We start from the raw sequence: 288,358 nt of genomic DNA on the forward strand, positions 1-288,358 counted from the left end.
TAGCTGCTGAAAATACCTCTAAGGCTACATGTCCTCCAAATATTCCTAGTTTAAACTTGGAAGCAAATATAACTTCATATTTCACTGATTCTTACTTAGGGATAAATATTTTACTCATGCTAGTATACTAGGTGAATATTATATTTATTACATATTTCATTTAGGGATTATAATAAACTCTATTATAATATTAAATTTACATAGTTAGATACTCGATTTTTCGTGTGTTTCTTTTGTTGTTTGCACAGTGAATGACCATATACCTAATGGGGATCCAGAATAATGTGAGACAAAAAGAGGTTTAAATCAAGTTGTCACAAACAGATTTAAGGAGGAAGAGAAGAGATAAGAAGTCAAATTATGGAATCAGAGTACCTGAGTTCAAAGCTCAGCTCTGACTCTCAAGGATCCCCACAAGTTTGGCAAATTACTCTTCTCTGTAAAATGGGAACAATCATAAAACTTAGTCAAAGCATTGTTATAAGGATTAAATGTAATCATTCAATAATCATGTGCCAAGCATTGTTAAGCACTGGGGGTACAGTGAGTAAATGCATGTGCCAGACATTTAATAAACTTGGACTATTTTAATCTAAAAGCACACACACACAGACTTCGGGTTGTATACAGAATTTAAAGAAGTTTTGAGCTACAGAAACACGAATGAATTATTTATGGGGCCTCCAAGTCCATGGAGTTGAAAAGCTGATGAACATACAATAGTATCCAATTACAAGGGAATACTGTCTGAGGATCAGATGCAAAATACACCTGTTGATTGATTCACTATGTGCATCAAGCAATTTATTCATTTTCTATGCTCAAAACCTGTTTTTTTGTCAGTTGTTTTAACATTTCTTTCAGAACAACATCCATGAAAACTTAGAACTCCAATGAAAGCATGAATAAAAAAATGAAACAGCATGACTCATGTGGATAGTTATTTATATTGGTGATAAAATGTTTATTAAAACAAGGTTATTCATTATTTTTTAAGAGGATTAAAAAACCCTTCTAGCCACTGAACATTTTGCCCCTCCCCAAGAGTAACATTCCCTACAAGTTTTTATCAGTTAAAAAATCTACAATGATGATTTAGTGCTCTGCTTTTTAAATTCCTAGGATATCTGGGGGCATGGCTGGGGGATAAGAGAAACCAAAGTAATACAATATATCTTCCTGAAGCATCAGTTTTTCATACTAAAACCAACAAGGACTGATCATGGAACAGAATGCAAAAAAACAGAACCCATCTGATTTCATAAAACATCAAAGAAATTATTTCCTGCCCTGGCCTCCAGAGAGCAGGTTTTGGGGACAGAGGCGTTCATCATTTTTAGGAGAAAGGTTAGCAAGCCCTGTACATTAGAAATGGATTTCTTCCATCTCTTTCACATTGTTGTCAGTTCACCAGGGGTTTGGAATTACTTTTATACAGGGCTTTAAATATTTGGCCTACTTCCACATTTCTATTGCTTTCTGTTGTCTACGAAATTAAAAATAAATTATCACACACCACAAAAATGACTGTAACATGGCCTATTTCTGACTAGACACAGCGTCTGAGCTTTGAAACAGCATTCTTGAAAAGCCTGAGCGCTCCCTACTACAAAATCAGAAAGACATGTTATTGGAATAACACAAGGTGCTAAAAGAAAACCTGTGAAAAGGAATTAACCAGAGGGTAGAATTTCTCATAAAGTTAGCTTTGAAGAAGACTGTAAAATAACCTGAAGGAATGTGCTTAACCTTCAGAGCTTTGTTCAAAGCAACAGCCACTCAAAATCTAAGAAGTGAAGCTGCTATAAAACCCAGCCATTCTCTGGTTCATTCATGTTTCATTCTTTTCACAGCACTTATCACGGTCAGAAACTATGGCAATCACCTGTTCAACTTGTCTGATGTTCGTCTTCCTCCCCACCCCCATCCCAGACCCCAGGAGTAGGGTCTTTGCATCTTCAGCACCTAGCCAAGCACCTGGCTATTGTATAGAGACAGAAGCGTGTGGTGCATTTCCACGTAAGTTTCAGTGAGGACCACTTTTCATCACACTCGTATTCATTGAGAAATACTTAAGCCAAGGATGGTGGACAGTGCATCTGACCTCTTTAAAAATTCAGGAACCTGTGCGCTGAGTAAATGCCCATCTGCACAGTAATCTGAAATCCTGTACGCTGAAGGACAGGAAATTCTGCATCTGTTTAACAAAGCGCGGTGGCTGACCGCGTTAGAGACTTAAGGCCAACTCCCCGCGCTGTCACGGGCAGCGGGGTCTCTCCACTCCTGGGCTCCCTCCCGCGTGGGGCACCGTGGGCGGCGGAGCGCACCAGGACCGCCGCATCCTGGGCCACGGCAGCGCCGCTCCGGGTCTCACTCGCATCCTTAGGGAGGATCCGCCCCCTGCCCGGCCGGGTGGGCACGAGTCACACCCGTCGGACCCCGGGGTAGCGAACCCACCCAAGCCCCAGGGCGCGGGCGGGGTGGCGGTGGGGCCGGGTCCCCTGCTCACCGCTGCGAAGCCTGTTGCCGTCGCCGGCCTTGTTGAGGGCGCTGCTGGAGCAGCCCATCGCGGGCAGGAGGACGCCCGGAGGGCGAGCGCGGCGACCGCGCGGGCTGGGGACCCTGAGCTGGGATCCCGCGCGAAACGCTCACGCGGCACAAGTTCTTTCAACTCCAAGCGGCCAGCTCCGGCGCTTACAGAGCGCAAGCGCGCAGCGGAGCGCTGGGTGGGGGCGCGCACCGCTGCGTGGGAGGGCGCGCACCGCTGGGTGGGGGCGCGCACCTGGAGATGGAAGCGAGCCGCTCGTTGGGAGAAGGTGCCAGGGAGGGGACAGCGGGGACGCAGAAGAGGACAAAGACAAGAAAGGAGCCAGGTAGGGCGAAAGTGGTAAAGGCAGAGAGGAAAGTTGCCTCGGAAGCAGGGATAAAGATGCTGAGTTTTGGGAGAGGGGGTGAAGGGCTTGGGAGGGATCACGTCTGAGTCATCCCTAAATAGCTGGGGAGGGGAGGAGGCGATGGTGGCCAGTGGCTATTGATTGGTGACTGGATTTGTGATGACAGGCTTCTTACATAACTTCAGGACTGTTACCACGAGGAAGTTTAACGTTGAGAAGATACTATTTAATCCACTCCTTATTCAACTGTGGTCAAGTGTCCAACCCAGGACTTAGTTGTTCAGTCGCTCAGTCCTGTCGGGCTCTTTGCGACCCCGTGGACTGCGGCTTGCCAGGTTTCCCTGTCCCCTGTCCTTCACTACACCTTGCATTTAGTTTGCTTTAACGAAGGAAAGCAAACTAGTTTTTCAGTCTTTGTCTTTCCTGACCTTGACTCCCCCCACCCCCACCCCCACCCCCAGAAAATAAGCTATTTATTTTGTAGGTGGAGAAGGAAACGGCAACCCACTCCAGTGTTCTTGCCTGAAGAATCCCAGGGATGGGGGAGCCTGGTAGGCTGCTGTCTATGGGGTCGCACAGAGTCGGACACGACTGAAGCGGCTTAGCAGCAGCAGCAGCAGTTCCAGTTTGTCTGATGTTTCCTCATGATTGTTTTCGGTTTATGCAGTTTTGGCTGGCATACTGTTATGTCGTCTGTGGATTCGTATCAACGAGCCCATAATATCAATTTCCCCTATTAACTTTGATCAGTTAGTTAAGGTAGTGTCTGCCAGGTTTCTCCACTGAAAAGTTACTATTTTACACTTAGTACCACCTGACCTGCCCCTTGAGAAACCTATATGCAGGTCAGGAAGCAACAGTTAGAACTGGACACGGAACAACAGACTGGTTCCAAATAGGAAAAGGAGTACGTCAAGGCTGTATATTGTCACCCTGTTTATTTAACTTATATGCAGAGTACATCATGAGAAACGCTGGACTGGAAGAAGCACAAGCTGGAATCAAGATTGCCAGGAGAAATATCAATAACCTGAGATATGCAGATGACACCACCCTTATGGCAGAAAGTGAAGAAGAACTAAAAAGCCTCTTGATGAAAGTGAAAGTGGAGAGTGAAAAAGTTGGCTTAAAGCTCAACATTCAGAAAACGAAGATCATGGCATCCGGTCCCATCACCTCATGGGAAATAGATGGGGAAACAGTGGAAACAGTGTCAGACTTTATTTTTCTGGGCTCCAAAATCACTACAGATGGTGACTGCAGCCATGAAATTAAAAGACACTTACTCCTTGGAAGGAAAGTTATGACCAACCTACATAGCATATTCAAAAGCAGAGACATTACTTTGCCAACAAAGGTTCGTCTAGTCAAGGCTATGGTTTTTCCTGTGGTCATGTATGGATGTGAGAGTTGGACTGTGAAGAAGGCTGAGCGCCGAAGAATTGATGCTTTTGAACTGTGGTGTTGGAGAAGACTCTTGAGAGTCCCTTGGACTGCAAGGAGATCCAACCAGTCCATTCTGAAGGAGATCAGTCCTGGGTGTTTATTGGAAGGACTGATGTTGAAGCTGAAACTCCAATACTTTGGCCACCTGATACAAAGAGCCGACTCATTTGAAAAGACCCTGATGCTGGGAGGGATTGGGGGCAGGAGGAGAAGGGGATGACAGAGGATGAGATGGTTGGATGGCATCATGGACTCAATGGACATGGGTTTGGGAGGACTCCAGGAGTTGGTGATGGACAGAGAGGCCTGGTGTGCTGCAGTTCATGGGGTCGCAAAGAGTCGGACACAACTAACACTAAGTATCATTTATCTCATCAAACTTTTATCTGCTACTTTTAGCATGTATTAATAGTCTTGCTTGGATCAATTACAACTATGATTATCAAATGGTGATTTTTGTAATTTCCTAATCTCTCATTATGCTACTCTAAGGAAGCACTTTCCCTTTCCCTCCACTTATTATTCATTTATTTATAGCAATAAATACTCATTTATTTTTATTCAGTGAGCTATGTTACCATCTGTGTTAATTTGCTATGGCTGTCTTAACAAAGTACCAGATTGTGTGCCTTAAACAGCAGAAATCTATTTCCTCCCATTTCTGAGGCTGGAAGTCTGAAATAAAGGTATCAGCAGGGTTGGTTTCTTTTGAAGGCCTGTGTCCTTGGCTGGTCAATGGCAGTACTTTCACATGGTCTTCCTGCCATTTGTTTCTGTGTCCCAGTAACCTTATAAAGACACCAGTCATATTGAATTGACATCATTTTACCTTAATTACCTCTTTAAAGACAGTAGCTCCAAATACTGCCACATTACAAGGTATAGGAGGGTTAGGGATTAAACATATGAACTGGAGGGAGGCCATGATTCAGTCCATAACATCATCTTTAATTATTTGATGCTCAAATTGCCTGAAATGTGTCGTGTTTCCCTATATGGGTCATAGGATACACAGCCATGGTCTTTAGCATATGTTTAGAGGTTTTTCTCTCCTCCCTCCCTTCATTCCCATCTTCCCTTCTTCTCCCTGGTCCCTTCACTTTTTTCTCTTTCTCCATCTTCATCTGTCTCCCTTCTGCAGTGCAAGCCTCACTGATGCCTTGGCCACCCAACAATCAGTTCACAAATCCCTTCAAGGGAAGAAGAGACTGGGTATCTGTGAGGAAATACATTTGACAACATTACAAATATAGACTGTGAATCTTCTCCTTCCTTCTGTCTGGGGTTACTGTGCCCCAAGGAAAGAGAAGTATTTTGAAAATGGCTAATGATTTGGCTGGATTCCAAGTCAAAAACTTGGAAAGAGCATGATTATAGGATTGGTACCAGGAAGTTTAGGGGAGAGGAATGTGGAATAGGCCTATATTTAGGAAATATGTGTGTGCTATATAAATGTTATCAGAAGGCCCTGTACTAGATTGGCCTGCCATAACAAAATACCATAAATGGGGTGGTTTAAACAAATACTTATTTCTCACATTTCCGGGACCTAGACTTCTAAGACCAAGATGCTGGCCTATTTGATTTCTTTCCACCTTGTGGATTGCAGCCTTCTCACTGTGTGTTCATAAGAGGGGTTAGGGGATAGATCTTCCTCTTCTCATTAAGTTAGATCAGATTAGGGTCCCAACCTTATGACCCCATTTAACCTTAATTAACTCCTGAAAACCCTAACTAGTCACAGTGGGGGTTAGGTTGAAATAGGACTTTGGCATAGGGGTGCAAGTCAGCTCACAGCTGACTTCAGATGATTCTTCCCACTTCAGATGATTCTTTTTTTTTTTTAAGTCACATTTAATTTTATTTAGATAATGAAAATTTTCAAAATTCCACTGTCACAAAAAGAGGTGCAAGAGACTTCCCTGCTGGTCCAGGAGTTAAGACTCCAAACTTACACTGCAGGGGGTATGAGTTCAGGGAACTAACATCTCATATGCCCTGCAGCCAAAGAAATAAAAAAAGAGAGAGAGATGCAATAACTCACAGATTAGTTAAACATAAATACACAACTTGAATATTAATGCTTTCATGCTAAACCAGGGTTTCAGTTCAATTCAGTCGCTCAGTTGTGTCCGACTCTGTCACCCCATGGACTGCAGCACACCAGGCCTCCCTGTCCATCACCAACTCCCGGAGTCCACCCAAATTCATGTCCACTGAGTCAGTGATGCCATCCAACCATCTTATCCTCCATCGTCCCCTTCTCCTCCTGCCCTCAATCTTTCCCAGCATCAGGGTCTTTTCAAATGAGTCAACTCTTCGCATGAGGTGGCCCAAGTATTGGAGTAACCAGGGCTTACTGAGCCTATTAAGTATTTTTTTAGGAGTAGACTTGGGTATCTTACTTTTCCTCAGAGATAATTTGTTAGTCAAGCCATTTCCTTCAGAGGAAGCATTTTATAATCAAGTGAACAATAATCTGAGCCACCAGGTGCCCTGTGTATGTTAGGAAGTCTTTCTCATGGGCCATCCCCATGCCTGCTCAGTGGGCTCAGGGATAAAATGACAGGGATAGAAACCATGTATGGGCTCAAACCACTCCATGGTTTACCTGACTGAGTGCCTAATTCAGCAGCAACAAGAGTGACCAACTGTAAGCCTCTGAAATGGTATGCTTCCTTTTTAAGATCTTCTTCATGGAAGAGTGACCGGCCCTCTTTGGGGACAGTGGAGAATCATTATTGTAATAGACACTGGATTAGGTTTGCATTTCCTGCTCATCATGCCTCTGACAGCATCATCAATTTAGGGGACATCACACATCCATCAAGACATTATTTAGTATCATATCTTATCAAAAATCCATTTTACCACGAGACAAGTAAGGTAGTAGGTTAATTTCTATGTGATTTACTGGTCTTTCATTATATCTCATCATCCAGAAGAAGGCAAACCTGTAGAATGATGGGATGGCACTCAGTTATGGCGTAGTCAAGATAAAGCACTTTTGAAGGGGTGCTTTCCTGTGGCTTGCTCTGAATTAATGACTAATAAATAGTGTGGCTTCCCCATAACCAGTATACATAGATGGGGTCTTGTTCATTTGGTAGACTACAAAACACATTTCTGCTTAACTTAGCTGACTTGTTTTTATTGCTTACAATTAAGTATCTAGTCTGAGATACAATGCCTACTACCTTTCCTCTCACAGACCACACTCATTCCTCTAGTCTTTTCTTGATAATACTGAATCATAACTGATACTGTGATTTTAAAGGTGTTATATCTTGGAGATATAGTTCATGAATCTTCTTACCTTCAAGAACTCCATTTGCCATTTTTGCTAGACATACTCATGTTTTGATGTCACAAAATTGCATTTGTTCTCTTTTTCTCCATTAAGTTATCAGTGACATTTTCTGATCAGCCTGACGTGGTGTTACAGAATTAAGTTCTAGTTAAAAGCAAAAAAAAAAAAAAAAAAAAATTGATGTCTTAGCCTATACATTACAGCTTTATTAAGGATAACAGTACATGGCAGACTTTTCTTTTTTAAATCTAAGAAAAAAAGTTTTTTTTTTGGCTGAGCAATTCAGCACTTGGGATCTTAATCTCCTAACCAGGGATCTTAGTTCTCCAGCAATGGAATCATGGAATCTTAACCACTGGACACCCACCCCTCACAGGGAGGTCCCAAATGCCAGACTTTTCAAATTATTAAAAATAAAATGTAAAGTGTCATTCTTTTGTGAACTTTTAGACAGGAATTTCATTTCTACTAAAATTTCAACAACTGACTCTAAGAAATACAAAGTAAGCAAAAGACCAACCTTTATAGACACCAATCTACTTTCCAAAAGTGTCACTCCTCCATAGTAAAATAGTGAATAAAGTGCTCTGACTTCTTTGTATCCAAGAGTATAAAAAACGTATGCTTTTTGAGAAATGGACAAATGATTTTTAAGAAAATAGGAGAAAGTGTTTCTCTGGTCTATTTTTAATCCAGTGCAGTCTGGAGTATTCCCAGTCTGAATGGGAATGGGTATAGAAGAAATATTTTGGATTCTTCATTATTGTGGAGGCAGAAATGGTAGAGAGGAATATGTAAGCATTCATTCCTTCTTGTCCCCTGTAGGTTCAGAATTCATGTATCAGTGTATATGTGTTTAGTTAGTTGAAAGGCCATCAATATTCACTGAGTTTATGGGGTCTTTTCACTTGGATTCACTGTCCCTCCCTCTTCCTGCTATATTTCTGAGCATTTTTAACATCTATTGTGACTGAAGAATATGAAGGTTGAGTTAGACAAGTAGAATTCCAAGTAACTAACCAGCTCCTTCCTAATCTGGACAATGAGTAAGTAATAGTTGATGGTAATGAACATGATAGGTTTAACTGCTTCACAATAAGGGGATGGGCCAGTGTACTGAACCAATGAATATCAGATGAACTTGTTAGTATTTGCTCTAACAGGGAATGCAGGCTGTCACTTCTCATTCTCACACCAAGTAAAAACTAGAAGCACAATAACGCAGGTGCCTGGAGAACTGTCAGAAACTTGGAGCAGCGATTTTGGTGAAGGAGAACTAGAGAGCCTGTCCTGTCACGTTGACCTGTTGGTATTCCTTCTAAATCACTCTGAAATGCTTCAGACTAGCATCCAGGACGGAGAAGGCAATGGCACCCCACTCCAGTACTCTTGCCTGGAAAATCCCATGGACGGAGGAGCCTGGTGGGCTGCAGTCCATGGGGTCGCTAAGAGTCGGACACGACTGAGCGACTTCACTTTTCACTTTCATGCATTGGAGAAGGAAATGGCAACCCACTCCAGTGTTCTTGCCTGGAGAATCCCAGGGACAGGGGAGCCTGGTGGGCTGCCGTCTATGGGGTCGCACAGAGTCGGACACGACTGACGCAACTTAGCAACAGCAGCAGCAGCAGCATCCAGGAACAATAAAATAAAGTCTGGATGGCAAAGTCCTTTATTTTTTTTTAATTTATTTATATTTATTGATTTTTGGCTGTACCAGGTCCTCGTTGCTTTTTCTCATGGGTTTTCTCTAGTTGCTATGTGAGGGCTCCTCTTGCAGTGACTTCTCTTGTGGAGTTATGGAGCACAGGCTGTAGGCATGAGGGCTTCAGAAGTTGTAAACACATGGGCTTAGTTGCTCCGAAGCATGTGGAATATTCCCAGTCCAGGGATTGAACCCGTGTCCCCTGCTTTGGCAAGTAGATTTCTGTCCACTGTCCCTGCCACCAGGGAAGTCCATGAAGTCCTTTCTTGATACATACACATTCCTTGACTTTTTGGTATGAAGATTTTCAAACTCACAAATGGTTGAATACTTTGATGAATATCTGTATACCTCAAACCCATTTCCTGCAGTGCAAGGCAGATCTTAACCACTGGACCACCAGGGAAGCCCTCGTTCCTTTTTATTAGTCAGCCATATTTCAATTGAACACATGATTTCTTTCTTTGGCAATGCAGTGGAGCTATTAAACTTCTGACAGTGTGCTTCAGTGAGCACTCTCAAAACTCTTTGCAATGCATGCATTGCATGCATTAGAGAAGTGAACATCAAAACTACAGTGAGATGTCACCTCACACCAGTCAGAATAGCCAGCATCAAAAGTCTACAAACAATAAATGTTGGAGAGGGTGTGGAGAAAAGGGAATGCTCTTGCACTGTTGGTGGGAATGTAAATTGATACAGCCACTATGAAAGACAGTTTGGAGAGTCCTTAAAAAACTAGGAATAAAACCACCATATGACCCGGCAATCCCACTCCTAGGCATATACACTGAGGAACCAAAATTGAAAAAGACACATGCATCCCATTGTGCACTGCAGCACTATTTACAATAGCTAGAACACGGACGCAACCTGGATGTCCATCGACAGATGAATGGATAAAGAAGTTGTGGTACATACACACAATGGAACATTATTCAGTCATAAAAGGAAAGCCTTTGAGTCAGTTCTAATGAGGTGGATGAACCTAGAACCTATTATACAGAGTGAAGAAATTCAGATAGAGAAAGATAAATATCGTATTCTAATGCATATATATAAAATCTAGAAAAATGATACTGAAGAATTTATTTACAGGGCAGCAATGGAGAAACAGAACTAGAAACTAGACTTATGGACATGGGGAGAGGGGAGGAGGGGGTGAGATGTATGAAAAGAGTAACACAGAAACTTGCACTGCTGCTGCTGCTGCTAAGTTGCTTCAGTCGTGTCCAACTCTGTGCGACCCCATAGACAGCAGCCCACCAGGCTCCCCCATCCCTGGGATTCTCCAGGCAAGAACACTGGAGTGGGTTGCCATTTCCTTCTCCAATGCATGAAAGTGAAAAGTGAAAGTGAAGTCACTCAGTCATGTCTGACTCTTAGCGACCCCATGGACTGCAGCCTACCAGGCTCCTCCATCCATGGGATTTTCCAGGCAAGAGTACTGGAGTGGGGTGCCATTACCATATGTAAAATAGATAGCCAATGGGAATTTGCTGTATGGCTCAGGAAACTCAAAACAGGGGCTCTATATCAACCTACAGGGGCAAGATGGGGCGGGAGATGGGAGGGAGGTTCAAAAGGGAGGGGGTATACGTTTACCTATGGCTGATTCATGTTAAGGTTTGACAGAAAACAACAAAATTCTGTAAAGCAATTATCCTTCAATAAAAAATAAATAAATAAAAACACATGTGTGTGTGCTAAGTTGCTTCGGTTGTGTCTGACTCTTTGCGACCCTATGGACTGTAGCCCACCAGGCTCCTCTGTCCATGGGACTCTCCAGGCAAGGATACTGGAGTGAATTACCATGCTTCTTCAGGGGATCTTCCCAACCCAGGGATGGAACCTGCATCTTATACATCTAACTGCATTGGCAGGCGGGTTCTTTACCACTAGTGCCACCTGGGAAGCCCATCTCTATAGTAATCTGAAATTATTCCTGAATATTTAAATGTCATTATTCCAAAATGAGATATGATGTAAGTGTAAAAGAAGACACATTGTATTTTTACTTTTTGGTATGAAGATTTTCAAACGCACAAAAAGTTGAATAGTACAATGAATACTCATTTATCTTCCACTTTAAATTCAACAATTATTAACTCTTTGCTGCATTTGGGCTTTCAAGCTGGTTTTAGAAAAGGCAGAGGAACCAGAGATCAAATTGCCAACATCCGCTGGATCATGGAAAAAGCAAGAGAGCTCCAGAAAAACATCTATTTCTGCTTTATTGACTATGCCAAAGCCTTTGACTGTGTGGATCACAATAAACTGTGGAAAATTCTGAAAAAGATGGGAATAGCAGACCACCTGATCTGCCTCTTGAGAAATCTGTATGCAGGTCAGGAAGCAACAGTTAGAACTGGACATGGAACAACAGACTGGTTCCAAATAGGAAAAGGAGTACGTCAAGGCTGTATATTGTCACCCTGTTTATTTAACTTATATGCAGAGTACATCATGAGAAACACTGGACTGGAAGAAACACAAGCTGGAATCAAGATTGCTGGGAGAAATATCAATAACCTGAGATATGCAGATGACACCACCCTTATGGCAGAAAGTGAAGAGGAACTCAAAAGCCTCTTGATGAAAGTGAAAGTGGAGAGTGAAAAAGTTGGCTTAAAGCTCAACATTCAGAAAACGAAGATCATGGCATCTGGTCCCATCACTTCATGGGAAAAAATGGGGAAACAGTGTCAGACTTTATTTTTCTGAGCTCCAAAATCACTACAGATGGTAACTGCAGCCATGAAATTAAAAGACGCTTACTCCTTGGAAGGAAAGTTATGATCAACCTACACAGAATATTCAAAAGCAGAGACATTACTTTGCCAACAAAGGTTCGTCTAGTCAAGGCTATGGTTTTTCCTGTGGTCATGTATGGATGTGAGAGTTGGACTGTGAAGAAGGCTGAGCGCCGAAGAATTGATGCTTTTGAACTGTGGTGTTGGAGAAGACTCTTGAGAGTCCCTTGGACTGCAAGGAGATCCAACCAGTCCATTCTGAAGGAGATCAGCCCTGGGATTTCTTTGGAAGGACTGATGCTAAAGCTGAAACTCCAGTACTTTGGCCACCTCATGCGAAGAGTTGACTCATTGGAAAAGACTCTGATGCTGGGATGGATTGGGGGCAGGAGGAGAAGGGGACGACAGAGGATGAGATGGCTGGATGGTATCACTGACTCCATGGATGTGAGTCTCAGTGAACTCTGGGAGTTGGTGATGGACAGGAAGGCCTGGCGTGCTGCGATTCATGGGGTCGCAGAGTCGGACACAACTGAGTGACTGATCTGATCTGATCTCATCTGTGGCTCAGCTGGTAAAGAATCTGCCTGCAATGCAGGAGACCTGGGTTCAGTCCCCAGGTTGGGAAGATCCCCTGGAGAAGGGAAAGGCTACCCACTCGAGTATTCTGGCCTGGAGAATTCCATGGACTGTATAGTCCATGGGGTCGCAAAGAGTCAGACACCACTGAGTGATTTTCTCTTGCTGCATTTACTCCATCTATTTATCTACATTTATTTTAGGATTTTATTTACATTTATTCAGCAATTTGAAAGTTGCAGAGACTTCCCTGGTGGTCCAGCGGTTAAGACTCTGGGCTTCCACTGCAGGGGGCACCATAAAATACTTCAACATTTATCTCTTTAGAAAAGGGATGACTTAAAGTAGCTATTTTAAATAAAAGTAATAGTAATCTTACAACACAGGGGTCAACAAACTATGGCTTGCAGGCCAAATCCTGACTTTGTAAAGAAGGTTTTATTGGAACATAGCCATGATCATCCATTTACATACTGTCTCTAACTGCTCTTGTGCTGCATCAGCAGGGTTGAGTAGTTGCCACGGAGACCATACAGCCAGAGTCTAAAATCTTTATTATTATTTGGCTGTCTACAGAAAAAGCTTGCCGACTCCAGCTCTAATAAATACAAGTGTGGAAATAGTTACGAAATCTTGACAAGCCAAAGGATTTGACTGTCATTCTTGCATGGCAAGTGTTTGGGTTCTTCCACTAGTGTTTGGGTTTCGCAATGCCGTGAATGACTTCAGGTGTGTGTGAGTGGTTGTGGTGGGGAGATGGGGAGACAGGAGTGGGACTGAGGAAGAAAGCTAACGTCCACTGCACAAGGCCCTGTGCTAGGTGCTTCACACACCGTTATGTTTACTGTGATCCTCACAATACCACGAGGTAGAGATTATCATTCTAGCTTTTTGATGAGGAAACTGAAACTTAGAAGTTAGACAGTTTGACCCACGTCTTTCAGGTATTAAATAGAAAAAGCAAGAACCTAAACCTATCTCCAAAGAGATATAACAAGATCAGTTAGGACTCTGTAGGTAAAATTTTCAAACATTTTGTGGTCATGATTCATATATATCAGTGTATGAATGTCTATCCCTGGCTTCCAGTACAAAACCATGTTAAGATCCCTGTGAGAAAGCAACTAAGACCTTCCTTTATTTTAAAATATAGTCAGGACATTACACACAAAAAATTGTTAGGACATATATTAAGGACCAGAAACTTGGTATGATAAAATGAAAAGCATCAGAAAAGTCACCTCAAGTGTTTTAATCATCGACTTTCTAAAATGGGGGTAATATTTATGCTGATTGCTTTTGAGGAAAAGTAGATATTAAAAAACATTCAAAGTACAGAGCTCGTTATAAAAGTGTAAGGCATCATTAGTGTCTCTATCTAAGCATGCACTCCTCAAAACCAACTAGGCTATTTCATTCTTACTTCTCAAATTTTAGTATTTCTAAGAACCATGGAGGGACTTCCTTGGTGGCCCAGTGGTTAAGAATCCACCTTGCACTGCAGGGGATGCACGTTTGATCCCTAGTAGGGGGACTAAGATCCCACATGCCACAGAGCAACTAACCCCAAGCCACAACCAGAGTCCAGGCACCCCAATGAAAGATACCATGTGCCACAACTAAGACCCAATGCAGCCAAATAAATACATTAAAAAAAAAAATCATAGAGGTTGCTTATTAAGCTCAGATTTCCAGGCCCCACATCCAAGGAAGGATTTCTTCACACACCTGGGAGTCAAAATGATTCTGAATCTGGTGATCTGGAAGCCATACTTTGAAAATTACTGCTTTAAGAAATAAGTGAAGTTTCATAAGATTTATTTAAATCAACCACTATTTTATTAAAAATGAGCTCTCTACATAACAATGAATGCTTAAATAATTCAAACAATGCTGAAACATATAAAGTACAATTAAATGTTCTTTTTTCACCACCTACTCTGCTCATCTCTCATCCAAAGATATGTTTCAATGATTAACTTTCCAGACTTGAATTTCTTTTTCTTTTTTTGGCTATTCAGCATGTGGACTTAGTCCCCTGACTAGGGATGAAACCCGTGCCCCTGCAGTGGAAGCGTAGAGTCCTAACTACTGGACCACCAGGGAATTCCCAAGACTTGGATTTTCTTTTTTAAGATTATTTTATTTATTTATTTTGTTGTCCTAGACTGTGTCTTCCTTTCCCTGTGCAGGCTCTCTAGTTGTGGTGCCTGGGCTTAGTTGCCCTGTGGCAGGTGGGATCCCAATTTTCCCAACCAGGGATCCAACCAGTGTCCCGTGCACCGCAGGGTGGATTCTTAACCACTGGACTACCAGGGAAGTCCCAAGACATGACTTTTCTGCACATGCAAACACATATATTTGTTAAGAATAATGAACATCTGATGTTTCCATTTTTGTTTTGCTATTTAAACTAATGCTGAAACAAATAGCCCTATTCTCACGTCTTTGGGCACGAGTGACTGCCTGTTTAGGACAGATTTCTAAAAGTTGACACATGATGATAGCTTACTTATTTGTCTGATTTTTACCTTTTTTTTTTTTTTCTTGCATGTGTGGTGGTGAGAGACTTTCTGTGCCTAATATTCTGAGTGATTCGTCACTGGACTTTTTTTTTTTTTAATCAATATCCAACGCTCACAACAAAAAGATTTTTAGTTAGACCTGTTCTATCGCTGTCTCCGAAAATTCGGCTTACACGCTACAGAAGAGGTGAGTTAAGGAAGCCAGCGGCAGAGGGTAGTCCCGGGAGTTCAGGCGCACCTGGGTCCTCCCCGCGTCTCCTAACAGCCGGGGCTTCGGGCAGAGGTGCGCTCTGTGGCACTGAGGCCGAGGTCCAGACGCCGCCTCTTCTCAGTGCCCCTTCCGCTTCACTCTCAGTCGGCTTCTCCAACTCCCGTCCTGTTTGACTTTCCTGAGCTCCGCAGCGCGCCGCTTCAGAGCAGCAGAACACAGCAAGGTGAGACTTCAGACCACTCGGCTGCAAAACCTGGTGGCTCCAGCGGTTTAAAAAAAAATCTGCCTGTAATGCAGATTTGGATTCGACTTCTGAATCAGAAGACCCCCTGCAGAAGGAAATGGCAACCCACGCCAGTATTCTTGCCTGGAGAATCCCCATTGACAGAGAAGCCTGGCGGGATACAGTCGCAAAAAGCCGAAAACAACTGAGCCGCCAGAGTAACCAGCACCGGCCCGCCTCTTCTTGTCCCGCCCCTTCCGCTGGACATTTGCTTCCGCTTCCGGTCTCGGTGTGACGGCGCCCCGCCCCGCCGTGAAGAGCTTGGCATTGTGGGAATTCTTTCCTTTCTCGCTCCCCGGCCATCTTGGCGGCTGCTCTTGGTGAGTGGGCTCCTCCGGGCCGAGGTTTTGGCAGCGCGCGGTGCCCAGGGAGTTGCCGGTTTGGAACTTCAGATCGTAAACTTCCTGTCCTGTCCTCTGTGTTCTAGGTTGGGGGCGTCCCGCATCTAAGGCAGGAAGATGGTGGCCGCAAAGAAGACGGTGAGTGAAGCAGGCCAGGGCCGGAAGCCTATTTCACGTGGAGAGATGAGTCTTGGCCGGGGCGGGCAGTTTTGAGCTCTCTGGGCGGACAGCGTTCCCGCTGGCCTTAGAGGCTTCCAGAAAGAACCCGAGAGACCTTCTCAGTGCTTTGGAACCCTCTTCTTCGGAGGTTTATTAAGGGGCTCCGGTTCCAGGAAGCTGGATCCAGTGTTGTTTTTTTTTGGCCGAGGCTTGCGAGATCTTAGTTCTCTTTCTAGGGATGGAACCCGTGCTCCCTGCTTGGAAGCGGGGGAGACTTAATCACTGGACCACCAGGGAAGTCCCTGGATCCAGTTTTGAGTGGTTACAAACAAGGCCTTCAATCAAGTTCGTATTAAATGTTTTCTTTGTAGAAAAAGTCACTGGAGTCGATCAACTCTAGGCTCCAGCTGGTTATGAAAAGTGGAAAGTACGTGCTGGGGTACAAACAGACTCTGAAAATGATCAGACAAGGCAAAGCGAAACTGGTCATCCTCGCCAACAACTGCCCAGCCTTGAGGTAATTGAAAGAACCTGAGGGTGTGTGTCTTCCACTGTAAATTCGTCCTGAGCAAATATCCAAGAGTGTGAGCTTGCAATCTGGGTAGTATGAACTGGGTGTCAGGTAGAATTTGTATTACAGGGGCACATTTGCAGGATAATTTAAGGGTTTCTGTTGTGTTTGGCTCTTGATTTTTCTCCCCTTCATAGTCTCTCCTCCTCTGTGGTTCTCCTTGGGAGAAATGTGTGACAGAAACCAAAGAAGGGCAAAGTTTGAGGGTAGTGCAGAAACGTAAGTTGCTTTTCCTTATGTCCTGCCTTTTTTTGCTTGTTCTTTTTACTTTGAGGTGTTTTAAAAGGACTTCGTTTTATGAATTACTTATAGCATAGAGAAGCTAAGATCGGAAGAGTTCAGGCTGGCCTGTGGATCTGCACGCTTCCAATTCACCCAGTTTTTGCCTGATGCACTGTTTTGAAACTGATCTTATGAGGTGTTGTACATAAGTTCAAGTTGGACCATGCAGAGTATCAGCCATATTTTCAGTCCTGTGCTTGTTGATTTTCTACGGTAATGCATAAACTCACAGCATTTCATACAGGGTGTCTGTACCTAATGGGCGAAGCCTGGAGAGCTCTCTTGCATCTCATCTCAAAACTTTGGTCTTACTTCAAAGAATTCACACTTACCTATTAGAGCAGTGGCTTTCAGCATGAATGTACATTCAGTCGCAAGTGATTTGGTTTAAATGCAAGTTCAGATTTAATGGATCTGGATTGGGGCCTGATGCATTTTTAACAAGCTCCTTGATGGCTCTCTACCTACTTGGTGGTCACAAAAAACGTTAACTTTGGGCAAGTGCAAGCCTATGGCATGCCTGTTTTTATTTTATTGGATTTAGCTTTTCTTCACTTAATAGTTGCTCTTTGTTTTTAATACAAATTGAAGGTTTGTGGAACCTTGATTGTATAAGTCTGTAGGTGCTGAGTTTTTCTTTGTTGTTATGATTTGTCATCTTTGATATTACTGCTATGATTCCCTGAAGGTTCAGGTGATGGTTGGTTTTTTGTTTTTTCATTTTTTTGCAATAAAATATTTAATTTATGTATGTACATTGGGGGGGTTTTTTAGACATAATGCTGTTGAACACTTAGAGGCTACATATAGGTTAAACAACTTTTATATGCACTTGGAAATTAACAAATCCCTGTGGCTAGCTTTATTGCAATATTTGATTTATTGCAGTGGTCTGGAAGGCATTTGCAGTATCTGAGGTATACCTGTTCTATTACTCTGCATCTAGGACTCAGAGCACCAGAGGGTGATATTGTCATGGGAATTCTGTAAAGTGTCTGGCAGATAGTAAATGCTAAGCAAATGATGATCTTATTCTGTACCCTCTTTCCATGTGCACAAATATATACTGTAGAGGATCCAAAGGATGGCTGGTGTTGGATAATGAATATATTTTTAAGAATAATAAATGGCTTACTGTTTGAAGGCCTTACCAACATTGGAACTAACGAGAGCAGTAACATTTAATCTGTGTCAGTTGGTATGGTATTTATTTGCCTTTTTTTGTTTTTACTCCCAAAGGAAATCTGAAATAGAGTATTACGCCATGTTGGCCAAAACTGGTGTCCATCACTACAGTGGCAATAATATTGAATTGGGCACAGCATGTGGAAAATACTACAGAGTATGCACACTGGCTATCATTGATCCAGGTATGCTTTTTCAGTCATAAAATAAGTCTTTTTTTCTTTATGGTGTAATAACAAGGATTTCTTACTATACAAATGTCTTTGGTTCCTAAGTTCAGTTACTGAGAATTTGTATATAGCAAGGGATATCCTGCAGGCTTATGTCATGGAGAGTTAGTAGTGAATGTCAGTACATAATTATCTTTGTCATAAATGAAATTCTTTTTACTTTGAGATGATGAATTTAATTTCATACCGCACCTAAGAAATTATGTCTTAGGGCCTTGGTAAAAGGTGAAATTATAAAGGGGGAGAATAATCAGGTGAAACAGTAGAAGAAAGGAATCCTTACTGGCTGCCTGAGAATAGATGGGTAAAATGAGGTTGAGGGGGAGAAGAGGGCCTACAAATACACGTCATGTTTTGAACTTAAGAATTTCTAATTCATGAAGCTACTGCGAATATTCTCGCTGTTCTGATTTTGTAATAATCAGGGCAGGCTAAACATTCGCTATATTAAGACCATGCATGTGTCCCCAGACCTAGTTCTCTGCCTAGGTCTGGTTTTATAAATGCTGGTGATAAACCAAGTCTGATTTACATGACACGTCTTGTGTGGGAAATGTCTGTGACTCTAGGTGTCTGATCAACCTTGAGAAATGGTAGCACAGCTAGTGTGATAACTTTTGAAGATAACCATTGCTAGTTTGATGATTACCAGTTGCCACTAAATAAGTTGTAAAAATTATTGTGTTTTATTTTTTAGGTGATTCTGATATTATTAGAAGCATGCCAGAACAGACTGGTGAAAAGTAAATCATGTACAGTTTTTCTTTAATAAAACTGGCCAGAGCTTGTTTTAAAAACACTGTATTCATTGCAGTTATTTATTTATTTATTTTTATTTCTTCTTGTCCCAGTATACTTGCCTGAAGCTAGATTAGTGAGGATGGGGCATCAAGATACAGTGGCAAAACTTGTGGGTTAAAAGCCAGATATCCCAGTTTCACTTTCCCTGTTTTTGTAAAGGGAGTGCACTGAGTTCCTTTCCAGTACTAGATTTTTAAAACTTAGTTTTCATAATTTCAGTCCCAGGATATTGCTGTCATTTTTTAAAATGCTTATTTGGCTGCACTGGGTCTTGGTGGCGGTTATGCACACAGACTTAATTGCGGCGTGTTGGATCTTAGTTCCGTGACCAGGGATCAGACCTGTGTCCCCTGCATTGCAAGGCAAATTCCTCACCACTGGATCACTAGAGAAGTCTCTGGTATTGTCATTTTGTTGAGTATGTCAGAGGCAACAAGGGTCAATTCCCAGAATCTAACCAGAACTGCAGTTTTACAGTCCACCTTAAATCCACTGAATCTGAGTAGCAAAGAGGATTAAGTGAAATATGTTGCTTCCACCTCCAGATTTTCATAGGGTGAGAGAAGTTCTATTGAACTTTAATGAAGCAGGCTCGCTCTTAAGGGTTTGTAGTGGTACAGTTCAGTTCAGTTGCTCAGTCGTATCCGACTCTTTGCGATGCCATGGACTGCTGCACACCAGGCTTCCCTGTCCATCACCAGCTCCCGGAGCTTACTCAAACTCAGGTCCATCGAGTTGGTGATGGCATCCAACCATCTTATCCTCTGTCATCCCCTTCTCCTACCTTCAGTCTTTCCCAGCATCAGGGTCTTTTCCAATAAGTCAATTCTTCACATCAGGTGGCCAAAGTACTGGAGTTTCAGCATCAGTCCTTCCAATGAATATTCAGGCCTGACTTTCTTTAGGATTGACTGGTTTGATCTCCTTGCAGTCCAAGAGACTCTCGAGTCTTCTCCAGCACCACAGTTCAAAAGCATCAATTCTTTGGCGCTCAGCTTTCTTCACAGTCCAACTCTCACATCCATACATGACTACTGGAAAAACCATAGCCTTGACTAGATGGACCTTTGTTGGCAAAGTAATGTCTCTGCTTTTTCATATACTGTCAAGGTTGTTCATAGCTTTTCTTCCAAGGATCAAGTGTCTTAATTTTCATGACTGCAGTCACCATCTGCAATAATTTTAGAGTTCAAGAGAACAAAAGTCTGTCACTGGGAAGCCTTTGTAGAAAAAATGTACTTGGGACAACTGCAGAATATTTTCAGATCTTCAGTGTTTCACAGTTTCACAAAGTGTGTTTTATATATTTTCAGTCCTAAAAGATGTACTGTGAAGTAGGTTTGGCGTTCAGATTGGGGGGATACCACATACTACATCTCCCAAGTATGTCCTGTGTAACCCTTTTCTCACATCTAATAATACCCTTTGAAACACTGAAAGGAATTAGGGGGAAATGGTGACTCAGGTTTTTATTGAGTTGAATATTGCTGGTAGGGCATAACCCAGGATATGTTGTGTTGGGTACTAAGTTTGCAGAAGTGTTAGAAATATTTTTTGGACTTTAGAGCCAGTCAACTTCTGAAGGCAGTTTTTGATGGTAGAGGAATGAGACACAGGAGATGTGAATGCCTTCAATACACTATCCAAAAAGTCGAGTATTTGCTGAACTTAAAGTCAGCATATTGGTATCTTAGTCTTATCTCTTTGTGACCCCGGGCTTCGCTGTCCATGGAATTCTCCAGGCAAGAATACTGCAGTGGGTAGCTATTCCTTTCAGGGGATCTTCGTGACCAAGGGATCAAACTCAGGTCTCCCACATTGCAAGCGTCTGAGCCAACCAGGGAAGCCCCGATTGATTATAGGTAGGTAGGTTTATTTTGGGGCTCTGTATTCTGTTCCATTGCAGTATCAGTTGTTACTTCTTTTTCATGTCTTCCTTTGTTTTTATTATTTTTGTTTTTGGTTACACTGGATCTTTGTCGCCGGGCACTGGCTTTGTCTAGTTACAGAGAGCAAAGGATACTGTAGTTGCGGTTTGTGGCCTTCTCATTGTGGCGACTTCTGTTGCGGAGCACAGGCGCTAGGCCCATTGGCTTCAGCAGTTGTGGCACACGGGCATAGTTGCTCTGGCTTGTGCTGTCTCCCCTGTCCAAGAATCGAACTCATATCCCCTGCATTGACAGGTGATTCTTACCCACTGTACCAGCAGGGAAGTCCTCTTCCTCTTGTTTACTTGGGTTTTCTTTTTTTTTTTTTGGTGAGCATGACTAGAGATTTGTCCATGTTTACCCTTACAAGGGCTTCCCAGGTGGCGCAGTGGTAAAGAAGCTCCCCGCTGTGCGAGAGACCTGGGTTAGATCCCTGGGTTGGGAGGATCCGCTGGAGAAGCGAATGGCAACCCACTCCAGTACTCTTGCCTGGGAAATCCCATGGACAGGGGAGACTGGCTGAAAAGTTAGTACATGGGACCACAGAGTTGGATGCGACTGAGCACCCTTTCAATAAACCAGCTCTTGGCTTTATGGATTTTTTTCAGGTTTTTTTTTTAATCTTAATTTGTCTCCTCTCTGATCTTCATAATTTTTTTCCTTCTGTTGTCTTTAGATTTTGTTCTTTTTCGAATTCTTTTAGGTAATAAGTAAGATTGAGATTTTTCTCATTTTTTTTGAGGAAGGCCCGTATCCCTATGTACTTCCCTCTAACTGCCTTTGCTGTATTCCATAAATTTTGTATGGGTGTGTTTTCATTGTCATTTGTCTCAAGGTATTTTTTAGTTTCTTCTTTGATTTTATCTTTGACTCATTGGCATGTTGTTTTAGTCTCCATGTAACCATTTTTTTTGTCATTTCTTTTTTTGCAGTTGATTTCTAGTTTCATGTCATTATGGTCAGAAAAAATACTGGAAGGACTCTGTGCTTCCTGTACCTGGATATCTGTTTCTTTCCTTAGGTTTGGGAAGTTTTCAGCCATAATTTCGTAGAATACATTTTTTTTTAAACCTCCTTTTCTCTTTCTTTTCCTTCTGGAATTCCTATATGTGTGTAGATTGGCACACTTTTATATTATCCTACCGGTCTTATTGGTAGGACTGATGTTGAAGCTGAAACTCCAATACTTTGACCACCTGATGTGAAGAGCTGATTCATTTGAAAAGACCCTGATGCTGGGAGGGATTGGGGGCAGGAGAAGGGGGCGACAGAGGATGAGATGGTTGGATGGCATCACTGACTCAATGGACATGGGTTTGGGTGAACTCCGGGAGCTGGTGATGGACAGGGAGGCCTGGCGTGCTGCGGTTCATGGGGTCGCAAAGAGTCGGACACGCCTGAGGGACTGAACTGAACTGAAGCGGTCTCATAATGCTTTCATTTTTTTTTCCCCCCTCCAATCTGGCTTTTTGTCTGCTGTTCTAATTGGGTGATTTCTATGCTATCTACCAGGTCACTTATTTGTTCTTCTGCAGTATTCAATCTGCTCTTCATTGCCTTTTAGTTTAGCTTTCATTTCGGCAAATGAATTTTCTGATTTTTCTTGGCTCCTCTTTATAGATTGTAATTCTTTTTTACAGTAATCTGCATTTCTATTCATGGACTTTCCTAAATCCTTCGGTATTTTCATTATCTCCTTCTTGAACTTGGTGTCTCTCAGACTGAAGAGATCTGTTTCATTGTTCTTTCAGGGGAGTTCTCTTGACTTTAACTGCGAGTGGTCCTGGTTCATTTTACTTGTATTTCTCTTACTCTGAATTTAGGAGAAACAGTTACTTACTGTGATTTTGGAGGGGTGTGTGGGAATGTTCCTGTGTAGTCTGCATGGATTTAACATTTTGATGTGAGGCCTGTGTTTAGTATGAATGCCTGCTGCCTCTCCTCAGTGTGTCTTGGCCTTAATGTCCCTTTGGTGAGGAGTCTGACTGATGGTGATGACCAGAGTCTGTAGTGGATGTCGAGTGGGGACTCCTCTTTGCTTTGTGGTTGCCACAGCCCTGTTGGGAACAGAGTCTGTTCCCTGGTTATTGGAGTAGAGACCCCCAGATCCATTTCTGAGTCGCATCTGAGCTGTGGTGTGAGGTAGGCAGAACTGGAGCACTTCCACCAGAAGAGCCACAGAGTATTCCTCTACCACAGCTGTCCACTAGGAGAGTGCTCTGCACCTGTCCCCAAGTGTGTGGGCTCACAAGGCCACCCGCACAGATCCACTCTAGGCGGTCCCAGGAGTGCAGCAGTCATGCACCTACACCATCTGTGGGAGCGACGGAGGCAGCCCAGACCTTGTCCCAGCCTAGCCCCCCATGGACACACTCAGGAAGCCCACAGCTGCCAAGAGCAGCTCCATCTCAGCCACGGAAGCACCTGTTTTCCACTTGGATGTCACGCAGTGCTGAGTTTACAAAGCAGGCAATGTAGGTGTAGAGTCAGACACAACGGTGACTGAACAGCATCCTGCAGCTGAGTTTACAAAGCTGGCGGTGTGGGTGTCCGTCTGCGTCTGGCACAGCCACAGGGAGAGACCTGAGCTCTGCTTCCTACGTTGGGCAACCCTCTGGAACCTGATCCCGGAGGCTGCCGGGACGGCGGCCGGTGCAGGGAGAAAAGAGGCTTCTCCAGCGGGCCCTCACCCCCCACCTAACAACAGCACTTGGCCTCTCGGGCTGTCTCTCAGCGGCTAAGCCCCAGCCCTCTCCCCAGCTCTGTGTTCTAAACCCAGGTTTCAGCACCCGGCCCCAGCTGTGCCTGCAGACGTGCGTCTCGGGCTGGGGAGCGCAGGCAGGCACCACAGACTGCAGCTCTTTCTCGGTCACACACCAGTTGTGACACTCGCCTCTGAAGCTCCCTTTCTGTCCCGGAGACTCTTACAGCTCCTTCCGAGGGGCGCAGTTTCCGTGCTGCTTTTTCTTTGCTTTTTCTGTGGTCCCACTCAGGGTTATGTGGAGGTCTTTTCCTTTCAGGTGTCTGAGGTCTTCTGCTAGTGTTTAGTAGGTCTTCTGTGAGAACTGTTGTGTATGTCAGTGTGTTTTTGATGTACTTGTGGGAAGAGATGATTTCCACATCCTTATACTCCACCGTCTTGATTAGCGCCCTGAGTTACTACTATTAGATGAGGGATGGTCACACAAGTAGTGAAAGGGGAAAGCAAAACCTTTGTACCTGAGACATACAGAGAGCAAACAGAAATGGAGAACTATTTTTTTCTCTCTCTTTGGTCGCACTAGGCTTTCATTGCTGTGCGCGGGCTCTCTCCAGGTGCAGTGAATGTTGGCTAGTCTTTCTTGCCCCATTGCAGTGGCTTCTGCGGAACACAGGCTCTAGCGCATGGGATTCAGTAGTTGCAGTGCGCAGGCTTTACTTGCTCCACAGAATGTGGAATCTTCCCGGTCCAGGGATCGAACCCGTGTCCCCGTGCACTGGCAGGCGGATTCTTACCCACTGTACCACCAGGGAAGTCCGGGAACTATTTTAAATTTGAGACAATCCTCAAGTTAAATATCTTGGGTTACTATGTGAATTTGACGGATTAGTTGGAGGTTTTGTCTTCCACGAAGTCACCTTCCTTCCCAAGTTGGAGAAAGTTGAAAACGGTACAGTGAAATGTACTAAACAGCTAAAGCGTACGTGGGGGTGGGCGGGGGAGCGGCCGCGTGTTTGTGTGCACGCCGTCTAGAGCCACTAGGGGGAGCCAGGACTCAACGCAAAGTAGACTGGAGACAATGGAAGCAACGGCTAAACTAGGATTACGTCTCAAAAGGAAGTGCCAACCCAAATCCACACTTTGGATGAAAACCCGTTTTCAGGATCACATGGAGGACTCAAATATAAATATAAACTGAAGGTTTAATACTTCGAATCACAACTTTTATACTTGGAAAGAATTAGATGGTTTCTAGATTGAGGTCTAGGAGATGGTCTTCCATCTCCTATTCTGCTACATCACCCTTTGGGAAGATTTTTTTTTTTTTAATTTATTCATTATTATGGGGTTTTGGCTGCACTGGGTCTTCGCTGCTGGGGATGGGCTTTGTGTAATTGCAGTGCTCGGGCTTCTCGGCAGCGGCTTCTCTCTGTTGCGGAGCACGGGCTCTGGGCGCTTGGGCTTCAGTCGTTGGCGGCTCTGTGGCCCTAGAGCAGGGGAAAGCCAGTAGTTGCGGCACGTGGGCTTAGTTGTTCTGAGACATGTGGGCTCTTCCCGGACCAGGGGTTGAACCTGTGTCCCCTGCATTGGCAGGCAGATTCTTCACCACTGGACCACCAGGAAAGCCCTCCCATTGGCTTTTAAAATTTATCTTTGTTTTCGAGTTTTACCATGTACATGTAGATTGAGTACATTCTTTTAAATGTTGCATAGTATTTCTGAGTTATAGACCGTACCACAGTTTATCTGTTCCCCTCTGGTGATGATGAGGTTATTTGTAATTTGTTACTTTTACAAACTCGACTAACATTCTCATACAGGCCTCCTTGTATGTATGTGTTAAAATCTTCTAGTTTGATACCTGTAAGTGCAGTTGCTAGAGTACAGGGTAGGGCTGCATTTTCAGTTTTACTAGGTAGGGACGGATTATTCTCCAGAGACTGCCCATTTGTGTTCTCACTAGCAGTGTGTGGGAGCCCCATGTTTCCTCAGCCTTACCAACACTGTCATCAGGCACAGTAACTTTTGCCCAGTTGATTGCTTTAACCTGCATTTTCCTGATTATCAGTGAGCTTCAACACTTTTTTTCATACGTATCTTAGCCATTTCTCATGTATACATATCTTGCATTTAAGATTAAGAATTTTACACAGAATACTGTTCTCTGAAGTGAATTTTAATATTGTATAAAAAATCCAACTTCTTATACAAGTACATATGTTCTATGATTTTATGCATACATCCATATACATATATCAAGGTAAAGTCTGATAAAAAAAAAATAGCTTTCCCATGGCCAGTGTTCTACGGAAGTTAAGTCTGTAAAACTGTAGATTTTATGTTGTTGTCAAATGATATTGTACCACTAAGGCAGAACAAGACCAAAGCAAATGGTGTCCACAGTACGTTACAGAGTATCTTGCATAGCTTATTTGTTCTCACTTGATAAAACTCCTTTTAGGACTCTGACGGGTTTTTTTTTTTCTCTCAGTGAATTCGTACAAGTTAGTGTGTACTTTTTGCCTTTGTTCTGTAGCAAACCAGCTTTCTCAACTCTTGGTATGTTTTACTTTACAACCTTACAGAATCAATGATAGCCTGAGCTTTGAGGGCTCTAAACTGTTTTCACTGTAACCCTTGACACAATGACGTACAGATACATAGAGCATTGTGAATCTTCATCTGTATCGCAGGCGATTTTCCAGGGCTTCCATTCTCTGTGTCATTTCTTCTAGTAAATCTCAAATTAAGGAAGAGGAATCGGAATGGCCTATTTACATTCAAATACAACTTGATTTATCTACAAAAGAATTTGTGTCCTGCAAAATACAGGGCTTTGGTTTTTTCCATTTCTGTAATTCTGACTTATAAGTTTATAGTAACCCATTAGTACATACTATTAAGACTATAGATCTGTGTTGGGTTAAATACTTTTTTTAACATTAAATCCAGATAGCTCAGTTCACATTTTTCTTTTTAAAAATTTCAATTCTACTCATTCCCCTGTTGCTTATAAATTAATTTACCATAGCACACCTCTGGGAGCTGAACTGATAATGCTGGGAATGAGGAGAGGAGAAAAAAAAAAAGGATTAGGTCTTGGAAAGTAAGATATGACATCAGAAGAGAAGAAGGTGGGGAGTTTTCACCCATGAGGCCAGATGAGACCATAGGGTAGCAGCTTTGAGGACGTCTGACACATACAACTTCCTTAGTACCTTGTGAAGTAAACCCTCAGAGGCAGGCCAGGAGAAGGCAGAGCAGAGGCGCATTAGGGCGTCCCTGGAGCGGTAAAGAATCCGCCTGCCCATGCAGGAGACAGGAGTTCGATCCCTGAGTCGGGAAGATGCCTTGGAGAAGGAAATGGCAAGCCACTCCAGTATTCTTGCCTGGGAAATCCCATGGACGGAGGAGCCTAGCAGGCTACAGTCCATGGGGTCTCAAGGAGTTGGACACGACTGAGCGACTAAACAATAAGAGCAGCATTAGAATAAACATTTGTCTTCCTTCTTGAAGCTGCTTAGTACCTTCCACCTGCCCCCTGCATGGCAGAATGAGAGCCTGGATTCATCATCAAGATTAACCACGGTCAGATTATTTTGCTTTCCTTTATGAAGCATATTTCCAGTTTTCAGGAAGAAAATGGCTATAAGCTGTTCTTTATAAACCCACTGGCATAGAAATAGTTCAGAATTAAACCATTTCCCTTTAGTTGATATGTGTTAAGCTAGATATCGGGCAGTTTTAGTAAGCTTACTATAGTTTTAAGTTCAGAACAGTTGGCAGAGTGTTCAGTGCATAAAAGCACTGAATCTCATTTCTCCACCATCCCAAAGCATTCCTTTTATTTGTAATACTATTTTAATGAATCATTGGATCCTGCTGTTCCCTCGGTAGAATGTTTCATCTTAGAGTGCTGATATAAAATCTCTCTGCTGCCAAATGAAAAAATCCCAACCCCAGTCCTCTAGAAACTACGCACTGACCAAATGTGGCTGCAGGGTGGCTTGGGGCCAAAGGAGAGGTTTGGAATTTAGGTAGAATTTGAAGCCTCTTCGTTCTACAGCATTCTTTGTCTACATGTACTGTATCTCTGATGCACTTCAGATCTGTATCTCTATATTTGCCTACATGTACTGTATCTTTGATGCACTTCAGATTTATCTTTCATTTCCTCCCAGCAGAGAGGAAATTAAGTAAACATGTTTTTTCTTTACTTTGCATACTGGCTAACTGGCCTTACTGATCAACCTCCTAGAACCAACCACAGATAGCTTGACCCATGTCAGCAGTTTGGCTTGCTCTCGGTTCTCAAGCACCTGTCAGACTGCTTAAGAAATGGCTTTTCCTGGAGTTCGCTATTCTTGACTTTATAGAAGTGACTTCATTTGAGATATACCCATATATAGAAATGTTTGAGGTTTTGATAGTATTCTTTGCATTCCATACAGAGGCATAACATTAGAAAAGGATATAGCGCTGTGTTAATTTTCTTACTTCTTGATTTGCAAGGTTCTGGAACATTATAAGGTTTTCACATTTGCATTGATCCTGTTTTTCTTCCAAAGGACTTCCTAAGAAAGCAGATGGAAAGTGTTCACCTCTATAACCCACCAGACTTCGCAGACACATTGTTATAGGACTGAATTCAGCACATGGAGGAAACCATAATGAAAGCAATGTTCAACTTCTTCCATGTGGCAAGATCCAGTAGATATTAGCAAAGAGCTGTATATGCGTCCACTGCTGAAGTGGCTTTTATTGTGGACTGCAGGAAGGTTGCTGCAGTTTCTTCTCGTTTATTTTTTTAGTTCTCCTTTTTCTTAAGTTCTTCTCTTCCCCACCCCACCTACTGCCTACTTGCTCCTTTCCTGTCCTCGCTTAAGCTGAGTTTGTTGGCAAGTTGAGAGACTTGATAGCAAGCTACCTTATAGTAATATTTTACTTGGAATTACCTGAGGATTTTGTCGAATGGAAAACTTTTTGTGTAGACCGTGCAAGATTGTCTTCTTCAAACAGATATCTGTGTTGCACTGCAAAATTAGAACAGGAAAGTAGGTCTCGGATATTTATGGTGACTGGCTCAGATTCTGTAAAGAGAAAGAAAACTGAAGTCAAACCTGTTTAACATGGTTGTGGTTATAAAACAGCCATCAGCTGTCAGAGTAGGGTACTTGTTATTCCTAGAATGAGGTACATAGCTTTACTTTAGGACATACTATGGCAGAAAGACCATCAGCAGAGAGGCTCTTAGCAACTATGGCTAAAAAAGGGTAGAGTAAATGTTTCCTATGTGATGGAGGGAGAAAAGCCATAGTTAATGTAATTCAAATCTTTCTTACTTACACTTCATTTGTCTGAGGGGAAACCATGGTGGAAGCAGCCACTGAAGATTCTAAAAATATTGCTTTTAAAAAACATACCTGTTGGCTGGTGGACCCTCTTTGGCAGTTCCCCTGCTGGGGAGTCCTGTCTTCCATCAGAGTCTTCCAGAGCTGAGAGGTAAAAGACGACCAGAAGAGTGACAGTTGTCCACATGGGTGCATATGTTCTTAGGAAACTGGTCCCAGACCAACTGTTTACCTGCCTGCCACCACCTGGGATGTTCTGGTCTGATTGGGTAACACCACCCAAGACCTTCCAGAGGCATTCTCTCCTGTAAGAGAAGCCTGGACCCCTTAAATGCATCTTCTTACTTAAGAACTTCCCCCTAAATATTATGTCTAGAAAGTAGGGTGGGAAAAAAGTTTGTCCAGTTATTAAGTTGCATTGGCAGCAGCTCCACTTAAATAAAAGAGCTTGGAGGCTAAACATCAAGTTGCATTAGAAATCCAAGAGGCCTTCCCTTCCTGGCCCCCTTCATCCCAGTGCTCTTTGCTGGGGAGGAATAAGACACATCACTTTGACCGGGATTTTACTGGCCACTGAACCTGGGACAGGAATAAAAGGAAAAATGGGCAGAACTGCTTTTCTGGTCCCCCTGCATTATACATGGAGTCAGACAAACCTGGGAGAACTGCTCTATGTAAGCACACTGGCACCATAGTGAACTGGAGAAAAGCACAGGGGGCTCCTATACATAAGAACATTAAGTTCCAAAGGGCAGCCTAATGTTCTGTAAACTGGAGCAGTCCATGCAAGAGGCACTCTTTACATTTTTATCAGTGGGCTTGGAAGGACTACCATCCCTTCCCACTCTACTTACAGGTGTATCCCAAAATTGTGCATCAGCTTTCCTGATTTATATAACTGTCGGTTTTAGTTACATGATCATCTCCATAGGGTTTTTGTGAGGATTAAGTATGCCATGTGTTAAAACACTGACTACACTGCTCAGCACAGAGCAAATGCTCAAGCAACTTATTAGCATAATTATTAGCTATTAGTAATAGCTAATAAGTATAGTATCTTGCAGAGAAGGCAATGGCACCCCACTCCAGTACTCTTGCCTGGAAAATCCCATGGGCGGAGGAGCCTGGTAGGCTGCAGTCCATGGGGTCGCTAAGAGTCGGACACGACTGAGCAACTTCACTTTCACTTTTCACTTTCATGCATTGGAGAAGGAAATGGCAACCCACTCTAGTGTTCTTGCCTGGAGACTCCCAGGGACGGGGGAGCCTGATGGGCTGCCGTCTGTGGGGTCGCACAGAGTCGGACACGACTGAAGCGACTTAGCAGCAGCAGCATAGCATCTTGAGAGTCCTTTGGACAGCAAGGAGTTCAAACCAGTCAACCCTACAGGAAATAATCCTGAATATTCATTGGAAGGACTGATGCTGAAGCTCCAATACTTTGGCCACCTGCTGCAAAGAGCCGACTCATTGGAAAAGACCCTGATGCTGGGAAAGATGAAGGCGGGAGGAGAAGGGGACGACAGAGGGTGAGATGGTTGGATGGCATCACCAACTCAATGGACATGAGTGAGCAAACTCCAGGAGATGGTGAAGGACAAGGAAGCCTGGCGTGCTGCCGTCCATGGGGTCACAAAGAGTCGGACACGACTGAGTGACTAATACTTTGATTCTCAATGTGAGCTATTATTGTCTTCTCTCTCCCCTATTCTACGTTTTGTGATTACTGTTTCCAGACAGCACTGGGCCCTGCCCACAAGGGAGGCACTTTTTTGAGCACCGAAGGAACAGATTAAGAATTTCTCATTCAAGGGTTCACGCTGCTGTTTGCTAAGGTCTCTCCTAGACGTAACCTACAGTACCTTCACAGATGCCTTTCTGCAGTTTATCACTGATCTCGCCCATTGTGCTGAAGTCTTCTGCATAGAAGAGATGCTTTTCTGTGGGCTCAGAGGCAATCTCTTGTAGCTCTTCCTCAATGGCTTTCCCTACCCCCACAGCATACATAGTTATACCTGAGGTACAAAGCAAATGAAGAACAGGGTAGTTACACAGACACAGAAAACAAATGTAGGGTTACCAAAGGGGAAGGGATAACGTAGAAGCTTGGGTATATAGCAGATATACACTACTATATATCTTGTATAATGGGGAAGAATCTGGAGATACTGAACATAGTTCCTTGTGCTATACAGTAGGAGCTTATTGTCTACGTTATATATACATATGTGGCTCAGACGGTAAAGCATCTGCCCACAATGCGGGAGACCTGGGTTCGATCCCTGGGTTGGGAAAATCCCCTGGAGAAGGAAATGGCAACCTACTCCAGTACTCTTGCCTGGAAAATTCCATGGACAGAGGAGCCTGGTAGGCTACAGTCCATGGGGCCGCAAAGAGTCAGACACGACTGAGTGACTTCACTTCACTTCACGTATATAAAATATGTGTGTATTATCTGAATCACTTTACTGTACACCTGAAACTAATACACGTTGTGAGCCAACTTAAAAAAAAAAAGAACAGAGTAGTGAGAGTTGTGTTCCCAGCATCTGGAAGTTGTGTGTTCTGCACTCAGAGCCAGCTGGATATTAATAACTGGTGGGATGTGAGGCATCCGTGTCAGCCTCCCTTTCTTTTCCACCATTTTTATTTTGGCCTTGTGAGCAAAAGACAGTGACCCCAAAGAGGAAGGGGGGCCACTGAGGAGAGGTTGGGGAACCTGACCACCGACCTGCGCAGCTCCGGACAAGGTCATTCGCAAATCTTCAACTTTCCCCTGATTTAGTCGTGTGGGTAAGGAAAAAAAGAACACTATCTCATGGCTTACTAAATAAGGATCTCTTCTGGGAGAATTCTTAAGAAACAGGTCAGTTTATGACCTTGTAACCTAGTTTCTACTTGTCAAAGGTACAGATAGTAACCTTAAGTGACCTGCAGCCAAATGAAACTATTCTGCCCACCCATCTTGGGAGGATAAAGCCTTGTAAGAAGGTGCTAAGCTGAAAAGGAGAATCTGCAGACCACTGGAAATTCCCTAAGTAAAAAAAAAAAAAAGAAGAACAAACACAAGTATCAACTTTAGATTTCAACAGGCATATGAGATTGTTCCAAAAGTTTTTTATAAACAAAATTAATCATTAGATTCCCTTCTCCAATATCCTCTTCATTTGAAAATTAAACATTAATAAGAACTTAAGTTCTGCTTGATTTTCAACACTTCTCAGCAGATATTGTACTCTGGCTAATTCATTAAACTAGATTTTTTTTAAAATAGACATAAAAATGGCTCTTTGAGTCAAAGGGCAAGAATTGTGCCTCATTCTAAAGTCTCTGTAAGGTCAACAGCCAAGTTCAGCATAATTGTTTGAGAGCCCAGTGACTTTACACACAGTCTCCTAAAAAGGATAACTACTATTTTAAGATTGTGTTCATTATACATAGGAGTAGCTAAATTAATCAGAGGAAGTCACTTCAGATAAGTCTTGTTGATTCAAGAACCAAGCATATATGTTTCTCCCACCACCCACCTTTGGAGGATTTGTGGAAATTTGAGTCGGGGAGAGAGTAAGGTAGGTTGGCTTCCATAAGATAGATAAAAGGACTAACCACTGTCTTTGGAGACAAGGTGTTGCCCCAATACATTCTAAGAATGCAGGCTAGAGGGGTTGGTGGGTTTGACATGAGCTGAGCTAAGCTAGTCCAGAAGCAGGGAAACCAGGTGTGAGCAGCCAGTTTTACAATCTACCCAGCTGATTCAGGCAGGACACTTTTGGGGGCTCCTGCGCTTTGGGGGCTCAGGAAAAAAGAAAGAGTGAAATAAGCAATATCAGTAAAATGGCCCCCTTCACTAGGACGGTGACTGAAGGGTGATGGGAACCAGCCTTTCTGTGAGGAGGAACGGAGCTCGCCAGCGGCACTTTAGCACTTTGACCCTTTGTTCCTTCACTCAGCAAGGATTAATCACACAAGTATTATGTTCCAGGCCTGACCGAGGCACTGAGTCCATCAAGTTGGTGCACACACTTTCCCCCTCATAGGAACTGCTGAAGCAATGTGCTCTCGATAAGTTCTTAAAGAAAGCAGTGTTCAAGCAAACTGCTTCACGACCCTCAGGTCTTCCCATCTTCCCAAGGAATCCAGACACTTTCCCTCAAGCTGTCTACCAACAGTCCTAGCTTTGGGGTTTCCTTTTGCCAAGAGCCATATTCCTCTGCCACATTTGACATCTATAGTCAAACCTCAAAAGCAACATAGTCAAACATCTAAAGCAACCTCAAGTCCCCCCTGCATTATATGTGGAGTCAGACAAACCTCAAAGAGGCTAAGCTTTACCGAGCAACAGAGTTTAAGAGTCATGATCTCGTCTGACATTTTGATTTTCTCAAAAGCTCACTTTTGCCTCCTGCAAACACAAGACCATTCACTGTCTTAAGGCTACTGCACTCCCAGTATGTTCACTGGTAATGTTGCTTAAAAAAAAAAAAAGGTATATTGCTCCAATAAAAATTTTAAAAATTAAAAAAAAATATTGGTAAGAGCTCTTCCTACTAGGAATCTATTTTTATCCAGTTCTTCAGGTGATTCTAAAACAACCAGACCAGTGTCTGGGAAGCATTGTTTATTTTTCTGGTTAAACAGCACATGTAGGATTGATTCTCTGCTCTGGAGGTCACAGCCTGGCTGGTAAATCATCACAGGAGATGATTACTCATGTGTGACCTGTGTGCAGACCCCCTTACAGTCCACAAGACTTTGGCATCCCTGTGGGGTCCCTTTAAGGCCACTAGGTGGCAGTTTAGTAAAGGTGTGTAAGCGCGGTGACAGGAAGCCGTTGTGTCCCCTCAAGGAATCTCACTCCCATGCTCCCCCACCCCAATGTGAACACCAAGCAAGTTTAAGAAACCTGAACCTGAGTGGGGTAAAACACACCCCCATCCCACGTTACCACTGGCCTGGGCTTTACTGGCCCACTCGGAGACGTCGTCCTGAGCCCGTCCGTCCGTGAAGACGATGGCTACTCTGGGCACCCGTGCGGAGAGAGGCCGGGCCCCTTCTACTTGGGTAAAACTTCTCTCAAACATATGTTTCAGGGCCAGCCCGGTCATAGAGCCCTTGCCCATGTATTTCATGTGGGCCACGGCTTTTTTCATGTCTTTGGCTGAGCTGAAGTTTCTCAGGGTAAACTCTGTGCGGACCAGTGTGGAATACTGGAGCAGCCCTACTCGAGCAGCTTTGGGAGAAATCGCCAAGGAATCTATAATTCCAGTGACAAACTGCTTCACAATCTCAAAATTATCTTCTCCAAGGCTCTTGGACCCATCGATCACAAAAACCAAGTCAACTGGGCCTTCGGTGCATCCTATGGGAATAAAAGGAAAGTTGTAATGGTTAAATGATTTTAAAAAAAAAGCATACACAAAAAGAGAAGAAAATTACACTTCCACTGGAGGCATAACTATTTTGGAGATCTACCTTTATTCTTTAGATAGAAACACAGGATAGACAGAAAGTGTCGGGAGAGTCACAAACAACCATAATGTTCACAATTGCCTTTACGTGTGGCAATTTTAACAATTGTCGAATTGTTAAAAATAGTTATTTTCCACAAGCAAAAACACATGGCAGATATACAAACTGGAAACCAGACCCACACTGTACCCCGGATCACCAGCAGTCAGGACTGTGTGTAGAGTACCTTCAGGGCCTGATAGCACCCCCAAAAGATTCCAAAAACTTTACTCCAGGAGAGTGACATCACTCCAGTGCTGGCATCTCACACACAATAGACTTGGAGATTCTTCCAGTTCAGCTCAGTCATCTCGATCTTCTAGGGAGATTTCCTCGTAGCCCAGCTTGTGTTCGTTACTCTCTGTGTAGCCTTCACACTACTAATCTGGTCAACAAAAATTGTTTGTTGAGCTCCTGCTTTGTGTAAGGCAGTCAGTGCGGCAGGACTGCAGGTGACCAAGGCACAGTCTCACTCCGTGCTGTTCACAGTCCAGTGCATTCTGCGCAGCGTTCCACACTGTACAACAGCCGGCTAGCTGAGGGTCAGCTTCCTCCTCTAGTCCACCAGTTCCTGCTCAGCAGGAGCCATGTCTCATTAATTTCTGTACTTCCAATACCTGGCACACAATAGCTGTTCAATAAATGCTTGTTGAGAAAATACACGAAAGAGGTGGTATCCATTCAGTAGTACAACCACTAAGTACCCTCTTCACCATTTTTTTTTTTTTTTGGCCCTGTTGCACAGGCTGAGGGATCCTACCCACCTGACCAGTGACCGAACCCAGGCCCTTGGCAGTGACAGCAGGAGTCCCAACCACTGGACCGCCAGGGCCCCATCATTGACCTTTTGAAGTTTTAAAATGAATTATCACTGAGAATTATTTACCTACATGGACGTTTTCCAGGCACCTCAGATGGCTGACAGTAAAAGCTTTATGCAAATACGTTAGCAAGCTGGGTATAGAGAGATTTTTTTTGTTATTTAGGGCTGCATAAGAAAAATTTACAGATCCCAAATGGATGATCTCATTTCAAACAGTCTGCAGTATGCAATATAACATTCTCTTTTACATATCAAGGCAGCTGTCTAATACTTGAAAGTGAAGCACAGCAATATTAGGAAGTAAAGACACACACATGCAAAAATATTTCTATTCTTGACTCAACTAACATGCTAAAATAATTGTGTATGTGTGCTGGAAGAGTTGGGTTCCTGTCTTTCCCCATTTAAGCGCATGTCCTCATTACTCAACCTATTGACCTCTTGTTAGTGAAAGAGGAAATGGCCAATTCAGAACTTCATTTACATTCATAGCCTGAATCTCAGGCAGCGTGCACCTGGCTCTCTAGCAGATTTCAGAAATAGTGGAATAATTTTTCAGCAGCGAATCTATTTTCTCTTTTCCCTCATATATTACTTTCTTAGAGAATAATACGAACACCTGCAGCCTCCCTGCAGGGAGCGGAGCAGACGACTTCAGCAGGAGACAAGAATCCTAGATGGAGCGGAACAGTACCAGGGCGGGAGGTGCCCTAGTCTCACTTTAATGACAGCCCGGCTTGCTGGCTACCTATTTGCAGGAAGGTCACTCAGCTTTCCTTGGATGTTTTCTTTTGGTAGTTGAGTCAGTGAGACTGGAGCAGAGCTGTGATTTGCCTTCTGAGCTTAATTTTCACAGAGTTTCAGAAATTCGGGTTTGGACAAGACCTTTAAAGGTCACTGGTCCAGCCCCCTTTAAAGGTCACTGGTCCAGCCCCCCTGTTGCTCACATCTTTACTGCATCTCTATGGCCATTCACTCAGCCTGGGCCTGAACACCTCTTCTGGTAGGGAACTCACCGCCTTACCACGGAAGCCCGCCTGCTCACAGCTCTGCGGTGAGGTTGACAGTAGCTATCATTGTCGGAACTGAGACACGGTGCCAGCACTGGGCTGAACACCTGTAAACACACGGTGTCATATATTTCTCATGACGATTCTGTAAGGTGTTATCCTAATACCATAGGAAGAAACTGAGACTCAAGAGCAGTTAAATAATTTCTCCAAGGTCACATGAATGTAGGAATAGTGGGTTCAAATTCATGAAAATCCGTAAGATCAAAGCTCATGATCTTAACTAATTAATCACACAGTTTCTCTGAGACAAGGTGTCTTTGTCCCTGTACCAAGCTGTGGCTTTTCTCCAATGTCCTTTCTTTCCCCAGGGTTTAGGGGATGCCCTATAAATAATGGATGACTGCCACTTTGGTATTTGAAAGGTACCTCAGGTCTTTTTTTTCTACATAGATCCCCAGTTTCTTCCTTTATTTTTCACTTGACATCATACTGAACTTCCTCACCATGATGCTTTCTAGATTTTGTCTCTATCCTTTATCTTTAATTTTTTTTTCTAAAAAATATTACATGCACATGGAACAAAGTTCAAACACCACAAAGATTATCTATAGCTATATCTCTCTATGTCAACCTCTATAGCAATACCTATCTTGAGAAAAAGAGTATGTTAGAGGGAGCCTTTTGCAAAATACATCAATGGTAGCACTAGAAAAACCACTCGATACCATGCTTTTTTCATTTAAAATATCTTGAGGATATATTTAGAGCTGCTTCATTCCTTTTTTTAATATTTATTTATTTATTCTTGGCTGTACCGGGTCTTTGTTGCAGTTAGTTGGAGCTCTTCTTTGTTGCGGTGCTCTGGGCTTCTCATTTCAGTGGCTTCTCTTATTGCTGAGCACAGGCTCTAGGTGCCTGGGCTTCAGTAGTTGCAGCAAGTGGGCTCAGCAGTTGTGATGCAGGGCTTGGTTGCCCTGCAGCATGTAGAATCCTACTAGACCAGGGATCGAACCACCATGCATTGGCAGGTGGATCCTTACCTGTCGGACCACCAGGGAAGTTTTGCTTCATTCCTTTTACCAGCTGTATAGTATTCTAATGTACAGATGCACCATGATTTATTTAATCAGCATCATATAAATAGGCACTTATTTCCCATTTTTGCTCTACAAATAACACTGCACAAAATATTCCCTCATATGTGGCTTTGTGAAGACATGCACTTCTCTGCGGCATAAACTCCTAGAACTGGAACTGCCTTCCTTTATTTTCTTGTGAGTTTGTTTTTATTTTTATTGGGCTCTGGGGGATGGTTGGGAAATAACTCTGCAAGTTATGCCCCACTAGGGAAATAACTCTGCAAGTTATGCCCCACTAGGGAAATGTCCATTCTGTTTTTCCTGGGATAGCTTTCAGAGCGTTTTCTTTCTCTTGGAGCTACTGCGCAGCGTCTTCAGGTTCACTGGGGGGTGGCTTCCCCTTGGAAGATAATTTTTCCTCTTTTTTCTCAGGGACCCTCTTGTTTCCTGACTCAGGTCACTAACTGGTTCCTCTTTGGGGAAAGATTTCTTCCACTTGGAAAGACTTCCACTGCTGTCTCTTCAAGATCACTACTAACCAGCTCCTTCTTGGAAAAAGGTTTCCTTTTCTTGGGTTTGGAGAAGGAGACAGATGGGTTTTCCATTCCATCTTCCTGAGGCGCCTTCTGGGGCTTTTGCTTCTCTTTGGGTCTTTCACTTGTCTCCTCACACTCCTCACACTGCTTTTTTCTGGTGATGCCAGGGCAATGGCAGCCAGTCTTTTCTGTCTTCAAGCGTTTCTTCTCCTGTTTCTCCAGCTTTCTAGGAATCTCATCAGCTGCTTCCTCTGCCTGAACCACTGTCTCCTCCACGACATCCAGATTCTTTTGTGGAATCTCTCCAGTCTCAGAGAAGGACAACCACTCCCCAGCTTGTTTTCGAAGCTCCTCCCCAAATACACTGGGAGCAGGGATTACCTCAGAGAAGCAACCAGTTTCTGAGGCAGTCCCGCATTTGTTTGCCAGGTATCGGGAGCTGGGAGCTGCAGCCTTTGTTCTTGGCAGCTGCTTGGCATACTTTGGGGTGTTACCCCCTGTCTTCAGAGCTCTGGAAACATGGTCCATTTGCTGGGCCAGGGAATCACTCAGACACCAGGACCAGTGTCCTGGTTTAAAAAATTTTTTTAATATTTTTTATTTTAAAAAATAAAAAAAAAACATTTATTTTTAAAATATTTTTAAAAATTAAAATATTTGCCAAACTGCCCTCCTAAAAGTTGTACCAATTCAGACACCTAGTGATAAATTTACAATTGCCTATTACAACATACCTTTGCCAACGTAAGGAATCATCGAACTTACTGAACTCTGATAACTAAAAGGTAAAAAATGTATTGTAGCTTTAATCTCTCATTACACATTTTCCTTTTTCTTTTATGTTTCATGTCATGTTTAGAAAGTTCTCTACCCTGAGATTATAAAATACCTCTCTCAAGGCTTTTTCTGCCACTTTAGAGATACTATTTTTTAAGTTTAAGAACACAAGTCTTACCTCCCTCATTCCCGACATTCTTATTCAGCTAGGATCACTCTAGCCTCTCAGCTGACTGTGAACTTACTGTCAACTGAAACCAAAAGTGTTTTCACAGGTGCAGTTAAGCTCTCTTCCCCATTCTGTATCTACACATACACATTTATATCTATGGTAGAAGCAGAGATGAGGGATTTTACTTCTTGCAAATACTCCAAAAAAAAAAAAATTGCTCCCAAACCAAATTAAAGCAAAAAAACCCCCAGTTCAGATCACTTACTTTTGCACCGTCTTCCATCCTCAGCTAGAATAAATCCCTTTGAGCATTTGCAGATGTAGGAATTGCCACGGTTAACACAAATGTGTTCACAGCCATGGTGGGTCGATTTGCAGACATCCTTCCCTGAGGGTTATATAGGAAGTGAAGCAACCCCATCAGTCAGTGTAGAAACGAGCTGGATTGAACAGTCATGTCAGGACAGATCATGGAAATAAACCATTAAAAGCTTCATTCAAACCTCCTCTATAACATCCCCCTTTCAGTCTAATACTCAGGAGAGGGCATGGTAAAGGAAATCTCCTCTTAGAAAGCTCTAGTTTCCATGAAACTGAATGGTAAGCTGGGTGATCAGATGTCCTGGATTTAATAATTTTTAGAATTGTTCAATATACTTTGAGGTTTGATTTTCCCACCCTTCTGATTTTTCCCCATAGACATCCCAATTTCAATTGTCTAATGTACAGTTCTCATGTGTGAGGCACTTCAGACTCTTCACAGTAGCGACAGCTCTTTAATCTTCACAGCATCCTGTGGAGAGAGGAGGGCAGGGATAGTCACGCCCAATGGATACATGAAGAAGCAAAGTTTGACAGTGCAGTCCAAGGTCACACAGCCACTCGGCGACATGTCTGAGTCAGGAAGTATCCTGAGTGGTCCTCCTCCACAGCATGAAAGCCTTCTGTTCTCTGCTTCCTTCATGTCATTAGCTCCCTAAGAAGCTTCCTGCAAAACTGCAATCAGTGACTACAGATCCCTCTGGAAGGCTTTGATTTAGCAATCAAATTTCAGAGGAAAAAGTTGAGCCTTGTGTACCAGTTGTACAAGCTCAACCTATTGAGCAAAAAGCGTGTTGAGTGTAGAAATGATGCACACGTGCATTCCATGCTTACAAAAACAGAAGCATGAACGAATGTCTCAGGCAGACTTAATGGCAGAACTGTAGCCATGGTCCCTGCAGGACAGCGCCGCGTGAAGGCAAAACACAGCCTTGAGTAGGGCACCCCGCAGAGTCAGCCCATGGACCCTCGGGCATCCCAGGAATCGGTCTTGCAAACAGAACTTCCTGCTAAAGGCAGAAAAGTCCCTCCTTCTGGAGGAATAATGAGGAGTGAGTTCTCCTTTACCCCTCGGTGTTGACCTGTGGAAGCCCCAAGTTATCTCAGCAATCTGTGATGTTCAGTTCAGTTCAGTCTCGTGTCCGACTCTGTGACCCCATGAAGTGCAGCACGCCAGGTCTCCCTGTCCATCACCAACTCCCGGAGTCCACCCAAACCCATGTCCATCGAGTCAGTGATGCCATCCAACCATCTCATCCTCTGTCATCCCCTTCTCCTCCTGCCCTCAATCTTTCCCAGCATCAGGCTCTTTTGATGTGAAGAGGTGACTTAAATGAGTCACCTCTTCGCATCAGGTGGCCAAAGTATTGGAGTTTCAGCTTCAACATCAGTCCTTCCTATGGACACCCAGGACTGATCTTTAGGATGGACTGGTTGGATCTCCTTGCAGTCCAAGGGACTCTCAAGAGTCTTCTCCAACACCACAGTTCAAAAGCATCAATTCCCCCAAATCAACTTCCACCTCAGATGAGTTTTTTTTCTTTTTTTAAACTAAAGAAGGGCCATCCTGCCCACTGGAGCAGAGTATCACAAAAACAAGTAGACCATGTCAAGACCCCCCGAAAATAGGGGTTAACACCTCAAAATCTCACAGGGGGTGGAAATCCTGACCCCGTGCTCATCTCCTGCCCACTTCACTGAGCTCACGTGTCCCCATCTCTCCCTCTCAGGGCTGTGATGGTTCATTTTATGAGTCACTTTGGCTAGGTTACGGCACCTGGTTGTTGCATAAAACACTGGTCTAGATGTTGCTGTGAAGGTACTTCTTTAGATAATATTTAAATCATGAGCCTTTAAGTAAAGCAGAATATCCTCCATAGTATAGGTGGGTCCTATTTTGAAGACCTTTAGACAAAAAAAGACTGAATTTCCCCCAAAGAAGAGGGAATTCTGCTTCCAGACTGCCTTCAGATTGGAGCTGCAATATCAGCTCTTCCCTGGGTCACCAACAGATTCCTTATCTATCTACCTATTGATCTATCATCTATCCATAAACACACATACACACACACATACGTGCACACACACACACACACACATTTTATTGGTTCTCTGGAGAACCCTGAGCAATATACCTTATAAGAAAGCTCTCATAATCTGTTCTGAGTGATCCACAGAAGTAAATGTTAATGGATAATCCAGACCCCCCAAAAAAACCCCTTCATCCCTTCTCTCACTTTCTGCCCTTACTTACAAGGTTTTCCAAGAATAAAAAGCGCTACAACTATGCTTTGACCCTCACCGCGATTGCTGACCCAGATTCTAATCCTTTCCAATGGCGAGCCAGGCACTCTGCTAGGCTCTGCGCATCCATACAACTCCTGTGGAAAGGGGCTACAACTGGGAGAAAGTGAAAGCAACGAAGAGCCTGACAACTCAGGACCCTGGATGAGAAATTCCTGAAGCACTGAGGGTCCAGTGTACTGATCACAAGCACAACAGTTGCAGAGCATCCAAGGCAGGAACTTAGAATAGTGACACTGACTATAACGGAAAACTTCCAACGTTAGAAGAAGATCTCTAACTGTCCCGAGTCGAATCGACTTACTTCTGCAGCGTTTCCCGTCCTCGGCCAGCCGGAACCCCTCCATGCACTTGCAGACGTACGACTCCCCAGTGCTCACACACGCGTGCTCACAGCCGTGGTCCACTGCTTGGCAGACATCTTTCCCTGAGGACAGCAAAGTTAAAAATTTCACCACCGTCAGTTTTCCCTGGGCTTCACCTGGGAGGACCCATCCTTCTCAGCCCCTGGACTCCAGGGCCATCTGAGCTCAGCAGCTCTACTTCGGGTTCACTCTCCGAGCTTCCTCCCTGTCACAGCCACGGCCATCCACCAGCACCTACTTCAGTGTCTCGTAAAAACGCAGTCCATCACGGGCCTTCCGCAGGCACTGGTATGATTACTTAGGACATTAAACCTCAATTTGGACTGGTGATGCTGAAATCTAGTTTTGAGTTTTTCCCTGACCACGTGACTTTGGAGAATCACTTAACCTCTTGCAGGCTTCCCTTTCCTTTATGAAAAATGAGAGTAATACTTCCAGGTACCCATCTTTTCTTCAAATGCATCAATATGAGATTCTCTTAGTAAAGAGCTTTGAGAAGCTTGAGAAGATGACTGACAAGGGCAGGAATCATTTGATCAGGGTTACCCACTCCCCTTTGACTCGACAGAGACGTGTCTTGGCCCTATGGAAGAGACCTTGCTTTCTGAGATGTAAGAATGGCCTCTCATCAAAAAGGGGTCTCTAAGAGGGATTTGTGCCACCAGAAACAATAGGCCTCTCATCAAAAGGGGGTCTCTAAGAGGGATTTGTGCCACCAGAAACAATAGCAACAATATTGTTAAAGAAGCAGAGGATCAGGGAAGTTAAGCTGCTTGCCTAGCTAATGAATGGCAGTGCTAGAAGCTGAGAGAATCTGGATTTCAGACTGGACATCCTTCCAGTAGAACACACTGTTTCTTGTCACAGGGCATATCACCTTCAGTTGTGGCTCTGGCTTTGACTTTTGTCACTTGTCCATTGGTTTGTTTTCTTTTTAATAGTCTTTCTTTTTTTTTTTTTTTAGGACAGTTCTAGATCTACGGAAAATTGAGAAGACAGTACACAGATTCCCTGTAAACCGCATACCCAGATTCCCCTAGTATCAACATCTTACAGTAGTGTGATACGCTTGTTATGATGAATGGACCGATACTGACACAGTAATATCAAACAAAGCCCATAGTTAATTTACATTTCCTTAGTTTTCAACCTGATGTCAGTTTTTTTCCTGATCTATGATCCCACATTACATTTACTGGTCTTGTGGCAATGGTTTTTGAGAGTAACTGATTTACACAGAGATCAGGCTGGTGGATTTCAGGCAGAGATCAGACATAATAATGGGAACCCACTCCAATAAGAACTTACTTCTGCAGGTCTTCCCATCTCCACGGAGTATATACCCTTCAAAGCATCGGCACACGAAAGAGTCTCCACTGCTTACACATGAATGTTCACAACCATGCTTGCCCAGAGCACAAGCGTCCAGTTCTGAGAATCCAAGTGGAAACAGAAACAAAAGAAGGAAATGATTCATACATTAGTGACTTATTTAATCTTTTAAGATATTTCAGACACCTTAAATGAAAGCAGTACTTTATGCTACAGGGTACATTTAAAATAGAAAGCATGTCTATGAGCAAAATATCTTAATATATAAAAAGCACATAAAATAAAATACTACTATCATCTCTGTAGGAAAAATGAACAAAAGACACGGAAAGACAAGTTACAAAAGGAGAGACAGAAATGGCCTATAAATATTAGAAAATAAGTTCCACATCATTGATCATCATGTAACCATAATGTCAGATTATCAGATAACCATGATTATCTGCATATCTGCTTATGTATGCATGTATGTGTCCTACTTTGGTCATCCCTCCATCCATTCATTCATTCACTCATTTCTTCACTGATCTGTGGAATATTTCGTGAGTCCCCTCTCTCTGAGTCAGGCACTCCTCCAGTCTCTGGGGACGTAACAATGAGTAAAACCAAGTTTCTGCTTTTGTGAAGCTTACATGTGGTGGCAGGGGCGGAAGGAAAGAGGGGCAAGACAGACAGACAAATGTATATGTCAGGAGAAGGTGCTACAGAGAAAAGCAGGATGAGGGCGATGGAGAGGGTCTGCTGATTTGGAGCGTGCAGAGGGCTTATTATTTTCCATGCCATGTCAGAGAAGGTGACACTGAGCAGAGCCCTGGAGAAAGAGACGAGTGAATGCGTGGTGTTTGAGAAGAATGACATCCAAGGAAGTACAGCATCTGTAAACAGGGGCAGGAGCCCGTGGGGACGTTTCAGGAAAGGCAAGGAGATCAGGGGACCGGGCAGGCGATGAGCCAGGACAGACCTCATGGGAGTCACACACAGTGGCTGCATCTAAGTCAGAAGGGGTCACTGGAGGGTTCTGAGCAGTGGGGTGACAGGAACTGACTTTTTTCTTAAAGGACCACTGTGCACAAAACGGGCCATGGGTAAGGCTGGAGCAGGGAGAGTGGGAAGAGAGCCACTGCCTGACCTCTCAGGCGGGTGAGAGGGTCAGATTGAGGCTGGACTTTGAAGGCAGAGCCTGCAAGCTTTGCTGATGGGTTAATATAAAGAGTCCATCTTCACATGGATATGACAGAAGAGTTATGGGTGACCTGAGGTCCTAGGGCTGAGCAACTGAAGAATGGCATTGCCATAGACGGGGCTGGGCAGCTTCTGTGACAGCAGGCTGTAAAAACCAGGCTGATATGCTAAAGCCTGATACTGAGGACAGATGGGAAGGGACTTTTTCTAAGAACCAAACAGAATTCTGAGAGTCAACGCCATCATTTCAGATGGAGCAGAATTTCTACAGTGGCTTTGAAGTGAGGTTTTAAAATGAATGCTCCAAAGTGCATAATCACTTTATAGCCAGGCACAGACCATACGCTTTTTTCTAAGGCATTTTTGCAGTATTTTTCTTGGAGGGGAGTCTTGAGAACGACCCTATGGGTTAATTAAAGCAGCTGTTGTTATTCTCATTTACCAGCCAGGGAAACTATGCTTTGGGAAGATTAATGGCTTGCCAACATCAGTTGCTAATAAGTGACAGCACCAGATTAAAAATGTAATCTTCTGATAATACATCCCATGTTTTCCCCAGCTACACTGCGTTGCTATACTCTAAAGTAAGCTTCCAAACATGAAGGGAATTTTGTCTTCATTTGGGCAGAAGGGCCGCCAAAATCTGAACAGTGGGAAAGCGTTGTATCAACTGAAATTATAACTGCAGACGAGAGTCAAAGCAGAGCTGGCCCTTGCTCTTTGCTCGGAACATGACTTACTTCTCCGGGCACAATCTAGACTCATTATTGATGCAGAACATTTCTCGATGGCTTGGGGTAATCCCTCACGTAGTGTTGAGTGGAAATACAATTGAGTGATCCATAATACAGACAGCCGGCTGGCTGTGGAGGTGAGCGGTTTTTTTTCCTCACCATGAATTTATATTAAGAATACTCCATTTTCCAATGGAATAAAATAGCTATAACTCTTTCAGGTCAGCCTTGTCAAGCTATAATGCAGACAGGCCCCCTGAGCACGCCCCTTCTTTCTGGAGCATCCCCCATGCCCTGTCCTGTCCCCGTAGCTTCATCTCAGGCTGAAGTTTTGAAGAGTGATTGAGTCTTTCCACAAGGATCCTGAAAGGACATTGGCCCCCCAGGCTCTTGCAGGACGAGTCTGTACTTGGCAGAGGGGCACTGCTTTCCTCTATGGGGAGCCTGCTGAGCCTGAAAGCACTGTTCTCAGGGGGCATCCTCACCATTGGCTGCAGACGATCCTGGGAGCTCCCAGCCCAGCCGCTGAGCTCTCCTGGGCTTTTGTACTAATAGCTGTTTGGAAATTTTGTTGTTTGCATGCTTTAAAAGCATGTAGCGAATTTGGGTTTTTAAACTTTCCCTTCTTACCCGCTCAGGGCATCTGATCAAGAGAAGACAGCAATGGTTCTCAATCTCAGGGGAACATCAGTCACCTGCAGAGATTCTTTGAAAGGCAAAATGGGCCCATGATTCAAAATTCAAACATACTAAGGGGAGACATCCCCTTTGGAGGGGGTATCTGGCAGTATCTGCCTAAAGTACAAAATGTACTTTTGACCTGGCAGCTTCACTTCTGGGATCCTCTCCTGCAGATACCCTGGCACCATATGAAGAGATTTACTTTCAAGTAATTCACAGCAGCATCGTTTGTAATAATGAAAAGTGGGAAACTACACAGATGTCCACGACTACTCAGGAGACAAGCTGAACAAATGTTCTACACAATGAGATGCTATGCTTAGTCGCTCATTCGTGTTTGACTCTTTGTGACCCCATGGACTATACAGTCCATGAAATTCTCCAGCCCAGAATACTGGAGTGGGTAGCCGTTCCCTTCTCCAAGAGATCCTACCAACCCAGGGGTCGAACCCAGGTCTCCGGCATTGCAGGCGGATTCTTTACCAGCTGAGCCACCAGGGAAGCCCCAAAGAAACAGGAACGGAATGGAAATAAAATGGAATGTTAGCTATCCATTGCGGAGAAGGCAATGGCAACCCACTCCAGTACTCTTGCCTGGCAAGTCCTATGGACTGGTAGGCTGCGGTCCACGGGGTTGCTAGGAGTCGGACACGACTAAGCGACTTCACTTTCACTTTTCATTTTCATGCATTGGAGAAGGAAATGGCAACCCACTCCAGTGTTCTTGCCTGGAGAATCCCAGGGACGGGGGAGCCTAGTGGGCTGCTGTCTATGGGGTCGCACAGAGTCGGACACGACTGAAGCGACTTAGCAGCAGCAGCAGCAGCAGCTATCCATTGCTGCAAAACAAAGTATGCCAACACTTAGCAGCTTAAGGCAACAAGTGTGATGTCACATAGTGTCTGAGGGTCTGGAAGCCAGCAGGGGCTCAGCTGGGAGGTTCTGGCTCAGAGTGTCTCGTGAGGCTGCAGCCGAGCTGGTCCCCTGGGGGCTGCATTGATCCCAAGGCTCCACTGGGGCTGGAGGATCTGCTTCTGAGCTCACCGTGTGTGCACTGGCCTCAGTTCCTCCCTGGAGGATGACTGAAGGCTTCAGTTCCTCAACATGTGGGCCTCTCCACTGGGCTGCTCCCAATACGGCTTCCCTTAGAGTGAAGCCAACATGACTTCAAGAAGCCAGAGAGAGCTCCCAGAAAGCAGCCACAGTGTTTCTGACAACTTCACTGGAGAAGGGACACAGCACCGTTATTTCCACATGCTGTCGGTCACGCAGGCGGATGGTGAAGGAGGGAAGGAATACATGTGTGTGAATCCAGGAGGGGCCGCCCTGGATGGAGGCTGCCCACCACCAGTTACCTGGGAACCGGAGGGAGCCAGGGGGATGGAAGGGTGGGCAAGAGTGCGAGCCAAACTCCTTAATGCACGTCTTTTCGTACTGTTTTGATTTTTAAACTATGTATACCTTTTACCCATTCTAAAAACAAAATCAAATTTAAACAGACAAAAAAATCTTATAAAAGTACTCTTCTCTCTCACCTTTGACACCCTACATCATTATTTTTTTAAAGGCAGCACCGTGATTCATTTAACCAGTTTCTTTTTGGAAAGGCACTGAGGTGGTTCCTAGGCTTTGCTATGACAGTTGTTACTGCAGGGGATACTCGTGTGCCTGTAGTTTTGCATACAATGGGAAAGCAAGTCCGAAAGGTAAACATCTAGAAGTAGGCTTGCCTCTCTAAAGGGTAGGAACACTTACCCCCGGATAAATATTTTTCAAATTGTCCTGCAAGGAGGTTGCATCAATCAACGTAAGATGATCTCTATTTCGGGAGGTCCAGGGTGCTGCCTGGACTTTCGGATGTTTTAAAAAGCCCCACGGATGACACCAACAAACTTGCCAGAAGTGAGATGCCGGCACGGGACCCAGAACTTACGTTCAGAGACCTTCCCAAGTGTCCAGAGAGGTGATACCGCTCCTCCATCATCATGAACCACCTGCCATCATCCTTCTCCTGGGCTGTTACTCCATCTACCAACTAGGTCTTCACAAACCTACTTCACCCCCTCCAGCCCATTCTCCTGGACTCAGCTGGAGTCCTCTTCTAAAGCGTGCGTGCAGACATCCCTCCCTCCATCTGCCTGACACCCTTAAGTGCTTCCTGAGAGTCTGGCTAGGACTCATTGGTGAGGTTCGCAGGACCTGCCCGCTGCCTCATCTCAGCCACGCTCCCCCCAGCTCTGAGTACTTTCTTTCAGCACCTCAGGACCAAGCCAGAAAGTGAAAGTGGCTCAGTCGTATTCGACTCTTTGCAACCTCCATGGACTACACAGTCCATGGGATTCTCCAGGCCAGAATACTGGAGCGGGAAGCTTTTCCCTTCCTCCAGGGGATCTTCCTAACCCAGAGATCAAACCCAGGTCTCCTGCACTGCAGGCAGATTCTTTACCAGCTGAGCCACAAGGGAAGCCCAAGAATACTGGAGTGCGTAACCTATCCCTTCCCCAGTGGATCTTCCTGACCCAGGAATCCAACCGGGGTCTCCTGCACTGCAGGCAGGTTCTTTACCGTCTGAGCTATAGGAAACCCCAGCATCACAGCTATCACCAAACACTTACTGGTTGCTCTGGACCTATGCCTGCCTCCTCGCTGGACGACGCTCACACGGGCTCTGACCTCCAGGGGACCACGGGCTGCACCTGCCCTCCTCTCCTGGATCTCCCAGCTCCTAACTTAATGCCTGGCCCCCACAGCAGGTCCTCAGCAAATGCCTGCTGAGTTAAAGGAAACATTTCCTCAGCTTTCTACTCTGAAAACCAAGGATCACGAGAGTTTTAAATGAGAACCCATGCCGTGTGGATGGTGGCGGTCAGCTGGGCTCCCCTTTCTCTCCCTCCTTCCAGCCTTGCAGAGTGCGATTCGCATTTGTTCAGCAAAACGTCCAGTTTCTGCACATCAGGGACATTTCTGTCACTCATAATTAAAGAACCACAAATGGTAAATTAGAGAAGGCCAAAGTTGTGCTGCAGCTAACTCCCTGACCACAGGCTTTCAGCTGCCTTTCAGTCACCAAGTCTGGAAACCGGCTTGGAATCAGCATCTCTGCCGAGCTAAGGTTACTCCCTGCTGGGAAAGCATGTCAGTGGTTCCCTAACAGGCAAAGAGAGCCAACATCCCTGACTCACGATTACGGGGGGCCTTCAGCCTGGGGAGAACGGTGGGCACTCTGACAAGAGTTCATTCATTCAGTGAGTGTTTATGGAGCCCTTACTCTGCCAGCCTCATTCTCAGGCTAGAAGGGACCTTGGGGATGAACTGGTCCAACACCTTCCTTTAAAGTCACAGAAACTGAAGGACACAGAGCGGGTGTGACTTTCCCAAGGCCCCTTACCCTGCAGAGATGATTAGTCTCAGCCGTGCTTGGGGCAGAGGTGTGATTAGATCACAGGTCTGTCACCTCCGTGGTCCCTGGTTCAGGGGTCATCCTCGCCCAGCAGACTCAGCAGAGGCTGCTCAGATAGGCTGATAGATTCTCAGGAGGCAAACTAAAACAGTTTTCTCAAGGGAAGCCGAACCTCCAAATAGCATAATGAACTCTAAGTGCTGCAGTGGTCTGTCTCAGTGGCTCCTCCAGGCTCACATCTCTCCAGTCTCCCTCTCAATTCAGCACTCGGTACTTACTACTAAGTACTCAGTACTTAGTACTCAGTACTCTCAGCTTTTTCAGTTCACTCTCTGGACCCTGGCTGGCATGTTCTGTTTCCTGTGCCTAGGAAGACCACGCCCTCCGTTTTAGCCCTTTGGGGCTGCTCTAACAAAACACTTCAGACTGAGTAGCTTATAAACAACAGAAATGTATTGCTCACAGTTCTGGAGGCTGGAAGTCTGAGGTCAGGATGCCAGCAAGGTTGGGCAAGAGCCCTCTTCTAGGTCACAGACTTCTTGTATCCTCACATGGCAGAAGAAACTGGAGAGTTCTGTGGGCAGGGATCTCATTCATATGGGCTCCATCCTCACAACCTAATCACCTCCTAACGGCCTTGCCTCCTAACACTATCACCTTCCACGGTTAGACTTTCAACATATAAATTGGGGGGGGGGCGCAAATATTCAGTCCATAACACCTTCCATCTCTGCATAGCTCCCTCCATCAGTCTCTAAAGGTCAGATCAAACACCTCTTTCTCAGGAAGACTTCCTCTGGACCAGGTGAGGGTCCCCCTGCCAGATGCCCCGTGACACCTCTCCTACCTGCATGATGACTCTCATCACACAGAATGGAAGATCTATCCTTAATATCCTTCTTCCCTGAGAAATTTTAAACTCTCTCAGGGCAGAAACTGAACTTGCATCAACCCCACAGTGGCCCAGGGTCAGCACAAGATGACCAGCACAACACAGGTCCACAGGAAGTGCTTGAGGAGGCTGAGCATCAATGAACCAGAAGTACCTAGACTCAAATCCAGAGACGAAAGTGAGGACAGACGGAACCACCACTTCATGTGACGTGGCTGTAAGGACTTAGCAGAGATCTCAGGATGCAGGAATGAAACATTTTCCCTTTAGAGAAGGATCCTCTTTTTTAAAAAAAAAAAAAACATGTCAGAAGGCAGGTCTACATATTAATTAAAGCCTTATCATGAAGGGGGTCTGCGATCAAGACGAGCAGACGCTTCAGCACGCAGCACAGGTTTTAGGGCCTGAGTCTCACAGCCCCACACACTGATACAGTCTGTTCCTCACATCTGGACCCCACATCTGGTGACTCACGCACGAGCTGTGGCGCAGCACTCATGGGGTAATGTGTTCCGAGGACTCGCACCTCCTTGGTGATGACAGACAGCAATCCTGTGTCTGGGGCTCCACGTAGGAGGTTATTAAACCCAACCCCAAGCCCAGAGGGAGAAAGCCACAGTGGCCGCCTGCCAAGAGGGTGACCAAGGCTGAGAGACAGAATTACACCATTTGCTGTCATTTTTAAAAATAATAAATCTAGCAGCAGCCATTCATTTGCTAACTCTGTGTAGGTTTTTTTTTTTTTTCCTCAGACAAACCAGAAGCAGCTCAACTGAGATGTATTTTTAGAGGTCACCCTGGGTAAAAGATTCTGAAGTCAGGGGACCCCAGTCTTAGCCCTGACTCTGTCGTCAACCCCCAGGGTCAGCTTGGGGGGCATCAGTTTTCTCCCCAGGCCACAAAAGAAAGAAAAGATCTCTAAGTTTCCTTCTGTTCCTTTCAATCTCTAATGTGAATACACGAGGGTAAAGGGTAAAGTGGTCTTTTCTCTCCAGTCTCTGTGATGGACTGAACTGTGTTCTCCTCAAATTCTGAGTTGAAGCCCAAACCCTCAATGTGCTGGTATTTGGAGGTGGGGCCTTTGGGAGGTGATTAGGGTTAGATGAGGTTATGAGCGTGGGACCCCCATGATGGGATTAGTGCCCTTCTAAAAAGAGACTACAAGAGAGTGTATTCTCTACGTGTGTGTCTGTGTATCTGTGTGTGATGGGAGGACACAGCAAGAAGGCAGACATCTGCAAGCTCAGAGGAGGGTTCTTACCAGAGCTGACCATACTGGCGCCTTAATCTTGGATGTCCAGCCTCCAGAACTGCAAGACAATTACATTTCTGCTGCTAAGGCACCAAGCATGCAGTATTTTTTGATGACTGCCTGAATACAATAACACACTGCTCTTGTCTTGCTCAGGGTTGCTTCGTCCTGCAAAGTCAGTCTGGGAGGCATCAGGTAGGAAAAAGCCTTTGCCCACCCACCTCTGGTGGCCAGTGTAGGAGTATCCCCAGCTGAAATTCCCAGTGCTCTATGCTTGTCACTCAGATCCGTATCAGCACCAGCCATGTGCTAGAGGAAGGTAGTGCCTGGGCTCCTGAGCCTGACTCCTCCCAGGTAGTCTCCACAAGAAGGGCAGGCCAGGCCTACCAGGAGTGGGTGTTCAGGCAGCAAAGCAGGACGCTACCTCAGCCCTCTCCTAGTGTGGGGCCGTCTAACAGTGGGAAGTAAGATTTCAACAAGAGTACCTTCAGGTTTATGGCATTTTACAAGTTCCCCAAGCACGTCGGCGAACGTCTTTCCCTGTGCCACAAAGTGACCCTGAGAAAGAGGCAGAAATGATCATTCCCAGTTTACAGGTGAACAGTTAGACGCAGGCAAGAGACCTGAGAAATGTGGGTTTGGTCCCTGGGTCAGGAAGATCCCCTGGAGGAGGACATGGCAATCCACTCCAGTATTCTTGCCTGGAAAATCCCATGGACAGAGGAGCCTGGCGGGCTATGATCCAGAGGGTCACAGAGTCAGACACGACTTTAGCAACTTAGCATGCATGTAGTCAGATCCAGAGAGGTCAGTTCCCTCCCAAGATTTAAACCCAATCTTTGGGCTCTTAGTTCAGTGTTCTTTCTACTCTGCCATGCTGATTCTAGATCTGTGCACAGATGGCCACAGGGAAGGGTCCTGATGGGGTCTCACTGCAGTGGGTGGAGCAGAGCTGCTCCCAGCAAGTCAGGAGGGCAGGAAGTTCCCCATGGAGGTGATGCTGGCCCTGGGCTGGGTTTCTGCCAGCAGAGGTAGGATATGGAGGTTGTCCTAAGTGGAGACAGGCTGGGCTGGAGGTTCAGGCCCTGCTCAGAGAAGAGGGGAGCTGCCTCCTTTGAAGAAGCAGAGGGAACAGGGAAGAAGACCTGGGTGGGGCTCAGGAGGTGGAGGAAGGTGTTCTCTGCCACCTGCCAAGTCAAGGTCCACTGAAGCGTCTGGAACAGAAGATGGACCCTGTGCCAGGTGCCACAGGATGAAAACACAGGTGGTCTCTGCCCGTTCACTCAACATGTGTTGAACTTTATGGAGCATTTCCTGTGGGCAAGGTCTGGAACTCAGTCTCTGAGTAAGACCAGGTCTCTAACCTCCAGAAGCTCGCAGGCCTGTGGGCTGTGTGCTCCATGCACATCTAGACTAGAGAGTCTTTCCTGATGCTGAGATGTGCTTGCACTAAGTTTATTTCAGAAATTTCCAGGAGGTAGAGACGGGAGGAGTCCTCTCAGCTGCAGCTTGCAGAACAGATCCCCTGATTTCCCTCCCCACCTCAACCCCCTTAAGGGTTGTGGAACAACCCTCCAAGGGGTGATCGCAGCTTGGAGGTCAGGGGACCAAGAGGAAGGGAGGGTGGGCGTCACTCCAGAGGCCAGAGAGCCCAAGGTGCCTGCAGGGGTGTGAGAATAAGTGTCCATTCCTTCCAGGGCCCTGGGAAACTGTGCCTGCTCTTTGTGCTTCAGAGAACCTTCCAGAAAGTGAGCAGAGTGTTCTTCAGGCCACCTGCTATCAAGGCGGTAAGTGGAGGCTGCCTTTATGAAGGGCCAAAGACACCCTCATCTGCTGAGCAGGCCTGGCTGAACTCCAGCGGGCTCCCCACCCACAGCCCAGCATGATTTACAAAAAAGATGCAGTCAGGATGTCAGGCTCTTTGTGATCTGGGACGGAGCTGGGAAACACACGTTCCCAACCCCAGTTTACTATGGCCACACTGAAAACACAGCGCATTACTGCAGAACAGGGCAGCTAGACAGAATCAACCCGGGGCAGACACAGGCTTCAAATAGGGGACAAGCTCAACAGATATGTGTCAGATGGCAGGTAAAATGCATCTCTTACAAATACCACCATTGCCTGTGTGTGTGCTCAGTCATGTCCGACTCTGCAACCCCATGGACTACAGCCATCCAGGCTCCTCTGTCCATGGGATTTCCCAGGCAAGAGTGTTAGAGTGGGTTACCATTTCCTTTACCAACTGAGCTATCAGGGGGCCCTGACTTCCCTGGTGGCTCTGATGGTAAAGTGTCTGCCTACAGTGCAGGAGACCTGGGTTTGATCCCTGGGCTGGGAAGATCCCCTGGAGAAGGAAATGGCAACCCACTTCAGTACTCTTGCCTATAAAATCCCATGGATGGAGGAGCCTGGTAGGCTACGGTTGAACACAACTGAGTGACTTCACTTTCTTTCACCATTTCCTACTCCAACCATTGCCTGAGGATAGGATAATTCTAACTCATCTGATCATCTCATGTAGATGCAGCATATATAATAAACAAATACATATCAAAATTCACTTCTAATGGCATTGTTGCACGTTTACTCAAATGGATATCACTGTATCATCAGTTACAAGCCCTATAAATGAGAAAATGGACATTTGAAAGTGTCAGTGGCCATAACAGATGTGGCTGGAAGGAGGGAGTGGGACACGCAATTGTAAGGAGGAGGGGTAGCATTTGTTTGGAAGGGTCATGAAAATTTCTCAGACGTCCTGCGATTATCTTATAGTCAGTTCTTGGTTATCACAGCAATGGGGAGGTCCAAAGAAATGCATGGATAATCTAAGGTGATGAGAATTAAAATAAATCCGTTAAAAAGCAGCCTTCTGGCTTTGGCATGCAGTCAAATGTACATGCAATTGGACACACCCACTCTCTTTCTGCACCCTGATGTCCAGCCCCTCCCTGTGCTGGCCAGGACAGCCGGGCAGGCAGCCACAAGCAAGCCATAAAACTCAAGACTCCATCCCAAATGGGGGAAACCTTTTCTCACAGCCGGCGGAGTTAGAGAGGCACACCCAGCTATGCAATCAGGGCACCTGCCCAAGTGAACAGATGACATAAAAAGTGACATAAAAAGGTGGACATGTTAGGTTGTGACCACAGTTGTATCAGTGGTCAGGGAACCTGGTCCTATAACTGGAAAGACTAGCAGGACCCGCAAGGTACATGGCAATCCTGTTCCTCCACTTCTGACCCCTTCTCTTGAAATGACTATTTTTAAGTCTTTATCTTGGTCCACTTGGAAACAAGACTGCAGGGCAGAAAACATAGCCTCCCTGAGTGAAGAGGAGGACATCTGGGAGCTTTTTTTTTTTAAAGTAATGGAGACAGGAATTGGGCCCAGCTGCCGGGAAATATGTCCCCAGGAAACCTCACTGCCAACCTCGCCCCCCCCCTCCCCCGCCCCCGCCATCTGCCGCCAAATTATCCGGATTGGGGGAGGGGACGGGGTTCTCAGGAGCCTCCCCTTCTAGCAGAACTGACTTTGGAGTCACAAGAGTCCAGAGTCTGAACCCACCCCGTAACAGCTGGTCACTTTAGGCTTTTCACTTAGTCTGAAGGTGAGGATTCTGCTGAGGTTGCGGCCCAGAGAAAGCACGCGCTCAGCGTGCAGCGCAGCCGGAAGTCCGCAGTCAGGAAGGCATCTACTTCACTATAACTCATGCCCGCTCCGAAATGACCAAGGGCCAGGCCGGAAGAGGCAGAAGCCGTCTAGGGGCAGGAAAGCGGCAGCCGCCAGGGCTGACATCGCTGGGAGGGGGGCTTTCGCACACGTTCAGCCACGAACCCGGGGGCGCAGACCCACCCGTGGTCACTGTCCTCGGCGCACCCCACCCACGATCGCCCGTGCCGCGCCCCCGTCGTCCGACGTCATAACACTCACTGGCACAGGTCTTGCCGTCACTGCGGAGCACGTGTCCCTCAGGACACTCGCAGACGAAGGATCTGTCCGTGTTGACGCAGGAGTACTCGCAACCGTGGTGGCTCAGCAAGCAGTAATCCACTCCTGCAAAACCCCACAGCCAGGGAATCAGATCACGGACCTGCGCGCCCCGCTATCCCTCCTCCTCCTGCCCCGGGAAGGCGCGCGGTCCCCAGGGGACAGCCCCACCATATCCCCCGGAGCAACAAGCAGAGGACAGAGGGGTGCCCACCATCCCCTACGGCCCTCACGTTCTCCACGCCGGTGGCAAAGCTCTTCCCTGTAAGAGAAGCACGAAGGGCACTCACGCGAGCAGGTCTTGAGGTCGTCGTTGATGAGGAAGCCTTCCGAACACTGGCACACGAACGAGTCCTCCGTATTGAGACACAGCTGCTCACAGCCGTGGTCCTGCTCGGCGCAGTGATCCACCCCTGCAGGCGACCACACAGGGAAAGCCCCTGAAGTAAGCCAGGAGGGCATCAGAGAACAAAACCACCTCCCCCGGGAGCCGCTGCCGGGCAGTTTCACTCCGTTGATGCCCAAAAGAGAGAGGTGTATGGTTTCCTTCCACTCTGTGCCACTGGCCTGGTTTGTTTTATTTCCTATTTCTGTGAGGAGTAAGGTGCATGTGACTCCGGTCAAAGTGGTAACGACAGTAGCCCTCTGCACCTGAGCCAGGTCTGGGCATCACCTGCAATCCCCAGGGGCACCGGTGCGAGAAGGTGCCCTCCCCGTGGCACAGAGAGGAGAACCAGGCTCGGGAAGATGGAGCCGCGGACCCCGCCGGTTCCCTGCGGCTGACAGCCGTGTCTCAGGATTGGGGAGGGCTCCACGCCACACTATTTGGGCTCAAATCCCACCTCCCCCTACCGGCTTCCCAGCTGTGAGATGCTTGCTGGGCGGTCATTTGGCCTCTCTGCCAGCATCTCATGACTTGAGAAATGGGGTTGAGGCTCGCTTTTTTCTAGGAACATGGTGGGAGGAGTTGATTCACCTAAAACCCTCAGAACAGTGGCTGGCATACATAATCACTTTGTGAATGCCTGTCATTACTAAGTATATGGCTGGGGAAGAAAGAATTGTATAGTTCCTTTGTATCTCAAGGAGAAAAAGTGCTGTTATCCTCCATAACCAGGACATCCAGATTCAGAAAACAAACCAACGCTGAGGCCTTGCGTGTGTGGCCAGTCCTGGCACCCGAGCCCTGCACAGCTGGCCCAGCTAGGATAACAGACACACAGCTGTGGTGAACTGGTTCCCACCAGACAGCCCTGCAGGCTGCCTCCCAGATTTCCTTGATGGAGAAAACGCACACCCGGAGACTGGAGAGACACTGAAGGCCTTGTGCAGGGCCATGGGGTGGGCCTCTCTGACTCCCACAGGACCTGGGACTGTGCCTTCTGGAACATTCCACCCGTGGCTGTACCTACTGCAAACATTCGCAAGATCTCAAGAGCCAGAGACTTCTATTCACATCTCAGTTCACCATTTACCTGTCACGTGATCCTGGGAAACAGAACTTAATCCCCTTGCGCTTGTTTCCCCGTCTTTAAATGGGGGTAAGAATGTTGATGCCTCACTGGGATCTGGTGCAGATAAAGTGAGTGAGTACTTGGGAAGCGATCCCGGCCACGCCTGCACGGAGCAAGCCCCTCATAAGGGCTTCCTATTGTGATGGTCTGTGGGCTCCCTGAGCCCCCATGGAGAATAGGATTACCAGGCTGTCTCTGGGGACTCCTAGGAAGAAATAGCTTGGTTTATACTTTCTTGAAGCTGACAAGATGGTCCTTCTTACTAGATTCCAGAAAGAAAAGATGGCTCAATCTCTTCTGCTCCAAGGCGTGTGGGGAGGGAGAGGCAGGTCACGGGCCCTGGGGCTCTACGTGGGCTTGTCCAGGCCATGCCAGCCTGCCCTGGGATGCCTATCAGAGCTGTCAGCTGGCAGGCCCCACGCTCCTGGAAGAGAAGGCACACAGACTGTACACAGATCCATCTTCACCAGGGCGTCCCCTCGTTGAGCGGAAGGACCCTTGTTCACCACTGGCTTCTCACAAGGACTCAGAGACTTCCAGAGGCAAGTGCAGAGCAGTGCCAACTCTCTGGTTCAAAAATGCTCTGACTTCCGAGATTGATGCTTCGAAAGCCCGATCGAGGACTCTGTTTCCTCTGAAGACGGAAAGGAGCACGAGGTTTCCCGAGGACTGCTCTGCACCTAATACTTCATCTGTGAAACTTCCCCTCCAGGCAGTGGAAGGTCCAAATATTGAACAGCTGTACTGTTCTCACTCACAATCTATCTCTGTCCCCAAAGCTGGAGCAGATGTGCAGCTCGCTGGGTGGAAAGCCACACAAAGGGCCCCTTCTGTGCCAGCCGTGTCACCAAGCCCCTCACTGGCACCCCCCTGGGTCAGGGCGTCCCCCGCCGTGTCACACGCCCCACCCCCGCTGGCTTGGACCAGTGGAGACTGTGCCTCGTAAAAAAGACATGGAACCATCTAGCTGGCACATCCCGCAAGTTTCCACGTTGACGTCACCGGACCGAGTTATGTTGTGCCTCTTACACAAGAAAATGAAGACAATGCTTCATAAAAAGTCCCATGTTTCTCAGCTCGCCCTCAGATGAGGTCTGCAGTGGCCCAAGGGCCTTCTGAGGTCTGTCTCTTTTCTGGTTCCTGTCCCAGGCTCTGTGGCAACAAAGAGCTCTTATTTTTAATTGTATGTTTTCCTTGTGTCAAGCACTGTGCTAAGAGGTTGAAATAGTCCTCATGATTCCCCTTAACAACTCCAGGAAATTAATGCTGTTATCATCTTCCCTTTTTTTAAACGGATGGAAAAGTCAAAGCTTGGAGAACTTTAATACCTTACCTGGGGTCACATGTCTAGTATGAGGCAGAGTTTGGATGAAATCAGGCTGGTCTGACTTAATCAAGGCTCTCAAGAGCAAATGATAATATTAGCTAATATTTGTGCATGTGTTAGTTACTCAGTCATGTCCAACTCTTTGCGACCCCATGGACTGTAGCCCGCCAGTCTCCTCTGTCCATGGAACTCTCCAGGCAAGAATACTGGAGTGGGTAGTCATTCCCTTCTCCAGGGGATCTTCCTGACCCAGGGATCGAACCCAGGACTCCTGCATTGCACGTAGATTCCTTACCATCTGAGCCACCAGGGAGGCCTAGCTAATATTTACTGGGCTTTTATTATGTGTCTAGCAGGATTTTTCTAAGTGTTTTCTACGTGCTGATTCTTTCACTCTTCACAATCCAGTCTCTGAGGTAGGCAGCATGAGTAGTCCCATTTTACAGATGATGAAACTGAGGCCAGGAAAGTTAAGGCTGCTGGACCATCAGGCTCATAGGAAACCCAGGAGCTTCAGAAGTGACTGGCTGCTAGTGAGCCCCAGGGCCTATGTGTGAACCTGGCCCTCCCATGAGCCCCTGACCCGGGTACACTCACGGCTGCAGGTCTTGCCGTTGGGGTCCAGAGTGTAGCCCCGGCGGCAGCGGCAGTAGTAGCCCTCCTCCGTGTTGATGCATTCGTGCTCACAGCCCGGCTTGTTCAGCGCGCAGTAGTTGATCCCTGAAGGGAGAAAGGGCAAACACTCCTTCAGGCTTGGGGCTTCTCCCAGGGCTGAGGTTGGCCCCTCCCAGTAAATATTCAGTAAGGAAGGTGCTCCACGGGACACAGACAGCAGCTCCTGTTCTGCACGAGCTTGTTTGGGAGAACCTGGCACCTGGGGGTATGTCCCTCTGCGCTCGCCAGCAGGGGTCTCTTCCTCAATAGATGGCCAAAACGCTGGTGAAATGGGTTGAGCGCCACAGTTCCCAGCCCATCTCCTCCCAAGAATGATGGAAACGCTGGGAAAATTCAGTCTCTTCTTCCAGTTAACCTGATTACTAGGGCTCAAAGCATGTATGGAGCTGCTGCCGGCAGTGACATCTGACAACGGCATGGGACGGCACAAGGCAGAATTAACAGCAGCTGATCTTGCAAGATACCCAGCGATTTAGGAGAGGCAGGAAAAAGCAGTTACATTAAGAAGGGTCCAAAGCTCCACCGGGCTCTGGGTGAGAGCGTGACACCATCCATAATCAAGAAACGGGAGAAGATGCATCTCTGATGCTGGCCCAGGTTGTTACAGCTCTGCCCTATTCACCCCCATCCAAGCTGCATTTCTGCCAGCAGACATCGGCAGCATCACCACCAGCAGTCAATTAGCAGTTTCATTTTCTGGTAGAAAATGCTAAAACCACATGCTGGGTCACCCCTACCCTCACCCCCACCCCCACGTACAGAGAAAGTAATGGAAGAGACGAAGAACTATAAAGGGAAATAAAATGAGCTTGTGGAGGGCCTCTGTGAGACTGGTCACCAACCTCAGGGGCTGAACTGGAGCCATTTAGCTGCATTGTTCTTTTTCCCGGGGATGTGGCAGACACTGTTGGTTGCCTTGCCAATAAGCATTACCCTGTCTTCCTGAAACCAGAACCCTGACCCCGCAAGGCATGAGTCATGAGTGGTATAAGCCAGCCTGGCAAGCCTGTTCTCCTTTGCCAGGAATTGGTCTAGAGGTGGGAAGATGCCTAGTTCTTGCCAATGAGACAGTAGAATTTATTGCAGCCCCTAGGAAAGATGTCTCTTCCTGAGAAGACAGAGATGTATGAAAAGAAATGAAATGAAACCCATACTCAGAGGACCTCAGACCATCCCGTAAAGGGTCCGTGATGTGCCATCCCACATGACTGGTGGATGGAACTTTCCATGCGCAGAGAAGAAGTGGCTGCAGACTTGAGCAGACGGAGAGAACTCCCATGACCTGCAGGGGCTGGCCTGAGAGAAGAGATGCCGCCACGAGCCACAGGCCCTGGGCATGCTCTCTGTACTTCACCCCTTCTGCACGAGGAGAGGCAGACTATTGTTAGCTGTGTGCAGTTATCAGTTCATCAACAACCTCACCTGTGTGAGACAGATGTGAATGTCAGAAAATAAGGAATGAGATGAAGGAAAATAGACCTAGCAATAAAACACCGGCCACAGACAAAGAGACAAAGAGCCAAGTCAAGAGACACAGAACACAAAGGGCCCCACAGACTTGGCCACATAGTGCAGGACCTGCAGGAATCTCTCCATCACACCGTCAGAGAAAAGTAAAATTATCTTCAGTAAGTGCTGTTCTAAAAAGCCAGCATTCGGCCACTATGGAAAACAGTATGGAGGTTCCTCAAAAAAAATTAAACCTAGAATTACACGTGATACAGAAATTCCACTTCTGGGTTTACACCCAAGAGAACAGAAAGCAGGGCCTTGAAAATTATGTTCACATCATCTTTATTCACAATGACCCAAAGGTGGAAGCAACCCAAGTGTCTACTGAATGGATCAGCAAAATGTGGCAAATACAGAATGTGGAATATTATTCAGCCTCAAAAAGGAAGGAAATTCTGATGTGGAATGAGCCTTATGGTAAGTGAAATGAGCCAGTCACAGAAGGACAAATCTTGTAAGATTCCACTTATATGAGGTACCTAGAGTGGGTAGTGGAGAAGGCGATGGCACCCCACTCCAGTACTCTTGCCTAGAAAATCCCATGGGCAGAGGAGCCTGGTGGGTTGCAGTCCCTGGGGTGGCTAAGAGTCGGACACGACTGAGCGACTTCACTTTCACTTTTCACTTTCATGCACTGGAGAAGGAAATGGCAACCCACTCCAGTGTTCTTGCCTGGAGAATCCCAGGGACGGTGGAGCCTGGTGGGCTGCCGTCTCTGGGGTCGCACAGAGTCGGACACGACTGAAGCGACTTAGCAGCAGCAGCAGAGTAGGTACTCATAGAGATGGAAAATAGAATGGTGGTTGCCGGGACTGGGGAAGAGAGGAATAGCGAGTTACTGTTTAATCAGTGCAGAGTTTCGGTTTGGGAAGATAAAGTTCTGGAGCTGGATGGTAAGGATAGTTGTGTAACAACAAAAATGTACTTAATGCCACTGAAGTGAAGTGATGTGAAGTGAAAGTCTTTCAGTCGTGTCTGACTCTTTGCAACCCCATGGACTATACAGTCCATGGCATTCTCCAGGCCAGAATACTGGAGTGGGTAGCTGTTCCCTTCTCCAGGGGATCTTTCCAACCCAGGGTTCCAACCCAGGTCTCCCGCATTGCAGGTGGATTCTTTACCAGCTGAGCCACCAGGGAAGCCCAAAAATACTGGAGTGGGTAGCCTATCCCTTCTCCAGAGGATCTTCCTGACCCAGGAATCGAACTGGGGTCTCCTGCATTGCAGGCGGATTCTTTACCAACTGAGCTATTAGGGAAGCCCAAACTGTGCACTTAAAAATGGTTACAGTGGTAAATTTTGTTCTGTGGGCAGTCACTTCAGTCGTGTCCAACTCTTTGTGACCCTGTGGATTGTAGCCCGCCCGCCTCCTCTGTCCATGGGATTCTCCAGGCAAGAATACTGGAGTTGAGTTCCCATGCCCTCCTCCAGGGGATCTTCCCAACCTAGGGATCAAACCCACATCTCTTGCATTGCAGCCACATTCTTTATCACTGAGTCACCCAGGAAGCCCCTTATGCTGTATATTTTACCGCAACTTTTAAAGGGCTAACACTAAGAAAGATTTACATACTCTAATTAAATTCAAAAACATGAAGATTTTGGGGGCTTCCCTGGTGAATCAATGGCAAAGAGTCCATCCCCCTGCCAAGGCAGGGGACATGGGTTCGCTCCTTGGTCCACAAGGATCCCACGTGCCATGGAGCAACTAAGCCCGTGGGCCACAACTACTGAGCCTGCGCTCTAGAGCCTGGGAGCCGCAACTACTGAACCCACCATGTGCCACAGCCACTGAAGCCCACAAGCTCTAGAGCCCATGCTCTGCCACAAGAGAAGCCCCCGCAATGGGAAGCTCGAGCACCACGACTAGAGAGTAGCCCCGGCTGGCCACAACCAGAGAAAGCCCCCCAACCCCTGCAGCAAAAAGAGACACAGCACAGTCAAAAACAAATAAATAAATAATTTAAAAACATGACGATTCTTTCAAAGGTTAGCACTCAGCTATCTGGCAAACAGCAGTTCCAAAATGCCTCTTCTCTGATGGCTCCTTGCCACAGAGGTTGGCCTGTAGAGCTCTGTCTTCTTTACGTGCTTGAATCACAGTTCGTCACACGTATGTAAGTTACTTATTCCTTCACTGAGTATTCACTGGGTACCCACCATGCCCCCCACGTCTGGTCCAGTCTGCTCATTAACTGTGATGAGCCACACGTGGGCCCAGCTTGGGTGTGGGTTTATCTGGCAAAGCCCAGAGTGTCCAGTAACCCTGCGAGATGAGACGGCTGGGCTGTCAGCAACTAAACGGCACTAAGTAAAAGGCTCCTCAAAAAGGAGCTGGAGACCTCACTGAAAAGGTAAGACATAAAAACATGAGAGATCAGAGATAGGTCACTGCAGACTGTCATGCCAACTGAGTGGCACAGAGCGTAAGTTTTAGAAAGATGGGACAGGCTACAAAATGTTAAAGCAGAAAGTCATGTTCCTTTGGTTTAGGAAATGGAGGTTCGGAGAAGCAAAGCAGTCTGTCCAAGGTCACATGGCCAGGGTGGGTGACTTGCCCCCCTTACTCAGTTCAACCTGTGCACTCTGTACCCTGCTGTTTAGAGTGTGATGCCTTCAGTAGGGGCAGGGGGCCAGCCTCGGGGCCAGTGTGAGCAATCCTGGAGTCCCACCCACCTCTGACTCCACCCTGGGGTCCCCACCTAGACAGTCAGTCCTGGGCTCTGTGTTCTGCATCCTTGCCTCAATAATTTATGCTTTAAGTCGATGACAGTACTTTCCAGAAAAAGAAATTATGCCTGGATGAGGAGAAAGAACAAATCCAGGCCAAGAGTGTTTTCTTCAGTAGGATTGTGCCTTGAATCCTGCACCCCCCACCTCCAGTTTAATTGGATGACATCAAATTCCATTGAAAAATAGATTTCTTATTAGATTTGCAAACAGCCCACACCCATCAACCGCCCATTAAATGTAAATGGCTGTACTCTGAGCTCGAGATCTTTAACACTCTAAGGATCCTCAGGCTCCTAACAACCAAGCCCAGATTTTAAACCCCATTTCTCTGCTTCCTGATCCCACGGAATGCTCCAGAGAAGCACCGAGTGCTCACTTTCCGTTAGCAGCTGTCTGCCATAATTGCCGGCATGCACACATCAGGGCAGGGGTGGCTCTCAGAGGGATCTCGGCAGTGGAGGGCTGGGTTTGCAGCAAAGACAATGGAAAAAGTAACGACGAGGCAGGATGTTCGGAGAAGGGCTGATGAGGACATTGGGTTTTAAGAAACAAATTCCATTTTTCTTGGATGAAAAACTAGGGCACCTGGCTGAAGAGGAAATGGAGCTATCTCTGAATATATATGCATGAGTGTTAAGGACTCTGGGCTGGAGACAGGCCTGACTCTGTGCTGGAGACAGGCCTGTCTCCAGGCTAATTTGTGGTGATCACACTGCTTCCAAATGGTCACTTCCTCTCCACTTATCCTTCTGTTCTTGGCCTCCCTCCTCCCTTGATAACGAAGCAAGCACTGCCTTGGACCCTTCTCTTTTTCCAAGTGCCTCTCCAGGCAGGATGTGGAGGGTGGGGCAGAGGGCAAGGGAATCTCAGATGACTGTAAGTGATCCGGAGCTTCAAGCCAGTTCCCCTCCACCGATGGCCACGTGCCCAGCTCACTTCCTCCTCCCTTCCCTAGCAACACACAGTGAAGCCTGCAACTCCAGTGACTGAGTTGGAGCAGATCGAATTTTCCCCCATGGAAGAGGTCTAGGTCCACAACTGAGTCCCACTGGTGAGTGATTTTTCCCTGGGGGTAGCCAGCCACTGACACACTCGCCCCGAGAAAAAGGTGTACATAGCACAGACAGGAGTGGCCGGGCTGGCCTCTCCCACGGCTGCAGGCATGTGTGGTCTGATGGAAAATAGTCTATCTAATTGTTTTCACATTCTGAACCTCCCAGTTAAAATTCCCATCTGATGCCTGAACGTCGCCAGAGTTTGCATCCAGGCAAGGTGGAGGGAATTCTCTTTTGTAAGAGAGGCTCAGCGGCAAATTATGGGCTCTGCCACCTTTAACCACCCTACAAGGTCTCACACGTAGTAGAGTGAGCACGTGAGTCCACACGTGCTGTGGGCAGGCTGTGGCTTGTGGATTCAGTTCAGTAGCCCACGGTGCTTTTCAAAAAACAATGTGTGGTCAGCCTTTTGAAAATCCAGTCCTGTGCTGCAGAACACTGCTGCACCCACCACTAGGAAGAAGTGGATGAGGGATATGTCCCTCAGTGGGAGTTCCAGAGAGTTCTGTGAGTCAACAGTCGGGAGAATGGGGACAGTTCAGTGTGTGTATGTGTGGGGACAGTTCAGTGTGCGTATCTGTGGCCTAACTTTGGGAACGCTTTTTTTTTTTTTTTTTTTTTGGGAACGCTTTTTGAAAAAAATCACAACTTGTGTGCCTTACAAAAGCCACCTTTCTAACAAGATTAATTCAGATGATAGTTGCTATTTCTCCAGGATGATAAATCTAGAGATCCATGTACTCTCTCATTCATTCACTGAATATTGTGTCACACTAGCGTGTGCTGAATACTTGAGGTGTTGAGGATTCACGAGTGAGAAAAAGAGAAGAATCACTGTCCTTGTAGACCTTCCATTCCAGGGGGTCTCTCAGGGACAGGTCACTTAAAGAGATCCCGCTGGAGGTTCATGCTTTAGAACCCCCATCAAGCCCTCTGAGGTGCCAGAGGACACCATCTGAGCCACTCAGCACACCCTTAATATCACCCTGTTGACACCAGGCACCTCTCCAATGCTGCAAGGATGCCCCAGAGTCTCCAATTTTGTTCTTCCTTTATATCAAGGAAAGATGCAATGTCCCCCTTCTTAGAGACCCTCAAGGGTCTCATCTTGAGACTTCCCTTGTGGTCCAGCGGCTAAGACTCTGAGCTCCCAATGCAGGGAGCCTGGGTTCCATCCCGGGTAAGGGTACTAGATGCCACATGCCACAGCTAAAGATCCCGCATGCTGCAACAAAGATCAAATATCCGGTGTCCTGCAACTAAGACCCGGCACACTCAAATAAATAAAAGTAAACGTTAAATTTTAAAAGTGTCTCATCGGGTAGGACCGGAAGAAACCAGCTCCTTTTCCCTTCAACTCTGGACCCAGCCTTTTCTTTCTCTAAGTCCCAAATACATGTTGTGAGGGTAAGGAGGTGGGGGCATGCGTCCTCATTTCAGATAGGCGAGAGCTTCCGTTGGTGCCTCGACTTCACTAAAGGAAATCAGTGGGCAAACCCAGTCTATGCACTGGCTAAAAATCACCCCCATCACAGGATCAGGAGAGACAAAAGGTAAAATAAGGGGCAGAATGATGTCAGCGAGCACAAATGCTGAGAACAAGTGCACCTGCTGGAGATCTGCAAGAAAAACGAAAGCCAACGGGGCCATCTGTGGAACAAGCCCTTCTTCCACATGCAGTGCAACTTACTTCTGCAGGTCTTCTGATCGGGATTCAGGGTAAAGCCTTTCAGGCAGCGGCAGGCATAGGAATCATCTGTGTTAACACACTCATGCTGGCATCCATGGTTAGGTGAGGCACAGTAGTCTATCTCTGCAAAGAAAGAAAAATCATAATGATGAACCAAACTGGAAATCTAGCATAGGAAAACCAAAGGACTCACAATCTTAACTTTCCCTAAACAGATATATTCCTATGACCTCAAACACTCAAAACACTCAGGCCATCGAGGGATCTCTCAATGAAGCTATTTCTGTGTTTAGGGATATGGCCTCCCCGGAAGAGGACTTTCTTGACATATTACAAGATGTTTATGCCTTGTGAAGAGGCTTTCCTTGTCCTGGTTCATGTCAGAGCCACCAAAATGTAAGCGTTGTTCGTTGTGTTGCAGGCTGGGAAGAGGGAGCCTGGCTGAATGTTTTACAGAAGGCATGCAACTAAAACGATGACTTCAAACCACTTAACTGAGTGAAACACTTAGCCAAGCAGTATACGAGATCAAATCCTGGAAAAAAGAAGGCCTGAAAGTGAAAGGCATCCTTTGAGGCAAAACACCTCCCTGTTACATTATTGGCCTCATCTGCACTTAAATCATGTCAAGATTTCACATCTCTAGGTATACAGTGGTGTTGTTTTAGTCACTAAGTCGTATCCGACTCTTTGGTGACCTCATGGACTATAGCCCACGAGGTCCTCTGTCCATGGGATTATCCAGGCAAGAATACTGGAGTGGTTGCCATTTCCTCCTCCAGGGGATCTTTCTGACCTAGGGATCAAACCCAGGCAGGCAGATCCTTTACCACTGAGCCACCAGAGAAGCCCAGGTACACATTAATTTAAACCAAAATAGAAAAAAAAGGTCACATGGAATTTTTAATAATGAGATATTGTTGTGTAAGTATTTTGTGGATATGGAATGGGACTCTTCTACTGATGGGTCTGAAACTTGAATGTATTGTCTAAAATTGCTTGAAATAAGTGGCCACTGATGGGGTCTTAAGTTTTTTTGTTTCAGTGAGGGTTTTCATTGTTTCAAGGAACATATGAACTACGTATATCATTTTCATAATGAAGCATTTGGTATAAATGAGTTTTCCCACCCTATACCAAAGGAAACAAAATGAGTAAGAGAAAAGTGCACAGTATTCTCAAAAGGAAAAATATTGAGCGGATGCCAACTCTTCCCAATTTAAAGTCACGGAAAATTTTAAACATTGAAAAAAAAAGAACAGAATAGTATAATTAATCCACATGTATATCACTTGGCTTCAAGAGAATCAATCTACAGCAAACCAATCAATCTACATGGGATATGTATACTCCCATATCCCATGCGAAGATGCCATATAACTTGAAGCTAAACCCCAGATGTTATATCATTTTGTCCATAAATATTTCATAATGTATCCTTAAAAGACTGGAATTCTTTAAACATATAACTGCAATACACAATCATCTATAAAGTATTTTTTAAAAACTTTCTTATTTGGAAATGATTTTAAATTTACAAAAGTTACAAACATAAAAATACAAGCAGACAGGTAAAAGAAGCACCTATAGATTCTCTATCTAGACTCATCTATTGCTCATATTTACCCCATTTGCTTTATCATTTGTTCATCTCTGAATTATTTGAGAGTAAGCTATACACTTGTTGTTTAGTCGCTCAGTTGTGCCCAACTCTTTGCGACCCTGTGGACTGTAGCCCACGAGGCTCCTCTGTCCATGGAATTTTCCAGGCAAGAATACTGGAGTGGGTTTCCATTTCCTTCTCCAAAGCTATATATATTGCCACCCTTTTCCCTTAAACACAGCTTGTACTTCCTAAGAGTAGGTATCAGTTCAGTTCAGTCACTCAGTCATGTCCGACTCTTTGTGACCCCATGAACTGCAGCACACTAGATCTCCCTGTCCATCACCAACTCCTGGAGTCCACCCAAACCCATGTCCATTGAGTCAGTGATGCCATCCAACCATTTCATCCTGTCGTCCCCTTCTCCTCCTGCCCTCAATCTTTCCCAGCATCAGGATCTTTTCCAATGAGTCAGCTCTTCTCATCAGGTGGCCAAAGTACTGGAGTTTCAGCTTCAACATCAGTCCTTCCAGTGAACACCCAGCACTGATCTCCTTTAGGATGGACTGGTTGGATATCCTTGCAGTCCAAGGGACTCTCAAGAGTCTTCTCCAACACCACAGTTCAAAAGCATCAATTCTTCGGCGCTCAGCTTTCTTCACAGTCCAACTCTCACATCCATACATGACCACAGGAAAAACCATAGCCTTGACTAGATGGACCTTTGTTGGCAAAGTAATGTCTCTGCTTTTCAATATGCTGTCTAGGTTGGTTATAACTTTCCTTCCAAGGAGTAAGCATCTTTTAATTTCATGGCCGCAATCACCATCTGCAGTGATTTTGGAGCTCAGAAAAATGAAGTCTGACACTGTTTCCACTGTTTCCCCATCTATTTGCCAGTGATATAACCACAGTGTGGCCATAACTTCATAAATTTACATTTATACAAGACTTTTACTTAATCTACTATCCACATTTTATTCTTCTCAGTTGATCTAATAATATTCTTTATAGTATTTTTTACCCTCTAGTATAGAATATAGTAAAGGGTCAGGGATTATATTTAATTTCATATATGCTTAGCCTCCTTTAATCTGGAAACCATGTTGTCTGTTGTGGCCATTTAAATTAAAATGGAATGGAAACAGCCTAAATGCCCATTGACAGATGAATGGATAAAGAAGGGGTGGTGTATATAGGTATATAAATAATGGAATATTATTCAGCCATAAAAAAGAACAAAATAATGCCATTTGCAGCAACATGGATGAATCTAGAGATTATTGTATAAAGTGAAGTAAGTCAGAATGAGAAAGACAAATACCATAGGATATCACTTATATGTGGAATCTAAAGCACAACAGAAATGAACAGATCTATGAAACAGAAACATACTCACAGGTGTAGCGAACAGACTTGTGGGTGCCAGGGAGAGGGGAGGTGGGGAGGGAAGGATTGGGAGTTTGGGATGAGTAGATGCAAACTAGTATGTGTAGGATGGATAAACAACAGGTGCGGAGAACAGCAGACCCTATGCAATATCCTGTGATAAACCATAGTGGAAAAGAATACGAAGGCCATACATACATATAGCTGAATCACCTGATGTACAGCAGAAATTAAACACAATATTGTAAATCAACTATACTTCAGTAAATTTTTTTTAAAAATTTAAAACATTTGATTTTACATTTGGGTTTATTTTCCATTATACTGAAAATATAGGTACAAAGGGACATTAACATTATATACACTTATCATTTCATATATTTACATGTGTATATGTATAATTTCAAAGTAAGAATAACAATTCTATTAATGCTAGGACTGCTGGAAACAGTTAAAGCTCTTTTGTTTTTTGGATATCTACCACTTGGAGTATAACATCAATATATTCCATGCCCATCACTTAAAATAATTCTCTTGGTGATTATGCCAACAACCTGATTTACGGTTAGGCTCATTTGCTTCAATTTGTGTTCTGTAGGCAGTTCTCCAACACCAATTTAGAGCCCTGTAATTTAATTCAGTTCTGACACTAACTACCTACAGTTAACATCCAGTCTCACAAGGTAAAGTGTAAGGTCCCCAACAAGACTGCCCTTACTTCAGACACCAGTTTTCAGGGGGGTGCCCAGCCTACCTTCACTTCTGCACAGCCATCTACAATCCTGGGGGCACCCACAACTACTAGTTCCTCTCAGTAGAACTCAGGAAAGTGCTATACTTACAGTTACCATAATCAAGATGGTTTTAGCTCTTCCTTTCCAATCTAGATTTCATTTCTTCCTTTCCTTTTCACTTCCTTATTACAATGGTTAGAACCTTAGTTGCTCAGTTGTGTCAAACTCTTTGCGACCCCATGGGCTATACAGTCCATGGAATTCTCCAGGCCAGAATACTGGCAAGGGTAGCCTTTCCCTTCTCCAGGGGATCTTCCCAACCCAGGGATCCAACCCAGGTCTCCCGCATTGCAGGCAGATTCTTTACCAGCTGAGCCACAAGGGAAGCCCTCAGAACCTTACAGGCTGTGCTAAATAGAAGTGGTGAGAGTGGGTATCGTGTTTTACCCCTCATCTAATAAGGAAAGCATTCAATCTTTCATTAGCACGACCTTAGCGGAAAATTTTTTCACTGATGCACTGATCAGACTGAGGCAGTTCTCTTCAAGCCTAGCTTGAGGAGAGTTTGTTTTGTTTTGTTTTTTTTTAACCATAAATGAGTGTCAGGTCTTGCCTAGTGCTCTTTCTGTATATACTGAATTGGATCATACAGTTTCTACTTTTTGTATGTTAATGCTTTAAATTTCATTAATCAAGCTTTGAATGTTAAATCATCCTTGAATTCCTGGGATAAATCTCAGGAAGTATTATCCTTTTCATATATTGTGGAATTTGCTAAAAACAAAGATCTTTTGCATGTATTTCATGAAGGATATTTGTGTCATTTTTTTTTCTTATAATGTCCCTTCCTGGGTTTGGTATCCTGCAGGTCTTATAGAATAAATTGAAGAATGATCCTTTCTCTCCCATTTTCTGGAAAAATGTGTATAAAATTGGCATTAGTTCTTCCTCAAATGGTATAAATTGGTAGAACTTACCAGTTAAGTCAGCTAGCCCTGGAATTTTCTTTGTGGAAAGGTTTATAAGTACAAGTTCAATTTCTTTTACTAGAGAGAGGCCTATTCAGATGATCTATTTCTTCTTGAGTTCATTTTAGAAGTTTGTGAATCCAACAACATGTAAAAAAGATTATACACCACGACCAAGTTGGATTCATCTCACAGTCACAAGGATGGCTTGGCACACACAAATCAATCAATATGATACACCACATCAACAAAAGAAAAGTAAAAAATCATATGATCATCTCAACAGATGCAGAAAAAGCATTTGATGAAATTCAACATTCATTCACGATTAAAAACTCTTACTAAAGTGATTATAGAGGCTATTTATGACAAACCCACAGCTGACATACTACTCAATGGTGAAAAGCTGAAAACCTCCCGACTAATATCTGGAACTAGACAAGAATGCCCGTTTTCACCACTTCTATTGAACATAGTACTGGAAGTCCTAGCTGCAGCTACCAGGAAAGAAAAATAAATAAAAAGTATCCAAATTGGAAGGGAAGAGGCAAAGTTGTCATTATATGCAGATAACATAATACCATATATTTAAAAACCTAAAAACTCCATACAAAAACTAACAGAACTGATAAACAAGTTCAGCAAGGTAGTAGGATACAAGATTAACATATAGAAACTGGTTTTATTTCTTTACAGTAACAATGAAATGTCAGAAAGGGAAAGGAAAAAGGCAATTCCTTTTTAAAAAGGAATTACATCAAAAAAAGATAAAAATACTTAGAATAAACCTGACCAAGGAGGTGGGAGATTTATATACTGAAAACTATAAAACATTGTTACAGGAAACTGAAGATGATTTCAAGAAATGAAAAAATATCCTATTTTTATTGGATTAGAAGAATTAATATTGTTAAGATAGCCATACTACTAAAAGCAATTTACAGATTTAATATGATCCCCACCAAATTACTCATGATATTTTTCACAGAACTAGAACAAATAAACCTAAAATTTATATGGAAGCATAAAGATTCCTAAGCAATCCTGAGGGAAAAGAACAAAGCAGAAGACATAAGACTTCAGAAAATAACTATAAAGCTACCGTAATCAAAACAGTATGGGGAACTCTCCTGGTGGTCAAGTGGTTAAGACCCTGCTCTCCCAATCCAAGGGGCCTGGTCAGGGAACTAGATCCTACATGCTGCAACTGAAGATCGCATGCCACAGCTAAAGATCCTGCATGCTACGACTAAAGGTCCCGTATGCTGCAACAAAACTGAAGATCCCATGTGCTGCAACTAAGACCCAGCATAGCCAAAGAAACAAATTAATGAAAACAAAATATTTTTCAGAAATCAGCCTGGTATGAGCACAAAAACAGACATATGAGTCAATGAAACAGAATAGATAGCCCAGAAATAAATACGCATACCTATGGACAAAAGAGGTAAGAGTATACATACAATGGGGGAAAGACAGTCTCTTCAGCAAGTGGTGTTCGGAAAGTTGGACAGCCACATGTAAATCAATGAAGTTAGAACATATTCTTACATGATACACAATAATAAACTCAAAACTAGCTTAAAGACTTAAATACAAGACATGAGACCATAAAATTTCTAGAAGATAAGATAGGCAAAACAGTCTCTGACGTAAATCATATCAATGTCAATCTCCCAAGACAACAGAAATGAAAGCAAATATGAATAAATGGTGAGAGTTGGACTGTGAAGAAAGCTGAGCACCAAAGAATTGATGCTTTTGAACTATGGTGTTGGAGAAGACTCTTGAGAGTCCCTTGGACTGCAAGGAGATCCAAGCAGTCCATTCTAAAGGAGATCAGTCCTGGGTGTTCATTGGAAGGAATGATGCTAAAGCTGAAACTCCAGTACTTTGGCCACCTCATGAGAAGTGTTGACTCATTGGAAAAGACTCTGATGCTGGGAGGGATTGGGGGCAGGAGGAGAAGGGGACGACAGAGGATGAGATGGCTGGATGGCATCACTGACTCAATGGACGTGAGTTTGAGTGAACTCCGGGAGATGGTGATGGACAAGGAGGCCTGGCGTGCTGCGATTCATGGGGTCGCAAAGAGTCGGACACGACTGAGCAACTGAACTGACTGACTGACTGAATCAAACTTATAAACTTTTGCACAGCAAAGGAAGCCATAAACAAAATTAAAAGAAAACCTATGGACTGGGAGAAAAAAAATATTTGCAAATGATGCGGCCAACAAGGGCTTAATTTCCAAAATATACAAACAGCTCACACAACTCAATAACAAAAAACAAACAACCCAATTAAAAAATTGGCAGAAGACCCAAATAGACATCAGGGGCTTCCTGGGTGGTGCTAGTGGTAAAGAACTCGCCTGCCAATATAGGAGACATAAGAGATGCAGGTTTGATCCCTAGGTCGGAAAGATTCTCTGGAGGAGGGCATGGCCACCAACTCCAGTATTCTTGCCTGGAGAATCCCATAGACAAGAGTTGGACACTACTGAAGCGACTTAGCACGGATACATGCAGATAGACATTTCTCCAAAGAAGACATACAGATGATCAACATCATTAATTATTAGAGAAATGGAAGTAAAAACTATAATGAGGTACCGCCTCACACTGGCCAGAATGGCCACCATTAAAAAGTCTACAAATAACAAATGCCAGAGAGGGTGTGGAGAAAAGGGAATCCTTTTACACTGTTGGTGAGAATGTAAATTGATGTGGCCACTATGGAAAACAATATGAAGTTTTCTCAAAAGACTAAAAATAAAGTTGCCATAGGATCCAGCAATCCCACTCCTGGACACATATCCAAAAGAAACTATATTTCAAAGAGATACATGCACTCCAAAGTTCATAGCAGCACTATTTACAATAGCCAAGACATGGAAACAATCTACATGTCCATTGACAAATGAATGAATAAAGGTACGGTATATATACACACAGTGGAATATTACTTGGCCATAAAAAAGAGTGAAATAATGCCCTTTGCCATTACATAGATGGATCTACAGATTATCATACTAAGTGAAGCCAGAAAGAGAAAGACAAAAACCATGTATCACTTTACATGTGGAATTTTAAGTATGACACAGGGAACCTATCTGTGAAACAAAAAGACTCAGAGACACAGAGAACAGACTTGTGGTTGCCAGGGGGCAGGGAGTGCAGGGGAGGATGGCGTTGGAAGTTTGCGGTTAGCAGATGCAAACTATTGTCTATAGAAAGGATATACAACAGGCCCTGCTGTATAACACAGGGAACTGTATTCAGTACCTTATAATAAACCACAATGGAAAAGAAAAAATGAGCAGTTTGGGTCTTTCAAGGAATTTTTTTGAAGTTACTGGCATAAATTTGTTCATTAATTTCTCTTATTATCCTTTCAATGTTTATAGGATCTATAGTGATGTCCACTCTCTCATTCCTGATGCAAGAAATTTGTGTCTTCTCTCTTTTCTTCCCCCTGACCAGTCTGGCTACTGATTCATCAATTTACTAAGTCTCAAAAAACCACTTTCTGATTTTACTAGTTTTCTCTGTTGGTTTCTCTGTTAGTTTTCTCTGTTTCTCTGTTGGTTACCCATCATCTATTTCTTTAATTTCAGCTCAGATATTTATTTCCTTTCTTTTGCACATCAATTAATTATGTGAAAAAGTGTTAACCTCACTGTTCATTAACTCATTCACTTATTCATTTAATAAATATTCTCTGAACATCTACCATAGGTCAGGCACTGGAATCAGCAGTGGGCAAAAAGGTACAGTCCTTTTCCTCATAGAACTAATAGGAGTCACTTACAATTTCTTATAATGGAACAGATTGTTCATTAATCAAATGACACCAATGAATAAACATTTATAAGTTGAACATACATAGTTTTATGAAGAAATGATAACTAAAGACTTAATAAATAAAGTGATGAGAACTAGTAAGTCAGCGAAAAAATTTTACAGGCAATTTTATGGTATAGCATAAAAATTGGTACAAAGGTTTTGGCAAATAATTTTGTAATATACATCAAAAGCCTTAAAAGTGTTAATAGCCTTTGACTCAATACATTTCCTTTCATGCTTTGTTCCTAAGAAAATGACAGAAATGCAAAGATTTATAGTCAAGAACATTTATCACAATACAATTTGAATAGTTTAAAAAGTGTTGTATAAACTGTGATACATACATATGATATTATACAGACATTAAAATGTTTTTGATAAAGTTTAAATGACACAGGAAAATGCTCATGATTTTATGTTACACTGTGCTTAGTTGCTCAGTCGTGTCTGACTCTTTGCTACCCCGTGGACTGTAGCCCACCAGGCTCTTCTGTCCATGGGGATTTTCCAGGCAAGAATACTGGAGTGGGTTGCCACACCCTCCTCCAGGGGATCTTCCTAACCCAGGGATCGAATCCAGGTCTCTTGCATTGTGGGCAGATTCTTTACCATCTGAGCCACCAGGGAAGCCTTTTATGTTACACTATAGACCATGAACTCCTTATTGCCAAATTCAGACTTAAATTGAAGAAAGTAGGGAAAACCACTAGACCATTCAGGTATGACCTAAATCAAATCCCTTATAATTATACAGTGGAAGTGAGAAATAGATTTAAGGGCCTAGATCTGATAGATAGAGTGCCTGATGAACTATGGAATGAGGTTCATGACATTGTACAGGAGACAGGGATCAAGACCATTCCCATAAAAGAAATGCAAAAAAGCAAAATGGCTGTCTGGGGAAGCCTTACAAATAGCTGTGAAAAGAAGAGAAGCGAAAAAGCAAAGGAGAAAAGGAAAGATATAAACATCTGAATGCAGAGTTCCAAAGAATAGCGAGAAGAGATAAGAAAGCCTTCTTCAGCAATCAATGCAAAGAAATAGAGAAAAACAACAGAATGGGAAAGACTAGGGATCTCTTCAAGAAAATCAGAGATACCAAGGGAACATTTCATGCAAAGATGGGCTCGATAAAGGACAGAAATGGTATGGACTTAACAGAAGCAGAAGATATTAAGAAGAGATGGCAAGAATACATAGAAGAACTGTACAAAAAAGATCTTCACGACCCAGATAATCATGATGGTGTGATCAATGACCTAGAGCCAGACATCCTGGAATGTGAGGTCAAGTGGGCCTTAGAAAGCATCACTACGAACAAAGCTAGTGGAGGTGATGGAATTCCAGTTGAGCTATTCCAAATCCTGAAAGATGATGCTATGAAAGTGCTGCACTCAATATGCCAGCAAATTTGGAAAACTCAGCAGTGGCCACAGGACTGGAAAAGGTCAGTTTTTATTCCAATCCCAAAGAAAGGCAATGCCAAAGAATGCTCAAACTACCACACAATTGCACTCATCTCACACGCTAGTAAAGTAATGCTCAAAATTCTCCAAGCCAGGCTTCAGCAATATGTGAACCGTGAACTTCCTGATGTTCAAGCTGGTTTTAGAAAAGGCAGAGGAACCAGAGATCAAATTGCCAACATCTGCTGGATCATGGAAAAAGAAAGAGAGTTCCAGAAAAGCATCTATTTCTGCTTTATTGACTATGCCAAAGCCTTTGACTGTGTGGATCACAATCAACTGTGGAAAATTCTGAAAGAGATGGGAATACCAGACCACCTGATCTGCCTCTTGAGAAACCGGTATGCAGGTCAGGAAGCAACAGTTAGAACTGGACATGGAACAACAGACTGGTTCCAAATAGGAAAGGGAGTTCGTCAAGGCTGTATATTGTCACCCTGTTTATTTAACTTCTATGCAGAGTACATCATGAGAAACGCTGGACTGGAAGAAACACAAGCCGGAATCAAGATTGCCGGGAGAAATATCAATCACCTCAGATATGCAGATGACACCACCCTTATGGCAGAAAGTGAAGAGGAACTCAAAAGCCTCTTGATGAAAGTGAAAGAGGAGAGTGAAAAAGTTGGCTTAAAGCTCAACATTCAGAAAATGAAGATCATGGCATCCAGTCCCATGACTTCATGAGAAATAGATGGGGAAACAGTGGAAACAGTATCAGACTTCATTTTTCTGGGCTCCAAAATCACTACAGATGGTGACTGCAGCCATGAAATTAAAAGACGCTTACTCCTTGGAAGGAAAGTTATGACCAACCTAGATAGCATATTCAAAAGCTCTAGAAACATTACTTTGCCAACAAAGATTCGTCTAGTCAAGGCTATGGTTTTTCCTGTGGTCATGTATGGATGTGAGAGTTGGACTGTGAAGAAGGCTGAGGGCCGAAAAACTGATGCTTTTGAACTGTGGTGTTGGAGAAGACTCTTGAGAGTCCCTTGGACTGCAAGGAGATTCAACCAGTCCATTCTGAAGGAGATCAGCCCTGGGATTTCTTTGGAAGGAATGATGCTAAAGCTGAAACTCCAGTACTTTGGCCACCTCATGAGAAGAGTTGACTCATTGGAAAAGACTCTGATGCAGGGAAGGATTGGGGGCAGGAGGAGAAGGGGACGACAGAGGATGAGATGGCTGGATGGCATCGCTGACTCGATGGACGTGAGTCTGAGTGAATTCCGGGAGTTGGTGATGGACAGGGAGGCCTGGCGTGCTGTGATTCATGGGGTCGCAGAGTCGGACATGACTGAGCGACTGATCTGATCTGATCTGATCTCAACTCTATAAAAATATATACATATGCATTAAAAAGAAAGACCAGGAGAAATGTAGCAAATCAGTATTAACAATGGTTATTGGTGGGTAACAAGATTACAGATCATTTCATTTCATGCACTTTCATTTCTATACTATTCGGTTTTCTACAATGAGTCTATATTACTTTTGCAATTAGAAAAAGGTTAAAAATAAATATATACATACATAATCATGAACTAGTTGCTATGGATAATGGCAGAAGTAAAATAGAATAAAGAACTATGTGGGAGGTGCCCACTGTTTGGAGAAGAAGCTAATCAGAGAACCTGCTGGGAACAATATGTGTTGCTTTTGATGTCTATATCAGACATACAAGATACAGGCAAACAAAGCCAGGAAGTTTGGGAAGTGACTATGAGCTTCCAGGTAATGCAGGAATTTGGGGAGATCGGAAGCAAATGGATAATTGTGAAGAGGGCAAGCTATATGCTCCATGGACCACACCATCTACCTCACCATCTCTCACTCTGGTCGAGTCATGTGGACTCCTTGCTGTTCCTGAACACTGCCAGACACCAGTTTCTGCCTCAGGACCCTTGCACCAGTGCTGCTTCCTCTGCTTCAAAAGTCTCCTCCTTCTCTCACCTCCTTCAAGTCTTTGACCAAATGGGACTTTCTTGTTGAGATCTGTAATCCTCGGTCACTCTGCTCCAATAGGTTGTATGCTTCATAAGGACAGGAGGTCCTTGGTCTGTTGTATTAGCTGCATTCCCAGTGTCTACAAAAGTATCTGGGATATCGTAGGTGACCAATAGGTATTCGTTGAATAAATAAATGGTTATTGGTATTGCTCTTAATTAAGTGCTTTCTGAAAGTTTAGATGTGTAAACATTGCCCACTAAGAACTAACAAGGAGTCACTAAGAGTAGAAGACAGCTCATGGACCCTCCTTGATGCTTCTTCCTGCCAGGCTGTTTAAACACATCCCCCCAGGAGGATCTCAGTTGAGACATTCAGCCAGTTACAAACTCAACCAATGATTCTTCCAGCACACATTTCTCCATCTGGCCTACAGGGCACAGGGATCTCTTTAGGAAACCAATAGACTGTCTATTAGAGTCCAGATAGTGGCTCCCACATTTTCTATGCCTGGCTAGTCTACTAAATGAAATAAAATTATTCTGCTATGACTCATTCTTAGTGACCAAGAAAACGTGAGATGCTTTATTTGATCTGTTGGTCTCAAAGTGCAAGAAAGTGGTGATCAGCTCAGTGTAAGGACTCACTTTCTAAGAGGCAGAGCTGTACAAAGTGGAATGCACTGCAGGGGTTGTAGTGAGTGTCCTGTCACTAGGGGTATTCAAGTGGAGGCTGGATGATGACATGGTGAGGATACTATAGGACAGGTGGTTGGGCTAGAAGTAGGTTGACCCTGAAGGCCTCTTCCAATTGGGTCTTTTTTTTTTTAATTATTTATTTTCTTTTCCATTATAGTTTAACACAGGATATTAAATAGAGTTCCCTGTGTTATACACAAGAACTTTGCTGTTTATCCATTCTATATATAATAGTTTGCATCTGCTAGTCATGGACTCACAACACACCCCTCCCCAGCCCTGCCTCCCCCTTGGCAACCGTGACTCTGTTCTCTATATCTGTGAGTCTGTTTCTGTAGATAAGGTCATTTGTGTCATATTTCAGATTCCACATATAACTGCTATCATATGGTGTATATCTTTCCATTTCTGACTTACTTCACTTAGTATGATCATCTCTAGGCCCACCCATCTTGCTGTAAATGGCATTATTTCATTCTTTCTAATGGCTGAGAAATATCCCTTCGTATACATGCACCACATCTTCCTTATCCATTCATCTGTCGATGGACAGTTAGGTTGTTTCAACATCTTGGCTATTGTGGATACATGAACATAGGGGTGCATGTATCTTTTAAAATTATAGTTGTGTTTGGATATATGCCCAGGAGTGGGATTGCTAGATCATACGGCAACTCTTTTTACCAACCAAGAGTCTTTGATTCATGCACACAAGTCTCACATTGTAGACTGTAGGAAGTGGCACGTTGCAGAATGTAAGTGGCACATTACAGATGGCAGGAAGATACTGGGGCTCAGCAGGCTAATGAAAAGCCATCCAGGAAACTCAAAGACTGATCTCTTCTATTTCATCTACTGTATGATGTGCCTGTGTGCTCAGTCGCGTCCGACTCTGTGATCCCGTGGACTGTAGTCTGCCAGACTCCCAGGAAGATTCCACGTGGCATGGAGCAACTAAGCCCATGGGCCACAACTATTGAGCCTCTGCTCTAGAGCCCGGGAGCCACAACTACTAAAGCCTAGAGCCTCTGCTCTGCAACAAGAGAAGCCACTGCGATGAGAAGCCCTCGTACCACAACTGGAGAGGAGCTCCCGCTCTCTGCAACTAGAGAAAAGTCCATGCAGCAACAAAGACCCAGCACAGGGTCTTCTACATAAATATTTATGTATTTTAAAACACATAAATATTTTTTAAAAAGTGATTGCCAGGGCAAGGAGTAGGGAAAGTGGAGGAGGGGCAAATTACTGATTAATGGACAGAGTTTTAGTTTAGGGAGATGAAAAGTTCTGGAGCTGGACGGTGGTAATGGTTTTACAACAACACGAATGCATTTGACGGCACTGAACTGCACACTTAAAAATGGTTACAATGATAAATCTCATATTATGCATATTTTACCACAATTAAAAAAAAAGTCTTGCCAATATTTTGCAAATTGATGGCACCTGCATATTTATAGCCTTCTCCCATCTAGAAAATATTCGGATAGATTTGTATGGGATGCTTTAGGGTAAGGAACTGATATAAAAGGTGGTGCTTTTTTGAACGCTACTTGAACATAAAGCTCTATTATGTACAGTCTGGCTTCATCATAAATTAATCATGCTTGGTATATTATTAGATTGACTAGTCTACTTTTTTAGATAATAATTGTATACTTACTAATTGGATTAGCTTTCAAATATATTTCTGATTAAAAATAGAGACTCAAAATTAAAGAACTAAGTTTTTCTTTTATTTCATCTTTTGCAAGTTAATGAGGAATGGAAAGAGATTGTTTTAAATCTCTCAACATCACAGCAGCGGCCAGGCTCTGGCTTGGCTGGACGCCAACATGACCCCTCATGAATCACTAACAGGACCCCTGCCTTGATATCTGAGCTCCCACCTCCATCCTGTGTGTGTGTCCTCTTAACCGTTCCTGTTTCTCAGCTTGCATTCCTGTTTTTGTCACAGATCTGGAACATTCCCAAGTATCTCGGTTCTTACAACCAAACTGCCTGTCGCCCACGCTCACAGCCCCCCGAGTCCTCCGGGGGCCTCTGCTTTCATGGCAGTCCCCTCCCCAGGTGGGGCTTCCTTCCCTGCCCCAAGCACAGCAAGAAGGGGACCCTTCTAGGGCACACGTCTACCACAGGCCGACTGCCTAGCTACTCTTCTTGGCCCACACACGCGGGTGGTCCCCTTCTGGGTCTTGACACCAACAAGGCTGAGAGACAGCTGACCTGCCGGCCTCCGTGCCTAGCCGGTGAGACGTCCCAGCTGGACAGTCCCTGCCACCCCTCCCCACCACCCCTGACTTTCAGCCGAATGCCTCTCCCAGGCCCTCTGCGCTGCGCTGTCTACTTTTAGGGCCTCCTTGTTTCTGCTTCCCTGGGGCTTGTCATTCTCCATGTCCTGGGAGATTCTGGGCTACGGGGCATGCTGATGGTGAGGCACTGGGGCCAGGGGATGGGGTGAGGTCAAGCGAGCCTGGCCCGGGAAGGCGTTCTGTAGGGGCAGGAAGGAGACTGGATGGCATCCGTGCCTTCCTCCAGGCCTCATCCCAGGATGGCAGCAGCGTCCCCACCTCTTCTAATCCAACTGGCCTCCTCCTTTCCTTAACTCCGGCCGAGAGTCTTGTCTGCGTCACCCTGGGAGCTTTCAGTCATGTAACACCTTGCCGGTGACTGAGCTGCTCCGCTTGGCTTGTGTTCCCAACCAACCTCCAGTGGAAGTCTTGAATTTTGAATTTTTTATGCCCTATTAAACTCAGCCCAGGCATGTGGTATATGCTCAGTTCAGTTCAGTCGCTCAGTCATGTCTGACTCTTGCGACCCCATGGACTGCAGCACGCCAGGCCTCCCTGTCCATCACCAACTCCCAGAGCTTGCTCAAACTCATGTCCATAGAGTCGGTGATGCCATCCAACCATCTCATCTTCTGTCATCCCCTTCTCCTTCTGCCTTCAATCTTTCCCAGCATCAGAGTCTTTTCCAATGAGATGATTCTTCGAATCAGGGAGCCAAAGTATCGGAGTTTCAGCATCAGCATCAGCTCTTCCAATGAATATTCAAGTATATGCTCAGTAAGTCCTGATTTAAAGTCTTTGAAGCCAGCGTCATGCCTTAAAAGAATTGCTTGGCACCAGGCCATGAGCTAAATGATTTAGATGAATGCTCTCATTTAGTCTTCAAGACAACACTATGAAATAGGCGGTAATACCTCCCCTATATCAGTTGAGGCAACTGAGGCATCAATGACTTACCCAGGATCACCCAGCAAAAACAGAAGATCTGGGGTTGGATGTGCCCTTGGTGCCAATGGCCTCCACTTTGATGGACAGAACTGACTCATCAGCCCAGCAACCACAACTCCCTGAATGCCACCTTGGCCTAGGCTGCTGGCTCATAGCTTCACAAAGGAAGGGAGACTAGGGACAGCCCAGTCCATTCACACAGTCATTGATTCTTTCAATAAGCAACTGTAAGCCAGTCAGGTGCCAGGCGTGGCACTGAGTCTGTCTGGCTGATATTTTTGCACATCTTACCTCCTCCCACCTACCTCTACCTCACTCTTCTTCACCTGGTGAAGGATGGCTCTGCCTTCAAGACTCAGGCAAGATATCTTCTCTAGGAAGGACCTGGCCTTCTTCATTGCTGCTGGCATGTGGTTTGGGCTCCAGAAATCCATGCTTTGACTTCCTATGTCCCTTATAGTTCCATCCTCCACCCCTGACGCCAGCTCTGATGTTTGTTTAAAATGTAGAGATTGAAGAGCCACCAGTCTTCCCAGGTGGCTCAGTGGTAAAGAATCAACCTGCCAATGCAGGAGACTCAGGTTCGATTCCTGGGTCAGGAAGAGCCCCTAAAGAAGAAAATGGCAACCCACTCCAGAGGAGTGGAGCCTGGCAGGCTACAGTTCATGGGGCTGCAAAAGAGTCGGACACGACTGAGAGACTGAGCATATGACAAGCACAGGGACTGAAGAGCAAGGTGATGTTACAGGAGTTTGGGAGGATGCTTTTTAAAACTATGCAGGCACATCCTGCTTTACATAATACATGTTTTTAGAAAGGTTGTGTGTACGTGACTTTTTTATGAATTGAAATCTTGTTTTCCAATTGATGTATGCTTCAGAGGTGACATTCTAAATTGCTGTTAAACTTCACTTTTTTAAAATGCTGGGTCCTAGTACTTTACAAACAAACTTCTCTCAAGTGAACTTTTCTATAGCATGATGGTTATCCATATACAATCCCTTGAATGTTCTGACATAGCTTCACATTCAAAAAAAATGCTTTTGGAATCCTTTGGCAAAATGAGGGACAACCCTCAGTGTATAAATTGGTCACATGTGGGGAGGTCAAATTAATTGTGATGTGGATGTGTATGCTTGCGTGCTCAGTCACTTCAGTTGTCTCCGACGCTGCAATCCCATGGATTGTAGCCCACCAGGCTCCTCTGTCCATGGGGATTCTCCGGGCAAGAGTACTGGAGTGGGTTGCCAAGCTCTTCTCCAGGGGGTAGTCCCAACCCAGGGATTGAGCCTGTGTCTCCTGCATTGCAGGCAGATTCTCTACCTCTGAGCCATTGGGGAAGCCCTGTGGATGTGTATAGTTAGAATCAAATAGAACTAAATAACTTAAACAAAGACTGAGCAGTTTCACTGCAAAATGCCCTCCACCTACCCCTCCCCCACCCAGGGGCAACCACAGTTAACTCCTTCTGGCTCGGAGATTTTCCTTTACTTGTGTGAAGTCCGAGCTGAAGCCCACAAGCCACAAAGCCTCAGTGAAAGAATTTCTTAAGGCCTGTTAATACTGGTGGGCACAGCCAGGCTGAGCCAGCATGAAGTAATTCGATCTGATCGCCAGCATCCTCTGCAAATGCCAGAGGAGCGCTCCCACACGTGGCCTCTGATAACAGATACATACCATTGTCAGATGCTGGGAAGGGTAACATTGAGCTCAAGTGGGCTGTGGTCTTAGGACAAGTTAAGAAAGGCTTGACAGAGGAGGAACAGGGGCAGAAGGCGTAAAGTCCCCCAACTCCAGCACATAATCCTATGCTACTCTTTGCTTGGAAGATTTCCACGGCTGGGGTGCCTAGCAATAGCAATAAAAAATGTGCATGTAACTTACTTGCACAGGTTTTCTTATCTGGGTTCAGAGCAAATCCTTTTGGGCACCGGCAAAGGTAGGAGCCGTCAGCATTTACACACTCGTGTTCACATCCGTGGTTTTCTGAGGCGCAGTAGTCCACAGCTGTAAAGATGAAAACACAAGAGTTTAAGTAGAAACACAAACAGAGGTAAAGGACATAGTAGATTGGAAGCACACCTACAACAAATATAAGCAAAGATTAATACCGTTGCCCCCAAAAGAGGATGGATAAATAAATATGAAACCAAAACTTCCCTCTTGAGAAAAAAATCAGGAGTCAGGATCAGACAATTCATACCAGAAAGTACTAAAGAACATAAGAACAATTGAAAGCACGGAGTCCTAACCACTGGACTGCCAGGGAATTCCCTGCTGCTGCTGCTAAGTCTCTTCAGTCGTGTCCGACTCTGTGCGACCCCATAGACGGCAGCCCACCAGGCTCCCCCATCCCTGGGATTCTCCAGGCAAGAACACTGGAGTGGGGCGCCATTGCCTTCTCCTAGGGAATTCCCTAACAATTGTATTTAAAAGTTAAAGAAATGCAAATCAAAACAATCACAAGACAAACTTAGCAAACTGCAAAATAAAGACAAGATAAAATCCAGAGGTGGCAAGGCAGCAGGGAAACAGAGTCAGACTTATTTAAAGTAGGTGGCATTATAAACCGATACAAACTCTTCTGGAAGGACATTTGACAATATTCACTCTGGAACTGTGACCCCAAAACATAATTGAAAAAAGGGGTAAATTAATTATATGAAATAAGCTATTTATAGCAGTATCATTCACAAGTGACTAAAAAATTCTGGAAAATAAGATGAACACTTAATAAGGATAAATGGTTTAGTAGCTTATGAGAAAATATACGGGCCTCTTTTCTCATTAATCCTACAAACATTCACTGTCTACCTACTCTGGGCCCCACCCTATTTTAGGTGCTAAAGATGGAACAAATAACAAAACAGATGAAAACTCCAGTCCTTAAGAAGCTTACATTTGGATGCTGGTGGTAGATAAAAAAGAAAATAAGTAAGTAAAGAACATAGCCTCTGAGAAGGTAGAGAGTGTTTTGGAGAAAAGTAAAATGGTGAAAAGGAAAAGAGACTGTCGGCGGGGCGAGAGAAAGGGTGTGATGTAACAGCAGTGGTGAGGAAAGGCCCACCAGGAAGGCGGCAGTTGGTAGAGCCCAGAGGATAACTGGGAGGGAGCACCAACTGGGAGGCAGCACCAGATGGGAGGGAGCACCAATGGGAGGGAGCACCCCCAGCAAAGGGAACGACAGCAGGGGCAAAGGCCCAGAGATGGAAACATGCCTGTGAGCTGGAGAATCAGCGAGGAGGCCAGCATCACTGGAGAGAGACTGCAGGTCAGGAGGGACTGTGGGGCCATTGCCAGGACTTTGGCTTTTACTCTGAGTGAGCAGGCGGTAAACCCCCCAGGGGGAGGGTTTTGAACAAAGAAATCGAGAAGAGACCATAGAATCAGATGGGACTAGAACACCAGCTTCCCTGGTGGTCCAGTGGTTAAGAATTTGCCTTCCAGTGCAGGGGATGCTGGTTCATCTCTCGGTGGGGACAACTAAGATCCCACATGTGTGTGAGTGGTAAGTCACTTCAGTCGTGTCTGACTCTTTATGACCCTACGGACTGTAGTCCGCCAGGCCCCTCTGTCCATAGGATTCTGGACCAGATTCAGGCAAGAATACTGAAGTGGGTTGCCATGCCCTCCTCCAGGGAAATCTTCCCAACCCAGGGACTGAACCCACATCTCTTACATCTCCTGCAGTGGTAGGCAGGTTCTTTACCACTAGCGCCACCTGGGAAGTCCAAGGTCCCACATGCAACAGGGTGACTAAGCCCACACACTGCAACAAAGACCTAGCACAGCCAGAAGAAAAAACAGAAAGAAAACCAGTTAGGCGGTTACTATAATAACCCCAGTGAGGAAAGGGTGGGAGAGACTTAAGCCAGCACAGCGTGGGAAGGAGGCGGGGAGGAGAGAAAGGCGTGGTGCTCTGGGTGCTTCTCGTGGACTTGCGTGTCCCCACTCTTGGCACAAAGTTATGGTGGAGTCCTGAGCCCGGGTACCTGTGAATGTGATCTTATTTGGAAACTGGTGTCTCTGCAAATACAATCAAGTTAAGATGAAGTCATCTGTCTGGGGCCTAATCCAGGGTGAGTGAGTGAAAGTCGCTCAGTCGTGTCCGACTCTTTGCGACCCCATGGACAATACGGTCCATGGAATTCTCCAGGTCAGAATACTGGAGTGGGTCACCTTTTCCTTCTCCAAATTCAGGGTGACTGGTGTCCTTATAGGAAGAGAAGAACGCCGCATGAAGACAGACGAGGGCAAGCAGCCGCAGCTCAGGAGTGCCAAGGACCAACAGTCACCATCAGCAGCAAGGAAGGATTCTCCCTCACGGGTTTCCGAGGGCTCAGGGCCCTGCCAGCACTTTGTCAGACTTCTGCCTCCCAGAGCTAGGAGACAATGCAGTTCTGTGGTTACCAGTCACCTGGTTTGTGGTTCTCTGTTCTGGCAACCCTAGGGGACAGTACACCAGGTTGAAAGGGAGCCAGTCAGATTCCTTTCAGATTAGAGGTGAAGGGAGAAAGAGAGGGATTCAGGCTGACTCGGGGATGAGGAAGGTGCAAGTGCGCTGGGTTTTGTAGGGAATACTCAGGAGTTCATTTGAGGCAGTAGGTAGTTATTAGTAGCATAGTGAGTGAGTGAAGTCGCTCAGTCGTGTCCGACTCCTAGCGACCCCATGGACTGCAGCCCACCAGGCACCCCTGTCCTTGGGGTTCTCCAGGCAAGAACACTGGAGTGGGTTGCCATTAGTAGCATAACATAACTGTAAATAGGAAAACAAAATTTGGTGAAAAAAGTAGATTTGAAAATTGTATATTTACAGTGATTAGATCCACCTTCAATAGAGCTCTAAGGCCAAACCTGAAAATTAAAAATAAAAATGCTTTGCTTCCTGTGTTAAGGTGGTAGGATTATGGATTTTTTTTTTCCTTAAAAATGTTTCCCTCTAAATAACCATTTAGGCTATCTGAATACCAAAAAAATTGTAAATAATAACAAGGAAATCGAATCTGTAAATTAATGCACACGTACAGTTTTAAAAAGCAAAACCAGGCATTGAGAAAATAATGACATACAAGCACAGTAACCAAAAGGCACAAAGGGAAAAGCTAAAGATTTTTAAAGGCTGGTAACGTGTGTTGCGTTTATTCTTTTGCTCCCAGGCTTAATTAAGTTTCTGCTAAGGTGTTGTTTTTTCTAATGTCCCTCCCTAAAGAGTTCTAATAAGGCTTGATACTTGTGGTTTTTAACACACAAGCCGTTTTGGTGGGAACAGTGCATTCAGACAGTCTCAGGATCTGAATGTCATGGACGTCAGCCAGCTGCTGGACTTGAGTCACAACATAAATACTGAGCTAGCACCAGATCTTTCTAAAAGTTAATGTATCAGCTTTCAAGAACTAATGTATCATTAAATGAATAGCTGGGGACACTCAGGGCACAGAGGTCAAGGACACCAAGCCCTGGCACGTGCCCCAGGCTGCAAGTCACAGGACGGCCTTGCTGTAGCCCACACTAGCCTGTATTAGCAGGAGACACTCCCCACCTCCAACCTCCTCACTCTGAGCCTAAACTGCTGTCTTCAAAATCTCCTAACCCTGGATATGGTTGTCTGCTGTCAGCTGGGCCCACTTTGGGTCACCCACTGGTTAGTAATTGGGTGATAGTAATGAGTGTAATCAGAGAAGGCAATGGCAACCCACTCCAGTGTTCTCGCCTGGAAAATCCCATGGACAGGGGTGCCTGGTGGGCTGCCGTCTATGGGGTCTCATAGAGTCGGACACAACTGAAGCGACTTAGCAGCTGCAGCAGCAGCAGTAATGAGTATAATTGCACTCATCTCCCATGCTAGTCAGGTCATGCTTAAAATGCTAGGCTTCAGCTTTATGTGAACCAAGAACTTCTAGATGTCCAAGCTGGGTTTAGAGAAGGAAGAGGAACCAGAGATCAAACTGCCAACATTCACTGGATTATAGAGAAAGCAAGGGAATTTCAGAAAAACATCTATCTCTGTTTCATCGACTACACTAAAGCCTTTGACTATGAGGGTCATGACAAACAGTGGAAAGCTCTTAGAGAGACGGGAAAACCCGACCATCTTACCTGCTCCTGAGAAACCTGTATGCAGGTCAAGGAGCAACAGTTAGAACCCTATACGGAACAATTGACTGGTTCAGGATTGAGAAAGGTGTACGACCGGGCTGTCTGCTGTCACCTTATTAGTTTAACCTATATGCTGAGCACATCATGAGAAATGCCGGGCTGGATGAGTTACAAGCTGGAATCAAAACAGGCGGGAGAAACATCAACAACCTCAGATATGCGATGATACCACTCTAATGGCAGAAAGTGAAGAGGAACTAAAGAGCCTCTTAATGAGGATGAAGGAGGAGAATGAAAGAGCCAGCTTAAGACTAAATATTTTTTAAAAACTAAGATCATGGCATCTGGCCCCATTACTTCGTGGCAAATAGAAGGGGAAAAGGTGGAAGTAGTGACAGATTTCCTCTTCTTGGGCTCTAAAGTCACTGCAGATGGTGACTGCAGCCATGAAATCAGAAGACGATTACTTCTCGGCAGGAAAGCGATGGCAAACCTAGACAGTGTGTTGAAAAGCAGAGACATTACTCTGCTGACAAAGGTCAGTATAGTCAAGGCTATGGGCTTCCCAGTGGTCACATACGGTTGTGAGAGCTGGACCATAAAGAAGGCAGAACGCCAAAGAACTGATGTCTTCGAACTGTGGTGCTGGAGAAGACTCCTGAGAGTCTCTTGGACAGCAGGGAGATCAACCAGCCTATCTTAAGGGAAATCAACCCTGAATATTCACTAGAAGGACTGAGGCTGAGGCTGAAGCTCCAGTATTTTGGTCATCTGATGTGAACAGACGACTCATTGGAAAAGTCCTTGATGCTGGGAAAGATTGAGGGCAGGAGGAGAAGAGGGCATCAGAGGATAAGATGGCTGGACAGCATCACCGATGCAAGGAACATGAATTTGGCAAACTTCGGGAGATGGTGAGGGGCGGGGAGGCCCAGCATGCTGCAGTCCATGGGGTCGCAGAGAGTCGGACACGACTGGGCGACCGAACAACAACAACTCCCCACCTCCAACCTCCTCACCCTGAGCCCCAGCAGCTGTCTTGAAAATCTCCCAACCCTGGATATGGCTGTCTGCTGTCAGCTAGCTGGGCCGACTTCAGGTTACCCACTTAGTGTTGCTGCAGTGAAAAGGAAAAAAAAGAGGAATGAGTTTTTTTTCTTTCCCTTTCCTCAGAAAAAAGAAGATAAAGAGAACAGTGAGCCAGCCTGAACACTCCTAGTTTTGTGTTTTTTTTTTTTTAACTTTAACTGCTCCTAACTCTGCATGTCTCTAAGTTTGCTTTTCTGCCCCCTAATTCTTCAGGAATTACACACTTCACACCTATTTTCCTTTGATTCTAAGCTAAATACATCCTGAATCTGGTGTTTACCCTTACAACACCCTTCCCCTTGTAGTTACATCAGAAAGAAGGCTGCAGAGCCCCTGAACCGCCAGACTCAAAACCACTGGGCTACTGACGCCAGTCTTTGAAACTACACGAGAGAAGAAATTGAGATCCTATCACCTTAGTTCCTCACCACTGACTCCTGACTGCGAGCCCTCATCTTATATGAGGCCTTAGACTCTTCATAGAGGCGGGCACAGTTCTTGAGGCATGAGCCGGCTGTGTCCCCCTCTCTGCTAGCTTAAAGCCACCTTTCTATTTCCTCCAAATTCTGTCTCTGGAATTGTTTATTTGGCTTCAGTGGGCAGAGAAAGCAAGATTTCGCCAGCAACAGTGTCCCCTCCACAGAAAAAGCTGCTGATCTATCTGATGTCCATGTTCCAGGCCACTGACAGTACCACAGTGATGAGTGGGCAGGTCACTACCTAAAAGCCTAAAACTCAGACACTACCTCTCTCTGGAATTTCTGAGCCCAATCATCTCTGTTCTTCAGAGAGACACTTGGGTGGGCTGGTCCCGTATTAGACTAGGGAGAGACCAGAAGCTTTGCTTGGGCCTAAAGTCTAAGCCACATACTCCAATCTCACCTTTTCCCCCCCAGAATGTTCTAGAACAGGGTATCCAATGTTGAATCAGGTGTTAATAAAGTTGCACAGAAGAAGCTCTTTTAATTGACCACCACTTAACCAACTTCTGATCAATCATTGCTTTTCGTTCCCTCTGAAAAATATGGGACCTGATACCCAGAACATGCTAAATGCTCAAGGCTGTTGGAATAGCTGTGTTTTCAAATACCTGTGCTCATCTCTCATTGGCTGGGCTGCATGCTTATAAAGCAGCCTCGGAGGAACACATGCCCCAGAGCACCTGTGTACTTTTCCTATTGACTCGCTGCAAGCTTATTCAGTTCTCAAAATGTGGTAGTGACCTAGCTGCAACAATCCTCCCTTGAGAACTTGTTGTTTTTCAGTCTCTCAGTCATGTCTGACTCTTTGTGACCCCATGGACTGCAGCACGTCAGGTATCCCTGTCCTTCACCATCTCCCAGAGCTCGCTCAAACTCATGTTCATTGAGTCAGTGATGTCATCCAACCATCTCATCCTCTGTCGTCCCCTTCTCCTCCTGCCCTCAGTCTTTCCCAGCATCAGGGTCTTTTCCAATGAGTTGGCTCTTTACATCAGGTGGTCAAAGTATTGGAGCTTCAGCTTCAGCATCAGTCCTTCCAAAGAATAATCAGGGCTGATTTCCTTTGTGATTGACTGGTTGGATCTTCTTGCAGTCCAAGGGACTCTCAAGAGTTTTCAGCACCACAGTGCAAAAGCATCAATTCTTCAGCACTCAGCCTTCTTTATGGTCCAACTGTCACATCCATATATATCTACCAGAAAAAACTAGCTTTGACCATGTAGCTTTGACTACATGGACTTTTGGCGGCAAAGTGATACCTCTGCTTTTTATTATGCTGTCTAGATTTGTCATAGCTTTTCTTCCAAGGAGCAAGTGTCTTTTAATTTCATGGCTGCAGTCACCATCCACAGTGATTTTGGAGCCCAAGAAAATAAAATCTGTCACTGTTTCTACTTTTTGCCCATCCATTTGCCATGATGTGATGGGACTTCATGGCACATGGGATTAAGTGCCATGATCTTAGATTTTTGAAAGTTGAGTTTTAAGCCAGCTTTTCCACTTTCCTCTTTCACCTTCATCAAGACACTCTTTGCTGCTGCTGCTGCTGCTGCTAAGTCTCTTCAGTCGTGTCCGACTCTGTTCGACCCCATGGACTGCAGCCTACCAGGCTTCTCCATCCATGGGATTCTCCAGGCAAGAACACTGGAGTGGGTTGCCATTTCCTTCTCCAAAGACACTCTTTGGTTCCTCTTAATTTTCTGCCTCTAAAGTGGTATCGTCTGCATATCTGAGGTTGTCGATATTTCTCCCAGCAATCTTGATTCCAGCTTGTGAGTCATCCAGCCCAGTATTTTGCATGATGTACATTGCATTTAAGTTAAATAAGCAAGTGACAATATACAGCCTTGATGTAGCCCTTTCCCAATTTTGAACCAGTCTGTTTTTCCATGTCCAGTTCCAACTGTTGATTCTTGTCCTGCATACAGGTTTCTCAGGAGACAGATAAGATGGTTTGGTATTGCCATCTCTTTAAGAATATTCCACAGTTTGCTGTGTTCCACACAGAGACTTTAGCGTAGTCAACGAGGCAGAAGAAATATTTGGAATTCCCTTACTTTTTCTATGATCCAGTGGATGTTGGCAATTTGATCTCTGGTTCCTCTGCCTTTTCTAAATCCAACTTGTACATCTGGAAGTTCTCAGTTCATGTACTGCTGAAGCCCGGCTTGAAGGACTTTGAGCATAATCTAGCTAGTATGTGAAATGAGTGCAATTGTATGGTAATTTGAACATTCTTTGGCATTGCCTTTCTTTGGGATTGGAATGAAAACGGACCTTTTCCAGTCCTGTGGCCACTGCTGAGAACTTGTTAGGAATGCAAATTCTCAGGCCCCACTCCAGACATACAAAATCAGAAACTCTGTGTATGGGGCCCAAGAATATAGGCTTCAGTAAGTTCTCTAGGTGACACCGATGCATGTGAAAATTTTTAAACCATTGTTAAAATGAGTCAAAGTTATTTTTATTTCCAAACCTCTATGTGCTATTTGTACACCTTTTTGTAATTAATTGAAATACTATAAAAACTAATTAAATATATAAGCAAGCACTAAAACAGATCGAATTTTTTAAAAATAAAAACCAAGTGGAAAGCTTTTGGCACTTAAATGCAAACTGCTAACTAAAATTGCTCTAGAACCAGGCATAGATGAAACATGTAAAGGACTAGGGAAATTTTCATAAAAATTTTACAGATTCTGCCCTTAGACTGCTTAGACGTCTTCAAATTCTTGCTCCAATTTAAAGAAATCAAAGTTGAGAACCATAGACAACATATTATGGGTATGTTTATGCAAGAAAGATGTTTTTAAATCATATTTTTAAAATGAACTTAAAATTAGTAATTTTTGGAAGTTTTATTAAAAGCATATTTATGTGTTCTGAAGAAAATGTAAACACTTCAGGTAGATTTGGATATGCACTTTTCATGATTCTGCTCTTTAGCTGATCTCACAGGACAAGAAGGTTTCTCCTGGACTCTGATTTTCCCGCTGGTTTTGTTTTTCATGTGCACAGCTCTCTGGGGGAACCGAAGGGGAGAGGAGAGACTGGCAAGGCAGGATTCAAGCATTCCTGGGTCCAAGATCCTGGCCTGCAAAACCAAAAGGTGTCAAAATCCCACTTTGATTTGAGGGCCAGCTACTGGCTTTCTGCCAGGCCTCTGAGGACAGCAGATGAGGCCATTGCGAGATGTGGAGGAGCCCACGTGAACCAAGCTTCCTAAGGCTGAGAGAGTTCCAGTCCATTCAATGCTGTCATCCTTCGCTGCGTGTTTTAGGTTCTTTGCATAACTTCCTTAGATGCAAAACTGTACTTATAAAAAGACGCCAAGTTTAGGGGGAAGTGATCGGTGTGTGCAACTCAAGAGATCCTCTTTGTTCCAAGTCCTCTCCTACTTCAACAAAATCCTTCCTTGGTCATTCTGCCTGAGACAAGTGGAAAGAGTAAGTCTCTGGCTGCAGTTCTTTACCCCCCTGGATTACAGAGTGCTAAGATCTCAGGGTTGGAAGCCAGTCTTGCTGTGTTCAATCTCTGCCTAACATGCGAGAAAGTGCTCAGCTGTTTCCAAGGATGAACCATATTTGGTGCAAGGTTCAAGAAAATTAGAGATATCAAGGGAACATGTCATGCAAAGATGGGCTTGATAAAGGACAGAAATGGTATGGACCTAACAGAAGCAGAAGATATTAAGAAGAGGTGGCAAGAATACACAGAAGAACTGTACAAAAAAGATCTTCACGACCAAGTTAATCACGATGGTGTGATCACTCACCTAGAGCCAGACATCCTGGAATGTGAAGTCAAGTGGGCCTTAGAAAGCATCACTACGAACAAAGCTAGTGGAGGTGATGGAATTCCAGTTGAGCTATTTCAAATCTTGGAAGACAATGCCATGAAAGTGCTGCACTCAATATGCCAGCAAATTTGGAAAACTCAGCAGTGGCCACAGGACTGGAAAAGGTCAGTTTTCATTCCAATCGCAAAGAAAGGCAATGCTAAAGAATGCCCAAACTACCGCACAATTGCACTCATCTCACACGCTAGTAAAGTAATGCTCAAAATTCTCCAAGCCAGGCTTCAGCAATATGTGAACCGTGAACTTCCAGGTGTTCAAGCTGGTTTTAGAAAAGGCAGAGGAACCAGAGATCAAATTGCCAACATCCGCTGGATCATGGAAAAAGCAAGAGAGTTCCAGAAAAGCATCTATTTCTGCTTTATTGACTATGCCTAAGCCTTTGACTGTGTGGATCACAATAAACTGTGGAAAATTCTGAAAGAGATGGGAATACCAGACCACCTGTCCTGCCTCTTGAGAAATCTGTATTCAGGTCAGGAATCAATAGTTGGAACTGGACATGGAACAGACTGGTTCCAAATAGGAAAAGGAGTACGTCAAGGCTGTATATAGTCACCTTGCTTATTTAACTTACATGCAGAGTACATCATGAGAAACGCTGGGCTGGAAGAAGCACAAGCTGGAATCAAGATTGCTGGGAGAAATATCAATAACCTCAGATATGCAGATGACACCATCTTTATGGCAGAAAGTGAAGAGGAACTCAAAAGCCTCTTGATGAAAGTGAAAGTGGAGAGTGAAAAAGTTGGCTTAAAGCTCAACATTCAGAAAAAGAAGATCATGGCATCCGGTCCCATCACTTCATGGCAAGCAAATGGGGAAACAGTGGAAACAGTGTCAGACTTTATTTTTGGGGGCTCCAAAATCACTGCAGATGGTGATTGCAGCCATGAAATTAAAAGATGCTTACTCCTTGGAAGGAAAGTTATGATCAACCTAGATAGCATATTCAAAAGCAGAGAGATTACTTTGCCAACAAAGGTCCGTCTAGTCAAGGCTATCGTTTTTCCAGTGGTCATGTGTGGGTGTGAGAGTTGGACTGTGAAGAAAGCTGAGTGCCAAAGAATTGATGCTTTTGAACTGTGGGGTTGGAGAAGACTCTTGAGAGTCCCTTGGACTGCAAGGAGATCCAACTAGTCCATTCTAAAGGTGATCAGTCCTTCTTTGGAAGGACTGATGTTAAAGCTGAAACTCCAATACTTTGGCCACCTCATGCAAAGTGTTGACTCATTGGAAAAGACTCTGATGCTGGGAGGGATCGGGGGCAGGAGAAGGGGATGACAGAGGATGAGATGGCTGGATGGCATCACCAACTCGATGGACATGAGTTTGGGTGAACTCCAGGAGTTGCTGATGGACAGGGAGGCCTGGCGTGCTGCAATTCATGGGGCTGCAAAGAGTCGGACACAATTGAGCGACTGAACTGAACTGAATAAAACCTAAGATTGACAGTCTCTGATTTATAATCTAGTTGAATTCCAAGGTCTCCTCAGCAGGGATTAGTCTGCAAAGAGGATGGCCTTACTAGAAACAGGATATTTTAAAGAGTAGCATTTGGGTTTGTTAGGTTGTTGATGACAGAGTAAGAAAAACCAAGTATGTCATTTAGAGAAATTGTAGAACCAATTTACTTGCTGAGTATATATAAGATACATGCACAGTCAGCTTCAGAAACCTCTTTCCCAGGGCATGACTGGATTCCTATATGTAGGAGTTTAAAACTCAGAGAAAGTTTCCTATTGATTTTGATAACAACAGGGAAATGTTCCAGGCTGAATGTCCCATCCTAAATTCATTTGTTGAAGTCCTAAATCCCCAGCTGGTCAGTCGGTGACTGCATTCAGAGAAAGGACCTTTAAAAAGGTAATTAAGTTAAAATGCGGCCATTAAGGTGGGTGCTAATCCAATCTGACTGGTGTCCTCAGGAGAAATGGAAATTTAGACACACACACAGAGGCACCAAGGATGCCTGGGCACTGAGCAAAGACCACATGCAGAAGCAGCAAGCCAAGGAGAGAGACCTCAAAAGAAGTCAACCCTGCTGACACGAGGACTTTGCACTTCTAACCTCCAGAACTGGGAAAATAAACTTCTATCGCCACTCACTCTGTGGTAGTTTGCTATGGCAGCCCTCACAAACTAAGGCATGGAGAAATCTTTGCATTCATGGGAGATCAAGCTTGAAGCATGAGGAGTAAGCTGATGAAGTAAAAATTTGACTTTCAATATAAAGATCGATCCTCTCATCCCTTGTCACCAACTGAAATATCAGCCATCAGGTGGCGCTAGTGGTAAAGAACCTGCCTGCCAGTGCAGGAGACGTAAGAGATGCAGGTTCCAGCCCTGGGCTGGGAAGATTCCCTCCTGGAGGAGGGCATGGTAACCCACTCCAGTATTCTTGCCTGGAGAATCCCATGGATAGAGAAGCCTGGTGAGCTACAGTCCATAGGGCTGCGTAGAGTCAGACTCGACTGAAGCAACTCAGCATTCCCTTCTCATTGAAGGTGACTGGTATAGAAGAATATAGAAGGAAAGTTTTGAAGGCAGCAGTAGCAGCAGGCTAAATACCAGTGCTATGCGCCACCATCATTCGAGGTATGGATCTCAATGTGATTTTTCAAACGTACCACATGTTTGATGCATTATTACATGCAAGCATTCATGAGAAGATAAAAATTCATAAAAGATGCAGATTCAACTAATGTGTATCAGTTGCCCATGTATAGTACAGTTCCAAGTGCTTGCCATATACATAAAATTTTTAATTGGAGTACAGTTGACTTAAAATGTTGTGTTGGTTTCAGGTGTACAGCAAAGTGAATCAGTTATACACATATCCACTCTTTTTTAGATTCTTTTCCTATATAGGTCTCTACAGAGTAGTGAGGCTTTCCATGTATTAACTCATCTCACCCTCACAACAACCCTTGGAGGTAGGTTTTGTTATCCTCAATTTACAGATGAAGTCTGTGAAACAGACAGGTGAAGAGACCTATAAAATATAAAATACCTACTTCAAAGGATTGTCTCAGTTATATATAAAATGTTTCACACAGGTCCTGGAATTTAGTAACATTAAAGGAGTATTACTTATTTTTATCACATTGCCTGCCTAATAAAATAAGGTTTGAATTTGGGAGTAAAGAGATACCTTAATACCATTCAGTTGTTCCACGACCATTTACTGAACAATTACCGTGTGTCAGGCATTGTGCTAAACCCTGGATGTAATGACGAGCAAAGAGCATCATAAGCTAGTAAGTCATCTTTGAAGAAAGGCAGGAAGGAGAGGCCAAGCTTTCAGTGGTGATTATCTCCATGGAGTGAAATTAAGGAGGAATGTCTTTCAGGTTTTGAGTTCATATAAATCTGGGCTTTATATGTGGGCTTCCCACATAGCTCAGTTGGTAAAGAATCCACCTGCAATGCGGGAGACCCCAGTTTGATTCCTGGGTCGGGAACATCCCCTAGAGAAGGGATAGGCTACCCACTCCAGTATTCTTGGGCTTCTCTTGTGGCTCAGCTGGTAAATAATCTGCCTGTAATGCAGGAGACCTGGGCTCAGTTCTTGGGTCGGGAAGATCCCCTGGAGAAGGGAAAGGCTACCCACGCCAGTATTCTGGCCTGGAGAATTCCATGGACTGTACAGTCCATGGGGTCAGCGGAGTTGGACACGACTGAGCAATTTTCACTTTCACATCTGTATGTACTCCGATTTTTTTTTAATAAACAAAAATTGATTTTGTAATTTAGAAACCAATCAAGGGGAAAAGCTTTTTTTTAGAAAAACAAATGTTTGAGATTATGATTAGTCAATCTTAGTTAATGATTCAAGAAAAACATTTTGCAAGTCTACTCTGTGAAAGATGAAAATTAAAGGAATTGGCTTCTGCACCTTCTTCACCCCAAGGGTTTACAGTCTGCTTGGGCAGGTAAGATGCAAACAGGACCCAAGTTACCCCAAAAGACAAGGCAGTGAGTAAACACCAGGACAGCAAGTACAGCAAAAATTCACCCTCAGAGACAGAGCTTAATTAAGGCAATTTGCTAACCAAAATTACTCTAGAATCAGGCATAGATGAAAAATGTAAAGGACCAGGAAATTTTTCATAAAAATGTACAGACTCTGCCCTTAAACTGCTTTACAGAAGCCTAAGGTTGTTTGAAAATGTACAGTTTTGGATGGAAATTAACACAGCTTTAGTGGAAGCTGCTGGGTTACAAATACCGAGACTCCACTAAAGCAAAATGAGGGCTTTCTTTAGTGAGTAATCCACCCTTGATCACCTGAATGTTGAAACGAATTCAGTTCTATCCAGAGTTAAATGAGCAGTTAGAAAAAATGGAACTCTAGCACTTGAAGGTAAGGTTCCACTAACTCAGAAAGTGTGGAAATGTTGGCTAAAAGGCCCTGCGCCTGGCTCAGAACGGACTCCTCAGGCAGTCACAGTCATAATTCTGGGATGAGTCAAAGTACTCCCGTGGGGTCCACCCACCAGTAGCTGGCCACGGTGAATTTCTACCGAACCTCCTCAAATGAGGTCAGATTTGCTGTCCCCACTTTCTCACCCCCTCGCCGCTCCCCCCTGAAATCTGCCCTTTACCTCACCCCTCTTGATCATTAGCAATGGCCTCCTGGTCTTTTTTGTGTCCCTAATGCCTAGCAGAGTGCCTGGCAGAGAGTCTGGAAATGTCGGCTGAGATGAATTACCAATGACTCAACTCGGTGGCTTTTTCTCTAAGTTCTGTTCCATTTGGCCTCGCTGGGGCATGACACTAATATTGACCTGGCCTAGAAATTCTCTTTCGCATCCTAGTCCATGACTTCTGGTTCTCCCGCCCATCTCTCCCCAATTCCTCCGTCCCCACCTTAGGCGGTTCCTTCGCAGATATCCTCCCTGCCTCCACGTCCCCCTCTTGCTCCCTGCACATTGTGACTGAGCCCGAGGCTCAGGCTTCACTCTCTCCTAACTCCACACTTCATGGCATCCAGGAAACAATGATGGTGATCACATGTGTTGTAATAACAATTAACAGCAACAATTGCCCAAGTGTACTAGGAACTGTACTTGTTATCTTATTTAATCCCACCAACTCTGTGATGTAGGTATTACTACTCTGTGTTACAGATGAGAAAAAACCAAGGCTCGGAAATAAAAGACAGATGACTACCAAGTAGCAGAACTAGGATTTGAGCCCAGGTCTTACTGTGTTGAAGGTCCAGACACTTTCAAAACAAACACAGAAGTGAATGCTGGAAATGGAAATTCAGAAGGAAAGGGCTGTGCTGCCTTCTGCCTGCTCCGCTGGTCCCACCCTCTCCTCCTGGCGTTGGTGCGGCCTCTGTTCCCTCTCCTCGTGTTCTTGCAGGTGTCCCATCTCAGCTTGAAACCCACTGAATCCTCATTATCTTCTCTAAGAAATCTGTTCCCAGGACTCCCCTGGTGGTTCAGGGGTTAAAAATCTGCCTTCCAATACCGGGGATCAGGTTTGATCCCTGGATGGAGAACTAAGATCCCATATTTCTCGGGGCAACTGCTGAGTCTGCACGCCACAACTAGAGGGTCCATGCAACAAAGAGCCCACAGGCAGCAACTCAGACCTGACACAGCCCGAAATGAAAACATTAAAAAAAAAATCTGTTTCCATCACTCTTTCATCACTCTCACCATCACTCTCAGAATCATGGCAGCTCAAACCCGGGATTTGATTGTGACTTTTCCTCCTCCTCTTTATCAATCGCGCCTTCTTTCATTCCTGCACCTCTTTTCATTTCTCAACCCCTTCCTTCTCTCTGCATTTTTACAGTCGCTACTCAAACCTGGCCCTGGTCACCCTCCACCAGAGGACTATCATAGTCTCCTAATCGGTCTTTCCAGCCCTCTTTCTTCCTCCTGGAATCCATCCTGCCCTGCACCATGAGACTGAGTTTTCTAAAATGAGGCTTTGCCTTTATCCATCCCAATCAGAAACCTTTTAGTGTCTTTTTATCAGAGATAAAGTTCAGACTCTTCAGCCTGGTGTTCAAAGCCTTGAATATTCTGGTTCCACTTGATGTCTTCAACTTCATCTCCTGCTTTGCATCTGCAGGAATTCTCCACTTCAGCAGAGCTAGCCTTTTCAGCTGTTTGAGTCAGGCTGGCCTTAACTAGGGTGACCTTATAATCTCTCATTCAGAATGGAATCCCCTTCAAAGTAAGAGAGAGTGCTATTGAGAACTGAGCCAACAGCCATAAACTGGGATCCCTCTGGATGAACTGGGATTATGGTCCCACAGTCATATCGTTCTCTGCCCATCCACATCCAGACCACCCAGAGCAGGGGCTAAAGGAAGGCTCCCAGGGTCCCTAGCAGCCTCTGCTTCTTCTCTGAATTTCCTACTGTAATAATACCTAGTCTTGCCATCTTTGACAAGTCCCTTCATACTGGTGTCTTCAGGTTATAGCCTTCAGCCTGGCATTCTCGAGGTGACCGTCTCTCTCTTACCTACTAGATCTCTGTCTGCCGCCCTCCCCCCACCCCCCCACCCCACACACACGTGGTCTCAGTCCTCAAGCCTCGAGAGCACAGCCTCCTCTACACGATCGCTGCCCTTCATGTCTCCCCTCGCCTTGGACATGTGTCAGTCGCTACCCTTCCTTCCGCACCCAGATCTTCCCCACGCTGGCCATGAGGATTCCCTCCTCCCTGACCTCCTGGAGCCTCTGTTATTAATATCTCCATCATTTGCTCTGTACTCAGCACAGCCTCACGGAGCAGCAGTTGACACTTTGGCATTGTGTTCAGTCTCCTAACCAAAGTAACAGAGGTGACAGAGGTCCATGGCACTCAGTCATCACACACTCAGCTTCTAACAGGTCAAATATTTGGTTGACGAGGATGAGGATAACATCTGATGGATGACGCCGGGGTCACATACAGTCTCTCCCGTTCTCCCCGTCTTTGGCTTGCCCCCGGCTCCGAGGAAGGCCTACATTCTTTCATGCTGACGGCGGCAGCGAGAGCAAAGCACGTTCTAACAAACAGCCCAGGACAGCTCCCAGGCAACCACAGCTTCCCTCTCGTGCTTGCCGCTCTTCAGTAAATGTCAAACTCCAGAAGTCTCAGCAAAAGCCTTAGAGACTCAAAGGCTCTCCACTACAGAGGACCCTTAGACAATTATTTGGCAACATCCACAGAACTGGGCTTCTCACTGCCTTCCAGTTTCTCAAGGGCCACGGCAGGTGCCCTGCCCCAGCTGGGGCTCCAACTGCCCCTGACCCTTGTCACGCACACAAGCTCTGGGCCTGCCCTGCTCCTTCCCTCACCCTAAGTTCCCAGACACCCTGGCCTTGTTTCCTGAAGCTCATCCCCTGGCCTTATTTCCAACGGTGGAATTTCCTTCTGACCCAACAGCACCCAAAGTTTCTACCCATTTAACAACTGGTAAGGGAAAAATCGGACTTCCCAGATGGCTCAGTGGGTAAAGAATCCGCCTGCCATACAGAAGACCTGGGCTCAATCCCTGAGTCGGGAAGATCCCCTGGAGGACAAAATGGCAACCCACCCCAGTATTCTTGCCTAGAGAATCCCACAGACAGAAGAGCGTGGTGGGCTACAGTCCATGGTTGCAAAGAGTCAGACATGACTAAGTGACTAACCACACAAGGAAAAGTATGTGAAACAAGATAGAGCATATGACCTCATTTTGTTAAGCACTAACAAAATGTCTAGAAGTAGATATTTCTGTGAGTCCAGGCACCCCCGCTCCAGTACTCCTGCCTGGAAAATCCCATGGGTGGAGGAGCCTGGTGGGCTACAGTCCATGGGGTTGCTAAGAGTCGGACACGACTGAGTGACTTCACTTTCACTTTTCACTTTCATGCATTAGAGAAGGAAATGGCAACCCACTCCAGTGTTCTTGCTTAGAGAATCCCAGGGACAGGGGAGCCTGGTGGGCTGCCATCTGTGGGGTCACACAGAGTCACTGAAGTGACTTAGCAACAGCAGCAGCAGCAGAAAATACAACAAGCGTTCTATGAAGACCTACAAGACCTTTTAGAACTAACACCCAAAAAAGATGTCCTTTTCATTACAGGGGACTGGAATGCAAAACTAGGAAGTCAAGAAACACCTGGAGTAACAGGCAAATTTGGCCTTGGAATATGGAATGAAGCAGGGCAAAGACTAATAGAGTTTTGCCAAGAAAATGCACTGGTCATAACAAACACCCTCTTCCAACAACACAAGAGAAGGCTCTATACATGGACATCACCAGATGGTCAACACCGAAATCAGATTGATTATATTCTTTGCAGCCAAAGATGGAGAAGCTCTATACAGTCAGCAAAAACAAGACTAGGAGCTGACTGTGGCTCAGACCACGAACTCCTTATTGCCAAATTCAGACTTAAATTGAAGAAAGCAGGGAAAACCACTAGACCATTCAGGTATGACCTAAATCAAATCCCTTATGATTATACAGTGGAAGTGAGAAATAGATTTAAGGGCCTAGATCTGATAGATAGAGTGCCTGATGAACTATGGAATGAGGTTCGTGACATTGTACAGGAGACAGGGATCAAGACCATCCCCATAGAAAAGAAATGCAAAAAAGCAAAATGGCTGTCTGGGGAGGCCTTACAAATAGCTGTGAAAAGAAGAGAAGTGAAAAGCAAAGGAGAAAAGGAAAGATATAAACATCTGAATGCAGAGTTCCAAAGAATAGCAAGAAGAGATAAGAAAGCCTTCTTCAGCGATCAATGCAAAGAAATAGAGGAAAACAACAGAATGGGAAAGACTGGAGATCTCTTCAAGAAAATCAGAGATACCAAAGGAACACTTCATGCAAAGATGGGCTCGATAAAGGACAGAAATGGTATGGACCTAACAGAAGCAGAAGATATTAAGAAGAGATGGCAAGAGTACATAGAAGAACTGTACAAAAAAGATCTTCATGACCCAGATAATCATGATGGTGTGATCACTGACCTAGAGCTAGACATCCTGGAATGTGAAGTCAAGTGGGCCTTAGAAAGCATCACTACAAACAAAGCTAGTGGAGGTGATAGAATTCCAGTTGAGCTATTCCAAATCCTGAAAGATGATGCTGTGAAAGTGCTGCACTCAATATGGCAGCAAATTTGGAAAACTCAGCAGTGGCCACAGGACTGGAAAAGGTCAGTTTTCATTCCAATCCCAAAGCAAGGCAATGCCAAAGAATGCTCAAACTACCACACAATTGCACTCATCTCACACACTAGTAAAGTAATGCTCAAAATTCTCCAAGCCAGGCTTCAGCAATATGTGAACCATGAACTTCCTGATGTTCAAGCTGGTTTTAGAAAAGGCAGAGGAACCAGAGATCAAATTGCCAACATCTGCTGGATCATGGAAAAAGCAAGAGAGTTCCAGAAAAGCATCTATTTCTGCTTTATTGACTATGCCAAAGCCTTTGACTGTGTGGATCACAATCAACTGTGGAAAATTCTGAAAGAGATGGGAATACCAGACCACCTGATCTGCCTCTTGAGAAATTTGTATGCAGGTCAGGAAGCAACAGTTAGAACTGGACATGGAACAACAGACTGGTTCCAAATAGGAAAAGGAGTACATCAAGGCTGTATATTGTCACCCTGTTTATTTAACTTATATGCAGAGTACATTATGAGAAATGCTGGGCTGGAAGAAGCACAAGCTGGAATCAAGATTGCCGGGAGAAATATCAATCACCTCAGATATGCAGATGACACCACCCTTATGGCAGAAAGTGAAGAGGAACTCAAAAGCCTCTTGATGAAGGTGAAAGTGGAGAGTGAAAAAGTTGGCTTAAAGCTCAACATTCAGAAAAAGAAGATCATGGCATCCACTCCCATCACTTCATGGGAAATAGATGGGGAAACAGTGGAAACAGTGTCAGACTTTATTTTTGGGGGCTCCAAAATCACTGCAGATGGTGATTGCAGCCATGAAATTAAAAGATGCTTACTCCTTGGAAGGAAAGTTATGACCAACCTAGATAGCATATTCAAAAGCAGAGAGATTACTTTGCCAACAAAGGTCCGTCTAGTCAAGGCTATGGTTTTTCCTGTGGTCATGTATGGATGTGAGAGTTGGACTGTGAAGAAGGCTGAGCGCCGAAGAATTGATGCTTTTGAACTGTGGTGCTGGAGAAGACTCTTGAGAGTCTCTTGGACTGCAAGGAGATCCAACCAGTCCATTCTGAAGGAGATCAGCCCTGGGATTTCTTTGGAAGGAATGATGCTAAAACTGAAACTCCAGTACTTTGGCCACCTCATGCGAAGAGTTGACTCATTGGAAAAGACTCTGATGCTGGCAGGGGTTGGGGCAAGAGGAGAAGGGGACGACAGAGGATGAGATGGCTGGATGGCATCACTGACTCAATAGACGTGAGTCTGGGTGAACTCCGGGAGTTGGTGATGGACAGGGAGGCCTGGCGTGCTGCGATTCATGGGGTCGCAAAGAGTCGGACACAACTGAGCGACTGATCTGATCTGATAATAGTGATTTTCTTGTCTAACTTCCTCAATGAAAATAGTTACTTGCATAATAAAAATTAATGTAGTGAAAAAGAAGGCGGGGGGCTGGTGTTTCCAGATTGACTTCTTGTTTTGCAGTGTTAATGGATGTGGTACCCTGCTACCTATCATGGTCACCACGGACAGAATAAGGGGGATAAAACAACTCTAAGGCTTAGGAGACCAATTCCACTATGGACTTCTGATGAGGGTGGTTTTCATCTCCATCAGTGTGTAAAAACAAGCAAAGAAATCCATTTTATTCTCATAATCACCTGCAAAGAATAGGCCACCACCTATCCTTTTTTTTTCCACCTATACTTTTTTTTTGTTGCTTTTTCTTTCCACATTCCCAGCTAAGAATCACAGTGTACTGGAAAGTCCAAGTTCTATGTGCAAAAACAAATCATCATTTACTGTTTGTGGGAAGCAAGACAGAACAGGTCCTCTGAAAACAACGGAACAGGGAACAAGAAATGGAGGATTTAGACTTAGAAAAAGGAAGGCTCCAGTTCTGATGCCAGTCAAGTCCTTTTCCTTCCTTTCCTTACGGATTGTCTGCCTCATAAGTACCCTACTCAGCTTGTTGAACACCTACTATGCCAGGCACTGTTCGCTGGTGGAAAGATGAATGAGCCTGTGTAAGTTTAAAGGGCTTTGCAGACAAGCTGGGAGGTGCCACATGCATATTAGGGATTCACTGGTCTGCCCTACAGGTGCCGAGGAAAACCATTACCCATCACTGAAGAAATGAGATGCCACCCCACTTCTCACGGCCCCTGAAATATGGAGTTGCCTGAGTGGGAAGCCACTCAGCTGACTGCAAGCGGTGCCTGTGGTTCCAAGTATTGCACTTGAGACTTCTTAGCTGGGGCCAGTGTTGGAGGCTGCTGTTTGTTTTCTGGTCTTCCCTATAGCTCAAATGATAAAGAATCTGCCTGCAATGCAGGAGGCCTGGGTTCAATCCCTGGGTCAGAAAGATCCTCTGGAGAAAGGCATGGCAATCTACAAGAGTGTTCTTGCCTGAAGAACCCCATGGACAGAGGAGCCTGGTGGGCTATAGTCCGTGGGATCGCAAAGAGTCGGACACGACTGAGCGACTAACACTAACACTACGACTACCCACAGCTGGCCTCTCACGGCTGGCGGTCCCCGGGACCGTCTCTGAACTGCAGATCCAAGCTTAGAAGAAAGGCTGCCCACCTTTTTGAGGTGCCACTCAGCAATGTCACCCATCACCACCTGACCTCGCGTATAATACCTGAGCTCTACTGAAGGCAGACCAGCCCAGACAGCTGCTCCAAACTGAATGCAAATCCGCCCAGTCCTTGCCAAGGGAAGAAGTAATGGATTGATCTATTAACATAGATTATCATAAATATGCCTCTTGCTGAGGACCCAGACTGGGAACATGCTAAGCTCAGCCACAAACGAAGTCTTTAAAATTCAAATGGTGACTAACAACTAGGACAGAGAACTGGGAGCACTTGGTTGAAAGTCAAAGGAGAGCAACTGGCTACGTGGACTCCCCTCTCGCTTCCCTCCTGGTGTTTCCCCATCAGGCAAGGCTGGACGGGACACTCACGCTCACACCGTTTTCCGTCCGCGGCCAGGGCGTAGCCATTGTAGCACTGGCAGACGAAGGAGCCCAGCAGGTTCACGCAGAGCTGCTCACAGCCATGGTCGTCCGCTGCACACAGATCCTGGACTGGGGCAAAGCGGCATCATTAGAACTTGGCTCAGAAGGAGGTGACTCTTGGCACAGGGCCGTCAATGAGCAACTCGACAGCGCTTGGCAAAATAACTCTTGACTGAAAGCGATATAAGAAATTTTGGAACATTTTGGAAATTTTGGAAAACAGAAAAAAAATAGAAAAGAAAATTCAACTGTAATCTCCCCACCTGCAGTCCTACCATCCAGAGACTACCTCTGTTAATAGTTGGGTGAGTTTCTATGTATGTAAGGGCTTCCCAGGTGGTGTAGTGGTAAAGAATCCGGCTGCCAAGGCAGCAGATGCAAGAGACGGGGGTTCGATCCCTGGCTTGGGAAAATCCCCTGGAGTAGGAAATGGAGTAGGAACCACTCCAGTATTCTTGCCTGGAAAATCCCATGGCTAGCTGAGCCTGGCGGGCTATCGTCCATGGGGTCACAGAGAGACAGATGTGACTGAGCACACACAGCCACTTATGTATACATAAAAGCATATTTTTCAAAGTTGTAATTTTTCTTCTCTATTAAATGCATTAGAAAATTTTAAATTAACATCATTATGTGTATTTTTCTCATGTCAAGGACAGTGATGGACGGTTCTTGAGGATTGAAGTTATCATGAGCAGGTCTTTGTGCTTGTCCGAATCAAGTACCATTCATATTCTCTGAGAACCTAAAGGCTTTGTAATCAGTCTCACCAATGTAGACACCTATGTACATAGTCTCAACAAGACCATTTGGCGCTGTCTTTGACATTTTGCAGAAGCTGGGAGAGAGCACGGTGAAAAGACCTGCTGCTCCACCAAAAACACGGCAGGTCCGGAAGAGCCCCTTATTTTCAAGTCTGTATTGGTCTCTTTGGACATACTTTCTCCCATTCCATTTCTCTATCAGAAGGATGTTTGAAAATCCTTTTTGTGTTCTATTTATGCACCCCAGTAATAAAGGAGGAAAATGGGAAGCCAGAAGAATTTAGGTAGAGATAACAAAGATAGGGGGCTTCCCTGGTGGCTCAGATGGTAAAACGTCTGCCTGCAATGCGGGAGACCCGGGTTCGATTCCTGGGTCGGGAAGATCCCCTGGAGAAGGAAATGGCAATCCACTCCAGCACTCTTGCCTGGAAAATCCCATGGACGGAGGAGCCTGATAGGCTACAGTCCATGGGGTCGCAAAGAGTTGGACACGACTGAGCAACAAAGATAGGGAGAAATCAATGTATGGTCTGAAGTGAAGTGAAGAGAAAGTCATGCAGTCACATCCGACTCTTTGTGACCCCATAGGATTGTAGCCCACCAGGCTCTTCTATGGTGATTAACAATGCTATTCCAGTCAAATATTTATTATGTGCCCACAAGGTGCTGAGCTCTGGCTGTTTATTCCAATGCAATGTAAGAATACACTCACAGTAGAGCATTTACTGCCATAGAACTAAGAATATATCAGAGAATGAAAAGCTTAAAGGCATTTTTAATCCTTCACTGATTCAGTCTCCCCTTTGAAGAAATTGGCTGACGTTATGACAGTATTTCTCAGCAAGGATAATGACTTGGTTTCATAACTAGCTCTTTCAGTGACTTTACCATTCAAGTTCAAGAAAATCAGAGAGCATTAAAGCGATTGAATACATTAAAAAATTTTTCTTCCTCTGGTTAAAAGTTATCACTGCGACAGCTATGGTAAAAACTTAATTCACTAGAAAGTTTGATTTATCCCTGAATACAATGACTACACTTTAATGTAACCTCCTAGGTCTTTGAGTTTTATAGTTTATTACCGTTTTGATAAATGTAAAATATCAAATTGATAAAAAGATAAAAGCTGACATATTTAGCACCTCTATCAAATGCATTAATTTTTTTTTTTAAATAGAAGCTACATCATAAGATTAAAAAACATTTAGGTCTAAAATTCCACAAAGAAGGATTCTGGTTTTAAAATGCTAAAAGAATTATTTTCACTCCTAAATCAATGAAGTAGATGAAAAAATTATAGATGCAAATTCCTCTCTTTACCTATCTTATTTCTATCTTATATTTCCAATTGGGAACTCCAATTGATATTTCCCATGGATCCAGATATAGGGAAAATAACAATAATCAGAAGAAACTTCAGCTCATGCAAAAATCATAGTAAATAATTGAAGAATGACAAAATTTACAGTTAGTTACAAGCCTAAGCCAGAGACAAAATAAAAATCGGAATCATCAGATACTTTTGATTTATTGAATCAACAAAGCACCTACTCTGTCCCAGGCACTGGGGATGCAGTGTGAACCAACAAAGGGGCTCCTGCCATCGCGCAGCTTGTATTCTAAGGGTTAGGAAGGTGAAGTTCTAGGAAGAGCATTTCTGATAAAACCCAGAAGTGGAATTTATCCAAAGAAAACAAAAACACTAATTCAAAAAGATATATGCACCCCTATGTTCATTGCAACATTATTTACAATAGCCAAGATATGGCAGCAACCTAAGTGCCCATCAACAGACGAATGGATAAAGACGTGCTACGTATAGTCAATGAAATGTTACTCGGCCATAGAAAAGAATGGAATTTTGCCATTTATAACAGCATGGATGAACCCTGAGGGTATTAGGCTAAGTGAAATAAATCAGACAGAGAAAGACAAATACTGCATGATCTCACTCATATGTGGAATCTAGAAAACAAGTGAAGTAACATAACAAAACAGAAACAGATTCATGGATACAGAGAACAAACTGGTGGTTGCCAGAAGGTACAGGTTGGGGATACGGATCAGTGAAGGGGATTAAGAGGTACACATTTCCAGCTATTAAATAAATAAGCCACTGGGATGTAATGTACCCATAGAGAATATAATAGGCAATATTGTAACAGCTTAGTACGGTGACAAATCATAACTGGATTTATTGTGGTGATTGTTTCATAATATATACAGTGGAAATGTAAAATACTGAATCACTATGCTGCATACCTGAAACTAAACTAGTGTGTGTGTGTGTGTGTGTGTGTGTGTGTGTGTGTATATATATATATATAGGCTTCCCTTGTGGCTCAGCAATAAAGAATCCGCTTGCAATGAAGGAGACTGCCTGGATTGCAGGAGATACTGGTTCGATCCCTGGGCCAGGAAGATCCCTTGGAGAAGGAATTGGGAACCTATTCCAGTATTCTTGCCTGGGAAATCCCACGGACAGAGGAGCCTGGTGGACTACAATCCATGGGGTCGCAAGAGTCAGATGCAACTTAGTGACTAAACAACCACCACCACCATATATATATGTGTGAGTGGTTCTGACTGAAAGAACAGTGAATGCAAAAGGCGTTCATGTGGGAAAAACTAGCCCCGTTTGAGGCTTGGGAGAGCCAGAGTAGCTATCAGATGCACCCTGCTGCTGTTGCTGCTGCTGCTGCTAAGTCGCTTCAGTCGTGTCCGACTCTGTGCGATCCCAGAGACGGCAGCCCACCAGGCTCCCCCGTCCCTGGGATTCTCCAGGCAAGAACACTGGAGTGGGTTGCCAGATGCACCCTAAATAACTAAAATACAAAACAGAACATGCTAGAAATCCACAAGAGAGGTGCTGCCAATAAAATGGGAGTTCAGAACGGGGATGGATTACAGCCAGCCCAAGCTGGATCAATCAGAAGAGGCTGGCAGGCAAGCAAGAGACACAGAGAAAAGGAAGAGGATCCACCCGGAGCTGAGGGGACAGTAAAGGTGCAGAAGTGGAGGAAAAAGCAGGACAGATAGGGGAGCTGACCCCCTGTTCTGGGAATTCCAAGGGAAGCAGCAGGAGAGGGCATCGGAAGGACAGCTGACACGGGATGGCAGAGGGCCTGGGAGCAGGCTGCCTGGTCTCAACCCTGCTCATCGGGGGACCACTGAGGGTGAACGTCTCAGAAAGGGAGATGGGCCGTTTCCCTGACTTGCGCTGTGGAAGAGTAACTTTGGTGGCATCACAGTCTATTTTAGCTCTGGGAAATGGAAAGGATTTAGTGTACGGATAAATGAAAGCCACTTCTTTGGGAACAAAGTGGTAGTTTTCTGACTTCCATGCCAAAGTAGCTTTGGTTTGCGTGTGTGTGGATGGGAAAATCAACTTCTTGACATGAGGACCTTCCATTATCTGTCAGAGCTGCTGGCCACACCCACCGGTTGTCAGTGCATGTCTGTGCACCTCTGACTTTTCCCTCCTGGCGTGTGTGTGCGTGTATGTGTGCGTGCTCAGTCATTCAGTTGTGTCCAGCTCTTTGTGACCCCATGTACTGAAGCCCGCCAAGTTCCTCTGTCCATGGAATTTTCCAGGCAAGAATATTGGCATGGGATGCTATTTCCTACTCCAGGGGATCTTCCCGATCCAGCGTTGGAACCCACGGCTCCTGCATCGGCAGGTGGATTCTTCATCACTGAACCACCTGGGAAGCCCTTCCTGGCATGTATCACCATGTTAATTACAAAGGCCTTTATGTACTGATGTATGTACTGTGTCTCCCTTGCCAGGCTCCCTAATCAGGAGGGGAGCGTCCCTGCACAAACTCCTGATGATGGACAATGACACCCCATACACTGGAACAACCAACCCCCAAGTCCCAAGCCCATCTCTAAAGGTGGGGGTGGGAACTTCTCCACCTGGGTCCCCCTGCTCAGCTCCCACAGTTGCTTTGCCTCCTCTCTGTGTCCAGCAGGAACCCTGCCTAACAGTGGTTACCAAGGAGGGGTGAGAGTTTCATTTTTTTCTGTTATTTATAATTACCTGTTTTTGAATTTTCTAACAAGAGTTTATACCAAGAGCTTTTATAATAATGAAAAAAAATCAATGTTACAAAAGAACCTCTTTGAAAGAAGCATTTTAAAAGCAGTGAACCCTGCCAATGTAGAAGATGAAAGACACCCAGGTTTGATCCCTGGGTCTGAAGATCCCCTGGAGAAGGAAATGGCAACCCACTCCAGTATTCTTGGCTGGAAAATTCCATGGACAGAGGAGCCTGATGGGCTATGGTTCATAGGGTCACAGAGTCAGACACAACTGAAGCAACTTAGCACACAGAGGTAGTAGCCTGAACTACATCTATCCCTCTGTGCCCAGTTCCCATTTCCATTTGAAATAGGTTGAAAAATGTAGATTGTATGAAAGCAGTGAACCAAGATCTTGAAGCAATAATTATCTGTTTTTGAATTTTCTAACAAAAGTTTATACCAAGAGTTTTTATAATAATGAAAAAAAAATCAAGGGCCGTTTCACCTGACTTGTGCTGTGGAAGACTAAGTTTGGTGGCATCACAGTTTACTTTAGCTCTGCGAAATTGAAAGGATTTAGTGTATAGATAAATGAATAATGTGTCTCCCTTGCCAGGCTCCCTAATCAGGAGGGGAGCATCCCTGCACGAACTCCTGATGGCTGGACAATGACACCCCAGGACACTGGAACAACCAACCCCCAAGTCCCAAGCCTGTGGCCAATTCCCAATCCCAATTGAAATAGGTTGAAAAATGTGGATAAAAGCAGTGAACCAAGATCTTGAAGCAATAACCATTTTTCCCCCAAGATTCCCCCCCCACAGGGTAGGCAGAGAGGTCATGGAGGTGCTCCTTCCTTCCGGGACGGGACAGCCCTGAAGCCCTGCAGGGTCCCATCCGTCAGAGCAGCAGTGCACCCCCTCGATGGCCCATCAGAACTGTGTAGGGGCCTTTGGAAAATACGCCCGGGAGTCAGGCAGCAGGGGCCGGGGTGCAGGCAGCAGTGTCCCCGAAGCTCCCAGATAACCCCAGTGTGCAGCCTGATTGAGACTCATTGAAACTCCCAGGTAAAAAGTCCTCATATTCATCCAGGGAAAGACACAAGAGTCAGCCTTTGTCAGCTGTCTCCAGGCTCAGATTCTTCTTTTAGACAAATCTCGATTTTTTTTTTTTTTTCTTTTGCTGTCCTTGGACCTCTCTCCAAGTGTCTGAAAGACCCTGGACACTACGTGAGGGCGCAGAGTGTGGTAGGAACAGGAGGATCACAGCTTGCATTCCAGAAGAACATCCCACAAACAGCAGGCCTGCCAGCTGGCCTCGGGCCGTTCATACTACTTTTAGAACGTTGGGGATTTATGGCCACTAGTGATCTGTACTGTCCCAAAGGAAACCATTGAGGGATTAATTTAATTAAACAAAGACAAAGGAATAAATACAGACTAGGTTCTGAGAAAACAACTTTGTTGTTTTTCTGGCAGTGGTCGCTTTCATTGGAAACAAATACAGATGTTTTTGGATGATTCTTTATTCTTTAGAAAAACAGCACTTCTTTTTCTCACAGCCTGGGAGGATTTCAGTGAAAGATGATAAAACTGTGGGGGGGAGGGGGTGGAAAGCACTAAATTCAGAGCTCCCATTACCCTTTCAAGCCTTCTCTACCCCATGACTCCCACTCATGACTACTGACTTCAATCTGAAGTCATCTCCTCCAGGAAGCCTTCTCCAGGTTGGTGGGGCTTCGAGTTTTCTTCCTCTGGGCTCCTCAAGCTCTCTACACATGGCTCCACTAGAGCACTCATGCATTTATCCCACAGTATTATCCCACAGTAGGCACTTTGAACTCACAAACCAAAACTTAGTCACAGTATCTATCCCACAGTATTAGAAGGACCTGATCACAAGTCTGACGGCCTCACGGGAAGGTAAGCTGGTGTGACTCAGTTTGATTCCCCAGTGTCCTAGCGCATGGAGTTGGTGCCCCATAAGTGTTCATCTGTTGAAAGAACAATGACAGAGTCCCAACCCCCCTGCCTCCCAACAGGGATGTCCTAGAGTCCTACAATATCTCCTCCACTAGATATGGGGTCCTGGGTCCTGGGAAGATGAGTGAGACGGGAACAAAACTCTTCTCCTTGTCCCCAGCAAGAGATATTCCTCTCCCAGCAGAAGACAGTGACATCAGGGAGCCAGTCTCCAGCTGCAGACACTGGAATCCTCACAACAGCTAAGGAACCAGCCGTCTTGCTGTCTCCCGCATCCCTGGTACCTACCACACTGCCTGGCACATGACAGGGGCTCATCAAGTGCTTGGGAATGGGTGAATGGACCTGAAACACAGGGTTGTCAGGCATTCCTCACTCATCATTCTTACCCAGGCTGTAAGCTCTGAGGGGCACAGGGTAAATCTTGGTGGTTCTCAGGGTACCCCTGATACCACATGCTTCACACAGCAGGTGCTTAGTGGACGTGTGTTGAACTGACTTGACAGTAAGTAGCCAGCCTGGGCACCCCACTCCAGTACTCTTGCCTGGAAAATCCCATGGACGGAGGAGCCTGGTAGGCTGCAGTCCATGGGGTCGCTAAGAGTCGGACACGACTGAGCGACTTCACTTTCACGCATTGGAGAAGGAAATGGCAACCCACTCCAGTGTTCTTGCCTGGAGAATCCCAGGGATGGGGGAGCCAGGTGGGCTGCCATCTCTGGGGTCGCACAGAGTCAGACACGACTGAAGCAACTTAGCAGCAGCAGCAGCAGCCAGCCTGGAGTACTTGGGGGTGGAGGACTCTTATCTGACCACTCCCTGTTAGAGGTCAAGTTCACCATCATGGTTTCCCTTACCACAGTTACAATGTAACACTTAATTTGCAATTGATAATTTAATGTCTACTTCCCCTGCCATTTGAAGCCAGTGTTTGTTCTGTTCAGCCCTCCAGCTCAGCTTGCATGGTGTTTGGCATGTGGTCAATTTTTTAAAATATATTTGAATGACTGAATCCAATCATTCATCAAATTGTTCAAACTGCTAGGAAAACAACAGTGAACGAAACAATTGATCCCTTGATTTCAAAACAATCAATCAATCCCTCTCGCCATGGAGCTGATATTCGAGTGGGAAGCCGGCTCCAACTGACCCACATTGACAGACCATGCCTACCTCTTCCCAACTCAGCATTCAGCAAGGCCAAGTGGGTAGTGTGTAATCAGCCACGGTGGCAGTATTGACACCACAGGGATTGGTGAACATTACAAATTGGGTATTTTCCCCATGGAGATCCGGTTGTTTAACATTTACTGGCATACCATGGACAGCGGCCAGACGTAACATGAACAGCTTAAACCATATATTACTTAGATCTTAGAAGTACTGTGGAACAAAAACAGGACAGAGCAATAGGAGTGTGGAGGGAAGGGAACTTCTGTTTCACACAGTGACAGAAAAGATTACTGTATATCAGGACCTGAGGCAGGTAATATGAAAAAGCAAGGGTCAGGAGGACTAAATCTTGGAGGAGGAGATAAGGGGCAGTTAAGTTTCTTCTTCTTTTTAAAAGAAAATATTTATTTATTTGACTGCACCAGATCTTTCATTGTGGCATGAGGGATCTAGTTCCCTCAGCCAGGATCAAACCTGGGCCCCCTGCATGGGGAGTGCAGAGTCTTAGCCACTGGACCACCAGGGAAGTCCCATGTTTCTTTACACAGGGTACAAGGCAGGCGATCAGATAGGATGAAAAGAATATTGCCTTTGGAGTCAGACCTGGCTTCAGTGAGGTGACCTGTGTGACTTCGCATAAGTGATTTCCGTGAGACTGAATTTTCATAGAGGTTAAATAATTAAGTAGAGAAAACATCTTATTGCAGGGTTAAATGAGATAATATAGATGATAAAGTATCTGAAAGATAGTAGGTACTCAGCAAATATAAGCTTCCTTTTTTCTTGTACTTGGTCATGTCCAATTCTTTGTAGCTCCATGGACTGCAGCCCCTAGGCTACTCTGACCATGAGATTTCCCAGGCAAGAATACTGAAGTAGGTTGCCATTTCCTATGCTAGGGGATCTTCCCGATCCAGGGATCGAACCTGCATTTCTTGCGTCTCCTGCATTGGTGGGTGGGTTCTTTACCACTAGTGCCAAATGTCTTAGTAGAGCAGGCCTAGTTAAGCATGGAGAAGAGGTGACCCCAACCAGATTTTACCTACATCACTATTCTAATACAATATCACTTTATTGGGTGCCTATGAAACCCCCCTCATGTGGACACTAGATTCATATCACTTTAAACCACATCAGTGTATCTGTGGCTAAGTTTTGGTTTGTGAGTTCTAGGCTGACTTCATCTGATACAGCAAAGTAGGCAATTTTGAATTTTACAGCAAAAGATCTCAACAAACTCAAACAATGCCTTGCCAAAGGGCATGTGTTAGTACATGGCTGACAGTCAGCAAAATCTGCTTGCTTCTCTTCCTGGAGAGTTTTAGGAGGGATGTAAACCACATCTGCTCGGTCTCCCCGATGAAATCAATCAGGGAGGATTTGATAACTAAGAGCCCCAGGGCTGTGCTCACATCCATCCCTGGTGTTTCCCCTGAGGCTCACAGGCATTCTAGATTTAAGGGCCCTCCTCCATGTGTGATCTTGAAAGCCTGGCACAGTGCCTCAGCCCGGAGAACTTGGAAAACTTTCATCTGGTTACCCTGGACAAGAAAGAAGCACGGGACAAAGACTGTGGCGGTTGCGGCTGACATCATCCTAGATGAAATAAAAGGGCTTTTACTGACTTTTCAGAATTGTATACAAGCCACATGGCATGCTATTGATACCAGTGGCAGTCTAATTTCTCCTTTAGAGTTAAAGCAAAATGAACACCATTAAAGACATGCTCCACTTTCGTGGTAAAGAACCTGCCTGTAAATGCAGGAGATGTAAGAGACAAGGGTTCGATCTCTGGGTTGGGAAGATCCCCTGGAGGAGGGCATGGCAACCCACTGCAGTATTCTTGCCTGGAGAATCCCATGGACAGAGGAGCCTGGCAGTCTAGGCCTATGGGTCACACAGAGTCAGACACGAGTGAAGTGACTTAGTACACACACATGCTGCTATTGAGCCTGAGATGGAGAAATCAGAAATTATTTATTACAGGAAGAGAGAAGAGGAATGTATTATTAGAGCTGCTATTTCTCTCCGCTGGGAAACAATGGGATCTCTGCCTGTTCCAACCCGAAAGCTCACTTGGAGCTAAGGCTCCGCAAAAGCCTGAGAAACCCAAGCCTGCATTTTTAGGGACTATCCCCCTTCTTTCATTATGTCTTCTGAAAGCCTAATCGTATTTTGACAGCTGCAGTTTGAATTTAAAGACTTTCAGCAGTTAATGTGAGTCATCAGCCTTGTGCTTCCACGCTGGAAGAAACAAAAGCAAGCCAATGTCACCCACAAAAACAAACCTGTCCTTTCAGGCAAAGTCCAGCTGTGCCTTGCTCGCATCTCTCCTCCCCCAAAGCTTCATGCTTTTTCAATCAGTTATCCTATTCACGAACTGAGATTTTAGTTTCCGTTTGAGAGGGGAAAAAGAGGAGGAGCCCCGAAACAAAGCCTGAAAACATAAGTGTATCTGACCGAATAGGGTTGATCAAAATCAGAAATAAGCGTGAACGAATAAGGCCCTAGTCTTGCTGAGCGCTTTGCAATTTCTAAACGGCTGTCAATCACAGCATCCCATTCTCATTATGAACTCCCTATGGAGCAGCCAACTCTCAGGGAGTGATCCAGCTTAAAATAGCTGGATCAGTGGTTTTCAAACTCGAGTTTAAGATCAGAATTCCCAGGAGGGCTTGTTAAAACACATCCTTCTTTGCCACACCCCTAGAGTCCCTGATTCAGTAGGTGTGGAAATTTACATTCCTAACAAGCCCCTGCTCCTGCCCCCACAAAGCCGCCTGCTTGTGTGCGCGTGCGCAGTCTGCTCCTTCTTGCACTTGGTCTGCACTCTGCGGGCTGCCCCAAAGCTGAGACCCTGACCTCCTCTTTCTGCACTCCCTTTCTCCCTCCAAAATTCCATGCATTTTTAGGGCCAATGACCACCCCAAGCATATCCAGCCAGGCATTTTCCTTGAACTCTAACCCCCATCTCCAGCTGCACCCAACCACTTGTGTGGGCTCTTGCCCAGACTCACTCTTGCTTTCCCCAGCAAAACCAGGTTTCCTCTCTGATAACTGAAGTTATCAAACACCCCTCACCCACCATTCCCCATCTTAGGTCATAAACTCTTCCCCTGGGTGGGGATTATTGCTATGATCTAATTAATTCCACGGGCATAAGAGACATAAGCACTGAATTGATTGAACTGATTTGAATTGTAAACTGATTGCATCGTCCACCTTCTGCTCTGCACGTGCAGAGCACCAGGGAAGCCAAGATCTGAGTGTTCCTTGGATCTCCAACATATGGGAGACACACTTATTTCTCTCCCACACCCCACCAGAGTGTCTAGCCCATAGAGGGGAATGAATAAGTACTGAATGAATAAATGAACGAGTGAGTGGATAGGTAGATGGTACTTCTGCACCCATTCTCTACCTAAATCTAATACTATATTATGTATTACTGCCAAGGTCAATGTACTAACATGTGGTTTTCCCTCTGACACCCTGTATTCAGCCCCTCTATCCACCAAAGACCGAAGCCAGAAGTCAGCTTGAGAAATCAAATCACCCCATAATCTGTCCCAGCTTAAATTCCTTTTCTCATCCCCCACTAATGCCCCAAACATGCTCTTTGAAACAGTCTGTTCTACTTAGCATCCTCCAAAGACCACAAGCCCTGAGGTTCTCTCCTCTTCTTTGACTTGCTAGAAAAACCCTTCCTCCTCAACCCCTGATTGTTCCATGACTCGCTGATCTCTTCTCTTGCAGCCTTCTGTCTCAGTACTACTTACCTTCCAAAACCACATTGTTCTGTGTGAATGTGTGTGTCTATATAAACTATACCATAAACTACACATATTTAATATATACAGTCTGATAAATTTGACATAGCAACATATCACCATAATCAAGATAACATACCCATCACGTCCAGATCCCCAGTTTCCTAGTTGCCATTGGTAACCCCTCCACCTGCCCCATCCCTCCCCCTGGTCCCAGGCAGCCACTCATCTGCTGATCTGTATCACACAGATTAGTTACCATTTTCTAAAATTTCATATAATGGAATCCTGCAATATGTACTCTTTTTCTGGTCTTGTTTCTTTCATTCAGCAGGGCTATTTTGACATTCATCCAGCCTGCTGCATGTGTCAATGTGCTGTGCTCATTCGCTCAGTCGTGTCTGACTCTTTGCGGCGACCCCATGGACTGTAGCCTGCCAGGTTCCTCTGTCCATGGAATTTTCCAGGCAAGAATACTGAAGTGGGTTGCCATTTCCTTCTCCAACATGTGTCAGTAGTTCATTCTTTTCATTGCCTGGTAGTATTACATTGTATACATATCTCACAATTTGTTATCAGTTCACCTGTTGATGATTTGAATTGTTTTGATTTGATTTCAGTTTCCAGTTTTAGCTTATTACAAGTAGACATTTGTGCTCAAATCTTGGTTTGAACATAAACTTTAATTTCTTTTGAGTAAATACATAAGGGTGGAATGATTTGATATCATTGTAAGTACATATTTAATTTTGTAAGAAACTTCTAATCTGTTTTCCAAAGTGGTTGAACCATTTTATCTTCCTACCAGGAAAAATGATGATTCTGTTTCCAACTTTGCCATTACTTGACATGGGCAATACTTTAAAATGTATTCAATCTAGTGGAAGTAGAGTGGGGGCATCTTGTTTTGGCTTTAATTTGTATTTTCCTAGTGACTAATAAGGTTGAGCATCTCTTATTTATATATCTTCTTTGGTTTAGTGTCTATTAAAATCTTTTGCCCATTTTGACTGGGCTGTTTATTTTCCTATTATAGAGTTATAAGAATTCTTTATAAATTCTAAGGTCCTTTGTTGGATATATTTAATTTCAGTCTGCGATTTGCCTTTTGAGTTTAGTAGCAGTGTATTTTGCAGAGCAAATATTTTAATTTTGATAATGTTCAATTTACTGAGTTTCTCTTTTGTGTTCTGTGCCCTATTTAAAAAATCCTTGCCAAACCCAGGGTCATCCATTTTTCCCCTACATTTTAATCTAGACATTTATATGTTTCTCCTTTATATTAACATTTAAAATCAGTTTTAAATAAATTTTTGTATATGGTATGAGGTAAGGGTCAAGGTCCATTTTTTTACACACGGCAATCCAATTGATGTAACACCATTAGTTGATGACATTATTCTTTTCCAATGAATTTCCTTGGCAATTGTCAAAAGTCATTCCACCATAAATGTGCGGGTCTATTTCTGGACTGGATTCTGTGCCAGTGATGTCCACTGTTACATGACTACCACACTGCTCTGATTACAACTTTATAGTCAGTCTTAAGATAATTTGATCCCTCCAACTTTATTTTTCTCAAAGTTGTACTTGATTCTCATTATCTGCAGATTCCACACGTGCCAATTTACCTGCTCTATAAAATGTACTGGGCACCTAGAATCGATACTTGAGCATTTCGTGGTCGTTCGTGGATCGTGCAGAGTGCTGAAACTGTCAAGCCGCTGCACTTGCCTAGTGAAAGTCAAACAGACAGTGCTCTGCCTTCTTGTTTTGGGGCTCATGCTATAAGCAAATATCGTTTTTGTGCTCTGTTTAAAGCCATAATTTTAGAATTTTTGTGCTGTCTGTTGGTGACTTCACTGTTTAAAACGGCCCCTACGAGTAGTGTTGAAGCTCTGTCTGGTGTCCCTAAGGCAAGAAGGCCATGATGTGCCTCAGGGAGGAAAGATGTGAGATGAGCTTCATTCAGGCATGAGCGATAGTGCTGTCGGCTGTAAGTTCAAGGTTAATAAACCAACAATATACACTCGATCGAAGTTGTGTCGTGAAGTCACTCAGTTGTGTCCGACTCTTTGTGACCCCGTGGACTGTAGCCCACCAGGCTCCTCCATCCATGGAATTTTCTAGGCAAGAGTACTGGAGTGGGTTGCCATTTCCTTCTCCAAGGGATCTTCCCAACCCAGAGATCCAACCCGGGTCTCCCGCATTGCGGGCAGACGCTTTACCGTCTGAGCCACCAGGGAATTACTAAGGTGTCTTTAAACAGAAACACCCCTAAAATAAGGTTCTGTATTGATTTGTGAAATATTGTGGCCAGAGGCTTGCAGGAAACTAACCCTATATTTCCCCTAGGAACTATAATCCATTAACCACTAGTTCAGTGTTCACAGAGACTTACAAACCATAACTATTGTGAGTAATAAGAATTGATTGTATTTGACTATTCAATTGTTTTTTTTTTAATTTTCATTTATATTTTAGAATCAGGTCATCAGTTTCTACTCAAAAATGTCTGCTAGGATTTTGATAGGGATTGCTTTGAATCTATAGATCATTTTAGAAAGGATTGACATTTAAGCAATAGTAAGTCTTCTATTTGATGATTTGCTGATCTTTCCATTTCTTTAGGTCTTCTTTAATTACTGCACACATCATTTGTATTTGTCAACGTATAGATCATGTCATGTTTTGCTAATTTATCTCTAATTTCTATATTTCTTATACTAGTGTAAAAGTTTTTAAATGTCTATTTCAGATTTTTGTTGCAGAACATAATAATGAGAGAATAGCATTGAAACATGTATATTATCATATGTGACACAGATCTCCAGTCCAGGTTCGATGCATGAGACAAGGTGCTCAGGGCTGGTGCACCGGGATTACCCTGAGGGATGGGATGGGGAGGGAGGTGGGAGGGGGGCTCAGGATGGGGAACACATGTACACCCATGGCTGATTCATGTCAGTGTATGGCAAAAACCACTACAATATTGTAAAGTAATTAGCCTCCAATTAAAATAAATAAATAAATGAAATACAATCAAATAATTTTGTATATTGACTTTTTATCTTGCAACCTTGCTGAATTCATTAATAAATTTTAGAGATTTTTTGAAGATTCTATTAGCTTTTCTACATATGCAGTCAAATAGCCTGTAAGAACAGTTTTACTTTTTCCTTTCCAATCTGTATTAATTTCTAATTTCTTTTTATTTCATTATTATATCAATTAAAACATCCAGTCCAACATTGAATGGAAGTATGGCAATGGACATACTTTTTTGTTCCTTATCTTAAAAGGAAAGCACTTAGTCTTTTACTCTTGGGTATGATGTTAACTCTTGTTGTTGTTCAGTCACTCCATCATGTCTGACTCTTTGTGACCACATGGACTGTAGCACGCCAGGCTTCCCTGTCCTTCACTATCTCCTGGGGTTTGTTCAAACTCATGTCCACTGAGGTGATGATACCATCCAAACATCTCATCCTCTGTTGCCCCCTTCCCTTCCTGACCTCAATCTTTTCCAGCATCATGATATTTTCCAAGATGTTAACTTTAGATCTTTTCATATATGCTCTTTATCAGGTTGAGGAAGTTCCCTTTTATTCCTAGTTTATTGAGAGTTTTTTATCATGAATGAACATTGGGTATTGGCCAATGCTTTTTGGACATCTATTGAAATGATCTTGTGATTTTACATTTTTTTAGGCTATTAATATGGTAAATTAAATTATATTAATTTTTATTGACATATAATCAATATTGTGTAAGTATAGTCAATATGTACAAGTATACAATATAGTGATTCACAATTTTTAAAGTTATAAAATATTGGTTATATTCTCTGTGTTGTGCGATATATCCTTGCAGTTTATTTTATACACAATAGTTTGTATCCCTTAATCTCCTATCCCTATTTACCCCTCCCCTTCCCCTCACCCCATGGGTAACCACTAATTTGTTCTTTATACCTGTGAGTCTGTTTCTTTTCTTATTATAGTCACTAGTTTGTTGTATATTTTTAGATTCCACATATCAGTGATATCATCCAGTATTTGTCTTTCTCTGTCTGGCTTATTTCACTTAACATAAAACCCTCCAGGTCCATTCATGTTGTTGCAAATGATAAGATTTAATCCTTTTTACGGCTGAGAAGTATTCCATTGTATATGTATACCACATTTTCTTTATTCATTCATCTGCTGATGAACACTTAGGTTGCCTCCATACCTTGGCAACTGTAAATACTGCTGCTATGAAATACAGACTGCATATATCTTTTTGAATTAGTATTTTTGTTTCTTTTGAATATACACCCAGGAGTGGAATTGCTGGATCATATATAGTTCTGTTTCTAGTTTTGTGAGAACCCTCTATACTGTTTTCCACAGTGGCTACACAAACAGGATTCCTTTTCCCCCACATCCTCACCAGCGTTTATTATTTGTGGGGTTTTTTTCTTTTTCTTTTTTGATGATAGACATTCTGACATATATGAGGTGATATCTCAATGTGAATTTGACTTACAATTCCCTGATGATTAGCAATGTTGGGCATCTTTTCATGTGCCTGTATGCCATCTGCCTGTCCTCTTTGGAAAAATGGCTATTCAGGTCTGTCCATCTTTTTTTTTCAGTTCAGTTGTTTGTTTGTTTTGATGTTGAGTTGCATGTTTATGTATTTTAGATAGTAACCCCTTATCAGTCATATCATTTGCAAATATTTACTCCCATTCTGAAGGTTGTCTTTTTGTTCTGTCTTTTCTTTAACTGTACAAAACTTTTAAGCTTAATTAGATCCCATTTGTTTGTTTTTGCTTTTATATTCTTTACTTTAGGAGATAGAGCCCCCCACCCCAAAAAAAATTGCTATGATTTATGTTCTGCCTATGTTTTCCTCTAGGAGTAGTTCTGAACTAACATTTAGGTCTTTAATCCATTTTGCATTTATTTTTGTATGCTGTGTTAGAGAATGTTTTAATTTCATTCTTTTACATGTAGATGTCCAGTTTTCCAGCACCACTTAGAAGAAACTCTTTTTTCTCCACTGTATATTCTTATCTCTTCTGTCATAGATTAATTGACCATAAGTACATGGCTTTATTTCTGGACTATCTATTCTGTTCCATCAGTCTGTGAGGTTTGCGTGTGTGTCTGAGAGAGAGAGAGAGAGAGATTACATACTGTTTTAATTACTATAGCTTTGTAACATAGTCTTAAACCAGGGAGTACAATTCTTCGTTATTTTCTTCTTTTTCAAGATTGTTTGACTATTGATGGTCTTTTGTGTTTCTATACAAATTTTAAAATTATTTATTTTAGTTCTATTTAAAAAATGCCATTGGTATTTTAATAGGAATTGCATTGAGTCTGTAAATTGCCTTGAATAGTATGGTTATTTTAACATTAATTCTTCCAATCCGAGAACATAGTATATCTTTCCATCTATGTGTGTCATCTTCAACTTTTTTTTTTTTTTTTTTTTGCTGTGCCACATGCACGTGGGATCCTACTTCCATAACAAGAGACTGAACCTGCACCCTCTGCAGTAAGGTGCAAAGTCTTAACCACTAGACTGCTAAGGAACTTCCTATCTTTAATTTCTTTAATCAGTGTCTTATAGTTTCCAAGTACAGGTCTTTTACATCCTTAACTAGGTTTATTCCTAGGCATTTTATTCTTTTTGATGCAATGGTAAATGGGCTTTTCCCTTAATTTCTCTTTCTGATATTTTGTTGTTAGTGTATAGAAACGCAACAGATTTCTGTATATTAATTTTGTGTCCTGCAACTTCACCAACTTTGTTAATGCGTTCTAGCAGTTTTCTAGTGGCATGCTTACAATTTTTTTATGTATAGTATCAGTCATATATTAATTGATTTTTTACAAACCTCATTTATTTGTTTTTGGCTGTAGTGGGTCTTTGTTGCTGCACAGGCTTTTCTCTAATTGTGGTGAGTGGGACTACTCTCTAGTTGCGGTGCTCGGGCTTCTCATTGCACCGGCTTATCTTGTTGCGGAACATGGGCACTAGGGCATGTGAGCTTCAGTCGTTTCAGTACGTGGGCTCAGTAGTTGCACCTCTTGGGCTCTAGAGCACAGGATTAATAGTTGTGCACACAGGCTTAGTTGCTCTGTGGTACATGGGGTCTTCCAGATCAAGGATGGAACCCACATCTCCTGCATTGGCAGGTGGATTCTTTACCACTTACCAGCCAGGGAAGCCTTATTTATTGATTTTTGAATGGTAACCTTGAATGTTGGAGAAGGCAATGGCACCCCACTCCAGTACTCTTGCCTGGAAAATCCCATGGACGGAGGAGCCTGGTAGGCTGCAGTCCATGGGGTCGCTAAGAGTCGGACACGACTGAGTGACTTCATTTTCACTTTCATGCATTGGAGAAGGAAATGGCAACCCACTCCAGTGTTCTTGCCTGGAGAATCCCAGGGACAGAGGAGCCTGATGGGCTGCTGTCTATGGGGTCACACAGAGTCGGACACGACTGAAGTGACTTAGCAGCAGCAGCAGCAACCTTGAATGTTAAACCAATGCTTGTGCTAAATCCTACTTGGTCTTGATTACATTATATATATGGATTCTATTTGAGAGTTTTAAAAAATTTTTTTCATTCACATTCATGAGGAATGCTGGTTATTGCTTTATTTTCTGTTTTTAATAATGTGGCTGTTTCTCTGTCACATCAAAGGGATCATGTCCTTTGATTAAACTGTAATATAAAAGCTATTAAATTGCTTATATAACTTGGGAAAATAATCTCAGGAACATATCTGAACCATAAAACTGTAAAATCCATTTGATATGTTTCTTGAGAAAAAATGAGAAAGCTGGACAAGATAATTTACATTTTCTTGCCAAGTGAAGTTTTCTAAGTGTTGCATTTTCATTATTCTTCCAGACAGATTAAATATTCCAGAAGGGAGATAAAAAAGGGAAAATTCCTTATTTTTTAAAAATAAACAAGATAAAGTTTTTTCTTGTTAGTGGGAAAAGAATTCAAGGGTAGGGGAATGGTGGAGGAAAAGAGATATATGAAGACTGGCTCACTTCATGAGGATTCCAACTCCCCCTCACATTTTTAAATGGGGAAAGAGAAGAACATAAACTTCTATTGAGCCCATATGGGTTATGAACTTGGTAATGCTTTTATGTATATCTTACGGCTTTGGATGGGGAAGACTTTTTGGAGGACTGAAGACTCTTACAGTGTTGCCTCCTGTCATTCCAAATAGTTCATATGGTATGGGCAAAATGCTAAAGGTAAAATTATTTAATGTACTTGATCTCATCTTTAAATAAAGGGGCATATTTTGAGACACTGACCAACTGATGTCCAAAAGAGGGTTGTTTGGACAATGAAGAGACCCAAATCCAGGTCATCTAAAGATGTGTCCATGCCTCCCCTGAAAAAGAGAAAATTAAATGAGGTGGGTGATTACATTCTTCAATAATCAAAGGGCTTCTCTTTTTAGCTGGAAAAGGAAATAAACTTTTTAGTATATGGCTTCAGTTGGCCATATACTTCAGTGTATGATCCTTCAGAAATAGGATCAAAGGTGGGAATTATATATAAAGAGTAGGATTTCAGCTCAACCACTGACCCAAGCTACCTTGGAGGTGGGATACAGGTGCTTTGTAATGATCTGCGTTCCAGATGGGTGATGATGGATGGATAGGCACCATCACTCTGGGACACCAGGGAGAAACAGAATTCCTGGGCTAAGGGGGAGAGGACGCCAACAGTCTGATAGACAAGGTCTGTTTCCACTTGAAGAACCTATGACTCAGCAATGTCTGCCTCCTCTCTCCACACAGGCAGGGTATGACTAGAAAATGGCAGCTATAGCGTGTGTGTATGTGTGTGTTTGAAGGCCATCGCCTCTCACAATCATCCTGTACATGATAGAATCACAGGAGTTAGTAATGAACTTGTGGGAATGACAGTCATTTGAATGTCAGACGTGGTGAACTGGTTCTAGTCTCCTCTGAGATCAGTGAGTGCTCTGAACCTGCCTGCCCTCTTGGGCTTGGAGGAGAGTCTCTGGCTTAAGGACTGCTTGCCACCTCAGGTATCACGGGAGAAGCGACGCTGGCAAGCATCGAATGGTGGGCAACACCCAGGACTATGCGGTTCATGTAACAGGATTTGGGTTCTGGCTTGGTCTCATTACTAGCCCTATGACCTCAAGTAAATTGTCTAACCTTTCTGGCACCTTAATTTTCCTTATCTGTAAGATAAAACGCTAAACCTACTTTAAGAGCTTGATGTCAGAATTAATGAGATAACAAATATAAAACACTCAGGAGAGCTCCTGGCACACAGTATAAACACTTAGTAAGTGATTATAGTTAGTCCTGACCTTGTTTGTAGCATACTGGGCTAAGCAGGGGCTGCAGTTATCTTGGTCATTTATTTGACTTCTATGCAAGAATGTAACTTCAAGAGAGCAGGAATATTGATGTTTTAGGCACTATTTCATTTCTAGAAGGTTCCCCCACCCCTGGCTTTTTTCATGCTGCATAGCTTGCAGGATCTTAGTTCCCTGACCAGGGATCAAACCCATGCCCACTGAAGTGGAAGTGTAGAGTCTTAACCACTGGACTTCCAGGACCTCCCAGGGCCTGGCACATCTTAAAGGCTCAAAGCTGGAAAGGGCTGTGTCTCATTCCTCTCCAGGCCCAGAGAGTTCCTCTCTGTGTTGGCGGAGAGCAGCCCAGAAACAGAGGTCAGGGTGTGGCCCAGACTTCCCTCGGCACAACTGTGAACTGTCCACCAGACCAAACTCAGGGGCTGACAAGGATCAGTTGATGGTTTGTCACCACCCTTCCCATCTTATGGGTAAGGAAGCTGAGTCAGGGAGTTTAAATCATCAGCTCAGGGTGACATACAGCTAGAATGTCAGGGTTGAAACCGACAGGGTTGAATGTCAGGGTCCGCAGACTCTGAAGGCCTTGATCTTTCCACAAGGCCCCTGGTGTACAATTTCAGGTGTGCATACAAGAGTCATTATTATGATCTTTTCCTGGGAGAGAGAGAAATGCTCTTTTTGACTGGACGTATTAAGGTAAGCCTGGAGCTGACAATAAACGTAGTTTCGCTGCTTCCAGGTGACCGGAGGGCGGGGTCAGCTGGGACGGGAGGGCGGGGTCAGTTGGGACGAGGGGCGGGGTCAGCTGTGGCAGGAGGGCGGGGTCACTTGGGACATGGGGCGGAGTCAGTTGGGACAGCTGAGCCCTACTCCCCTCCTACCCTGCTCCCTTCCCTCCCAACAGCCTTGGCTGGCTGAAGCCAGGGAATCTCAAACCATGGCAGCAGCAACCTAGGTCAGAAGTTCACAACACTCTATGGCCGGCCATACCACCCTGAACGCGCCCGATCTCATCTGATCTCGGAAGCTAAGCAGGATTGGGCCTGGTTAGTACTCGGATGGGAGAAGTTCATAGCAAATGCAGATGCCAAGGTCCCACCCAGATCTGCTGACTATCCATCTGGGGGCGCCAGGAGGTGGGCGGGGGCAGGGTCAGCTTTCTGGGTGTCTCTTGCCCCGTTATTGAAGCTTGAGAACCACCGCCTGGGCTCAGGCCCCTCGGAGCTGGGCCTCCATGCCCCTCCACCTGATCAGTCTGTCAGAAGCCCAGACAGTTTCTGCCTCATGCCATGTGATGCACCCACAGCCCCAGAACCAGAGAGAACCCAGGCCCCAGACCCAGGAGAGCTCGGGCTTCAGAACTTGAGATGGGACCAGGCAGGGGGGCTGGCAAACCTGGTGTGTGGGGAAGGCCTGCTCATGACATCAGGGGGAGAACTTTTTATGTTTCATTTGCTGATCTCAAGATATCTCTGGATTGACTAAGCCAGAGCATGGAAAACAGACACTGGCACATGTCAGGATCCCAGCAGATCAAGGGAGCAGGAGACAAAAGGAAGAATTTCTTGAGAGTTCCTTGGACTGCAAGGAGATCCAACCAGTCCATCTTAAAGGAGATCAGTCCTGGGTGTTCATTGGAAGGACTGATGCTGAAGCTGAAACTCCAATACTCTGGACCCCTGATGCGAAGAACTGACTCATTGGGAAAGACCCTGATGCTGGGAAAGATTGAAGGCGGAAGGAGAAGGGGGCGACAGAGGATGAGATGGCTGGATGGCATCGCTGACGTGATGGACATGAGTTTGAGTAAGCTCCGGGAGTTGGTGATGGACAGGGAAGCCTGGAGTGCTGTAGTCCATGGGGTTGCAAAGAGTCAGACATGACTGAGCGACTGAACTGAACTGAAAGAAGGGAAGCACAGGACAGGAGTTAGCAAGGTAGAGGGAGGCTGAGTGCTCTGCAGAGAAACCCTGCTGGGGTGTTGGGGGTGGAGAATAGGGGGAGGCTCCTGGAGAGGACGGGGCATGTCTGAGATGTTTAGCTTGTTTGCTGAGCAGTGTGTGAGGTAACCCCGCCCGAGCTCCCCCAGTCCTCCAGTAAATTCTATTCAACCCATGAGCATATGGTATAAGTGATTTTTGTTGTGGAAAACAAAGAAGGGTCAGGGGTTCAAGCGGAAGACCAAGATGATTCAGGCTCCACTCAACAAGCAACCTGGGATCCTGGGTTCTGGGAGCAGCTGGGGAACACAGGGACCCTCCCCCACGGGGGGCTCACAGAGTCTGGGGGCTTTGAGCTTCTACAGGCCACCAACCGGAGGACTCGAGCAGATGTTCCCTAATCTTGGGGGGCAGGGAGGCCCTGGGCCAACCACTCTCAACCCACTGAAAAGTGAGAAGACAAAAGGAAAATGTGGTTTGGCTCCATAAACGCGATACTAATTACAGCCATTTGTGCAAACTGCTTTCCATTAGGGCTTAATTACTTACCATGCAGTATAATCACAATTACGCATTACATGACCTACATGTCAGATTTGCTGAGTTTTATTTGCCTCCACGTGGGCTGGTCTTCCTCATGTCCTGAGGAAGTCTGGTTGTTTTCTAGGCTATTAGTGTCTTTATTTATAACTTGAAAAAAAAAAAAAATATAGGCACAGCACTCAACGTATGTGTAATTCTCTCCTCTAAGAGGCGGATTACCTCATGCGGCTCTAATGTCAGTATATTGTCCAGTACGGGGGCTTGGCCAAAAAAAGAGAATGTGAATTCTATTAACACTTTATATCTGTTTGCCCTTTTTTATTTAGGAGACCTATAAAGTGTCCCTCACCAGACCAATTAGATTCCTGCACTCTTCTAAAACAGAACTTGAATAATCATTCCCAGCCAACATTAATAGCTCACCCTAAATCCATGCTTCAAGGAAGATAAAAAAAAAAAAAAACAGAAACAACTCCTCAGGGTGAAACAGAGCAAGACCCTATGGTCTTTGCCCCCTCCCTCCACCACCCCATGTCCTCTGCCTGCCTTTTATCTGTAGAAAACTTTGGTCAGTGAATAAGTTTAATCAGAGAAATGAGAAATACAGAAACAAAGGAAAACAGTCAAAGGAGACCAAATAATAATAATATAGTCATTAAGTATAGTCAAGGACCTTTAGTTCCTTCTCAAGGACTACAGATAATATTCTGAGCCATATCCTGTGAGCTGTCTTATAAATACTAACACACCAGGGTGAAGAAGTTAACTACATAATGATCAGACTGTACCCATGACATACGCTGTCACAATTCCAAGAACTGACCTCAAAGAAATGGGAACAAATGGACCCTGGAATTGATGATTCAGTTCAGTTCAGTTCAGTCGCTCAGTTGTGTCTGACCCTTTGCGACCCCATGAATTGCAGCACGTCAGGCCTCCCTGTCCATCACCAACTCCCAGAGTTCACTCAAACTCATGTCCATCGAGTCGGTGATGGCATCCAGCCATCTCATCCTCTGTCGTCCCCTTCTCCTCCTGCCCCCAATCCCTCCCAGCATCAGAGTCTTTTCCAATGAGTCAACTCTTCGCATGAGGTGGCCAAAGTACTGGAGTTTCAGCTTTAGCATCAGTCCTCCCAAAGAACACCCACGACTGATCTCCCCTAGAATGGACTGGTTGGATCTCCCTGCAGTCCAAGGGACTCTCAAGAGTCTTCTCCAACACCACAGTTCAAAAGCATCAATTCTTTGGTGCTCAGCTTTCTTCACAGTCCAACTCTCACATCCATAAATGACCACAGGAAAAACCATAGCCTTGACTAGACAGACCTTTGTTGGCAAAGTAATGTCTCTGCTTTTGAATATGCTATCTAGGTTGGTCATAACTTTCCTTCCAAGGAGTAAGCGTCTTTTAATTTCATGGCTGCAATCAGCATCTGCAGTGATTTTGGAGTCCCAAAAAATAAAGTCTGACACTGTTTCTACTGTTTCCCCATCTATTTCCCATGAAGTGATGGGACCAGATGCCATGATCTTAGTTTTCTGAATGTGACCTAAAACGACCATGATGACGCTACCACCCATGACCAATTTGAAGCTGACTGTCAGAGCCAATTGTGCTGTTTCTGCACGTAGCCCCCTCCTTCCATCTATAAAAGCTCTTGCCCCACTGGTTGCCCCTGGAGGGGCTGGCCTTTGGACAGATGTTGCCAGCATTTGCCCCCCACCATTTGCCAGCATTTGAAATAAAGCAACTTTCCTTTCCACCAGCCTGGCCTGTTTATTGGCTTTTGGGATGGTGAGCAGCCAGACTCCCTTTCAGTGACAAGGGCACAGTTCATAAAGACCACGGACGAAAAGGCTCTTCAGCAGATCCCCCCTAAAGAACAGCTTGGAAGTCAAGGATAGTAGCTCAAGAATCCACGGAAGCTATTTCTGAGAAGGAGCCTCCAGCGATCTTCCAAACTCTTCCTGATGGCCTACTGTGTGCCCGGCTCTGGCCTTAGTGCTGTGAAGGCAGACTGGGGGGCAGGGCAACACAAAATACGCGGCTTAGCCAACCTTGTTTCTGTTCTTTAGGGAAATGATGACTTGGTTGGCTGGGGGTCACAGGTGAATTAAATGGGCCCAGATAAAAGAAGAGAGCGCGAGAAAGCCAAGGAGGACAGAACAGACACATCAGCAAAGCAATCTTACTTCTGCAGGTCTTCTCATCCGAGTTGAGGATGTATCCTTGCTTGCACCTGCAGACATATGAGCCTGGCGTGTTGATGCAGAAGTGGGCGCAGTTATGTTCCAGGATGCTGCACATGTGGACCGCTGAAAGGGAAGAGGTGGGACGTTAGAGCAACAATGATGCCTTCTCTAACTTCATCCTCTGGCAAACAGTCATCCAGAAGCTACACAGTGAAGGAGCAAGCATGACCCAAAGAGAAACAAGCTGCAGGCCCTGCCCTCAAGGGGGGTTTACAGCCTTTGGTTGAACAAGATAGTTCTACATAAATGCCATCATCAATAAATTAAGAGAATGGGATTGACATTTATACACTACCATGTGTAAAATAGCTAGATAGTGGGAACCTGCTATAAAGCACAGGAAGCTCAGCTCTGTGCTCTGTGATGACCTTGATGGGTGCGTTGGGAGGGGGTTCAGAGAAAGGGCCAAAAGGGAGGGAATATATGTATACATATGGGCCTTCCCAGGCAGTACTAGTGGAAAAGCACCTGCCTGCCAGTGCAGGAGAGGTAAAAGACGCAGGTTCGATCCCTGGGTTGGGAAGATCCCCTGGAGGAGGGCATGGCAACCCACTCAGTATTCTTGCCTGGAGAATCCCATGGTCAGAGGAGCCCGGCAGACTACAGTCTAGGGTTGTAAAGAGTTGGACATGACTGAAGCGACTTTGCACTTCACATGTGGCTGATTCACTTAACAGCAGAAATTAGCACCACATTGTAAAACAATTATACTCCAATAAAAAAAAATATGTATAGATAGAGGGCCATGGAGGGTTAAAGGGAAATGAAGTTAGGCTGAGTCATATGAAATTGTTGATAGCCAACTAAAAATAGGGGCTTCCCAACCGGCTCAGGGGTAAAGAATCTGCCTGCCAACGTAGGAGACGCAAGTTCGATTTCTGAGTGGGGAAGATAAGGAAATGGCAACCCACTCCAGTATTCTTGCCTGGAAAATCCCATGGACAGAGAAGCCTAGCAGGCTACAGTCTATGGAATTGCAAAAAAGTCGGACACAACTTAGCAACTAAAAAATACAACAACAACTAAAAACAGGTCAAAAGTGACCATAGGTCACTGTCATAAGGCAGAAATTTCACAGTTCAATTAATAATATCCAATTGGTGAGCAAAGGGTTTACTGATACCAGAAGGGGGTTTGGCTAGTATATGAATTTTTCATAGGCAGAAATGGGCATGGAGGAAAAGTTATTAGTTATATGAGGATGTAATAAAGATCACCAGAGTCTCAGGCTCATCAATCCCAAGAATAATGTAATTTTTTAATAGGCAAAAGTGTTATAAAAATTTTGGAGTAAAAAAATGCATTCATACGTTTCCATAATCTTTATGTCTCAATTTTAAAATATTTCCACATTTAGTTTCTGAAGTACCTCAGCTTTCAGATTCATCAATTCTTGCATAAGTCTGTCCAGAGCTCACAAAAATCCTTATTGTTTTTTACACCTTAAATTTATTACTTGGCTTCATATAATTCAACCTGAACATATTTAAAATTAACAAGCATCAGTATAAACAGAGTACAAGTTATGCAAATGTTCTCATAAACAAAAAGGATGTCCATGCGTAGAAATTTATTTTTATAAAGCTAAAACAGAGGAGGCTTTCAAAAGCTAAGAACAGTCTCCTTAACCCTGTGTTGGAAAACTCAGCTTCTGATGAAATCAATGGCATATCCTAAGTATATGTCCCTTTACTTCAAAGTAAGAAACATGGTGGGCAGTAAATGAAGGTAAAACTTTTTTATTTCATAAGAATACAATTTAGAATGATTGTGATTGTTCTGAGTTTACAATTGTCTGTGTTTTAATCCCTAAAATATAAAAAACACTAAGTGCATGCTACGGAGAAGGCAATGGCACCCCACTCCAGTACTCTTGCCTGGAAAATCCCATGGATGGAGGAGTCTAGTAGGCTGCAGTCCATGGTGTCGCTAAGAGTCGGACACGACTGAGCGACTTCACTTTCCCTTTTCCCTTTCATGCATTGGAGAAGGAAATGGCAACCCACTCCAGTGTTCTTGCCTGGAGAATCCCAGGGACAGAGGAGCCTGGTGGGCTGCCATCTATGGGTTCACACCGAGTCGGACACGACTGAAGCGACTTAGCAGCAGCAGCAGCATGCTAAGTTGCTTCAGTCATGTCCGACTCTTTGCGACCCTATGGACTGTAGCCCGCCAGTCTCCTCTGTCCATGGGATTCTTCAGGCAAAAATACTGGAGTGGGGAGCCATGCCCTCCTCCAGGGCATCTCCCCAACCCAGAGATTGACCGGTGTCTCCTGTCTCCTGCATTGGCAAGTGGGTTCTTTACCACTAGTGCCACCTGGTAAGCCCATAAATAACATTAGGAAAGCTTTTAGATTACAATCAGTCATTTTTACTTCAGTGTGAAAGAAATATCTGGGGATTTTTTTATTTTTTTATTTATTTTGGCTGTGCCAGGTCTTAGTTGTGGCATATGGGATCTCGCATGGCATGTGAACTCTTAGCTGTGCATGTGGGATCTGGTTTCCTGACCAGGATGGAACCCAGGCCCCCTGCATTGGGAGCGCGATGCTCATGCATTGGACCACCCCAGAAGTCCTGAAATATCTGTTTTTGTGACCATGAGCAATTTTCTTAACTTTTTAAATATTAAATGGGAATAAAAATAGTACTAACTTCATAAGGACCTTGTAAGGGTTAAAGAAATTAAGATGGTAAAGTGCTTAGAACACTGCCCAGTGGAATGTTTGATGTGCATTAACTGTATGTAGCAAAGGAGAAGTGTGGCTGACTTTTATTTTACATGCTTGGGTTCATCCTATATATATTCATCTTCAACTTGGCTTTTCACTCAACATTAATAACAGATTCTATCTCTACTGACATATACTCTCTTTCATGGAATCTAAGATCCGTCCAGTTTCTGGAGATGTTCAAATGTGAAGACACAGACAGTTGATCCTAATTATTCACGGATTCCATATTTGCAAATTTGCCTACTTGCAAGAATTTATTTGTAACCCTAAAATCAGTATTCACAGTGTTTTCATCATCATTTAAGGACACGTGCAGAGCGATGAAAAATGTAAGTTGCCTAATGCACTCGCTCCCACCTGCAGCTGCACAGGCGATGCCCTGCCCTCTTGTTTCTGCTCTCAGGCTGGGAACAAGTGTCCTTTTCAAGGTCTGTTAGGTGCCACACCTTTTGTGTTTCTGTGCTTTCTGTTGGTGATTCTGCTGTTTAGGATGACCCAAGCATAGTGCTGAAGTGCTGGTGTTTGCTGAAGTGAAGTGTGTCTGGTGTTCCAAAGTGCGAGAAGGCTGTGAGGTGCCTTTCAGAGAAAATGTGTGTTTAATAAACTTCATCCAGGCAGAGTGATAGTGCTGTTGGCTGTGAGTTCAATGTTAATGAATCCACAATATATAAATAAGTGAAAGTCACTCAGTGGTGTCCGACTCTTTGCGACCCCATGGGCTATACACTCCATGGAATTCTCCAGGCCAGAATACTGGGGTGGGTAGCCTTTCCCTTCTCCAGGGGATCTTCCCAACCCAGGGATTGAACCCAGGTCTCCCGCATTGCAGGCAGATTCTTTACCAGGTAAGCCACAAGGGAAGTCCTTATGGTGTCTTTAAACAGAAACATACATAAAACAAGACAATGTATTGATCAGTTGACAACAACGCTGGACCAAAGGCTCAGAGGAACCTAATCCTGTATTTCCTCTAGGAGCAGTGGTTCATACTTAGTAATTCAGTATTCACCAGGACTTTACAGAACATCATTACCAAGAATAATGAGAATCAACTGTACATCTTAGATTTGATCAAGTACATTGCTGGTAGGTCGCCTTCAGTCATGTCCGACTCTTTGCGACCCCATGGACTGTAGCCCTCCAGGCTCCTCTGTCCTTGGGATTTCCCAGGCAAGAATACTGGAGTGGGGTGCCATTTCCTTCTCCAGGGGATCTTCCCGACCCAGGGATCGAACCTGCGTCTCCTGCACTGGCAGGCAGGTTCTTTACCTCTAGTGCCACCTGGGAAGCAGGTGATCAAGTACATTAGGTCTGGTTTATTCCTTTTAATTGCTTTATCCATTGGTCATATGACTATGCCTCATTTTATTTAGCCATTTCCCCAACCAGTCCACATTTTCACTTTCCCAATGGTGTGATAAGCATTCTCAAACACATCACCTTGAGCACATGTGCAACTATTTCTCTAGGACTGGGTCCTGCTTTAAACAGATATCACCTAATTGCCTTGTAAGGTAGCCCATACCAGCAATGCATGACAGTAATGATTCCCACTTCCTCCAAACTTTAGCTTTCAGGATTATCAAACATTAAGTTTTGACAGGGAAAAATCATTATCCTGTTTTTAATTTGCATTTGCTTTGCACCCTGGAAAGCTTTCTTCTTTTCCAGGCTGCTGGCGTCAAATTACCCACGGACACAGAGGTGGTTCTTGTGCAACTCTCAGCGTGTCATGATTCTCCTCTGTAATGAAGGAAATCTGAAGTCTAGGCAACCAGCAACACAGCCGCTATCCACTGGTGCGAGGCCCAGGTGATGAGCCTGCTGCCTGACTTCTCACAGAGACCCTGACAGGATTATTTAGACAGGAGACACGAGGCAGAGAAAATAACCTCTCAGCTACAGACAGCATAGCGGATGACTTCTGCGAACAGACGAAAGCCAAGCTTCACCAGGACCTTGCATGAATTCCTTAATTTCCCTGAGCTCTACTTTCTTCACTTGTTGAATAGGGAAATTAAAAGAACTACTGCATAAGGTTTGGAGTGACAGCTTGTTACTCAGGCTTGTTTTGGCTATGTACTATAAAAGAAATTGGAACCAGGAATTCGGTGTAATGGAAAGAGCACTGGATTAGAAGCCAGAAGACCTCTGCTCCAGTTTCCCTCTGCCTAGAACAAGTGAGGGACGTTCAGGTAAGTTGGGGAGCTCTCTCTGACTTATTTCTTCACCTGTAGAATAAAGGCATGTCTGGTGTCTAGGGGCCTTCAGTACAGGCACTTCTATTTTTTAGAAGCTGTCCTTCCTTCTCATTCTAAATGTGTGATGATAGGGGCAGCTATGTGTTGGTGTGAGGCAGTCCCACTCCTGGCCACTGTTGAGTGTACAGGGTTTGAGAATTGGAGTCTTTTCTTGGCATTTAGGCACAAGAATTGAGGAAAGGGGGGCTTATACCAAGGGCAAGCGTATCTGAGGGCTGACAGGGTACATGCTGTCTGCCCAGGGAACCAGATAAATCCAAGGGGAAGCAGAGAGTGGAGATGGAAGCAAAGCTGGACTGTCATTCACTACCCTTCTTATTTCCAATGAGTAATATAATGCAATCCCCTCTCTTCTAAAGCTAGCTCAAGCTGAATGTCTATTACTTTCAACCAAAAGAATCCCAAATGTTTTTACTAAGGTTGTATAAAAATTCTCCATCTCTGAAATTCTATAGGTATATGAATATAGGTAGGAATGAATGATCCTAAGAGCATCTGACCCTAGTGCCTTCCTCTCCTGGGGGAAGAGCCTTTGTGACGTGACCGGAGAGAGGGGGATTGTCCTGCCTCCTACAGTGGCCTACAGGGGTCTTACACCTCAAAGGCCTTGTAGGTTGAAGCTGGAACAAGGCTTTGAGTTCAGCAGAAAGAATCACTAATAAGCAGACTAAGTCATTGGCAGGATTGGATTTTGGATTTTTTTAACTAGTAAGTCTGAACATTCATAAATGTTTATTAATGGATGTGTGATTGACCAAAGGAATGATCAAAGCAGGGGTGGGCGACTGGGGGTCTTGAACTATTACTGGGTATGGAAAGTCAAGGTATGTAGAAGTCGATCCGGCCTCCCACTGAAGGAGAGCTTTGAAGGGCTGCAGTAAATGTGAGCTTTATCCAGGCGGGTTGATGAGAGATGTGTCTTAGGAGCACTGTCTAGTGACTGAGTACTCAGTTGTGTCTGACTCTTTGTGATCCCGTGGACTGTAGCCCACCAGGCTCCTCTGTCCATGGAATTTTGCAGGCAAGACTACTGGAGTGAGTTGCCATTTCCTACTCCGAGGGATCTTGCCGCCCCAGGGATCAAAACTGTGAATCTGGCATCTCCCGCACTGGCAGGCAGATTCTTTACCACTGTGCCGCCAGAGAAGCCCAGGAACACTATTAGGGCCTTCAACCGTGCCTGGGTAAGGTGGGGCTCTTAGGGTAGGTACGACCAACCTCCAGGCTTTAAATACCTGGCTAAGCTGATAAAGCCGAGGCCAAGAGGTTAATTAAAAACAGCCCTGGGAATTCCCTGGTGGCCCAGGGGTTGGGACTCTGTGCTATCACTGCTGAGGGCTTGGCTGCAATCCTGGGTCGGGGAACTAAGATCCTGCGAGTGGCTTGGTGCAGCCAAAAGCAAAAAAAAAGAAAACAGACAGCCCTACCCAGGTTACAAGTTGTCAGAAGGCTCAGGATAGACATGCATTTTTCAGCCTCTAAATTCAGTGTCCTCTCTCACTGGGTGGCAAAAACGTTAGACCTCAGCACGGGTAGGTTTTGGTCACTTTGCAGACAGGGCCTCATTCACAGGGCACTGGGGCTCTAAGTTTCTCTTGGCAGTCTGAGAACGCAACCTCGGGAGGCCCCCGCTGCCCCTGCCCTCAGCTGTGGCTGGTATAGGGATTCACTGCCAGTGGGTACAAAGCCACCGCTGTGCCCAAGTTCATATCCACACCAGTGAGCACCAGAGCCAGGACTCCCAGTCAAGGTCAGACCTTCTAATTGTACAATAAAAGTGTCTGCTTTCATCATACCTGGAGACACCTTGTCTCTCCCAATCCACAGATCCAGCCACGCTTTTCATTTCCGCCCAAAGCACACCAGCCTTAGCCCATCTTCCCTCTGAAGTCTCTTCTCCACGTCTATTTTGACCTCTGTGTCCCTGCCGAGCCTGTCATTTAGCACTTCTCAAGTTGTGGGTTGTGTCTCCTTCAGATCAGATCAGATCAGATCAGTCGCTCAGTCGTGTCCGACTCTTTGCGACCCCATGAATCGCAGCACACCAGGCCTCCCTGTCCATCACCAACTCCCGGAGTTCACCCAGACTCATGTCCATCGAGTCAGTGATGGCATCCAGCCATCTCATCCTCTGTCATCCCCTTCTCCTCTTGCCCCCAATCCCTCCCAGCATCAGAGTCTTTTCCAATGAGTCAACTCTTCACATGAGGTGCCCAAAGTACTGGAGTTTCAGCTTTAGCATCGTTCCTTCCAAAGAAATCCCAGGGCTGATCTCCTTCAGAATGGACTGGTTGGATCTCCTTGCAGTCCAAGGGACTCTCAAGAGTCTTCTCCAGCACCGCAGTTCAAAAGCATCAATTTTTCGGCGCTCAGCCTTCTTCACAGTCCAACTCTCACATCCATACATGACCACAGGAAAAACCATAGCCTTGACTAGACGGACCTTTGTTGGCAAAGTAATGTCTCTGCTTTTGAATATGCTATCTAGGTTGGTCATAGCTTTCCTTCCAAGGAGTAAGCGTCTTTTAATTTCATGGCTGCAGTCACCATCTGTAGTGATTTTGGAGCCCAGAAAAATAAAGTCTGACACTGTTTCCACTGTTTCCCCGTCTATTTCCCATGAAGTGGTGGGACTGGATGCCATGATCTTCGTTTTCTGAATGTTGAGCTTTAAGCCAACTTTTTCACTCTCCACTTTCACTTTCATCAAGAGGCTTTTGAGTTCCTCTTCACTTTCTGCCATAAAGGTGGTGTCATCTGCATATCCGAGGTGATTGATATTTCTCCCGGCAATCTTGATTCCAGCTTGTGCTTCTTCCAGTCCAGCGTTTCTCATGATGTACTCTGCATATAAGTTAAATAAGCAGGGTGACAATATACAGCCTTGACGAACTCCTTTTCCTATTTGGAACCAGTCTGTTGTTCCATGTCCAGTTCTAACTGTTGCTTCCTGACCTGCATACAAATTTCTCAAGAGGCAGATCAGGTGGTCTGGTATTCCCATCTCTTTCAGAATTTTCCACAGTTGATTGTGATCCACACAGTCAAAGGCTTTGGCATAGTCAATAAAGCAGAAATAGATGTTTTTCTGGAACTCTCTTGCTTTTTCCATGATCCAGCGGATGTTGGCAATTTGATCTCTGGTTCCTCTGCCTTTTCTAAAACCAGCTTGAACATCAGGAAGTTCACGGTTCACATATTGCTGAAGCCTGGCTTGGAGAATTTTGAGCATTACTTTACTAGCGTGTGAGATGAGTGCAATTGTGTGGTAGTTTGAGCATTCTTTGGCATTGCCTTCCTTTGGGATTGGAATGAAAACTGACCTTTCCCAGTCCTGTGGCGGCGGCTGCGACGGGCGCGCTGAAGCGCAGGCGGCTGCGACGGGCGCGCTGAAGCGCGGCCAAGAGGAGCCACCCCACGTCCGAGGTCGGGGCAGAAGCCAGGAGGACCCCATGCCCGAAGGGCGGCGGCCAAGAGGAGTTACCCCACGTCCAGGTCAGGGGCAGCGGTCAAGAGTACCAGACTGCGACGGCGCAGGAACGGCCGAGAAGAGCTACCCCGCGTCCTAGGTCGGGGGGGGGGGGGGGGGGGGGGGTGGAGGGGGGGAGCTACCGAGAGGAGATACCCAGCGTCTGAGGTCAGGGGCAGCGACGAGAGGAGTTACCCCGCGTCCGAGGTCAGGGGCAGCGGCCGAGAGTACCAGACTGCGACGGCGCAGGAACGGCCGAGAAGAGCTACCCCGCATCCAAGGTTGGGGGCGGGGGGCTGCTGAGAGGAGACTACCCGGCGTCCGAGGTCACGGGCGGCAACAAGAGGAGTTACCCCGCGTCCGAGGTCAGGGGCAGCAGCCGGGAGGAGATACCCCACGCACCAAGCCCAAGGCCAGGGGCGGTGGGCGGGAGGAGCTACCCCACGTCCAAGGAGCCGTGGCTGCGCGGGCGCAGAAGGGCCTAGATGAGCTATCCAACGTTGAAGGTCAGGAAGGGCGGCGGTGAGGAGAGACCCCTCGTCCAAGGTAAGGAGCAATGGCTGCGCTTTGCTGGAGCAGCGGTGAAGAGATACCCCACGCCCAAGGTAAGAGAAACCCAAGTAAGACGGTAGGTGTTGCAAGAGGGCATCAGAGGGCAAACACACTGAAACCATACTCACAGAAAACTAGTCAATCTAATCACACTAGGACCACAGCCTTGTCTAACTCAATGAAACTAAGCCATGCCCGTGGGGCAACCCAAGATGGGCGGGTCATGGTGGAGAGCTCTGACAGAATGTGGTCCACTGGAGAAGGGAATGGCAAACCACTTCAGTATTCTTGCCTTGAGAACCCCATGAACAGTATGAACAGTATGTGTCTCCTTAGAAGTCATGAAATTAACAGAGACTCTGGACTTGTTTTTTTTTGTTGTTGTTGTTTGTGTTTTTAAATGAAAGAGAAAAAAAACTATTAAAAATATCATTCTTTTCCTTGCAATCACCCTTCCTACACATTCTATCCAATAAACTGCCATTCACCTTTCACATCCATGTAGCACATCGTGGTTAAGATGTAGGTTCTGAGCCAGGATGCCTGGGTTCACACCTCAGCTCTACCATTGAATGCTGTGTGACCTTGGTCAAGTTACTGAATGTCTCTGGGTCTCTGTTTCTGCTGTAAAATGAGAACTATGGGAGCACCCACTTCACAGGTTTGTTGTGAGAATAAAAGCTATCATCATTATGATCTCTTTAAAGTTCTCTTGGACTCCCTAAGCAGAACCAGACATTCTGTGATCAGAGGTCCCCAGTGCTGGGTGACTTCCCAAGGTCTCTGAAGTGTACACTTCATATAGCAAATGTCCTGTTTATCTGTGATAAGAGCATTTTCCCACCATCCTGAAACCCTCGGGCCTGGCATGTGGAGGGTAAGTGCTCTGGAACCAGAGAGACTCCAACTCTGCCACTTGAAGCTGCTTATCCTTTCTAAGCCTCAGTTTCTACTTCTGTAAAATGGGGTAATAATAGTACCTGCTTCACAGGGCTGTTATAAGTATTCAGTCAAATAACGTATGGAAAGTACCTAGCCTAGGACAAAATTAGCTGTAATTATACTATCAGAGTGTAGCTCAATAAATGTTTAAGGAACAAACGAGATTTCCAAAACCCCAGAGAACTGCCGTCTGAAACACAGAAGACATTCATCGCTGTTGTCTGAGGACTGGAGGACAGGTCAAAGCCAAGGCCATCTGCCTACCCTGCTGGTCCTCTGTGTGTTTGACTGTAATCACACACACCACAGTGCACATGGAACAAGACTCTACAGCTTATAATGCCATCTGTTCATGCATCTACGCTCTGCGGGTAAAATCCCCATTTTACAGATGTGCTCAGCATCTGCACAGTTGGCGGGGGGGGGGAGGTCATTGAGACAGTCCCCCTCCCAAAGGCTTCCCATCCAACTCCAAGGTGAATGTCAACCTCAGAGCTGGTGGACCTAGCGTGGCTGGACTGTGCAGATGCTGCTTGCAGAAAACCATTTACCTTAAAAGAGGAATGTCTACCTCCCAATGCGAAGAGAGGTGAAACGAGCAAGAGGTTTGGAAGCAGAACGCCCACCGCCCCCCATCTCTTGGCTGCTTGTTCTTGGGGAATCCACTTAACAAGTTTACAGTCCTATAAAAGGAAGGGATAGTACCTTGCCACCTCCCCAGATTTTTGTGAGGATCAAGTGTGAAAACACAAGAGAAAGAGCTTTGTAAATGTTAGTTATTGCGATCTTTACTGCACAGTTGACAAAGAGGCCTTAGGGCCCCCTTAACCTTTCAAGACAGTTGACAGGTCTGCTCAGTGGAGCCCTGCGATGCAGAGATTCAGGAGCTGGCCTTCTGCAGGGTGGGAAGAGGGATTCAGTTTCTGGGCCCTGGCGAATGAATGAAGGGCATAATACTGATGTTCTCTTAGAGCTCTTACAGAAATGAGGTGGGTAGCCAAACTGTCTTTTAGTTTTGCTGCCTGGTCAAAAAGCAGAGAGAAGGTTCTTCTACGAGCAAGTTCACAACCTCACCCTCGTCAAATTACCTTTCCCTTCGCTGCTCAATTCAGAGCGCTTAGAGAAGAGCTCCTCCATTAACATTTATCCAAGACAAATGAATAAACCTGTCAAAACTGTTACAGGACCAATTTCTTTCTTTCTTTTTTTAATATTTCCAGGAAAGGGGGAGCATAAATTCTGCAGAAGTCATTTAAAGTCATAAACCTTAAAAATGTTTGCAGCACATTCTACTGGGTGAAGTTTTCCAGGTGACTCAGGCCACGGCACGCCGTAGCGGCCCAGACCCTCTGCGGCGCCAGGGAAATGGCACTTCTGAATATTTTCCAAGTGACATTACAGAGCGAAAGGTTCTTTTTCCTTCATGGCATTGATTTTTCAAGTAAACCTTTTGATTTTGGAGTAAAAAATCAATGGGCTCTCTGCTTTTTGAAGTCAGTTTTCAGTAGAGAACTTTAAAGACACATCAAAAGCACACTGTTCTTCTTTCCTGAGGCTTTGATGGGGTGGGGCAGGGGAGAGGTGATAGAGGGACTTATTCACATTCTGAGAAGTAGTCCAAAGGTTCCCACTCCTAGGGAGTCGGAGATGAGTCTGGCCAATAAGGTCAGTCTCCACTCAAGACTCCAGGGAAATACTAGTCATCTCAGAATAGACTTACTTTTGTTTTCCCATCAAAGAAGCAAGGCAGTTGGAGGGGACAGAGGCCACTGGGGGTGGCCAGGCAGGACTGAACACTGTTTTACCAGGTCAGGAGGCTTGTCCCATTTCCAGGGACCAGCATAGAGCTTGCGTTGCCACCCTGGGCCCCTGCCCTTCTGGAGGAAGAAAGGATGAGAAGACAGTGGCAGAAGCTGGAGACCGAGAAGAGGACAAGCTGACCTTCTGGGAGAGTTGAAACAGGAGCTCGGCTTGGAGGCTCCTGGGAGGAGTCTGGCAAGGAAGGGAGAGTAGGGTTGGAAAGCAAGAAGGAGGAGAAGACCTCTAACGCAGAATAAGGCAGCTCAAGGACTTGGGGAGCCATGACCTTGCAGAAGTTGGGAGGCAGCTGCATCCTATCAAGTGAGGGGGCACCAGGGGCACGTCTTGCCCCCCGCCCCCATACACTACTGGGCTTCTCTCTGGGTTGAGAAAACATCCAGAGCTAGCACCAATGTAGAGCAAAAATGCCTGGTATTCCACGCCGTCCAAGGAGAAGTTACATTTTTCCCATTTTCATGCTTACTCCAACTCATGAATTCCAACCTAGGTAATGCCAGGCCAATCCAAGGTGCTGGAGGAAAACTTCCCCTCCCTACTCTGACTCATTAAGCAGCTTGAGTATAAATGTCCTTTCCCCAGGGAAATCTTCCTGAGCCCCTGGCCTAGGTCAGGTCCTGCCCTGAATTCTTCCCCCCTTACAACTACAGTTAATTACTTATTTGTAAATTGCATCCTTAATGAGCGTCCTTGGCCAGAGTGTGAGCCCCAAGAGAACACTGTGTCTTATCTCGACCTTTGCTAAAGACCCCTTGCCAGCACAGTACTTGGGACCAGGTAGCACAGAATGAACACGGGAAGGTGAATGACCTCATCCCAATGATGCCCCGAGAAGAGCCACAGAGGAGCAGGACTTACTGCACAACTTCTTCTGGAACACTGAGGTCAGCGTCTCAATCTGGCTGAAGTTGGCCACCAGGAAGACGTGGTCCTCGTGGGGCTCGCTCCCGATGGCCTTCAGCGTGTTGAAGTCCACCTGGCCCACACCGATGGCAAAGATCAGAATGCCTGTGTCCCGGGCTTTTGCGGCCACCTCGGCCACCGAGTCCTGGGGCCTCCCATCAGTCACGATCATTATGACCCGAGGCACATTCTCCCTCAGGGGCCGGGCCCCCTCTGCTTCCGAGAAGGCGATGTTCAGGGCGTACTGGATGGCCAGCCCCGTCATGGTGCCCGTGGACAGATGCCGCATCCTCTTGACGGCACGCTCCACCTCGGACTTCCTCTTGAAGGTCTTGAGGGAGAACTCATTCTTGACTGTGCTGCCATACTGGAGCAGACCCACACGGGTGATGTCAGGGCCAATGTCCAAGAACTGCAAGATGTCCACAATGAACTCCTTGACCTTCGCGTAGTCGTGGGTGTTGACGCTGCGTGAGCTGTCAATGATAAAGACCACGTCCGCTCGCTTGTTCTCACAGGCGCTCCCTGGGGAAAAGGGGGAGGGCAAACATATCATAAGAGCATTGAGCATAAATATCCGACTATATATAAGTTATCAAGGAGATCAAACCAGTCCATCCTAAAGGAAATCAGTCCTGAATATTCACTGGAAGGACTGATGCTGAAGTTGAAGCTCCAATACTTTGGCCACCTGATGCAAAGAGCCAACTCACTAGAAAAGACCCTGATGCTGGGAAGATTGAAGGCAGGAGAAGAAGGGGATGACAAAGGATAAGATGGTTGGATGGCATCACTGACTCAATGGACATGAGTTTGAGCAAGCTCTGGGAGATAGTGAAGGACAGGGAAGCCTGGTGTGCTGCAGTCCATGTGGCCTGCAAAGAGCTGGACACGACCGAGTGACTGAACAACAACAGCAATAAATTATCAACAGATAGCCAACAAAGACCTCCTGTATACCACAGGGAACTATTTTCAATATTTTGTAATATAAGGAAAGAGAATCTGGAGAAGTTATATATATCTGCATAACTGAATTGCTGAGCTGTATACCTGAAATTAACATATCACAAGTCAAATATACTTCAATTAAAAATAAATAAAATTGTTAAGGACCCAATGCAGGTTGGAAATCCTAGGGCCAGGGGTCACCTTTCAAATCTTTATCATTTTCTTCACTCGGGAAGGTTGTAAGGATGTATATGTGTTTGACTGTGTGATCATGAATATTGGCAGCAAACAAGATACTATTTCTTTTTACAAAAGAAGTGAACTTCAGCTCCTAGAAAGTTATCAATGTAGTTTTTAGGTGGACAAACATTTGAGCAGTGTCAAAATTACTTTGTTATTTACTGCACAGCACATTAGCTTGGCTGGATACTGCAGGAAGTATAGAAGATGCTTAGGGCAGGGACCAAAGTCAAGGAGTTTACAGTCTACCTGGGGAGACTTAACTAATGGAAAAAGGAAAGAATAACTCGTATGACAGTGTGTGGTGCAGATGCTAGGTGTTCAGAGGACAGGGATATTAGTGGGCTGAGGTCAAGGAGATGGGACACAAGCTGGCTTTACAGATGTATAGTGTCTGGACTGTGAGAAGGAACGCGTGGAGGGGAGGCCATGAACAAAAGCCCAAGATGGCATGAATACAGCAGACAGTAGAGTGAGTGTTGAAGGCACTGCTAAGAGTTATGGATAGGAATGAAGTTGGAGGGGTAGCTTGAAGTCAGTTACAAAAAGACTTTAAATTCAGATTGAAATTTGTACTGATACCACAGCTGATGGGCATAATATGATTAGCATTATATTATGTAACTTATCTCTCCTGCAGGGAAGTTATGTAATAAAAGGTCAATTGAATGGGCCAGAAGTTTGTGGAGAGGATATGGACAAAGGAACCCTCATACAAGGTTGGTGGGAATGTAAATTGGTGCAGGTCCTGTGGAAAACACTATGGAGGTTCCTCAAAAAACTAGGAATAGAACTACCATATGACCCAGAAATTCTGCTCCCACATATTTATCTGAAGAAAAAACCAAAAACACTAATTCAAAAAGAGATAGGCACCCCAGTGTTCATAGCAGCATTATTTCTAACTGCCAAGATAAGGAAGCAACCCAAGTGTCCATGAACAGATGAATGGATAAAGAAGACGTGCTATATATTATCAAAGAAATATTACTCAGTCATAAAAAAAGAATGAAATATTGCCATTTGTGACAACATGAATGAACCTCGAGGGTATTATGCTAAGTGAAATAAGTCAGACAGAGAAAGACAAACTGCTATCATTTATATGTGAAACCTAAAAAATAAAACTAGTGAATAAAACAAAAAAGAAACAGTTCTCTATAGAGAACAAACTAGCAGCTACCAGTGGGGACAGGGAAGGGGTGGGGCAATACACCAGTTAGGGATTAAGAAGTACAAACTTCTATGCATAAAATAAACTACAAGGATATATCGTACAACAGAGGGAATATAGTCAATGTTTTATTTTATTTATTTCTGCCTTGCAACGAAACTTTCAGAATCCTAGTTCCCTGACCAGGGATTAAACCTGTGCTCTCGGCAGTGAAAGCAGAGTTCCAACTGCTAGACTGCCAGGGAATCCCCCAATACTTTATAATGACTATAAATGGAGGTTAATCTTTAAAACCTGCGAATCACGATGTTCACACCTGTAACTTATATTGTACATCAATTATACCTCAGTTTTTTTAAAAAAAAAAGAGAAAAAAAAGGTCAGTTGAGTCGGGTAGGGGTGTGCAGTGTGGACAATCCAGACCATTGTTGCACTAATCTGGTTGAGAAGGAAACAATCTCAACCAGGGGTAGGAGGCTGGCAGGTGGGGGCAGCAGTGGAAATGGAGATGGTACCTGGCCAAGAAACATTTCAACAAAGGGCACAGTTAAGCTGGAAAAAAGGCAAGTGTTGGAGTCTCTCCGTTACCAGCACAATTGCCATGCTTACTCCTCCAGTGCTGAAGCAAGAAGGCATTCTGGAAAGAGAATGAGATGAGAGGCCTCCTGCCCCAGAGGGTGGAGGTGGAGGCTGGGCGTTCCTCCTGGAATTTCTCCGATGTTCTAAGCCACGGCCTCCAGCCTCTCTCCCCTTCCTCCCTCCCTTTCCCAGACTTCCCGCTGGTAAATCCCAATTTGACAAGGATTAGAAGAGGGATCTCAAATGCCTGCCCTAAATCCCAATCAGCGCAGCTGCAAGAAAGAGGGAGAAAGCCAAAAATGAAGCAGTGAGCCCAGTCATTGAAATGACAAGTGGGAAAGGCCAGTGAGGTCACCCTGTCCAGGCCAGCCTGCCAGGCCCTGCCTCTCCCCTGAGCGCCTGCACACACATACCTCGTGCATTGCAGCCTCACACGCCTAACAATTTTAGGGGCAGAAGCACATACCCCCCCACCCCTCAGACCAGCATCATGGCAGAAAGCTGACCTTCGGAGGCATCCACACATACCACTGGGGCCTGGGTGAATTTAAGGTGAGTTTCTCAAACCAGAGCCTCCAGAAACTGCCTTTGAGGACCCAGGGATAAGATCAGTATCAACCTTGACATTTTAACATCTTGACTCCAGACAGCTTTCATCACTATGGTCTCCTGTGGTTTCCAGAACAAGCTCTGAAGAGCAAGGGAACCATATCCGTTGGATAGATGAGAGCATGAAGGTGTTGAGAGTTTGAAAATCTCTTACAATTTAGGAACAGAAAAACTCTGTGGAGGACAACACCTCACTGAGGCTCTGAGGATTAGCTGCGGGTAAAGAACTGAGTCTTGGGCCCAGCAGGTGGGACCCCCCTCAATATGTGGGAGCTTCACAGGCAGGCTCTGCTCTACCCACACCACCCCCCACCCCTCTCCTTCCTCAGTCCTCCCTGTGTCAGGCTCCGGCTGGGGAGGGGCAGGGTGGCCGTAGACAGCTGTGTACCTGCCCGAGGAAGTGCGAGGGCCTGAAATCCAGCCCTGTCCTGAGCCCCAGGGGCTGCGTCCACTTGGGAGGCCCCTGGAGGGGGTGCCGTTCTCTAATTTCCCTGAGAAGTGTCTGTGGTCTAGCATGTGGCCCTGGGTCCAGGCAACACGTGACAAACCTCCCGGGACTGAGGCTGGACACCCACCCCCTGCTCTACCAGCTTCAGTCTGAACTGACTACAGGGAGAACAGGACCCAGTGATCTCCACCTGCTCAGAAGGACTGGAACCAGCCTGGACCCGGCCACGCGGGAGGATATTAATGAAAGTCTCCTTGGAAGGGAGGGTGGCATGGAGACGGCACACTGGCTCCCTAAGAACGCTGTTCCTCTGGAAGCAGGGGTCCCCTCGGGACTGGGATTCTTCCTGTGGGTCTTGGTCCCCGTGCATCCCAGCAAGCATCACAATCAATTTAAAGGGGATTCTGGAAGTTGCCCAAGGAATGATGTGCTCCGCTGGACTCCTTCCCATCAAAACAAATGAGGAGTTTTTCACAACGCCTGGCATTCACAAAACCACATCAGAGGTTCGAAACGGTGTTGGAGGGACCCTCCAGGGAGCTGTGACTGAGAGTTAAAAACAACAAGTTCTGGCAGCCCAAGTGACTGACTTTCTCCTGGACGTCTCCTCGGGTCCCTTGAGAGCTCAGAGACATAGCTTCTGCAGCCTGTCCCGGAAAGGGCCGGTTCAGTGGTCCTCAGACTCGAGGTGTCTCCCAATTCCCTGAAGGACTTGTTAAAAACTAAGGTCTGTGAGCCTCACTTCCAGAGTTTCTGATTCTGTAGGTATAGGCTGGCACCTGAAAATATGCATTTCCAGCAAGTTCCTATGTGAAGTCGATGTCACTGGTCCAAGGACCACACTCTGCGAAACCATGAGTGTAGGACCTAGAGAGATTTCTGGAGAAAGGAAGTTTTGGTAAGTCTTGACCTCATGTCTTACTGTGGATTACCCAATGTGGGAAACGGGTCATCTCTGCAGCCATGCAGTGGGGATACAGTTTAAGTCTTGAGTCAACGTTTGTAGAATTAAGCGGAATTCCAGGTGATGGAGCAAGGCTTCAGGTGGAAGGGACTGAGTCAGAACCGTCAGTTCAAGGAGATGGATTCAAATCAGAGTCAAAAAGTGCTAGAGCAGGTCTCAGTTCAGTCAGTTCAGCGGCTCAGTCGTGTTCGACTCTTTGAGACCCCATGGACTACAGCCCTCCAGGCTTCCCTGTCCATCACCAACTCCTGGAGCTTACTCACATTCATGTCCATTGAGTCAGTGATGCCATCCAACCATCTCATCCTCTGTCACCCCTTCTCCTCAGGTCTAGGTCCTGCTGAGTCCAGGACTCAAATCTTTGCCACTTTATGAGGGAACACAGTCACTTTCTAACTTTTGGTCCAGGAACTCACAGACTAATAAAGTCTTAGAGCTGGAAGGATCTATATAGAGTCCAAGTTTTTCACCTTACAGAAGGGAAAACTGAGGCTCAGAGCGGTGACTCCACCTCCACGAGGCCCCAGGGCTCACTAGGGTCGGGCCTGGGACCATCCGGGTGCCTTCTCCCCACGTCGTGGCGGGTCCCTGGGAAAAGTCTTGATACCGCTGGCACTGCAATACAAGCGCTTTGTAAATACTCAAGGACATTCTGAAATATCTGCCTTCACAGTTTCTCCACCCGGGAACTGATGTTTCTGGAAACATCTCCTTTGTGTGTGCTCTTCTCACATATCAGTTCTGATAAACAGCATCCCTGTCTAATTAGCCCAAGAGAAGAACACACAATCTTCCATCTCGCCTTTCACTGTAGACATTCTGCAGCAGTTGGAAGAGGGTATCTGGGCACATCATAAAACACCATACCCCGAACCAAAAAGTGACGGTCTAAGCCTTGTGAACAGTACTTCCAGTTCTGTCAGCTCGACTCCACAGCCTACTCACTGGGCAAACGAGTGTCTCTTCCCCCTGCAGAGAAGGTGAACCTGAGCCAGAACAATTTGAAGCCACATTCCCACCCCAGCAGGATTACAATGTGCAGCCCTGGAACCATCTCCTTCCTCTCAGGACTGTAGATTTGTTGCTAATCGGTCTCCCTTGCTGTGGCTAAATTCAATTATAGCCATGTAATTGTACAGCAAATATTTGGTACCATCTGCCCAGAGAGGTCAGGGCATGTTTGGAGAAGGCAGGTATGTGAATCTCCATGATGGGGGTAAAATAATTTCATCCAGACACTGAAAGGGGCTCTGTGAAACAGCAACATTTCTCTAATGCTGGAGAAAGTGGCTGTGAGCCAAGAGCTAAAACTGTTCTTGTTACTAGGACTAACCAGAGGGGTTTCTTTAATTCCCAAGAGTAACCAGAAACACTATGGAACATGAATCAAAGGTCACAAATGCTTGGTGAAACAAGCAAATGCAGGCTTGCCCTGTGACCTCAGGGCAAGCCCAGCCCATGCCACTTTCCATCCATGTGGTCTATCGCCTCCCCTTCACCTTTTTTGCCCTCAGTCTCATCTTCTGTGAAATGAGGATAATACCTCACAGGGCTATTGTGAGACTCAAAAGAGAATATAACAACAATTTATAGCTACTGTTTATTGGGTACCTAAAAGTACTTGACTTGTTCTGAGTACTTTTACACGGAATGACTTATTTATTCTTCACACCCAACTTAGCAGGTAGATACTATTCCCATTTTACAGATGAGAACAGTGAGTCTAGGAAGGTTAGAATCCTAGATTAGGGTCTCATACTTAGAAAGTAGAAGGGCCAGGATCTGAACCCCGCTCCATAGCCCATGCTCTTTACCACCAAGCAATGCTCAGAAAGGATTCTGTCTTTGTAGATCTGCCCTTCCCAGCACACTCAAGATGTACCAGAACAGCATTGTCTCTGAGGTCAGTTTTTTCCTTCCCTGGGATCAGGGCCTGAAGCTATGGCCCGAACTTGCCTGCCTCCTGCCAAGTGCTTTCCCCCTGCTAAATGCCTATTTGTAATTTTTTTTTTAATCAAATGATGAAAACAGATGCTTGCCTCCCTGAAGAGCAGCATCTCAGTAAATGAAGCTGCTAGTTGTTCACATTCTCCTGTGTTTGACAAGTGCCTCCTGTGAGATCTGGAGAAGCAGGGCCCTGGGGGAGATAGAAAGTCAAGGTCACTGGCCTTTGATGGGCTGTGGGGAACAAGAGAAACATGACCTGGACCACAGGCAAATGGCCAAGGTGGGGTGGAGAAGGGAGACAGATTTCAGAAAATGTGATGCTTCCTAACAATTCCCAGCAAAGTTCCCACAAGTACGTGGTGTGTGGGCACTTGAAAAAAAGAACTGTGGGGACTTCCCTGGTGATCCAGTGGCGGAGAGTCTGCCTTGCAATGCAGGGGGCTCAGGCTCAATCCCTGGTCAGAGCTGGCTCCCACACACCACAGAGCAACTAAGCCCACGTGCTGCAACTACTGAAGACCGAGCCATAAGTAGAGAGGCTGTGCACCACAACGAAAAATGCTGCATGATGCAATGAAGGTCCCGAGAGCGGCAACTAAGGTCTGACACAGCCAAAAGAAATAAATTTTTTTTTTTAAAAGAACTTTAAAAAAGGAATGATACAAGGGGGAAAATGGAGTAATTTCTAGGACAGCACAAGAGTGAATGGACAAGGGCACCGGAATAGGATTTCCAGGTGGCATTAAAGGCCAACTTGAGGGCAGCGAGCATGAAACTGAAGGGACACTGATAGCATGGTTGTGTGCTTTGCTCCGGCTGCGCTTGGCTACACGGGTACAGGAGGAAAGCAGGAGGAAGTTGATATAACCAGGGTTCTCGTGCAGCCAAGAGTTGGTGGATCAGGAAGGCAACAAAGGTAGGTGACAGAGCAGCTGTAAGGTTTCCCATGAAATTAAGCTGGGGGTATATGAAGTAGAAGATAGGAAGGGGTGAAGGGCAGAGAGAAAGCTGTGGGGTCAATGGATTGAAAGTCTAGATAAGGTCAAAGACGGTTGAAGTTGGAATCCTGGAAGGGGCGAGCTGAGGGGAAATAGGAGGCTTAAATGGAGATTATGAAGGAACTGCAGTTATTGGCATCACAGGGGCAGGAGTATAAGAGAGGTCACTGGCTCAGATACGGTGGAGGACAAGAATACTCCAGGAACGATCCCGCGAAGAAGGGAGCATTCATGCGGATATTGAAATCACCAAAAATTGTAAGAGTAATGTTGGAGACAGTGGCAGTGAGCCAAGAGCTAAAGCTCTTCTTATTATTAGGACTTTAATTCCCAAGAGTAACCAGAAACACCGTGAAACATGACTCAGAGGTCACAATGGGACAGAGGAAAAACTAGCTCACCAAGAGTTTCAAAGGGAGAAAAGCAGTTTTATGATTAGAGAAAGTGGGGGTGGGGGCCTGAGGGGGAGGGAGAACTTGATGATTATGAACCAGAAGGAGATTGAAAAGGGGGAAAAATGCACAATTTATGTTTTTATTCCTAGATGGGATAGATCAGGAGACTCAGAGGATATTTATAGTTTGGATCTCAACAAGGCAATTAATTGACTCCATTGAGAAAGAAGGGGCTTCCCTGGTGGCTCAGAGGTAAAGAATTCACCTGTCAATGCAGGAGACGCAGGTTGAGTCCCTGGGTCGGGAAGATTCCCTGGAGAAGGAAATGGCAACCCACTCTAGTATTCTTGCTGGGATAATCCCATGGACAGAGGAGCCTGGTGGGCTACAGTCTGTGGGGTCGCACAGAGTTGGACACGACTGAAGCAACTGAGCGTGTGTGCATGCGTGCACACACACACAGTGGGGAAGAAATGCAGATTCCATATATCCAGACCAGTTAGGTAGAACACTTAAGTAGAGCCAATCTTTGAACAAATATTTAGTGAGGACCTATTGTGTGTCAGGCTCTGAGAACAGAATGAAGGGAAGACTCCCAATTGTGAATAGCAGGCATAGAGATAAATAATAATAATAGAAATGAATAAAACAGGCAGACGAAAAGGTAAACAGAGGGCTCAGAGTGAGAGGGAGAGCGTGACTGGCCATCTTTGGTGTGGGTACCCAGGCTCTAAGGCAGGCTCAGCAAAGGCCCCCTTTTCCTCCCTTGTCCCTGGCAGACATTACTCATCAATTCCTGTCCTCTCCCACTCAGCCTGGACTCAGCTCAGGATACCGTTAACACTGCCCTGCAAATAATGGAATCTTTTTGCCAACCTGGTTCCAGAGTCTGGGGGGCCTGAAGTGCTCAATTTTATTCACTTCTAAAAAACCAAATAAAGGTAAGTTAGCTAACCGTACTTTTGAGACATTATCTGAGAAATAAAAAGGGTGGCCATGTAGACGATGTGCACACGAACTTCTAGATAAAGACACACTTGGGATGGATGGCTGCTGTAGGCATGGGGTCAGGGCAAAGGAAATAGAAATGTCCTAAGAAATGGTCTCCTCAGACTATACAGGTGGTATGTATTCTCCATTATAAGAATATAAAATAGCACATTGGAATTCAGGAAATGGCATCCCATAAGCATTTAGCCTGTGTGTATTGAACTAGATGGGCTTAACAAAGACAGACAGACCGAGAGAAAGGACTACCTTGTAACACCCACCATTACACTCAATGAGCGCCTGCTCGCGGACGTCTGAGGTGTGGCCCCTGTGGCTACCTCGTGTGTTCTGTCCCCATGAGCCTGCAAACTGTGACCAGCCCTGAGATTTACAGGTGATTTTATGGATATTTCAGAGGCAGTTTGGAGCACCTTCGATTTTTGCTCCCAGTGAGACTTAGCTTGCAACTGCCCTGTACTTAGGGTACTTGACTGGGGCATGGTGGTCCTTGGCCAAGGCTGAAAGGACTACATTTCAATTCTTCCCTTCCCTTATTCCCTTATTAGTCAGTCAGCAGCTGCTGAGTTACCTCACGCCAGCCATTTTACAATGCAGTTGATGAGCCATGGCTTTCTCCGAATCAATCACGTTCCACTCACATCTCCCTAAAGAACCCCTGGGGAGTGATCTGAAAAGTTTATTATATTATAATAGGGAGACACCCTGGACTTCTTAATGGGATTGAAGACATATCGTAGACTCATTAGCAAATCACTCCCCACCTGGTAACATTTTCCACACCGTTTTCCAAATTCTGGGGGCATTTGTGGTTCTCACTACACACAATGTTGGAAGGAATCAGTAAAAAGCTGAATAACAGAGTCAGGGCCAGAAAGGATTTCTGAGGGCTGGAATAATGAGTCAAAACTAACAGGAGGAAATCTAAGTGGTATAAATGTCAAATCCTGCACATAAAGTTCAAAAAATCAACTGTATAAACCACAGAAAGGAGACAACCAGATTGACAGCCAGTCTCATGATAAAATCTCCAGCCAGGAGAGCAAATCCCAAGCCTCACACATGGACCCCAAGAATCCCAGCCCCCTCCTCTTGCACTAATCCATTCCAGCCTCAGAATCGAAGCTCAGCCACAGGAGTCCTCTCAGCACAACATCCCTCTCCCCGTTCCCCACCACCCAGTGCCTGGAGTGGAGGGCCAGGGGGCTTACAAAACGAAACCAATTTGTCCAGCCAGCCATTTTCTCTGCTCACTCCCATTAGATCCCTCTCCAGACCTTAAGGCCCCATCATCTCAGCAATGGCTTTCCTGAATGGGAGATAAGAGAGACTATCCCAACAAATGGACCTTACCTTTCCCCTCTTTATAGCAGAACTTTCCTCTGAATAAATATTTTGGTGAGTTTCATCAGTCACAGTAGCTCAATTTGGCAGTTGTGAGTTCTCAGTATAAACCAGCTCAGGATGCTGTCTCCGCAAAGCAATTTCTCCAACAGCCACCCTCCTAAGGGTCATTGACAGCAAGATCATGGGAGAGTGAACTAATGAACTCTTGAGCCTCCTAGACCCGCCCACCTCGCCTTGCCCTATACCTTAAACCCAAGCAATCTAATGGGCGGTATTGGGTTGGCCAAAAAAGTTTGTTCAGGCTTTTCCATAAGATGGTATGGAAAACTCTAACAGACTTTTTGGCCAACTCCGTAGTTCCTTATACACCATGCTCCTTCAAGTACCTCCTCAACTTAAGACTCAGCCCTGTGGTCACCTACGTCTTAACCATTCTCCTCCAAGCATCTCATGTATGGAGACAATGGCCACATGCTGCATCTTCTATAAATCCCTAGTACATAGCAGAGTGCAACGCACATAGATGATCAGTTTGTCCTGGCTTCTTTCTGTCAATGCGCCTATGTGGAGGGAGGTGTGGGAGAGCGAAAGGAGAAGTTGTAGACTCTCTTCTGCTCAGTGGGCTGTGGCAGCTGGTCAGTGCAGGTACAATAAACACAGCCCACAGTGGGGACCCTCAATGTCCTGATCACATCAGAAGCACCTGGGGGTGCTTATTTAAAATGTTGAATCCTGAGCACCACCCTGCTGCTGCTAAGTTGCTCCAGTCGTGTCCGACTCTGTGCGACCCAACGGATGGCAGCCCACCAGGCTCCCCCGTCCCTGGGACCCTCCAGGCAAGAGTACTGGAGTGGGGTGCCATTGCCCCTAGACCCAGTGAATTAGAGTCTTTGAGGCTGAGGCCCAGGAATCTGCACTTAGACAACTGTTCCTGGTGATTCTCAGGTGCAGCGAATAAGATTCTACCCCAAGGGGCATGTGAGCCTGAAAGACCATCAGAGAGGCCAGGGAGCAAGAATCCAGAAGAGACCACTTCCTATGCCCCAGCACCCTCCTCCCTCCCCAAGGCCAGGAGCAACCTGGTAAATATGGAAACCTTACATCCTGTATTCCCTCTTGGGTTCCTTTGTGTTTTTTTTTAATTAATTTATTTAAATTGGAGGATAATTACAACATTGTGGAAGTATTTGCCATACATTGACATGAATCAATCAGGGGTGCACATGTGTTCCCCCATCCTGAGCCTCCCTCCTACGTCTCGTGGGTTCTGATCCATTGTCAGATCGTGCACAGGTCAGTTGTCTCCTGGCTTTTGGTTAGACTCAGTAAAAGCAAAATAGGCACCATTATTACCTTTAACTTATAGTTGAGGGTGCTGAGTCTTAGAGAGGCTAAATGACAAGTCTGCTGGCATGAGGAGAATGAATGGTGGGGAGAAGAGATTTCACACCCTAGCCAGTCTGAGTCCAGTGCCTGCATTTTTAGCCACTGCTTCTCATCAGGTGACCTAGCATGAAGTGTCTCTTCTGAACAGAAAAATGTCCCAGAGAAGAGCCTAATGAAGTTATCCTCCCAGGCACCAGTTAACACATTAATAGTGACAGTGTCTGACTCTGCAACCCCTTGGACTGTAACTCACCAGGGTCCTCTGTCCATGGGATTCTCCAGGCAAGAATACTGGAATGAGTTGCCATTTCCTTCTCCAGGGGATATTCCTGACCCAGGGATTGAACCCAGGTCTCCCTCATTGCAGGCAGATTCTTTACCATTACTAAGATCATGGCATCTGATCCCATCACTCATGGCAAATAGATGGGGAAACAATGGAAACATGACAGACTTTATTTTCCTGGGCTCCAAAACCACTGCAGATGGTGACTGCAGCCATGAAATTAAAAGACACTTGCTCCTTGGAAGAAAACTAGACAGCGTATTAAAAAGCAGAGACATTACTTTGCTGACAAAGGTGTGTCTAGTCAAAGCTATGGTTTTTCCAGTAGCCATGTATGGATGTGAGAATTGGACTATAAAGAAAGCTGAACACTGAAGAACTGATGCTTTTTAACTATGGTGTTGGAGAAGACTCTGAGAGTCCCTTGGACCACAAGGAAATCAAACCAGTCAATCCTACAGGAAATCAATCCTGAATATTCATTGGAAGGACTGATGCTGCAGGTGAAGCTCCAATACTTTGGCCACCTGATTCAGAGAACCGACTCACTGGAAAAGACCCTGATGTTGGGGAAGATTGAAGGCAAGAGGAGAAGGGGACAACAGAGGATGAGATGGTTGGATGGCATCACAGACTCAATGGACATGAGTTTGAGCAAACTCCAGGAGTTGTTGATGGACAGGGAAACCTGGCATGCTGCAGTCCATGGAGTCGCAAAGAGTTGGACACGACAAAGCGACTGAACTGAACTAAACATATGGGAGGGCCAGTGGCAAAGACTTGAATGAGATTCAGGAGTTAGAGCTCAACTCAAGACATACTCCCCTAAGTGCAAAGTCCTCTTTATATAAGAGACACGGGTTCAATCCCTTGCTTGATGCAGGGTTGTCAAAAAAACACAGTATCTGTGAAGCACAATAAAGCAAAGCACAAAAAAACAAGATCTGTCTGTACAATGCTGGTGCTGTGTGGCTGTTGACACGTAGACGGTGAAGTCCCTGGCCTTACAGGGTCTCAGTCCAGGGAGTCAGTGGCACAGACATACAGATGACTGCAGAATGAGGCAGGGCAAATGAATTATTATTCGGTAAGCATAACATATGCTTAGCCAGACCAGCTGAACCTTCAACCACAAAGAACAGTCAGTAGAGACTGTACTTATGAACACGGAGGCATGAATCCAGCAAAGACACAGAGCAAATACATTTCTATGTCTTGGCCCATTACTGGGGATAAAAGGAACAGTGTACATCCAAGGAGGTGACTTCTGTGGTCTTCTGCCCACACAGACCTGTTTTGAATGCCAGTTGACACCATTCACATGCTTCCTTCAAGCACTGAGATACGGTCTGAATGTCAACTTTCATTCCATCACCTTCTTTCCAACACCTACGAGCACCACCAAAGTTCTGTGGCACATGGTGAAACTTATTGCCAGATTTGATCTGTGTGCACTTTAACCCAAACCAAGAAGAGCCCCTGCAGGGTGGATTCTGTCTGCCTGTAGAGTTCCACACTGGGAAGTTTTTACGTAAAATATACTTGCCAATGTCATGATGCGTTTGTTTTTAAAAGAAGGTTCTGGTGGATGAGCCTGCATCGTTGGCTAGCACTGGCGCTCCATAAACCAGAGATATGGGACAGTAGTACCCTGAGGGGTCCTAGGCTGACACCAGCTCAAATTTCTATTCTCCCTGCAGACTGTCATAAATTCCTTTAGGAACACAGCTTTCTAAAGCCCTCAGGGAGTGTGCACCAACAAGCCAGTGAAATGGAAAAGAAAAAAAACGAAGAAAGAAAAAACATGCCACATCACACCAGTCTCCTCTCGTAACTGTTACATGAGCTGAAAGAAAAGAGACATCGTATGAAGTTCAACTGTGGTTTCCAGAACCCTGGACAATTTTCTTTGCAAGGGAGCCAGAAAGAAAGCTGCCCCAGTTTAGCCCTGGAGAAAAATCAATTTCCAATGAATTGAATTTCCTTGCAAGGTAAAGCAGTTTGCTTAAGTTGTGCTAAACAAAACACAAAAACAAAAAATAAACACCCCTCACACCTCCTCTCAGAGTGTCTTACAAATATAAGCTTTCTTCTAATTGAGAAAAGAAGTATAAAGAAGTCTTGAAATAGACAACAGTTTTTAAATTCCTTGAGCTGACTGACTAGATACAGAACTGATTTGTTATTCTCTAGCAAAACCCTTCTCACCAGGTTTCCTCCTTGCTCAAACTGAGAAACGACTCATCTCTTAAAACTGTTATTCACACACACACATTGCCCATCCCCCAGTACAAGACAGTACAGAAAGCACCAGGAAACAGGTGATCTCGCCTCTCTTCAAAGTGAAAAAAGAGCTTTAAAACTGGCACTCGGCCCATAGGAGCATTTTAACTTAGTACATTGAGCAATGGCCTCATCGGCTTTCTGAGAGTCCAGATGGAAGTCGGGCACAGGGCAGAGACATGTGAATAATAACAAAGCCGGGTCCGGCTGGGGGGGATGAGGGCCACAGGAAGGGGCCTTGCTAAATGCAGTCTTGTAGTTCTTGCCCGGAAGGAGAGGGGTGCAGGCACACACAGAGGCAGGGGTGAGGTTCCATATCCCTGTACCAGCCAAGGAAGAATTCCTCATTTTCGTTTACTTGGGTTATGCACACACTGTAGAACACCCCTCTCTGTGCTGGGCACTAGGGACACAGCACAAGAACGAATCTCAGCCTGGGAGACGCTTACGACCTTGTAGAGAAGACAGCTTCATAAGATTCACAAAAACCATGTGCAGCTGGAGCCTGGAGGAGAGCATGATCCCAAGAGGCTGGGTGGGAAGATTCCTAAAGAAGCTGATGGGTACCATATTATACTATATTATATCTTACAATCTTATTCCGTTATCAAAGGCTGAGCAGGTACTGGTCAGGCAGAGTAGGGGGTGGGCATTTCATGCAAAGGGTCAACATGAGCAAAGGCCTGGGAGCCAGAACAAGCAGGGCACCATATGCTCAGGCGATGCGGGTGGGGGTGCCCTGGGTGTGTCTTAAAGGATGGACAGCAGTGACTGGCAGGAGCACACATGCCTGCTTCTGAGAAGTTTGCATTCTATTAAGGAGACACAGAAGGCTTTTAAATGTGTCCATCCTCTTTTAGAGCACATTCTAAGGGCTCCTGACTCAGCCCAGGCTTCAGTCTTTTCCATTCCTAGCTAACCCAAAGGCCCTCTTGCCAGAGTTCCCAGCCAGGTCTCAGGTGTAAATAGATGCCCCCTATGTATATACTATAGCGAAAGCACTAGGGAGAATTTAAAGACAACTCCTTTGCCTTTTTTTTAATTAATTAATTTTTTTTAATTGAAAGATACTTGCTTTACAGAATTTTGTTGTTTTCTGTCAAACCTCAACATGAATCAGCCATAGGTATACACATACTCCCTCCCTTTTGAACCTCCCTTTCATCTCCCTCCCCAATCCACCCCTCCAGGTTGACACAGAGCCCCTATTTGAGTTTCCGGAGCCATATAGCAAATTCCTGTTTGCTATCTATTTTACATATGGTAATGTAAGTTTCCATGTTACTCTTTCCATACATCTCACCCTCTCCTCCCCTTTCCCTATGTCCATAAGTCTATTCTCTATGTCTGTTTCTCCACTATTGCCCTGTAAATAAATTCTTCAGTAGCATTTTTCTAGATTCTGTATATATGTGTTAGAATACAATATTTATCTTTCTCTTTCTGAATTACTTCACTCTGTATAACAGGTTCTAGGTTCATCCACCTCATTAGAACTGATTCAAAGACATTCCTTTTAATGGCTGAGTAATATTCCATTGCGTATATGTACCACAACTTCTTTATCCATTCATCTGTCGATGGACATCCAGGTTGCTTCCATGTTCTAGCTATTGTAGATAGTGCACAAATGAACAATGAGATACATGTGTCTTTTTCAATTTTGGTTTCCTCAGGGTATATGCCTAGGAGTGGGATTGCTGGGTCCTATGGTGATTTTATTCCTAGTTTTTTAAGGAATCTCCATACCATCTTCCATAGTGGCTGTATCAATTTACATTCCCACCAACAGTGCAAGAGTGTTCCCTTTTCTTCACACCCTCTCCAGCATTTATTGTTTGTAGACTTTTTGATAATGGCCATTCTGACTGGTGTGAGGTGATATCTCATTGTAGTTCTGATTTGCATTTCTCTAATAATGAGCGATGTTGAGCATCTTTTCATGTGTCTGCTAACCATCTGTATGTTAAAGACAACTCCTTTGTGTTTAGGAGTTGAGTTTCTGCCCCTTTGTTACCTAATCCTGGATTGAGTGAAGGCCTTTCAGCTGGTGGAGCAGAAGGTCAGCATTTGGGCCCTTCCAACTCATCCCTCTTGGGTGTCCAACTCCTCTTCCTCTATTTCTTTCCCTAGTTAATTCAATGTTTCAAGGAAATGACTATTGATTGAATGACAATTGGCACTCAGCATGAACTCACACCTCTTTTTACGAGTCCTCTATACTGCAGAAGCTAAAATCACAGGGAACACATTTCCCTGACTCCCTTGCAGCTAGAGTTCTGGGTGAGAATTAGGTAACATCAACCAGATAACACTCACAAAGGAGGACGGGAGGTGGAGCCTGTTTCTGCTGGCAAGTGAGGTTGTTGGAACATAGACTCCATGCTCTAGTGTCAGCCCAGCAGCTTCACAGATGCAGTTACAGCAGCAACAACATCCCAGTTCCAGCAGCGGCTCTTAGGTGATGGCCCTGAGCTTCCACTTTTCTAACCTTTCCAAAATTACACAAGCACCTAATTCTCTGTATGAAATCCCTTTCTGCTTAATATACCAAGAGAGCTTTGCTTCCTGCATTGGCCCCGGCTGTCCCCTCAGCTCCTCAGTATATCTGCCTTCTTGATGCCTCCTTCATCCACAGTGGGTACCTGATGAAAACTCCAAATATACTGGAACAAAAAAACACATAACAGGACATGCTCAGTCCTCTTCTCACAGCTCACCTGAAGGCCCAGTCCATCCAAGCTTTGCGAAAGTGGGGCTAACTCTCCTCCCCTCCCCTCCCCTGAAGCCTCTGTATGCCTACCCCACCTCCTCTCTACAGTGACTTCCTCAGGCAGCTGAATTGTTCTCATCACTACTTCATTTGGAAACTTGTCTTCTCGCTCCACTCTGAGACAACACTCCACTTCCTCCATTCTTACTTAGCTTGGCTTAGGTTTCCACTCCCTAAGTACACTAAGACAGTCAACACAAAAGGAAATCTACTGAGCCAGCGACTTGTTTCCTCATCACTCAGGTGCTCCAGCAAATGCTGGGCTCCAGCTGCTGCAGTTGACTCCATTAAGCTATCCACCCAATGTTAGGGTTGCCATGGAAACCTGAAATAACATTTCAGGAATCCCTCACAGACTGGGTGACTTTGGTTTCTAGGCAGTTTCACAAATAGTTCTTTCTTGCAGCTGATAATTAAGATGAAGAGCAGTTAATAAGACAGCAAATTTAATGAACTGAAACAGTATTTCTTGCAGAATTAATCATCACAAAGCACTGAGGATATGCAAATTCTAAAGCTGAAAAGGGACTTGAAAGACTGGGTTCGGCTTCCTTATTTTACAAACAGAGAAGATCACATTGGGTAAACGCTGGAGCAGACTTCTGACTCCTTGTCGGCCCACACCACGCACATTCTCCATCCTGATCAAGGTCCTTGCTTTCTCTGACCTTCAGTTTCCTCTTCTGCTAGGCAGAGACAATGAATGTACCTATCTCAGAGGGGTGTCATGAAGATTAAATAAGTGAGCATGTGTAAAGTGCTTACAATGGTGCCTGGCATGAAGTGAAAGTCAAATAATTATTTCTGTTATTATTATTAATTCTACCTGCTATTGTGTTGAGGGCTGCATGGAAGCAACATGGCAAGGCAATGAAAGCATTGCTGTGGACTGGGATCCCAGAGCCCCATGTTCTGGTCTCCACTCTGCCACCTGCTAGATGACAGTGGCCACAAAACCTTCTTTTCTGGAGGGAGGGTGGCTATGTTACTCTGATATCTAGGGTTGGACTAAATAATTTCTCAGTTCCTTTCCAGCTCTTGCATGCTATGGTTTTAAGAAAAATGAATTAAATAGAGATATACCTTGACTTGATATACCTATACAAGTGACTAGATACATATATGGAGAAGGCAATGGCACCCCACTCCAGTAGTCTTGCCTGGAAAATCGTATGGACGGAGGAACCTGGTAGGCTGCTGTCCATGGGGTTGCTAAGAGTCGGATACAACTGAGCGACTTCACTTTCACTTTTCACTTTCATGCACTGGAGAAGGAAATGGCAACCCACTCCAGTGTTCTTGCCTGGAGAATCCCAGGGACAGGGGAGCCTGGTGGGCTGCCGTCTGTGAGGTCGCACAGAGTCAGACACGACTGAAGTGACTTAGCAGCAGCAGCAGATACATATATATAATGATAGCTAATATTAATTGGCAACCATTATATATCAATACAATGCTACATGTACTAAACCCTTACTTCACACAACAACCTGTTATCTCCATTTAACAGGTGGGAAAACAGGCTCAGAGAGGTTAGAGTAATTTGTCCAAGGTCACACAGTTAGTAAGTGGTAGAACCTGGGTTGAATCCAGGAATCTAGAATTCATACCCTTCAGAATTGATCCACAGGAAGCAACAAATGTACACACACAGTTACAGAAGCGGGCAACCCGCGTGACTTTATGTTACATTTATGTTCCCTCCTTATAACTGTAGATACTCTGTGGGCTGTACCCACAAATTCCCAGCAACTGCTACCGTTTAAGAAGGTTTGGGGACACTTGCCACAAATGAAATATTTCTTAGTTCTTCATTACACTCCAGAGGTGATCACCTCCACCAACATCCCTCGCTGGATGATGGTGTTAGCTTCCTAAACGGCATTTGTCTTTGTTCCTCTGCAGACTGTTCTCAATCCAACAGCCAGAGTGACACTTTAAATGCAAGTGAAATCATGTCACTCCTTTAGTCCCCATCTGTCTCAGGGAAAAACCCAAGTCCTAACAAGGACCCACCAAGGCTCCCATGTTACTTCCCTGAGCCACACTACCCTGGCATTGCTGTTTCTAAACGTTCCAGGTGAGCTTGGAACATCCTGGATTCAGAAGCTATCTCCTTGCCACCTTCAAGAAAATGGCTTAACACTGTAGACTGGATCACACTAGTAGATGCCTTCTTAAACTTCATTTCTTTCCCATTCCCTTCCTGCTCCCTTGCTAAGATTCCAAGGAACAAAGAAGTGACCATCATCTCTGTGAGGAGTGATCTCATCCCCTGCCAGGAATGACTCCTTACAGGACATGGTTATTCCAGCCTCCAGATGAGGTAGTTGGATAGGCAGGCAATAAAGTTTTGGCTAGTGGGGAGGAAAGGAAACGGAACTGAAGATTTTGGTCTCTGATAAAAGGAGTACGTAAAGGGATGAAAAAATCTTTCCTCCACCCCTATTCTCTTCCTGCCTTGACCATGACCGTGGAGGATGTGATGTTTGGAGCTGCAGCAGCCACCTTGTGACTATAAAGGCTGAGGCCTAAGAAAGGAAAGTCAATATCCCAGGATGAGGCAGCTTAAAGTTGGAAAGAACCCTGGTCTCAATGATAAAGCTCAGCCACTGCCACGAACCGGGAATCACTGACCTCCAGACTTTTTGTAAGATATTCAAATATATTTTAATAAAAACACTGCTAGCTTATGCCAACTGCACCCTAACTAATACCCAGATATTTCACTACTTTTTAGAATTTTTATTTTTTGAATTAATTTATTTTTAATTGAAGGATAATTGCTTTACAGATTTTTGTTGTTTTCTGTCAAACCTCCACATGAATCAGTCATAGGTATACATATATCCCCTACCTTTTGAACCTCCCTCCCCATTCCACCTGTCTAGGTTGATACAGAGCCCTGTTTGAGTTTCCTGAGCCATACAGCAAATTCCCATTGGCTATCTATTTAACATATGGCGATGTAAGTTTCTGGAGAAGGCAATGGCACCCCACTCCAGTACTCTTGCCTGGAAAATCCCATGGATGGAGGAGCCTGATGGGCTACAGTCCATGGGGCCGCTAAGAGTTGGACACGACTGAGCGACTTCACTTTCACTTTTCACTTTCATGCATTGGAGAAGGAAATGGCAACCCACTCCAGTGTTCTTGCCTGGAGAATCCCAGGGACGGGGGAGCCTGGTGGGCTGCCGTCTATGGGGTTGCACAGAGTCTGACATGACTTAGCAGCATGAAGTGACTTAGCAGCAATGTAAGTTTCCACTTTATTATTTTTAATTGGAGGATAACTGCTTTACAATACTGTGTTGGTTTCTGCCATATATCAACACGACAGAGATTTCACTCCTGACTCCAGCCTTGCTGTGGAGTAGTTACTCAACAGAAATGTGTTCTATGTATGAATGAATGAATTTCATGGTACACCTTCTGACATTTTAAGAATAAAATTTTATTAAACTGTTTGGCTAATTATGCGTATTTTCTGAAATGCTCAGGTAACCAGTTTTTTAGACATTCTTCTCTAAGATCAATATGTGACTTAAAGTTGAAAAAGAAAAAAACTTCTATTTTATATTTAAATAAGTAGATGCTCAAATAAAGGTAACAGTACTAATAATATTAATAAATGTCATCTCTCATTCATTTCTTCACATTTATTGTGAGGCTACTACACCAGGTGCTTTATACCCAGAGATGAAAAGACCTAGCTCCTAGTTTTAAAGATCTCACAGTAGAGTGGGAGCTGCTAACACCAATTTGCAATGTAAAAAATGTTTTTTAAAAATAAACTTTAAAATGCGACAATAACAGCAATAAGCATGTATTGAAAGCTAACTCTATACAAGGCTTTGTGCAAAGCCCTTTATCTGCAGGATCTCATTCCATCCTCACTCCCACTCTGGGGGAGGTGTGATTATCATCCCCGTTTCACAGACAAGACAATTGGGGTTAGAATGGTTCTGCTTACTTACCCATGGTCACACGGTGGAAAGCTAGAATTCACACTTGTTAAAAGTAGGTGGTGGTTTAGTCTCTTCAGTCACGTTCGACCCTTTATGACCCCATGGCCTGTAGCCCACCAGGCTCCTCTGTCCATGGGATTCTCCAGGCAAGAATACTGGAGTGAATTGCCATTTTCTTCTCCAGGGGATCTTCCCAACCCAAGGATTGAACCCAGTTGCCAACCCAGGGAGTGAACCCGGGTATCCTGCATTGCAGGCAGATTCTTTACCAACTGAGCTTAGCTATGGTTATTTATAAAACCAAGCTGACAAGTTTGATGGCAGGTGTGGAAAGGTTCAGGAGCCATGGTTGATTGGAAGGTCAGTAAGAAAATGAGGCCATGAGACTGAAGCCATCTTAGGCTGTCTCTGCAGAACTAGAGGCTCCTGGTCTGAAAAAAACAGGTCAGGACACCATTCTGTACTGAAAGGAAACATGCACAGGGTTATTTCTCCCTCTTGAACTTTAACCCGGAAACCAAACTATCAGTTGAGCATCTCCAAGGGATGTCCCTTTGGGTGCCCCTGAGACACTCCAACTGAATATGGTGTTTGATTTCACACAAGGCACTCAATGTTTGTTGAACAAATAAAGATATAGCTGCCGTGGTTGCGTGTGGCAGTTTTACATCCCAGTGGTTTGCAGACAGGGATTATGTCCGTCTCGTCTGCGTCTGGGGCTGGCCTCAGCTTCAGTGACTGGCTGGTTGATGGCTTTGTTCCAGCCCTGACTCAGTCTGACCACTGGCTGAGGCAAATGTCTACATGAGAACAGCCCATGTGTTAGGAGGGGAAAGTGCTCCCCTGAGCCCTAGACAACTTGGTGTGAAGCCCAAGGCTGCTGCTGGTCAATTACTTCACCTTGAACAGGGAACAGTATTTTTGGACTCTGGCTCCCTCACTTAACCCTTATTTGTACCAGGGACTTCCACGGCAGTCTAGTGAAGCCCATGATGCTTTCTCAGAATACAGCTGTTAAAAGTCCAAAATGAAACGCAACACTCACTAGGATGGCTATTAGAAAAAAAAGAAATGGAGAATAACAAGTGTTGGTGAGGATGTGGAAATATTGGAACCTTGGTGCACTGTTGGTGGGAACGCAAAATGGTGCAAAGTGTACCACTGTGGCATAGTCTGGCATTTCTTCAGAAAAGTTAAACACAGAATGACCATGTTTCCCAGCGATTCCATCCTTGGTACATATGCACCACCAAATGAAAGCTGAGACTCAAACAGATACCTATATGCCAATGTTCATAGCAACATTATTCAAGTAGCCAAAAGGTGGAAACGACGCAAGTGTCCATCAACAGGTGAATGCATAACCAAAATGAGGTATAGACATATACTGGAATATTCCTCAGTCATAAAACAACGAAGTTCTGATACATGCCACAACATGCATGAACCTTAAAACGTTATACTAAATGAAAAAAGTCAGACCAAAGAACAAATATGACCTCATTCTACTTACACAAGGTATCTAGAACAGGCAACATAGAGACAGAGAAACTCTTGAGGGATGGAGAGGGAGGGATGGGGGTTATTTCTTAATGGATAGAAAATTCCTGCTTGGGAATAATGAAAATGTGCAAAATGTTCTGGAAATAGTGATGATAGTTGCAAAACAATGTAAATGTACTTAATGCCACTGAAGGGTACACTTTAAAATGACTCAAACGGTTAATTTTATGTTATACATATATTAGCACAATAAATAAAAAAATTTTAATGCCAAGGATGAAAAAGGAGGTCAATTATTTGAACTACAGTGAATCAAGATATTAAAAATAAAAAAAACTGGGAATAGAGTAATAGATAGACTTTTAAAAATGACATTAAATAACAAGGTAGAAAGGCGAGTTCCTAACAAGCGTTAAGTCTGAAGTAGGGAGGAGTGTAAGCACTATTTTGAGTTATCTCTTATGACTGTAACGTGCCATGAATAGATCTGTGATCTCTATCGCTGAGACAGCACGGCTGCTGTTCTTGTGGTTTGTGGTTTACAATTATAATAGAAGGAAATGCTAGGTTGCCGTTAGAGGTCAGTGGTAAAGGATGTTATTTTTTTTCCCATCCAGATTATGGACCCACTGCAGTCTGTGCAGGGGATCTTTGGAGGCCCATGGACCCCAGGTTAGAAACTTTTGAACGAGATGATCTCTAAACTCTCTTCTAATTAAAATGGTGTGATCTAGGAGTGATTTCTGGCTTTATCTGAATATCACAGGTAAATTAACATCTCTGATTGGATTGTTTTCTTATCTGTAGCTGGGGATTATGACAAAATCTATCTCTCAAGGGCTTTGTGAGGAAAAGGAAGTAAGGAAAGCATTTTGTGTGTGTGTGTGAGTCACTCATTAGGAGCTTTGTAAAACTGTAAAGCTCTCGTGCAAATGCTACATAGGATCAGGGAAACCTGAGTACATGAAGACATCTTCCCTATCTTCTGCACACCTGTCCCCCAGGGCTCAGCGTTCCTTCAGAATTTTTGCTCAGAGCTTTGTGGACTATGGGGGACAAAAAAACGCTGGGCACTCTTTGTTAAAGAATAGCATGTCCTGGGACTTCCCTGGGGTCCATGGTTAAGAATCTGAATGCCAAGGCAAGGGACATGGGCTCGATCCCTGGGTGAGGAACTGGGATTCCCACATGCCACGAGACAGCTAGGCCCATTCAGTGCAACTAGAGAAAGCCCGCACGCTGCAATGCAGAGCCCAGGAACCTCAACAAAAACCCACTGCAGCCAAAAAAAGAGAAAATCAAAGAATAGAATGCATGCCCCATGTTAAAATATAGTGTTATGAACTACTGTATGCCAGCAGATTCAAAAATACAGACAAATAATACAAATATTTCACTTGTATTAAAAATTTTCACTTGTATTCAAAAATACAAAAATCGGACCATTTTTAAGGAAAATACCAATTATCAAATAGATTCAAGAAGAAATAGAAAACCTGAACAGACTAATGATTCTTTAAGAAATTGAATGAGTTGTCAAATGTGTCCTCTCTACAGAGGGCATCAAGCCCAGATGGTTTTATGACTAAGTTTTACTGGCTCTTGAGGGCATCTTCTCTCACTGATTCTATTTCCCCCCAAAGACCCATGCTGCCCGAAAACTGTGGTATGTGTACCAAACCCTAAAGCATGAGTGAGACAGCTATGACCAGGCCTGACCCTGCAGTATCACTGACATCTAAACAGTGCCTTGCCAGGATACCCAAAGTGTGTTCCTTGAATGGATGAATAAATGAAAAAACCAAGACAAATTATTAAATGAAGACTATGTATTAGAACTAAATTATTTTGGTATAGGAAAAACAGCTGGTAAAATGGATGGTCTGCCTATTCCTCTTCACTTTGGCAACAAAGTCAGGTTTGATTGGAAGAGAGGAGACAAGTTCAAGTTGGACTGGAAGAGGGGAGTGAAGGAGCTGGCTACCTCAGTGGTTGGGACAACCGGCCAGGATAGCCGCAGGACCCTGGTGAACAGGATCCCGAGGAGGAGGGGGTGCCTCCCTGGCTGTCCCATTAACACGTCCCAAAGATGTAGGAATTCTTCATTTTGCACCAGGCTTAGCACAGTGCTTGGAAGGTGGGGGCTCTCAGAACATATTTATTTAATGAATGGATGGAGTAGACTGGGAGAAGGCCCAGGGTCAGGGCTGGGGAATGAAGAGCTGGAGATGGAAAGCAGCCTCTCATAGGTTTGGCCAGATCTGAGCCCTTTGGACCGGATTCCTCTGCAGTTTACTTCATGGTCTAGCCTGCCTTGAAAGGCCTCTGGAGCTCATCCTCCCAGGGTTTCTCAAGGCCAAATGTCGCTCACTGCACATACTGCATCGTGCCTTTCCAAAAGCCTCTCTTGGCTCCCAGCCCAAGTGGTCAGATCCCTCCGGTTTCTCCCCCAGCCCTGTCCCCTGCATCAGCTCTCTGTGTATCTGGCTGTCCAGCTTCCTCTTTGATGTTCTTACTCATTGGCTGGCTGCGGGCTTACGAAAACGTCTCCCTCCTCCTCCTCCCGGCCTCACCGTCCTCCGAACAGCCAAAATACACACACTACCCTCCTTTCATCCTTTCCTATAAATCACCCTTCTCTGGATATACTGAAAGGAAGCTTTTCTAAGTTAGTGGTTTTAATTCCTGGCTTTTGAAAGATCTTACTTGGACCTGGTTTCACATCCTGGCCAGATGGCACTGGTTTCCCATCTGCAGCCCGAAGATGTTGGCTGCCCAACCCATCGAGCTTGTCCGACCTGCTTTCAAGACTCAGGAACACACTAGTAAACTAATAAGTACCACACCACTGGAGTCTTTCAACATGTCAGGAACAGTTATATCACCCTGAAATGGGAAGGTGAGGCAAATCAGAAAGGGAAAAGAGGCTACTTAGGAACATGTCAGAGAAGACATACTGTCTTCCGCAAACTGGGAAATTCGTAAGTTGAAGTCTAGTATATCCAAATATGACTGTATCTGGAGATGAGATCTTTCAAGAGGTGACAAAGGTTAGGGCTGACTCTAATCCAACATGACTGGTGTCCTTATAAGAAGAGGCAATGTGGATGCAGACGGGGACAGAGGGAAGCCCACGTGAGTTCACAGGGAGCTGGCAGTCATCTGCAAACCCAGAGGAGAGGCCTCACTTAACTAAGCAGGACTCCACAGAGACAGACCCTTCTCGCATATCCCCCAGCTCCTCTCTGAAGTACCCAGAGAATAGAATCTCGTGCATATTTCCTGAGTTTTTCAGATGCTAAAAACCACCAAGTGGAAGAAATTAACTACCTGATGATCATGAACAAGCAGCCCCCAGACCTCCTGACACCTAAGGATTGACACTGTTAACCATGCTGCTACTTCACCATCAACCAATAAGAGAATTATGCATGAGCTGATCTCAGACCCTGGCATGCCCTTCCTTACCTGGCCTTTAAAAGCACTTTGCTGAAACCCTTCAGGGAGTCCAGGTGTTTCTTGGGCATGAGCTACCTGGTCTCCTTGTTCAGTCTTGCAATAAACCTTTCTCAGCTTCAAACTCCAACAGTTTTGGGCTTGGGGCCTCACAGTGCCTCAAGGCACATGAATTTGCATTCGGTAACATCACCAAGAATCCAATCCTTGATCTGGGACTTCTAGCCTCCGGAGTCATGAGAAAATAAATTTCTGTCGTTTAAGTCTGTGTCACATTGTTATGGCAGCCCTAGAAACTAATATACAACTCAAGTCTCTATAATATTTCCTCTCAAGAATACATGAAACGTTTATGGGTTGCTTATTCAGGCAATTTTGGAACTAGCTCTTCTTGTAGTTCAGTATCTAAGAGTCATTAAATATTTAGACATCAATTTTTTAAAATGATCATTGATCATTCTTTATAATAATTTCAAAAAATATATAAAATATCAATATCTTTTCATATTTTCAGTAGGGACGTGGAAAAAGATACAGAAAATATTTCATCAAATTTAGAAATGATTCAAATTTGCTAAGGAGGAAAAGCGTATTCGTTGAGAATGATGAACCTAAACAAAGAAGGTAAAATTTAATACAAAAAATTTTAAAGTATTCCACTTGAGCTAAAAAAAAAAGTCTGCTATGTGATACTAAGCACCTGTAATAAAGGCTTAGTGATTTTTGTTGACTGCAAGCTCTACGCTGAATTAACACAAAAAGCTAAGGCAATTTACCTGTAATCATTCTTTCATTCATTAACATTGCCAGAAGAGAAACCCAGGAATTCGACAAATTATATGTTGCCAGTCACTAAAAAAGTCCTAGTTTCTCCCTTGCTTAAAAAACATTATTTCAAAGGTTCCTAAGGCAGATTTTTCTTGGAAAGCAAATATTTAGCTTTTTTTTTTTTTTTAATAGAGGAGAAAGTGCTTATCTTTGGGTTCATTTCTTAATTCTGCAGGCACCTCCCTAGAATCCTGGAATGTGTCGGTTTACAGATGAGATGTTTATTTAGCCCCCTGCACACAGGGCCTTTGATATCCCTGAAGCCTGAGGAGGCAATTCATTCCCTGTGCCAATCTGGTGGTGACAAAGTTTCACATGGAAAAAAATCTGTTTCCTTAAAAACTCAGGTAATTGGGTCTTTATTTCCTCTTTAAGTTCTTATGGTCTTAATAACAAGTCTAAACTCTGCCATAACACAGCCTTCAGAGCCCTTCATCTTCTATTTTTTTTTTTTTTTTCAAACTAAACATCCTCAGATCTTTCAACTTTTTTCATGCCTTGGCTTCAGGAACATTCCCCAGTCCAGTGGCTCCTCTCTGGAGACTTTTCCTCTTTGCTCACTGGTTCATTTGCTCCTTCTCTTGGTGCTCACCGAGTGTCTGTTGTGTACCTCGAGCGTTATTAGCATCACTGATATAATGCAGACAACGATGCTGGCAATCACTGTCCAGGCTGACAAGCTGGGGCACAGAGCCTGCTGCGGGGATGTGTTGTTGGGGCACTATTAATAAATCCCAACTGAGAAATTAGGGCCACTTCCATGGACCCTCGAAAGATGAGTCCAATTCAGTTGGCTGGAACAGAGGAGAAGGGTTGCAGAAAAGAATCTGAGCCAAAGGAAAGGTTACGTTGGCTTCTCCACCCCCACCTCTGCTGCTCAGTGGTTGCACGATCTTGAGCAAAACATTTAACCTCTCTAAGCCTCAGTTTCTTCATCTGTAAAATGGGGATAATAATATTAATACCACGTAGAGGGAAGGGTGAACTGCCTAGCACATAGTAGATGCTCTCTCAAAAGGGGCAGCCATCATTAATGTTGTTATTATTATCATCTGGTAGGGAAACCTGGGACATGATTGGCTCTGGAAGGGTAAGGCGGTATGCTCTGCCCCCCAAGAGCAGCAGCCATCAAAGAGGAGAAAATAAAAAGTGGCTATGTCACCCTCTGAAAGGACACCCACACATACACACTGCAGGTGCCAAACACACAGGCAAGCTGAGGATCAGACATCCTGGAACTGAAGAAGGAAACGAGGGAGGGATGGAAGTGGAGAAGAAGGGATAAAAGAGAGTTACAGAAGAGGAAGCAGACAGAGTTTACTAGAGAAGAGAAGGTGAGAGACTCTGTAGAAGAAAGAAAGTCAAGTTATGTATTCATTGGCTAGGAACGTTCTTAACTCTGCAGCTTAAGTCAGATACTATCCTTTTTTGGAGCTTCTCGGTATTAATCACAAGATAGGAATGAAGAATTCACTTCATATAGTTTATAACAACTGAATGATAACAGAGATATTGTTGTATACATAAAACAGGCAGAGAGTGAGGAGATGAGATGTACTTTCTGCACCCAGACTGAGCAGCCGCCATGACAGTCCCTCCATTGGGTCCATAATTGGGCCCTAACTATGTCACAGAGGATGTACAGAGGGAGACTGATAAAGGGGGTGTGATCTCACTTCAAAGGGTTTATTTTGTTTTTAAGCCTTTGCTATACTTAAAAACAATTCGATCAGCTCTATGCATCAACCTTCATTTTTATAACCAGTTCTGATGATAAAGATACACGCCGGCCACTGGCTCCTTTAGATGTGTGCTAATCAGTGTGCTGTAAGCGGCTTGAGGCTCCCCCCTTTGCTAACTCCCCCTGGGTTGGAAAATACCAGCGGTTCTCTTCAAAGCCGCAGAAAGAGTCGACCCAGCTGACGGTTCGCTTATACTCTGCAGCTGCAATTTTCTCAGCAAATGTTATTCATCCTGCACTGTCTCTCTGGTTCATGCTTAGCATCTCTGACTAAGATCCTTTCCTCCTGCCCATCCCCACCCCAACTCCTGGATTTCTCCTCTGCAAAGATTCTCAAACTGAGGTCTCCAGAAATGGCAACTTCTCAAACCCCAACCCAGGCCTACTGAATCAAACACTCTGGTCCCGGGAACCAGCCGTCTCAGTGTAATGAGTCTTTCAGAGCTTCTGAGAGACAATTAGGCATGAGGACCAGTGTTCAGTTTCCCCGGATCCTACCCGCTACAACCCCCCTGCCTGATTCTACTGCCCCATCCCTTCTATCTTAAAACTTCTCCCTCTCATCCGGAGAGAAGGAAAGACAGCCAAAGATCGCATCAGGGATGGCAGCGAGAGGAGGTTCACTACTGGGAGCCAGAGAAGGGACAACGAGAAGGCGGGAATAGGTGATGTCACCACGCCCCAGATGAGACATGAAAGATCCCTGACTCCAGCCACCTCCCTTTATAGGTGAATACACTGGACAGGAAAAAGCAGCTTTCCCGGAGTCACGTGCTAAGAGACTGCAACCGTGGACAGGAGGATGAAATCAGCCATCTGTATGCCTCATCCTCTCCGCGGTCCGACACTCCAGGAACTTCCGCTGTGGGCGGGACCAAAGAGGGGGCTTGAGGTCAGCGACCCCGGTGTGACCTGCAGTAGCAGCAACACCTCCGAAGACTGATGGGCACGTCGTGGTCTGCTCAAAACTCCTGGTCAGGGAGCAAGCAAGCTCGAGTATTTCTTTGCTCAAACACACAACTCCTCGGCCATCCTCTCTCCTTAGCCATCCTTAGCCAACTCTCGCGAAGGGGGGAGGGTTGGGAGGGAAAACTTTTCATTCTGGGTTTTCAGAAGTCTGTAGCTCAGCTGGTAAAGAATCCACCTGCCAATGCAGGAGACCCCGTTCGATTCCTCGGAAGGGAAGATACACTGGAGAAGGGACTGGCTACCCACTGTGGTATCTTGGGCTTCCCTGGTGGCTCAGCTGGTAAAGAATCCACCTGCAATGCAGGAGACCTGGGTTCCATCCCTGGGTTAGGAAGATCCTCTGGAGAAGGGAACGGCTACCCACTCCAGTATTCTGGCCTGAAGAATCCTATGGACAGAGAGCCTGGCGGCTACGGTCTACAGGGTCGCAAAGAGTCGGACATGACTGAGTGACTTTAACCTTCAGAAGCCTTAACAAATTTACCAAGTCGCTTTACTTCTCTTCTCCTGGGCTTCCTCGTCTGAAAATGAGATAAACCTATAACCACCTTGCAGTGTTTTGTCTTTTTTACATAGATGCAGTGAGCAGGCCTGTCCCTACCCACAGCAAGGTCTCAGTAAGTGATCGTACCTCCAGAGGTGTCATGAGACACGAAAAACGGTCCCTTCCTTCAAGGGTTTATAATCTGATGCTAAAAACAAGGCAAGTACAAAAATAACCAGAATAGGAATCCTTGGCAGGTGCCGTTATTACCCCTCAGAATATAAAGCAAAGTGAGCCGACACCTTGGCCAAGGATCTGAGTGCTTGTGGCCCATCCCAGGATGGAAGGGTCCCGCCTGGCTGGCAGGGGGAGGAGGTGGCATTTAGCCTGCCCTTGGCTGACAATAGTGAGAATGAAGTGAAGTCGCTCAGTCGTGTCCAACTCTTTGTGACCCCATGGCCTCTGGCCTACCAGGCTCCTCCGTCCACAGGATTTTCCAGGAAAGAGTACTGGAGTAGGTTGCCATTTCCTTCTCCAAGGCTGATAATAAGCCTTACCCAGAGAAAAGAGCCGACTTATTAGAAAAGGCCCTGATGCTGGGAAAGATTGAAGGCAGGAGGAGAAGGGGACGACAGAGGATGAGATGGTTGGATGGCATCACCGACTCAATGGACATGAGTTTGAGCAAACTCCGGGAGATGGTGAAGGACAGGGAAGCCTGGCGTGCTGCAGTCCATGGGCTTGCAAAGAGTCAGACAAGACTGAGTGACTGAACAACAACAACAAAGGAAAAATACTCCAGGTAGAAGAGGGTGAACAAAGCCCCAGAAAGCTCGAGGAAGGAGACAAAAGTTGTATCCGTGACAGAGTGGCTTCAGGGCATGTTAAGACTGGTGGCCTCAATGGGTCTGTCCTTCCAGAAGCCAAAAGTTCAGATGGCTTCTGGCATCTGCTTTTCTTCCCTCACTGAGGGTGCCAACAAATGTCAATTAAGGGGATTGTTTCAGGATGTGGAAATTCATTTACTGGCAGCCAATGCTTGAAAATGTTAATAATTACCAACCTAGGCAAGAACCTCCATTGGCAACACAGACTAGGGCATTGTTACACTTAATTCCCTAGGCCAGCCAATTCCTTCAGTCACATTGCTAATTTAGGCTTCAGCTCCTTGTTTCAAACATTTCATTTTTTTCTGATGTTCTGAGATCAGGTTTAATTAGAGACGTATGCAAAATTGGAAATAAATGCCTAGTAATGTACTATGCTGGAGAAGGCAATGGCACCCTACTCCAGTACTCTTGCCTGGAAAATCCCATGGGCGGAGGAGCCTGGTAGGTGCAGTCCATGGGGTCGCTAAGAGTCGGACACGACTGAGCGACTTCACTTTTACTTTTCACTTTCATGCATTGGAGAAGGAAATGGCAACCCACTCCAGTGTTCTTGCCTGGAGAATCCCAGGGACGGTGGAGCTTGGTGGGCTGCCGTCTATGGGGTCGCACAGGGTCGGACATGACTGAAGCGACTTGGCAGCAACGTACAATGCCTTCCCAGGAACAGAATCTGGGGCTGTATACTGTGAGTTCTTCGATTGTCTTCATTAGCTTATTTTTAAGTAGTGAATTAACTATTTGAAAGAAATTTTACTAAGTTCCATGACCTTTAGCCCCTGAACACCTCTAGAATTCTTCCTAGCAGAGTTTAGGGGATGGGAAGTCAGCTCCCACCATCCCCTCTCCAACACACTTTGGGGCACCACCTCCCACTTCTCGAACCTACTGTTCTGTTGTCACAAAGTGCTCTTTTAAATCACAAACACGACTTCTTTGCGGGTGCCACTGATCTGAAAAGGGGAGTCTATTGCAGGGAAAGGAAAAGCTTTCAAGGTTAGTTAGTAGAAATAAAATGAGCGAGCTTGGTAAATTTAGAAAAGACAGCACATGTCAACAGGACCTCGTAAAAGACAAACAAAACAGGGGAGCCAGCAGGTAGAAGCGCACAGGCGGTTTGCATGTACGCTCATTCCAAGGTGAGGGGCATCGCCGATACAGTGGGGCTTCAGGCAAGGAGGGTTAAGGTTTCCAAAAAGGCTGATATGCCCCCACTGGTGGCCCTGGTGACAGCTCCATCCCCACATGACTGTGATACAATAAAGAGAAAAGTGTGCAGACACAGAGCAGGCGGTAATTAGGAGTGGCGAGCAACATTACTTCCAGCTAGCACCGCTTTGAAGGGAACTTAGGAGGGAGTCTGGGAGGGGACAGATGCCACTGAGGCAGGAGAGGTACAGAGGGAAGAATCTAACAGCTTCCATGAGCTTAGCTTTGCATTTAGCCCACCCTGGGTTTCCCTGGTGGCTCAGGTGGTAAAGAGTCTGTCTGCAATGTGGGAGACCCAGGTTTGATCCCTGGGTTGGGAAGATCCCCTAGAGAAGGGAATGGCAACCCACTCCAGTATTCTTGCCTGCAGAATTCCATGGAGAGGAGCCTGGTGGGCTACAGTCCATAGGGTTGCAGAGAGCCAGACACACACACACACACACACACACACACACACACACACACACAGCACACCCTGCTTAGGCTGTCCAGGTGGCACAGTGGGTAGAAAGGGAATCAGCAGTGATCACCACTGTTGCCAGTTTCAAGTCTTCCAGGGCTCCCACCTCTGCAGCACGAAGCCCAGACTTTTTGTTGGTGCCCCCAAGGTCCTAAGTTACCTGCTTCCTACCTCCTCTGGGCTTGTCTCCAGCCCAGACCCCTTGCCTTACAGACATGGCGGTCCTGATGGCCTCACCAGCCCCCACCTCCATGCTCCATCCTCATTCCTTTCCTGGCAGCTCATCTCCCAGCTTCACGCGGTCTCAACTTTCCCTGGAATGCTCCCCTAAACCAGCCACTTTCAACATGTGGTTTGGAGACCCCCACCAGAGGGTCCATGAAATCAAAACTATTTTCATAACAACACTAATGTTTGCCTGTTATACTCTCTCTTAAGGAAATGGCAGCCCGCTCCAGTATTCTTGCTTAGAAAATCCCATGGAAGGAGGAGCCTGGTAGGTTACAGTCCATGGGGTCACAAAGAGTCGGACACGACTGACCAACTTCACTTCACTACGTGTGTATATAGTTCAAAATGTATACTGAGGTGGTTTTAGAGTCCACACTACTATTAACCTTGAAAAAACTATCATTTGTCAAGTTTTGGTGTCATGTCAAAGAAGAATATCCATACTCATTTAAATGGCTATTACAATTAAGTTCCTTTTTCTGACTGCATATCTGTGTGAGGCCATATTTTCTTCAAGTAACACAACCCAAACAGTATTTCATGACAGACTGAATGGATGAGAAATGAGAATCCAGGTGTCTTTAATTAAGCTAGACATTAAGCAGAGTTGCAAAAATGTAAAATCCTCCATTCTTCTCATAATATTTTTATTTTGAAAATATTATTATACAAATATTTTTATTTGCATTATGCATCAGGTTTTGTGTTTATTGAAGTGAAGTGAAAGTCGCTCAGTCATGTCCCATTCTTTGCGACTCCATGGACTATACATAGTCCATGGAATTCTCCAGGCCAGAATACTGGAATGGGTAGCCTTTCCTTTCTCCAAGGGATCTTCCCAGCCCAGGGATTGAACCCAGGTCTGCCGCATTGTAGACAGATTCTTTACCAGCTGAGCCACCAGGGAAACCCTGTGTGTTTATTACTGTTATTTTTAAATTAATTAATATTTTTACAGTTTTCCTTCTCAATTTCTCTTTTGCATTTTATTTATTGTTTTCGGCTGCACTGGGTCCTCACTGCAGTGCACGGGCTTCTCACTGTGGCGGCTTCTCTTCTTGCAGTGTGTTGGCGCGCTGGTTGTGACTACCAGGCTCTGGAGTTCAGGCTCAGGAGTTATGGCGCATGTTGCTCGGTGACATGTGGAACCTTCCGAGACCAGGGATTGAACCTCTATCCCCTGCATTGGCAGGTGGATTCCTTTTTGTTGTTGTTGCAAAGAGTTGGACACAACTGAGTACTCACCCATGCATCCACACCACTCTAAGCTGTGCCTGACTCTTTTGCGAGACCTCATGGACTGTAGCCCACCAGGCTCCTCTCTCCATGGAATTCTCCAGGCAAGAATACTGGAGTGGGTTGCCATTTCCTTCTTCAGGGGATCTTTCTGATCCAGGGATTGAACCCGAGTCTCCTGGCTTGAGGCATTGGCAGGCATATTTTTACTGCTGAGCCACCAGGGAAGCCCAGCAGGTGGATTCTTAACCACTGAACCACTAAGGAAGTCCCTCCATTTCCATTTCTGATCCAGTAAACCTCAGTAGACTTAACCCACAAAAACAAAAGCACTTTGGGATCCTCAGTAATTTTTGAGTGTACAAAGGTCCTGAGACCCAAAAGTTTGAGAACCACTTTCTTAAGCTGAGCCAACAGCAGGCAGAGTAGAGCTGTAACTTAGCTACGCTGCTACTGTTGCACACAGATTCCACCAAGTTAATGACCTTTTCGCACGTCTGTCTTCCCCACTGCATGTGTACTTCTTGGTTGCACTTTAACTCCCTCATGTCTGGCACAGAGCAGAAATTCCAGATAAATGAATGCAGTAGAAGGTAAGCCCTCCTGGACACACATCACGGACTACCACCTGAGTGACATGCAAACATCTATAGGAAGGTAGAAAAATATCTGCATTATTTTTTCAATAGGCTCGAGTTGTTACCCAGCCTCTCACTTGAATTTAGACATAAATACAAATTTTTAAAAAAATCAGAAAATTCAAATGAAAAATTAGCCTAAGAAACAAGTTTGCTTCTACTCTGTTAAACATTCAGAGACAGTCATGCAAGCAAGTAATTGGTGAAATACATCATGCAGTAGATATCAAAAATCCAGCCATCAAAAAAGCAGTCAGGGCAAGGACTACAAGGAGCATGTCTTCTCCATCTTTGTTTGCTGTCAAAGGTAGACCGAAAGAAGATGGCACTAGAGAATCCAGGCCAGAATGGTGGTGTTTGCCTTCAGTTTCATGATTCACACTCAGTCCCCACGTTCCCAAGTCAAGCTGCCCTCCCGCACATCAGGGAGTGGCCAGCCATTCCTTAGGTGGCAGAGGGGTGCCATATCCTACCCCCTTTTTGTCCCTGACACATTCTCCTGCAAAATCAGAAAAGTGGAGGGGGAGGATGCTAGATTCGGGATTGATGCCCTTAGCAAAACAGGATCTCTTATGTGCAAAGACCAGGAGGTTTCTATTTCAGAGCCTGAGAGAGCAGTGAATGCTGACCACTAGGGGAGACCCAGTGTCCGTGTGTGGGGGGAGGTGAGAGTGCGTGAGCGTGTGTGTCTATGTGCATGTGAGTGTATCAGAAAGTATGTGTAGGGGGAAGAGAGAGAGGCAGGGAGTAGGCACAGAGATAGTGAATACCAAGAGGTGTCTGTATGCTCTTCTGGCTAAGTGTGGGGTGGTTCATTTCAAAAACAGCCCCATCAGAAACCCAACTGTATAATCACTGCTGCTGATCTAGGAATCAGGCATTTCGAGCTCTCTCTCTCTCTCCCTCTCACACACTCACACACCTATGTCACCTCTCTTTATAGATAGATAGATGATAGATAGATATGTTTATCATATGATGATATATGTTTATATAGATAGATGATAGGTATGTTTATCATATGATAATATATGTTTATCATATGATAATATATGTTTATCATCTTAAAACATTTTTTAAAAGCGCTTTAATCAGTATGCTAAACATCCCCCAGTCCTTTCCACATTTGCAGAAATCATATGTTTATGTCACTATGGAAACAGATTCTCAGGAAACTAAAGACATGGAGGGCCCAGCATCCTTGGGGTCATTGCTTATAGCACCGTAAAGATTCTGACCTCTTAGAACAGAGCTTCTGGTTCCTCTGGTCTCTTGTCATTTTGATGCTGAGGCAACCAGACACATAGCAGTTCTCTCAGTGGCCGTCGGAGGGGGTCAGATTTTAGGGGCTGGCCAACAAGATACAAACATGAAACACAGTTCTGGAGGGACTTCTCTGGAGGTCCAGTGGTTACGACTTCTTATTTCACTACATAGGCACAGATTTGATCTCTGATTGGAACTAAGATCCTGCATGCCATGTAACAAAAAAACAAAAAACAAAAAAACCCCACAGTTTTGGAGAACAACTTCATGGAATGATGATTGTGGGAAAGCTTTCATTCATTGCATACCTATAATTCACATATATTCATTACCATGCCTTCTTCTCACAAAGATCAGTGTTAGCATTCCCATTTTATGGATGAGGAGACTGAACCTCAGAGAGGTTACGTGGCCTAAGTGTACCCACTTGGTCAGCACCAGGGCCAGTATATGAAGCCAGTGAGTGAGTGAGTGAATTCACTCAGCCATGTCCGACTCTTTGCGACCCCATGGATTGTAGCCTACCAGGCTCCTCCATCCATGGGATTTTCCAGGCAAGAATACTGGAGTGGGTTGCCATTTCCTTCTCCAGAAGATCTTCCCGACCCAGGGATTGAACCCAAGTCTCCCACATTGTAGGCAGACGCTTTACCGTCTGAGCCACCAGGGAAGTCCTAGGAAGCCAGGTCTATGCCAAAACCACTGTCTTGCCACTGGCCAGCCTTCCTGTTACCCCCGAATCCTCAGCCTTCCAGAGCCCCTGTTCAGAACCAGGCCATTCCTCTATATCTTATGTGTTTTCAGCAACTTTGCTTTCTCTGGGAGAAAGAAAAAAATTCGCCTGAAGGAAACGCGTTGACTGGGAGAGAAACACAGACATCTGACATCTTATATTTCTAATCTCCTGATTCCATCTCTCTTTCGTGTCAGCGTCCACCTTCCACAAACCTGCTCTTCTTCCCTAGGTGCCAGGTAGGGAAGCATCATCAATATAGATCAGCAGACAGACCCAAGAAAACATTTTTATAACACCATTGTCCGGGTAAGTCCAACCAGGACCTTTTCAGATGAAAACCCTTTCCCTTGCTTATTGGAGAAAAGTCAGGAGCTTCAGATTAAATGGAAAGTTTTGCAATGAAAGAGGTTTTCATTTCACTTGAAAACCAATGTACAACCACATCCTCAACGCAGGCTGACTCCCTGCCAACGAGATGCCCTCTCCCCCAGCACACCCAAAGTGGGCACCCGGGGCGGGCCCCCGCCCCCATTGGAGGCCCGCCCTCGACCACCTCGCCCTGTTTCTGGGGCGGAGCCCCGCCCACCCGTCACTCACCCAGGAGGGCAGTCTGAGGGTGGGTCCGAGCGTGTCTCCCTCTGGAGATGGACCTGGGAGGAGGCCGCCGCTCCCTGGCCTCAGCCGGGAGGAGGAGGAGGGTCGGTCCGAAGAGCAGCAGAAAGCAGCCCACCAGCATCTTCTCCATCTTCAAGAAGAGGAAGAGGGGCTAGGCTGTGACAAACACAACGGGAGAAGAGGGCTGGGTGAGGTTTCCGGGTCTCCCTGAACCCGACGAGCCATAGACCCCCGCCCCCTCCCGCCCCCTGCCTTTCCCCAATCAGACGTGCCGCTGGTACTTAAAATGCCATTTGTGTGTGTGACCCTCAGACCCCACTGGTAGGTTCTTGAATGGTCTGAGCATTGCGTGCATAGTTGGAATTTTTCGCCACTTTGGTCACCATAAGACTGAACGGAAAACTTGGGGTGGGGGGGGGAATCGACCCTGAAGTTTCTTTTCAATCAAGTTTATTTTCAGTTATTTGTAGTAACATTCTATATCCTGGATTTGAAAAAGGGAAAACTCCACCCGAGGAGTCCAAGTAACAATATTTTCTTAGTCTAATAATGGTGGATGGCAGGAATTAATCTGTATGTTTCCCAAGGAATTCACATACAGTTGCAATAAGTTAACATGACTTAGCCTCCCAGCCTCCCTGCCTCCCACATGCATCTATTAAGAGGGAGCGTGGTTCAGTGGTTAAAGGCTTGAACTCTGGCACCAGACTGCCGGGCTCTGGATTCTGGCTCTGACACTTGCTAACTGTGTGTGACCTTGGGCAAGCTACTTAACCTCCCCATGCCATGTGGGAATATGGGATAATATTAGTTAATTGAGTGACTTAATCCATGTAACTGACGCATTCAGGATAGTGTCTGGCACACATGAGGAGGTAGGGGCAAGCGTGCAAGCAAAAGTGTTAGGAGACCAGAGAAGAACAGGATCTATTGCAATGTTGAGCAAGAAGCTCTCAGATGCAGAAAGAATTTTAGCCCTGAGTTGAGTTTCAGATATCCACAGAGGCAAGGGAGTTTCAATTGGAGTAACACACTCTTGACCAGACTTGAATGGTTTTCTGTGCTGGTCCTGCAGAGTAGCCGCTGTTGAAGGCTCTGGAGAAAAGATTCTGAGCAGGGAAGTAACGTGATCAGATCCAGGCTTTCCCAGGCTGGCCAGTCTCAGTGCCTCACGTGGGATGAGAAAGGCACTTGCCAGGTGGTGAATGATATGGACTCTTCTGCCTGGCAAACCCTACGGAAAAGGCGATGTCCTGGGACTAGGTTTAAATTGTTTTTCTTCTAGTTTCAGTCATCATGATAGATGTCATAAGCAATTTATTAATTTACACAAATTAGTGGGGAGGAGGGAATATTTAAGGAGGAAGAACATTTAAGGAAGATCATCTGCCTGTAAAGTTTCTTTACAAAGTCCTCATCTTGTGCTTGGCCATTCTACCCAATTGATTTCATCTAATCCTCATCCCAATCAGAATTACTGTTTCTGCTTTTTAGAGATGAGGAAACTGAGGCTCAGAGAAGTTTAGTAACTTGACTGAGCTCACCCAGCTAAAATAAGTAGCAAAGAAGGGATTCAAACCCAGGGTAAGTGGCTAATTTACCATTTAACAGAAAACTTGGCTAGCTGCAAGTCAAGTCCCCAGAAGTCAATTCATGAAAGGCCATAGCTGTTTCACCGTCAGAGGTGGGATCAGGACAGGACAAGGGCAGGGATCACTTCCCAAAACGTGGGGGAAAAAAACACCTTAATAATTCCGTGAACTGTTTGTACAGCAAGCTGCTTTCAGGAATTGACCTGGAGATGAACCTAGGCCTGTCGACCTTCAAAGACCACAGTTTTTCACACTTGCTGTGTTGCACTAGCTCACTTTTCACTCTGCCTTAAGGTTCCATTAAAAATAGCAGATGTTCATTCAGTGCTTACTATGTGCCAGGCATTGAGCCAAGTGTTTTAAATGTATTAAGCCATTTAATTCTTACAGTAAGTAAAGCAGTTAAATAATTTACCTAAGGTTATGCAGGTGATAAAGGGGTGAAGCTCCAGAGCATTGTTATTTCCTTATGGATAACTACTGCCCACCCCTTATAACAAAATAAAACTCTTTACTAACTGGTCCCTTTTCATAGCTTAACCTGTGAGGTTCCTTTTTAGAAAAGGAAGAAAACTTAAAAGATTTTCCCTCTTTCTCTGATCCTAAACCTACTGTTTATTTCAAGTTTCCTTGGTTTTATCAATTCTAAGTGTATTACGTCATTTATATGTGATTTATTATTTTAGTGATGGTCTCCTTCTTCCCATATGCACAAAGTCCATGTTTATTTCTTTCAAAATATATATAACACTCTCTCAAGGGTCCACGTCCATCCCGACACATCTACAATTAAATCCAAACATTTAGAACACATTGTGGTGGATAATTATCATTTTCAAAAAACAAACACCATTTCATGTGGCTTGGGTTTACTGTGGATTTTAAGAGGTGTTTGCATTTTCGAGTCACCATTGCTCACCAGAAGGGTCTGGAGATATGTAAGGGATAGGGAGTTGAGAATAAACAGACCTGGATTTCCCTGGTGGTCCAGTGGTTAAGAGTCTGCCTGCCAATTCAGGAGACGGGTTCTATCCGTGCTGTGGGAAGATTCCACTTACCGAGGGACAACTAAGCCTGAAAGCTGAGCAACTACTGAACCCCAAGCACCCTAGAGCCTGTGCTCTGCAACAAAGAAGCCACCGCACCAGGCAAGGAGAAGCCATGCACCAAAATCAAAGGGTGCAACTGGAGAAAGCGTGCCCCAACTAGAGAAACCCCACGAGCAGCAACAAAGACCCAGTGCAGCCATAATAAATAAATTTTAAAAAGAAGAATAAACAGAGCTAAACATTTCTAGTTGTCTAACCCTGAGCAAGTTACTTTACCTCCCTCTGCTGCAGTTTCCTCATCTTTAAACTGGGGATAATAAAGACATCTGGTTGTTGTATGAATTAAATAAGCTCAAATATATAAAGCACATAGAATGTGGTGGCAGGTGGGAGGGAGGTTCAAGAGGACAAGGACGTATGGCAGATTCATGTTGATACATGATAGAATAATATATTGTGTTGCCTTGCAACACAATATTGCAAGGCAATTATCCTCCAATTAAAAGGAAATAAATTTAAAAAATAAAGCACATAGAATACTATCTGGTATATAGTAAGTGTCCAAAAAGTGACAGCTACTTTTTATTATCATTATGCAATCAAACCAATTAATATGAAGTGCACACTGTTAATTTTGTCATATTGAGCCATTTAATGTACCTTATATTAACTTTGATGCTGACTTGCGACACTGTAATAAAACAATGACACACACAAATCCATAATTTAAAAATACAAGTTAGTACCTTAAAGTATTTAAAATTTCTTTCTACAGAGTGAAATAATGCCACTTACAGCAACACGGGTGGACCTAGAGACCATCATACTACGGTGAAGTCAGAAAGAGAAAGACAAATATCATATGATACCACTCACATGAGGAATTTAAGATATGACACAGGGAACGTGTCTACGAAACAAACAGACCCACAGAAGAGAGAACACTCTTGTGGTTGCCAACAGGGAGAGGAGTGGACGAGTTTAGGATCAGCAGATACAAACTTCTGTGTATAGACCGGGTAAGCAACAAGGCCCCACTGTACAGCACGGGGAACTACGGTCAATGTCCCGTGATAAACTGTGATGGAAAAAATATGAAAAAGAATGCGTGTATAACTGAGTCACTTTGTGTACAGCAGAAATTAGCACACCGTTGTAAATCAACTATGCTTCAGTAAAATAAATTTTATAAATTCCCTTTTCAAAATGCAATGGTACAGCAAGTCACAGTCTGGTAGAAAAGATTTCCAAGACATATATCCTTGTATGTCTGTATGTCTATATATCATTTATATTCCGCACATACATTCCTATAACAACACAAAGACAAACGACCCACATGAAAACGTGCAGAATATTTGAACACTCATATCACCAAAGAAGACGTTCAGATAACAGATAAACATATGAGAAAATGTTCAACATTCTCAGTCATTAGAAAAATGCAAATTAATAATCACAATGACAGGGACTTCCTTGGTGGTCCAGTGGCTAAGACTCTGCACTCTCAATGCAGGGGGCCTGGGTTCAATCTCCGCTCAGGAAACCAGATCTCAAATTCCACAACTAAAGATCCTGAGTGCCACAATGAAGACCGAAGATCCCTCAAGCTAAAACTAACATTCCATGCAGCCAAAATAAATAAACATTAAAAAAATTAAAAATCACAGTGACATTCCATGACAAATTCACCAGAATATCTAAAACTTAAAAGACTGATATAACCAAGCATTGACAAAAATGTAAAAAACTGGAATTCTAATATGTTGCTGGTAAGGGTGCAAATTGATACAGTCATTTAGAGAAACAATATAGCAGTTGCTCATACAGTTCAACGTACATTTCCCAAAGGAGACAACAGGAGGTGACCAACTGGCCTGGTTTGCCTAGAATTGCCTGTGTTTTAGCACCGAAAGCCTTTCATCCCAGAAAACTCAGTCCTGGGCAAACTGGGCCAACCAGAAAGCTACATATATACCCAAAAGACATAAAAACACATCTACACAAAGACATACTCAGATGCTCATAGAAGCTTTCTTTGTGAAAGCTGAAAACTGGGAACACAAATGTCCATATATGAATGAACAGATAAATGAATTGTGGTACATCCATAAGATGGACTAATACCAACTAATGGAATGATATACTGGGTGAATCTCAAACTAATTAGGCTGAGTGAAAGAAGCCAGACACAAAAAGAACACATAGTGAACAATTCCACTTATGTGAATCCAGCAAAGGGCAACACTGCACACAGAAAGGAGATCAGTGGTTCTGATTTGACCTCAGGGCATTGGATGGGAAAAGAGGGGCAGCTACATCTGCTTCTACTTCATTGACTACACTAAAGGCTTTGACAGTGTGGATCACAGCAAACCGTGGAAACTTCTTAAAGAGATGGGAATACCAGACCACCTGACCTGCCTCTTGAGAAATTTTGCAGGTCAAGTAGCAACAGTTAGAATCAGACATGGAAAAACAGACTGGTTCCAAATTGGGAAAGGAGTACATCAAGGCTGTGTATTGTCACCCTGCTTATTTAACTGATATGAAGAGTACATCATGCGAAATGCAGGACTGGATGAAGCACAAACTGGAATCAAGAGTGCCAGGAGAAATATCAATAACCTCAAATATGCAGATGACACCACCCTTATGACAGAAAGAGAAGAGGAACTAAAGAGCTTCTTGATGAAGGTGAAAGAGGAGAATGAAAACGCTGGCTTAAAAATGAAGATCATAGCATCTGGTCCCATCACTTCATGGCAAATAGATGGGAAACAATGGAAACGTGAGAGACTTTATTTTCTTGGGCTCCAAAATCACTGCAGATGGTGACTGAAGCCATGAAATTAAAAGATGCTTGCTCCTTGGAAGAAAAGCATGACAAACCTAGACAGCATATTAAAAAGCATGAGACATTACCTTGCCAACAAGGTCCATCTTGTCAAAGGTATGATTCTTCCAGTAGTCATGTATAAATGTGAGAGTTGGACCTTAAAGAAGGCTGAGTGCTGAAGCATTGATGCTTTTGAGCTGTGGTGTTGGAGAAGACTCATGAGAGTCCCTTGGACTTCAAAGAGATACAACCAGTCCATCCTAAAGGAGATCAATCCTGAATATTCATTAGAAGAACTGATGCTGAAGCCGAAGCTCTAATACTTTGGCCACTTGATGTGAAGAGCTGACTCATTGGAAAAGACCCTGATTCTGGGAAAGACTGAAGGCAGGAGGAGAAGGGGACGACAGAGGACAAGATGGCTGGATGGCATCACTGACTCAATGGACATGAGTTTGAGGAAACTCCGGGAGTTGGTGATAGACAGGGAGGCCTGGCATGCTGCAGTCCATGGGATTGCAAAGAGTCAGACACAACTGAGTGACTGAACAACGACACAGAGGCAGGAGGGAAATTTGGGGGCTGACATAAGTATTCACCATGATTGTGGTAGACGTTACATGGCTCTATACATTTTTCAGAGCCCATCAAATTATACACTTAAAACTGAAGATTTTTTTTTCTTTTTAAAAAATATTTATTTTTGGCTTCATCAAGTGTTAGTTGTCCCATGGCATACGGGATCTTAGTTCCCTGACCAGGGATCGAACCTGTGTCCCCTACATGAGCAAGGCAGATTCTTAACCACTGGACCACCAGGGAAGATCCCAAAGTGGAGAATTTTATTGTTTAAGTTCAACTTCAAAACAGCTATTTAAAAAAAAAATCTAAAGAAATAGGGGAAAGGATACTGTATACAAGTCAACATAAAACCAATATGGCAGTATTAATATCTGACAAGATAGACCTTTTTAAACAATTCAATGGCAGTGAAACAAGAAAAAATAAGTCAGTACATGTAGCCCACATTAATCGTTGTGTCTCAGTGTGGCATTTATAACTTCTAGCATTTGAAGAACAGAAGCCAGAGCCAATTCTCACCAGAAAATGGAATGATGTTTGAGAAACAGTTCTTTTCATAGATGGGCATATGAGAAGAATTGTTGTACTGAGAAATAGAGGTTAATTCAGTCAGAACAGATTCCATGAAGCATTTGGGGGCATGGAAAGAATATTAAAAAAAAAAAATACAACAGTTTTGACTTTTGTTCTAGCAATTTTTCTCCTCTCCATGAGACAATGAGTCTTTTCATTTAGCTTTACCAAGAGGGTGGAGGAGAGAGAGAGAGGAGATTGTTCTGACCGTCTTAGCTATAACTTCTTCTAAGCGTCACTGTTCCAAGTCAATTGACAGGCGCCTAGAATCTCACGGGAGCCAACACTACATGCCAGGGGCCTTGGGAGGAGAGGCCTGGCTCTGTCTCAACACGCCTTGTGACCTCAGTTAGGTGATTTAACTTTCTGGGCTTTAACTAGTCAGCTATAAAAGTAGAGGCGTGACCTGGAAGCCATGTTTCCCAGCCTAAACCAGATCACAGGCCGGGATGACGCTGATCTCCTGAGGAAGCCTGGGCCTGACACCCTCCCAGGCCGTAAACCCTGCCCCTGGATGAGAAAGGGGCTAAGGCTCTAGTATTTTCCAAGTGTCTACTACGGGCCAGGCAGTGAGCAGGCCACTTTGTGTAATATTATCTCATCTGGTCCCACAACTGTTCTGTGAGGTGGACTACTTCTCAATTCCTTGGGTGGGACACCAAGAGCTACAGATGGAAAGATGCTCCCCCAAGGCCTCAGAGCTAGTTAAGTGACAAAGCCCAGATTCTACCCCCGCCATCTCTCAGGCAGCCAGCCTACTTGCTAAAAAAAGAGATTTTGAGTTCCCTTCTCTGTGCCGAAAGTTCTTAGACATCAGATACGATAGTTTTGTCCCTCGCAAGCCGCTCCCCATTGGCACACCTAGGGTCCACAGTAACCGCTACTGTGTGCACTGGAAATCCGTCACACAGGACGGCCCCAAAGGCCTTCCTGCCAGTCCCCCACCTTAGACCAGAACCCCCAGCTCCCGCAAGGCCGGCAAGTGGAGCCCAGCTTCTGCTGCGAAGGACTCAAGGTCATGGTGCCCAGGACGCTCTCAGTATTCGACGCTGAGATGTTGACCTGATGTTGACTGTGATTTTCACCCCATGGTCTAGGCCTGCTTGCCAGCCTGGCCTTTCCAGGCACAGACTCGAGTCCTTTCATGGAAGGGTAACTCCACGGTCAAGGGTAACAGGAGACTTGGCCTCAGCTCCACTGTCTTCCTCGAGCCTCTATCACATCCACGGGTGGACGCTTTCTCGCGTCTGCCAGCTCCCCGCTCCAGACCTCCCAGCAGGTCCTGCCACTGCAGCAATGCTCAAAGTTCTCGATTTCTCACCCAGACTCCTCCAGAAGCTTTGGAACTGCTCTTACCGCCTGGGGTCCTGCCCCTTCCCTGCTCAGCTTCCAACTGCGGCCTGCTTACCGTCCACGCTCCAACCCCACACACACCCCAGCCCCTTGACCGCTGCCAGAGGAACCCAGATTCTTGTCCTAGCTGGGTGCCTTCACTCATGCTGGTCCCTCGGTCCAGTCTACATTCATCAAAACTGCCTTGGAGGACCTCCCTGGCAGCCCAGTGTTTAGGGCTCCATGCTTTCCCCTGCCAGGTGCCTGGATTCAGTCTCTGGTAGGGGAACTAAGATCCCTCATGCTATGCGGCGCAGCTAAAAAAAAAAACAACAGAAAAAATGCAACAAAACCGCATTCATTCCTCAAGTTTCAGCTCAGACGTTCAGCCACTCTCCAGAATGTTCTCTGATTTTCCCAGTGAGGATTGATGTTCCTACACCCTCTTAGCAGTGAGTTGGCTGTCCACTCTGGCCCTGGGTTTCTTTTTCTTGCTTCCATATCTGCCTCCCTGACTAGACTCTGAGCGGTTCCATGAAACCACACCTTGTCATCTCTGTATCCCAGGTGCTGAATTTTGTAAATGAACTTTTAGAAAATAGGTAAATGCTGAATAAACACATTTACTGATCAGCAAAAGATCAATAAATGTTGAATCAAATTGGCCCTAGTTCTGCACCCAACATCTTGACAAGGCCAAGCAGGTCTTTATCTATGTACCATGTTTGCCAGGATGGGCGCGACCCCAAAGGCTCTGCCTTGTGATGGGAGGAAACTCTCCCCCAGATTTCTTGGCCATGTTGAACACATAATTGTTAAATGGTATCGATGAAATATCAAATATCTAGTTGTAATAATTAAAGTATCCATTTCATCATACATGCATATTCAAAACATTTCAAATTGAAAAATACGGATTCGTTTAGCAATAATGCTTTATTCATTAAAAATGTTTCATAGAAAAAGTGTTTTTCATAAAACTGTTTTTTTCTCACTTCATAAAACAGTTTTCAAATGCTTGCCTTTACAACATCAGTATTTCATCAAACTAAAGATGTTTTTTGAGTCTTCTGCCACCTTCACTTCTGTTTAAGTTGTGTGAGATACAGTACTTTCTGAATCCATATGTGATATTGTCACTGGAAATTTTATCTCAGGCCACCAGTCCCCACTTATGTAACATGAGGACAGTTGGGTTTTTTCATGTCCTGGAAACATAAATTCACCGTCTCTGCAACTTATTCATTGCGTTGCTCTTAAGGTATTGTATCCAGTGTCATCCAACACTTATAATTGTGAAATTGTGTCCAAGAGAATAATGACTAAATTTGAATTGATTTTTCTTTTACTGTTTTGGTCAGTTGACTTCTACGTGCATTATCCAAAATTAGTACATTGATTGAGGACAATTCAAGCCAATGTTCCATCCCAAATATATTCAATGTATTTGACAGAGCTCCCCCTACTTTGAGAGCTCTGCAAGGACTCAAATATAGAGCAAATTCCTCTTTTCCAAGGAAGCATTTTCGGGGGGAAAATATCCTCACCTCATATTTTGGTATACAGGGCATTCCTACCATATCTTTTCTCCCTTCCAGACAAGCAAGCACCACATTCTACCATGTGATGTCTCTCATGCCTTCTCCCCTTTCCATCCATACCAAGGTCACAGCCCTAGACCTGGCCCTTATTCTCTCTCACTGGAGAGACTACAAAGGTCTTGCCAGACATTGCTAGTTGCCCTCCAATATTTCCCCTCATTCTTTAGTAACAGAATCTCCCTTATTCACTTGACATGTGTGGGAATTAAGACCAAATGCTCAGCCTTCCCTTCTTCCCTATCAGGTGACTATACATGGGTGAGGGGGATAGAAGTCAACGTTGTGTGTACAACTTCTGAGAAGTGTCCTTACAGGAGAGGAGCTGAGGGCCAATTATGGAGTGCTACAAATGTTCTGCGGATTACTCAGTGCTGACTCATTAATGAAATTAATGATTACTCAATTAATGAAAAATAATCCAGCTACATCCCTGATTAGTGCACTTTCTTATATGCGTGCTTCAGTAAAATGTTTACTTAAAAAACAGGTAATGCTAAGTTAGAATAGCAGTTACCTATGGAGGAGGTGATAATTAATCGGGGGTACAAGGGGGGGCTTCTGGGGTACCGATCTGAGAAGTGGTCACATGAGAGTGTTCATTTTCAAAAGATCCACTGAACTGCTCCCTTATGGTTTTTTGGCATCGTTTTCTATGTGCTTTTGATTCTAAGTTTACTTGACAAATGAAGTGTGTGCGGTACTACTCCTGCCCCCCTTGCTCCCAGATCACTCCATGGACATTCAGGGAGAGATGTGAGCTGCAGCAGAGATTTTGGAGGAAGTTTAATGGGTGTTCTCTCTTGAATGGGCTACTTGCACACACTGGAAGGGGTGTTAATAAGAATAAAGCTGTACTGGTGGTCCTGACCTGGAACTCCTTCTTAAGCCCTGGGATGTGCAAAATAATGTCCCTCCAAAGATGTCCATGTCCTAATCCCCAGAATTTGTGGATATGTTACATTACACAGCAAAGGGGAATTACGGTTGCTAATCAGCTGACTTTAAAAATGGGGAGCTACTGTATATCAACTATATCTCAATTTTAAAAATAGAAGGAAAAAAAAAAAAACAGGGCGAGTATCCTGAATTATCCAGGTGAGCCCAATGCAGTCGTCAAGGTCCTCAAAAACGTATGAGGGAAGCAGCATGAGGAGTACCCAGCCTGACACCGCTGGCTTTGCAGATGGCAAGAGGCAGCGAGCCAAGCAAAGAGGAGGGAGTCTAGAAGCTGGAAAAAGCAAGGAAACGCATTCTTCCCTAAAGCCTCCCGAGGGAACGATAACACCCAGTAAGAACTATTTCAGACTCGTGACTTCCAGAAACAGAAGATAAGAGACTTTTTAAAATTGAAATATAGTTAGTTTACCATGTTGTGTTAGTTTCAAGTGCATAGCAGTGATTCAGTTATACATACATGTATATTTACACACACATACATGTATATGCATATATATTCTCTTTCAGATTTTTCCATTATATCTTATTATGAAATATTGAGTATTGATCCCTGTGCCATACAGTAGATCTTTGGCATTCACCTAGCTTATATTTAGTAGTGTGTGCGTTATTCCTAATTTACCTCTCCCCACTCACCCACTATCCCCTTTGGTAACCATAAGTTTATCTCCTGTCTCTGAATCTATTTCTGTTTTGTATCATTTGTATCATGTTTTGAGATTCCACATATAAGTGATGTCATATGATATTTGTCCTCTGTCTGACTTACTTCACTTAGTATGATAATCCCTAGGTCCATCTATGATGCTGAAATTGGCATTATTTCATTCTTTTTTATAGCTGAGTAATTCAGCTAGATATACTACATCTTCTTTATCCATTCACCTGTCAGTGGACATATAGGTTGCATAAACTTGTTTTATGTCTCTGAGTCTGTGGAAAGTTACTACAGCATCAGTGGAAAACTAATACAGACATTGTCTAGGGAATCTCAGAAAGGTGGTGATATTCTCAGAGGAGATCTTGGGGGATGGGGGCATTCTTTCTGTTTCACTGAAATGCAGAAGGAGAGGAATTAGAAAAATCAGAAGACACTGTTGATGGAGAAAAGGAGACCATTCTGAGGGGCCAGTGTTAAGGTTTGTCACAGAAAGGCAGAAACTGAAAGTAGTAACTTGAGAATTGTGTTTGAAGAAACCCAGGGCTTGCAAAAGATTTGACCCTTAGCCTTGACCCCTGTGGTCTTGAGCGTCTCATCTTTTAGACAAGTGAAAATAAACTCACCTAACTGGGAAGGTGCTGGGATAAGCCCTAAACAGAAATGAGATAAAATCCTTTGATCGACATCATTTTCTGTAATAGTAACTGTTTATTAGAATAATGCCCCCAAAGATGTCTATGACTTAATCATCCCAGAATCTGTGAATATGTTTTTGCCTTTTGTAGCAAAAGGGATTTTGTAGATGTGATTAAACTAAGGATATCGAGATGGAGAAAGTAGCCTGGATAATCCAAGTCGGCCCCAAGTAAGCACAAGGGTCTTTATAAGAGAGAGAAGTGGGGATGGAGAGGAGGAGGGGAGAAGGGGGAAGAAAGGGGAGAACTGGAAGCTGCTATGCTTCGAAGATGGAACAAAAGTCCAGGAGCCAAGAAACACAGGCAGCTTTCAGAAGCCAGAAAAGGCAAGAGAACAGATTTCCCCCGGAGCCTCCAGAAGGAACACAGCCTTGCCGACACCTTGATGTTAGCCCAGTGAGACCCATTTCAGACTTCTGACCTGCACAACTGAAGGACAATAAATCTGTGCTGCTTTAAGCACTAAGGTTGTAGTAATATGTTACAGCGGCAATAAGAAACTGGCACAGTAACCTAAAATAGCAGTGGGGTATCCCAGTGGGGAGTGAGCCACAGCCCCCAGTGGTAAAGTTTTCTCTGACAAGACTCTTACACGAACCTTTGAAAAATGTTAGCTAGTTCACCTACTCAACCACTGCTTTTACATGCAGATAGTTTGGTATAAATCTTATTTTCAATCAGTTCACTCTGAGCATTATCACATACTACCCACTGGCAGATTAATTCACAGTTAATTAACCCACTTAACTGTTATGACCACACTATGGCACAGATGGCATCATCCCATTTGATGGATGACACAACTGAGGCTCAGATAGCAATAATCATAGGTAATTAATACTGAGCACTGACTCTGAGCTAGGTAGTACACTAAGCATTTTTATCTGTGTTAACTAATTTAATTCTCCCAACAGTCCTGTTCCCATTTACAGATGAGGAAACTGAGGCAGGGAGTCTCAGTAACTCTTCATAATCCCTGCAAGTAATGAGTGGCAGGTCTGAGACTGGAACCTCAGTCTCTCAGGCGCCAAAATCAAGGTCACACCCCACAACCTCTCATCACTGTCTGCATCATTACCGCCAACAACCAATACCTCTGGGATGGAGCGCAGACCTGCCCTTCTCTCTCTCTGAGTCCCCTTCAGGGTCCTGCCAGGTAAGGCAGCGGTGGCTGTCTGCCGAGCCACATGGCAGGTTCAAAGATGACCTCATGGCTGGAGCTCCAAGTGGCAACCGGTCCTTTGGAAGGGCCTCCCTGGCCCTGTTTACTAGCAACAGCAAAGATAGCCTCCACTCTCTCGTTGGCATTTTCGCACCCTCTTTTTCTGACCCTCTTGACTTATTCCCACATGTTACAAACAGAGGAGTCCTCCACAGTTTTCCTAAAAACAGGGAGTCCTAGGAAAGGACTCTTTCAAACACGTATGCTAAAAACCTAAAAACCAGAGGCCGCTAGTCCCGTCCCAGCAAAAGCATCAGAGACTCCTGTGCCCTTGGCTGCTCTCAAACAGCGACTCAGCCCTGAGCCCCAGCGTGTCCCCCTCACTGCCCACCCAGTCTCACGCCCAGAGCCCCTGCAGGCCAGCGCTGACCCTGGTGCTCCCTCACCGCCTGTCTCTGCCCCTCCTTCATTCCCGCCCCTCCTCACTCCTTGCCTTCTCTTAGGCCCCCGCCAGAGCTGATTCTAGGAAAAATGGGGGATTTCTTTCTAGAACCTTCAATGATCCTCTTCCTTCTCTATCTTTCAAGAAACAATCTTCGGTGCTCCCCTGGTGGCTCAGTGGTAACAAATCTGCCTGCCATGCAGGAGGCGCGGGCACGGGTTCGATCCCTGATCTGGGAAGATCCCACATGCCATGGAGCAAGGAAGCCCATGGGCCACAACTACTGAGCCTGGGCCCCAGAACCAGGGAGCTGCAGCTACTGAAGCCCGAATGCCTAGAGCCCACGCTCCACAACAAGAGAAGCCAACAGTGAGAAGTTCGTGCACCACAGCTAGAGAGTAGGCCCTGCTCTCCCCAACTAGAAAAAAGCCCTTGCAGCAACAAAAACCCAGCACAGCCCCAAATAAATAAATTTAAAAAAGAAGAAGAAGCAATCTTCGGTTCCCTCTTCTTTAAGTCTTCAGCCTCATTTCAACTACCTCTTGCTGAACAGAGATACGTGGTGACGGTGGAGCTCAGAGCATGGCAGCCATCTGAGGGGATCTCCAAGGTGGGCTCTGCACCTCTGGTCAATGAGCTCCAGCCTCAGTGCCTCCAGGGGCACTGGACTCTAGAGCCAGGGACCCTAGATTCTTAGAGAAGAGAGGTCTGCCTGAATTCTATTGGCAAAAAAAAGGGGGGGGGGGCGCGCAGATGGGGAAACAGAGGTGAAGAACCACAGATGTCTATCTGCAGTCTCAAAGGGAATTCCAAGGGATCGAGCTTCTGGGTTTGAAAGGAAACTTTCCAGACCATAAACCCATCTCGGAACAGCAATATGATTTACTGAGGCTGTTCTGTTGGAAGCAGGCAGGGAGAACTGTGCAGGCGCGCTCCTGAGTGCAAAATTCCAGTTAAATACATGCGGATCATCTGCCAGCCTCAGGTATCCACTCAGAGCCTAGCTTCCTCAGTTGGAGAGGAGGTGACTGTGTTCCTAGAAAGAAATGCCTTGCTCTTCTGGAGAATCAGGTCATGGAACTAGTCTTAAGATGCCTGGAACGGTTGTAAGCACTTGAATTTAATCCTCACTGCCCTGTAGGTATGATCGTCCCATTAGACAGATGAAGAAGGTGAGGCACAGAGTAGTTGGGTAACTCCAAGGTTACCAACCTGTAAGCTCCGCTCACTGCCAGGGTCCGAACCTCAGCAGGCCAACCCAGAGTCTCTGGTCTTGACCATGCCCCCCACCCCCAACCCCCTGCAGCCTCTTGCTGGTCTCTTGGAGGCCCCGCTGCTGGAAGCCAATTAAATGCACTTGGTGCAGACACGGCCCAGCTCCCTGATATATGACGATCTGGAACTCGGTCAGTTCGGGTTTGCTCAGGGCCAGGAGTGTGTTCCCGAGGAGCTATCTTCCTGTGAGTCCAGTCCCGGAGACCTTAACGAGAGGCGTGGGGGTGTTCCCTCATTTTTTCTCTCCTCTCTCCATACTATCCTGGGGGTTTCTAGCAACGACCACAAATACCCTCACCTTTCTTTCCTTTCCCCACCACGTAAGGAAGCTGGAGCTTTAGCTCCATAGAAAACCAAAAACAAAATCCTGATGACACGGGCATGAAAAGACCAAGCCCGCCGAGGCGGGGAGTCGGAATCGATCCGCTCGCCAGCCGAACGGGAATCACCGCAGATCCGCGTTCCTCAAGTCTGCCTTTTCCGGGGTTCGGCGGAGCCCGGGTCCGGGCGTCCCCGCGGCCAGGCACAGCGCCCCCACGGGACCCCGCGGGGTGGCTACCGCGCGGTGCGCCCGGCGGCGCGGGGAGCGCGCGCGGAGCTCGCCCGGCCGCGGCGGCCCGACTGCCCCCAGCCTGGGGTCCAGCAGCGCCGCCGTCGCTCTCGGGCTCTGCCTGCCCGGAGGGGTCGGGAGCCACGGGCCTGGGGCTAGAGGTGGTGGTCTGGGGGCGCCCAGCGGCGGGGAACGCGCGGAGCGGCGGAGGCCGGGGCGCCAGCCTGGGGGCAGCGCCCGCGTGCGTGGGTGCCTAAGCCCTGCCTATCTGTCCGTTTGTCGGTCGGTAGGGGTCGGTCTGTCGTCCGCGCCTCGGGGCCGCGGGGCCAGGCAGGGGCCCCGGGGAGAGCGCGCCCCGCTCACCTGCAGCCGCCGCTGCCGCCGCCGCCGGCGCCTAGGAAGCGAGACAGGGGCGCAGCCGCCCGGGTCTTCCTCGCTGGCCTCGTCGCCGCTCCGAGAGCCACGGCTCTCCTCGGGGAGACTGCTTGTGGGAGCCGGGGAAGAAGCCCGAGGCGCTGCCGCTGTCTCCTCCTTGGCCGCTTCCTCCAAGTCCCATCCCAGAGCGCTCCCCTCGCTCGCTGGCTGCCGGGGCGGCTCGGGGCCAGCGCGGGCGGGCGGGGGAGGCGGCGCCGCCGAGGGTGGGGAGCGGGCCGACGGGAGGAGGGGTGTCCTCTTTGGGGACGGGGCGGGCGCGGAATGGGAGCGGCGTGAGGACCGCCCCACTCTGAAGGCAGCCCCGGGAACCGGGCGCCCTGGCCGCGCGTCCTGCCTGCTGCCACCTCGCTCTGCGCGAGCCCAGGGGAGGATCTGACTCCCGGGGTCGGAAGCCGCGGGCTCGGGAACAACTAGGAGCTTTGGGGGCTTGGCGGGGGGGCGTGGGGGCTGGGGCGGTGCGATGGAGAGCATCTCCTGGAGGAAGGTAGGCGTGATAGGGTCCCGTGTACTGAACCGAGGGGCATGATCTGTCGTTCGTCGACGACGATGAAGTAGAAAGTGGCGAGAATTGGGGTGATTGGTGACAAGTGCCAGGAGCTGTCTTGGCAGTGCCCAGAGCACCGCTGCCAGTTCATATTAAAAGAGCGTCCTCTGGCAGGGACCAGGCCCCCGGGTGGGGAGGGGAGTCAGGATGCCAGGAGGGAAGGGAAACAGGGTTCCCACCCTGAAGGAGCAGAGAAGGTCTCGTCCAGGCCAGACTTTTGAAATTATGGGCAAAGATGTTTGCAGTTTGGTAAAGTGAGGGGAACATGACCTTAGAGGTCCCCTGGAGGATTTTGGAGGGATGCAGGAGACAGGGCTGGTCAGTGGCAGGGAAAGGGCCTGGCACTGCCAGTCTGCCAGCTCTCCCTGCTTCTGGCCAGCTGGGGTGAGTGGGGGTCTATACAACAGGCTAGTCTGTTAGTTGTCCCCACTCTTTGCGACTCCATGGACTGGAGCCTGTCAGACTCCTCTGTCCATAGAATTCTCTAGGCAAGCATACTGGAGTGGGTTGCCATTTCCTTTTCCAGGGGATCTTCCCGACCCAGGGATCGAACCTGGGTCTCCCGACTTGCAGGCAGTCTTTACTGTCTGAGCCACCAGGGAAGCCAACAGGCCAGGGCATCTTCTAATAATCACGCCAAAATTATAACCCCAAACCATTAACCCAGCCACTCAGTTCAGGTTTTAACAAGCTATGGGGGAGAGGCAGTAGAATTAACAAGTTTCAAAACGTCTGGTGCCAGAGTCTGATCATTTAAGTACTCTTAGCTGCCTGACACCGAACCATCACTCTTATTTGATGATTTGGTTTCTGGAATATGAATAAAAAAAACAGGTACAAAAGCAATTCTTCAGGAAAGCTCCAGATGGGTAATTAAAATTCTAGCCATAAGGCAAGGGGTCAACATACTCAAGCCATCGAGGCAGCTCAGTGGTGTCATGAAGCCAAGAAAGAACACTGGATTCCTGTTCCCTTACCCTGTACCTTAGGCACACTGGGCACTCTTGCCTGCACTGATCAGAAATAGTTTCTTTGTATGTCTTTGGGAGGAGGTAGGTGGAGGTCGGAAAGCAGAGGAAAGCCTTCAGGAAATGTTTGGTCTCTGAAGTCTTGGATCCCACAAATGAAAATTCTTCCTGAGTCTGAGCCAGTGAAAATCCCTTAGGAGCTGGGGAAGTTGAGTTACAGTTTATGGAAACTTACAGTTTAAATGCATTGCCTTATTCCAAGACACCAGTATGATCCAGTAACTTACCAGGGAAACAATAGCAATTCCGAAATCCTTCCAAATGTTAACGAATTGTAATTTAGTAAAAGACTTCTGTGATTCTGGTGTATGCCAACTAAGATGGATGTTTTGCCCCAGGGAGTTCTATAAGAATTCCCCAGAAGAAGACTCTGTACAAAGTATGCCTAGGGCCAAGTCAAATAGGTCAGTGAGTTGTTCTACCTTGTGAAATGATCTTCAGGTCTGCCAGAAAAATTAAAAAAAAAAAAGGAGAAGCAAAAGTGATTTCAGTATCCTGAAATATCGTCAGAATAAAACAATGCTGTTTGTTTCTCAGTTACCTTTGGGGGTGAATGCAATTTGACAATAATAAAGGTTGCTTGGCAAAGTCCAAACTTGCCTTTTCTCCCAGAGGCTCTGCTACTGGCTTAGTGTAGAGAGCCTTATTCATAAAAAGTATGGGGCTATGATTCCAGTTCTTACCTGGGCACTCACACAAGCAGACAAGAACGGGGGTGTGTAGGATCTCGGGTCTCTTGAGTTAGTTAGAATCTGTAACTGTTGAAACGACTTACCCCTTGATAGCTATACTGGGTTCAACTCACTTCTCTGTCTCTGGCAGGGGGGTCTATTGTAGAGTAAGAATGGGGGTGGGAGGGCAGTCGTTTGACCCAGACCTCACATTCCTGAAGAGCCTCAAATACAGACTTTGCCCGTTTCATTTGTTTCTTGTAAACAGTAGAACTTTTTGTTTTGTGTTGCATTAGAATCCTTCCTAGAGGGCATATTAAAATGAGACTACCAAACAGAGGACCAGCATATAAGCAAAACAAAGAGCAGACAGGTTGGCTCAGAGAACTCGCAGCCTAAAATAAATCTTGTACTGATTTTTTTTTCCTTATTGATAATAGAAACATCGCTTTTGTTGACAAGATAGAGCCATACCAGGCAAGCTCTGCAGAACACGAAGAGGAACCTAGGACTGCGATGTCACCTCACTTGCCCTGTGTTTCTCTAGGAGACTGTTGATGGGTGTGTGTGCTCAGTCGTGTCGAACTCTTCGCGACCCCATGGACTGTAGCACGCCAGGCTCCTCTGTCCATGCAATCTTCCAGGCAAGAATGCTGGAGTGCTTTGCCAATCCCTCCTCCAATGGACGACGTTTTGTCAGAACTCTCCAGTATGACACATCTGTCTTGAGTGGTCCTGCATGGCATGGCTCATAGCTTCATTGAGTTACGCAAGCCCCTTTGCCATGACAAAGCTGTGATCCATGAAGGGGCCTGATGTGTGAGTCCAGTGTAAACTGTTGGAGGTCGTCCCCATTCCACTCAAGTAGAAGGGCAGAACATCTCACCTGGGAGAGGAGCCTTCCCTCCTTTGGGCCACCTGCCGACCGGTCAGAGCAGGAGAGAAGGGAGAGAGCAGAGAACTGCAGACGCAGTGGCTGGGTTTCCACTCCAGCGCTGGGTGAGCCACCCTCACACCTGGCAGGGGCGGGGGCGGGGGGGGCGCCTTCCTTCCAGATGCCCCTCAACGTGGACAGCAGGTTCCATGTCAGAGGGTCCCCTTGAGGACAGGCTGGCTAATGGCACCATCACCCCAAGTGAAATGATTTCTAAATAAACATATCCCACCTTGGAAAGTGGACTCCAATGTGTTGCTGTGACCTTGAACTTGGACCAGGGGCTCCAGAAGGCAGGGACCAGGCCCTCTTTAGCTTGTTTACCATCTTCCCTAGGCCATGCTGTGGAAAAGACTGGGCTACTATGGCTTTAACCTGGAGTTCAGAGTAGTCTTTTGTGAAATTGGGCTGATAAGGCTGCTTATCAAAAATGAGATAGGAAGATGGACTATCTCTGGACTGGGGAGTCTTAAAACTTGGGCAAGATCAAGTGGAAATCTGACTTGTGTTCTTGGATACTGACAAGGCTGAAATGTTGCCCGTCTCCCTGGAGACTAGTTTCCACTTTTGAAGTGGAGGATGGACCTGCTGTGCGTGGAAGCATCACTCGGCAACACAGATTGCTGCCTCTTTCCTCCTGAAGCCCAGGAATTGGCACAAAGCAATCTGCTATTAGAAGCCAATAGCCTCGTGTCTGTGACACTCAGCTAACTGCCTTCTCACCTTTTGCCATTGCTGAATCTCTGTCTGCATTGGTTGCCTGGTGTTAAATCAGACTGCAGGAGACTTGGGCAATGAGTATGTGTATCTGTCCTATAAAATCCTCCAGCATGCTGGCAGAACTCAATAAACTCAAGAATAACAAAAATATCAGAAGTCAGAACTTTTCTATGTTCTGTCTTGCTGGAGAAAATAACTGGGACACAGTTATTACCGGCGTCCAAAAGAAGGGGAAACACTACAGATGGTCCAGTGGAAAGAATAAGGAATAAGGCAGTGAACTCCTGAGAGCCACAATAAATCATATGATGGAGAAAAATAAGATGTAATGCAATAAAGTGAACAATATTTTGTTGGTAGAGCACACTCTGAAAAGAAGCAATGGAAATGTCTTGTCTCATTTAAAGCAAGAATTGACAAAGCAATTCCCAAGTACAGAAAGTGCCAGAACATTACTGGCTACATGAACACTATCTGCGAACAAAAAGATTTTGAAAAGAGGATGCAATAACCAAAGTGCAAAAGAACTGAAATTTTCTTTTAGCTAAAGCAAAAGTTCTAAGACAGCTCAGCATTCTGGCCAGGCCTAATGAGAGGGCACGGACCAACACCGCTTCACCACTAACTCCAGACTATCACGGAGCAGAGAATACGTTAGAAAAATTTCTGAAAATCAGTCAGTGTACCACACCACATCAACAGAATAAAAGACCAAAACCACACGATCTCAGGAGATACTGGGAAAGTATTTGATAGAATTCAACACTCCTTCATGATAGAAACACCCAACAAACTAGAAGTATAAGGAGACTTCTTCAATCTAGTAAAGAACGTCTGCAAAAAATCCACAACTAACATACTGAAAGCTTTTCCTCTGGGATAGGAACAAGACAAGGACATGCTCTCTCACCACTTCTGTTCAGCACTGGACTAGATGTTCTAGCCAAGGCAAGAGAATGCAATAAAAGGTACCCAGCTTGGAAAGAAAAAAGTAAGACTATATTTGCAGAAGACATGATCTGGTAAGTGGTGGTGGTGTAGTCGCTCAGTTGTGTCCGACTCTTTTGTGACTTCATGCACTGTAGCCCACCAGGCTCCTCTGTCCATGGAATTCTCCAGGCAAGAATACTGGAGTGGGTTGCCATTTCCTCTCCAGGGGCTCTTCCCGACCCAGGAACTGAACCCGCGTCTCCTGCATTGGTGGGTGGATTCTTTACCAATGAGCCACCAGGGAAGCCCAATCTGGTAGGTAGAAATCCTAAAGAATCTACTAAAAAAGTATTAGAGCTAAGGAAGTAGTTCAGCAAGGTTGCAGGATACAAGATCAATAGACAAAAATCAATTATATTTCTATGCAATCTGAAAATGAAATTAAAACAATTCCATTGAAAATAGCGTCAAAAAGAATAAGTCACTTAGAAAAGGATTTAACAAAAGAAGTACAAAACCTATACTCTGAAAATTACAAAATATTGTTGAAAGAAATTGAAAGGATATGAAACAAGTGGGAAGACATCCCATATTCATAGATTGAAAGCTTTGGTATTGTTTAGATGGAATACTCCCTTAACTGATCTACAGAATCAACACAATCCTTATCAAAAATCCCAGCTGGCTTCTTTACAGAAATTAATGAGCTGATGCCAAAGTTCATATGGAAATTCAAGGGACCCAGAGTCGCCAAAATAATCTTGAAAGAGAACAAAGTAGGAGCGTCCACGATCCCTAATTTCAAAACTCACTACAAAGCTGCAGTAATCAAAGTAACGCAGTACTTGCATAAAACAGACATAAAATCAACTGAACTAGAATTGAGAGTTTAAAAATAAGCCTTCACATTCACAGGTCATTGATTTTCAACAAAGGTGCCAAGACCATTTAATGGGGGAAAGAATTTCAACTGGTGCTGGAACAACTGGATAGACACATGGATAAGAATTAACTTGGACCCGGACCTCATACCACATACAAAAATTGATTCAAAATGGATCAAAGACGTAATAGCTAAAGCTATTAACCTCTCAGAAGAAAACACTGAAGTAAATCCTCATGACCCTGTATTAGGCAACGGTTTCTTGGATATGACTTTGAAAGCACAATGACAAAAGGAAAATAGTTAAATTGGTGTTGATCAGAATTAAAAATTTTGGACCTCAATGGACACTGTCAAGAAAAGACTGGGGGAAATTTTTTGAAAAGAATGAGGGAAAATTTTTTGTTAATCATAGACTGATAAGAGACTTGTATATAGAATATTAAAGGACTCTAAATTAAATTCAACAACTTACATGAATAAATAGACAAGGTTTCTGAATAAACATTTCTACAAAGAAGATATTCAGATAACCAATAAGCAAGTGAAAAGATGCTTAACAATATTTGCCATCACAGAAATGCAAATCAAAACCATGAGAGACATCAAAAGAAAACAAACGACCCAATCAAAAAATGGGTGAAAGACCTAAATAGACGACATACATATGGCCAAAAACCGCATGAAAAGATGCTCAACATCATTAATTACTAGAGAAATCCAAACCAAAACTACAATGAAGTGTCACCTCACACTGATCAGAATGAAAGCGAAAGCGAAAGTCACTTAGTCACGTCCAACTCTTTGCGACCCCATGGAATAGTCCATGGAATTCTCTACAGGCCAGAATACTGCAGCAGGTAGCCATTCCCTTCTCCAGGGGATCGTCCCAACCCAGGGATCGAACCCAGATCTCGAGCATTGCAGGTGGATTCTGTACCAGCTGAGGCACCAGGGAACCACTGGATTGCCAGAGAAACCCCTAGATTTGTTTTCATCAGTCAGAATGGCCATCATAAAAAAATCCACAACCAATAAATGCTGAGAGGGTGTGGAGAAAAAAGAACCCTCTTCCACTGTTGGTGGGAATGTAAATGGATACAGCCACTATGGAGAACAGTGTGGAGATTCCTTAAAAAACCAAAAATAGAACTACCATACAACCCAGCAATCCTGCTACTAGGCATATACCCTGAAAAAAAGCATAATCCAAAAATACACATGTACCCCAATGTTCACTGAAGCACTATTTACAATAGCCAGGACATGGAAGCAACCTAAAGGTCTATCAACAGATGAATGGATAAAAAAGGCATGGTGCATATATATAATGGAATATTCAGTTCAATTCAGTTCAGTCGCTCAGTCGTGTCCGACTCTTTGCGACCCCATGAATTGCAGCACGCCAGGCCTCCCTGTCCATCACCAACTCCCAGAGTTCACTCAAACTCACATCCAAATATTACTTAGCCATAAAAAGGGATGAAATTGGGTCATTTGTAGTGATGGAGATGGACCTAGAGTCTGTCACACAGAGTGAATTAAGTCAGAAAAGCAAATATTGTATATTAATGTATACATGTGAAATCTAGAAAAATGATGCAGATGAACCTATACAAGGTTCAGATGATGATGATGCAGGTTCAGATGATGCAGATGAACCTATTCCTGTGGTACAGGAATAGAGACATGGACACAGAGAACACACATATGGATGCAGGACATGGACACAGAGAACAAACATATGGATGCAGGAGGGGGAGGACAAATTGGGAGATTAGGACTGACATATATACCCTACCATGTGTAAAACAGCTAGTGGAAAGCCTCTACACAGCACAGGGAGCTCAACTCAGTGCTCTGTGATGACCTAGGGGGTGGGAGGGGCGCTGAGGGAGGGGATACATGTATACACGTGTACACGATTCACCTTGCTGTACAGCAGAAACTAACACAACACTGCAAAGCAATTATACTCTAATTAAAAGAAAGAAACACAAAGGATTTCCCTAATGATCCAGTGGTGAAGACTCTGTGCTTCTACTGCAGGGGGCGCAGGTTTAATTCCTGGCCTGGGAACTAAGATCTCAAATACCACGCAGTGCAGTCAAAAAACAAAAGCGAAAAACCAAACTACAAGACATCACTTCACACCCATGAGGATGACTGTTATAAAAAAAAAAAGATGAGCAAAAACAAGTGTTGGCAAGGATGTGGACAAACTGGTACCCTAGTAACATTGCTGGTAAAAACATGAAATGGAGCAAGCACTGTGGGAAACAATTTGGCAGCTTCTCCAAAAATTAAGCATATAGTTATCGTAAGATCCAGCAATTCTACTCCTAGGTATGTAGGAGAGAGAAATAAAAGCATATGTCTATACAGAATCTTGTACACACATGTTCCTAGCAGCATTATTCATAATGGCCAAAAAGTGAGAACAGCCTTCATGTGCACCAACTGATGAATGGATAACTAAAATGGAACATTATTTGGCAATAAACAGGACTGAGATGCTGATATGTGCTACCACGATGGATACATCTAGAAAACAGCATAGCTAAGTGAGAGCTAGATCACCCAAAACTGCACGCTCTATGATTCCATGTCCAGAACGGGGAAAATCCATCAAAACAGAAAGTAAATTAGTGGTTGCCTTGAGGTGAGAAGTTTGGGGGAAGAAAGGGGAGTGATTCTTTATACATGAGAAGTTTCTCTGAAGGGAAATGGGAATGTTCTAAAGTTGGTTGTAGTGACGGTTGCATGACTGGATAATATTAAGAAATCATTAAGTCGTGCAATTCTATGGCATGTGAACTGCATCTTAATAAAGCGTGGGTTTATGGGAAGACGGTAGGTTTTAATTCTGGGTCCTCACATAAACACGTTTTCATCTCTTTGTGAAACAGACTGCTCCTCTTCCATGTTTGCACACCCCTCTCGGAAAGCTCTTCCTCCTAGAAGCAGGTCTGTCTCACATGGGCAGGAAGGGCCTCTTGCCCCGTTCCTCAGCTCCTATTCCTGTGTTCTCACACACCGGTGCTGGAGTCTGGACTCTTCCTCTGATTACTGTTTTCCACCGCAGGACTTGCCAGCTGGCGGGGACTTCTGGGCTAGTGTTTGTGGTCCCCGCCACAGGGAAATGCACAACGCTTTCCTGATGGAATTGTGAGATTACTCTTGTAAAGGCTGAAAGACAAACATGCTCTATCACACATAGGCTTTCAGGGGTTTTATTTAAATCTGAAGTGCCCAGGAAGTAGAACGTATCAGCTGGACTTGAGTTGCAAGTTGGCTGTTTGGGATTTTCCCTCATGTCCCCAAGTCCTCAGAGTTCCAGAGGGTCTCAGACTTGGTTATTCATTGTTCCAACAATACACTAATCTACTAGGAAAGAGAAAGGAGGAAGTTCAAGGGAGCCACACATCTAGTGATTTAATGTTTCATTCAGAGCCCTCCTGCATTAAATTCACACAAAAGAACTCGATCACAAGCATAGAGGTAAGAATGCCATTTCCCCTTTGAATGTGAACTGCAGCAGGGTGTCATCTATCCCCTCATCTCAGCTGTCCTTTAATCCTTCTTGAGAGATCAGTCCTTCTATTTCTGTGTTGCTGGGTTTTGCCCATCACCTCTACGACTTCTAGAGGTTGAGACGCCACCCCACCCCCAACCCACAGTAAACACACTGGTAGGGTCTGTGGAGAGACCTCTCTTTGATCCCTTGTGTCGTCTACAGGAATGAGGTCTTTTTATTCCCCCAGGGGTCTTTTCTGGAAAAGTAGTCTCTGTGGAACTTGCTGCTGCTGCTGCTGCTGCTAAGTTGCTTCAGTCGTGTCTGACCCTGTGCAACCCCATAGATGGCAGCCCACCTGGCTCCCCTGTCCCTGGGACTCTCCAGGCAAGAACACTGGAGTGGGTTGCCATTTCCTTCTCCAATGCATGAAAGTGAAAAGTGAAAGTGAAGTTGCTCAGTCATGTCTGACTCTTCGCGACCCCATGGACTGCAGCCTACCAGGCTCCTCCGTCCATGGGATTTTCCAGGTGGAGCTTGAGTCCCCCTGAAATGTTAAGAATTTGTCACAATCACCATGGGTGGGGTTACAGATGTTTTTAATTGCTCTCCTATGCTTATTCTATTCTTATTCTAGTGACTATGTTTCAGCTTCTTCTATCTGCCAAACAAATGCCAGGCGCTGGGGACAGAACACTAAGGAACATAGACACAGCCTCTGTCTGAGTTTCTAATCTACTGGGAGAGGACAGATGAGAAAGGTGTCAGGAACCAGAATGTAAGGTGTGCCTTGACTGGGATACTATGGTATGTTATGTATGAAAGTGAAAGTCCCTCAGTCACGTCCAACTCTTTGCGACCCCATGGACTATACAGTCCATGGAATTCTCCAGGCCAGAATATTGGAGTGGGTAGCCTTTCCCTTCTCCAGGGGATCTTCCCAACCCAGGGATCGAACCCAGGTCTCCAACATCGCAGGCAATTCTTTACCAGCTGAGTCACCAGGGAAGCCCAAGAATACTGGAATGGGTGGCTTACCCTTCTCCAGTGGGTCTTCCCAGCCCAGGAATTGAACCAGGGTCTCCTGCATTGCACGCAATTTCTTTACCAACTGAGCTATCAGGGATGCCCATGTTATGCTATGGCAGAACAGAAAACGAATCCCTCCCAGACTAGAGGGTCACAGAAGGCTTCTAAAAGGCAGTGACATTCAAGATGAGACCCAAAGGATAAATTATTCGTTTTATTTTCTATTTTTTCTTGCAATATATTACTTACACAATTTTATTTCCGCCTTGTGGGATCTTCCTTGAGCTGGGCCACTGCAGCGAAAGTGCTAAATCCTAACCACTGGACCACCAGGAAATTCCCTTATGTAATTTTATTTTTAAATGCACAAGTTTACTGATGTCAGAGTCAGGCCTGGATTCACTCCTAAGATGTTCAAGGAAGCTGGTTCTCAGGGACACGGATGATTTAGTGTATTAACCTCACAGGGCGGAAGAAAACCTAGAGTTTCGTGGGAGAGGGCTGTATTCTCCCTCTGTTTGGCAAATGTGGAAACAGACCCTGTGAGAGAGGTTTTCTGGGGCAGGCAGGGAAGGAAAGAGAGTTGGGTCTCAAGGCCCCAATTTTTCCTCCAAGATAATGTAAACACATTACATCACTACTCACTTATGCTTGGAACGTTATTGCACATAGTCTTCTTGAAAGATAAATCTGTCCAGGAACTTCCCTGGTGGTCCAGTGGTTGAGAATTCACCTGCCAGTGCTTGCTTCGGCAGCACATAGACTAAAATTGGAACGATACAGAGGAGATTAGCATGGCCCCTGTGCAAGGATGACATGCAAATTTATGATGCGTTCCATATTTTTAATAGATCACCAATGGGAATTTGCTGGCTCAGGAAACTCAAATGGGCTCTGTATCAACCTAGAGGGGCGGGATGGGGAGGGAGGTGGAAGGGAGGTTCAAAAGGGAGGGGGTATATGTATACCGATGACTGATTCATGTTGAGGTTTGATAGAAAACAATAAAATTCTGTAAATCAATTATCCTTCAATAAAAAAAAAAAGAAAAAAAGAATTCATCTGCTAATGCAGGGGACATGGGTTAGATCCCTGGTCCAGGTAGACCCCACATGCCAAGAAGCAACTAAGCCAGACACAGCTACTGAAGACTGTGTTCCTAGAACTTGTACTCTGCAACATGAGGGGCCACCACAATGTGAGGCCAACTCACTGCAACTAGAGAAAGCCATGCACAGCAACGAAGACCCAGCCAAAAAAGAAAAGTTAAAAAAAAGATAAACTAGTGCATTTTAAAGTGTGTCTAATATTCTCAAAAGAAAATCACTCACTTAAAACAATTAACTGCTCCAAAAGGCCCATCTCAGTTGATCTTTCTTCCTAGCTGTATACTTTCCTTATAAGAATTAAAAGCTGGTATTCACAGAACATGCTTAAGCCTGATTAAATAGAAAATAGACAGCTTTACTTGTGTAATACAAACCTCAAGTAAAAAAATCCACCCCAAGTTTACAAACTTCATATGGCTTTACATGACTTGCCTTCCTTCTTGTAATGTCTTCATTCCAGTTAGTAGCAATCAACCTTGTTAGTAAGAACCGAGAGGGTTGGTACAGAATTCTGAGATTCTTGATGTCTCAAAGATATGAAATAGATGCTTAGATGGACTCAACTGGACTCAACTGGCAACAAAATCCTGGCTCTGCCATGTACTGTGGAAACTTGGGATCAGTTATTTTCCTTTAAACGTCTGTTTCTCCATCTGTAAAGTGCTTAGCAGCATGGCTGGCACATAGAAAGGTTCAGGGAGTAGTCAACGTCATTCTGCCAGATAACAAGGTAGAAGCCACAGGTCTGGGGGCTGATTAGAGAGAAAGGGACAGGCAAAGAGGCCCTGTGATCTCAAGTTGGGGGTGACAGGAATGATGGGGAGACCACTAGCAGATACAGGGGTCAACATGAGCAGATTTGGGGGAAGAGGAAACAATGCTTCATCTCAGGCACAGTGAATATTTGATGTCGTGATGTCATTAAGAGAAGACTGGGAGTGTTGATAAAAGCAGGGTTGGAGCTGCCATTATTATTTATTGCAGGGGACTATATGCAGGAATATGCAGCCCAGGTTCGATCCCTGGGTTGGGAAGATCCTCTAGAGCAGGGAATGGCAATCTACTCTTGCGTGGAGAATCCCAAGGACAAAGGAGCCTGGTGGGCTATAGTCCACAGGGTCGCAAAGAGTCGGACATGACTGAGAGACTAACACTAATCTGCAGAAAAGAAAGATTTAATTTAAAAGACATAACATGACTGCAGCAACAAAAGATGCTTGCTTCCTGGAAGAAAAGCTGTGACAAACCTAGACAGTGTTGTATTAAAAAGCAGAGACGTCACTTTGCTGACGAAGGTCCATATAGTCAAAGCTATGGTTTTTCCAGTGGTCATGTATGGATGTTAGAGTTTGACCATAAAGGCTGAGCGCTGAAGAACTGATATTTTTTAACAGTGGCTGGAGAAGATTCTTGAGAGTCGCTTGGACAGCAAGGAAATCAAACCAGTCAGACCTAAAGGAAATCAACCCTGAATATTCACTGGAAGGACTGGATACTGAAGCTGAAGCTCCAATACTTTGGCCACATGACCTGAAGACCTGACTCACTGGAAAAGACCTTGATGCTGGGAAAGATTAAAGGTAAAAGGAGAAGGGGATGATAGAGGACGACGAGATGGTTGGTTGGCATCCCTGACTCAATGGACATGAGTTTGAGCAAGCTCCAGGAGATAGTGAAGGACAGGGAAGCCTGGCATGCTGCAGTCCATGAGGTTGCAAAGAGTTGGACACGACTGACTTAGCGACTGAACCAACGTTTAAAAGAACTAAAGAAATTATCTTGCGAAAGTAAAATAGTTAAATAAAGATACATTTGTTTAGCTAAAATGAATACTGGGGGAAACACGACATCTCATGAAGACCCCCCCCAAACATACACAAGGCACACCGTCCTTTCTGCTGGTGGGTCACGCAGAGAGCAGACCCAGTGTTCCCAGTCTTTTCAGAGCCAGGGGTTTTTCAGGTGGAGACCACAGACGGGAGCCTCATCAGCTCTTTAGGTCTAGATTGGAGGCCTCAAACTTAGGGTCCCAGGAATCTGGCACCTGTTGTTGGTTATCTTTCTTCACAGCAGGACTCGATATGCCAGAGAACTGAACCGTGACTGGCAGACAATCTGATGGTACATTCACTGCCAGGCTCTTCTAAGAGAAATGAGGCCCCCCCTGCTGGCTAATTACGCCCATCTACCCACCGTCACACAGTTCCTCTCCAAACTCTCTCTACTGCAACAATATACCCTGGACAACTTGCCCAACACCAAGGAATATATATGTTCTATTTGCTCAGCTGAAGAAGATCCCATGATAATAAATTTTACTTAGTAAGCAAAAACTTGTTTTATCGTGTTTGTTGTTAATGGCTTAAAAATTTATTGAAGGATAATTGCTTTACAGAATTTTGTTGTTTTTTGTCAAATCTCAACATCAATCAGTCTGCTAATGGTTTTTTTAAAAGTATGTGTTTTAAAAAAAAAAAGTATGTTAGGTTTTAGATGGGATAAAATAAATAAAACTTTAGTCCATCATGCTGTTTTGAGCCAAACTCTTCATTCTGAAGCAGCAGCAATTTCCTCTACTTAGGGTTGTATCGATGCGGGTAGAGAGCTAAGACTTTTGCTTTGATGTCACTTCTCCAAGGTTGGCCAGGCAATAGATTCTCTTCTGTCTCTGTACATGACTCAGCAGCAGGCATGCATGGGCTTCTCAGCAGAAGGTTGCAGACCTGGCTGGCTTCCACACACCAGTCATTTGGCAGAAAACTTGGCCAGCAGGCAAAACACTTTAAGTGAATTTCATGGGTGTGGAGACATCTATGCAATGCCTCCTTTCTCCTTCCCTTTTAGAACATGCATGTGAGCTGCCCAAAACCCATTTTACACAGAAGTGGGTTCTACTTCTGGTACTGAAATGTCTCACTTTACACTGGCTGTCCTTTGGCGTTACACCTCACCTGCCCTCTCCCCACCAGAATGTAGAATTTTGTCTACATGACCAGCGGCAATATTAACAGTCACAATGTTTAGGTCGTTTTCCAGATTGGCTGCAAAAGCTTAACATTATCTTTTCAAATGGAAATAGTGTTTATAAAAGGCCCATTTGTATAGCAGGATTTTTTCCTCCAATGACGACTCCAGTGACTCACATATAATGCATCCCCTCCACGGAGAAAACTTGAATGCTTTGTCTCTAAAAATGATCTCTTGAGAGTATTACTGAGTACTGCTGATTAATAAACTGAAGTGAAGGTGTAAAGACAAATACAATAAGGTGTGGTTCAGCTAAGCAGTCAAACTAAACAAATTTTGGGACCATTAGAGTTTAAAAAAATAGGGGGAGAAAGAAGGATGGAGAGAACCTGTCTGGCATTATGCAGAACAACAGGATAGGGACAAGGAATTTGGGGGAGATGCTGCTCATGTGTTTACGTAGAAAGAAGGTACAGGAAGGGGAGCAGTGAGTCAACCGGCCCTTTCATGTGACGCAACATTCTGGAAACCCAACTGGCTCGTTCAATGGAGGCTGGATTTCTAGAGTGGGCAGACCCCATCTAAGCCCAAAGATGTGTTTTTGTCTTCCCTCTGTCCAGCAAACAGACTCCAACCCCTCCCACAGGCTGCTTATCAGTGGGCCCATTTGCACATCTACTGGTGCTGGGCTGAATATCCATGACCTTAAAATAGGGTTTGGGGGTTTCAAGATGAAAAAACTCAAAGATTTCTCATCAGTTCTCAACAGTCAAGTGACCAGAAAGTATATAAGCATGAGAGCAACTGAGGTAATGACTGTTCTTGTTCTCTGCAGATGACAAAACAGAAGAACAGAGCTAGATATTAAAGTGGGGTTTCAAATACATTTAAAAGAGGTATGTATCTGTATTAGACATGAGACAGGGACAGGGACACAGCGAACTGCTGAGTATGCTCTGGAGGGTCACTTAATCCAAGCATCACCTCTCCACACTGGAGACATGAAGACAACTCCTTACTTTGCAGAGGTAAGGATGGGGGCAGCTTCGGGAGTGAGCTTGAGATGTCCTGTCAGGAAGGCCAGTAGCATCAGCACCTGTGAGGTCTGAGTATGACATGACATCCTGTGGTCAGTGGTACTGAGTGTCATGTGAATGAGATCCCCTCTGAGGACCCTATGAAGGGAGTCTCAAAACCAGCATTTTTCTCCACTTGATCACGTCATTTTTCATAGTGTAAAACATGATTAAGCCAAGTGCCGGAAAATCACAGGGAGTAACATGCAAACGACTGTGACTTCCCACGTGCCTTCCAAGGGATCAGTGAAACGATCTGATAGGCCTTTTCCATCTGTAACAACCCTGCATGTGTTTAACTTGGTGGGAGCTTCAAGGAACAGAATTTCTGAGGTTGAGTGTATATGGAATACTAACGTGATGCACCAAAAGAAATGACTGAGGCTGAGTCTCAGGGATTAAAACCACCTCCCCTTCACCTCTTATTTTTTCCTTGCATTTCCAAATTATCTGAAACACCTATCTGGAAACAAGCCAAAATCCCTCCTATTTTAACCTCCCTTGGAACACAAGATAATCTAAACAGCCTGTTACAACCGCACTGCGGACAGAAGCAACCAGATTCGGAGCAGCTGAGCTGGCAGAGGCGGGGTTAGGAATGCTGCAAGTTCATGTCTGTCCTCTCCCTTTCTCTTGGCCTAAGATGCTCTGATTTTATCAGCATGAGGATACTAAAAAACACCTTTGTGTGAGACAAGCCATAGAGCCTCCTCCTCGGGCCAAATTCTGTGTCTAACACAGTCCCAAGTGGGCAAGAAGTGTTTCCAGACACAATCACCAGAGTCAAAGGTGGTCTTCTTGAATGTGGGAAAAATCTCATTTTAATTGCAAACACCTTCATTTATAAGCACATCCAATAATGAACAAAATGAAGAGCTGTGACTTTTGAACATGTGAATATAAAAAAATCTCTGGAAATTCAGGTAGTCAAGACAGGGGTATTTCACAAGGAAAGCAACCCCCCCTCCAGCCCCAACCTCCCATTTTTCAGAAGACTTTTAAAAGATCACAAGGCATACTCAGAAGTTCACAGTAGCAGGTTGCACCTTGTAGGGAGAGAAGAAAACCCTCTTTCATATTGGTAGATCAACATATATCAGTAATTCCACCTGACAAAGGTTGGTGGTGGGTGTCCTCCCCGAGTCAGGCGAGGGCAGAACACTGAGCTAGAGGGGTAGGAAAAGGAGAGGAAAGAGAGACTTGACACCACAAAGGACCAAATCCATCAGTTCCCCCCGACACGCCACACTGTGACCCCAGACACGCGCGGACAAGAGCAGCCAGCAGGGCGGCCACCGACTGTCTGCCTTGCCATGGATTATCAGACGGTCTCACAGTCAAAATCCTTGACCAGCAAACTCAAAAACCGTCACCAAATTTAAATCATAAAGTAAATGTCTAAGGAAATTCTTGTTTTATTTATGTATTTATATGGACTCCTTACACAAAAAACATTCCTGTTCTCCTAAGGGTTTCTTCTATAAATTGGAATGGCCAAGGAAAAGCATTGTCTAATTTTGACTTGATTATACACGTTCAAAAGAGAAAGAGGGAGTGAAGAGAAAAGCGTTGGAAAGTCTTCGACTCCGGGGCTCAGCACGTACAGCAGACGTCTCGGACTCAAGATTCATCCGGGTTGTCGGGTGTTCCAACGCCGAGGGAAAACTAGGGGAGCCCACCCCACCCCACCCCACAGAGAGAATTTCTACAGCTACTCTAGCAAGGTGCTCCAGCTTAAGCATAAGTTTCAAACTACAGAGTTTCAACTTAACATCTAAAATTTTAAACTGTAGCATTTCTGCGACAAATAAGCTCAGAGAGCTCATCTCAGAAGAAAAATTAAAGAACTATTGCTCTGATGAATGACAAGTCTGGCTGTTGCTCTCGTTCCGCCCGACTTCCAGGCTCAGGCAGACACGTACGGGGGCGGCGGCTCCTTGGTGGCACTGTTCATGGTGGCGTCATCATACGGGGGTAACAGCACCTGGGAGGAAGAGAAGACAAGGGTCAGAGATTAAAGGTGCACACCTGCTCCCCTGGGCTTTACTTTAGCTCAAGTTTCCCCATAACGTGTACAGGTATCAATTGTTCAGCAAGTGGCTGGATTTTGGGCGGAGGAGAGATTTTTGAATCCATGAAGTGAAGTAAAGAGACCTCTGGCCTTCTCTTGAGTTTTCCAATCCTTTTCCATTTGTACCTGGATGTCACAGTGCCCGAGGGGGGGCCAGAGGGGTGTGTTTCTAGGACAAGGAGTGGCTCTGAAGAGAACAAAAGCTCTGGGGTGACATGTATGTGTGTTCACAGAAGTAGGGCAGGCGCCTGACTGACCACAGGGCCACGTGTGGTGAGACCTGGGCAGTGACATGGGAAACACAAGAGCTCTGGTATCATCCTGGACTCCAAGCCAGGACTCAGCCACATCCTATCAGTATTGCCACGGCTAAGCAAGCCAATCTCCGTTTCTATGTCTGCACCACAGGGATCCCTGACAATTAGAGGTCTAAAAGATGCCTCACATGCTGTGCTACACACCTGACGAGGCTGATGTTATCTGTAAATGGCGGGAGAGGAAGCACAGAAATCCTAAGCTCATGAACAACCTTTCTGTTTTACATTTCAAGGACAAAAATAACTGCACGTAATCGCTTATGAACTATCAATATAAGACAACACTGGCTGACTTTGACTTTGCAGAGTATTTACAAAACAGAGAACATCGACTCCGTGTGACTGGCCTCTAGTCAACTAACATTTACTGTACACCTACTACGGGACGGTTCCTGCCCTTAGGAATTCAGAGATGAGGTGCGTTGAGACACCCTACCCAGCTCAAGGTCTTTGTGGAAAGATAAAGAATATTCACAAATAAAGTGGAACACAACAAAACCACATTTTGTTATTAATACTTTTTCTATTATGGACATGACTTAAAGTGGTAAACGTCTATCAATTCCATGAATTACCATGCCATCTATCTATCCCCTTGGGCTCCTAGAGGACACTAAAATTCTCAAGTTTCTCTTTAAGTTTTGTCTACATTACTCCCACCCCCCACCACACATACACGCACACTCACACAAACTCAATATACTACACTATTTGGTTTTCTCCTTTTCTAGTGTTTCAACAAGTGCCGGGCTGCAGTCCTGTCTTCCTTAACCCAGGGCCTGCTGGCCAGTAGGCACAGTGTCAGGGGAATAACTGCGTGCGCTGTTCTGCAGGCCAGCCCTGGAAGACTCCGTATGGTTGGTGGGGTGGGGTGAAGCTGGGACACTGGTAGCGGGCATCTGCATGGTCAGGGTCCCCTCAGGAGACAGAAACCACCCCGTGGTTTGAACAGAGAAAAGTTTAACAAAGAATTACGGTATGAACAGGAGGTCGGAGGTGCAGAGAACTCACTGAGGAACAAAAAAGGAGAACATTGACAGCTAAGAGTGCTGACTGAGGGAACTCACGGGAGGAACATGGAAAGGGGTCTCCCACAAAGGCCGGGGAATCACTGTCAGAGACAGTGTGGCTGAACTCACTGGATGGTAGAGAAGCCTCCTGGGTAGAACCAGGCCAAGCGAGTGAACCACCTGACCGGGCGTGGGGAGGCGGCCGCAGAGGCGCTGTTCACGGGGAAGGCGGGGTGCCGCTGGCCCTGGAAACTGCCTGAGACGAGGTGCGTGCTGGAGGGCTGTCAGGGAGATGGGCCGCCCGTGCTGCTGCCCTGGGGGCCAAGGACGTAAGATCTGAACGCTGTGGGGCTCACACGAACTGGGAGGGAAGACGCCTTCCTCCTCTGGCGCCCTCTACCCGGGAGGCTGGACAGCAAGGTTGCAGGCGAAGGTGAGACGTCACCAGGAGACCAGGCCAGCTCCACGTGGGCTAACGGGGGTGGGGAGGAGATGGACTTGGGAGCTGTACCCATGGGAAGTGGGTCACACAGCCGGAAGCAGGTAACTGGGCTCAGCACCCACAAGAACGTCAAAGGGGTCTGAGAACTGTTCCCGGAAGCGGTGGCGACGCCACACCTGTGAGTCCTTCCCCCTGGGCATTGCCCAGGGAGACTCAGGGCGAGGGCTGGGCTGCTGCTGGCGGCGATGGAAGGGAAGAGCACCCAGGGCGCGCTCAGTACAGGCACCCGTCCGAGGCCAGGAAGCGTCCCTGTGTGCCCTGCATCCAACAAGCCAATGCTGACTGACAACACAGAGGGTGCTGGGTCATGCACACCCCCCCTCACACACACGTGAACACACCTCGCTGTCTGTGGAGGAACATTCGTTACAGAGAACTCGAGAGACTGCTCTTTGAAGTGGCCCCTGCTGAGACTCTGCTAGCCCTTAACAGCATTATGAAAGGGTTTACAGGGTGCAAAATGAGGACCTTATTTGATTTATGGAAGTGGATTTACACCTTTTCCATGTTAGGTGAAAAATGGAAATTTCATACCTCTCCTTTGTAGCCATATATGACCCACTTAAGATTACTATGAAGCCAAACGCCTGTGACTTTGTAACTTTACTAAGATCTGTGTTTTGTGTTTCGATGCATGGCCTGGGGAGGGCAGCGATGGGTGCATCATGCTGATGAGCGAGATTGAGGCGCAGGTGTGGACAAGATGTCCAAAAACAAACAGGAGAGCTTGAGGTGGGCTGGAGGGCAGGGAAGCTCCTCGGGAGGATGAGCAGGACCAGGCAGCGAATGAAGAGGGCCACCCAGCAGGTAGGGAGGCGTGGGCACCCGTGTGGGGAGGGGGCTGGGAGCAGACCGCTTCCTGGGAACCCAGGGGCTGTGACGGGATGCTAAGGGTGGTGCAGAAGGGGCAGGAGAGACAGGCCAAGGTCAGAGCACAAAGGGGACCCCTGTCCCCCTCAAGGAGCATTTCCGGTCTCTGGCAGCAGCATGTCCACTAGGAAGCCTGACAGTCTCAGCTGGAGCAGAGCATATTCTCTAAAGTGACAGCCTGGCTCTCTGCAACTGCACGTCTGACCTGAGGACTCAGCCTCCAGCACGTGTGTGTGAGCATGTCACACATGTGTTAAGATACAACCAGCAGAAACAGCTGTGATCAGCAATAGAAATATTCGATTTTGCAAAGACTCGGTGTTGGCTTTATGCTGCACCACCTCACTGAGCAATCAGCTGCTTCCGATCTGTCACTTTCCTTGGAGGAGTTACCATAAAACACAGTGAGGCTACTCAAAAAGAAGTGAAATCAGCCATCACAGCCAATTTATTTTTGTTCCCCACCAGGAGCCAAATGCAACACTCAAAGTTTCCAAAATGTTCACAGATGATTAAACACAAAACTGTCTTGAAGAAGAGAAAGTGCTGCAAATTTGTCTTCCGCTTGCCAAAAACTTATTTTCACTTTAGGTTTGGCCGTATGTCACTGTTTCTTGCTATTTACTTTCAAGCTCATTTTCAAGTTTCATTATCATTAGCATCCTCATGGGCTCTCTCTCTCAAATATTCTGTTGCCTTGGACCCTAGATCCAAAGTCAAGGTGCCTGGTGAAGATACTGACACCCTCACGCTTGTCTTCACCTCCCCGTGACCACATACTAAATGCAGACCAGAAAATACTCTTCACAGAGCACTTCATACTCCTGAATTATTTTCAATGAACACTTCTCCAGATGGAGTTGGTTTTAAATTCTGAAGGGATAGTGTCCTCTTTGTTTAAGCTACATGATGTTAATTTTAATGATGATTTCAAGGAAGCGTTGGTGAAATGAGGATTGCCATACTGCTTCTCTTACTGTGTGTTAAAACTGACTGCAAACACTGGCTATTGTCCTTTTCAAGTAAAATCAATGAAGCAACTTGGGAATCTGAGAAAATAACTGTAGGATCAATTAAGATAGAAAATGCCGATTAAGATGCCCTACAACACAAAACTTAACGGAAACCTAATTATTTTGACATTGTTAGAAGCTGGCATTTAGTTAAGCCCTGTTTTTTTTTTAAGAAATTTGATCACTCACACTGAATGGCCAAAAAATAATCTCTGAAGACTAAAAATGTACATCATGCCCTACCTTGCTGTCTAATGAACAGCAGTTACTCAGTGAGTTCAAAAATTGGCAAAGGTGTATGTCAGGCTGTGTACTGTCACCCTGCTTGTTTAACTTATATGCAGAGTACATCATGTGAAATGCCCAGGGGGATGAAGCACAAGCTGGAATGAAAACTGCCAAGAGAAATAACAATAAGTTCAAATATGTAGATGAAACCACCCTTAAGGCAGAAAGTGAAGAGGAACTAAAAGCCTTTTGAAGAAGGTGAAAAGCTGTTTTAAAACTCAACAATCAAAAAGCTAACATCATGGCATCTGGTCCCATTCACTTCATGGCTAATAGATGGGGAAACAATGGAAACAGCGACAGACATCATTTTCTTGGGCTCCAAAATCAATGTGGAAAGTGACTGCAGCCATGAAATTAAAAGATGCTTGCTTCTTGGAAGGAAAGCTATGACAAACCTAGACAGCATATTAAAAAGCAGAGACATCACTTTGCTGACAAAGGTCAGTATAATCAGAGCTGTGGTTTTTCCAATAGTCATGTATGGATGTGAGAGTTGAACCATAAAGAAGGCTGAGCACCAAAGAACTGATGCCTTCTAACTGTGGTGCTGGAGAAGACTCAAGAGGCCCTTGGACTGCAAGGAGCTCAAACCAGTCCATCCTAAAGGAGATCAACCCTGAATATTCACTGGAAGGACTGGTGCTGAAGCTGAAGCTCCAATACTTTGGCTACCTGATGTGAACAGCCAACACATTTGGAAAAGACCCTGATCCTGGGAAAGACTGAAGGAGCAGGAGGAGAAGGGGATGACAGGAGGATGAGATGGTTGGATGGCATCACCGACTCAACTGGGACATGAATTTGAGCAAGCTCTGGGAAATAGGGAAGGACAGGGAGGCCTCGAGTGCTGCAGTCCATGAGGTTGCAAACAGTTGGACACAACTGAGCAACTGAACAACAAATCAATGAGTGGATAAAGACAAATGCGTTATATATTACAGCCATGCACCGCTTCACTTCAAGCAATATTCAATACGACCAAGCTCTAGTCTAAGCACAGACCCCAGGAATTTGTCTTAATAGGATCTCAACTACAGAGTGAGTGTTTGATGGTGGAACTCCCTTTCATGCAGATGGAAAATCCCTCTTATCAATGACCCCAGCAGGGCATCTGCTCCTTAGGAAGATTAGCATCTATATATACACAGTATCTTTTTTCACTGGGAGCGGTCATGCTAGGGGACATGCACTACCAGGAAAGTAGCTCATCATTCATTTCCATTCAACTCAACAAATATGGAGAGTGTTATAAGGGGATCTTCATCCTCAGCTACGTCAACATACAGAACAATTGGAGGGAGAAACAGATTAACATCAAAGGTTGCAAAATGGAACACCCTGGAATAGAAGTGATTCCAACTGGCCACACTTCTGCAAGTCATTAAAATTTGGAAAACTCACTCACTCCATCAAACACTAAGAAATGATAAAATGCTTAAGAGTAAAGAATTATGTATTAGGAAAAAGAATAAATGTAGTTTCACTGTAATATCAGAGTTAAGGTTCTCAAAACTTATTCAGAACTCTACGGTTGATAGGATTACAGTGTAGGTAATGTTATATAAATTATCTTTCGACATTCACAAAATTATGTGCCACATTTTATATGTGTGCATTTATTTTCCTGGGCCGAGTGTTCAGAGCTCTCATCAGATTCTCAAAGAACCATCCAAGATCCTGGGGTCCTGGACTGTAGGGGAGGGGGGTGCAAGGCATAAAGCAAACTACAACGGCAGTCTGTCCACTGGTTCTACATCCTAATAAGGGTGAAATAGGTTAAGAAGAAATCAAGACCCAGGATAAGGGCCTGTGGCACCTCATCCACCTTGGAGCAGGAGAAGCCTTAGTTAAAAAAAAAAAGAATTGATTGATTATCTCACAGAGTCAAACATCTGGGAAATATTACTATGTAGTGGACAGATCTGATAGATTACAGCAAGGTAAAAGGTTAAAAACTCGGCAGCTGAAAGAACAAAGCAATGTTTGCTTGCGGGGGAGGGGAGAGAATTGTACAACAACAGGGATGTACATGACAGAGCTCTGCACTGAGCAATATTTTCTTAAGATCAAGGAAAACACTAACTGGGGATGTAACAAAAAAATCTGATGTGACTGTATTAGGCAGATGAAGGCAGTGGAGAATATAGGGAGAATAAAACTTAAATCCTATCCAAGAAGTCAAAAGGGATCTCAAATTGATTTTTGAAAAATTAGAAATGTAGATGAAATACGGAGGTAAATACCTGAAGAAACGAGTTGCCAGTGTTTACTTCTGGACTAGAAAAGTGGAGAATGGGCAAGAAAATGGCGACAGACCATTGAGAAATAAACTTTGCACTACCATGATTTTTAGCTATGCACATGTTATACTGTGTTAAAAATAGTTTAAAAATAAAAGAATAATCATAACAGTCTTGAAGGAAAGAAGTCAATCATCAAGGGGCAACTTGCAAACCTGAGGCCAGTGGGCAGGCTCAGGGCCACTGCATCCCTCTTGCTTCCTGGCCAGTGGGTAAGTTACACATTCGCTCTGAGCTTCTGCAGGGGTCCGGAAAAGGATCCCAACTTGCTGGAGATGATTCGTCGAAGCCAGAAAGGGTGGTGGGCACAGGACACGTGTAGAGCAGACACTAACAAAGCAGCCAGGGAGCACAGTGCAGTTGGAGTTCCCTGACCAGGAGTTGAAATGTGTTTTCACAGAGCAGCTGGTCAGGGGGGCCTCTGGCCTGTGTGAGATTCTCCTCCTGTATTGTGAGACCCAAGCTCATCTAGGGTGCCCCAAACACCAATGGAAACTAGAGAACCAGGATGCCTTGAGGGGCCCCAGGAGCCCTGGGAAACAAAGGACTTCCTCATTTAATACATGCTCTTCACGCCACTCAGGCCCAGGCCACTAGCAGCCCACTGTCTGGCTCTGTCCTGTTTAATTTATTTCTATGACTCCCTAGCACGGCAAGTTCAATACCAATCGGGCTCCTTTTCCCCACGATTTCTCTCTCCCAAATGTTTTCTTGTCATTCCACAGAAAGCCCAAATAACCCCAGGTTCAGGTTCAAATCACTTCCAGAGATCTGAAATATTCTAGCCACAATTACCGGAGAAGGCAATGGCACCCCACTCCAGTACTCTTGCCTGGAAAATCCCATGGACGGAGGAACCTGGTGGGCTGCAGTCCATGGGGTCGTGAAGAGTTGGACACAACTGAGCAACTTCACTTCCACTTTTCACTTTCATGCATTGGAGAAGGAAATGGCAACCCACTCTAGTGTTCTTGCCTGGAGAATCCCAGGGACGGGGGAGCCTGGTGGGCTGCTGTCTATGGGGTCGCACAGAGTCGGACACGACTGAAGCGACTTAGCAGCAGCAGCAGCAGCAGACACAATTATTCTTCTCCTCTGAATTATGCTATGCAACTGTGTGTGTGCTCAGACCTTCAGTCATGTCTAACTCTTTGTGATTCCATGGACTGTAGCCCGCCAGGCTCCTCTGTCCATGAGATTCTCCTGGCAAAAATACTGTAGTGGGTTGACATCTCCTGCTCCAGTGTATCTTCCTGACCCAGAGATCAAACCCTGGAATCTTATGTCTCCTGCGCTGGCAGGAGGATTCTTTACCACTATTGCTCTCTGGGATCAGACAAATGAATTAGTTTTTAAAATAAAATAAAAACATCAGTTAGATATTTCCATATTCTTTATAGATAATATGAAGTCATAAGAGTAACACTAGAAATGGCAGTAACTATAGTACAGCACTCTTCTGAAGCACTTACGTAAGCAGCTTATCAATTAAATTGTATCGTCTCTTGTGGTATTAACTGTTTTGTATGTTTACCACTCTCCCCTCCAAAAAGTTTCTAAAGGAGAAGAGTCTTACATTTCCATGTCCTTTGTCAGCACAGGCTGTTAAGACAGAGATGTGTCCAGATGGGAGTTCTTTCATTGCATTTCAGCTATATGGCTGTGGTCAAATTCTAGACGCAATCGGTGGTGGTGGCATGAAGCACTAACACCTTCAGCTTCCGTCCTTATAAAATGGAAACCACAACTGACGCTCGTCGAAAGATGGTGGTAAGGGCGTCAGGAAGGCAACACACCCAACGCACAGGCTGAGCACCTGGGCACTCAGTAAACAGAAGCAATGCTCCAAAACCTGCAGGATAGCCAACACAGTGTTATTCTAACTAGTTCAACGACACCCCTTCCTTAAGAAAGCGACACCAATGAACATTCTCCTCACAAGCGGCTTCACGTGGCTCACAAAAGGAGCTCCTCTCCCCGCCTCAGCTCTGGTGGCTGCGGGAAGCGCGGCAGGGTGACACGTAAGCTGCTCTGAGCCACAAGATGAGGCAAGCAGACGGCTGGATAAAAGCCTCAGGGGAAGGTCACTGGAACTGACGGCCGATTCGACGTAACTGTGGCTCGCTCGCTCGCTCCCTCTCTCTCAGGAATCCTGACAGTGTTTCCATTCTTGACTATGAAGGATATGTCCCAGGGCCCAGCGGAGGAACCATGAGTAACTCTTCTGGAAAAGACCTTTCAGGTCACGATTCCTTTGACCTCAAAAGCTGGGAGTGGACGTGGCATTCACCTCCCCCAGAGCTGATCTTCCAGCCCACTGCCCCTAGCCTTACCCTCTTCCCTCCTTTACCAAACTTAACAAAAGTAACTGAAGCATGAGAAAGAAGACAACACGGACACGGTTCCCCTACAGGCTGCCACGTCTGCAGAGGTGTGGGCACCTCTCATTTAGTTACGGTTCTAAAATCAGAAGTGCCTGCGGCTAGAACACCACGTCCATTCATTCACTCCTCACCCCAGGACGCCCGAGCAGCCACCAGAGGGCAGCTGTTGTGCCTGGTGCTAGGGAAGCAGATGAGGACTGAAGGCTGGAGAATGCCCACCTAAGAGCTAGGGAGAGCATATGTGAACTGTCCCCGACAAACTGAGAAACACCGGCAAAGGTGCAGATGGTGTGCTTCACCTGAAGACCTGGGTGCTTCAGATTACAAGCGATGAGGAGCCTTGGAACAACAGGCAAGACCCCAGCCGGGCTTGTCAGCAAGGCTGGGAAGTGGAACCACTGTCTTGATAAACTCACAGTCCTCCCCACCAGCAGAGGATGGGAGCCTTGGTGATGCCACGTGCGAGAGACACCCGTGGGCATACACAGGCGAGCTTGCACAAAACCAACTGCCCTTCGCTCTCACCAAAGTGTGGACAAATAAAGAAACCACCACTATAAACGGAAACTTCCTTATCCTTTTGTTTTTTTGGCTCCTTTGAGGGGAAGGAGGCAAGGGGCACAGTGTTCGTGACAGCACCACAGCTCATGAAACCTACAGCTGCTGATAACGCATCAGTTAACAGTGCCTCACAGCCGCTTCACAAATAAGATGAACTTGGCAGGATGAAGTTATCACTCCACTCCCTCCTCTGGCTTCAAGAAAATATTACAATGTAAGACTGTAGAGCGGAGATTGATGTTGTTGGAGAGAAAATGCTAAATCTGTTTTTATTTATTCAAAGGACAAAAAAAAAAAAAAAAAGCAAACCATTGGCAAACTCAGATTTAAAATATAACCCCACTAGTTACAAATGACTGTCATATAGCAGAGTGGGAATGACATCACAGTTGGGAAACGCTACGGTAATAAACAGCAGAAATCCTGAAGACTTTTAAATCTGGGAATGACAAAACCAGATTTACATTTCAGATCAATTTGACAGCAAAAGAGAGAAGAGAAAAAAAAAAAACTGAAGAGAAAGTAGAGTTCAGGACTAGAGGTTAAAACCCTAACCCTAACAAATTTAAAGATGACTCTTTAGTTACAGAGGGTTCCCAGGTAGCGCAGTGGTAATGCATCCACCTGCCAATGCAGGAGACACAGGAGACGTGGGTTTGATCCCTGGGTTGGGAAGATCCTCTGGAATAGCAAATGGTGCGTGTGTGTGCTCAAGTCATGTCCGACTCTTTGCAACCCCAAGGGCTCTAACAGCCCACCGGGCTCCTCTGTCCATGGGATTTTCCCAGGCAAGAATACTGGAGAGTGTTGCCATTTCCCTTTTGCAGGGGATCTTCCTGACCCAGGAACCGAATCTAGGTCTCCTGTGTCTCCTGCGTTGGTGTGCAGCTTCTTTACCACTAGCACCACCTGGGAAGCCCAGGAAACGAGAACCCACTCCAACGTTCTTGTCTGGAAGAATTCCATGGACAGAGGAGCCTGGGAAGCTACAGTTCATGGGGCTGCAAAGAGTTGGACAGACACATGGACACACACAGAGTTGGACACAACTGAGCATGCAGTTGTCTATTTTTTATAGACCAAAAAAAAAAAAAAAAATTCTGACCTTAGAAGATGTGATAATGTGAAAGTACACAGCCCCAAATCACTTGTATCATTTACAGGCATTAGAATCTAACAAAGGTCCATTTAAATTAATCCCGAGTAGTCAGAATATTTATTTATGTCTTCACCATTTATTACACCCCTAATAGTCTACAATGCACCTGGTTTAAAACAGGCAACCATTTATGTGGCAGCTTGGATGGGGGGAGTTTAGGAGAGAATGGACACGTGTCTACGTGTGGCTGAGACCCTTCACTGTTCACATAACACTACCATGACATTGTTGTTAATTGGCTATGCCCCAATACAAAATAAAAAGTTAAAACAAACAAACAGGCAACATTTACATTATCATATTTGCCCCTTAATTTAGGCCAAAAAGGAAAGGAGGGATAGTTGAATCATGACTCTCCATGATTAACTAAAATTGCCATTTGGGCATTTCAGACAGGATCATCACAAAAGAAAGTCCGACTTTATCGAAGCCATCTAAAATAACTGTTCCCAAACTTTCTAAACACTCCCACCTGTAACACACACACACACACACAGAGACACACACACACAACCATGTATTTTTAATTCTAAGGTACACGTTTTTATACATTTTAGCACCTGAATTTAGCCTGTGCTTTGTAACCCACAGCACTTTACAATAAGAAGCACCCAAATAATAGTGCAATATATAGCCAATGGAAGAACATAAATGAATTTGGAGGACTCTAGTGAGGACCACCCACGCCCCACCCCTGACTACAGAAGGAGAAAATCCTGACTACACCAGGAGTTTCCTGGCGGGCCTAGGTTCAATCCCTGGTTGGGGAACTAAGATCCCACAAGCCACGCTGATTTTATCAATTCACAAAAAACCACTATAAATTGATATTACAGGAGGAAGTCACTATTTCCCTTAATTCTCAGCAGAGAAGCTACTCAAATTCTTTCAGATTATACTTACATAGAATTCATACCTCAAATCTTTTGAATTGGGTCAAAAGTCCTCCCTGGTGGGATATTTGGGCAGGAAAACACCAAAACAATATAGCAGCCCCAACAGAAAGTTAAAATGCAATTAAGGGTCTCATGTTCAAATAAATGTATCTCAAATACTGACATCTAAATATATATACATTACCTTGATCAAAATAAATATCTCAAGAACTACATTTTGTATCTAAAATGAAAACACCTGACGGCTGAGGCGGGCGAGGGAACGCTCTGTGAACTATCACCATAGAAACCCGACCACAGGTTCCAGCCGCTCCTGGCACCCAGGCCTGAATGTGCTATGCCACCTCCGGTGCCCACCTCTGCAGGACAGGACTCGACCCTGTCTTCCAGGGGCTGCCCGCCCGGCTGGGCTCAGCTGCCTTGCTCAGCAGCCGCCAGGGCCCTCTGGACTGGAAGGACTGCTTCAAACTTCAGATCCCCCTTTTACCTGGTCTTCTTCACCACACACTTCTTCCAGGGATGGATGGAAGTGATCACTTCCCCTCAATGGGAAGGGAAAAATGTCTTCTACTTTGCTTTCTACTACTCAAGAAATCAACTGCTTAATTTCTACTAGAATCTAATCTGTTGTCTACAAGCTTTGCTTTTTCCTAGCTGGAGCACAAACTTCTATATTCTGCTTTTAAAAAACATCAAAAGCCTTTCTTCTGCTGTTTACACTGCTCATGATTTTTACGGCCTTAAGGACGTCTTATCAAATGGACATGCCTTTATTAAATCAAACCAGTTCCCAATTATTAGACAGTGAGATTAGATACTTCTGCTATTAAAAACCAATGCCAGGGGTTCCTGGTGGCTCAGTGGTAAAGAATCCACCTGCCAATGCAGGAGATGCGGGTTCGATCCTTGATCTGGGAAGATCCCACATGGCTCAAGGCAAACGCCACAACTGCTGAGCCCATGTGCTGCAACCACTGAAGCTCTAGAGCCCGTGCTCTACAACGAGAAGCCACCACAGTGAGAAGCCCACGCACCGCAGCTGGAAAGTAGCCCCAGTTTAGAGCAACTGGAGAGAAGTCCTCACACAGCCAAACAAAATTAAATAATTTACAAAAACAATGCTACAGGACATCTTAAACATATATATATATATATATATATACACACTTAACTTTGACTTCCTTAATATATATTCCCAGAAAATTTCTCAGGATTTACAAGATAAAATTCAATGTCTTTGTCCCTAGAATAAAGTCAACATGAATTCTATTTTGGACATGTGGGATAAAATAAGAAATCAAGTTCTGAGTGTGTTTTAAAGTAAAACACAATGAAAATGGAGGGTGATTTTATTCTTGGTTCACTGCAAAGCTACTCTTATACTTTTCTTCACTCGCTAGTATAAAAAGGTTACAACTGAGCAACTGACTAATATTCTTTATTTAGGTTCACAATGGAAACTGAATTATTTGAACTCTTCTTTCAGAAGCTTTAGGTGTCAAAATATCATCAATGTGCTGATTTGACTGCTGCAGATATTCTCTGGATGAAGTAACTTTAAAGTTATATGGGTCAGAGATAACTTTCAACAGATTACGATTTTTTTTTCAAACGCTATATTTTACTGAAGGGATGAAAGATATATGAGCTGAGTTAATGTCACACACTGTCCGATTGAAGCATGGAATACATTAAAGCAGGGAAAATGCTTTCCAGGGAAAATTTCAGCGGGTATCCAGGCCATGATGTTTTTCTATTAGAACCAACAGAGAAATCTATCTGAAGCCATGTGCACATACGAAGCTGAGTTATATAGAAGGCGGGGCTATTCAGCACAAGGGAGCTACAAGAACCTACTGTTTGCACAGGGAACTCTGCTCAGTATTACCTAATAACCTAAACGGGGAAAAATTGGAAAAAGAATACATATAAGGAAAATATATGTATAAACATATACACATACATGTATCTAAACAAACAAGGCAGCTGCCTCGGGTGTTATCAAGTTTATTTTTAACTTTCCTTCCACCTCTTTTTTTAAGCCACCCTCCCATTCCTTCCACTGGGCTAGAGAGCAAAAATAAGCAAAACAAGAAAGTTCCCCTGCTCTGAAAGTCTGTGACTTTTCCTTGAGAAGAATCATCTAAACAAATAGCTTTCCTGCTCCTCTCCTGTTTGTCCAAGCCCACCCCACACCCCGTTAGGGAGGAACGCAGGCTGTGGCCGCAGCCAGCCCCGGTGACGGTCTGACGGTCCGGGAGGACCATGGGGCGAAGAACAGGGCTGGAGCAGGGCTGAGGCGGTGGTGATCACTGGCCCCGCGCCTCAGGTCTCACCACAGTGTCCTCTTGGGAAGTTACCCACTTGGCGCCTCGGTTTCCTCTCTGCTACCCAGGGGGTCAACTTCAAGGACTCTTGTGCAACCTGGTTCATATACGTAAAGCACTCGGCCCAGAGCCTGCCATTGTGACCTAAGTGTCTGGGGAGAAACCCACAGTACAAAAGCCACTGAGCGGGAGGCAGAGGCAGAGAAGGGAGGGACCTCACTGGGTTCCGCAGCGCTCAGCTGGATGACGCTTGCGGGAACACAGCTGCGGAGACGAGGGCTGGCCGGTTACCTCTCAGTCCGGGTCAGCTCCTACCCTTCAGGTGAGGGATCTGATTACAGTCACAGCAAGCGGCGTCTTGGGAAATCACGCTTGTTCCACGTTCCCTCGTTAGCAGCGATCGCTGGGGCCTCCGACAGCCCTCTCCAATCTCCCCTCTCTTCACCCCCTTTGCTACCGCCCTGCGTCACCACCGCCTCATCTTCACCATCGCCCTGACCCTCACCATGGAAATGGTCTCCTGAATGTTCTCTCTGCTTCTCTGAGATGTTGCCAAGTCTACCTCAACCTCTCACAATTTTAAAATTAAAAATAAAAAGCTTAGATCACACAAACTACTTAATTACAAGGGAAAAGAAGATACCTAAAACGGAGATATTACAAATAAGATGTCTCACTCATATTCTAGTACTCACTAGGTCACAAGCTTCAGAGCTAGTAACTCACAGGCTGAAGTTTCAAATCCTGTTATCAAAGAACCTTCTGCCCCCCATTCCCTCCACACTGCCTCCTAGACCCTCTGGTTCATACAGGCAGATTACTGTGGTCAAGGGGCTGTTTTGTGAGGTTATGTTCAATGGACATAAATCTGAAGTGCCCAGGACTGGCAGAGATCTTCAGAGCCGGCCTGGCTGTTTCTATGCTCAGTCCTGTCTGACTCTTTGGGACCACATGGACTACAGCCCACCGGGCTCCTCTGTCCATGAGATTTTCCCAGGCAAGAATGCTAAAGTGACAAGTTTTTGCCGCTATTAGCCAATTAAAAGAGGTTTTAACAGTTCAATTTGCATAAACTTGAATGTGAAAGAAATCTATTTCTATAATCCACATGTTTAGTATTTTAATATGCTCTTCCTCTTAAGGCTTGATTTTGATGAAGGCAGGGGAGTGAATGTGGTATTATGTAACATAGTATGTATCTAGAACATGATTTCTACAACATTCTAAAGAGAAGACTGCATCTCCTTAGGGTGCCTAACCCTATATTGTATGGCAGTGACTCAAAGGGATATTTTAAATGCTCAAGTAAAATACTACAAAGCCTGTTAGGTACTACCCTAATACTCAAAAGTAGTCTGGACCTGACTACTTAATGAAATCAACAATGAGGTATTTCTTTTGGCCTAAGAGCATCATGGAGCAGGAAACAGCAAGCCACTCTAGTATTCTTGGCTGGAAAATTCCACGGACAGAGAAGCCTGATGAGGTATATAGGCCATAGGGTCACAAAGAGTCAGAAATGACCTAAGCCCAAGTCCGCATACACTGGAAGAGCATCATGGGGGGAACAAAAAACCCAAGACCCCAAGAGGCATTGTAACTAATAGTGCTTGTGACCTCTCTATCTTCAAGTGTTTCTTTCAAAGATTTTTGCTTTGGTTTAGTTAAGAAACTAGAATGATTAACCCAGAGAATAACCTCCAATATCTAATAACTCTATTCTCCCTGAGTAGTATCTGAAAAAGTAGGTATTTGCCGAATAATATGTGTGCTGTTTTAGAGAAGAAAACGGAAGCACATTTATTTTCTACCAACCAGAGCCCCAGTTATCCTCCCACAGAGGTCACCCTGAGACTCTTCAGCCTGGGAGAAAAGCCATCTGGCTTAACACTTGATAGGAAATGAAAGACACAACGTGTTATTATTATGTCCATGTGGATTCCCAATAAAGACATGGGCAACGGGGAAACATACATTATTACACACTATGAGGATATCTTAATAAAGCTAGGACACCAGGGGAATGACAGAACTACATCATTCAAATCCCTATTTAGGGTGCAGAGGGAGGCTTCAGTATATTTGTTGTCTTTTTTTTTTTTTTTTTTTTTTTTAAGTAAGCTAACTAGAATTCCTTTAGTACTAGTTAAAACAATCTTTAAATATGTAGAGACCTCTTTAAAAATCCATTCTCCAACCCTAGAAATGCAGATTATGGTCCTTACTGAAAGGAAGCAGGGTTCCTTAGAGAAATAGTTGATTCCAGGTCTAGGACAGGATATGGACAAGGTGAGCCTAAAACAATGTCAATGTCAGCGAGACAGCAAGGAAGCACTCAGACCACCAGTTATATAAAGATGCCAACTTGAAGAGGCCCTAATTGGGAAAGATGGCACAATTTGAGCATTAATAAGGACGGTAATGTACTGCTCCTGCTACTGCTAAGTCACTTCAGTCGTGTCCGGTTCTGTGCGACCCACAGACGGCAGGTAATGTACTAGCTGTTTAGAAAATCATTTTGCTTTTCCACTGAGAAAGTCTAAAATGTGGAACAGTAGGTAAATTTTACCATTTAGGCCTACTGATAAAATTAATCAAAATACCTGTCCTTTTTAACAGAACATCCCCAGCTGTAATATGATAGGCCTGTTTTCATTAGTTCATTTATTACTTTAAAAAAAAAAAAGCCCCACTGGTCATCACTAGAAAATTATGGAACAACTTGTTTGAAAACTGATAAAGAGAACAAAATCATATGTATTTATCATTGCCTATGTACCACTGGGTAATTAAACAGAAAGTGAGGGAAAGTTTTTCTTCATAGGGATATTCCAGCTAGTAAATGAAAACTACTAGAATGTCATCATATTTCAATTCCTAATGAACTGATATCAATAGCTGCTGACATCTCAGATAGAATTTTATCTCCCTCCTGATGGAAGAACAAATGCATCAACTATAGTCTTGCAAATAAGGAATATGGAAATATAAATATAAGAAGTCCTTTGATCCAACAACTAACTGACTGGACATACAGAGAACTGCATTAGAGCTATGCAATCAGTTAAATCTAGTTTGTGGCCCAAAGTTATTTCTTTAAAAAAAAAAAAAAGTAAAAAGTCTTAAAATATATACTGACCCACAGATCCTGTTGCAAATAAACTGCCAGGAAAATTAACATGAAGCAACTGAAAATCTAAATACATACTGGATATTTTATGATGTTAAGGATGTTATTTTAGATATAATAAGAACTCTTTAGAATAATATCCTCAATACCATTATTTAAAAAAAAAAAAAACACACACACACTTTAAAAACACTGCCAGAAAGCTGAGATTTTAGATGGTGATCTATCCCTATCTTGTGTTATCCATGCAAGGTATGAGAAATGATAAATGTCCCTTTCCCAGGAATACCATTCATTTTAAAAAAAAAAGGACGGGGGAAGGTTCACTGGGAATTTTAAGAGAAGTAAAAACATATCATCAGTTTCCTTATCTTAAAAATGTCAAGTTGATAGAGAATGCCTAAGATAATGACCAATAACCACCATGGAGCGATTCCCCCAGGACGTTCTGTCAACACACCAGCAAAGAATCACAGCTCGCACCAGTCCATGGTCCCAAATCCTAGCTGCTATTAACTACTGCCAAGTTGGAAATCTTTCTGAATAAGGGCCTATTATTAGAAGAGCTGGGATGTCTCAACAATTTTTTTTTTAAGTACAACTATTTTTGAGTGCTGCTGCTAAGTCACTTCAGTCGTGTCCAACTCTGTGCGACCCCAGAGATGGCAGCCCACCAGGCTCCGCCGTCCCTGGGATTCTCCAGGCAAGAGTACTGGAGTGGGGTGCCACTGCCTTCTCCAATGCGTGAAAGTGAAAAGTGAAAGGGAAGTCGCTCAGTCGTGTCCAACTCCTAGCGACCCCATGGACTGCAGCCCACCAGGCTCCTCTGTCCATGGGATTTTCCAGGCAAGAGTACTGGAGTGGGGTGCCATTGCATTTTTGAGTGCATCGAAGCCTAAATAAAATGTACCTGTTAATTCTTACCTAATTCTGAATCTCAAAGAACAGAAAATAAAAGCATCCTCTAAAAGGCTAGTTGGATGCATTTTAGGGACTCCCTCATGATTCTTAAATTCTCTAGGCACCGCAATTTTTACAAATTTCAAGAATATCCTTTGATCTGAGGTGTATCTAGACAAAACAAGAATATTCCTTGATCTGAGGTGTATCTATCTATGCAGCCCTTCTGCTTTGCTTCTACTAAAAATATGCAAAATATATGTATGTGTGGGTGTATATATATATATACACGTTTTATATATATATATATGATATATACATACATACATATATATACATATTATTCACACACAAAACCCTTCAAAAAGCTATGAAAAACCACCAAAAGTACATCCAAACAAACACAAGCAATACGGGCATTATCTTCTCTGAAATACTTTTCAAAAATGGAGGTATTATAAGTCCCACACATTCATAATATTTAGGATGAGACTCTGATATTATCTTGCTTGTTTAGCAACTTTAGTGGTTCCTCAAATCCCGAAATCTCAAACTTTTTTACTAGTTCAGCGGGACAATGAATGTATTCTGAGATGTGTTTTTAAAGGGAAAATAGAAAGATATTGATAGGTAACTAATATCCTAGAAACTGAGAGAGAAGGAAAACATTCTTAACTGTGTTATGTGGCAGACTGGATGGGAGGGGCGTTTGGGGAAGAATAGATGTGTGTACGTGAACCACTGAGTCTCTCTGCCATCCACCTGAAACTGTCACAAGTTACACTCCAATATAAAATTAAAAGTTAAAAAAAAAAAGTTAAAGAGACGTACTGACCCAAAAGGAATTCTCTAAAGGTTAAAGGTTTGCTAGGCAGAACGTGTTTCCCTGTGGTGAGTGCCCAGGACTTTGCAGGTGTCCCAAAGGGCACACTGGGTTAGCGCATCTGATCATAGTGAAGCCTCTCCTTAAACCTCTGCTCATGCATTTCTGACTCAAGTTGACACCTGCTAACTGAGGACTTAGGAAAACTCTTCACATAAAATACTCTTTCTTGCAGAAATTCCACATACCTATCAGTGATACCAGCTAGCACCTGTGAATTTACTATAAGGTCTGAAGTTGTTTGGAAGGAATGATGCTGAAGCTGAAACTCCAGTACTTTGGCCACCTCATGCGAAGAATTGACTCATTGGCAAAGACTGATGCTGGGAGGGATTGGGGGCAGGAGGAGAAGGGGACAACAGAGAATGAGATGGCTGGATGGCATCACCGACTCGATGGAGTTAGGAACAGGCTAAATTATTTCAGTAAGGCCAGAATGAGCAAGTGACCACAATTTAAAAACCAAAACCAAAAAAAAAACAAACCTCCATTCTAGTTTAGAACAGACACATCATCTCTATTTATCCTTTCATCTGTTCTGTCCGTTCCATCACCTCCAATCCACCTGGACCCATCCCACATGTTCATGACCCATCCCACATGTTCATGTCATCCATCACCATCCTTCCATCCGGCATTCCTCGCCATCCTTCCATCCGGCATTCCATACCCGTATCAAGCACTGCATCAGGCACAGTGATGGAGACACAGGAGGGCAGTACCTAGAGGGCTTGTCCTTTTACCACGAGGCAGGCAAGATCATTTACATAAAGGACCAATGATTTTTTAAAGACACTTCCAGTGAAGACGTGTTGCCCAAAATCATACATAACAGGTTTATAAAATTTAAGTATGAATAACAGAGATCATCTCAATTATTTTACTAAAGCTTACATATGCAGGACAAGTTTTAAAAACACAGTAAACTCCATCACCTGGCTAACTCAGTTGGTACAGCCTAAGACTTTAAAATGCAGAAAGCTCTGCTATTTTTTCTACCTATACTATCACATTTTTTAAGTTTAATTTCACATGTCAAAGGAGAAGGTATATACTCATACAGAATCGATAACTAGAGTTATCTACCATGGTTTAATAATGCAAGTTTAAGATACACAAATGTGGAGAGGCACATATTATCTATTTGTAGTAATTTTTAAGTGAATCAAAAGCTCAGCCATCTAGATTTTAATATCCTGTAAGGAAAACAAAATACATTCCATTCAACTATGAATCCTTTGATGACTAAGCAGCTCATGAATATGTCTCAACAACAGTGAAAAAAGCAAATACTAGAAACACGGAGAAGGCATCATATAGGGGGCATGTGGAGATCTCCTTGTGAAGCGAAATCAGACCTACCGTAGTGTCGTTGCTGGTAACATAAACCAGGACATCAGAGGAGTTCCTGCCATTGATATATCGGTAGCAGTTCCAAACACAGCTAATCAAGTAACCCTGCAAATAAGCAGTCATTATTAGGACCTTAATTTTCAAACTTCAGATAATTTAAAATATCACCATGGATAAAGCCACATTGTAAAACATTTATTTACATAAATGGTAAACACACATTAACTCTACTAAGCCAAAACACCTTTAAAATTACAAATTTTGGGTAAACTTTCTGGCCAAAGGTGACACTGCAGCCTTATTCCACCACACCACGCAGAAGGTGGTGGGGAGGACTGGGCTGAAAGTAGGAGAAAGTTTCCAAGAAAAAGGAGTGAAAGGAGCATTCTCTACAAATATTTATTGCCCCTCAGAGTTACAGAACAACCACTTCATTAGCCAATTCTCATCACATTTTAACTCTGCATCATTGGGATTTTTACTCTGCATCATTATATATAATTTTATTATACAAGTCAACTTAAATAAAAAAAGAGGTTCACAGCATGTCAATCTGCTTCATGGTCAATAAAATTCACTAAAACATTTCCATTTTCATAATGAACTATCCAAAGAGGTTCATTAAAATTCAGGTTCAAAATAAAGACATACTAGAAATAAAGCATGAGCTCATGGGAAATGTTTAAAATATGAACTCTTTGCACTTTCATTCCCATCATGTGTAATTAGATTAAAACAAAATGATTTTAAAGGCCCTTTCTAGCTTTGAAATTCTTTGATTAAAAGACGTTTAAAGATATGGAGAAAATGGAGCCTCCTACATTGCTGTTGAGAATGTAAAATGGTGCCATGTGGAAAACAGTCTGGAAGTTTATCTAAAGTTTAAATAGTTACCGCATGACCTGGAGAGTTCACTCTGAGGTATATACCCAAGAGAAATGAAGACGTTATGTCTACACAAGAGCTTGTGTTATCCATAATATCAAGAGTAAAACAATCCAAGTATCTGTCAAGACTGGACAAACAAAATATTCCATTGTATGACTGTTTAAACAATGGAATATTATTCAGCAAGAGAGAAACTTCTGATACACGCTATGGCATGGATGAACCTTGGAAACGTCAGAGCAGCCAGTCACAAGGACCACGCGCGATTCCATGAAATGTCCAGAATAGGCACACCCACAGGGACACAAAGCAGATCGGTGGTTACCAGGAGCGGGGGTGGGGGTGAGGGACATCATTAAGTGGTAACAGTGTTCCAAAAGTACACTGTTTAACCACTGAGCTGTGTTTATACAACTCTGTGAATATATTGAAAACCACTGGATTGTACCATTTAAATGGGAGAACTTTAGGAGATGTGTATATATATATATATGGGAATATATATATATATATGGGAATATATATATATGAGAACATCATATGTGCATTATATCTCAAAGTTGCTTTACAAAAAAAGACATTTAAAGACAATTGGGGTACGTGTCAACACTTATCAGCAGAGTGAGGTGAACATTCTGTAGTGTACTCAGAAAGCTGTCTGAAACTGCATTTTGTACTTGGGGGTTATTAGTTCCTGCAGTTAAACTTTCTGTGATAATGTTAAGATGAAAATGTTATTTATTGTGTAATGCTATTTTAGTAAAATGTTTTCTGAATGGCAATAATCTGAAACCAGAGAACAATGAGAAAGAGATGGAAGGGGTATTTTTCTTGAACGTTGTACACACAGTATGTTCAATTTACACGTAAACCCAACAATGTTCTTGCTTCTCCATAAAACAATAACAAACAAAAAACCCTCGACTCATTGAGAATTTTAACACAAATAAAAAAGGAATGCTTGAACATTTTCTGTTGTGTCCTGTGCAAGAAGTTGTCCACTATTTTAGCAGTGAACAGAAGGTTCTTTTTAAGGCAAGAACTCTTTCTGACATGAGGCCTCCAAAATGATGAATCTCCAACTGAAGGTTAAACCTGGAGGGGAAGTACTTAGTGTCTGGGGCCTCATTATGTCCAGTCTGCACTCTTGGGGGCCCCTTGCAACACTTGGAGCACACACTCACTCAACAGTCCCATAGGAGAAAAATTGGCCTGATGTCTCTAAAACCCCAATAACTTAATTCAGTAAACTTACTTCCGTTGGACATTTCTGTAATCTTGATTAAAGAATTAAATATCTGGGGTGCAGTGGATACGAATCTGCCAGCCAATGCAGGGGACACAGGTTTGATCCCTGGTCCGGCAAGATTTCACATGCCGCAGAGCAACTAAGCCCGTGTACCACCACCACTGAGCCCACGATCTAGAGCCCACAGGCGGCAACTCCTGAGCCTGCCAGCTCTAACCACTGAAGCCCGTGCGCCTAGAACTTGTGCTTCGCTAACAGAGAAGCCAACACAATGATAAGAACGTGCATGGCAACGAAGAGTAGCCCCAGCTCACAGTAACTAGAGAAAGCCCATGTAAAGCAGTAAAACCCGGCACAGCCAAAAGTTAACTAAAAAATTAAAATGTTTAAAAAAAAAGACATGAACTTGCACTGACAGGATTAAGTACACCCGCCGTTTATTTGGAGAGCTAGGTGGTAAGCTTTGTTATTTGCCAACCAAGGACAAAGTAAAACTGACGCAAGTCCTACTTGGGCTCCCAGGGACCACTAGCAATAAAACTTACTGGAGAGTCTAACAGTGAATTTAGGTTGTGAGAGCTACTAATCAGGCAAACAGATATGTGAAAACACAAAACATACATGCATTCACATTTTCTTTTTAACAATTACTGAGTCTCCACAAGGGAGAGGAAAATGAAGGTAGGATCTGTGTTCTCAAGGAAATGCAACCTGGTTAGTAGAGAACAGATAAACACACAGTTATTATTATAATTATTACGTATAACACATCACTCACAGGTTGGAGACAGTGCTGTGGACAATTTGTATGAAGCCTTTTATTAGATCACTATGATTTGCAACTGATAAAAGCACGACACCTACACCATCACCTAAGACGTGGCCTGGCACATGGGGGCTTTACCGGATGAGTGAGTGAGTGATGCGCCTTCCCATCAGCTCATTTAACCTCACTGTCACCCTACAGCATGTTTTCGTAGCTATCACTGCTGTTAAGTAAAGGAAGAAACCGAGGCTCTGGTCACACAACTCGAGACAGCAGTGACTGAAGCTAAATCTAGGTCCTCTGACTCAAAATCTCAAGTAAGCATTTCCAATAAAAATGTCAATGGCTACACAATTAAAATGCATTTTTAAAGAGCAGTTTCTGGGCAATGGCACAGGGTAGCTTGGTCAGATTAACCTTCTTGCAGGTAAAAATGAGAAAATCTGGAATTAATAGACACAGATTATATAGGAAGGCATGGCTGAAGGGCTTCAATAGGGCAGAAGCTAAAGAGGAATCCAGCCTTCAGTGACAAAGCTCAAGGGGTGGGATTTGACAGTCCGAAGCCTCATGCCAGGGGTGGTCTGGGGCTGACTGAGCAGTCAGGAATCTGGGGTGTGGGGTAGGAGCTGCAGGGGCGGTAAGCCTCAACATCCGTCTATAAAATTCACCCAAATCCTCACCACTAAACCATACGTGCAGTATCAAAAAATGCAGAGTGTGCTCTATGGACAGAAAATGCAGACCTAAGTGACTTTCAATGAATCATTTTCTTTCTACTCCTCTTCAACAAATTGCTATCACTCTGGTCCCGAAACGCAGCTTATTCAAGCTCACTGAGGCCTGATTTTTAAAGAACCGGGTAACTTTACGCCTAAACAAAGACAATGAAAGGTACTCAGAATTAAAACGTCAAAGTCTAACCTGGGAATTTTCTACTTAGTAGCAATCAAGTTCCAATAATTATGATGTTTTTATTACCAGATTTACAAAGACGAAAAAGCTAGAGGCTACTCAGTTGCTGAAGGTGAGGGAAATGTGGCTGCAGGGAGTGCTGAGTCATTCAACTTTAGGGGAGGGCAATCTGATAACCTACAGAAAACCTTCAAATTATGCACAGCCTTCTAATTTCAAGAAATACATCTTGAGGAAATAAATGTGTAAGTATACAAAAGATACATTTATTTTAATATATTCATTGCAGTACTATTTAGAAGTAAAAAAGTAGAAACTATCTCAATGTCCAAAAACAACTAATTTATAACACTGCTAAGTTTATCTAATACTTTGTTACAGAATATAATGTTCAAAGTTTATTACATTTTAAAAACAAAGGACAAAAAACCCCACAAAATTCTGTAAAGCAATTACCCTTCAACTAAAAAAATTTTGAAAAGTTAACTGTGGAAAAAAATATTTTTAAAAAAATCACATTACAAAGGAGTGTACTGAGACACAGTAATGGATGCTATGGTACATAATACACACTGCATAAATGCACAACATTCATTTATTCACATCCAAACAGATTTTAGAATAACCTCGAGTTGGCCTGTGTTAAGTTTGTTGAGTGTTTATTTCTGTCATACAGATAAGAGAAGGAACAAAATTGTTAGGAATTCAAAAAGCCGTTCAGAAATCTAAAGCAAGATAATAGACAGAAACTTGCCTACTTCTGTGGCATACACGAATACATTCAATAATATTTAGAGCATTAAGTAAAATCTTCATGCTTACCTTAAAAGCCAAGATAATGCTGATGAACAGAAGAATAATGAGGACCAAACAGGTAGGATTCACTGACATGATATCATCTTTGTAAGGAAAATCAGGAGGCTGCAAAAGAGAAGAGTCTTATTGGCAAATCTCATTAATTATCAAGCGCAACAATGAGACCCAGCACAATCGAAAATAAGTAACTTTTAAAAATAAAAACTAAAATACAATACTGCCTTCTTTATATAGAGCATTTTTGCTGATGCTACTTCTCAAAGAGCAGAATCTTGTATTAATAGGTATTTACAGCATTAAAAAGAATCAAAACTATTACATACAAAATGGATAGACAAGGTCCTGTTGTATAGCACAGGGGACTATATTCAATATCCTGTGATATTAGAAATAGGAAAATATTCTTTTCCTATAATGGAAAAGAATATTTAAAAAAGGAATTCTGTATGTGCGTAACTGAGTCACTGTGCTGAATAGTAGATTGGCAAACTGTATCAAGTATACTTCAATAAAAAATTTTTTTAGTAAAAAGAATGTATATCTATGTATAACAATTCCTTCGCTGTACAGCAGAAATCAACACTGTAAATTACCATTATAAATCAACTATACTTGTGTTAAAAAAAAAAAGTCCTACCATCTGACCAAATTGATTCACTACCAGGGCAAAGGAAACCCTTTTAGGAGGACTGAAATCTGCTACTATATATAGTTTCTGGGAATGACAGGACATCACCATAAACCATGTGCTCAGCACAGATCAACGCTCTCATGGTAATCGGCTTAGACAGTGTATGTGGAAGGCAGCTCCGTGTGTGGTCACCCTTCATCTCTCCCCGTCACCCAATACTCCCACTTCAGCAGTAATCTGAGACTTAAAAAAGGAGAAAACTCGTGACTCATGTGGCTGGCCCTCTCCAGGGGGACCCTCACCCACCGGTTTTCAGAGTCCCCTTCCATTCTGGCAAAATACCTAAGAAATAAAATCTAAGTCATTCCTTGTGATCAGCTCATCAAACAGGCCCTTGCCCCCTGGAACCTGAAAGGGCCGTCTGTAGTACTGATCTCAAAGGGCTAAGAAGAAAATAAATGGATGTTGTTTACAAGACCAACATGAAATCTTACTGTTTCCAGAAACATGCAGGGAGGGGGGGGTGGTATGTGTGGGAAACGGGATTAAAGTGGGTGAGACCCTTTCCACAAAGATCTTTTACACTCTTTACCCCACAAATCTGAACGTGGTTTCTATATCTAGTTAAGACCTATAAAACACATGCACAGCTTACTTTATCTGTGTTTTACAAGGCTCCACATGAAAAGAGCAGGCACTGGGACTTCTCTCCATCAGCCTTCTCAGACAAGTCTCCCAGACTCACTGTATCTCAACTTCTCAACAAGAGCCGCAGTATCAGGGCAAGTCTGACGCCCCCTTTCACTGCTGACTGCCGCTTAGGCACTATGATAACCCGGAGCCCCGGCTCGTTCCGCCCACACGGATCTTCAAGAAGGACATTCAGAAGATACCTACTTGTATAATTTGGTTTATACTTACAAATAAGAAGTAGATAGTGATTTTCTAAACTGATACTAGGATCACTGTCAGCGTCGCTAACGTTTTTTACAAGTGGGTACAGAGAGACTGCACGATGCGTGTGTGACAGGAAGTCTGGGGAGCATCAGGAGTGCTCTAAATGCCTGCCTTTCTCCTCCTTATAAACCTTACAGTGGTCAGGACTATAGTCATGATTTGCCTTGATGTCCTCTACCTCATGACACACCTTCCCAACCCCCTCACGGGGCGGGCTACGTGGCAATCCTATTTCCTCCACAATTCCCAGGTGACGGTAGGAGCTCAGTGCCAGACGATCACTACAGAGTCAAGCCCACGTCCTTACAGACAGTGGTAGTTCTACAACCTGCGGGTCACGTATAAACCCCCTCACGCAGAAACACTGGGCTGTTATCACAAGAAATAATATGTTAAGTTAGCTCATGGGAAAACACCAGAATTTCCTTGACACTACACTCTATGAAAACACAGACCTGTTTTCTAAGAAGCAAAAAGAAGCTATTTCCTACAGCAATGACCACCTGATACTCTAGAGGCTTTTCATACGTGGTCCACTAAGCACTAGCCACGTGATCCAGGCAGGCCCCCGAAAGATCAGGAACTCCTGTTGCCACACTGGAGAAGGCAATGGCACCCCACTCCAGTACTCTTGCCTGGAAAATCCCATGGATGGAGGAGCCTGGTAGGCTGCAGTCCATGGGGTCGCTAAGAGTCGGACACGACTGAGTGACTTCACTTTCACTTTTCACTTTCATGCATTGGAGAAGGAAATGGCAACCCACTCCAGTGTTCTTGCCTGGAGAACCCCAAGGACGGGAGAGCCTGGTGGGCTGCCATCTCTGGGGTCGCACAGAGTCGGACACGACTGAAGCGACTTAGCAGCAGCAGTTGCCACACTTCTGGCCTGCCTCCCTCCCCTCCACGTCTCTTTTCCACTGACCTTCTTGACCTCTGTTACCACATCAAACCCCCAGTCTTCTGTCTTCATCCCGGTAAACAACCTGCTTCTTCCCCCATGCTCAGACACTACTATTACAACCTCCAAAGACTGAACATTCTCTCCATTTAAAACATTTTTGATTTTGAAGAAATTGCATTTTCATATACATTCCTAATTTAAAACACAACAATCTTAAAACGTGAAGGCATGGATGTATTCTAACCTCACACCCTCCATGAGCTTCTTAACAGCAAGCCACCCATATTCACTCATAAGGTTACAAAGGACATTTAATAGAAAACCAGCCTGAAAAAGAAGCTGGAGGAAGAAAGGGGTTCTACAGTCAAATTAAGTGTGAGACCCAGTGTATATCAAGTTTCCCATTTTCCATACACAGCAGAGGCAAAAAGCTACCCTCTGCTGATAACTGAGCAAATTGCATTTTACAAAAATTAGACAATTAGTAAGCAGCTTGTAAATTAGGTAGGTACCTCCAATACCGTCATCACCACTGATCTACCTCAGGGGGTTAAGTTTTCTCAAAAAGCATTCTGCTGCTACTGCTGCTGCTGAGTCGCTTCAGTCGTGTCCAACTCTGTGCGACCCCATAGACGGCAGCCCACCAGGCTGCCCCATCCCTGGGATTCTCCAGGCAAGGACACTGGAGTGGGTGAAAAGCATTCTAAGAAATTTAAAAATCTTTATTCAAAAATCTCTAATCTCAGATCCAAGTTAAAAATTGACAAATTATTATGTGTATTTTTATCTCTACTTCCTTTATATCCCGATCTTGACTAAAGATAGGGATGTCTCTTGGATGTTCATGAAGAGACATTGAGATTTTGAAGGTCACGTACCAGCTGTCGTATGTATTCCTGGATGGAGTTTGGATAAACAAGTACGGTGACCGCAACCAAGGTGTTCAGGGCAAAATCAAAGATCTGGTAGCAGAAGAATGGGATGATCCAGGCTGCACGTTGCTGAACAGAAGAGAGAAGAGTGTGTTAGTATGCTTGGTATTACAAAACATTTTAATTCAGAGAAATCTTAATATGAAGGGAAATGGAGAAGTATAAATACATTAAGGTGGGTCATGATGGCAACTTGATAAACCACACAAAAGCCTCCAGTGTATGATTCTGAGACTGTAACACTGGTTTTCCATGTAACATTAACAAGAGATTTAAACTTCCAAAGATTCCTACAGGAAACTGGGAACAACCATAACTTACTTCTTACAGACGGCGCAACAGATAACACGCGTAAGAGATGGAGGAAAAGACCCAGGACCTTGTTTCCAAGCTGCTTACCTTGTATGCGCCGTACGTAGCCATGGCACAGATAAGGATCATGAGAACAGAAATCGCGATGGCAATGCACATGTCTGTCAAAAGTTTTTTAAGAAAGAAAGAAAATCAGTTGTAGCTCCACTGTTTTAACATTTTTTAGTCATTCTTCAAAGGCATTTTGTTTATAAACCAATTACAGACAAGAACTTTATACTAAGTACATCACCAGCGTTCCTTTGGAATTTAACAAGATGATAATGGAAGCAAAGTGCCTGAAAGATGTCCCCCTTAAATCATGTTTATACGTCTATATAAAACATCTGCATCGGTTGCTCAGTGGTGTTTGACTCTATTTATAGATATATTAAATCTATTTAACATATTTAATAGATATTATATATATATATATTTAACAGATATTAAATATATCCATCTGTATTAAATATATATATAAACGTATCTGTATATATTAAACAATTTGATCTTCTGGTCCACTGAATTATATACCTAAAAACGGAGGTATTCTTTTAACAAATAGGTATCTCACTTGTATTTTACAATCTCATGTGTCTCGGACCCCTATTAAAATTTTCCACAGGCTTCCTATCTCACTCAAAAATCTCAATTTCTTGTCAAGGCCTGTATGTCTGTATTCAGTTCTAGAACCTGCCAACCTCTCTCATCTCCTCCCACGTTTTTTTCAGCTTACCCTAATTCAGCCGTATCACCAAGTTCACTAACACAGCAGAATCACCCCATTTCAGGGCCTCACACTGGCCCTGTAATGTGTCATATTTTCACACGATCAGCTTTTGCCTTTTCAATCATTCAGGTCTTGGCGCAACACCTCCAGGAGATCTTCCCTGGTCATCCTGGCTAACGTGGCCTCCAGTCATGCCCACACGACTGCTGTATTTTCTTGACAGAACAAATCACTACTGTCTTACTTATATTTGGTGCTTATGGACTGTCTCTCTTCCTCTGCTAGAGGAACCTTCCTGACGAAAATGAGTCTCTATGTCTCGTTCACTACTGCATGGAGAAGGTGGCATGCCACACATGGGCATTGAGCCCTTGAACTGCAGTCAATCTAAAATAAGATGTGTTGTAAGACTGACATGTTCTCCAGATTTCAAGGCCTTAGTATACAAAAAATTAAACTATCTCGTTGATCATTTTTATCCTGATGACAAGGTGAAGTAATATTAGGGATATACTGAGTTAAATATATTATTAAAGGCAATCACCTATTTGAGTTACCTTTTTAAATGAGGCTACTAAGAAATTTAAAATGACTTCGTACTTCACTGTATTTCTGCTGAACAGTGCAACTCTAAAGCCTATATCCCAGTAGGCACAAACTGAAGACTGACTCAAGAGGTCGTGTCACCGTATTTTTAAGAGATTCTGGTAAGAAGCACAATAAGGCTGGGTTTCTGAAGATAACATGTAGGGTTATCATCAGGCTAAGAGAATACAAAAAACCCTTGCAGTAAAGTTATCTGCATACTGCTGTCAGTTTCCAAGGCATTTTCACAGCTATCTCACTGAGTCTTCCTAACTCTAAGGTAGAGGTTACTGTGCCCAATGATGAGATTATGAAACCAGGGCTCAGAGGTTACGTAACTTGCTGAGATGGCATCTGCATCAAAAGGCTAAACTATGACTAATCCTGCTCTTATGATTTCAAATCTCTGACTCTACTATTCTATGCTGTTTCTCCTTAAGCTTTTAAATACTAACCAAATGCATCAATTTAGGCTGCCACTTCCTACAGGTATTTCTCCAAAGCAAAGCATTCCAATTTTAGAATCACCTGCTCTATATCCTCAGCTTCAGAGCCAAGAGGATATTTCAAGCAGGAGGTTTACAAACAGAAGTACAAGGTCAAAGTACTTTCTGTGAGAGAATACAGATAAATCGGGACTTCCCTGGCAGTCCAGTGGTTAAGATTCTGCACTTCCAACGCAGCGAGGGGCAGGTTCATTCCCTCATTAGGGAACTAGATCCCACATGCACCAGAGCACAGCCAAAAAAAAGTAAAAACAAAAAAAGCAGATATATAGGGTTTCCCTGGTGGCTCACATGGTAAAGAATCTGTCTACAATGCGGAGACCTGGGTTCGATCCCTGGGTCGGGAAGATCCCTTGGAGAAGAGAATCGCAACCCACGCCAGGATTCTTGTCTGGAGAATTCCATGGACAGAGGAGCCTGGCGGGCTACAGTCCATGGGGTCGCAAAGAGTCAGACACGACTGAGTGACTAACACAGACACAGATATAATGCAATAAATTAATAATAAAGCTGATGATTGTATTCATGGAGTAAAAATTTGATTTTCAAAAAAAAAATTTTTGTAAGAGAATCAAAAGATAATGGGACTTCCCTTGAGGTCCAGTGGTTAAGAATCCGCCTGCCAATGCGGGGGACACAGGTTCAATCTCTAGTCCCAGAAGATTCCACATGCCATGGAACAACTAAGCCCCAGCACCACAACCACTGAGCCCACGTGCCCTAGAGCCCATGTCCTGCAACAAGGGAAGCCACCACAGTGGAAGCCCACACACCACAACCAGAGAGTGGCCTCGCACTCCGCAACGAGAAAAAGCCTGCAGGCAGCCATGAAGACCCAGCACAGCCAAATAAATAAATTAATTAATGTTTTAAAAAAGATGATGAATACTGGTCAGTACCTAAAGGGTATGATTTCTGTTAGGATACACATGTATTTATTTACTTTATAACTTTAATGCTAAATGACATCACCTTCCCCTGTTACGCGGGAAGAGGTACCAACGGGGCATTTCATGTAAGCCTCATAGTCTTCTCGCCAGGCCAAGTAACCTGCCAAGACTGCCCAGCTACCAAGTGGTGGATGAGATACTCTAGCCAAGAAAGTCTACCTCCAGAAGCAACGCTCTTCCGTGCTACCCAGCTGTGAAGGAGATGGAGCAAGTACAGTGGTGGAGGTCAGGCCTGGGAATCCAGAGCCTCCCTAAGAGGAGCTGGACATCCTTTATTACATGCAAAGCGTGTTAGAACCTGTGGCAATCTCTGAAACTTGAACTCGGGCAGAAGTTCACTATTTTCTTGTTTGCCTTACTTTAACAGTTTTTAAATTCTGTACAAGTATCTTCTATAATGAGAAAAATTAATTTTATAAAAGCCAACCCATTGTGGGATACTCTTTGACTCCCTCATACATCTTAAAAGAAACAGAGATAAACAATTAAACTCAAGGCTTTATTAAAAAAATAATATCAATGACCTTTATATTAACATAATTTATATAAGGTTATAATAGGTTATAATACAATTTATATAAGTTATCTCTTATGTTAACATTAGACATATCAATGTTAATATAGAAAAATTAAAATTTGAATATTTTTATGTCCTATTCTGTCTAAAAAGAAAACAACTTCAGGACTAAATCTCACATAATCATTAAAAAATTTTTTAATTTCCATCTTTCTCAAAAATATAAAACCCAGGAGAAATTTAAAAGGCATAAATAAAATTAAAGTCATACAGTATCCTATTACCACTCACAATGAGAAAACAGAAAAATGTTAATTTGAGATAAGGAAATTTTCAAAATTCTACTCTTATAAAAGTAACTATACTAACCACACTGAACAGAATGAATAAATCCCAAGCATATGACACAGCTTAGGTAGGATCAAAGTGTAAGTCAAATAAAAACGCAGAGCAGATAAGATAAAACAGGCGAATAAATCTCGTATCTCCTAGCAGTCTAGAGGAGAAGTCAACGCCTCTGAAATAAGGTGTAGCATACCGTGGCAAACACCAGAGTTACTCTGAAGAATTAAAATTCATAAATATGTCGACAGGCAAATGAGGAACTGGTTCTAATAAAAGGGATTTTTACAACCAGTAACCTACTGGTCAGTGGCAGAAATGCCCTTTACTCATTCTGTGCACAGCACACCCGCCGGGCAGATCACACTGCCCGCAGCTGCTTCCTACATTAAATTCCTGGCTTAATGATGCCTTCCTCGTTTGAAAAGGTTCAGAAGAAAGCTACACCACAGGCCACAAAAGGCATAATTAGAAAACATTTCCTGATACTTAGCCAATCACTCAAACAGAAAAGGAGTTTCCAGAAATGCCTTTGTTAAAGTTAACCTAGTTCTCATTCTACTCTTCCTTTGGATTTCTCCCTTTGCCTTTCTTGGATTTGTTTTCTTTCCATAAAACTGGTAGCTAAGTAGATGACTACCTGATTTACACTTGTATTCTTACTTGCATTCTTAGGGCTCACTTTTCTCTAATTTTTGGCCACATTTCTAGCTTCTGAAAACAATATTTGAGGTATATTTTCACAATTAAGTCTAGAAGAGAACTCTTTTCAGATGCATTCACACACATACACACACCCCCCCCCAAAGTCCTCATCCAGTTCTCTGCCCCCAGCAGGCAGACTCATATGGGCCATCATCAACAGGCCTGCATTACCCTTTGGCATCAGTTGAGTTCAGCCAAGGAACCCAGACAAGGGATTGGAGAGAATAAGAGGCTGCCCCCTGCTGTGAGGCAGCCTCGGGTTGGCTCTGACCCAAAGATAGCTCTGTGCTCCCTAGAAAGAGGTCAAGGCTCCTTCATATCTAGGGACAGTTAACAGCTGGCCTTGATCAAGCAAATGACATCACCACCCCTAGTGGTCTTCTTAGACCTATATCTCTGTAAAAAGATCTTGAAAATAAATATTCACTGAATTACCTTTATAAAAAAATAAGACCGCTGTCAAGACGTAGAATATACAATCTTTTGAGCCATGTGATTTAAAGGATTAAAAAGATGAAAAGGGTGGAAGGGTGGGAGGGTAGATGAATGAAAATAAAGGGCAACAATCGTTCCTATGGCTCCACTTCCTCTGCTGTTGCATTTGTATGTCTATTTCCTCAAAACATTGGCATGTCAGGCACTAGTGGACCGACTGCCCAGCTGGTTTGGGGGTTTGTTAATAGCAGAAAGGCAGCCTTGGCCTTTTCCAACGTAGTGCCAAGAGCCACAGGGAAGGCCCCAGCCAACCATTCTGTTTTTCCTTCTATTTCTTAGTTTTTATTATCAAAACTTTCAAACATACACATTACTATTTAAGTATACAGAGAGCAGTATAAAGAACCCTCAGCACCTGTTTGGTTTGGATTGTCTCATCTCTCAACACTGCACTTCTGTCCAGTCTGCCACTGGGAAAAATGTGGATTGCTTCCAGTTTTTCGTTCAGTTCAGTCGCTCAGTTGTGTCCAACTCTTTGCGACCCCATGAACTGCAGCACACAAGGCCTCCCTGTCCACCACCAACTCACTGAGTCCTCCCAAACCCATGTCCATTGAGTGGGTGATGCCATCCAACCATCTTATCCTCTGTCGTCCCCTTCTCCTCCTGCCCCAATCCCTCCCAGCATCAGAGTCTTTTCCAATGAGTCAACTCTTCGCATGAGGTGGCCAAAGTACTGGAGTTTCAGCTTCAGCATCAGTCCTTCCAATGAACACCCAGGACTGATCTCCTTTAGGATGGACTGGTTGGATCTCCTGGCAGTCCAAGGGACTCTCAAGAGTCTTCTCCAACACCACAGTTCAAAAGCATCGATTCTTCGGCCCTCAGCTTTCTTTATAGTCCAACTTTCACATCCATACATGACTACTGGAAAAACCATAGCCTTGACTAGATGGACCTTTGTTGGCAAAGTAATGTCTCTGTTTTTGAATATGCTGTCTAGGTTGGTCATAACTTTCCTTCCAAGGAGTAACTGTCTTTTAATGTCATGGCTGCAGTCACCATCTGCAGAGATTTTGGAGCCCAGAAAAATAAAGTCAGCCACTGTTACCGCATCTATTTGCCATGAAGTGATGGGGCCAGATGCCATGATCTTCGTTTTCTGAATGTTGAGCTTTAATCCAACTTTTTCACTCTCCTCTTTCACTTTCATCAAGAGCCTCTTTAGTTCCTCTTCACTTTCTGCCATAAGGGTAGTGTCATCTGCATATCTGAGGTTATTGATATTTCTCCCAGCAATCTTGATTCCAGCTTGTGCTTCTTCCAGCCCCACGTTTCTCATGATGTACTCTGCATATAAGTTAAATAAGCAGGATGACAATATACAGCCTTGACGAACTCCTTTTCCTATTTGGAACCAGTCTGTTGTTCCATGTCCAGTTCTAACTATTGCTTCCTGCCATGCATACAGGTTTCTCAAGAGGCAGGTCAGGTGGTCTGGTATGCCCATCTCTTTCAGAATTTTCCACAGTTGATTGTGATCCACACAGTCAAAGGCTTTGGCATAGTCAATAAAGCAGAAATAGATGTTTTTCTGGAACTCTCTTGCCTTTTCGATGATCCAGCGGATGTTGGCAATTTGATCTCTGGTTTCTCTACCTTTTCTAAAACCAGCTTGAACATCAGGAAGTTCACGGTTCACGTATTGCTGAAGCCTGGCTTGGAGAATTTTGAGCATGACTTTACTAGCGTGTGAGATGAGTGCAATTGTGCGATAGTTTGAACATTCTTTGGCATTGCCTTTCTTTGGGGTTGGAATGAAAACTGACCTTTACCAGTCCTTTACCAGTGGCCTGTGGCCACTGTTGAGTTTTCCAAACTTGCTGGCATATTGAGTGCAGCACTTTCACGGCATCATCTTTCAGGATTTGAAATAGCTCAACTGGAATTCCATTACCTCCACTAGCTTTGTTCGTAGTGATGCTTCCTAAGGCCTACCTGACTTCACATTCCAGGATGTCTGGCTCTAGGTGAGTGATCACTTATGAACAAAAGTGATTCATTTTTATACATGGCTTATGAGGGACACAAGCATTCATTTCCACAGGCTACATACCCAGGGATGAAACTGCTGGATCATAGGGTAGGTGTATATCTAGCTACAACTTGTATACTCCGAGTTGTATGATTACACTCCCAGCTGTAGACTGAGAAACTTGCTGGCTCCACAGCCATCAGGTGGCATTGTCAGTTTTGTTCACGTTGCCATTTTGAAGGGGCATTCTGTTCAGTTCAGTTCAGTCGCTCAGTCATGTGAGAGTCATTGTGACCCCATGGACTGCAGCTCGCCAGGCCTTCTTGTCCATGACCAACTCCTGGAGTTTACTCAAACTCATGTCCATTGAGTCGGTGATGCCATCCAACTGTCTCATCCTCTGTTGTCCCCTTCTCCTCCTGCCCTCAATCTTTCCCAGCATCAGGGTCTTTTCAAATGAGTCAGCTCTTCGCATCAGGTGGCCAAAGTATTGGAGTTTCAGCTTCCACATCAGTCCTTCCAATATTCAGGACTGATTTCCTTTAGGATGGACTGGTTGGATCTCCTTGCAGTCCAAGGGACTCTCAAGAGTCTTCTCCAACATCACAGTTCAAAAGCATCAATTCTTAAGTGCTCAGCTTTCTTTATAGTCTAACTCTCACATCCATACATGAATACTGAAAAATTGAAGGGGCATAGTGATTCACTACTGGGCCTGTAATTTCAACTTCTTTTATATCCAATAATGTGAAGACTATTTTCATGTTTCGTAGTCATACGAATACCTTCCTTTGTGAAGTATCTGTTTTTCTCTTTCTTGATTTCACACAGAACAATTTAAAGACCACCCTTTCTTCAACAAATGTTATCTTAAATGAAATGTCTATATATGGTACACAAATTCTTATTATTGTAATGGTTATTTCCTCCTCAGAAACAAATTTCTTATTATTTTATTGGTCATATATTATTTACCCAATGGATAACATTAAGTTTTGGACTTCCCTGTAGCTCAAATGGTAAAGAATCTGCCTGCAATGCAGGAGACCCAGGTTCGATCCCTGGGTGAGGAAGATCCTCTGGAGAAGGGAATGGCCATCCACTCCAATATTCTTGCTTGGAGACTCCCACAGACAGAGAAGCCTGGAAGGCTACAGTTCGTGGGGTCACAAAAAGTCAGACACAACTGAGTGACTACTAACACACGCTAAAGTTAAGTTTGGCTTGAAAGATAACTTTGCTGCAAAATGAATCAGAAATTAATTGGGATTATCTGCTATCTGGCATTATGTTTGGCTCTGAAAGCTCCTGTTACAGTTTCTTGCCAGTCCATTAAAGTTTCAAATAAAACCATGAAGTCTGTTTATCTGGATTTTACCTGTTTGTTTGCTCCCTAATGTCCTTTTTCTGTGCCAGGGTCTAATCCAGGGTCTCATACTGCATGTTGCTGGATCTCCTTTGTTTCCTTCAATCTATGACAGTTTTCTAGTCTTTCCTAGGTATTCCCTTTTTTTTAACCATATAAATATGGTTATAAGTTATAAATGTGTTACACGTTTTTGTATATAAATCATGTAAAAATACAAATGTTCAAGAGCTAGCTTTTTTTTTAAAAAAAAAGAGAAATCATAAGATCACATGGAAAAGTGAGATACACTCCTGTTCTGTCCTGGATAAAATCTTGAGATGGCTACCGCCATTCCAAAAGGCAACAATGTTAAACTGCTATACTGTACACCAAAATGTTCAAGCACAGTTCAAAGCAATTGACTGTACCCATTTCAAAGACTATTTAGTTCTATACTCCTGTATGTTAAATATAGAAAGAGTTGTCAGCCATGATGACCTTTGACCTACAAACATTTAAAAAAAAATAAACGTACTTATTCACTTATTTATGGCTGTGCTGAGTCTGCTGCTGCTCGGGCTTTGCTCTAGTTGTGGTGAGCCGGGGGCTCCTCTCCAGCTGCCGTGTCTGTGCTTCTCACTGACATGGCCTCTCTCGTTGCAGAGCAAGGCTCAGCAGTTCTGGTGCACAGGCTTAGGTGGATCCACAGCATATGAGATCTTGTCAGTTTAGGGATCGAACCCATGTCTCCTGCATTGGCAGGTGGATTCTTTATCACTGAGCCACCAGGAAGTCCCCGACAAACTTCTTTTTAAAAAGAGATCAAAACATATGAAAAAGGAAATGTAAGAGGAAAGCGGTTAAGAAATAGACTCACTCAAGTGAATGAACATTTATCCTTCTGTATCTTTTCAAGCATGTGATGTAAAACATCAGTAGATTGTCCTAAAAGTAATTATAAACCATTTCTTTCAAAGATATGAAACTGCAAACGCACTGGAATTAGTATCCAGGTTATTATAAAATAATTACTGTTGTAAAGCTTTGAGTACCAGCAAGCCTTTGAAGTCGGCTAAATTAAGCCAATACTGTTAGACAGTCACTACTCAGCTTAATCTCCGGCAATTAGAACAAGGCAGGCAGTGTTACTACTTGATTCAGATACAACGGTAGCTGTATCATTTAAAGTTTCTTCTTCTAACCTCAATTACTTAGAAAAGGAATCCTGCTACTGGAAAAAGATAAATTACTTCTAAATGTCAATCAAATATTACATTTATAGTTTGCATGGTCTTTTAACTCAAGGGAAGGAAGGCAGAGAGATATTAATTTAATATTAATGGAACTCATTATCCTTTCTGGGGGAATTCACCAGAGTAACAGGATTGTCCAGAACAGAGAGAATGAACAATGCTACAGCAGAAGTCACGTCTGTCTGACAGGTTCCGCCCCCAGGATGACCTAACCCTCTTACTCCTTGGTCTCTTACTCTGAAGCTCGGAGGTAGGAGAGGATGGCTATAAAGTATCTCCTGGTTTCGCCTTTACGTCACTTCCAGCTCTCCTCAGGCTGCTCCTCCTGACTTCTAATGTCAGCGCTCCTATCCTGCCCTTTTCTCTTATCTCCCTAATGTAAATATCTTTTTGAAACTTATGTCCTCAAATTTACCCCTTCCCAGACATCTGGGTTATTGATTCACATACCCAACTACCCTTTTAATCTCTCCACTTTACTATATCTAAGTTAAGAACAGCCTATAAGCCAGTAAAATATATTGAGCCCTTATTATGGCCCAGATCCCATTTGAAGCATTTTTCATGCACTAACTTAGCCACCAGAACAATCTGAGGAGGTAGATATTACAGTCATCCCTATATTCAGAGGGGCAAACTAAGTCACACAAACATCAGTAACCAGCCCAATGTTAGTCCATTTCATACACCGCAGGGTCAGGTTTCAAAGCATGGTCTCTGGCTTCAGAGCCACACTCCTAACAACTATGCTAAGCCAATAAAATCCGTTGAGTTTTCTTGGCCAATGCCTTCATGAAATCAGCAGGTCTAATCCAAGGCAATGAACTGGTTTACTAGGCTTCTAAAAGTCATCTAGGAAGGAAATGAAGTTAGGCCATTGACTGAGATGGACAAACTCTTGTTCATTCTGGAATGCTTGTAACAGATGTGTTGAATAAGTCAAAATAAATATATAAATCAGTCGAGTTTCCTGCCAGTTGTGTTCCCATTTCCAAACTCTCTCTCTCCTGAAAAGATGCAGGTCATATACTCAAGTTGGAAAGCAGGAGTCATTTTCGATTCATCCCTTTCTCTCACTGCCCACAGCAGTAACTTCTGTCCATCTCTTCAAACCGATCTTTCCCCATCCCCAGTGTAGCCTGGATTGCAGAGAAACACCCCCCAAACCAGTGTCCGGGCCCCTGTACTCACACACCCAGCCCCCTAAAGCATCCCTACTCAGCAACAAAAAGGATCTTCTGAAAACACACATCAGTTCATAACCACAAAATACTAAAAATGACTTTCTCACTCTGAGAATAAATTTTGCAAGCCTCACCATGTCTGCTGAAAGCTCTTAGTCCATCCCTTAACTGCACCTTCAGCCATTCTCCACCTTACTCACTATGTTCCAAACACATTTTAAAAATGCATTTAAAGTTCTGCAAGGCCAGTGAGAATAAATTTGCATGACCTTTGGTCCGGGACTGTGCATAGCACTCTTCCTCTCAGTCAGCATGGACACAGCATGACTGTGGTTATAAAACATTCAGGTTTCCCTGATTTTAGGATGTGTGTGGTGGCCGGGGAAGGGACGGGGACTGGGGGGGGCGGGGATGCCTAGCCTCCTTTCTGCACACCCCACATCCGCATCCCCATGTGCATTTATATTTATGTGGAAAAAGCAACAAAATAACCATCAGAAGCCTTTCTAGAATGGAGAAAGATCACTTTCTGAAGGAAAGGTAAATACTGAGAGATAAAGACACAATAAGATATGAAACTTCCTTCCTGACTCCCTCTCCTCCTCAAAGAGCCAGAAGGCCCAGGGTGTACAAAGATTCACACAAAGCAAAATTTAAAAAAACAGGAAAGTTAACATAGGACGGGAAAAAAAAAAAAAGACGAGATCTGATTGAAACTCCTGCCCTTAGAGGCAGAACACACGCAGCACATAAATATTTGTCATCCTGATTTCATCCTGATTTGTAACAGTGGGAAGAGACTGAAGCATCAGTTCAAATGGACCCATGAATCAATATTTGTAATTTAACAGGAAGAACTGGCAGCTGGATTCCCCGCCCTTGAAAATACCAAAATATCTACAATTGTCTGATGTACTTACTGGCATCATCCATGAACTCAAAGTCACCCCCGAGTTCAGAACTTGAAAAGTGGTAATGATCTGGATCAGCCAGGGCGCTCAACAGAATCAGCAGTACCACGGCATTGAGGATCTGCAAGAAGAAAAGGAAAAAACCTTAACGAACCCCAGTATATGGCCCTTACAATAGAAAATTAGAGGGACCACGTGGAGTTTAATTTCAACAGCTGCTGGACTTTCAACATGAAGCCCCACCCTCAGAGGGAGCACACAAACATTCCCGAGGCAGAGACATGGTCAGTCCATTCATGCAGCCAAGGGCACGTGGCCTGGTGTGCAGGCGACAGCTGGTTTCAGCTCACTATCCCCTTGGCTGGGCACCCTGGAGCATTGCAGAAACACCCAGAAAGCCCTGAGGCCAGTAGCTGGAAAAAACTCTCCAGCTAGCTAAGCACACTCTTTTCAAGCAACCTCAAGTTTGTTCAGGTGACCAAACACTGTCCACGGGTTCAGACAACAAGAGTTATGAGCCCATCCAGGGAAGGGTGGCAGAGAATGAATGCAAAGCTATTTTGTGGAAGACTGAAGTCGCTCAGTCATGTCCGACTCTTTGTGATCCCATGGACTGTAGCCTACCAGGCTCTTCTGTCCATGGGATTTTCCAGGCAATAGTACTGGAATGAACTGCCATTTCCTTCTCCAGAGGATCTTCCTGACCCAGGGATCGAACCCGGGTCTCCTACACTGTAGACAGATGCTTTACCGTCTGAGCCACCAGGGAAGTAGGTGCTAAATTATCTCTGGTAAATAAGAAAACTGACAGACGCTTAGGGGTTAAGAACGCTGCTGAAGATCAGGCAAATAAGCTGGGATCGAGATCCAAGAATTTCAGTTTGAAAACCTACCATCTTAAATTCTCTTCTTTTTATTCTGCCAATGCAGGAAACACGGGCTCGATCCCTAGTCCGGGAAGATCTCATATGCTTCAGAGCAACCAAGACTGTGCCCTAGAGCCTGTGATTCACAAACAGACAGGAGCCAGTGCTCACCACAACTAGAGAGAGCCTGCATGCAGCAATGAAGAACCAACACAGACAGAAATAAAACAAAAATAAATAAATATTAAAATGCAGAACCGTCATTAGGAATTAGAACTGGAAAACATTCAGGCACTATGCCAGGTGCTTTATGTGGAGTTTCTCTCATTAGTCCTCCAATATCCTAACTGAAGTAGGTGCTAAATTATCTCTGTTTGGTAAATGAGAAAACTGACGCTTAGGGGTTAAGAACGCTGCCGAAGATCAGGCAAATAAACTGGGATTGAGATCCAAGAATTTCAGTTTGAAAACCTACCATCTTAAATTCTCTTCTTTTTACTCAAACCTTGATTATCTTTGGGCTTCCCATCCTCCTCATTCCTTACATCCCACCAACTGCGAGATTCTGCCCATTTCACTACAGCATTTCTAGCCTTCTCTTCCCAACTGCCCCACTGCATACACGCATAGGGACCAACACTGATGGGGGTGGAGGTGGGGGCAGGTTTTTAGAGCTTAGCTGAGGTTCCAGCTGAGATTGGGTCACTTCTCCTTTTTTCTAAGTTGAGAAACTTGTGATAGAGCTCTGTGTTTCACGCTGGTCAAAACAGAGAAAAAGATGAATAACCTTCATGCGTAAAGAAAATCTTCTACTAACAACAATAACTAAAGGCATTTCCTCCTATAAAAATTGGGTTTCCTAAGCAGCACTAAACGTTGGCAAAGAATCTGCCCGCCAATGCAGGAGATGCAAGAGATGAGGGTTCCATCCCTGGGTTGAGAAGATCCCCTGGAGAAGGAAATGGCAACCCACTCCAGTATTCTTGCCTGGAGAAATTTCATGGACAGAGAAGCCTGGCAGGCTACAGTTCATGGGGTCGCAAAGAGACAGACACGACTCAGCACGCACACACACATACACTATTAAAAATCATATTTGCAAATACCAGTGTACAGAAGAGGTTCAAATGCGGAGTTAGGTTATTCATTTTACAAAATACCCATTCTAGAATCCAATTTGAAATGGCAAACCCAAGTGGTTGTTTTAGGATTGTTGTAGAATTTGGAATAACCTTTTTTCTTCCTTTATTTTCCAAACTGTCTAACGTGGCCAGGTTGCTTTTTCAAGGATTTATAATAACGAGTGGCAATTTTCCAGATCATATATGTATTACTCATTTAAACAGATACCACAAGCATGTGGTTAAAATTTATGTACAAAAAAGGTATATAGAGAAAATTAAGTCTCTCTCCTATTCCTCAGTTACCCTCCCCACAGTGGCTATTACAACTGCCAGTTTCTTGTTTCTCTCCAAAGAGCCAAGAAGCTTCACAGCAGATTTTAAAGAGAGTATGATTAGCGAAACTCTAGTCGAAGAAAACCTTTCAGAACATATCTAAAGCTTAAAGGAAAGTATGATTTAGTCCCACAACTTGCAGATGATTTAGCAAAGATCTCTGCGAAATCATCAAGTTTTCTTGGCATTTTATCCTCTCTACATTATCTTTGGGTAAGATTATGGACTGAAATAAGATCAGAATGTGTTTCAAAAAGTAAAACATCAAAGGCAACGCACTTACTTCTGTTATCACATTGGGTCTGAAAAAAAACACACATAAATCTGGGATTCATGGGTGAAGCTTTAATGTAGGAAGGAGTGGAGTAAGGAGGGTAAAGGGGGGGAGTGGAAAGGTCAGGAGGCGGTGTAGTGAGTCTGGTTAGAGAATACAGGCCAGATTTAGGGATCATGTGGGTCTAGTTTCAGAGTCTGGGTTTTATTCTAAGTATAACAAGAAGCCAGTGGAGGGACTTCCCTGGTGGTCCAGAGGTTAAAACTCTACACTTCTAATGGAGGGGACTTGGGTTTGATCCCTGTTCGGTAAACTAAGATCCCAGATCCCACATGCCTCATGCCTTGAGGAGCAGTCAGGAAAAAAAAAGCCAATGGAGAATATTCTGAGGCTTAAAGGAGTACATTATGTAAAACACCTACAAGAGTGGCTGGCATATAACAGTGACTTAAAATTAGTTGCCTCACATCTGCAGACCCCAACAAGAACCACATAAAGGCTCTTGGCCGGCATCAGAAAATTACCTGGTTCCAATTTTCCAGACAGGGCTATGCAGCTGCATTCCTGTCCTTTCGGTTCCAAGGGACCTGTCAACTCTTGATCAGCTTGTTATTATCCCCTTGCCTGGTTTACTTATCATAATCCTTTTACTAATTGCCTCCAACAATTAGTAAAATTGACCAGATGCTTTGCTAAGCGCTCAGGAAGAACCTTCCAGGATTCAGGAGGGTAAATAAACCATGCACCCAAATAACACAAAAGCAAAAAAAGAGGAAGCATGACAAGACTTCAGATAAAGAATAATGGAAAATCAGAGCAAGTTACTACAGAAGCTTGCGGCTGAGGCCGGGGTCACGGGAGCATTAAGGCTAGGGAATGGAAAAATGAGAAGGTTCTGGAACCCAAGAGAACAATTTTAGAAATTCTCCGGCAGTCCCAGTGGTTAGAACTTGGTGCTTTCACTGCTAGGGCCTGGGTTCAATCCCTGGTTGGGGAACTAAGACCCTGCAAGCCGCATGGTTAGGCCAAAAAAAAAAAAAGAGAGAGAGAGAGAACAATTTAAAGTGTGAGTGAGGTCGCTGGAACAGGGCTGGTGCTGAGACTAGCAAGCAGCTGGATTTGGTTAGAACACAGTAGACCAAAGAAAGTGCGAGGGGCTGAGACCAGAAAGGCGGGCTGTGGGGCTGGCGGGTCCTCAACCCAAGCGAAGAATGTGGGGCTGTGTCCAAACAGTTCATGAAGAAACTTAAAAGGTTTCTGAGGCGGGATATGACATGATCTGAGATGCTGTGAGGAAGATCGAGCTGGGAGTGGCTAGGGGGGCTAAACTGGTGGCCAGAAAGCAACCCGGAAGGCCCTCCCCAGTCTGGCTGAGCTGTAAGGGAGGGTCTGATCCACGTGACCGTGATTCTCGACAGCCCTGTCACACTTGTCATCTTAGGCGTCGGTTCGGGAGGTTAAGTGACTTCTGTCTTAGGTCCTGTGTGTGGAAGAGCCAAGGCCTTCCCACGTGGAGGCGAAATTACTAGAGACATAGGAACTGATGAGCTGCAAAGATAAAAAAGAAGCAAAAAAACAGACTCTGAAATTCCAAGCCTGAGAAATAAGGAGTATGACAAAGTTGATGTTAGGTGGGAAAACCACTTGCCTATATGGGCATGGCTCAGTCGTGTCCAACTCCCGTGATCCCATGGACGATAGCCCACCAGGCTCCTCTGTCCGTGGGATTCTCCAGGCAAGAATACTGGAGTGGGTTGCCATTTCCTCCTCCAGGGGATCTTCCCCGCCCTGGGACTGAACCCAAGTCTCCTGCATTGGCAGGCGGATTCTTTATCACAGAGCCACACCTGGGGAGCCCACAGTACTTGTAGGCTATCCGGATTATCATGTGTTAGCTCAGCCACATGGCCTCAAAGCTTTTTTATTCAGTCTTTGGCCCTCAGGCCCGACCTCTGGGTGTGTCTGCCTGACCCACTTCTTGATAGCCTGGCTTGTAGTCCTGAGTGCTGTTGCCCTCTCTCCTGATCAGCCTCTGAGCGAGTCACCTCCTTCCCGATGTCCTAGTTCTGGCTCCTGCTTATGTGTGTTCTTGCTCCCGAGCGGGTCCCAGGTCCTACGCAGGCTGTGCTCCGGCTGCTTCAGTCACCATCATCCTCTCGCCCTGTCCCCTCTGGCCCTTCTCCCTTTTTGGACACACTCCTGGGGCCAAGGTTCCCTTCCAGCTGCCCTTGTTCCTCCAAAATCCAGAGAAAGGAGACAGATAACACTAAGATGTAACGGCAAGGTCATTACACATCACCAAAGGCTCACCACTGCACCCTTTAATCCCAGGCTGAAACCTTCATAACGGAAGGTCTGCGTGTCGCCGCACGCTTGCTGGGTTATTATATGAAACCTCAGGTGTTGGATGGGAATCTGAGACACCACGCAGGATGTGAACGCAGCAGGCTGACAGGGTGACCCATGAGGACCTAGGTCTGTGTGAAGGGGAGACGGGGGGTATGTATACAGAACTAGCCGCGGCAGATATTAAACGTGGTGGGATGGAAAAGGTCAAATACAAGTCAAAGCCCCCAAGAGCACTGGGAAAGAAGCACTTCCCAAAAAAGAGAACACAGAAATCACCCAGTCGTCCATTCTGACCAAGAATGAAATGTCACGACCAAATGAGAACCAAGAAGACAGTTAGGACTTGCCAGGAGCAGATTATGTAATGACACAGCTACTCAAAATGTAAAAGGAAGAGACGGAATATTTACGTTCCTGTTCGGTTAATGTTCACCAACCTTTGAGCTTGCTTTGTCTGTTTTGGGAGGTCACATACAAACTGTTCCTGTTCTATTTACCAAGTGTTCCTGTGGTGTCACATATTTTTTCCCTTGTTCTTGACAATGATTACTTCCACATGCAAATAAATTCAACGTCTGTCCAATTACTTAAGTGGTGTCAGGCCCTTGTATATTCTCTGGGGATCCAAAGTGCTCTTCACCCTTAAATCATACCAGACCCTAAATGAACAGTGAGACTTGCAGCTTGAATCTAAACAACTGAAAAAGTAAAATGCAATTATCACTTTTTAAAAGACTCAATAAAAGAAACTTAAGAACATGCAAATCCACTGAATAATAATTACACAACAATCAGAACTCTGCACAGAAAGTTGCGTCCAAAAATGATCACTGCAGACTTATTTATACTAATGAAAACTTTAAACAGAATTAGAATAACTAAATAAGATTACAACCAAATAAGAGAATGCTACATAAGCATTAAAAGTCATATTAAAAAATATTAATGACAAGAAAATGTTCACACTATGTTAATTGAAAACCACAGTGAAATTTATTCCAATTTATTATTCATGTCCACAGGCATAAATCAGAGTAAAAACACTAAAACATACAATGTTATAAACCATGTGGTAGATCTGCTGCTGCCTTTTACCTTTCATTACCACTGTACCTTTTTTGTATTCTTCAGAGTATCTAACAAGAGCATAGTTGCTTTTATGATCAGGAAAAAATATTTCAAGCTTCAAAAAAAAAAATTTCAAGCTTCAAAAATATTCTTAATATAAAACATATTCTAAAATATTAGTATTACACCTCACTCTCTAAAAAGAAACAACTACTAGTAAGATGGCCAATAACAAGCAAATCTGGCCAGGCTGGGAAATAGGGAACTCCCTGGCAGTCCAGTGGTTTAGGATTCTGGGCTTTCACTGCTGGGAGCCCAAGTTGGATCGATGGTGGGGGAACTAATATCCCACAAGTCGTGCAGCACAACACCCCCCCCCCCAAAAAAAAACCCCACCTGGAAATAGGTATGTCAGAGCAGAAAAAAAGAGTCAGAGTGAAAAGAACGATTAAGAGATCTGCCACTTTCAGTAATGGTGTCTGACTCTTGTGACCCCAACGATTCCTCTGTCAAGGGATCATCCAGGCAAGAATACTGGAGCGGGTTGCCGTTTCCTTCTTCAGGGGATCTTCCCGACCCAAATCTCCTGCATTGCAGGCAGTCTTTACAAACTGAGCTATGAGGGAAGCAATGGTGAGCTACGTTATACAAACCAATCTTCTCACTGAGGACAACTAGAAAATTTGAACAAAAACAACATGTGAGAAGGTATTTGCTAGCAAGGCAGTGAGAACTAATGGGCCAGAAAAGAGGGAGGAGAGCAAAGACCCTGAGGGCACCCTGACAGCCCCGATGGGCCAGAGAGTTAAGACCTGGAGGAGAGGGATACTGGTGGGGCTGGAGGGCAGAAACCCCCAGGGCTTCACTGTCAGATTGGGAAGGGGCTGGAGTAAGATGCACTTCATCCATGGGGACAGGGCAGGGACACCTCCCAGCTTTGCCTCATCAGCATCTGAGACTGGATGGAGGAGACCACCAGTAAGAATCTATCAAAACCCTTAGTGGAGAAAAATGCCATCCCACACTTCGAATAACTTCTTCAGTTTTTGAAATACAACATCCAAAATACAAGAAACAGGAGAAGACAGGATTGCTAACAATAAGGACCAGCAGAAAGAACAGACAACAGACCATAGGTGCGGCTCTAGATACTGAAGTTAATGGGCTCCCCATAAAAGGTGTCTCCACTTATGATATTCAGAGATTAAAAATGAAAAAAAAAAAAGCATTTTCTCAGGGTACTTGAATTACAATAAAGGGGAGATATGAGAGATTCTTTTTAAAGAATAGAAACTCTAGAATGAAAAATACAGTAGCCAAATAAAGACCTCAGTGGATGGGATGGCTTTAACCCATTAAGAGGGTTACCAAAAAAAAAAAAAAGAAATGGGCTGGATAAAACAGAAGAACATATTCAGACAGCTGGCTGTAATAAAAACAAAAGCAGCTAGAAGACAATGGAGTTACATCTCTAAAATGTTAGGGAGGAAAGGACCACCTTACAAGTTTAAAAACAACAACAATCTTTAAAGGATGAAAACAAAACTAAGATACCTTCAGACAAAACCAAAGGAACCTGTCATCAGCAGCTGAGCAGTAAAGAAAGCGTTACAGGGTATTCTTTGGACAAGAAAAGAATGATACCAGATGGAAGGCTGAAGACGGACCAAAAAGTTAAGAATAAAACTGATACTTATGTTGGCAATTGTGAATACTGATAATAACAATAATGACTAATGAGTACAAAATATAAACAATACATAATAATAGCATATAGATCAAGAGGGAATAACTGGAACTGAACTGACGGTAGGTCCTTGCATTGTCCAGGGAGAGAACTGTACCGATTAATACGAGAATCTTTAAAACTCAAGGACATATGTTGTCATCTCTAGGGTAACCTTTTAAAGAAGTCACAGTTGGGTGGTAGATACACCAAATGTTTGCTCAGTTGATAACCAAGGTGTTTATATTCTGTGCACTTTTTCTATGTGTGCAATATTCACAGTAAAATGGCTAAAATTTTAAAACAATAAATTAGAATCTGATAATACTGTTTTTGGACAGCTGCCTAATTTTTTTGCAGCAATATTTGGAAATATCTTCTAAAAACTATCAATGGCAGATGCGCCTTTCACTTGAGTGCAATTTCGATAGGAAAACTGAAATTAAGTTTGACTAAAAAAAAGTAATTGTGGCTCGTGGGCTTAATTGTTCTGTGGCATGTGGAATCCTCCCAGACCAGGGATCGAACCCATGTCCCCTGCATTGGCAGGTGGATTCTTATCCACTGAACCACCAGAAAGTCCCAAGTTTGGGCCTTTTAATTGAAATGTACTTAATTTTAGAGTTCTGACACAAATGTGCTTTTTATTCACGTAAGACCCTGTCTACAGGGTCCTGTTCTGATAGTGAAATAAATCTCTGACACTTAACTATTTCAACTCAAACAACTGTGGTAAATACATGCTGGGGGAAATTTAATTCCCCATAAAATCCTAGTAGTGCAGGAGATAAACATCAGCAACCAAATAAGATGTAGAATAAATGTTGTAACATTAACTCATCCACTGAATCGTTCAAAAATTAGCTATTAGGCAACAAATATATGCCAAGCACTAGGCTAACATCAATACACATTAATCCCTGCTCAAACCAGTCTGCTGTCTATCTAATGGGGAGGACAGTCAAAGAAACTGGCTGTTCCATTTAGAGTAAAAAGGAATTCTGCTACACTGCGGCTGGGGAGAAGAGGGAGGCAACGGAAAGCCTCTGTCGGAAGAGGACCTTCTCAACACCAGAAAGTAAGAGACTCGGAGATCTCGAGAGACAAAGATTACAGCACAAATGAATAATTTCAGGGAATCAGGCTAAGTGACTGAGAACTAAATGTTAGGAGAAAGTTCAAGGAAACAGAAAGGTAAAAATGAGCAGCGCTTGGCAGTCCTGAGTTGGATTTTAAGTAAAGCCGGTGTTTTCAATACGGAAGCTATAAATCCTCTGGTTTACACAGTGTGCGTGCAGGAGAAAGTTTAAGCAGTCAAGTTGACACTGAATCTTTCCTTAGGGCCCCACTTCGGCAGGCAAATTTTAAAAGTGCATTAAACAGATTCTCCCTCCCCTAGCCCCTAAGTTCAGCGCAGGCCTCCTGATTCACTTTGCAGCCTAGTGCCGCCCTTTCCATATTCCTTCCGCACGGGTGATGGCTTAAATCAAGAAACCACCGCCACACCTCCTACCCATTACTGAAGCAGTTCTGCCTGCCCTAAGTGGTGTGATCGTTGCTACAACCACTCCACAGACGAGGACTCCCAGGATTCACGGGAAACCTGCAGGGAGTCGTGACCTTTCCAGCTGAGACTCAGTCATGGGTCCTGATTGCAATTGCCATACATGCTCTTCCCAGTAACCCAGGATCCACCCAAGAAGCCACCGCACCCGGTTCACAAGGCCTGGCGACTCTGTTAACCAATCCGCTGGCAGCAGGCTCGGAATTCTTTTCAAGGGAGTGTTCCAGACAGCCGCTCTCATGTGAGCTGAGGCTGGGGAGCAGAGGGAGACAGACGTGCAACTCCCACTTCCTGAATGGACTTGGTCCGGTTCCGATCTTCATGCTCGGGCTGAGTCACCACTATATTCTCTCGGAATGATAAGAAAGATGTCTGGACAGTGGACAGAAGGCAAAGGATAGTCCTCAGGCAGGAGCCAGAAAGAAGGCTGTCCAAAGAGCCACCGGGAGACCTGAGAGGCAGGTGTGGACAGGAAGAACTGTGCCCCCCCGCCACACGTTGTGCCCTAAAGAACTTTCTGGATCTCTGAATGTAAAGACATAGGCCAAGCCAGAGCCTAGTTTATAATGTGCATAAAGAAGGATCAAGCACCAGAAGGTTTAGAAGGCCAGCATCTGGAAAAGAGGAGAAAATATAAAGTGCAAAAATGGCTAATTTAATTTTTTTAGGGCAGCAAACCTGGTGCTCTTTGTGTTCTGAGATGCTCTCTATATTAGATCTGTTAGTCTCTATTTGCAACCATCCTATTCCAACAACTTGGATTATCATTAAAATGAAAAAAAAAAAAAAAAAGAAACATCCTTTGAAAAACTATTTTAAGTGATTATTACTCCCTGCTTAGCTTCAATACATAAAATAATACTTTATTCCCACAGCTATTTACCAAAGACAAAACTGAAACTCATAAAACAGAATGTCTTTACTAGTGAAAGGGAAGAGGCAATAACAGATAACCACTGAAACACGAATTTTGCATTCCATTCAAGAAGTGTTGTTATTTGTACTTAAACTTTTTCTTACAAAATAGCAATACATTTAAATCACCTAAAAAGAAATCAAAAACTTGAAATTAAAGACCAAATAATACACTTCTAGTTTGTACACATACTCTGAAATTTAAAATAAAAAGCTGCTAATGTATAACTTGATAGCTGTTTTCAAAAAATTTTAATTGTCAAATTAAAATAAAATCCAATGATACAGTCTAACTACTCATAGACAAAGAAATGCTTTGCAATCATAATGCTGAATTGTTAAATAATGCTTTTCTCCTTCCCATACATAAAATGCATACCATAAATATTCATTACTATGAATCTAGGTAATGAAACATTCTTGAAGGCGATATTAATATCTGACATCGTTACTTTTAGTTAAAAGAAAATAGCATTAGATTACAACAAAAGTAAACAGCTTCTGAAGATCACCATTTTAAGCTATTTCTCAACGTAAACTAATGAAAAGATTATCCAGTAAATTATTAACTGTCACTAATATAAATAAGTATCTTTTAAGATTCTATTCCGGTTTACATACTTCCTTTAGAACAAACAAATTATCTAAGAAACTTCCTTTTAGTTTCTAAAGAGCTGTGAAGGAGAAAAAAAACAAGGCAAAGAAATATTCTCAGGTAAATAACAAGAATCAAAAAAAGCACCTACTGAAATTTTACTAACTTAAACTTTTAAAAAATTTTTTACTGGAGTATAGCCGATTTACAATGTTATGTTACTTTCTGCTATACAGCAAAGTGAATCAGTGATATATATCTCTACTCTTTTAAAAAAATTTTTCTCATATAGGTCATTACAGATTACTGAGTGGAGTTCCCTGTGCTACACAGTAGGTCCCTATTATCTATTTTATAAATAGGAGTGTGTATATGTCAATCCCAATCTCCCATTTATCTCTGCCCACCCCCAATCTTTTAAACATTTTCACAAAGGCGCTATGATCTTTCTGCTATTAAAACCTGTTTGAAGGAATAAAAAGTCAAGTTTTGACTACACACACATGATTCCAAGAAAAGAAAATTAGCATCAGAAATGTATGAGTCCACAAACCACTGCTATCAAAAGTGTGGTCTGTATCACTGAGTCACTTGGCTGCACAGCAGAAATGAACACAACGCTGTAAATCAACTATACTTCAGTAAAAAAAAAAAAGGGAGAAAGAAAAGTGCTGTCAGCAAAATGAAGTTTCAGTATCATCCCACATGTGTTACTAACGTAGAACCACAGGCCCAACCTCAGACCTAATGAATCAGAAGGTCAAGGGACTTCCCTGGTGGCCCAGTGGTTAAGAATCTGCCTACCAGCGCAGGGGACACAGGTTTGATCCCTGGTCAGGGAACTAAGATCCCCACGACCCGTGGGACCACTAAGCCCATGCGTGCTGCAACTACAGAGCCCACACCACAACTAGAGAAAAGCCCTCACTCTGCAACAAAAGATGCTACGTGCAGCAATGAAGATCCCACACACCACAACTAAGACCCTACCTAGCCAACTAAGTATTTTTGTAAAAAAGGAAGAAAAAAAAAAAGTAAATGTCAACAAGACTGACAGCTGACCTCTTAGCAGCAAAGCATAACTCTACAGTGGATGGAGATCTTGAACGTGTCAGCAACTGTCAACCAGGGACTGCTTCCCCGATGGCTCAGAGGATAAAGAATCAAGTCTGCAAAGCAGGAGACCTAGGAGACGGGTTTGATCCCTGGGTCGAGAAGATTCCCCTGGAGGAGGCAAGGGCGACCCCACTCCAGTATTCTTGCCTGAAAAATCCCATGGACAGAGGAGACTGGTGGGCCACAGTCCCAAGGGTCACAAAGAGCTGGACACGACTGAATGACTAAGCACAGACACAAGCACTGGGATATCTTTCAAGAACTTGAGCCAAATAAAGACAGTTTCAAAGAATAATAGTTTGCCATCAACATATCCTCCCTGGGACCTCCCTGGAAGTCCAGTGGCTAAGATCCGTACTCCCAATGCAGGGGGCTCGGGTTCAATCCCTGGTCAGGGAACTAGGTCCCACATGCCTCACCCGAGAACTCACAGCCACAACTAAGACTTGGCACAGCAAAACAAACAAATAAATAAAACAGACCCTCACTAAAGGAGATGTTTAAACACGTGCATCAGTCAGAAGGACAGTGATCCCGAACAGCTGGTCAAGAAAATCATGGGTCATGTACTTTCCACATGCGGAGTTTAGAATGTCCATTTTTTGAATAAAAATTATAGTAATTGCAAAAAGAGAAAATGATGGACAGATGTGTAAATACGTGGCTAACTCTAAGCGAACACTGATTGTATAGGTCAGTGTCTTAGGGAAGCTTTAAAAAGAAAAGACACTAAACTACAAGAAATGACGAGTTAAAGGACATATACTGTTCAAAAGAAAGGCAAAGATATTACTAAGTCTTTTTGTTAAGTACATATATTAAATTTCTTGAATGAATCACTACTGCCATAGAAATAAAAAAAAAACAGCAGATAGGCCAAAACTGCTTACCACAATTATGTTCCAATATTAATACACATATTACATGTATTAATATTATGTGTTCCAATATTAATACACATTCATTACCGGCAATTTCCTCTTACTAGACCCTGGATGCCATGTTGGCAAGGATGGGGTCTATTTTGAATCATATTGTATTGCCAGCAGCTCACACAGTTCCTAACACATGAAATGAAGGGAAGAAAATAACCAGATACACATTAACACTCCTTCTAGGCTTATATTTTCTACAATTATTTTGAGATGGGAAGAAGGAAACGGCAACCCACTCCAGTGGGTTTTTCTCTTGCCTGGAAAATTCTATGGACAGAAGAGCCTGGTAGGCTACAGTTCAAGGGGTCACAAAGATTCAGACACGACTGAGTGACTTCACTTTCACTTTCTTTGAGATGGGAAGCCCTCATCCATAAGCAGTTGTGGTCTCCTGATCCACTAGCTAGCTTTATCTGATGTCTTACACAGATGACACCAGCTGCTTTCATATGAAAATACTATCATGTGCCCTCATTTTATCTTTAAATTAATTTTTGACAAGCAATTAAAAACTCCACTGATGATTTGCATTTGAATACTACTTGGTTTTATCGGTAGTTGCAACCATTTTATGACTTGCTTAAATTGTTTTGTGATACTTTTGAACGATTATTTGCAATTATTTATTGTTAGAATTATTAACTGGACTGTAGCCCGCCAGACTCCTCTGTCCATGGAATTCTCCAGGCAAGAATACTGGAGCAGATTGCCATTTCCATCTTCAGGGGGACTTCCTGATCCACTAATTGAACCCAGGTCTCCAACACTGCAGGCAGATTCTTGACCATCTGAGCCACCAGGAAAGCCCACAATGTACTGGTTTGTAATACTGGAATTAAAGCCTCCAATAATTAGTACCAGTTGCCCAACAGGCAACAGGATCGCAGCAGTAAGACTATTGTTAGGTGTCATGTCAGATTAGTAGATGGCCCTGGAATCTGTTCTCCCCTTCCATCACAGTAACAGGGGTATCTGGATACGTAAATCCCCAGCTGAAGATACCATCTCCCTGCCTACCATGCCGCTAAGTCCTTCATCTTGTTTTGGGCTACTGGGATATGAGTGTTTCACAGAATCCACATCTTGGTGAGAGGGAAACGGAGGAAATAGGCTGCAAGTGTCAGACATTTTTATCTCTCTTAAGCGGCAGGAGGAAACAAACTAGAGATATTTTTTTCCTTCTCTATACAAATTTAAAAGGTTTCTCTTAAAATACAGTGTTGCCATAATGACACCTGGTTTCACCTGAAGTTAACCATTCTCAAACCTTGAGTTAACCAATGCATTTTTCTTATGGAAATGTTTTTCTTAAGCTATGTTAATGTACTATGCATTTATCCCAGACTCTTGTCTTTAGGTCAGTTCCGCCTAATGGCTCAGAACCTACTTGACAAACCAGTGTGTTATACTCAGATATTGTTCCCCTAATCTATGTAAATGAAACTATTTGTATGGTAATCTGCCCTTCAACAAGATTCAAGTCAATCGTTTTATGGCCCGGGATGAATCATGGCCTGGGGTGCCAAGATTATCCCAAAATGCATCTTATGGATGAGGGGCCTGGTGCCATTCTAAGACATTCCTTTCTTTCATTAACAGACAGTGACTATATAACATCCAGCTGAAGACTAGCAGGGGGTTACTCTTTCTGCCCTCTTCTGATGCCCATGTCAGAAGCTTTCTCTATCTCCTTTATACTTTAATAAAACTTTATTACACAAAAGCTCTGAGCAATCAAGCCTCGTCTCTGGCCCCAGACTGAATTCTTCTCCTCCGGAGGCCAAGAATCCCAGCGTCTTTTCGTTCAGCAACAACCTTTCATTGGTGCAAAACTCATGCTAACCACTTTGTTACGTTCAGTTCAGCTGCTCAGTCATGTCTGACTCTTTGCGACCCCATGCAGGCCAGGCTTCCCTGTCCATCACCAACTCCCGGAGTATACTCAAACTCATGTCCATTGAGTCGGTGATGCCATCCAACCATCTCATCCTCTGTCATCCCCTTCCCCTCCTGCCTTCAATCTTTCCCAGCATCAGGGTCTTTTCAAATGAGTCAGCTGTTTGCATCAGGTGGCCAAAGTATTGGAGTTTCAGCTTCACCATGAGTCATTCTAATAAATATTCAGGACTTTTTCACATTACGTTAAAATGTATCTATAGTGGGACCTAGAGAGAGTGATATTAACAAACACTTTATTTCTTGTTCCGCTTGCCTTTAAAACGTGTTCGGATGAACATCCATCAAGGGACACAGGTTCTATCTCTGGTCCGGGGAAGAGCCCACAGGCTGAGGGACAACTAAGCTTATGAGCCACAGCCCCTGAGCCAACGCGCTGCAGCTCCTGAAGCCAGCGCGCCCTAGAGCCTGGGCTCCGCAACTACAGAAGCCACTGCAACGAGAAGCCCACGGACCACAACCAGAGAAAGCCCACGTGCAGCAGTGAAGACCCAGTGCAGCCATAAATCATAAACAAAAATAATTTTTGAAGCTTTTTTAAAAAGGTAGTAAATACCACTGAAATCTTCACCAGACAATATTTCATAAAACTTCTCTTGATCCTTTTTATTTGTGGGTGGGGAGGCCTGTATTTTTTTTAAAGGGACTCATTAGACATCTCTTGAAAACCCAGTATCCATTTCTGTCCCAAATCTGTCCGATTCCTGAATTCAGATGATGGAGAGAAGCGGGGTGGCCATGATAGACTTGTATCATTAACTAACCAGTGAGAATTCCCATTCATATAACTTGCATCATTAGCAAATGAGAAACTTCTGGTGGGAAGACCTGACATAGCAGCATCTCCCATCTGGAAGGCTGTCCGCACCCTGCCTCGTCACCCGGGCCATCTAAAGTAGCTGGCCCTTTCCATCTTCTTTAAAAACTGTTTTCAGCCTCTCACCCCTGTTAATAATTCTTCAGTGCCTCTCACTAACTACAGAATAAAATCCATACTCCTTACTTTGGAATTTCAGTCTTTTACAATCTAATATAGTCAGGAAAACACTAGGTAATAAGACTTACTGACATACTACGAGTTAGTCCCTATTTTGCCCTGGACTTATGGACCAAGGTATAGAATCTGACAGCTGGAAAGAAACTATTCATCTAAAAGGAGCATATCATCACCTATGGAGCCTGACCCCAGGGGTGCTTTGAGGTCTAAACAGGAACAAATGTGAAAGTCCACTGAAAACCACGTATCACTCACTCCACAAATGCGAGATGTCGGCTTTACTGTCCAGTATTACTATCCAGACAGAAATCAAGTTATTGCACCAGGACTTCTAAGGATACAAAAAGAACCCACCAGGCTTGGGTACACAAGCAAGCTGTGACTTTCAAAGTGAACTAGTTGCTTATTTGACAGGCCAGGTCATAAAGCCAATGAGACCAGCTACTCTGAGCTCTTTCATCCTTTATAATCTGATATATGGCCAACTCCCCAAAGAATAGTGTCCGGCACAAAGAGGCATTCAGTATGTATTTGCTGAAGACTAACCTAAAATACACTTAGAAAATGATAAAAAGGATGGTATGCACAAAGGGGAACCCATCCTGGGTGTCAATGACAGATTCTTCCAACTATCAGCACCACTTTTTAAAACACACTTAGAAAATCATCGGATAAAATGCAAGAAATTACAAAGGGAAAAATATGCTTGAGGGTCTCAGGAGCAATCCAAGTCCTGATGGCAAAATATATTCCATAAGAAATGCAGGCTTTACGTTAAAAAGAATAATGCCATTTGCAGCAACATAGATGGCCCTAGAAACTGTCACACTGGGAGAAGCTAAGACAGAAAAGAACTATCATATGACATCCCTTACATGTGGAATCTAAAAAGAAAGGTTTTGTAACTTACAAAACAAAGAAACTCACAGACTTAGAGAAGGAACTCATGGTTGCTGGGGGGAAGGACCAGGGGACGGAACAGTTAGGGAGTTTGGGACCGACATGCACACACTGCTATATTTAAAATGTATAACCAACAAGGACTTACTATAGAGCACAGGAACTCTGTTCAATGTTGTGTGTCAGCCTGAATGGCAGGGGAGTCTGGGGGAGAATGGATACATGTACATGTATGGCTGAGTCCCTTTGCTGTCCACCTGACCTGTCACATTTTTTGCTTATCAGCTATCCTCTGATACAAAATAAAGTTTGTTTGTTTGTTTTTTAATGTGGCCTTTAGTATAAGGAATACAGCAGGGATTTTTTTTTTGTTGATTATTGTTCTCCAAACATTCTTTCTTTCTCTTCCCAGGAACAGCCTCTGGATGTCTCAACCCTCTGCTCTCACAATTTTTATTTTAAATTAATCCCACTCCACTCCGCCCCCACTCATAGCCCTCCAACCAATAGTTCAAGGGAAGCATATCCCAGACCTAAATTCATCAGTATATTCTAGTCACATAACCATGGCCTGTTTGGTTCAGGATTGTACAGATAAATTTATCAAATCTGAACGAATCTCAGGACTCACAGCTTAAGTACTGGCTGGCATATACGGCAGCCGTTTGTATCCTAAAGAAGGTAATCTGAAAGGGGAGGGGTTGGGAGGGGCGGGGGAAGGGATGCAGTGAAATCCACCGCATTGCTTAACTGTGTAAGCCGACTTCAGCAGATGAGAAACACAAGGGTCATGAAACACACATCTCCCGGAGGTAGTGAGCCCACGTATTTTAGGAGTAGGATGACAAGCTCGTATTTGTGTTTGAGAAAAATACCTCTGGAAACTGCATATGCAATAGACCGAAAAAAAAAAAAAAAAAAAGGATTATTGATGGCAAGGCTAGAAGCAGAGAGACCAGTTATGATTCTATTATAATAGTTAAGTGAGAGTTAATGAGAGCCTAAATGAGAGAAGTGGTAGCAAGAATAAGAACAGGACAGAATAAGGCACTCAGGAGGTTGGAAAAAAAAAAAAAATCAATATAACGTGGAGACAGAATAAAGTAAGAGATCCAGATGGCAAGGGGGACAGAGGCAGCTATCCGAGGAATCTGAGACAGGGGTCGAAGGAGACTAGTGTGGGCAAATCTGAGTACGGGCGAATCTGGGGAAGTTAACGGATTCAGGCTTAGAATATTAAGTTTTGTTGAAGACAGGAAATCCTAGAAGCCCACATAGCAAGCATTCTGTGTCAAGTATTCCTTTCAAATTGTGATCCCTCCGGAAACCAAGACAAATCAGTCCTCATTCAGTGAGGATAGATATGCACCTTACTTTTTTTCTAAAAAAACCTTTGTAGCTATTAAAGGTTATGGGAGAAATCAACTTTTTTCTTAGGTTTAATGATTAAACTGCCTTTCTAAGTAAACACAAGCCTCCACCTCACGTCACAGTACACAAAACACAAAAGCTCCACAAAAAACCTAGAACTAAACCAGATGTAAACATAAAAGCTAAAGCCGTAAAGCTTCCGAAGAAAACAGAGTATCTTTACAATCTCAGGGTAGGTAAAGAAAGTACAAACACAGAAAGTTCTAACCATAAAAGAAAAAACGCGAATTGAACTTAACTGAAATTAAAAACTCCAGTTCATCAAAATAGACTATTAAGAAAATCAGTGGGCAAGCCATGCTGAGAGAAAATATTCACAAAGAATATATTTAACAAAGGACTATACTATTATTATCCAAAATACAGAGTTCTCACAAATCTGAAGAATTAAAAAAACAAAAAGATAAAACTCAGTTTTTTTAAAAATGTGCAGTCAACACAAAGGAAGATATATAGTTGGCCAAGAAGCAAAGATAAACTGTTTCAGGTCATCAGCCACATAGGGGAATTCAAACCCAAGTCACCAACAGCTACCACTACACACCTCGTGGACTTTGTACCCTGTGGGCTGGAGTGTAAAAATGGCAATTTGGAAAATACCTGGCAGTTTCTTATCAAGTTAAAACACACGACGACCAGGAACCCCACTGCAAGGTGTTTATTCAAGAGAAATAAAACCAGATGTCCACAAACTCTTTTTATTATATATTTCTTTTCCTGTGCTAGGTCTTAGTTGCAGCATGCGGAATCTTTGTTTCAGCATATGAACTCTTCGTTCTGGCATGTGGGATCTAGTTCCCTGACCAGGGAACGAACCTGGGTCCCATGAATTCAGAGTTCAGAATCTTAACCACTGGACCACCAGGGAAGTCCCCACAAGCTCTTTTTTTCCAAGACTGTTCAGAGCAGATTTATCCATAATAGCCCCAAACTGGAAAAACCGAAATGTCCATCATCTGGCAAACGGATAAACAGATTGTGGTATATTCTTATAACAAAGTAATACTCAGCAATAATAAGGCACAAATATTGACACACTCCAAGACCATGAATGTAAAATTCATTATGCTAAGTTAAAGAAACCCAATACAAAAAAAAAACACCTACAGTTTAATTCCATTTATATGAATAGGCAAAACACCTATGGGGTGGGGTGTCTATGGAGGGGATAGTCTGAGAAGAGGCACGAGGGAACTTTCTGGGAATGTTCTCTAAGGGTATGGGTTACAAAGGTGCAAACATTGGTCTTGTCAATGAACTGTACACTTAATACCTGTGATTTTCACCATATGTAAAGTATGCCTCAATTTTTAAAGGGAAAAAAACAAAAGAAAGTAAATGAAAAGTGATCGCTAATACAGATACCTGAAATCAATATGTTTAAAAAAAAAAAAAAAACTGGACTGAAGGAAACCTTTATCATTTCAAGGCGAAAACAAAACACACAACTTTTAAAAGGTACTAAACTGGAAACAGCACAGACCAATACATCACTCAGACCACAAGCTGCAAACCACTTAACCTCTTCACCTTAGTTTCTCCTCTATAAAATGGGAATTTTAAAAAAATCTACCAGGAATATGTAAAAACTAAGCTTATGCAAAGCATTGTAGAGAAAAATGTTGCCTGCCATTCCAGTTCTACCAGGATCAAGCCTTTAGCAACCGCAGTCACCCAGGACTCTGGGACTGAGGGGAATTCAGGCTCGAGACAGACAGATCCCCAAGATAATGCAGATCCATACCTGAGAAATTTCAACTTACAGATTCTTGCATCTTCCCATACTTAGAAAATGATACATAAAATCATTAACCTGATTTGCCTGTTCCTTGATTAACCCTCATCTCAGGACTTCAACTACAGGTTTTCTCACAGCAAAAAATTCTTATATCCCGGCTCCTCCCTCACATCTTCACAACAGTTTCTCAGAGCTGTCTGAGGTTGTTCCCCTGGGCTATTTTATATAGAGTAAGACACTGAATAAACTCAACTCACAGCCCTTCTCATAGTTCACTCCGGTTTTTTTCATCAAGGAAGCTAGGGAATTCCCTGGAGACGCAGTGATGAGGCCTCCTCGTTTTCACTGTGGAGAGGAGTTTGACCCCTTCTCAGGGAAGCCTCGTGGTGTAGCCAAAGAAAGTATTGCTATCAATAGTATAGTGGGCTTCCCCAGTGGCTCAGTGGTAAAGAATCCGCCGGCAATGCAGGAGACGGAGGTTCCATCCCTGGGTTGGAGAGATCCCCTGGAGAAGGAGATGGCAACCCACTCCAATAATCCTGCCTGGAGAATTCCATGGACAGAGGGGCCTGGTAGGCTATGGTCCATGGGTCCACAACGAGTTGGGCACAACTGAAGCGACTGAGCACAAATAGTGCCTGGCACACAGGAGCTTAGTAAATGGTCATGGTAGAAAACAATTAGAAAATGCATAAAAAAGATTCACTTTACCTTTCCTTTCAATGGACTCTTTTTTGAATATCTATTCTCCTACCCTTTTTTCTCCTGAAAACTCTTTTTTTGATAGTGACCTCATTCCATCCAGATGACTGGTGGAAAGAGAAAGATGCCTTGTTCTTTAGCTTCTTCATCTTAAAAATGCACGCGTAAATCAAAGTTTTGGATAACCAAATTATATATGTAAAAGGATGAGGCAAACTCACTAGTTTAAAAAAAGTTTAAATTGTTTTGAAAAAAGCTAAAGACTCATAAAGATGACCAGTAGCATACACCGTCTGTGGGGTCGCACAGAGTCGGACGCAACTGAAGCGACTTAGCAGCAGCAGTGTACATTGTGTGTATGCTAAGTCTCAGTCGTTTCCAACAATAGGCAACCCTGGTGGACTGTAGCCCACCAGGCTCCTCTGCCCAGGGCATTTCCCAGGCAAGAATTACTGGAGTGATTTGCCCTTTCGGCCGCCAGGGGATCTTTCCTTTCCCATCCAGGGACCGAACCTGTTTCTCTTGTCTCCTGCACTGGAAGGCGGGTCCTTTACCACTAGCGCCACCTGCGAAGCCCCAAAGTGGCTTGCTTATTCATATCTGCTGAAAAGCTTTCTAATTATTTTTCAAAAAGCCATCTTTCCAAATGCTAAAACCTGCATACCAATAACTCCTTTCCCCAAAGAGCACCCTCAAGCTGTGGACAAAGCCTGCAGAGTCCTCTCCTTTTACCACACCAATGTGTCCTACTGGATTACCGCCAACAACAGGGCTCAAGTAGATTTATCTTTCCTGTAGATCACGTAGTCCATTTGCCTAATGCAGTGCCCTAGATTTTACAAATTACATTCATAGATGTACTTGCACCCTGCAGATTTCAACATCTTCAAGGAGGACACAAGACATGTGGATAAAATTGTCTATCTTGATTATCAATAAAAGCACTATTTCAAGACCACCCACTATTCTTTTGCTGTAACTGTAAATTTCCGGTTTTTTTTTTTTTGCTTTCAGTAAAACCAGGGTAGAGCCAATACCCAGATGTTCTTTCTGCATTCAAGCCGCACAGTAAGAACCCACATATATTAAAGATTTGTCTGAAAGCTTTTAAGGCCAAATATTTCTATTGTGTGGCCTGTGACAGGCACTGAATAAAGGAAACTTGAAACTATAAACAGCACAGAGAACACCATATTGGGGGAGAGGGGTGTTTGGCACCACAGACGAGTTCACAATTCGACTTACGTCCGTGTTACATCAAAACACTGAACTATCAACCGACCAAAACACTGATGACTAAGAAGATCACAATGTACCACCACTAAAAAGTTCTATATGCCATCTTACTACCACGTCTAAGGTGTTTCTTCCTGGTGCAGAGGCATTCAGCGCCCAGAGGCTCGGGCTTAACTCTCCATCATGATGGAACAGAAACCACGATGCAGCGGAACCCGACTCGGGTGCTGGTGCAGTCTGGGTCGGGGGGGGGGGGGCACCAATCAACCTGGAGCTGGTACAGAGCACGACTCCATCAGGTTGCCTCACTAGCGCCTGATAATCGCTGCTCCCCAAACAAGTAAAAAGCTCCAACCTAGAAACAAACTAACAAACCAGATGGGCCTTCGGGGTCGGCTAAGAAGCTGGGGATCACCTGCAAATCGGGGGTTTAGGGGGGAGGTAAGTGGGTGTAAAATGGCTGTCCAGGGCCCACTGAAACGCAGTGAATCACAAGGCAAGCCCCTCCTAGGGTAAGGGCTTTACAACAAGCATGTGGGTAAGGCACCCCCACCCCAGCCATTCCCACTCGGGATGCGAAGGCGCGCAGGAGAGCGGCCAGCAAAACCCCGGGCACCTGCGGGCGGGGAGAACTGGCACGCGCGGGGGAGGGTGGGGGCGGGCAGCAAGAGGTGCCGGCTCACTGCCTCAACGGCTCTCCCGACCCGTCGAAAGCACAAAGCCCAGCGGACGCAGAGAAGAAAGGAAAGGCGGGCACGTGCTCCGCAGGCAAGGATGGGGGTGCCAGGACTCCGCTGACCATCAAAGCGCGCTTTCGCCGGAAACCGCGCAGCTCCGGGAGGCCCAGCCGGCTCCCGGCGGAAGGCTTTGGGGCACCCCCTTTGCTCAGCGCGACCCCAGCCCACGCGCACCGCCCCCCGAAACCATCCCCACCCCGAACACTGGGTCCTGACCGCAACCCCCGCCACAGGTTGGCTGAGCCGGGGGATGGGGTGGGGGGGGGCGCATCGTGGAGCCGCCCGCCCAGAGAATTAAGTTTCTAATAATATAACTTTAGGCGGATTAACGCCGGCTTCGCCCAACCCCGATGGCCACAGCCGGTACCCACGAGGGGGTGTGAAAAGTGAAGCGGGGTCCCGGGGGGTCCCGGGGCGTCCGCGCTCCTCCCGGGCAGGTGCGCGCCCCCTACCCCCACCCCGGGGCGGGGGGCGGGGTTCATCCAGGCGGGTCGCGCTCACCAGGTACCAGACGCCGAGCAGGATGGTGCCGGTGCGGACATGGCAGCAGAGGCAGCAGCTGTTGGAGTAGAACCGCGTCCAGGGGGCCACCATCTTCATCGCTCAGGCCGCGGGCGCAGTGGCGCGACTCTGCGCCCAAGTTCGCAGGAGCTTCGGCCGTCGGTCCTGCGCACCGCGCGGCTGTCGCCGGCCCCTCTCTCCCCTGCTACCCTCGCTCCCTCTTCCCGGCCCCCGTCCGCCGACCACCGGCCCCGGGCCCCGCGCCTCTCCCCGCGAAGAGCTCGCAGCTGGAACCTCGGCCGGACCCTGAGCTCCGAGGGCTGTGGGGAAAGGGGGCCGGGCCGGGGCGGGGAGAGGGGCGGGGGCGGGGCGCCCGCGGACCACGTGACGGGCGCCGGGGCCCTGTGACGTCACCACGGGCTCCAGCCGGCGGCCGGCGCCGCCCGCCCCGGGGGACAGAAATCAATCAACCCTCACCCCTGGCAGTCCCTGAGTAGGCCCCGGGTGGAGTTCCGGGCCTCCCGTCTTTCGTTTGGTCATTCGTGTAACTCCACCACCGGTTCGAGATTCTTTTACAGTCTAGTTGGTGGTGGGTTTTTTTTTTTCTTCTTCCACTTGTATCTTGCAGATATTCTGTACGTTCGGTGCCATTCCCGTTGTTATCTTGCAGGTTGGCTGGGGGAGGGAAACGGTAAGGGTTATTCCGGCCAACTGCAGTCCTTTGAACCGCTGGTGAAGCCGCCCAGAGCAGTCTGTCTCTGCTTCCCAGCTCAATCACTGTGGTAGTAATCTTTTCCCAGAAAATAGAATGTGTACTACACTTGCTGCGCTTCAGGTAGCGTTTTTAAATCGTGACTGCAGCCCTAAAGAAAGAGTCATTAAGCCAAGTACTGCCACAAGGTCTCTGTGTAAGAGGATAAGGTAAGGAGTCCTGGGGAAAAAAAGAGAAACAGGCATGGCTTTCTTGGCATAAGAGAAGCCTTTTTTGGCCTAAGCCATTTTGTGATCTAAGACTGACCCCAGTGCTTGTCCTTGAACAGGCTTCAGCAAGCAAGAAAGATCTTAAGGGAACACAAGAAAAAACTGTTAAGGGGCAAGGGAAGGAACAATAGCAAAGATAACAAATCAGGTGTGAAGACTCCCTGGTGTGTTTCAATAGTAACCATTAACCTTTCGCACTTTCTTGAACTGTTCTGCAGAATTTAAGCCCCTTCCATTGTGCAATCATCCTCTAAGGCAGGAGTCCCCAACACCCCCGACCCCTCATTAGGAACAGGACCATACAGCAGGAGGTGAGCAGTTGTCTTCCAGGAAACTGGTCCTTGGTACCAAAAATGTTGGGGACCACTGCTCTAAGGGATGATGTTGTCGACCTTTGCTGACCCTCATGACTTCAATGAACTCAAGTTTGGACTCTGATCACCCATGCCCCTTCATGAATACGCATGAAACCTTAGCTTAAAGCTTTTCCCCTTTTGCTGTTTAGAGAGACACTGTTTTGGGGATGATCCCCCAGTGTACTCCTTACTTGCTGCAAGTAATAAATCCTTTCTTTTCACAATCCTTGTTTTGGTTCTGTCTTTTGGCTCCATACCCACCAAGAGGTGAACCCAGTTTTTTGGGGTAGCACCTGTGAGACCCAACACATAGAGTTAAGAGATACTCCTAGGATTCCAGTTTGCGGTTATTTCCTCCCATCTAGTGTTTGGTCTGGAAGTGATCTCAGAGAGAGTGATCCTGAAGAGAGATCTTAGTTTCCTCTCCAGGAACTGAATCTGGGAAGCCTGAATGAAAACCAGGAAACCTAGCCACCAGACCACCGGGGCTAGAGGCTAGAAGCAAAGTGGCCCTAGCTCCTTCCCACGTTTGAAAGCAAGAAAGTTTCAAGGAGGCAAAAACTATACAAACAGGTACAAAGTTTATTATTACAGACCCAACACAATGTATGGGAAAACACATAGTAGAGAAGCAGTTTGTTTATTAAGTCAGAAGCAGAGCAGAGATACACACCAGAGAGAAAGGGTATGGCATCCCTTCTAAGGAGGAGGAGCGCAATAAGTCCAAAGCCAGAGAGAAATACACACTCAAAGAGGAGTGTGGCCATCCTGAATGACGAGGACCGCGCTACATCAGAAACTAGGCAGAAATACACACCTGGAGAGGAATGCAGGCGTCCTGAGTGAGGAGGGGCCCAGTAAAGAGGTGATTTAAATCACTTATATAGGACAGTCCTTCCGGGTCTTTGTTCTGTTGCTGTTTAGTCACTAAATCATGTCCAACCCTTTGGTAACCCCAGGGACTGTACCCTGCCCGGGTCCTCTGTCCATGGGATTTCCCAGGCAAGAATAGTAGAGTGGGTTGCTGTTTCCTTCTCCCGAGGATCTTTCCGAGCCAGGGATCGAACCTTCATCTCTTCTGTTTCCTGCATTGGCAAGTGGATATTTTACCACTGAACCACCTGGGAAGCCGGGGTCATTGTTTACCTTTGGTCAATTATCTTGTTTCTTTTTTCACATCTGACTGCTCCTTGGACCATCCCCAAGATGCATTCACAACGTTTTGCTAAGATGGATCCGACCGTAGAGGCCTGTGGGCACATGTCCACACTTACTGTGAGGCATGTGTCCACACTTACTCCCTCCCATTTTGACCCTCAAGAAGACTTCCTGCACTTGTACAGACAGGGAAGTCTTCCTTGACCTCAGGATTGGGCACTGTATCTCTTTACTTTAGCAGAGCTCAGGTTTTGCCTCTAGCTTTGTTCTCAAGAGAAGGAAATGGCAACCCACTCCAGTATTCTTATCTGGAAAATCACAAGGACGGAAGAGCCTGGCAGGCTATGGGGTCCACGGGGTTGCGAAGAGTCGGACTCGACTGAGTGGCTAACAGTTGTTTGTGGAGTGTCTGGGTGAGAAAAAACTTGAATTTTACTCCACTTGGCAAACACCAGGTGTCCAACCCATCTATCTGTTACCTCAGAAGAATCCTTCCTTGTCCTACGTTATCTGCTAATCACTGTGTAAGCCAAGCATCTCAGATGAGTTAAGATTATTATACAGCACGTGTCAACCTTCTCCTCCTTAGAAAGGATGCCATTTCATTTTGGATTTGGAAAAAGAGAAAGACTAGTTGGATCTATATTTCTTGAAGACAGATTATATAGAAAGGAAGAGGAATATGAGATAAGGCTGCTTAAGTGCAAGAATAGTTTTACGAGGCTGTAAAGTTGTCACATTCTTATTGTGTAGCGTAAACCTGGATCTCAAGGAACTCTAGAGTCATCCCCAGAGATGTCAACCACAAGCCCCAATAAGAAACAATAATGAACACCAAAGCCGAGGAGGACTCTGCAAGGCCCTCTGGATACAAAAACCCCTCCACTGCTCCCATTTCTTGTTTGCAGAAAAAGGTTTTAGTCTCCTAAGCCTTCCCTGAGCTTCAAAGAGCAGGCAGGAGTGCTTGCCGACTAGAGAAGCGAGGGAATGCAGAAACAAAGAAAAAGCAGCTCAGCAAGAAAAGTCGTAACAGTCCAGTGTTCATACAGGATCCCGCCTGCTCCTCAAGGGATGTGCACAACAATCTGACACTTACCTTTCAGTCATTATGCAGAAACTAGGACACACCTCCCTACTGCAGGTGGACAGTGATGAAGTAGACCCCAGATGATTAATATTCCTGAGGCATCACCCTCTAACCTCACCACCGACCAATCAGAAGAAGGTCATAGCCCCCTCGGTTCTCGCCCCAAATGTCACCTTTAAAAATGCTTCCATGAGACCAACATGTACACACTGGTGTATATAAAATAGATAACCAACAAGGACCTGCGTATAACACCAAGAACTCTGCTCAATGATATAGGGCAGACTGGATGGGAGGGGTGTTTGGGGAAGAATGGATATATATATATATATGGCTGGGTCCTGCTGCTGTGCACCCGGAACTATCACAACATTGTTAATTGGCTATATTCCAATAAAAAATAAAAAGTTAAAAATAAAAGATACATGGTTATAGTAGTATTCTTGGCAAGGCAGCAATGAGTGGTGGCATGAAGTGAGATCTTAATCACCTAACAAGAAGTTGAACCTGGGTAGCTTGAATGGAAACCAGGAATCTTAGCCATCAAATCAGGGGGATCGGGGGAGCGGGTATAGAGGCTAGAAGCTATTTTTCCCTGGACATTTGCCCCCAAGTGAAAATTGAATTTCTCACAGAGGCAAAAACTGTAAATGCAGGTTGTTGTTCAGTCGCTCTGTTGTGTCTGACAATTTGTAACCCCACGGACTGCAGCACGCCAGGCTTCCCTGTCCTTCACTATCTCCCAGAGTTTGCTCAAACTCGTGTCCATTGAGTCAGTGATGCCATCCAACCATCTCGTCCTCTGTCGTCCCCTTCTCTTGCGCTTAATCTTTCCCAGCATCAGGGTCTTTTCCAGTGAGTCGGCTCTTCACATCAGGAGGCACACAGTATTGGAGCTTCAGCATCAGTCCTTCCAATGAATATTCAGGACTGATCTCCTTTAGGATTGACTTGTTTGATCTGCTTGCTGGCCAAGGGACTCTCAAGAGGCTTCTCCAGCACCACAATGCAAGAGCATCAATTCTTCGTCACTCAGCTTTCTTTATGGTCCAACTCTAGTATCTGTACATGACTACTGGAAAAACCATAGTTTTCACTATATGAACCTTCGTCAGCAAAGTGATGTCTCTGCTTTTTAATATGCTATTTAGCTTTGTCATAGCTTTTCTTCCAAGGAGCAAGTGTCTTTTAGTTTCATGGCTGCAGTCGCTGTCTGCAGTGATGTTGGAGTCCAAGAAAATAAAGTCTGTCACTGCTTCTACCTTTTTCCCTATTTACCATGAAATGATGGGACCGGATGCCGTGATCTTCATTTTTTGAATGCTGAGTTTAAAGCTCACTTTTTCACTCTCCTCTTTCACCTTCATTAAAAGGCTCTTTAGTTCTTCTTTGCTTTCTTTCCATTAGTGTGGTATCATCTGTATAACTGAGGTTGTTGATAATTGTCCAATCTTGATTCTAGCTTGTGTTTCATCCAGCCAGGCATTTCACATGATGTACTCTGGATATAAGTTAAATAAGCAGGATGACAATATACAGCCTTGAGGCATCCTTTCCCAAATTGGAACCAGTCTGTTGTTCCATGTCCGGTTCTAACTGTTGCTTCCTGGTCTGCACACAGGTTTGTCAGGAGGCAGGTCAGGTGGTCTGGTATTCCCATCTCTTTAAGAATTCTCCACAGTTTGTTGTGATCCACGCAAAGGCTTTAGCATAATCAGTGAAACAGAAGTAGATGTTTTGGAGAATTCCCTTGCTTTTTCTTTTGTTTTTAGAGCTTTTTTTTTTTTTCTTTTGGCTGAGCTGGGTCTTTGTTGTGTCATGTGGGATCTTAGTTGTGTCATGCGGGATCTAGTTCCCTTACCAGGGATCGAACCCAGGCCCCTGCATAGAGAGCAAAGAGTCTTAGCCACTGGACCACCAGGGAAATCCCTCTCCTGCTTTTTGATGATCCAATGAATGTTGGCAATTATGTTACTGGACCGAATTTTGGGTCAGCTCACTTGCTGCACAGTAAAGCCAATATACTGATAGCGGGTTGTGGTGAGAGTACTTTAACAGGATTTATTGCAGGCAGCAAGGAAAGAGTGTAGGCAGCTCATGTTCAAAAGACCTAAACTCCCCTGTGGCTTTCAGGGAAGGGTTATTTATTTATTTTTAGTTATGTTGACTTAAAAAATACAACCTAAAAGTTGAGAGTTATATTTCACTCAATGGGAATTTTTAGGACTTCAAGCCTGGGAAACACCATCTCAAATAACCTTGAACGACTTGCTGCTAGGAGGCAAAGGGGACGAGCAAGGTTACATAGTAATTTTGCAACAAAGCGCAGATAGTCTGAACGTCAAAAATTTTTTGTAAATTAAAATTAGATATCCCAAGTTAAGGTACATTTCTGTATGTATGGGAAGATAGGAGAGTCTGAGCTCACTGAAACTATTCTTTTGATATGTACCTCAGCTATCTGGGGCCAGTTTCTTGTATTTTTTTCAGATCCTGAGTTCATCAGGGCTCACTGTAGGGAGTAGCTGTAGTCTGATGGCTGCTGCTGCTAAGTCGCTTCAGTCGTGTCCGACTCTTATCGACCCCATGGACTGCAGCCCACCAGGCTTCTCCATCCGTGGGATTTTCCAGGCAAGAGTACTGGAGTGGGGTGCCATTGCCTTCTCCAGTCTGATGGCTACTAGATGGCAAGTATTCGTCCTGAGTTCCCTCAGGGCTCACCAGCTCACTTTGGAGGGCTGCAATTGCTAATGATTGTGACATCCTTGTTTACTGATATGGCAGTAATTAATGCTTTCAAATTGTGGTGCTGGACAAGACTCTTGGGAGTCTCTTGGACAGCAAGGAGATTAAACCAGTCAATCATAAAGGAAATCAACCCTGAATATTCATTGGAAGGACTGATGCTAAAGCTGAAGCTCCAATACTTTGGCCACCTGATGCGAGCAGCTGACTCATTGGAAAAGACCCTGATGCTGGGAAAGACTGAGGGCAGGAGGAGAAGGGGGCAACAGAGGATGAGTTGTTTGGATGGCATCATCAACTCCACGGACATGAGTTCGAGCAAACTCTGGGAGATTGGGAAGGACAGGGGAGCTTGGCATGTGAAGGACAGGGGAGCAAGTGTCCATGGGGTCACCAAGAGTCAGACATGACATAGCTACTGAACAACAACAAGAACGTAGTTGTGGGAGTTAATCAGGGGCACCAAACAAGAAATTTCAGTTTGTGCTTTGTTTTTCACTTCAAATTCCTGTTTTCTTTCACATTAGAGATAATTTTCTCCCTGCAATCTTCCATTAATATTTAATGATGCTCAAAACCACTTTTAACCAGCGCTAGGACAAGCATTAGTGCTTTGAGAAGAAACGGAAATAAAGAATAAGAATGGGGAGTGCTGCATTCCAAATTCAGACTCCCAGCACATTCCCATAGTTATCTCCTGCTCTGCCCTCCCCACCAGAATTTCACGTTCATTAAGCAAGTGACTCATTGATTCAAAGGAATTTTGTACTTCTGAGAGCTTAATCTTCAAATATTTGAAATTTACAGACCCTAGCCAAATTGCTTTTGATAAGAAGAGAGACAGAGTAGAGGACTCTTAGCTGGAGAAAGGAGCCAGGAAGAGAGAAACAATACATCCTGCAAGTGAAGTTTATTAAGTAAAATTTAATGTCAAGGAATTCCTTGGTGGTCCCATGGTTAGGACTCTGCAGTTTCACCATCAAGTTCAAATTTTCCATCTCTCGTAGGGGGCCTAAAATCCTGCAAGCCGAGCTGCACCATCAAAAATTAACAACAGCAGCAGAACACTTAAGCTTTTCCGGTAAGCAGCCTGAAGTGACCTCTAAAAATTGATCCAGAAACCCCACAAAATCATGCAAATCTTCGCATTCACTTTAAGAACACGTGTGAACCCCCCGGCCATTAAGGGTATGCATATCCGAAAAGGCACCAAGAATCTGAAGGATGTCATTTTAAAGAAGCAGTGTGTCCATTCCGTTGTTATGGTGGAGCTGGTAGGCGTGCACGGGCCAAAGAGTGGTGCTGGACACAGGCTGGTGGCCCAAAAAGAGTCCTGAGATTTTTCCTGTCCTTGCTCAAAAATGCAGAGGGTAATTTTGAACTTCAGGATGAGATGTAGATTCTCTGGTCATTGAGCACATCAAGGTGAACAAAGCCCTGAAGATGTGGCACAAGACCTACAGAGCTCCTGGTCAGATCAACCCATCCATGAGCTCTCCTTGGCACATTGAGGCGATCCTTACTGAGAAAGATCACATTGTTCCTAAACCAGAAAGAGGAGGCTGCACAGAAGAAAAAAGATATCCCAGAAGAAACCGAAGAATCAAAAGCTTATGGAATGCAGTAAAAAATAAATGCAAATAAAATTAAAACAAACACACACACTTTATGTCAGTGACTTTGGACTTGTATTTATTTGGATGCAAGAGAATATATGGATTGGCCACAAAAGAGGAACAGTGGTTTCCCCAGGTAATTAGTCACAGCTTGGTCACTTGTTTTTCAAACAGTAGCATATGTAGCTGGAACACTGATTGCAGTCATACAGTGCCGTTTAGAGAAGTCACCTTGATTTCATCCCTGCTGCTGCTGCTAAGTCACTTCAGTCGTGTCCGACCCCATAGATGGCAGCCCACCAGGCTCCCCCGTCCCTGGGATTCTCCAGGCAAGAACACTGGAGTGGGTTGCCATTTCCTTCTCCAATGCATGAAAGTGAAAAGTGAAAGTGAAGTTGCTCAGTCGTGTCCGACCCTCAGTGACCCCATGGACTGCAGCCTACCAGGCTCCTCCGTCCATGGGATTTTCCAGGGAAGAGCTCTGGAGTGGGGTGCGAATCCCTAGTGTAACCAAAAGTGTTCTGCTCAAAAGCCAATAAAGAGGCAAGGTGAGTGGAAAGGAAAGTTTGCTTTATTTCGGATGCCAGCAGTGGGGTGGCAGGGTGGATGTGAGGGGGGATTGGTTGTGCAGAGGGCTGATCAGCGGCATCTAGTTGTTTTAAGTACAGTTAGTCTTCCGTCCCAGGGTCAGTTTGTTCACATTTCTTTGAGGCCAGTTCTTGGAATTGTGACAGCTTATGTCATGGCTGCAGTCTGGTCATCATGTAGTTAACTTCGTCCACCTGGTGAGGGTTTCAGTATATATAAGACAGCTCACCAGATATGGCTCAGAAGATTATCTGTAGCCCTTGAGGAGGAACCAAAAGGTCCTTGACTTTGCTTAGCAACTAAACCATTATTGTTTTGTCTAGTTTGACTGTTTTCCTTGGTTTCTGCATTTTCTCATTTCTGTGATTAAACTTATTTTTTGACTAAAGTTTTCCCACAGACAAATGACAGTCTGAGAACATGGGGGAGGGGGCTGGAGAGCCACAGGACCCTGCTCCGTTTTATCAGAAGCCTCAGCTTCCGGGGACACGCTTGCTTCTTTTCTGCGAAGGTGAAGGACAACAGCCTCCATGGCCTTGGTCAGGCTGCCCTGCAATTCACCTGTCATCCCTCCTCTCCATCCTTCACTGACCCCGTGGTGCCTTCACTGTGTTTGCTCAGTCGTGTCCAACTCTGCAGTCCCAAGGACTGTAGCCTGCCAGGCTCCTCTGTCCATGGAATTCTCCAGGCCAGCATACTGGAGTGTGTTGCCTTTCCTTCCTCCAGGGAATCTTCCCCACCCAGGAATCGAACTCGGGTCTCCTGCGTCTCCTGCACTGGCAGGCAGACTCATTACCACTGTGCCACCTACCTTCATTTCCAGATTTTAAGCCCTTCTTACCTCTTGGACATCAGAACTTGCAGCCTCTTTGTCACAGGGCTTTTCCCTTGTCGTCTTCTCCAGTTTTTCTCTCCCTAGATCCTCCCCTGCCCGCTTCTTCCAAGTTCAGGTATTTTCCAATGAGTAGGGGGAATTTTTTCTTTCTGTCAGATAATGTCACTCTCTTTCTTTTGTCAAATTTCTTCTTTTCTAGAACACATTACATTTCAATCTATCTGTTTGAGATCCAAATTACCCAGTGTTACTCTCTGAGTGGTGACTGTGTGTAAGACATAAAGGTTACAAACGTTAGAACATTCTGCTCCTGCTCCCAAAGTTTATTGTGTAGCCTGGTGCACAAGGCACTGTGATGCTATTCAGAATGTGTGCCAAGTATCCTTACAGCCACAAACAAAATGCATCGGGAAAGCAGAGGGATTAATTACATTAAAACTGTGGGGAATTAGCATTTCAGTTGGGCCTTGTAAAGGGTGAAAAGAATACAGACCAGAAAAGGTGAAGGAAGAGACATAAAAAAAAATTAATTTTGTTGAAGTTTAGTTGATTTACAACGTTGCGTTAATTTGTGCTGTACAATAAAGGGTGTCAGTTTAACATACAAATAAATTTTTTTCATACTGTTATTACTATTTTGCCTGTGTTGTGTAGCTTGTGGGTCTTAGTTCTCCAACCAGAGATTGAACCCAGACCCATGGCAGTGGACTCGCTGAGTCCGAATCCTTGGATCTCCAGGGATTCCCTCTTTTTCTTATTCTTTTTCATTATGATTCATCACAGGATACTGAATATAATTCCCTGTGCTATGCATTAGGACCTTGTTTATCCATTCTCTGTAATAGTTTGCAAGAGACACTTGATCTGGGAGTTGTATAGTGCCAGACAGTCCTCTGGGGGAGGGAAGGTCTCACTTGAACTACCTCCATGACCTCAGCAAGCAGCTGTCCCAGGAGCGACCTCAGGAGCCCTCTCAAAGCTGAGAAATTCAGGGCTTCCCTGGTGACTCAGTGGTAAAGAATCCACCTGCCAATGCAGGAGACGCGGGTCTGATCCCTGGTGTGGGAAGATACCACATCTTATAGCAACTAAGCCCATGGACCACAACTACTGAGCCTGTGCTCTGTCTAGAGCCTGGGAGTTACAACTATTGAGCCCACGTGCCGCAAGTATTGAAGCCTGAGCACCCTTAGAGCCCTTGCTTTGCAACACGAGAAGCCACTGCCATGAGAAGCCCTCACACTGCAACGGGAGAGTAGCCGCTGCTAGCTGCAACGCATACAGCAATGAAGACCCAGTGGAGACAAAAATAAATAAATAAAATTTAAAAATTAAAAAGCTGAGAAATTCCAAGAGCTACTACCTAACTCCTGGAAATGTAAAACGGGGCTCAACACCTTCCCTAGACGCGTTGGAAAGGGGGGGGCCACATGCCTATGCCAGAGGGCGCTGTGGAATGTCTATAAGGAGCTCATCATTTAATAAGGGAGACAGTGTAATACATAGAAAACATAATAGCAAGATAAGTGCTTAGGTATCTTTAGCACACAGGGTGCTATGAGAACCTCAGATCTCAGCTTTGGAAAGGTCAGAGAGGACTTCCCAGAGGTGAGGACAGCTAAATTCCAAATCATAAGATAAGTTGGGGTTGGCCAAGGAGAGAGACAGAGGACAACTTGGGCAGGATGGGAGCAGGATACCCAAGGGTCTAGGGGCTGGTGAGCCCCAAGGTTAGAAACAGAAAGTAGTACAAAAGCTGGGACTTAACATTCGGAAGGAAAAGGGGCAGATGAGAGAGTAATGGGGCTAAGGAAGTTCAATGGGTGTCAGTGTAGCTAGGGGATGTAATAGAAGAGGAAAAGCTTCTCATGCCATGCCCCTCGGATTATTTTTCCTGAGGGAACTTCTGAACCACTGAGGTTTTCGTAAATATTAAATGCACATGACTTGAAAAATTGATGCCATGAGCCTAAGGGACATACAAATGGGATAAGCAGGGCCTACTACCTGACTTGTGGGTCGGGTGCAGACTGAAACTGCGAGGTCTCTGGTTTAAAGGTTGT

At 44.6% G+C, this 288,358-nt stretch overlaps 3 protein-coding genes and 3 non-coding genes across 9 annotated transcripts; 3 read left to right on the forward strand and 3 right to left on the reverse strand.

The window, feature by feature from the left end:
- The first annotated feature begins 15,882 nt into the window (after positions 1–15,882).
- RPL30 (ribosomal protein L30) lies at positions 15,883–19,278 on the forward strand. Of its 2 annotated transcripts, XM_055546591.1 has the most exons (5): positions 15,883–16,026; positions 16,134–16,185; positions 16,578–16,723; positions 18,299–18,429; positions 19,172–19,278. In XM_055546591.1, the coding sequence occupies exons 2-5, from the start codon at positions 16,165–16,167 to the stop codon at positions 19,219–19,221; spliced, it is 348 nt and encodes a 115-aa protein (XP_055402566.1). In that variant the 5' UTR covers positions 15,883–16,026; positions 16,134–16,164; the 3' UTR covers positions 19,222–19,278. The 2 variants fall into 2 exon arrangements, with proteins under 2 accessions (XP_055402566.1, XP_055402567.1); XM_055546592.1 differs by lacking the exon at positions 15,883–16,026 and having other exon boundaries at positions 16,033–16,185.
- On the forward strand, positions 18,861–18,992 carry LOC129627481 (small nucleolar RNA SNORA72). Its single transcript, XR_008702624.1, has one exon. It is a non-coding gene; the product is annotated as a small nucleolar RNA SNORA72 (small nucleolar RNA).
- A 6,420-nt stretch (positions 19,279–25,698) lies between the features above and the next one.
- On the reverse strand, positions 25,699–196,763 carry MATN2 (matrilin 2). Of its 3 annotated transcripts, none has more exons than XM_055546594.1 (19): positions 196,516–196,763; positions 180,825–180,998; positions 143,183–143,752; positions 130,486–130,608; positions 105,649–105,771; positions 83,905–84,027; positions 66,126–66,248; positions 59,058–59,180; positions 55,910–56,032; positions 55,563–55,685; positions 43,462–43,584; positions 42,093–42,215; positions 39,429–39,551; positions 34,201–34,614; positions 31,118–31,270; positions 29,328–29,399; positions 28,860–28,937; positions 28,380–28,478; positions 25,700–26,638 (listed from the first exon to the last, which is right to left on the reverse strand). In XM_055546594.1, exons 2-19 carry the CDS (start codon positions 180,970–180,972, stop codon positions 26,583–26,585), a joined length of 2,820 nt encoding a protein of 939 aa, XP_055402569.1. In that variant the 5' UTR covers positions 180,973–180,998; positions 196,516–196,763; the 3' UTR covers positions 25,700–26,582. The 3 variants fall into 3 exon arrangements, with proteins under 3 accessions (XP_055402570.1, XP_055402569.1, XP_055402568.1); XM_055546593.1 differs by having other exon boundaries at positions 28,860–28,994; XM_055546595.1 differs by lacking the exon at positions 143,183–143,752 and having other exon boundaries at positions 25,699–26,638; positions 28,860–28,994.
- Positions 196,764–207,579: 10,816 nt separating this feature from the next.
- Positions 207,580–207,686, forward strand: LOC129627454 (U6 spliceosomal RNA). The gene has a single exon (XR_008702603.1). It is a non-coding gene; the product is annotated as a U6 spliceosomal RNA (small nuclear RNA).
- Positions 207,687–212,787: 5,101 nt separating this feature from the next.
- LAPTM4B (lysosomal protein transmembrane 4 beta) lies at positions 212,788–277,267 on the reverse strand. Its single transcript, XM_055546596.1, has 7 exons — positions 276,930–277,267; positions 253,876–253,987; positions 242,414–242,487; positions 241,961–242,083; positions 238,600–238,698; positions 233,969–234,064; positions 212,788–213,976 (listed from the first exon to the last, which is right to left on the reverse strand). Exons 1-7 carry the CDS (start codon positions 277,026–277,028, stop codon positions 213,899–213,901), a joined length of 681 nt encoding a protein of 226 aa, XP_055402571.1. The 5' UTR covers positions 277,029–277,267; the 3' UTR covers positions 212,788–213,898.
- Positions 272,811–272,883, reverse strand: TRNAQ-CUG (transfer RNA glutamine (anticodon CUG)). The gene has a single exon. It is a non-coding gene; the product is annotated as a tRNA-Gln (tRNA).
- Positions 277,268–288,358: the final 11,091 nt, after the last annotated feature.

This window comes from Bubalus kerabau, chromosome 14, assembly GCF_029407905.1.
Source record: "Bubalus kerabau isolate K-KA32 ecotype Philippines breed swamp buffalo chromosome 14, PCC_UOA_SB_1v2, whole genome shotgun sequence".
Taxonomy (NCBI): Eukaryota; Metazoa; Chordata; class Mammalia; order Artiodactyla; family Bovidae; genus Bubalus; species Bubalus kerabau.

Excerpts from the sequence above, each read along its gene's own strand:
- RPL30 (XM_055546591.1), top strand. The coding sequence starts at position 16,165 with ATGGTGGCCGCAAAGAAGACG. Across the intron at positions 16,186-16,577 it reads TGGTGGCCGCAAAGAAGACG|AAAAAGTCACTGGAGTCGAT; the intron begins GTGAGTGAAGCA and ends TTTTCTTTGTAG. Across the intron at positions 16,724-18,298 it reads AACAACTGCCCAGCCTTGAG|GAAATCTGAAATAGAGTATT; the intron begins GTAATTGAAAGA and ends TTACTCCCAAAG.
- MATN2 (XM_055546593.1), bottom strand. The coding sequence starts at position 180,972 with ATGGAGAAGATGCTGGTGGGCTGCTTTCTGCTGCTCTTCGGACCGACC. Across the intron at positions 66,249-83,904 it reads AGATAAGAAAACCTGTGCAA|AGATAGACTACTGTGCCTCA; the intron begins GTAAGTTACATG and ends CTTTCTTTGCAG. Across the intron at positions 43,585-55,562 it reads TGACGGCAAGACCTGTGCCA|AACTGGACGCTTGTGCTCTG; the intron begins GTGAGTGTTATG and ends TTGGATTCTCAG.
- LAPTM4B (XM_055546596.1), bottom strand. The coding sequence starts at position 277,028 with ATGAAGATGGTGGCCCCCTGGACGCGGTTCTACTCCAACAGCTGCTGC. Across the intron at positions 242,488-253,875 it reads TGAGTTCATGGATGATGCCA|ACATGTGCATTGCCATCGCG; the intron begins GTAAGTACATCA and ends AACTTTTGACAG. Across the intron at positions 242,084-242,413 it reads CTACGTACGGCGCATACAAG|CAACGTGCAGCCTGGATCAT; the intron begins GTAAGCAGCTTG and ends TCTTCTGTTCAG.